General features: G+C 42.1%; 1 protein-coding gene and 1 long non-coding RNA gene across 5 annotated transcripts; both read left to right on the top strand.

The window, feature by feature from the left end:
* Positions 1 to 16,400: 16,400 nt before the first annotated feature.
* LOC140718202 (uncharacterized) lies at positions 16,401 to 30,563 on the top strand. Its single transcript, XR_012096647.1, has 4 exons — positions 16,401 to 16,517; positions 21,019 to 21,196; positions 21,291 to 21,388; positions 28,830 to 30,563. It is a non-coding gene; the product is annotated as an uncharacterized lncRNA (long non-coding RNA).
* Positions 30,564 to 135,997: 105,434 nt separating this feature from the next.
* Positions 135,998 to 255,550, top strand: tmem269 (transmembrane protein 269). Of its 4 annotated transcripts, none has more exons than XM_073032521.1 (8): positions 136,018 to 136,119; positions 178,691 to 178,738; positions 195,786 to 195,900; positions 207,454 to 207,601; positions 208,779 to 208,876; positions 236,450 to 236,593; positions 242,886 to 243,086; positions 254,865 to 255,550. In XM_073032521.1, the coding sequence occupies exons 4-8, from the start codon at positions 207,567 to 207,569 to the stop codon at positions 254,972 to 254,974; spliced, it is 588 nt and encodes a 195-aa protein (XP_072888622.1). In that variant the 5' UTR covers positions 136,018 to 136,119; positions 178,691 to 178,738; positions 195,786 to 195,900; positions 207,454 to 207,566; the 3' UTR covers positions 254,975 to 255,550. The 4 variants fall into 4 exon arrangements, with proteins under 4 accessions (XP_072888618.1, XP_072888619.1, XP_072888622.1 ...); XM_073032520.1 differs by having other exon boundaries at positions 136,021 to 136,119; positions 178,688 to 178,738; XM_073032517.1 differs by lacking the exon at positions 195,786 to 195,900 and having other exon boundaries at positions 135,998 to 136,119; positions 178,688 to 178,738.
* The last annotated feature ends 32,808 nt before the right edge of the window (positions 255,551 to 288,358 follow it).

Genomic DNA, 288,358 nt, shown 5'->3' with positions numbered 1-288,358 from the left:
CAATGGTGATCACTAATTTCAGAACATGTCTGAAAAGAAATACTTGACTGTCAGCTGATTTAATGTCTTCATAGTTGATCATTCACTCTGCCTCCTTCTTCCTATAGCTATCAATGCTCACATGCTTATTGTCCAAAATTTGAGTAAACACGGTCTTGAACACTCCTTACTGTACAATTCTTTGGCATTACAATTGCCTTACTCCCACTCCTGTTTTGTGGTGCCGTGGGTGACATTGATGCCCTTGTGGAGAGAGAAAGGACTCCCCCACATTATGAACACAAAGTGCACTGCAGATGCTGGGGATAAGGAACCACGTACAACAAGCTGGAGCAACTCAGCAGGTCGGGCAGCATCCGTGGAAACGAGCAGTCAGTCTTTCGGGGCGCGACGTTGACTGCTTAATTCCACGGATGCTGCCCGACCTGCTGAGTTCCTCCAGCTTCTTCTACATGTTGCTTTCTCCCGCATTATGGCTGAGTGACGATTGACATATATAAACAGATAATAATTTCCAAATTATACTTAACTAACCTTCTTTCTTTCTGCTTTAAGGTACTGCTTCTACTACAACTCCAGGTGAGTATATCCTTGGTATTCTAAACGCGTAACTCTGACTGCAACTCTGCCAAGCCTCATCATTTGTATTTCAAGAGAGCTCCTTGATTATAATTAATGTGAAACACAGCTATAAATTTTTCTCCTGCAACGATTGGATGCATTTAGATCATCAACCAGTCAGTTATTTTCTGGGTCATACAGAGCAGGAATTTCATGAGTCAACTGGGCTCCGATGCCGTTTCATTCCCCTTTCGCCAGTTCCAAGTGGTTACTTTAACTGACTGCTGTTTGAAAGCAACATTTTGTGAACTACGAGGGGTGATTGATCAGTTTGTGGCCTAAGGTAGAAGGAGTCAATTTTTGAAAACCCAGCAGATTTATTTTCCAACATGGTCCCCTGCTCCATGTACACACTTAGTCCAGCAGTCGTGGAGCGTATGGATCCCTTCTTTGTAGAAGTGGTCCACAGCAGGGTGATTGATAAGTTAGTGGCCTAAGGCAGAAGGAGGTGAGTTATTAACTTCAAAGTTTCTGCATTACTGCTCAAAGAATGCATGTAATGAGAGCCTCTTGGACCTCCAGGTCGTCTACAGCAGGGGTGATCGATTAAGTTCCTGGTATAAGAATGAAGGAGATGAGTTATACAGCTCTCATTACATGCATGAGTAGTTCAACTCTTTGAGTGAAAATGCAGGATGTTTGAAGTTAATAAGTCATCTCCTTCTACCCAAGGACACAAACCTATTACTCACCCCTGCTGTGGGCCACTTCTGGAGGTCCAAGACGCCGTTCTACAAAGAAGGGATCTGAATGCTCCACGACCGCTGGACTAAGTGTGTAAGTGTAGGATAAATAAATGTGCTAGGTTTTCTAAAATTGACTCCTTCTATCTTAGGCCATGAACTTATCAATCACTCCTGGTGTGTGCATCCTTGTAGGACATGCTTTATGCAGACATATTTACAAAATTCCCCTTGGCTGGGATGGGATAGAATGAGGTTAGAATTTCATTTAACTCCAAAGTGGTCATGTAGTCCAGGAATCTAGTCACCCCAACCTTAAGGAAGCCTTATTTGACCGTGCTTTTGCAGCAAGAATGTTTAACCTCCTCTCTGGATCAGTGGCCCGAGGTAAATGGTGAACATGCTGTGTAATGTGAGGGCTCCACAGTTTAGCAGTGTAACAGTTGACTGTTAATAACTGTCAATGCATTTCAAATTCTAATTAAATACATTGACTTTTTCTGCTTTTAGGTTCTACTTCTACTGCAGCTCCCAGTGAGTACATCCCTCAAATCCTAAATGTTGCAAATTTTAACTGCGGTTCAAAACTCCATTGAACAACATCGTGTCTAGTTTGAAGAGTTTTTTTAACTTGAATAGCCTTGTAAGAGAGACTGTATCCGCCCGGCAAACAATAATTGCTGCTTGTAATTGTCAGTCTTTGAGAACTCCCAGGTTTGATTCAGAAGAAATATATTTAGTTCATTCCTATGCTAAGGGAAATTTGGGAACTGTGTCTTGATTGGTGATTGGAATTTTCAGTGAACAAATTTTCAGTGGACAGTGGAAACAAATCGATCAGATTTAGCATTGTTTTAGTAACAATCAGTATCAGGTGAAGACTGAAATCATGAGAAAGTGACACACGGGAAAAGCTAGCCACAGTAACATAAGGAAACAGCTGAGGAAGGAAGATATGGAAAATCGGCTATTGGGTGCAACTACATCTGACATAATTGAGTCATTTGAAGGCAATCTGGTCAGGACACAGGAACAAAATTTTCCTGTAAGGAACAAAGGCAACTTTGCAATATTTTCGTATCATTAGCACACTAGTGTTCTAAATTCAGTAGAAATCAAAAGGAAGTATACGTTCTTTTGTATGACATTTGTGATACTGATGATAAGCTGATAATAGCGAAATCTGGAGGTTTATTGAGGAGAGGGTACACGAAGCACGTGTGAAGGGTTCAGGATCGGGTCTGGAGTTGAGGGGATATTGTTCTTGTCAGTAGCCACCATTGGATTAGATGCATTACAGAAACTTACCAGCTCATCAGAGATTGTGTAACACATTACGCTCTGATATGCAACTTGATGTAATGCATTCTGATACCAAATATATTTCTGCATGTATATTCTGCTTATAGAGACAGCAGATGAGTACATTCAGAAAATGCGTTTCATATTAATGTAATTCTTATTATCCATCTCAGTCAGCAGCTTCAATACTGAATGAGCCAATGGTGATTACTAATTTCAGAACATGTCTGAAAAGAAATACTTGACTGTCAGCTGATTTAATGTCTTCATAGTTAATCATTCACTCTGCCTCCTTCTTCCTATAGCTTTCAATGCTCACATCTATATTGTCCAAAATTTGAGTAACTGCTCTCGTGAACACTCCTTACCGTACAATTCTTTGGGATTGAGAATGCCTTACTCCCACTCCTGTTTTGTGGTGCCGTGGGTGACAATTGATGCAATTATGGAGAGAGAAAATACTCCCCCACATTATGAACACAAAGTGCACTGCAGATTCTGGGGATAAGGAACCACGTACAACAAGCTGGAGCAACTCAGCAGGTCGGGCAGCATCCGTGGAAACGAGCAGTCAGTCTTTCGGGGCGCGACGTTGACTGCTGGTTTCCATGGATGCTGCCTGACCTGCTGAGATCCTCCAGCTTGTTCTACATGTTGCTTTCTCCCGCATTACGGATGTCTGACGATTGACATATATAAACAGATAGTAATTTTTAAATTATAATTAACTGAACTTCTTTCTTTCTGCTATAAGGTACTGCTCCTACTACAACTCCAGGTGAGTATATCCTTGGCATTCTAAATGCGTAACTGTGACTGCAACTCTGCCAAGCCTCATCATTTGTATTTCAAGAGAGCTCCTTGATTATAATTAATGTGAAACACAGCTACAAATTTTCCTTCTGCAAAGATTGGATGCATTTAGATCATCAACCAGTCAGTTATTTTCTGGGTCATACAGAGCAGGAATTTCATGAGTCAACTGGGCTCCGATGCCGTTTCATTCCCCTTTCGCCAGTTCCAAGTGGTTACTTTAACTGACTGCTGTTTGAAAGCAACATTTTGTGAACTACGAGGGGTGATTGATCAGTTTGTGGCCTAAGGTAGAAGGAGTCAATTTTTGAAAACCCAGCAGATTTATTTTTAGTCCGCACCTCCATGTACACACTTAGTCCAGCAGTCGTGGAGCGTATGGATCCCTTCTTTGTAGAAGTGGTCCACAGCAGGGTGATTGATAAGTTAGTGGCCTAAAACAGAAGGAGGTGAGTTATTAACTTCAACTTTTTGCATTATCACTCTAAGAATGCATGTAATGAGAGCCTCTTGGACCTCCAGGTCGTCTACAGCAGGGGTGATCGATTAAGTTCCTGGTATAAGAATGAAGGAGATGAGTTATACAGCTCTCATTACATGCATGTGTAGTTCAACTCTTTGAGTGAAAATGCAGGAAGTTTGAAGTTAATAAGTCATCTCCTTCTACCCAAGGACACAAATCTATTACTCACCCCTGCTGTGGGCCACTTCTGGAGGTCCAAGACGCCGAGTCTACAAAGAAGGGATCTGAATGCTCCACGACCGCTGGACTAAGTGTGTAAGTGTAGGAAAAATAAATGTGCTACGTTTTCTAAAATTGATTCCTTCTATCTTAGGCCATGAACTTATCAATCACTCCTGGTGTGTGCATCCTTGTAGAACATGCTTTATGCAGACATATTTACAAAATTCCCCTTGGCTGGGATGGGATAGAATGAGGTTGGAAATTCATTTAACTCCAAAGTGGTCATGTAGTCCAGGATTCTAGTCACCCCAACCTTAAGGAAGCCTTATTTGACCGTGCTTTTGCAGCAAGAATGTTTAACCTCCTCTCTGGATCACTGGCCCGAGGTAAATGGTGAACATGCTGTGTAATGTGAGGGTTCCACAGTTTAGCAGTGTAACAGTTGACTGTTAATAACTGTCAATGCATTTCAAATTCTAATTAAATACATTGACTTTTTCTGCTTTTAGGGTCTACTTCTACTGCAGCTCCCAGTGAGTACATCCCTCAAATCCTAAATGTTGCAAATTTTAACTGCGGTTCAAAAGCTCCATTGAACAGCATCGGGTCTAGTGTGAAGAGTTTTTTTAACTTGAATAGCCTTGTAAGAGAGACTGTAACTGATCAGCAAACAATAATTGCTGCTTGTAATTGTCAGTCTTTGAGAACTCCCAGGTTGGATACAGAAGAAATATATTTAGATCATTCCTATGCTAAGGGAAGTTTGGGAACTGTATCTTGCATGGTGATTGGAGTTTTCAGTTAACAGATTTTCAGGGGACAGTTGTCACAAATCGGTCAGATTTAGCATTGTTTTAGTAACAATCAGTATCAGGTGAAGACTGAAATCATGAGAAATTGACACACGGGAAAAGCTAGCCACAGTAACATAAGGAAACAGCTGAGGAAGGAAGATATGGAAAATCAGCTATTGGGTGCAACTACATCTGACATAATTGAGTCATTTGAAGGCAAGCTGGTCAGGACACAGGAACAAAATTTTCCCATAAGGAACAAAGGCAACTTTGCAATATTTTCGTATCATTAGCACTCTAGTGTTCTAAATTCAGTAGAAATCAAAAGGAAGTATACGTTCTTTTGTATGACAATTGTGATACTGATGATAAGCTGATAATAGCGAGATCTGGAGGTTTATTGAGGAGAGGGTACACGAAGCACGTGTGAAGGGTTCAGGGTCGGGTCTGGAGTTGAGCGGATATTGTTCTTGTCAGTAGCCACCGTTGGATTAGATGCATTACAGAAACTTAACAGCTCATCAGAGATTGCGTAACACACTTCGCTCTGATATGCAACTTGATGTTATGCAATCTGATACCAAATATATTTCTGCATGTATATTCTGCTTATAAAGACAGCAGATGAGTACATTCAGAAAATGTGTTTCATATTAATGTAATTCTTATTATCCATCTCAGTCAGCAGCTTCAATACTGAATGGGCCAATGGTGATCACTAATTTCAGAACATGTCTGAAAAGAAATGCTTGACTGTCAGCTGATTTAATGTCTTCATAGTTGATCATTCACTCTGCCTCCTTCTTCCTATAGCTATCAATGCTCACATGCTTATTGTCCAAAATTTGAATAAACACGATCTTGAACACCCCTTTCTGTACAATTCTTTGGCATTACAATTGCCTTACTCCCACTCCTGGTTTGTGGTGCCGTGGGTGACATTGATGCCCTTGTGGAGAGAGAAAGGACTCCCCCACATTATGAACACAAAGTGCACTGCAGATGCTGGAGATAAGGAACCACGTACAACAAGCTGGAGCAACTCAGCAGGTCGGGCAGCATCCGTGGAAACGAGCAGTCAGTCTTTCGGGGCGCGACGTTGACTGCTTAATTCCACGGATGCTGCCCGACCTGCTGAGTTCCTCCAGCTTCTTCTACATGTTGCTTTCTCCCGCATTATGGCTGAGTGACGATTGACATATATAAACAGATAATAATTTCCAAATTATACTTAACTAACCTTCTTTCTTTCTGCTTTAAGGTACTGCTTCTACTACAACTCCAGGTGAGTATATCCTTGGTATTCTAAACGCGTAACTCTGACTGCAACTCTGCCAAGCCTCATCATTTGTATTTCAAGAGAGCTCCTTGATTATAATTAATGTGAAACACAGCTATAAATTTTTCTCCTGCAACGATTGGATGCATTTAGATCATCAACCAGTCAGTTATTTTCTGGGTCATACAGAGCAGGAATTTCATGAGTCAACTGGGCTCCGATGCCGTTTCATTCCCCTTTCGCCAGTTCCAAGTGGTTACTTTAACTGACTGCTGTTTGAAAGCAACTCTTTGTGAACTACGAGGGGTGATTGATCAGTTTGTGGCCTAAGGTAGAAGGAGTCAATTTTTGAAAACCCAGCAGATTTATTTTCCAACATGGTCCCCTGCTCCATGTACAGACTTAGTCCAGCAGTCGTGGAGCGTATGGATCCCTTCTTTGTAGAAGTGGTCCACAGCAGGGTGATTGATAAGTTAGTGGCCTAAGGCAGAAGGAGGTGAGTTATTAACTTCAAAGTTTCTGCATTACTGCTCAAAGAATGCATGTAATGAGAGCCTCTTGGACCTCCAGGTCGTCTACAGTGGGGGTGATTGATTAAGTTCCTGGTTTAAGAATGAAGGAGATGAGTTATACAGCTCTCATTACATGCATGTCTCATTCAACTCTTTGAGTGAAAATGCAGGATGTTTGAAGTTAATAAGTCATCTCCTTCTACCCAAGGACACAAACCTATTACTCACTCCTGCTGTGGGCCACTTCTGGAGGTCCAAGACGCTGTTCTACAAAGAAGGGATCTGAATGCTCCACGACCGCTGGACTAAGTGTGTAAGTGTAGGATAAATAAATGTGCTAGGTTTTCTAAAATTGACTCCTTCTATCTTAGGCCATGAACTTATCAATCACTCCTGGTGTGTGCATCCTTGTAGGACATGCTTTATGCAGACATATTTACAAAATTCCCCTTGGCTGGGATGGGATAGAATGAGGATGCAAATTCATTTAACTCCAAAGTGGTCATGTAGTCCAGGATTCTAGTCACCCCAACCTTAAGGAAGCCTTATTTGACCGTGCTTTTGCAGCAAGAATGTTTAACCTCCTCTCTGGATCAGTGACCCGAGGTAAATGGTGAACATGCTGTGTAATGTGAGGGCTCCACAGTTTAGCAGTGTAACAGTTGACTGTTAATAACTGTCAATGCATTTCAAATTCTAATTAAATAAATTGACTTTTTCTGCTTTTAGGTTCTAGTTCTACTGCAGCTCCCAGTGAGTACATCCCACAAATTCTAAATATTGCAAATTTTATCTGTGGTTTAAAAGCTCCATCGCACTACATCATCTCTAATTTGAAGAGTTTTTTGACTTTAATAGTCTTGAAAGAAAGAGTGGGTCTTCTTGGCAAACAATAATTGCTACGTGTATTTGCAAGTCTTTGAGAACTCCCAGGTTTGATTCAGAAGGAATATATTTAGTTCATTGTATGCTAAGGGTAGTTGGGTAACTGTGTCTTGCATGGTGACTGGAGTTTAAAGTCAACAAATTTTTAGTAGACTGTTGTCGCAAATCGATCAGATTTAGCATTGTTTTATTAACAATCAGTATCAACTGAAGACTAAAATCATGAGAAAGTGACACGCAGTGGAAAAGCTAGCCACAGTAACAGGAGGAAACAGCTGAGAAGGGAAGATATGGAGAATCGGTTATTGGGTTCATCCACATCTGACATAAACGAGGCATTTGGAGGCAAGCTAGTCAGAACTCAGGAACACAATTTTCCTGTAAGGAACAAAGACACTAAGCAAAATTTGCATATCATTAGCAAGCAAGAGTTCTAAATTCAGTAGAAATCAAAAAACTGTATACGTTCTTTTGTATGACAATTGTGATACTGATGATAAGCTGATAATAGCGAGATCTGGAGGTTTATTGAGGAGAGGGTACACGAAGCACGTGTGAAGGGTTCAGGGTCGGGTCTGGAGTTGAGCGGATATTGTTCTTGTCAGTAGCCACCAATGGATTAGATGCATTATAGAAACTTAACAGCTCATCAGAGATTGCGTAACACATTACGCTCTGATATGCAACTTGATGTTATGCAATCTGATACCAAATATATTTCTGCATGTATATTCTGCTTATAAAGACAGCAAATGAGTACATTCAAAAAATGTGTTTCATATTAATGTAATTCTTATTATCCATCTCAGTCAGCAGCTTCAATACTGAATGGGCCAATGGTGATCACTAATTTCAGAACATGTCTGAAAAGAAATGCTTGACTGTCAGCTGATTTAATGTCTTCAGAGTTGATCATTCACTCTGCCTCCTTCTTCCTATAGCTATCAATGCTCACATCTATATTGTCAAAAATTTGAATAACCACTGTCTTAAACACCCCTTAAACAATCCTTTGGGATTGAGAATGCCTTACTCCCACTCCTGTTTTGTGGTGCCGTGGGTGACAATTGATGCCCTTGTGGAGAGAGAAGACTCCCCCAGATTATGAACACAAAGTGCACTGCAGCTGCTAGGGTCAAAGGAACACTTACAACAAAGACTTGCAATTTGAGGTTGCATTCAGAAGGAATATATTTAGGCCATTGATATGCTAAGGGATGTTGGAGAACTGTGTCTTGCTTGGTGATTGGAATTTGCAGTGAACACATTTTTAGTGGACACTTGTCGCAAATCGATCAGATTTAGCATTGTTTAGTAACATTCAGTACCAGGTGAAGATTGAAATCATGAGTAACTGACACACATGGGAAAAGCTAGCCACAGTAGCATGAGGAAACAGCTGAGGAGGGGATATTATAGGGTTCATCCACATCTGACATATATAACCATATAACAATTACAGCACGGAAACAGGTCATCCTGGCCCTTCTAGTCCGTGTCGAACGTTTACTCTCACCTAGTCCTAGCACCGACCTGCACTCAGCCCATTACCCTCCATTCCTTTCCTGTCCATGTACCTATCTAATTTTACTTTAAATGACAATACCGAACCTGCTTCTACCACTTCCACTGGAAGCTCGTTCCGCACAGGTGCCACTCTACTTTAAGAGACTACTAGACAGATATATGGAGGAATTTAAGGTGGGTGGTTATATGGGAGGCAAGGTTTAAGGGTCGCCACAACATTGTGGGCCGAAGGGCCTGTAATGTGCTGTACTATTCTATGTTCTATGTTCTCTGAGTAAAGAAATTCCCCCTCGTGTTACCCTTAAACTTTTGCCCCCTAACTCTTAACTCATGTCCTCTTGTTTGAATCTCCCCTACTCTCAATGGAAGAAGCCAATCCACATCAACTCTATCTATCCCCCTCAATCAATACTGTTACGTATTCAGGCAACAATAAATATATATAAGTTAGGCAAGGGTTATTATAACAAATAACACGTTTATTAAACACTGAAAACAAACCCCCCAAAAGTAAACAAACACTAGCATAACCGGAAAACAGCTGCTGTGCGGCAGATTCACAGTTCTTAATAGCGTTGCAGTTCAAACAGTTCTTAAAGCGGTATTGAAAAAAAACAGTTCTTTAAAGCGGTATGCCGAAAGTTCAAAAGCTCACAGTCCATTTAAAAGGAGAGACTTTTTAAGGCGATTTAAATTCTCTTCCACGTCGTTGTCCTTCGATCCCCGGCGTCGAACTTTCCCGCGAAGAATTTTATGAAATATAATGGCTTAAAGGCACTGACCTTCCTTCCACACTATTCTCAAATCCTTTCTGGTCAAACCCAGGGATTAACAGCAAGAATAGTCAACGGAATCCTTCCGAATGAGGATCAAATAAGGTCGAAACCCATCCACTGTCGAAAATCGATTCTCCTTGATCTTTAACTTCCGAACTCCGATATTCACTCTCCACTAGCAGTATTGTAAGAAACTGCTGGCAATGACCTTTTAAACTTTAGGCATTATATAAAACTTCATTTTTCAACTAAACTGCGTCATAACATTAAATCACGCAGTGACATGAAGTCAGCTTGGCAAACCCAGCCACGAACTGCCCCACCCCACAGGGTGGGTCTTCCTTTTGTAACCTGTAAAAAAAACCTGTCACATGACCTCTACTGGCGGGAAAATGACGTCACTCCACCATCACAAGACCATTACCTCAAGTCCAGTATAACTTCAACTCCAGTCACATGACAAGGGTACCACTGTCACGTGTCACGGGTATGTAACAATACCTGTATCAAGTCCCCTCTCAACCTTCTATGCTCCAAAGAATAAAGATCTAACTTGTTCAACCTTTCCCTGTAACTTAGGTGCTGAAACCCAGGCAACATTCTAGTAAACCTTCTCTGTGCTCTCTCTATTTTGTTGACATCTTTCCTATAATTCAATGACCAGAACTGTACACAGTACTCCAAATTTGGCCTTACCAATGCCTTATACAATTTTAACATTACATCCCAACTCCTATACTCAATGCTCTGATTTATAAAGGCCAGCATACCAAAAGTTTTCTTCACCACCCTATCCACATGAAATTCCACCTTCAGGGAACTATGCACCATTATTCCTAGATCACTCTGTTTTACTACATTCTTCAATGCCCTCCCATTTACCATGTATGTCCTATTTGGATTATTCCTACCAAAATGTATCATCTCACACTTATCAGCATTAAACTCCATCTGCCATAGTTCAGCCCATTCTTCTAACTGGCCTAAATCTCTCTGCAAGCTTTGAAAACCTACTTCATTATCCAAAACACCACCTACCTTAGTGTCATCTGCATACTTACTAATCCAATTTACCACCCCATCATCCAGATCATTAATGTATATGACAAACAACATTGGCGCCAGTACAGATCCACCACTACTCTCTGGCATCTCCCATCTAGACACTGTTGAATCCATTTTACTACTTCAATATTAATACCTAACGATTGAACCTTCCTAACTAACCTTCCGTGCGGAACCTTATCAAAGGCCTTACTGAAGTCCATATAGACAACATCCACTGCTTTAGCCTTGTCAACTTTCCTCGTAACCTCTTCAAAAAATTCAATAAGATTTGTCAAACATGACCTTCCACGCACAAATCCATGCTGACTATTCCTTATCAGACCCTGTCTATCCAGATAATTATATATACCATCTCTAAGAATACTTTCCACTAATTTACCTACCACTGACGTCAAACTGACAGGCCTATATTTGTTAGGTTTACTCTTAGAACCCATTTTAAAAAATGGAACTACATGAGCAATACGCCAATCCTCCGGTACCATCCCCCGTTTCTAATGACATTTGAAATATTTCTGTCAGAGCCCTTGCTATTTCTACACTAACTTCCCTCAAAGTCCTAGGGAATATCCTGTCAGGACCTGGAGATGTATCCACTTTTATATTGCTTAAAAGCACCAGTACTTGTTTCCCTTACTTTACACAATTCAATATCCTTCTCCTTACTGAATACCAAAGAAAAGAAATTGTTCAAAATCTCCCCCATCTCTTTTGGCTCCACACATAGCTGTCCACTCTGATTCTCTAAGGGACCAATTTTATCCCTCAGTATCCTTTTGCTATTAATATAATCGTAGAAACCCTTCGGATTTATTTTCACCTTACTTGCCAAAGCAACCTCATATCTTCTTTTAGCTTTTCTAATTTCTTTCTTAAGATTCTTCTTACATTCTTTATATTCCTCGAGCACCTCATTTACTTAATGCTGCCTTTGTTTATTGTAGATATATCTCTTTTTCCTAACCAAGTTTCCAATATCCCTTGAAAACTTTGGCTTTCTCAAACTTTTAACCTTTCCTTTCAACCTAACAGGAACATAAAGATTCTGTACCCTCAAAATTTCACATATAAATGACCTCCATTTCTCTATTATATCCTTCCCATAAAACAAATTGTCCTAATCCACTCCTTCTAAATCCTTTCACATCTCCTCAAAGTTAGCATTTCTCCAATCAAAAATCTCAGCCCTGGGTCCAGTCCTATCCTTCTCCAGAATTATATTGAAACTGATTGAAACTATTGAAACTAAAATATACGAGTCACTTGAGGTCAAGCTGGTCAGAACTCAGGAACAAAATTTTCCTGTAAGGAACAAAGACAGCTATGCAAAATTTTCTTGTCATTGGGACACAAGAATTCTAAATTCAGTGGAAATCAAAAAAAAGTATACGTTCTTTTGTATGACAATTATGATACTGATGATAAGCTGATAATAACGAAAGCTGGAGATTTATAGAGGAGAGGGTATACAAAGCACGTGTGAAGGAGTCAGGATCAGTTCTGGAGTTGAGGGAATATTGTTCTTGTCAGTAGCCACCATTGGACAAGATGGGTTAGGGAAACTTAACAGTACATCAGAGATTGTGTAACACATTATGCTGTCATATACAACTTGATGTAATGCATTCTGATACCAAATATATCTCTGCATGTATATTCTGCTTATAAAGACAGCAGATGATTACCACTAGAAAATGCGTTTCATATTAATGTAATTCTTATTATCCTTCTCAGTCAGCAGCTTCAATACTGAATGGGCCAATGGTGATCACTAATTTCAGAACATGTCTGAAAAGAAATGCTTGACTGTCAGCAGATTTAATGTCTTCAGAGTTGATCATTCACTCTGCCTCCTTCTTCCTACAGCTAACAATGCTCACATCTGTATTGTCCAAAATTTCAGTAACTGCTGTCTTAAACACTCCTTACCATACAATTCTTTAGGATTGAGAATGCCTTACTCCCACTCCTGTTCTGTGATGCCGCGGGTGACAATTGATGCCTTTCTGGAGAGAGAAGACTCCCCCACATTATGAACACAAAGTGCACTGCAGATGCTGGGGACAAAGGACCACGTACAACAAGCTTTAGGAGCTCAGCAGGTCGGGCAGCATCCGTGGAAATGAGAAGTCAGTCTTTCGGGGCGCGACGTTGACTGCTGGTTTCCATGGATGCTGCCCGACCTGCTGAGTTCCTCCAGCTTGTTCTATATGTTGCTTTCTCCCGCATTACGGATGTGTGATGATTGACATATATAAACATAATAATTTTCAAATTATAATTAACTGAACTTCTTTCTTTCTGCTTTAAGGTACTGCTTCTACTACAACTCCGGGTGAGTATATCCTTCCTATTCTAAATGCATAACTGTGACTGCAGTAAAAAGGCTCTGCCAAGCCTCATCGTTTGTATCTCGAGAGCTCCTTGATTATAATTAATGTGAAACACAGCTACACATTTTCCTTCTGCAACGGTTGGATGCATTTAGATCATCAACCAGTCAGTTATTTTCTAGGTCAGTACAGGACAGGAATTTCATGAGTCAAGTGGGCTCCGATGCCATTTCATTCCCCTTTCACCAGTTCCAAGTGGTTAACTTTCATTGACTGCTGTTTGAAAGCAACATTGAGAGAACTGCAAGGGGTAATTGATCAGTTTGTGGCCTAAGGTAGAAGGAGTCAATTTTGAAAAACCTGGCACATTTATTTTTCAACATATTCCCCTCCTCCTTGTACACGCTTATTCCAACAGTCGAGGAGCATATGGATTCCTTCTTTGTAGAAGTGGTCCACAGCAGGATGATTGATAAGTTAGTGGCCTAAGGCAGAAGGAGGTGAGGTATTAACTTCAACTTTTTGCATTATCACTCAAAGATTGCATGTAATGAGAGCCTCTTGGACCTCCAGGTCATCTACAGTGGGGGTGATTGATTAAGTTCCTGGTTTAAGAATGAAGGAGATGAGTTATACAGCTCTCATTACATGCATGTCTCGTTCAACTCTTTGAGTGAAAATGCAGGATGTTTGAAGTTAATAAGTCATCTCCTTCTACCCAAGGACACAAACCTATTACTCACCCCTGCTGTGGGCCACTTCTGGAGGTCCAAGACGCCGTTCTACAAAGAAGGGATCTGAATGCTCCACGACCACTGGACTAAGTGTGTAAGTGTAGGAAAAATAAATGTGCTAGGTTTTCTAAAATTGATTCCTTTTATCTTAGGCCATGAACTTATCAATCACTCCTGGTGTGTGCATCCTTGTAGAACATGCTTTATGCAGACATATTTACAAAATTCCCCTTGGCTGGGATGGGATAGAATGAGGTTGCAAATTCATTTAACTCCAAAGTGGTCATGTAGTCCAGGATTCTAGTCACCCCAACCTTAAGGAAGCCTTATTTGACCGTGCTTTTGCAGCAAGAATGTTTAACCTCCTCTCTGGATCAGTGGCCCGAGGTAAATGGTGAACATGCTGTGTAATGTGAGGGCTCCACAGTTTAGCAGTATAACAGTTGACTGTTAATAACTGTCAATGCATTTCAAATTCTAATTAAATAAATTGACTTTTTTCTGCTTTTAGGTTCTACTTCTACTGCAGCTCCCAGTGAGTACATCCCTCAAATCCTAAATATTGCAAATTTTAATTGCTCCATCAGACAACATCAAGAGTTTTTTGACTTGAATAACCTTGAAAGAGAGAGTGGGTCATCTTAGCAAACAAAAATTGCTACTTGTATTTGCCAGTCTTTGAGAACCCCCAGGTCTGATTCAGATGGAATATATTTAGTTCATTGCTATGCTAAGGGTAGTTGGGGAACTGTGTCTTGCTTGGTGATTGGAGTTTTCAGTAAACAGATTTTCAGGGGACAGTTGTTGCAAATCGATCAGATTTAGCATTGTTTTATTAACGATCAGTATCAACTGAAGACTGAAATCATGAGAAAGTGACACGCAGTGGAAAAGCTAGCCACAGTAACACAAGGAAACAGCCGAGAAGGGAAGAAATGGAGAATCAGTTATTGGGTTTATCCACATCTGACATAAACGAGGCATTTGGAGGCAAGCTAGTCAGAACTCAGGAACAAAATTTTCCTGTAAGGAACAAAGACAACAATGTGAAATTTTCATATCATTAGCAAGCAAGTGTTCTAAATTCAGTAGAAATCAAAAGGAAGTATACGTTCTTTTGTATGACAATTGTGATACTGATGATAAGCTGATAATAACAAAAGCTGGAGGTTTATTGAGGAGAGGGTATAGGAAGCACGTGTGAAGGGGTCAGGATCGGGTCTGGAGTTGAGGAGATATTGTTCTTGTCAGTAGCCACCATTGGATTAGATGGGTTAGGGAAACTTAACAGCTCATCAGAGATTGCGTAACACATTCCGCTCTGATGTGCAACTTGATGTAATGCATTCTGATACCAAATTTATCTCTGCATTTATATCCTGCTTATATAGACAGCAGATGAGTACATTCAGAAAATGTGTTTCATATTAATGTAATTCTTATTATCTATCTCAGTCAGTAGCTTCAATACTGAATGGGCCAATGGTGATTCTTGATTTCAGAACATGTCTGTAAAGAAAAGCAGGACTGTCAGCTGATTTAATGTCTTCAGTGGTGATCATTCACTCTGCCACCTTCTTACTATAGCTATCTATGCTCACTTCCATGTTGTTCAAAATTCAAGTAACCCTTGTCATGAGCACTCCTCACTCTGCAATTTTTTGGGTTTGAGAATGCATTACACCCACTCCAGTTTTGTGGTGCCGCGGTTGATAGTTGAAGCCCTTGTGGAAGGAGAAGACTTGTCACATAATGGCCAGGTGGTGATTGACATATAGAAACAGGCAATAACTTTCCAATTATAATTAACTGATATTTTTCTTCCTGCTTTTAGGTACTGCTTCCACTACAACTGCAGGCGAGTATATCCTTCTTTTCTAAATGCGTAACTTTGACTGCAGTAAAAAAGACCTTATCATTTGTATTCAAGAGCTCCTTGATTATAATTAATGTGGAACACAGTTACAACTTTTCCTTCTGCAACAATTGGATGCATTTAGGTCATCAAACAGTCCGTAATTCTCTGTGTCAATAGAGAACAGGAATTTCACGAGTCAAGTGGGCTCCAATGCTGTTTCAGTCCCCTTTTGCCTGTTCCAAGTGGTTAACATTCACTGACTGCTGTTTGAAAGCAACGTCTATATAAATGTGTACAACCTAGTTGGACATGCTTTTTGCAGACGTATATACAAAATTCCCCATGGGTGCGATGGGTAGAGTGAGGATGTAAAGACAATTAACTCCAAAGTGGTCATGTCGTCCAAGAATCTAGTCAGTCCAACCTTGAGCAAACCTTATTTGACTGATCTTTTGCAGCAAGAATGTACAACCTCCTCTTCAGATTAGTGGATACTGAGATAAATGCTGAACCTGCAGTGTGATGTGCGGACTCCACAGTATAGCAGCATAACAGTTGACTTTTAATAACTGTCAATGGATTTGAAATAAAAATTAAATAATTTGTTTTGTTTCTACTTTTAGGTGCAAATTCTACTACAGCTTCCAGTGAGTATATCTCTCCCATGCCAAATATTGCAAACTTTAACTACAGTTCAAAATCTCCATCAAACAACATTGTGTCTGGTTTGAAGTGTTTCTTGACTTTAGTAAACTTGAAACACAGAGTTGGTCTTCTTCACAAACAGTAATTACTGCTTGTAACTGCCAGTCTTTGAAGAATCCCAGGTTTCATTCAGAAGTAATATGTTTAGGTCACTGATATGCCAAGGGAAGTAAAGGAACTGTGTCTTGCTTGGTGATTGGATTTTCAGTGCACAACTTTTTTGCAGACAGTGATCACAAAACCATCAGATCCAGCATTCTTCTAATGACAATCAGTTTCAGGTGAAGACTGAAATCATGAGTAAGTGACACACAGGGGAAAGAGCTAGCCACAGCGGCATGAGGAAGCAGCTGAGGAGAGAAGAAATGGAGGAGCTGTAATTGGGTTAGTCCACATCTGGCATGTGTGAGTCATTTGAAGATCTGCTTGTCAGAACTCAGGGCCAAAATTTTCCTCTGAGGAAGAAAGACAAGTATGGGAAATTTTCATATTGTTAGAAGACACGTTTTAAATTCAGTTAAAAAGCAAAAGCAAGCATATGTAAGGTCTCAGAAGTTGAAGGTAGTTGCAACTCTTGCAGAATATAAAGGAAGCAGGGAAGGAACATAACAGGAAATCAGGAGGTCTGAATATGGCCAGGAAATATCCATTGTAAAAACGATTAAGAAAAATCCTGAGGTATTTAGTGCAAGCATTATAAACAAGAGGACAGCTGGAGAGTTGATAGGACAAGAAGAAAGGAAAGAACTGGAATTTACACCTAGAGCAAGATCATGTTGAAAGTAAGCTAATTTGGATCAATGGATCAATATTCACCAAATAGAAGGACATAGGTAGTTCTCTATGAAATGTGATTATTACAAATGTGGAGGTCATTACTGTTTAGAATGTCTGTTCAATTGTCTGTTTAATATCCCCACTCTCAATTATGACACCATCATAATAAAGCCTCTAACTGTAACCATTTAAAAAAAGATATTTCAAGAGAAATAACCTTCTTTAGTATGTACCTGTGACAATGCCATAGTCAGCTGATCCATTTTGATGCCCAACCCTCCCATAACTTGTTACCCATTTGCATTAAACGTGCCACTATTGGATTTGCGGATACCATTTCACATAGAAGCATAGAAAACCTACAGCACAATACAGGCCATTCGGCCCACAGAGCTGTGCTGATTATGTCCTTAGCTTAGAAATTACCTAGGGTTACCCATAGCCCTCTATTTTTCTAAGCTTCATGTAGCTATCCAGGAGTCTCTAAAAAGACCCTATCGTATCCACCTCCACCACCGTCACCGGCAGCTCATTCCACACACTCACTAATCTCTGTGTACAAAAACTTACCCCTGACATCTCTTCTGCAGCTACTTTCAAGCACCTTAAAACTGTGCCCTCTTCTGCTAGCCATTTCAGCCCTGGGACTATCCACATGATCAATGCCTCTCGTCATCTTGTACACCTCTGTCATGTCACCTCTCATCCTCTGTTACTCCAAGGAGAAGAGGCCGAGTTCACTCAACCTATTCTCATTAGGCATGCTCCCCAATCCAAGCAACATCCTTGTAAATCTCCTCTGCACCCTTTCCATGGTGTCCACATCCTTCCTGTAGTGGGGCAACCAGAACTGAGCACAGTACTCCAAGTGGGGTCTGACCAGGGTCCTATATAGCTGCAACATTACCTCTCGGCTCCTAAACTCAATTGATGAAGGCCAATGCACCGTATGTCTTCTTAACCACAGAGTCAACCTGCACAGCAGCTTTGAGTGTTCTATGGATTCAGACCCCAAGATCCCTCTGATCCTCCACACTGCCATTAATACTATATTCTGCCATCAAAATGAACCACTTCACACTTATATGATCTGAACTCCATCTGCCACTTCTCAGTCCAGTTTTATATCCTTTCAATCTCCCGCTGTACCTCTGACAGCCCTCCACACTATCCACAACACCCCCAACTTTTGTGTCATCAGCAAATTTGCTAACCCATCCCTTCACTTCCTCGTCCAGATTATTTATAAAAATCACAAAGAGTAGGGGTCCCAGAACAGGTCCCTGAGGCACGCCACTAGTCACTGACCTCCGTGTAGAATATGACCCATCTACAACCACTCTTTGCCTTTTGTGAGCAAGCCAATTCTGGATCCACAAAACAATGTCCCCTTGGATCCCATGCCTCCTTACTTTTTCAATGAGTCTTGCATGGCACACCTTGTCAAATGCCTTGCCGAAATCTATATACTCTACATCTACTGCTCTACCTTCATCATTGTGTTTAGTCACATCCTCAAAAAATTCAATCAGGCTCGTAAGGCACGACCTGCCCTTGACAAAGCCATGCTGACTATTCCTAATCATATAATGCCTCTCTAAATGTTCATAAATCCTGCCTCTCAGGATCTTTTCCATCAACTTATCAACCACTGAAGTAAGACTCATTGGTCTATAATTTCCTGGGCTCTCTACTCCCTTTCTTGAATTAGGGAACAACATCTGCAATCCTCCAAAACCATTGATGATGCAAAGATCGTCGCCAGAGGCTCAGCAATCTCCTCCCTTGCCACCCACAGTAGCCTACGGGTACATCTCGTCCGGTCCCAATGACTTATCCAACTTGATACTTTCCAAAAGCTCCAGCACATCCTCTTTCTTAATATCTACATGCTCATCAGTCTGAGCGAGTCCCTTCTTTATCACCTGCCTATCCTCCCTCTCTCACTGTCTCCAAGCTTTCTCCATTTGTGAGCCAACCACCTCTTCCTCCATCTCTTCAGTTTGGTTCCCACCCCCCAGCAGTTTAAACTCTCCCCAATAGCCTTAACAAATCTCCCCACCAGGATATTGGTCCCCCTGGGATTCAAGTGCAACCCATCCTTTTTGTACAGGTCACACCTGTCCCAGAAGAGGTCCCAATGATCCAGAAATCTGCATCCCTGCCCTCTGCTCCAATCCCTCAGCCACGCATTTATCCTCCACCTCATTCTATTCCTATACTCACTGTCATGTGACACAGGCAGTAATCACAAGGATACTAACTGTGAGGTCCTGCTTTTCAACTTCCTTCCTAACTGCCTGTAGTCTGCTTTCAGGCCCTCCTCCCTTTTCCTACCGATATTGTTGGTACCAATATATACCAAACCTCTGGCCGTTCTCCTTCCCACTTCAGGATATCTTTGTAGCAAACAGAAACATCACAGAACCTGGCACCTGAGAGGCAAACTACCATCTGTGTTTCTTCCCTGCATCCACAGAATCACCTGTCTGACCCCCTAACTGTAGAGTCCCCTATCACTGCTGCCATCCTCTTCCTTTCCCTACCCTTCTGACCCACAGGGCCAGACTCTGTGCCAGAGGCTCGGCCACAGTTACTTCTCCCAGGTAGGCAGTTCCCCCCCAACAGTACTCAAGCAGGAGTATTTATTGTTAAGGGGGACAGCCACAAGGGTGCTCTCTAGCATCTGACTCCTGCACTTCCCTCTCCTGACTGTTACCCCCTTATCTGTCTCCCGAGACCCCGGTGTGACTTCCTGCCGATAGTTCCTCTCTATCACCTCCTCACTCTCCCTGACCAGATGAAGGGCATCGAGCTGCATCTCCATTTCCCTAATGCAGTCCCACATCTATTGAAGAAAAAGCAGCAAATAATGGCCGATAAGGCTCATTGAAGTAATCATGGACAGAAGATATCTGATTGGAGGAGGAGGTATTGATGGAAGGAGATACAGAAAATGTGGACAATAATTTGGGAGACGATGACAATTCTGATATGATGATCTGCTAGTAATAACAAAAGCTGGAGCTTTACTGAGGACACTGGCATCCTACCTTCTGATGCTTTACATATCTTTTCTTTTTGACTAAATTCATCACCTCTCTGGACATCCAAGGTTCTCTTATATTTCCATCCCTGCCCTTCCTTCTAACTGGAACATATGTTTCTTGTACTTCATGCAATTGATCTATAAACACTCTCCGCATGTCTAAAGCGGATTTGCCGGAAACAAGGTGTTCCCAATTGACTGTCCTTGGTTCCTACCTAATAACCTTGACCTAGTCCAATTTAAGACTCTCCTGCAAGGATTATACCTATTCATGTCTATAGCTATCCTGAAAGTTAAGGGATTGTGGTCACTCTTCCCTAAGTGCTCACCCACTGAAAGGTCAATCACCTGGCCAGGCTCAGATTAGGAATGAAGAATAAAGAAGCAAAAGAGACTTCCCAGATATTTTCCTCACCAAGTCTGGCAAGCCAATGCTGAAACCTCATGACTTAAACACTGGTCCCTCCAACAATGGCTGCTCCACTTGCCTCTGCCTTATTTTTATTTACCCTTGCTAATGGATCGTGTTCATCGATTGGCAGCAATTCAAACACAGCAGGTGAGATCTAACAGAATTTGTATTCATTATTAATGTACTTTTTGTTTCTCATCTTCAGCCAATGCATGCAAAACTGAGTGGTTTGACCGTGATAACTACTCAGGACAGGGAATATGTGAAAATCTCACCAGTCTACAAAAAGCTTTTCCACACCGCATCTGTAATCACCCAATAACCTGTGAGGTGGAAACAGCATCAGAGGTTCCATCCTCACAGACTGGAGAGAACATTTGTAGGTATGTAACAAAGCTGATCACATCCTTTCACTGATATTATTTCATGCCACAGAGCATTCATAACTTACCCATATTCTCGCACTGTGGTCAACAGGTGCAACATTGCTACTGGATTCTATTGTGTGTATGCAGAGAAAAGTGATGGGAAGTGTAAAGATTACAGAGTACGATTTACCTGCACTGAATCTATCTGTAAGTATGGGACAATGGTAGACATTATTTTCAGAACATAAGCTTCAGTAGCAGGGATGAAAACTAATCTATTTTAATGTGTTCTTTGCTGATCATTCACTTTACCATCCTCAAGCTATCGGGAGATTTGCTAATAAACTTATTATACAAATGACCCAAACTTGAACATGCTGTCTTTGACCATCCTTTAAAATCGAGAATGAATTGCTTTCACTCTGGATTTGTGACTCCTGATGTGAGTTCTTTCCTGCCATCCACGGGGCCCACTTCATGCTGAGAGTCATGACCAGCACTGAAGGATCTCAGAGAGAGCATTGCAGATATAGACAGACGATTGTTCAGTTAAGTATCCGTTTAGTTAGATACCTGGTTTAGTGTTTCACTATTCATTTTTGAATCAATACCTATTGTTTCCATTTTTAAATCTGTGTCTCCTGTATCGCTCATTGGATCCTCGAACCTGCATTACATTTGGCGTTGTCATGGCAGAATCCAGTAGTTGGACAGAAGATGAGTATTTTTAGATGGATGAGCAAGAGAGAGAACCCTCCCCCCAAATGAGAGATACCGAGTCCCTGGTTGGACAGATAATATCACAGGCTTTGGAAACCTTGCTAACCTCATGCAGGGCTATAGGCTGCCTATAGATTGGTCTGATCAGTTGGATTACCCTGTGGTTGAAACTGGACACTACATCATGTCCATACTTAACTCGCTAGGATTTCCCAGGAGAAAGGATAGCCAAAGGGACGCTTTCTGGCTGCTTAGGGCAGGGGTGCCAAAGGAGAGGATCGATGGGGTTCCCACTTCCAGCTTATATGAGATGTGGAAGGAACACTGCAAGGGGAATTCAGACAAGGGTAAAGCCAAGAGTGGGATGTCATCTTCTAATCCCTCTCGGATAGGAGCATGCCTAATTTCTCACCGGTTTCTGTGTCTCAAGGTCAGGATTCCGTATATCCCACAGTGGAGTGATTACAAAGGGCCTCCAGTGGCAGCAGGTGTCCACTAATAGGTGGCGTGCTCCCATCCCGCACCCATAGGGATGTGGTCAGGGCTCCTGGCAAATACGTTTGGTGGCCCTTTCCCTGGCTGGAGACCTGAGGCCTTACATACCTATTGCGGTGCATTGGGGAAAGGGGAACATGCAGGGATCGATGGCACCGAGCACATCATCATTTCAGGCAATCCTGACATTTGGCAGGGACTCTGGGTCTTTGGGGGTTCCCTTCTTCTTGCCTAGAATGTTACTCTGCAAACACACACAACATGCTGGAGGAACTCAGCAGGTCAGGCAGCATCTATGTTCTTCCAGCATTTTATGTGTGTTGCTTGGATCTCCAGCATCTGCAGATTTTCTCTTAGTTGTGATTAGGTTTTTCTGCAGGTAGGTCTTGGAGCAGGACAGCCAGGAGCCATGTCTGTCTTAGTGGCAGCATCTCCTGAATATTTTTAGCGTGAATGTGTTGAGGGATAGAGCATTGCAGATAAGTAAGGGCTATTTTTCCTTTGGAGTAGACCAAGCAAAGGAGCTGGTGGAATTGGCTAAGTGGGAGCCTTTGCTGGTTCTGCTCCCCTCAAAGGTGGGCAACACCAACCAGTAAGAGACACCAAAGAGACTGGGGAGACTGTAGAAGCCCTGTTACGTGAGGGAGTTATTTGCCCTGCACCTCTCCCTATAACACTCAGGGTGGCTGTTGCAGAATCGATTGACAGTTGAACAAACACACTCCGTGCCTCACAACCACTGTTCCAGATGTGGTGCCCATCACTAAGGACATAGGGGAAGCATTGATGTGTGGCTATAGAGGCCCTTGCAGGAGGTAGTGCAGCAGGCATTGAATTGCTTAGTGAACTCCCTGGGGGAGCGAGGGTGGTCCATCAACCCTTATAACAGACAGGAGATTCTGTGGACGTGAATGGGACACCGGATGGTATGTTGCATCCTAGTTGCCAGTGTCAGGGATGAAACAGATCACGTCCACAACATTTTGGAAAGGGAGGAGGTGCTGCCAGATGTCTTGGTACAATATTGTTACCAATGACATAGGAAGGAAAAGCAATGAGGTCCTGAAAAGAGAATTTAGAGAGCTAGGTAAAAAGCCGAGAAGCAGGACCTCCCGAGTATAATTTCTGGATTGCTGCCTGTGCCACATACTATTGAGGGTAAAAACAGGATGATTTGGCAGATAATTGCTGAAAAGCTGGTGCAGGGGGCAGGGCTTTAGGCTTTTGGATCATTGGGATCTCTTCTGGGGGATGTCTGACCTGTTCAAAAGTGCACTTGAACCCGAGGGAACCAATATTCTTGCGAGCAGGTTTGTTAGAACTGTTGGGGAGGGTTTTAACTAATTTGGCAGCGGGGTGGGAACCAGAGTGATGGGACTCAGGATAGGACAGATGGTAAACAATAGCATGCAGTCAGACTGCCAGGAAGGGCAGGCAGGTGATGGGACTTAGTTGCAGCCAACAGACTGATTATTAAGTCATTAGGGATGCAGAATCAGAAAGGATAGCAAGTACGTACTCAAGGTGTTGTATCTAAATGCGAGTAGTTTAAGAAATAAGGTGGATGATCAATTTTACAGATTGCCAGATGTGATGTTGTGGCCATCACTGAATTGTGGCTGAAGGATGGTTGTAGCTGGGAGCTGAATCTCCAAGGTTACACATTATATTAGAGGGATAGTAAGTTAGGCAGAGGGAGTGGTGTAGTTCTACTAGGAAAGAATGGCATCAAATCAGAGTGACATAGGATTGGAAGATGTTGAATCCTTGTGGGTTGAGTTAAGAAGCTGCAGGGGTAGATGGCAGTTACAGTATATACAGGCCTTCCAACAGTGACTGGGAGGTGGACCACAGATTACAACAGGAAATAGAAAAGGGGAGTCAAAAGGGCAATGTTATGGGTGGTCATCAGAGATTTTAACATGCAGGTCGATTGGGAAAATCAGGTTGGTAATGGATCTCAGGAGAGTGAGTTTGTTGAATGCCTATATGATGGCTTTTTTGAGCAGTTTGTCGTTGAGCCTACCTGGGGATCAGCTATACTAGATTTGGTGTTATGGAATGAACCGGAGGCAGTTAGGGAGCTTAAGGTAAAATAACCCTTAGGAGCCAGTGATCACAATATGATTGAGTTCAACTTCAAATTTGATAGGGAGAAAGTGAAGTCTGATGTAGCAGTATTTCAGTGGAGTAAGCGAAGTTACAGTGGTATGAGAGAGGAGTTGGCCAAAGTAAATTGGAAGGAGCTGCTGGCAGGGATGTCAGCAGAGCAGCAATGGCGTGTGTTTCTGGGAAAAATGAGCAAGGTTTCCAAAAATGAAGTAGTACTGGAATGGTAACATAGTATAACCGTGACTGACAAGGGAAGTCAAGGCTATTGTAAAAGCAAAGGAGAGGGCATACAACACAGCAAAAATTAGTGGGAAGATAGAGGTTTGGGAAGTTTTTAAAAACCTACAAAAACCATGAGAAGGGAAAATATAAATATGAAAGAAAACTAGCAAATAATTTCAAAGTGGGTAGTGAAAGGTTTTTTCAAGTATATTAAAAATAAAAGAAAATGGTGGATCTCGGACTGCTAGAAAATGAAGCAGGAGAAATTAAAATGGGGGACAAAGAGATGGCTGCTGAACTAAATGAGTATTTTGCGTCTGTCTTCACTGTGGAAGACACTAGCAGTATGCTTAATGTTGTGTGTGAAGGAAGAGGAGTTACTGTTACAAGAGGGAAAGCGCTTCAAAAGCTGAAAGACCTAAAGGTACATCAGTCACCCGGACCAGATGAACTGCACCCTAGAGTTCTGAAAGAGGTAGTGTTAGAGATTGTGTTGGCATTAGAAAACATCTTTCAAAAATCGTTAAACTCTGGTGTAGTGCCAGAGGACTGGAAAATTGCAAAGGTCACTCCATTTTTAAGAACAGAGGAAGGCAGCAGAAAGGAAATTTTAGACCAGTTAGCCTGACCTCAGTGGTTGGGAAGATGTTAGAGTCAATCGTTAAGAATGAGGTGATGGAGTACTTGGTGACACATGAAAAGATAGTACAAAGTCAGCAAGGTTTCCTTCTGGAAAAATCCTGCCTGACAAACCTATTGAAATTCTTTGAGGAGATTACAAATAGGATAGATAAAGGGAATGCAGTGGATGGTGTGTATTTGGACTTTCAGAAGGCTATTGGCAAGGTGCTACATAGGCTGCTTACCAAGTTAAGAGCTCATGGTATTACAGGAAAATTACTAACATGGTTAAAGCATTGGCTGATTGCTAGGAGGCAGCGAGTGGGAATAAAAGGATCTTTTTCAAGTTGGCGGCCAGTGACCAGTGATGCTCCATAGCGGTCAGTGTTGAGACCACTTATTTTTATGCTGCATATAAATGATGTAGATGATGGAATAGATAGCTTTGTTGCGAAGTTTGCAGATGATATGAAGATTGGTGGAGGGGCAGGTAGGTTTTGAGGAAATGGGTAGGATGCAGAAGGACTTAGACAGATTAGGAGAATGGACAAGAAAGTGGTAAATGAAATACAATGTTGGAAAATGCATGGTCATGCACTTTGGTAGTAGAAATAAATGTGCAGACTATCTTCTAAACGGGGAGAAAATCCGAAAATCTGAGATGCAAAGGGACTTAGGAGTCCTTGTGTAGAGAACCGTACAGTCTAACTTGCAGGTCAAGTCGGTGGTGAGGAAGGCAAATGCCATGTTAGCATTCATTTCAAGAGGTCTAGAAAATAAGTGCAAGGATGTGATACTGAAGCTTTATCAGGCACTGATGAGGCATCACCTTGAGTATTGTGAACAGATTCTATGATGAGGGGGGATCTCATTGAAACATTTCGAATGTTGAAAGGCCTAAACAGAGTAGATGTGGAAAGGATGTTTCCCATGGTAGGAGAATCTAGAACAAGAGGGCATAACCTCAGGATAGAGGGACGCCCTTTCAAAACAGAGATGCGGAGAAATTTCTTTAGCCAAAAGATGGTGAACTTGTGGAATTTGTTGCACACGCAGCTGTGGAGGCCAGATAATTGGGTGTAATTAAGGCAGAGATTGATAGGTTCTTGATTGGGCATGGCATCAAAGGTTACGGGGAGAAGGCCAGGAACCGAGATTGAAGAAGAGAAAAAGAAAGGATCAGCCATGATTGAATGGTGGAGCAAACTCGATGGGCCAGATAGCCTAATTCTGCTCCTTTGTCTTAAAGGCTTATGGTCTTATAAGACACAGTGCCCCAGTCAGAATGTTCTATTCCCATGAATACAGAGGCATTCTGGACAGTGGGAGTTTCCAAAAAGGCTAAGCTGAAGGTTCTGAATACCGCCATTCTCACCTCTAACGAGGAGATGCAGTGTTTTGTTGGAGTCCTGGGTTAATGGTGCCAACGTTTACCCATCTGACCATGATATTATCCTTCCTATACCAGGTTTCCCATGAAAAAATCGTTCTCCAATGGGTTCCTGAACATCAGGCAGCTTTTGAGGCTGCCAAACAGGCCATGGAACAGGCTCTCCCATTACCCCATGAAAGAGTGGCATACCCTTCGGCCTGCATGTTTCGACCACCCCTCGGGTCGCTGAATGGAGCCTGTGGCAGGTTTTGAAGGGCACCACCTCCCTTTAGGGTTTTGAACTAAGACTCTCCCTGAGGCAGCAACCCGATACACTGAGAGACAGTTATTTGCCTGTTATTTGGCTTTGCAGCACACATCAGACAGCCTCTGAGTCGGTTGTGCTGCAACTGTAACTCCCTATCATGCAGTTAGTAAAGTCCGACAATGTGACTCACAAAAAGGACACAATCGTCAAATAGAAATGGTACATCGCAGACAGGGCCGAGGAAGGTCCAGACGGGGTGAGCCGGATCTTTGAGCAGGTTATGACCTTGCCCATTAGTCACCATTGCACTCACGATAAGTTTTCCACAATGAACCCCTCATCCATGCAGTGGGGTAAGCCATACGACGATCTGACTCCTGAGATAAAACAACGTTTGGTTCAGCTACAGCTCCAGCCGTTGGCAGAGTGGCAAGCAGTAGTGGATGGCTGTGGCTCTCCATCCTGCAACGGGCATGGTTGCATGAAAGAGGGGGAGGGGGATCCAGCCAATTGGCTGAATTGGTGGCCATAACTCTGCCCCTCCAAGAATGAAGCGGGCCTATCAGGATCTATGCTGACTCCTGGGCAGTCGCTAATGGCACGGTGGTATGCAAGCCTCAGTGGCACGGGAAAATATGGGAGGTGCATGAGTGACCTTCTTGGGAACGTATTTGGAGGGATACATGCCAGTGGCAGATTACTATCTACAACGTAGATGCCCACACTTTTCAGGAAACCAAGGAAGCCATTCATAACATTGCTGTGGGTAGAGCGGCAGAGGTCAAGATGGTCACTTTGTGTTCCGAGGAGGAGGACTGGGCACACCAGAAGAGTGGCCATTTGCAGATGAATGCAACTTATGACAAGGCCCGAATTGCAGCCACAAATTGCTTGACCAGCCAACCCACTAAACCTAGGGGTTGGCCGGCAGGTCCCTCCAGGCATATTCGGAGGATAAAGGAGGCAGTCAGATCTGGCAGATCAATTACATTGGGACTCTGCCATGACAAAATAAAAAGCCGTATGTGCTGACTAGGGTTGGCATGAGTTCAAGCCACAAGGCCGCGTGTCTGTGCTGAGCCAGGACACACCATCACAGGATTACAGCATTTGTCGTCAATAACAATGGCTCACATTTTATGGGAGCTAAGGTCCAGGATTGGGTCAGAGAATCTGGTATTTCCTGGGTGTTTCACATTTCATGTTACTTGCAAGCAGTGGGGCTAATCAAATGTATGAATGGGTTATTGAATCAAGAAATAAAGCTACTGACCCCTACTCACACCCTCCGGGGTGGCTGAGGATGCTACAGGAAGCAGTGGGTCACTTGAACTCCCAGCCGGCAAGTCTGGGTGGGTCTCTGATGTCCTGTTACTTAGCGGTGTCAGATCCTCCGAGGTTAGAGGAGGTGGAGTTGGAGGAGTAATTGGGGAAGGTTTGGGTACAGCAACCACAGGGGCCACTGGATGGGGGAGATATTGTAGCACATGGACTGGAGAATACGCGATGGGTTGCATTGCCAGGGAAATGCTGGAATGACATGTTTAAATGCCCAATGATTAACCGAGAGTGAGTGAAGAAACACACACAAAGTGCTGTAGGAACTCACCCAGGCTAGGCAGCATGTAAGGAAAAGAGTATACATGCAGTCGATATTTCAGCCTGAAACCCTTCATCAGGACTGTTTACTCTTTTCCATAGATGCTGGCTGGCCTGCTGAGCCACCCTGCCCCCCCCCCCCCCCCCCCCCAGCACAGTGTGTGTTGCTCTGGATTTCCAGCATCTGCAGATATTCTGGTGTTCAAGAGAAAGTGAATGTGTGTTTCTCTACATTACAGAATGGCAAAGTGGTGGATGCTGGCGGCAGTGGTTTTGATGTAATTTGCGGTGGGCAGTCCTACAACACGTTCCTGCAAGAGACGTATGAATATGAAAACAGGACTCACATGTCGGACTGCTGGATTTGTTTGCGAACACTGAACCGCACCGCAGAAGGAATGCCATTAATAATGATCCTTTTTAGGAAAAAGACTTGGGGAAATTATCCAGCTTCTCGGGGTTCTGATTTGGGAAAAGCCAAGAGAGAGTGTCCATTCCAACCTACTTCACCCCACAGTACGGCTGCGGTTTTAAAGAACGAGCCTTAATAGACCCCAGTGGAGTGAGTGTTTTAAGGGCTGGTACTTCCCTATGTATGGTTTATTTAATTCCAAGGTTCCGACTGTAAAGGTAATTCCTGACCCAATAGTGAAGGGAAAGGAATGTTGGTGCAGACATTATGATGAGCACAGGTTAAAGCAGACGGTGGGATACAGCGAGTGCAAACCGGAAAGGTACCCTGAGAAGGCCGTATCTATACCGAGGGGTCCTATAAAGGTGTGTACTCCTTGGACGCTGAACGGCACTTAGTGGATATGCATCACTCGGACCTATCTGTGGCTTCCACTGGGGTGGTACGGTTGCTGCTATCCAGGATATGTGGTGCCTTTGATACATCACCTCAGTCATCTGGATGAACACCCTGCTTATGTGGGTCAGTGTAATAAGTGGGCTATTATGGAGGCAAAACCATTTTAGATGATAGCCTTTCCCATGTATGGTATCACTAAGCAGTCTCAGGAAATTATACACATGATCTCTGCAATAGAAATGTTGGCTGACGAAACAGATACTGAGGAAACGTTAACCGAGGTATCTGCCGAGGGGGTAGCTATTCAAATGGTCGACTTGCAAAATCAGATGGCCTTAGATTACCTACTTGCAGAGAAAGGTGGTACTTGTGCTGTTATTAGTCAAAATTGCTGCACTTACATTCCTGATGAGTCAGGGAACATTACTCAGCTGGCTGATCACTTTAAACAATTGGTGAACAAAATTATGAAAGCAAGGTACCAGTTCCATAACTATTTCACTCTGGGGGGATGTTAGTGGCCTTTTGGGGCTCCGGAAGGTTGGTGGACTACTATAATATACTAGAGGGTAACTATTGGGCTTGTAATACTGGGTATTATACTTCTGTCTTGTATCTGTAGTTTATTATCCTGAGGAGCAGATTGTCACAGAGTCACAACTTTCAAGGGATGATTTTCCTGTTGGGTCGTGGCTTATTTTAGTTGAAAACCACTTCCATTGTGCCAATTGGTTCATTTAAAGACTGCAGTGCTCTTTTCCCATTGGTTGGCTGATGCACCACAACACCCATTCCCATTCTGGGCACCCAGGGGGTGGGGAATATAAAAATAGCACATGTGGAGGGGTCACCCTCTTTCTTTCCTTCCATCCACAGGGCCCACTTCATGCTGAGAGTCATGACCAGCACTGAAGGAGCTCTGAGAGAGAGCATTGCAGACGTAGATGGGCGATTGTTGAGTATCTGTTCATAGCATGCTTACTTCTAGGGTTTTATAAATTGGGGAGTTTTAGCCGAGTATCCATTCATTTAAAGGGTAACATTGTACAGTGTAGTGGTTTTGGTTAGCTTATTTATTTAGTTAAATGCTTGTTTAGTTGGACACCCTGTTTAGTGTTTCACTGTTCATTTTTAAATAAATACCTAATGTAGCCATCTTCAATCTGTGTCTCCTGTTTCATTCATTGGATCCTCGAACCTGCTCTCCCACATTACAGAAGACTCTTGCACAGATGGACTGGGTGATGGTTGTCATTTATTAACTGTAAATACTTTTCAAATTATATTTAACTGAATTGTTTTGTCTTTTTAGTTGTTGCTACTACATCTCCTGGTCAGTACATCCTGACCAGTCTAAATAGGGCAAACACCATACAAAAGTTCCATATAGCTTTATTGTATGTGTTTTAAGATCTGCTTGATATTAATAAACTTGAAGCACAGCTACAGCACAGCAACAACATTGTCATAAGACATTTCCTCCTGGAATAATTATGATATATTTAGATCAATCATCCTCTGAATCAGTCTGATCCAGCAATTGCAACAGGTAGGCTCCCATGTGGTTCTGTTACCCCACTGACAGTCCCAAGTTGTCAACTTCAATTGACTGCTGTTTAATTAAACACTGGTCCCTACTTGTATGCAGCCATGTAAAATGTACAGTATGTCATTGCAGCAGTATCTCCCCGAGGTGTGGGATGGGAGTGTGGTGGGGCAGGGGAGGAATGGATAACAGTTTGAATCCAAAAACATTGAAATTCAAAACAGGTCTGATAGTTTAGGCCAGTAGAGGCACCACACTCAAAACTGAGTTCACAATGAATGGAACAGTTCATTTTTTTTCCCGTTACAATCTGGCAAACCTCTTGGTATTGTTACGTTCCCAGTAACCGGGTGACTTACCAGCAAAGATAGAGAGGTCTGCTGAAGTCTGATGATACTATTTTCAAACGTTTTTATTTATAAAGGGGCACAAACGTATGGTTAATACAAAACATTCAGATCATATACATCGTCAAAACTCAATCTAAAGCACAGGTATAGTAATAATCAATCAGAAATAAGCTCTATCGTTGTCTAGGGGAATACTGAGTCCAATGGAATATAAAAGTCACTCATAAATTTGCAGGCTTTTCCGTTTGGGAACCGCTGGCATTTCACGTGTTGGAGAGAGAGGATTAGTGAGAAAGAAGGAACACTTGCCCGTCGTCTTTGCGAAGCAAATCCCTGTTGCTAGTTAAAACGTTTTTCCTTTGGTTTTAGCCACAGACTCCCGATCCGGAATCTAACGCACGTGGCTTCCTTCAAAATGGCTTCCCGCTCCGACAGGAAGCGCTATCGTGTCTTCTTCGTGTGTCTCCTTGGTGCGTCTGAGGCCCCGCCTCGGCAGCCCACCTTTTATCTGGACTGGCAGGGTTGTAGATGTCAATCAGGGTGGGCGTGAGGCAATCTTTCCCCCATCACCCAGCCCACATTGCCCTGAGGGTTTGCACGTAGTCCAGTCCCTTATTCGACAAAGGTGTCTCCCAAGACAATGGCCATGTCCGTGGCTTTTGTCTGGCTGAGCGGCCAGACCACATTCCAAACCGTAAGGCTCTCTCTCTCTCTCTCTCGCGCGATTCTCACAAAGGAGGGGGCTGGGGTCATAACAGTATCAATGACATAAGGAGGAAAATGGAGGAGGCCCTGAAGAGAGAATTTAGGGAGTTAGGTAGAAAGCTGAGAAGCAGGACTTCCAACATAGTAATCTCTGGATTGCCACCTGTGCCACATGGCAGTGAGGGCAAGGATGATTTGGCCGATTAAAACGTATTTGAGAAACTGATAACACCTGAACACGAAGGGGACCAACACTAGACCATAAGACATAGGAATAGAACAGGCTATTCAGCCCATCGAGTCTGCTCTGCCATGCCATCATGGCAGATCCCAGATCGCACTCAAGCCCATACACCTGTTGTCTTGCCATATCCTTTGATGCCCTAACTGATCAGGAAAAGATAAACTTCCACTTTAAAAATACCCACTATCTTGGCCTTCACAGCAGTCTGTGGTAGAGCAGTGCACAGATTTACTATTCTCTGGCTTAAAAAAATTCTCCTTACCTCTGTTCTAAAGGGTCACCCTTCAATTTTGAGGCTGCGCCCTCTAGTCCTGGATACCCACACCGTAAGAAACATCCTCTCCATATCCACCCTATCTAGTCCTTTCAACAATCGGTATATCTCAATGAGATCCCCCCCCCACATTCTTCTAAATTCCAGTGAGTACAGGCCCAAAGCTCCTCATATGTTAACCCCTTCATTCTATCAAATCTCCTCTCAATCTTCAATGTTCCAAGGAATAAAATCCTAACCTATTCAAGTTTTCCACATAACTCAGGTCCTCCAGACCCAGCAACATCCTTGTAAATTTTCTCTGTACTCTTTCAACCTTATTTACATCTTTCATGTATGTAGGTGACCAAACCTGGACAGTACTCCAAAGTAGGCCTCACCAATGACTTATACAAATTCATCATAACATCCCATCCCCTGTACTCAATACTTTGACTTATGAAGGCTGACGAGGCAGAATCTTTCTTTACGACCCTATCTATCTGAGATGCTGCGTTCAATAGGTTATGGATGTGTATTCCCAGATCCCTTTGTTCTATCATACTCCTCAGTGCACTACCATTCACTGTGAAAGACCTCACACTTCTCCGTATGAAAATTCATCTGCCATTTTTCAGCCAAATTTTCCAGCTGATCCAGATCCCACTGCAAGCCATGAAAGTCTTCTTTGCTGACCATAACACCTCCAATCTTGGTGTTATCTGCAAATCTGCTGATACAGTTAACCATATTATGATCCAAATTGTTGATATGTGGCAAACAGCAATGGACCCAGCACCATTCCCTGTGGCACTCCACTTGTCACAGGCCTTCAGTCAGAGAGGCAACCATCTGCTATCACTCTCTAGCTTCTACCACAAAGCCAATGGTTGGCTCCACCACAAGGTTGGCTCCAGACCTCTTCTACATCATCTGTTGCTAAGGATAAATAAGTTAATTATCTCTGCTAGGTCCCCTGTAATTTCTGCATTAGCCTCCCACCAGAACAGAGGGAAACATCTTGTCAGGCCCTGGGGATTTATCCACCCCAATTTGGCTCAAGACAGCAAACACCTTCTGTATAGTGTCCATGATGTTGATGTCATTTTACTTCTATAGACTGTGTCCATCTCCTGAGTAAATACAAATACAAAAAATGCATTTAGAATCTCTCCCATCTCTTTTGGCTCCATGCATGGATTACCATTCTGATCTTCCAGAGGACCAATTTTGTCTCTTGTAATCCTTTTGCTCTTAACATATTTGTAAAATACTTTAGGATTCTCAAAGGTTTCAGAGGTATATTTAATGTCAGAGAAATGTGTACAATATACATCCTGAAATGCTTTTTCTTCACAACCATTCACGAAAACAGAGGAGTGCCACAAAGAATGAATCACAGTTAAATGCTAGAACCCCAAAGTCCCCTCCAGATCCCCTCCCCCCTGTGCATAAGCGGAAGAAAGCAACAATACCCCTCCCCGCCAGCAGCAAAAAAAAGCATCGGCACCCGCCACCAAGCACTCACACATGAGCAAAATAATAGTAAAGACACAGACTTGGAGTTACCTCAGACTTCATTGTTCACCTGGCATTTGACATACCACAGGCTCTCTCTCTCCCTAATAAGGGGGCAAGAAGTGTCTCCATTTCACAGCGAATGAGAAGACATAACAAACAACTTGCTGGTTTATGACGTTAAAAGTCTGTAACTTTGTTTTTCTCGAGCTCTGTGCCCAAAGATCTCAAGTCTCTGGGCACACAGCCATAGATGTCCCAACACCCCGACAACACACAGGTCTCCTGCCGTGACACTGACATTCAATCCACCCATCTCCAGAGCCCAGAGATCCGAGGGACTCTTAGGCCAAGCCCTTGGCGTGCCGAACAATGGCAAGTTATGAAACCCGGAGAGCAGGTCCCATTCCCACAAAGAACCATAGTCAGCATGTAACTCAAGTTCAGGGTCTTCGAAAGAACCCTGAAGGGGAAAAATAAAGATATTAAAGATGGAAGTAGAACTGTTACCAAAGATGCAAGCAAAGGAGTTGCCATTTAGCGCCATCATCACTTCGCTCCTTCACCTTGTCTGCTAAGACAACCTCATGCCTTCTTTTATCTTTCCTGATGTATGTATTGTGTTCTTTTCCATTTCATATACCCCATTAGCACCTCATTTGTTCCAACTTGCCCATACCTGCTATACACCTCCTTTTCATCCTTAACCATGACCTCAATATCTCTTGAAAACCAATATTCCCTACACTTGTTATCTTTACCTTTTATTCTGACAAGCACGTCCAAGCTTTGTACTCTCAAAATGTCACTGTTGAATGCCTTCCACTTTGCCAGAAAACAGCCTGTCCCAATCGACACTTGCCAGCTCCTTTCTGATACCATCAAAACTGGCCTTTCTCCAACTCAGAATCTCAACTTGCAGACCAGACCTATCTTTTTGCAAACTTACTTTGAAACTATAGCAGATCAAGTATCACACTCTCTCATTGGGACTTCTATGTACTGATTAGAATCAGAATCAGAAACAAGTTTATTATCACCGGCATGTGCCATGAAATTTGTTAACTTAGCAGCAGTAGGTCAATGCAATACATCATATAGAATAAATAAATTACAGTATATGTATATTGAATAGATTAAAAATCATGCAAAACCAGAATATATTTAAAAAGTGAGAACATAGAACAGTACAGCACATTACAGGTCCTTCGGCCCACAATGTTGTGCCGACCCTCAAACCCTGCCTCCCTTATAACCCCCCACCTTAAATTCCTCCATATATTTATCTAGTAGTCTCTTAAACTTCACTAGTGTATCTGCCTCCACCACTGACTCAGGCAGTGCATTCCACGCACCAACCACTCTGAGTGAAAAATCTTCCTCTAATATCCCCCTTGAACTTCCCTCCCCTTACCTTAAAGCCATGCCCTCTTGTACTGAGCAGTGGTGCCCTGGGGAAGAGGCGCTGGCTGTCCACTGTCTATTCCTCTTAATATCTTGTACATCTCTATCATGTCTCCTCTCATCCTCCTTCTCTCCAAAGAGTAAAGCCTAGCTCCCATAATCTCTGATCATAATCCATACTCTCTAAACCAGGCAGTATCCTGGTAAATCTCCTCTGTACCCTTTCCAATGCTTCCACATCCTTCCTATAGTGAGGCGACCAGAACTGGACACAGTACTCCAAGTGTGGCCTAACTAGAGTTTTATAGAGCTGCATCATTACATCACGTCTCTTAAAGTTTATCCCTCGACTTATGAAAGCTAACACCCCGTAAGCTTTCTTAACTACCCTATCTACCCGTGAGGCAACTTTCAGGGATCTGTGGACATGTACCCCCAGATCCCTCTGCTCCTCCACACTACCAAGTATCCTGCCATTTACTTTGTATGCTGCCTTGGAGTTTGTCCTTCCAAAGTGTACCACCTCACACTTCTCCGGGTTGAACTCCATCTGCCACTGCTCAGCCCACTTCTGCATCCTATCAATGTCTCTCTGCAATCTTTGACAATCCTCTACACTATCTATAACACCACCAATCTTTGTGTCGTCTGCAAACTTCCACAACCCCCCCCCCTTCTACCCCCACATCCAGGTCATTAATAAAAATCACAAAAAGTACAGGTCCCAGAACAGATCCTTGTGGGACACCATGGTCACAACCCTCCAATCTGAATGTACTCCCTCCACCACAACCCTCTGCCTTCTGCAGGCAAGCCAATTCTGAATCGACCTGGCCAAACCTCCCTGGATCCCATGCCTTCTGACTTTCTGAATAAGCATACTGTGTGGTACCTTGTCAAATGCCTTACTAAAATCCATGTAGATCACATCCACTGCACTACCCTCATCTATATGCCTGGTCACCTCCTCAAAGAACTCTATCAGGCTTGTTAGGCATGATCTGCCCTTCACAAAGCCATGCTGACTGTCCCTGATCAGACCATGATTCTCTAAATACCCATATATCCTATCTCTTAAAATCTTTTCCAACAGCTTTCCCACCACAGATGTAAGGCTCATTGGTCTATAATTACCCGAACTATCCCTACTACCTTTTTTGAACAAGGGGACAACATTTGCCTGCCTCCAATCCTCCGGTACCATTCCTGTGGACAACAAGGACATAAAGATCCTAGCCAGTGGCTCAGCAATCTCTTCCCTCGCCTCGTGGAGCAGCCTGGGAAATATTCTGTCAGGCCCCGGAGACTTATCCGTCCTAATGTATTTTAACAACTCCAACACCTTTTCTCCCTTAATATCAACATGCTCCAGAACATCAACCTCACTCATGTTGTCCTCACCATCATCAAGTTCCCTCTCATTGGTGAATACCGAAGAGAAGTATTCATTGAGGACCTCACTCACTTCCACAGCCTCCAGGCACATCTTCCCACTTTTATCTCTAATCGGTCCTACCTTTACTGCTGTCATCCTTTTGTTCTTCACATAATTGAAGAATGCCTTGGGATTTTCTTTTACCCTACTCACCAAGGCCTTCTCATGACCCCTTCTTGCTCTTCTCAGCCCCTTCTTAAGCTCCTTTCTTGCTACCCTATATTCCTCAATAGACCCATCTGATCCTTGCTTCCTGAACCTCATGTATGCTGCCTTCTTCCACCTGACTAGATTTTCCACTTCACTTGTCACCCATGGTTCCTTCACCCTACCATTCTTTATCTTCCTCACTGGGAAGAATTTACCCCTAACATCCTGCAAGATATCCTTAAACATCGTCCACATGTCCATAGTACATTTCCCTGCAAAAACATCATCCCAATTCACACCCACAAGTTCTAGCCTTATAGCCTCATAATTTGCCCTTCCCCAATTAAAAATTTTCCTGTCCTCTCTGATTCTATCCTTTTCCATGATAATGCTAAAGGTCAGGGAGCGGTGATCACTGTCCCCCAGATGCTCACCCACTGACAGATCTGTGACCTGACCCGGTTTGTTACCTAATACTAGATCTAGTATGGCATTCCCCTTAGTCAGTCTGTCAACATACTGTGACAGGAATCCATCCTGGACACACTTAACAAATTCTGCCCCATTTAAACCCTTGGAACTAATCAAGTGCCAATCAATATTAGGGAAGTTAAAGCCACTCATGATAACAACCCTGTTATTTTTGCACCTTTCCAAAATCTGCCTCCCAATCTACTCCTCGGTATCTCTGCTGCTACCAGGGAGCCTATAGAATACCCCCAGTAGAGTAACTGCTCCCTTCCTGTTCCTGACTTCCACCCATACTGACTCAAAAGAGGATCCTGCTATATTACCCACTCTTTCTGCAGCTGTAATAGTATCCCTGGCCAGTAATGCCACCCCTCCTCCCCTTTTCCCCACCTCTCTATCCATTTTAAAGCACTGAAATCCGGGAATATTGAGAATCCATTCCTGCCCTGGTGCCAGCCAAGTCTCCGTAATGGCCACTACATCATAATTCCATGTATGTATCCAAGCTCTCAGTTCATCACCTTTGTTCCTGATGCTTCTTGCATTGAAGTACACACACTTTAGCCCTTCTACCTTACTACCTTTATACCCTTTATTCTGCTGCTCTTTCCTCAAAGCCTCTCTATATGTTAGATCTGGCTTTACTCCATGCACTTCTTTCACTGCTCTATCACTCCGGGTCCCATCCCCCTTGCAAATTAGTTTAAACCTTTCTGAATCATGCTAGCAAACCTACCAGCAAGGATATTGCTCCCCCTCAAGTTCAGGTGCAACCCAGCCAATCTGTACAGGTCCCACCTTCCCCAGAAGAGATCCCAATGATCCAAAAATCTAAAACCCTGCCCCCTGCACCAACTCCTCAGCCACGCACTCAACTGCCATTTCCTCCAATTCTTACCATCACTATCACGTAGTACTGGCAGCAATCCTGAGAACGCCACCCTGGAGGTCCTGTTCTTCAGCCTTCTGCCTAGTTCCCGAAACTCACACTTCAGGACCTCATCCCTCTTCCTGCCTATGTCGTTGGTACCAACGTGTATCATGACTTCTGGTTGCTTTCCCTCTCGTAACAGTATGTCATGCACCCGGTCAGAGACATCCCGGACCCTGGCACCCGGGAGGCAACAAACCATGCGGGTTTCCTTCTCACGTCCACAAAATCTCCTGTCTGCTCCCCGACTATAGAGTCTCCAATGACGACAGCTCTCCTCTTCTCCGTCCCATCCTTCTGCACCACAGGGTCAGACTCAGTGCCAGAGGCCCTGCCACCGTGGCTCACACCTGGTCAGTCGTCCTCACCAACAGCATCCAGGATGGTAAACTTATTATTCAGGGAAATGGCTACAGGGGTGCTCTGCACTACCTGTCTACTCTCCTTCACTTCCCTCCCCCCCTTGGGCTGTCACCCAACGACCTACTTCCTGCTGCCTAGGTGTGACTACCTCCCTGTAGCTCTCATCTATGACTGCCTCATTCTCCCTTATGAGTCAAAAGTCATCCAGCTGCTGCTCCAGATTCCTCACACAGTCTTCCAGATCGTCCAGCCACAAGCACTTCTGGCAGATGTGACTCTGCGGAAGAGGGGAGTTCCCCCAAGACTGCCACATCTCACGGGAGAGGCATATCACCATCTCAGGAGCCATTTCAAAGACTAACTGGAAACAAACTCATCCTCCACCTCTTCCCATTAAAGCACTCCTTCACAGGCCACTCTGCTTGAGGTAACCCTCTATTTATTTGTTTGAGCTTTTCAAACTGCTTGGTTACCTGACCTCGATTGCCCAATCAGCTGCTTTCTGCTGAATCTGAGCTATTTAAATCTTGATTGTCTAATCAACGGCTTTCTGCTGAGCTATTCAAATCTTGATTGACTTGATTGCACAGTCCAACTGCCAAAACTGCCAGAATCTCTCGAGTCAAAGCCTTAAATCCCCACTCCTTCACTGGTCGCTTTCCACTACCATGAGGTAGTGTTCATAGGTTTAATGTCCATTTAGGAATCAGTTGGCAGAGGGGAAGAAGCTGTTCCTGAATCACTGAGTGTGTGCCTTCAGGATTCGTTACCTCCTATCTGATGGTAACAATAAGAAAAGGGCATGCCCTGGGTGTTGGGGGGTCCTTAATAATGGATATTGCCTTTTGGAGACACCGCTTCTTGAAGATGTCCTGGATACATTGTAAGCTAGTACCAAAGATGGAGCTGACTAAATTTACGGCCCTTTCCAGCTTCTTTCGGTCCTGTGTAGTAGCCTTCCCCCCATCCCTATCCTCCATGCCAGACAGTGACGCAGCTTGTCAGAATGCTCTGCACAGTATATTGATAGAAGTTTTTGAGTGTTTTTATTGACATACCAAAACTCTTCAAACTCTTAATGAAGTGTAGTTGCTATCTTGCCTTCTTTATACCTGCATCAATATGCCAGGACTACGTTAGGTCCTCAGAGATCTTGACAACCAGGAACTTGAGAATGCTCACTCTCTCCATTCCTGATCCCTCTCTGAGGATTGGTATATGCTCCTTCATCTTACCCTTCCTGAAGTCCACAATCAGCTCTTTTGTCTTACTGATGTTGAGTGCAAGGTTGTTGCTATGAGACCACTCCACTAGTTGGTGTATCGCACTCCTGTATGCCCTCTCATCTCCATCTGAGATTCTACTGAACACTAACAAAAACTTTTCTGAACCCCATATCACATACTCTATCCCATCTGGTCCTACTACAGCATCAGAGACCCAGTCAATTTGTGGAAAGTTTAAATCCCCTACTATAGCAAACTTATGTTTCTTGCAACTGCCTATGATATGTCTACAAATTAGTCCTAAATCCCTCAGAATATTGGATGGTCTGTAAGATAGCCCCATTAACATGGTCATACTTTTCTTATTCCTCAATTTCACCCATATATCCTCACTAGCTGAGTTCTCCAGTCTGTCCTGACTGAGCAATCTAGTGACATTTTCCTTGACTAGTAATGCCACCCCTCCTCCTTTAATCCTTCCCACTCTGTCATGTCTAAGTTAATGAAACCCCAGTCCTGTCCCTCCTGTAAACCAAGTCTCACTAATGGCTACAATATCATAATTCCATGTGTTGATCCATGCACTGAGTTTATCTGCCTTTCCTACAATTCTTGTTGCATTGAACTATATGCAGCACAGGACATTAGTCACACCATGCTCAACCTTTTGATTCCTGACTTTGCATGAGGTCTGAACAACATCTGTCTCCACAACCTCTCCACTCTGGCACTCTGGTTCCTATCCCACTGGAACTCGAGTTTAAATCCCTAAGCAGCATGAGCAAACCTTCCTGCTGGGATATTAGTCCCCTTCCAGTTGAAGTAAAAACCGTCTCTTCTGTACAGGTCCCTCCTTCCCTGGAAGAGAGCCCAATTATCCAAAAAATTATGCCTGCCTCCTACCCCAACTCCTTAGCCTCGAGTTAAACTGTATAATCTTCCTAGTTCTGGCACATGGTATGGGTATCGTATCCTGAGATCACAACCCTGGAGCTCTTCCCTTTAACTTAGCACCTAACTCTCCCTGAACCCAATTTGCAGAACCTTGTCACTTTACCTACCCATGTCAGGAGTACCTACATGGACTCAACCTCTGGCTATTTACCCTTCCACTTAAGAATGCTGAGGCATCAATACGAGATGTCCTTGACCCTGGCATCAGGGAGACAACATAGCATCCGGGAATCTCGTCCTTAACCGCAGAACCTCTTTTCTGTTCGGTTAACTAATGTATCAACATTATCACAGTTTGCCTCTTTGCCCTTCTGAGCCACAGAGCCAGATTCAGTTCTAAATTGATATGCGGAACCCAGAGGAGTCTAGAAAAATTATCATGTAGTTTGCATAGACTGATCCTGCATAAAAAGTGGTGTTCTAATTTGAGATAAATAAAGCACAATTGAAGACATAGTGAGAATCTGTTTCCTGTGGTGGGGAAGTTCAGAATAAGGGGCTAGAACAGAAAAAATAGTTAAATACACTCTTCACATGCTTCCAGTTGGGTACTGGTATTGATTTTAACTGATGTTTTAATGGAAAACTCTGCCATCTTCATCAGGGATGATGTCCGGGCTTGTCTAGTCCAGTGATATATAGATCCCCATCGTCTGTCCCTCCTGATTGGTTAGTCCTCATCCAATTAGATTTTCACTGTGCTACTTTCTTTACAATTGAATTCCAGTTCTTCAGAAACTCACTCACACAAACTTATATCTCAACAATAATGGCAACCATCACTTTGATTTTTGTGATATGCTGAGCTATGTCCACAACACACTGCAGATTCTTGCAGTCACAGACAGAGCAGTTTCTTTACCAAAGCATAATGCATAAGATAGAATGTTTTATATGGTTCATTGATAAAAACTGGCAAGAGTTAATGGGGAGGGCCAAAATTCTTTTGCTTCCTGAAGAAGTAGTGGCGGTAGTGAGCTTTCATAGTTGTGGTGCCTGTGTTTGGTCCAGGACAAGCTATTAATGATGTTCACTCCTAGGAACTAGAATTCTTAACCTCAGCATCATTGATGTAGACAGCGGCATGTACACTGCCCTTCCTCTTCCGTTTCGCTGACATTGAAGGAAAGGTTGCTGTCATGTCACAATGCTACTAAACTCTCAACCCTTTTCCTGTACTCTAACTCATTATTACTTGAGATAAGGCTTACTGTGATGGTGTCATCTGCAAACTTGTAAATGCAGTTAAAGCAGAATATGACCATGTAGTTATAAGTGTACAAGGAGTAGATTTGAGCGTTGAGGACACAGCCATGTGAAGCATCCGTGTTGAGAATAATTTTGGCAGAGATGTTACTGCCTGTCTTGATCATGGTGTGTTGGTCAGGAAGTCAAGTCAATATTCAATAAATCATAAAATGTAGAAATCCCTATATGGAAACCTGCAGAACACCACTGGTCACTGACCTCTGGTCAGTATGAAGTCCATTAACCACCACCATCTGTCTGCTATGGGCAAGCTAGTTTGGAATCCAAAGGGCCAAGTCACTGTGGATCCCCTGCATCTTAACCTCCTGGATGAGCCTACCATGAGAAGACTAAAAACACAAATTATAACTGTGGTTAAAAATATTTACCTTATCATTATGCACAAGATTATTTTTCAGTCGTGCTACATATCATAAAGTATCTTAATACTTACTTCTAAAGCACATAATTAAATGTCCAGTTCTTCCCTTTTTCTAGTCAGAGACCAAAGTCATCTTTCTAGGTGAGGTAGAAAATCACTACTTCCATTTCAACACCTGCATCTGTTCATGAAATGATCTCCTCTACATTGGAGAACTCAAATGCAATTGTAGTGTCCATTTTGAAGAAAGTTTCCATTCTATTTTCTAAAAGAACAACTCAGTGTTTCCCATTGTCTGCCATTTCATTTCACTATCCCATTTTTACTCTAACCTGTCTTCAGCATTGTTCCAATGAAACTCAATGTAACCCTGATGAAAAGCACTTCATTCATCTAGCTCATTGCCACTTGGGATCTCAAAATTGAAGAGAGCAATTTCAGATAGCCAGCCTTTGTTATTTGTGCCACACAATCCAGTTTTGATGCAAGTGATCAACATGTAACATTAATGCTGCTATAGACACAGTTCTTCAGTCTCCCTTAATTTGCTGGATATTTACTAAGGAAACTGGCATGGTGTTATGGTCCGGTCCGGAGCCTGCATTCCAGGTCTTGATCCGGTCAGTATACTCCAGACTCCGGGTCTTGTAGCCATCCCTCCTTTCACCCTTAAGCCCAAATAGGATCAACTTGGCTTAAGGAGGTGTACCTGATGCCTATCGGCTGGCAGGTGTATATAAGGAGCTCTGCAAGTGAGCCTAGTTGGGGGTTGTTCTGGCTTGCCTGTCTAGACCATGATGAGGAGTACCCACTGTTAATCATCTAGTTCTGTAAGGTCTGTTCTTGTAGTCTCCTTGGACTGAGCTCCCTTCTGATCCCTTGCCTCTGTTGGGTAAGCAGGCCAGACTGCTGTTGCCTGGTGGGGGACTTTGACCCTTTCCTACCCCTTGCTTCTGATGGGTTGTGCCCTGTGACCTGCCCAGGACCCTGTGTTCCTGCCTGGGAGGCTGGGCCCTGCCCAGGAGTTGTGTGGCCTGCCTATGGGGCTATCCTCCAAGCATTCCTTGTCCCATAGACCCATCTTTTTGCCATGAACTCCAGGGTCCTGCTTTTGCCACTTATTCTCTGAACCCCAGGATCACAGTTGCATGTCATGGCCTCCCCATCTTGTTCTATCCTTTAGTTGTTCCTGTCCTGCCCCTAGTACTTCAGTGCCTGTGTCCTGCATTTGGGTCCAGTCTCCATGTCCCCTTGTGACAGAATGCCCCCCCCACCCCCCCAGTCATGGACCCAACATGCAGGCACTGGAGTCTATTCCTGTCACCCTGGGGTCCCCTCTTGTCTGAACATTCCCACCCACTCACCTGTATCGTCAGCTCTAGAGACCCTCCATGGTTACCTGGAGGCTCCCTTTGATGGAGGGGTACTGTTATGGTCTGGAGCCTGCATTCTGGGTCTTGTAGCTGTCCCTCCTTTCACCCTTCAGCCCAAATAGGATCAGCTTGGCTTAAGGAGGTGAACCTGATGCCTATTGGCTGGCAGGTGTATATAAGGGGCTCTGGAACTGAGTCTAGTTGGGTTGTCCTGTCCTGTCCCTCTGTTTGTCTTCTACGCACTGGTCCCGCTGTTCTGTCCGGTTTGTCTTGTTTGTGCTGTTGCCCGTCTATCCTGTTTTGACCCCGGCTTGGAGTACCTACCGTTAATCATCTAGTTCTGTAAGTCCGTTCTCATAGTCACCCTGGACTGAGCTCCCTTCTGATCCCTTGCCTCTGTCAGGTAAGCAGGCTGGACTGCTGTTGCCTGGCAGGGGACTCTGACCCTTTCCTACCCCTCTCTTCCAACGGGTTGTGCCCTGCGACCTGCCCAGGTGCTCCACGTCTTGCCCAGGCCCCAGTGTTCCTGCCTAGGAGGCTGGGCCCTGCCCAGGAGTTGTGGCCTGCCCAGGGGGCTATCCTCCCAGCATTCCTTGTCCCATAGACCCATCCTTTCACCATGAACTCCAGGGTCCTGCCTTTGCCATGAACTCTGAACCCCAGGATCATCTTTGTATGCCACGGTCTCCCCATCTTGTTCTATCCTTTAGTTGTTCCTGTTCTGCCCCTACTACTTCAGTGCCTGTGTCCTGCATTTGGGTCCAGTCTCCACGTCCCCTTGCGACACATGGAGTCAATGGAAATAAGGCAAACAAGTAGTGAGGTCATGAAACCTATACAGATTGAAGAGGAGGAGGTGCTTGCTATCTTGAGGCAAATCAGAGTAGATAAATCCCCAGGACCTGACAGGGTATTCCCTTGGACCTTGAAGGAGACTAGTGTTGAAATTCCAGGGGCCCTGGCAGATATATTTAAAATGTCAGTATCTATGGGTGAGGTGCCGAAGGATTAGAGGATAGCTCATGTTTTTCCATTGTTTAAAAAAGGCTCTAAAAGTAATCTGGGAAATAGTAGGCTGGTAAATTTGACGTTGATTGTAGGTAAATTATTGGAAGGAGTACTAAGAGATAGGATCTACAAGTATTTAGATAGACATGGACTTATTAGGGAGAGTCAACATGGCTTTGTACGTGGTAGGTCATGCTTAACAAATCTATTAAGAGTTTTTTGAGGAGGTTACAAAGGAAGTGGTTGAAGGGAAAGCAGTGTTTGTTGTCTACATGGACTTCAGTAAGGCCCTTGACAAGGTCCCACATGGGAGGTTAGGAAGATTCAGTTGCTAGGTATACATGGTGAGGTAGTAAATTGGATTAGACATTGGCTCAATGGGAGAAGTCAGAGTGGTAGTGGAGGATTGCTTCTCTGAGTGGAGGTCTATGACTAGTGGTGTGCCACAGGGATCAGTGCTGGGTCCATTGTTATTTGTCATCTATATCAATGATCTGGATGATAATGTGGTAAATTGGATCAGCAAGTTTGCTGATGATACAAATATTGGAGGTGTAGTGGACAGTGAGGAAGGTTTTCAAAGCTTGCCGAGGGATCTGGACCAGCTGGAAAAATGGGCTGAAAAATGGCAGATGGAGTTTAATACAGACAAGTGTGCGGTATTGCACTTTGGAAGGAAAAAACAAGGTAGAACATACAAGGTAAATGGTAAGGTACTGATGAGTGTAGAAGAACAGAGGGATCTAGGGATACAGATACAAAATTCCCTAAAAGTGGTGTCACAGCTAGATAGGGTAGTAAAGAGAGCTTTTGGTACATTGGCCTTTATAAATCAAAGTATTGAGTATTAGAGTTGGAATGTTATGGTGAGGTTGTAAGGCATTGGTGAGGCCGAATTTGGAGTATTGTGTGCAGTTTTGGTCACCGAATTACAGGAAGGATATTAATAAGGTTGAAAGATTTACAAGGATTTACAAGAAGGTTTACAAGGATGTTGCTGGGACTTGAGAAACTGAGTTACAGAGAAAGATTGAATAGGTTCGGACTTTATTCCCTGGCGTGTAGAAAAACAAGGGGAGATTTGATAGATTTGATAGAGGTATATAAAATTATGAATGCAAGCAGGCTTTTTCTACTGAGGCTACAGAAGAAAAAAACCAGAGGACATGGGTTAAGGGTGAAGGGGGAAAGTTTAAAGGGAACATTGGGGGTGGGGGGCTTCTTCACACAGAGTGGTGGGAGTGTGGAATGAGCTGCTAGATGAAGTGGTTAAATGCGGGTTCACTTTCAACATTTAAGAAATATTTGGACAGGTACATGGATGAGTGGGGTATGGAGGGATAGAGTCCAGGTGTAGGTCAGTGGGACTAGACAGAAAAATGGTTCGGCACAGCCAAGAAGGGCTGAAAGGCCTGTTTCTGTGCAGTAATGTTTTATGGTTCTATATTTCTAGTATTTTCTTATTTCACTTTTCCACCTAATTGCTATGTCTTGCATATTACTATCGTAATAGTGGTTGTTCTTTTTTCTTTTTTCCTCTACTTAAATTTCCTCCAGACAGATAACTTTAATATGCTTTCCTATACTCTTAGCTTTTATCAAACTAATTTGTAATATCTGAATTCTCTTGATACCCACCCTCTCTTAAATGGAAATATTGAATGAATGAAAAGTATTTGTTGGTGACTATGGCTGAGATTGTACGAAAATGAGATTGTTGGTGTTGGCTGAACAAATGGGATAGTGAGGAAGTACAGAGAAGGAGGGTGATAAGTGCATATGAAAGATAAACTGGTGCAGCAGAATGCATTTGAATGTACCACTGTAATCACTTTTGCAGCTGTGGTTGATTAAAATACTTTTGGCTTGAATTCATGACCATAGTGAAGCTAGGAAATAAGGTCTACATAATTTGGCTCATGTATGCTGAGATCTTCCCTGCTCAAACTAAATCAATGTGACATCAGAGTAATTTGTTTTTTTACTGCAGCAGAAGGGAGGTTGCTGATGTTCTTTATTCAAAGAGAACTCAACGTATTCCATCCTCTCTTGCTAGAGCACACCAAGCAGAGGGCACAATGGGCATCGCAGATTCTTTAGGATTCTCTCATCTAGGGATGTTGACTACCAACATCCTGTCTATATCTATTTGACTTTCGGGGATTCTGAGATCTACCACAATCAACATGTGTTCTAGTCCCTGTGTGTTTTGCTAAAAGTGACTACATAATACAAAAGAATATTAGCCAGCAAGGATTATCTGGTTGATCTCTGGCACACTTGTACGCAATGAGCACAAAGAGAATGTGTATAAACAGATGAATGCTGTCCCTCAAGGAAGAAGACTACAAATAGCCCAAACCAGGAAGATGGGTTTAAAACTGCACCTTCCTAATATGAGCAGCAACAGTTCATATGGCTAATTTGTAGGTTGAGGCAGTGGTGAGGAAGGCAAATGTAACGTTGGCATTCATTTCAAGAAGACCAGAATATAAAAGTAAGGATGTAATGTTGAGGCTTCATGAGGCATTGGTGAAGCTTCACTTGGAGTATTGTGTGCAGTTTTGAACTAAGAAAGGATGTGTTGACTTTGGAGAAGGTTGAAACGATTTCAGGATTGAAAGACTCCTCATATGAGGAGCACTTGATGGCTCTAGACCTGTACTCTCTAGAATTCAGAAGAATGGGGGTAGATCTCATTGAACTGATGGAATATTGAAAGGTCAGAGGCATGTGGTAGCTGGTCACTTCAACAGGCAGCTCCCTGAAAGGAAGTACAACACCAATAAACTCTTCTTGGGCTTCCAACCAGGTACAGGTATTGATTAAACCAACCTTTCAATGACAAACCACTATCTTCATCAAGGATGATGCCTGGGCATGGCTAGTCCAGTTAATTTTTGCCCATTGGCCCTCCACACAAGCTGCAGTCCAATCACATATGTGCTTCTGAGACCATGCCAAACAAACTTTAGTGCAACCAATTTCTGTGAGGCCTTGGGACCTAAATGTGAAGGGCCATGAAGAGTTAAATACAAATCATCTGCAGTTTGAGGGAATGGTGGGGCGATGTGACTGATTGAGACATTGTGCAGGAGAGAAATCCCAGCTTCCCTGACTTGCAGGTCGTTGACTGCAGTTTGATCCTGGACCTCTGGGTCAGTAATTTTGGTTGGCTGCCATGCCTGCATAGTCAACCCCTATGTGTATGGTCTCAATGGTTGGCTGGGAGGCAATCAGTCATAGCATTATTTTTCCCCTTGATATGTGTATATCCATTGTGAACTCTGATATGTTGAACAGCCGGCATTGTTACAGTGCAAGACTAAGGGTCCAATATTTTGGCCACCACGTGCATGACCGGTTTGTGGCCAATGAATGCCATAATGCTATCAAATGGTGACCTTCTAGAAGAAAATAAACTTGGCAGACAGCCAGATAGAGACCAAGAAGCTCTCAGTCAAATTTAGTGTACTTCCTTTTGACAGGACCGATCTACCAACTGAATGATGTGATGATCAAATAAAAGAAGCAAATTCTGGTGGCCCAGTTAGCAATGGGAGCAGAGCACATCAATGAGGTTTCTTGCAGGTCAGTGATGCTGGTTTAAAAGGAGAGCTTCACGAGCGTTCAGGCTCATTCCGCTAGCCTAATCAGTGGTGGGAACAGAACACAGTGAATTAAATAAAAGTACAAAAGGGACAAGCAGGTCAGCCATTGTACACCAGTGGTGAGAATAGGAGTGTCAGGCTTTGGCTCAAAGGAGGCTTCAGCTTGAAAGAGGCATTGGCTCTGGGTAGGTTTCCTTTAAGGTTCCCTTTTCTTTTCTCTCACTGTATCTAGTGTGGTAAAGTGTAGTAAATGGCCGCTGTGTGTTCTTCATGTCAGACGTTGGAGTCTAGGGAGACCCTTGAAGACTGTGTTAGAGATCTGGAGCAGCAAATACATGACCGTCAGCTGTATGGGAGAGTGAGGGGATAATCAATCAGAGTTACAGGGGAGTAATCATCCAGAAGTTGCAGGAGGCGAGTAGCTAGCTGACTATCGGGAGAAATAGAAATATGATTGGGCAGTTAGCACAGACCATTTCCCTCAAGAATAAATATATTGTTTTGGATACTGTTGTGGGGGATGACCTCCCAGGGGAATGCCACAGAGACCATGGGTCCCTGGTGCAGAGGGAAAGAGGGAGAAAAGGAGAATGGTAGTGATAAGGGACTCAACAGTCAGAGGAACAGGTAAGATATTCTGTGGTAATGAATGAGACACCCAAAAGGAATGTGGCCTCCTAGTTGCCAGGGTCTAGGACATCTTGAATCACGTCCACAGTATTTTGGAGGGGGACTGAGAGCAGCTAGATGTCTTGGTACATGTTGGTAGGAAGGAAAAGCAAAGAGGTCCTGAAGGGAGAATTTAGAGAGATGGGCAAAAAGCTGAGAAGTAGGACCTCCGGGTGGTAATTTCTGGATTGCAACCTGTGCCACGTGCCACTGAGGTGAGAAACGGAATGATTTGGCAGATAAATATGTGGCTGAGAAGTTGGTGCAGGGTGCAAGGGGCAGGGCTTCAGGTTTGTGGATCATTGGGATCTTTTCTGGGTGAGGTATGACCTGTACAAAAGTGACGGATTGCACCTGAACCTGAGGGGGACCAATATTTTCATGGGCAGGTTTGTTTGAGCTGTTGGGCAGGGTTTAAACTAATTTGGTAGGGGGTTGGGAACCGGAGTGAGGGGACTCCTGATATGACGGATGGTTTAAAAAATCAAGATAGCATGTGGTCTGACCTTCAGGAAGAGCAGGTAGATAATAGGATAAAATTGCAGCCAGTAGGGTGAGTATCAGTGCACCAAAAGGGATCAGAAAGGGTAGCAAAGACAGTACTCAAAATGTTATATCTCAAAGCACGGAGTATAAGAAATCAGGTGGATGATCTTATTGCTCCATTACAGATTGTCATGAATGATGTTGTGGCCATCTGAATCATGGCTGAAGAATGTTTGAGGTTGGGAGCTGAATGTACTGGAGGCATAAAGGGGTAAGGCAGAGTGGATGGTGTGGCTCTGCTGGTAAAGAATGGCATCAAATCAGTTGAAAGATGTGACATAGCATAGGAAGAAGTTGAATCCTTGTGGGTTGAGTTAAGAAACTGCAAGGGTAAAAAGACCCTGATGGCAGCTATATACAGGCCTCCCAACAGCAGCTGGGATGTGGACCAACAAATTACAATAGGAAATGGAAAAGGCATGTCAAAAGGGCAATGTTATTATAGTCATGGGAGATTTTAACATGCAGGGTGATCAGCAGAATCAGGTTGGTAATGGATCTCAAGAGAGTAAGTTTGTGGAATGCCTACAAGAAGGCTTTTTAGATCATCAGTTTGTCATTGAACCTACTCGAGGTAGCTATACTGGATTGGGTGTTATGTAATGAACCAGAAGTGATTAGGGAGCTTAAGATAAAGGAACCCTTAGACAGACAGACATACTTTATTGATCCTGAGGGGTGAGTTATCGCAATATGGTTGAGTTCAACTTGCAATTTGATATGAAGAAAGTAAAGTCTGACATAGCAGTACTTCAGTAAAGTAAAGGAAATTACAATGGCATGACAGGAGTTGGCCAACATAAATTGGAAGGAGGTGCTGGCAGAGTTGACAGCAGAGCAGCAGTGGCATGAATTTCTGGGAAAAAAATGAGGAAGGTGCAGGATAGATGTTTTCCAAAATTGAAGAAATACTCAAATGGCAAAATAGTAAAACTGCAGCTGACAAGGGAAGTCAAAGCAAAAGAGAGGAAATACAACAAAGCAAAAAATTAAGGGAAAGATAGAGGGTTGGGAAGCTTTTAAAAACCTACAGAGAGAAACTAAAAGAATCTTTAGGAGGGAAAAGATGAAATATGAAAGCAAGCTAGCAAACAATGTCAAAGTGGATAGAAAATAAAAGCTTTTTCCAGGTATGTTTATATTAAAAAAAAAAAAAAATGAGACCACTAGAAAATGAGATGAGGCTGGAGAAATAATAATAGGGGACAAGAAGATGGCTGGATGAACTAAATAAATATTTTGCATCAACTTTCACTGTGGAAGACACTAGATGTGTGCCAGATGTTGAAGGGTGTGAAGGAAGAGAAGAGAGTGCAGTTACTATTACAAGGGAGCAGGTGCTCAAAACACTGAAAGACCTGGACCAGATGAACTGCGCCCCAAGGTTCTGAAGGTGTTAGTGGCAGAGATTGTGGAGGCTTGAGATATGATCTTTCAAAAATCATTGGACTCTGGCATGGTGCCAGAGAACTGAAAAATTGCAAATGTCACCCCACTCTTAAAAAAAAAAGGAGAAAGGCAGCAGAAAGGAAATTATAGTCCAGTTAGCTTGACCTCAGTTGTTGGGAAGATGTTGGAGTCAATTCCTAAGGAAGGGTTTATGGAGCACTTGGTGACACAGGAAAAGATAGGACAAAGTCAATGTGGTTTCCTTAAGGGAAAATTCTGCCTGACGAACCTCTTGGAATTCTTTGAGGAGATTACAAGTGGGATAAACAAAGGGAATTAAGTGAATGTTCTATATTTGAACATCAGAAGGCCTTTGCAAGGTGCTACACAACTGCTTATCAAGTTAAGAGCCCATGGCATTACAGGAAAGTTACTAGCATGGTTAGAGCATTAGCTGATTTGTAGGAGGCAGCGAGTGGGAATAAAAGGATCCTTTTCTGGTTGGCTGCCAGTGACTAACGGTTTTCCGCAGGGGTCGATGATGGGACCGCTTCTTTTTATGCTATATATCAATGATTTAGATGATGGAATGGATGGCTTTGTTGCCAAGGTTGCAGATGATACAAAGATTGATGGAGGGGCAGGTAGTGCTGGGAAACAAGTAGGCTGCAGAAGGACTTGGACAGATGAGGAAAATGGGTAAGAAAGTGGTAAATGAAATACATTGTTGGAAAATCCATGGTCATCTAATTTCCTAGAAGAAATAAATGTGCATATCATTTTCTAAATGGAGAAAATCCAAAAATCTGAGATGAAAAGAGACTTGGGAGCCTTGTGCAGAACATTCTAAAGGTTGACTTGCAAGTGGAGTCGGTGGTTAGAAAGGTAAATGCAATGTTAGCTTTCATTTCAAGAGGTCTAGAATACAAGAGCAGGGATGTGATGCTAAGGCTTTATAAGGCACTGGAGAGGTCTCAGCTTGTGTTTTGGGCTCCTCATCTAAGAAAACGTGCTGGCATTGGAGAGGGTTCAGAGGAGGTTCACAAGGATGATTCCAGGATTGAAAGGTTTATTATACATTTGATGGCCCTGAGCTTGTACTTGCTCGAATTCAATAGGATGAGGGGGATCTCATTGAAATCTTTCGAATGTTGAGAGGCCTAGACAGTGTAGATGTAGAAAGAATGTTTCCCATGGCAGGAGAAGCTAGGACAAGAGGGCACAGCCTCGGGATAAAGGGGTGTCCATTTAAATTTCTGTACCCGGAGGGTGGTGGATTTGTGGAATTTGTTACCGCAGGCAGCTGTGCAGTCCAGGTTGTTGGGTGTATTTAAGGCAGAGCTTGATAGGTTCTTGATTGGACACGGCATCAAAGGTTATGGGGAGGCCAGGAAGTGGGGCTGGAGAGGGAGAAAAAGGATCAGCCATTATTGAACAGTGGAGGTGTCTTGATGGGCCCAGTGGCCTAATTCTGCTTCTAGGTCTTAAGGAAATTCTGGATGTAATTAGTAGCTCAGGCAGCATCTATGGAGAGTAAAACCGTTAACAATAAAGGAGAATGACCCTTTGTTAGAATGGGAAACAAGAAAACAAGCAGACTTTAATTTGCAGAAAAGGGAAGGGAGAAAGAGCACATTGTATCTCTGATAGAATGGAGATCACTGGCCAGGTGACACCATGCTTTCAAAGTTGTCTAGTCCAGCATTCTTAAGGAATTTCTCAGATTAGATGTGTTCTGTGGAAAGAAAGTATGAGTTAAGTTGGACGATGCTGGATATTTCCAGTATTCTTTTTGTTTCAGATTTCTAGCAATTGTTGTGTTCTATCTCTTCATGGCGATATATTCTTTTTGTCGTTTTCTTATTCTCTCCTGATTTACCTATTAACTGGATGAGTCTGACAGCACAGTTGTGCTTGTACAATCTCCATCTCCATCCTGTTACAGATATTCCATTTTTCTCAATTTCTCTCTACAGTTTAAGGCACACTTGTAGTATCACATTTCTACTTCTGGTGAAAACTTACTGATCCGAGACATGAACTCTGTTGCTCTCTCCATAGATGCAGCTTGACCTGATGAGTAGTTTCAGTACTTTCAGTTTTGACTCCAAGTATGCTGGCTAGTAATCTAGGATTAAGTCTAAGTGACAACAAAGTAACAGTGATATACTTCAACGTTAGGATGAAAGAAGGTGCCTGCTTCCCTTATTCTTAGAGGTTTGGGAGCTAAATATCCCCTACCTCTGACATTATTACAGAAGGGAAGTGACTAACAAAGCTACTGATGATTGTTGACCCTCGGGCACTGTCCTGATGAACTCCTGTAGTTGATATCTGAGTACAGAGTTTGATTGTTGGCCATGAGATTAGACACTGGAGAAATACAAGCCATGATTCCACATTGTTGGGATTTAAACAGCTAGAATTATTCTGACTATACTGTAATTAGCATGATAGTAGCTTGGCACAACACAATCAAAACAATCCTCAATATGAAAATAGGACTTCATCCCCACATGTGGCAATCACACCTTCAGCATGCTTATTGGTGGTGAATGGATAAATGGGTTTAACACTCACATTGGTTCACTTTCTACCTACTACTGACCCAGTGTGACCACTTTGTCCTTCAAGATCTTTTAGTGCTGGTACCACCAAGCACTCCAGTGATGTGCATTGAAATCTCTGATTGAGAATACATTTTATGCCCTTTTGCACAACTTTGCTGTTCAATATGGAGAAGTAGTGATTCATCGTTTCAAAAACTATTTCAGGTGGTGGTCAAGAGTAGTCTTCCTTGTCCGTGTTTCATCAGATTTTATGATTCCATGTGGTCTGGAGTTGATATTGAGTAATTTTGGGGCCACAACCTCCAACTATACCAACAAAAAATGCACAATATAATACAATTTTAAAGTTAAAAGTTTAAAATAACCTCACTGTCTTAAAATAACAATAAATAATAACATTTTAAATCCTTACATAGCTTCCAGTTGCATCTTTACACTTTGAGTCATTCAGCACAGTGAGAAATTTATTGGTGTATCATGTCCTATTCGGTCAGGACAGAACACTTGTACACAAAACTCAGTGGTACTTTGCTGGAGAAATGCAGGAAGATCCACACAGAACTTTAAAAGAGTGACTTCCGGTCAAGAGGGTGCCAGCGACCAACAATTCCTTGGGCAACATATTTCAGACAGCCAAGCTCTTCAATTATGAGAATGACTACAGGGTCCCGGTGGGGGCCATTCGGTTTTATGAAGAGTCAACCTATAGCCGAGGAAGTGATGACCCCTCCTGTTAGACTGCTTGAATTAACTTATTTTTATTCTTTTTACTTCTCTTCTAATATTTATATCTGTGCACTTGTAATACTACTGTGACACTGTAATTTCCTTTGGGATCAATAAAGCATCTATCTATTTCACTTTTTCTACAGCTTCTGCTTGTTCTTTTTGTTTTGATTGTGTTTCGGAGACTGTTAGAGCCTGTGACGTGCAGCTTGGAGTTCGATCCCCAGAGAGGATCGCAAGCACGAGCTGCCTCACACGGAAGATCAGAGATGGGTTGTAGGGCCATGATCGTCTCCATTTCAAAGTGACCGGGAAGATTAAAGCATCGAGACGAATGCAAAGGAGGTCAGCAGTCACTCTTCAAAGAGGACGCAGATCGACGGAGGCTGGAAGTCATTCAGAAGGCCACAGGACGGCAGCACCGCGGTCACTATTCACGGAAGGACTGAGTTTGAGTGACCCCTCTCCTCGATTCTAACGGAAGGATGTTTTCAAATTTAAATATTGATGTGATTATGTGACCGTGGTTTATATCGCTCTCCTTCAGTTTTATGTGCTTTCTTTCTTGTTGGCAGTTGGCAGGTTGGGTTTGGGTGGGCAATATGTTATTTTTGTGAGAGGGGTTGGGAATTTGGGGTCTGATGTTCTTATTGACTTTTTTGTGTGGGTAATCCATTACTTTTTGTGTGAGTGAAGGGGTTGGGGGTTTGATGCTATTCTTACTATTCTCTTTTGCAAGGGAGGAGACTGGGGGTGTTGATGTTATCATTGCTGATTTTTTTTGCAAGGGGGTGTTTTGTGTGGGGGAGATAGGGGGCTTGGGGTTTGTGAGTTTTGTTTCTTTTTCCTTTTCATGTGGGGACAGGAATTGATGTCCTTTCTTTAAATTACTCCCGTGTTCTTTCTATATTTCACGGTTATCTGGAGAAGACGAATATCAGAGTTGTATCGCACATGGAATACTTTGACAATAAAACAAACCTTTGAAATATCAAGCCAACAGTTACATCTACGAAGCAACAAAATAATTCCAGAATTCTAAAAGAATTAACATTAAAGGGGAAACATTCTGATGGATATAACATATTTTACACTAAAGCCAACTGTTCACCCAGATATGAAGACCTCGCCTCTCATAGATATAAATGGAGCGTAAAGCTGAGTTTTAAAAACTTAATCTTTTTAAAACCTGAGACCTCTGCTCATTTCTATATCAAAGGTGAAGCAATTGGCAATATAAAATGTATGTGCAGGCCTGATAGCAAAAATCTGGTTTGCTGGTATAAATGACCAATACTGAGGGCCTGCTCTGGCTGCTCTGAGATTTGTGTCTGCGACATTACGGTCTGCTGTGTGATGAACTGAGGCTGAGGTTATGGGCTTGCTCTGGCTGCTCTGAGATTTGTGTCTGCGACATTACGGTCTGCTGTGTGATGAACTGAGGCTGAGGTTATGGGCTTGCTCTGGCTGCACTGAGATTTGTGTCTGCGACATTACGGTCTGCTGTGTGAGGAACTGAGGCTGAGGTTATGGGCTTGCTCCGGCTGCTCTGAGATTTGTGTCTGCGACATTACGGTCTGCTGTGTGATGAACTGAGGCTGAGGTTATGGGCTTGCTCTGGCTGCTCTGAGATTTGTGTCTGCGACAGTACGGTCTGCTGTGTGAGGAACTGAGGCTGAGGTTATGGGCTTGCTCTGGCTGCTCTGAGATTTGTGTCTGCGACATTACGGTCTGCTGTGTGATGAACTGAGGCTGAGGTTATGGGCTTGCTCTGGCTGCTCTGAGATTTGTGTCTGCGACATTACGGTCTGCTGTGTGATGAACTGAGGCTGAGGTTATGGGCTTGCTCTGGCTGCTCTGAGATTTGTGTCTGCGACATTACGGTCTGCTGTGTGAGGAACTGAGGCTGAGGTTATGGGCCTGCTCTGGCTGCTCTGGGCTTCGAGTCAATGGCCTCGCTTTCATTCTGAATACTGTTAGCTTGCTTTTATTGTTTGCATGATCTGTTTTTTCTCTCCCATTGTGCATTGGTCTTTTTTAATGGGTTCTTTTGGGTTTCTTGTTCTGTGGCTGCATGTAAGGAGATGAATCTCAAGGTTGTATAATGTATACACACATTGATAAAAATGTGCTTTGAACTTTGATAGCACAATATCTCAATGTACTTCTACAATTATTAATGTTGGATCATTGGAAGAATATTACTTTTGTCATTTCTGAAGCTGCAGTGGAGCTAATAAGGAAAAAGATTATAGAAAGATACTAATCACTTGTCAATTGTTTATTTCTAGTAATGAGCAAAGCACATTCAGTTTTTCAATTTGTTAAGTTTATTGCTGTTTAACATTTCTTAATTTGGAGTTGTTCTAAAACAATATACAATTGCTGAGAGAGAAAAAAAGTCACTAAGGGTTAAAGTTACCGACTAACCAAACTGAATTGTAGTACCTAAATACTTTTATAAAAATTGAGAATTCAGTAAAATATATTCAACTATCCTGTAAAATACTGGCTATTTGATTATTAGGGAATTAGACTCTGGGAACAACGTATCATTATAATTATCAAATTGGTTGTATAATAGAAAATAATTCAGAAAAATGGAATAAACTAAGTGTTATGTTTTTTAACTCCAAAAACATAAAATTAATTAAAAGGAAAACACAGGAGTCTGGAATGTAAGTCTTTAATAATTAACTATAAACTCCAAATCAAGAGAAGAGGCATCTCAACTTACATACATGTACTATATAAATAGTATACTATATAATACAATTACTATATAGACATCCACAGCATAGTAATTTTTAAATTGTCACATTCAGGCCTAAAGATTTAATCACTGGAGAATTTCTTACTTAGTGGGATAACATCTTTCCTGACAAGGGAAGTGTCTCTGCTTGGCAAGTGACACTTGTAGGAGTTGACTCTGAAACTGCAGGAAGTGGTTCTGATAGCTCCAGGACCTTCTCCTTTTCTCTTTGGATCTACTTCAGTCCTTGCTTCTCTCCCATTCTTGGCTTATTCCTCTCTTTATCCTGCTCTTGATACTTTTCTCAGTCATGCTTCCTTTCCTTAAGCTTTGTTCTCATGATTCTTATCACAGTTTTGCTAACAGTCCCATTCCCTTCTTTTCTTTCTCATACGAGGGGTGATTGATATGTTCATGGCCTAAGGTAAAAGGAGTGAATTTTAGAAAACCTAGCGCATTTATTTTTCAACATTGTCCCCTCCTACATTTATATACTTAGTCCAGTGGACGTGGTGCATACAGATCTTGGACCTCCAGAAAGTGTCCACAGATGGGTGATTGATAAGTTTGTAGCCTAAGGTAGAAGCTCTTGTTACAGGCATATGCAGGTCAACTCTTTGAGTTATTATGCGCAAAGTTTGAAGTTAATAGCTCATCTCCTTCTACCTTAGGCTACAAACTTATCAATCACCCCTGGTGAGTTATCAACTTCAAACATTCTGCATAATCACTCAAAGAGTTGAACTGCATGTGCATGTAACGAGAACTGTATATATCATCTCCTTCTACCTTAGACCACAAACATTATCAATCACCTCTGCTGTGGACACTTTCTGGAAGTCCAAGATCTGTATGCTCCACGACCGCTGGACTGAGTGTGTAAATGTAGGAGGGGACTATGTTGAAAAACAAATGTGCTGGGTTTTCTAAAATTGACTTCTACCTTAAGCCACAAACTTATCAATCACCCCTTGTATTCTTTTTTGCTTTCATGCCTTTCTCATTCTTGCTCATGTTCTTTCTATCTTTTCTCTCCTTTTCAACTTGTCTTTCTTCTCACCTTCCTTTCTCTAGTTTCTTGTGAATAATTATGAATTTGCTATTTTCTCGAGTAATTATGTCATGTTTATCCTCTTCCATTTCTGTAGCACTTATCTTTTTTTCTTCTTTCTATGATAGGCATCTGATCTTGAGAAGATGCATTTATTTTACTGAAATATTCTCTTATTAATCCTTCTATTGCTCCCCATATGATCTTGGTTTCCTTGTCCACAACATCATCTGAGGAATCCTCTGTTTTCCTATCTCCATTGATTCCTGTCTTTTTGGCCTTCCATTCATCCAGTTGGACTTTGGTCTTTGTATCTACGTACTTTTAAAAGCAGCTTTTTGTCTCCCACTTGAAGTTCATGCAATAACCTTAATGCAAGCAGAGCAGATTCTGGATTATACTCACAAAAGCCAAATGCTTGCAACTTTCCAGAAGCTCCTTGAACTCTTTCAGCTTAAAACCAAGCCACATTTTGCCTGATTAACATATCAGAAGCTTTCTCAGGTATGCTCCCTACAAAAACTGTTGTAGTCAGACCACTGATTTCATTACTTTCATGCTACTTCTGAGCAACATGGACCTTCCTTTCTGTGATATGCTTTCCAAACAAAGGCACAGAGGTTGGTACCAACACCTGTTGGCCTTCTGTTGCGTAAGGGTATATGGTCTTCAGTATGGAAACAGTTGTGGCACCACCCAGTACCTTTTGTAATTTGCTTTCAGTTGACTCTATTACAGGGGATGCAACATGCAAAAACCATCAAGCTTAAGGATTACATTGATATTGAAGCTACAATACAGATAAATGGATCTCCAATCAGGTTGTAATTTTCTCAGCCAATCCACATCCCAAATGCTAGCCCTATTGTTCTTGTCATATATGGAAAAGCCAGTGAGGTTTAGTGGTTGTTGTATTTCACTGTTACAAATGTCATTTCCGCAGGAGTTATCTTTTCTCCAATATAAGTTCTTAGTTAGATATATGCAGGCTTCAGTTTAGTGCAGTGTTTTCCAACATTTTTAGTCAACTAAATCACTTTCCTACTTGTCAACACCCCCCTAAAGAACCTTCTGTTTGCCAATACCCTTAGGCACAATATACTTTCCAGTTCCTCCATACCAGACAGTAGTGCAGCCTGTCAGAATGCTCTCCACGGTACAACTATAGAAATTTTTGAGTGTATTTGTTGACATGCCAAATCTCTTCAAACTCCGAATAAAGTATAGCCACTGTCTTGCCTTCTTTATAACTATATTGATATGTTGGGATCAGGTTAGATCCTCAGAGATCTTGACACCCAGGAACTTGAAGCTGCTCACTCTCTCCACTTCTGATTGCTCTATGAGGATTGGTACATGTTCCTTCGGCTTACCCTTCTTGAAGTTCACAACCAGCTCTTTCGTCTTACTGACATTAAGTGCCAGATTGTTGCTGCAGTACCACTCCACTAGTTGGCATATCTCACTCCTGTACGCCCTCTCAACACCACCTGAGATACTACCAACAATAGTTATATCGTCAGCAAATTTATAGATGGTATTTGAGCTATGCCTAGCCACACAGTTAAGTGTATATAGAGAGTAGAACAGTGGGCTTAGCACACACCCCTGAGGTGCGCCAGTGTTGATAATCAGCGAGAAGGATATGTCATCACCAATCCGCACAGATTGTGGTCTTCCAGTTAGGAAGTTGAGGATCCAATTGCAGAGGGAGGTACAGAGGTCCAGGTTTGGCAACTTCTCAATCAGGATTGTGGAATGATGGTATTAAGTGCTGAGCTATAGTTCATGAACAGCATCCTGAAGTAGGTGTTTGTGTTATGCAGGTGGTCTAAAGCCATGTGGAGAGCCACTGAGATTCTGTCTGCCATTGACCTACTGTGGTGATAGGCAAATTGCAATGTGTCCAGGTCTTTGCTGAGGCAGGAGTTCAGTCTGGTCATGACCAAAGCATTTCATCATCGTCAATGTGAGTGCAACTCACATGATGGTCATTAAAGCAGCCCACTTTATTATTCTTAAGCACTAGTATAATTGTTGCCTTTTTATAGCAAGTAGAAATTTCCATCCATAGTAGTGAAAGGTTGAAAATTCCTTGAATACTCCCACTAGTTGGTTGGCACAGGTTTTCAGAGCCTTACCAGGTACTCCATCGGGACCTTCCACCTTGCGGGGGTTCACTCTCTTTAAAGACAGTCTAACATCGGCCTCTGAGATGGAGATCACAGGATCATCAGGTGCAGCAGGGATCTTCACAGCTGTACTTCTCATCGGTTATTCTATTTGCTTTAAAATACTGGTTGTTTCACTCAGTATACAATATCTAGTTATCCCTTGTGCAATCAAACACATCTGACTTTCTGATGTAGCCAGCCTGTTCTGCTTTTATTTTTGTTTTATTTGTGATTATCATAAACCATTACCTTGACAGGCTCACTGTTATGAACTTGTGAATTTGGCCTTTGCCTGCTTTTTTTTTAACTGGACTGACATTCTCTCCTTTCGAAGAAGAAAAAAACATGCAGCGCAGCTTTTTCTAAATCAATCATTTCCCTCTCACAAAGAAAGTGTGCTGCACTTTTTTTACTCTATCATTTTGCTGCACGTTTTTTAAAATTCATCTAACTCGTTGTGATTTTTTAAAAACTTGAACATTTTGCTGTGCTTCAACAGATAGGTAGTTGTCCCAAGTTTGTTTAAAACTTCCTCATCACCACTGATACTTTTTATAACTCCAAAGCTTAAAATTAATTGAAAGGAAAATATGTGGAATGTGAGGCACACATGTATGATGTGGTGGTGTGATGAAATATGTCATTCATGTACCTTGCATATAAAAACCATAATGAACTATTTAAACAACAAAATGCTTAATCAAACAATATATTTTAAAAATTACTCAAATATTACTGATATATTAAATATACACCACTAAGAATAATTTGTATTAGAGTGAAATCATGTTTAAAAACACTGACATATGTTTTAAAATTTATTGTTTTGCAGCAACAGTACAGTGCAATATATAAGAATATTGTAAACTGCAATAAGAATATATCAAAAATTAAATAATACAAAAAGAGGACAAAATCGTGAGATAGTTTTCAGTTCATGAGCCATTCAGAAATCTGATGGCAGAGGGGAAGAAGCTGTTCCTAAAACATTGCAAGTGTCTTCAGGTCCTGTACCTCCTCCATGATGTAATGTATAATTACTTCAGTATCAGAACATATATTAAAGTTCTGAAGACCTGAAATGAATTTTAACCTCAGTTATGTTCTAAATATGGAAACTGTTCTCATGGTAATTACAATCCTTGTATAAATACTATCATATGTTCTCATAATTGCAATTCTAGCCTTAGTGTTGCAATTTTCTGCATTCAAAAATGTACATAATTTGTATCATGTACGTACGAAGCATTTGTAGTTTGTATACCCTCTCAGCGGTCAACATGGTTGCTGAAGTATAACAAAATATACCATAAGACCATAAGGATTAGGAGCAGAATATTATTAGAACAATATGGTATTTTTTAGATGTAGTTTTCCTATTTCCATGCATATATTACATGTATCAGGAAAAAGCATCATGCTCTCACAAATATACTCAAAAGTTTGAAAGTGTTGAGAGAATACCTACCAAACAATTACTTCTGCGGGCTGCAGAAATCTAAATGTAGGTTTTATATATTATGTGAAAAGGCTTTATTCTGTGTTCCAATTTCTTTGAATGTGTGGCTTAGATGCTCTGGTTCTGAATGCTCAAAAAATATGGTTGGGGAAACTAAAACAATCCAATGCATGTTTCTGGGTGTCTTCATACCTGTCACCATTGCTTCTCTACCATCATCCCTGCCGGTGTTCTTTTCTAATCAATTCTGACCAACTCCTCTCTCATGCCTCTGTATCCCTTTACTCCACTACAATACTGATATATTTGACTTCAGCTTTTCCTCAGATTTCATGGTGAATTTGTTCAATTATAATCACTTTCCCCTAAGGGTTCTTTTATCAAATCTGATTCATTACGCAACACCCAATCCAGAATTGCTGATCCCCTAGTGGATTCAACCACAAGCTACTCTAAACAGCCATCTAGTAGGCATTCTAGAAATTCCACCTCTTGGGACCCAACACCAACCTGATTTTCCCAATCTACCTGCATATTGAAATCCCCCATGACTATTGTAACATTGCCCTTTTGGCATGCATTTTCTATCTCCCATTGTAATTCGCAGACCACATCCTTACTACTAATTAGGGGGTCTGTATACAACTCCCATCAGGGTGCTTTAACTTTTGTAGTTCCTTAGATCTATCCACAATGATTCAACATCTTCCGCTCCTATTTCACCTCTTTCTAATGATTTGATTTGATTTTTTTACCAATAGAGACACCACTCCCTCTGGCTTCCTATCTGTCTTTTCAATACAATTTCTATCCTTGGATATTAAGATAACAGCTATAATCTTTTAGTCATGATTCAGTGATGTCTACAATGTCATATGTGCCAATCTGTAACTGTGCTACAAGTTAATCAACCTTATTCCATATACTGTGCGCATTCAAATATAACACCTTCAGTCCTGTATTCACCCTTTTTGATTTTGTCCACCTTTTACATTGCAACTCATCCTGTTGACTACAATTTTGTGCCATCATTAGTTTCTCCTTGCCAGGAGTCTCACTACATATTGCCTCTTTTTGTAAACCAACTACCTCATCCTCAGCACTATCACTCCAATTCCCATCCTGCTGAACCAGTTCCTCAGCATGCATTCACCTGCCAAATTATCCTAACCTTACCCTCACTGGCACCTGGCACAGACAGCAATCTAGAGATTTCTATCCCGGCTGTTCATTTATTCAGCTTTCTACTTAGCTCCCTAATACCTCTCTTCAGGACCTCTTCGCCTTATCTACCTATGTCATTGGTGCCATTATGTACCAAGACTTCTGGCTGCTCACCCTCACCCTTTAGAATGCCATCGACCCGATCCAAGACATCCTTGACCCTAGCACCTGCGAGGAAACATGCCATCCGAATGTCTCTCCTTCACCTATAGAATCTTGTCTCTGTTCCTCTGACTATGACACTGGTGCCATGGCACAGATTTTAACCAATGGGAAAGAGCTGCTGCATCCTTTGAATGGGCCAATCAACGATGGGGAAAACAGAACCAGCTTTCAGCTGTCAAGTAAACTAATCCTTCACATGACATGACCTCCACATCATTCAACATCACCACCCTATTCATTCTCCTCAACTACTTTTTTATTGCAGTGTGTGCAAAGGGAAGTTACCAAGAAAATCTGGCTAAGCAAAATGAATGATCCTTATATTGTTTTCTTAAACACTATCTCTCAAAATAAATGATGATTTTATCTGGGATTGTGGGTTTCAATATGGCAACCACATTCTCATCTGCAAATTTACCAGGAAGTACCTACAGGGTCAGGTGGCAGAGCAGTTTGGAGTGCTTCAATCCTTCCATCACACATATAGGGCTTCTCTATGCTCACTCAGCGCCATCCAAACGTACACCTAGTTCACTATGATTTTGTAACTGACATTATCAGGTAAGCCAGACAGCCTCTTCGTGTGAAATTTTAAGAGAGTCCCACAGGTATTATTATACTAAGCCAACATGAGGAGGCATAGTTTTAATGTGCTTGGAAATGGGTACTAAGGGAACGTCGGGGTAAGTTTTTCACACAGAGTGGTGGATGTTTGGAATGCACTGCCGGCAGTGGTGGTAGAAGTAGATACAACAGGGTCTTTTAAGAGCCTCTTAAATAGATACATGGAGCTTAGAAAACTAGAGGACTATGCGCTAGGGAAGTTCTAGGCAGTTTCTAGGGTAGATTACATGGTCAGCACAACATTGTGAGCCGAAGGGCCTCTAATGTGCTGTAGATTTCTATGTTCTATCTTCAAATGGTTCCTGGACTTCAAATGAATCAGTCCTATTAAAGCCAACAATGGTCAATTTTCTAGCCATCATGTATCATTCATTTATTTGATCCCACAGAGTTCAAGGATTCATTCCTGCAGCTATGTTACGAATTTAAATTTGAAAACATTGTGTGTAATTAAAAACACAATAAAACTCTCCTTGACAAAGATAACCTTGGATTTGCTGTTCAGCTGCAATACTATACTACATCTGACTGAGTCATGATGGATCGAACAGTAAAAAGACAGGGCATCATTTCTTCCACGGCTTGGACAGTTCAGAAATGCACTGTTTAAAGAACTATGTGATAGCTTTGGAATGTACTGGGAAGAATTATCAATTGATGGCCAGTGAAGGAACTTTATTTACTGCAGTGCTGACTGGAAGCTAGCTATTTATCATAACATTTATTCTTCTTTACTGGTACAGTTTCTAAATCTTATTTTGCCCTCTCATGTTGATGAGTTTATGCATAATAGGAATGAACCAAAAGAGTGTTGATGTGTTGTAATAGTTGGAGATGGGGGAGTCTTTATTTGTGAAGTCTGTATCTATTTATCAATGTTAAGTTAAAGTCTGTCCCCAGCCTTATAGGCTCATCAGGCCGATGCTTATGCCAGTTTCCGGGGCATGAAGTGACTGAGAGTACGAGATTCCCCCGCCCACGCCAGTCTATCGCAAGCTGGGTGGACTGAAGCAATATGTTAAGTGCCTTGCTCAACACAACACACTGCCTCTGCTGGGGCTTGAACTCACGAACCTTCAGGTTGCTAGTCCAACACCTTAACCACTTGGCCACGCATCACACTTTATCAATATTGCCGTCAGTTTATTAAAGTGGCACACTATTCCCTTGCTTGGACAGGTTTCGGAAGTTGCCGTCAGTTTATTAAAGTGGCACACTATTCCCTTGCTTGGGCATGTTTCAGAGGCATATCATGTTGTCAATAGACATAATGGTTTGTATTTTCAGATTTTGCAGGTGATCAAAGCAAACATGTTACACAGATACTTGATGCCAAAATGTTCAGCTGTAGATAATCTATTTCCAGGTAAACAAAGATTTGTCCCTAAACATCCACAGCAGCTTTAGCACATTAAGACTATATTTGGCCATGTTAAGGGTGCACAATGGTTACAGAAATTCACAAACTTGTCCAATGAGAGCCAGGAAAAAGTTTCAAAATTTTCAAAATTTTGTCCTTCTATAAGTTTACAAACTGCTTTGTTTTTTTCATCACTGGTGGGTCTTCCTGGGCAGAACACATGAAAATACCTGTCAAATCTGAAAATAATCTTACATTAGTGGCCAACTAACTTACCACCTGAACATCTTTGGGAAGCATAAAGAAACCAGACCACCCCGAGGAAATCCACAGCCACAGGGATTACATCAAAAAACCACACAGGTGGTGCCTCGGGTGAAAGCTGAACCTGAGTATTGTGGTTCAATACTCACAATATTGAGTATTGAAGCTCTATCTACTCTTCAGGCAGTTCACACTTTTGTGAAATCCCATTCACAATTCAAAACAGTGAAACTGTGAAAACTAAGCCAAATCAAGAATTGGCAGCCCAGATTTACAGAAATTGGTATTAGTCTCCCATAACAATTACCATAAATTATGCTTAAGTGCTCAACGTTCAATGGTATTGGTGAAATGGATAGTATACTTATCAATTGCCATCCTTGTGCCATCTACTCCCTGAACACATAGTTGGTTGGCTCTGACACAAATCCATTCACATGCACCAATGGTGTGAAAAATGGCTCAAATCCTGCAACAGAGTTTCACCTCTATATACAGGCAGTCCCTGGGTTACGAATGAGATCCATTCCTAAGTCCGTTTTTAAGTCAAATTTGTAGGTAAGTCAGAACAGGTACCTACAGTTCTTATTTAGCGTCAGTTAGTCAAATGTTTGTCTTAGTATATAGTGTATATTTTACCTTTCTATGCAGAGTCATAAATGGCCTTGTAGCAGCTGAGGCCCTCGGTAACTGTACGGTAAACTTTGGTGAACCTCTCTGTATTAGGATCTTGCTCTTCTAACTTCGTTATCCCTGCTTCAATGAGATGAAAGGCTTCAGCTAACTCTTCCGTCAAAAACTTGTTTGGTTCTGGAGCTTTTAAGTCTCAGTCTTCTTCCTCAAATGCTATCATCATTTTATCCTTTAAAATTGTTCCGATCGTTGACTGACTGTAGCCTAACGCTTTTCCAATGACTGATGGTGTTTCACCTCTTTCCAATCGCTTTATTATTTTCACTTCATTATAATTTAAGCCAAATACAAAGTTACACACTCAATACAGTGTTAACGGAAACGTGATCCGACTTAAAATGGTGGATGGTGTTCTCCTTCCTCGAGCCGACGAACTGCTGAAGCCGTGCAATGTTTTCATGAGCGTCACAAAGTAGTGCATGTGTTCATTATTACAAATCATTGTATTTAACTCAAATTTTTAATATAATAGGCTTTATGGCAGTCCGTTCATAAGTACGAGTTGTCCATAAGTTGGACATTCGTAACCCGGGGACTGCCTGTACTTAATTAGACATAATGATTAGACACTCCAATCAGACATAATGATAGAAAACTTTGAATCTGGTATTCCATTTACATATTAGTAATTTATTGACAAGATCTATAAAACAAACCAGTAATTGACAAAGTAGGCTCAACTGTTAAATTCTGCCTCTCTTGTCCTGTATGGCACAGCCTGCAGAGAACTAAATACTGAAAGATTTCCACCAAAGAGAACTTCCTGGTATTGTTGAAAGCTCCTAATTGAAAAGGATTTACCTTTAGTGGCAACCATACTGCATTGGACAGGTGATTAATTTTTGATTCATCTAGTATTACCACTCCAGGGTTCTGAAAGAGGTCGCTGAAGAGATTGTAGAGATATTAGGAATGAACTTTCAAGAATCACTGGATTCTGGTATGGTTATGGAGGACTGGAAAATCACAAATGTTACTGCATCTGCAAAAAGTAAGGGAGGCCGAAGAAAAGAAATGATAGGCTAGTTAGTCTGAACATGGTGGTTGGGAAGATGTTGGAGTTGATTGTTAAGGATGAGGTCTCAAGGTACTTGAGAGCATATGATAAAATAGTTCAAAGTTTCCTTAAGATACAATTCTGCCTGATAAATCTATGGGAATTTTTTGAAGAAATAACAAGCACTATAGATAAAGGAGAATCAGCAGATTTTGTGTACTTGGACTTTCTGAAGGCCTTTGACAAAGTGTCACACATGAGGCTGCTTAACAAGGTAAGAGCCCTTTGTATTACCAGATAAAGATAATACCATGGACAGAGGATTGGCTGATTGGCAGAAGGCAAAGAGAGGCAATAAAGGGAGCTTTTTCTGGTTGGCTGCCAGCGACTTTTGCTGTTCTGTAGGGAGTCGATATTGGAACCTCTTTTTTTTACATTATAATGTTGATGATTTGAATGACAAAACTGTGGAATTCTTTGTCAGAGACAGTGGTGGAAGCCAAGTCATTGGGTATATTAAAGGCAGAGGCTAATAGGTTCTTGATTAGTCAGGGTATGAACAGTTATGGGGCGAACACAGGAGAGTAGGGTTAAAAAGAAAAATTGATCAGCCATAATGAAATGGCAGAGTAGACTCAATGGGCCAAATGGCCTAATTCTCCTCCTATCACTTATGGTCTCAATACAACCTCCCACCCCTCTCCCCCAAATACATAAACACACATTCAATTGGTTTGAATGACTTCTGAACCACATCAATGACAGGCACTGTCAATCAGGGAAAGCTGCAGGATTATCCAGGGAAATATAAACTTGATCAGGAACTATTACCTAAGTTTACTATCTAAAAGAGTGAGTGCTAACAGATGTCATTCATAAATTCTTAAGATTCTTATTTTCTAACAATGATAAAGAATCTTTCACTGTTGAGTGGCAGTAATATACTTTATGCATTTTATTTCAGTTTTACAGTCCTCTAACTCCTTTGGAAACTTATTTGCTCTCAAATTGTGAGTGACTTTTATCATATCATGCCTGCAGAGGGTGCTATAGTCACTATACCTAGACGTGTGAACCCTTTCTAGTTTACTGAGAAATTATAGGCCATATAAGAACATGAACACTGTGTAACGTACACAGTAAACTTTAATATGTGTAATCCTACATCCTTATTATTTTCCATCATTCAAAATTTTCATCATTTCATCAGGAGAAACATCAGTGGGACGTGGCGAGTGGGCAAGGGAGTCAGATAGAGAGTGATCTCTATGGAAAGTGGAGAGGACTGGATTAGGGAATGACATGCTGAGTGGTAGGATTTTATAAGACCATAAGATATAGGAGCAGATTTATGCCATTTGGCCCATTGAGTCTGTTTTATCATTTCATCATGGATGATTATTTCTCTCTCAGCCCCAATCTCCCACCTTCGCCCCATATCTCTTCATACCTTGACCAATCAAGAATCTATTGACCTCTGCCTTAAGTACACTCAATAACTTAGCCTCCAAAACTGCCTGCAGCAATGAATTCTATAGATTCACCACTCTCTGGATAAAGAAACTCCTCATCTGTTCTAAATGGATATCCCTATATTCTGAGACTGTGTCCTCTTGTCTTAGACTCCCTCTCCACAAAAAACATCCTCTCCAAATCGACTGTATCAAGGCCTTTCAACAATGAATAGGTTTCAATGAGATCTCCCACCATTTTCCTGAATTCCAGTGAGTACAGCCCAAAGCCATCAAACACTCCTCATAAGATAAGCCTTGTAATCCTGCAATAATTTTCATAAACCTCCTTTGAATTCTCCCTAACTTAAGCACATCCTTTCTTAGTTAAGGGACCCAGAACTACTCTGAATACTTCTAATGAGGCCTCAATAGAGGTTTACAAAGCCTTAATGTTACACCCTTGCTTTCATATTGTCTCAAAATGACTGCTGACATTGCATTTGGCTTTCTCGCCACCAACACAACCTGCAAATTAGCCTTTAGGGAAACCTACCCAAAGACACCCAAGTTCCTTTACACCTCAGATTTTTGAAAATTCTCTCCACTTAGAATATAGTCTACATTTTCATTCCTTCTATCAAAGTGCATGATCATACACTTCCCAACACTGTATTCCATCTCACAAGAATACAACTGCAGATGCTGTGGATCAAAAAATACGTACACAACGCTGGAAGAACTCAGCAGGCCAAGCAGCATCCGTGAGAAAAGAGTAGCCAACGTTTCAGGCCGAGACCTTTCATCAGGAATGGGAGGGAAGAGAGGGCTGGGCTTCGGCCCCCCTCAACCTTCTACGCTCCAAAGAATAAAGACCTAACTTGTTTAACCTTTCTCTGTAACTTAGGTGCTGAAACCCAGGTAACAGTCTAGTAAATCTTCTCTGTACTCTCTCTATTTGGTGACCAGAACTGTACACAATACTCCAAATTTGGCATTACCAAGGCCTTGTACAATTTTAACATTACATCCCAACTCCTATACTCAATACTCTGATTTATAAAGGCCAACATACCAAAAGCTTTCTTCACCACCCTATCCACATGAGATTCCACTTTCAAGGAACTGGGCACCATTATTCCTAGATCACTCTGTTCTACTGCATTCTTCAATGCCCTACCATTTACCATGTATGTCCTATTTGGATTAGTCCTACCAAAATGTAGCACCTCAGCATTAAACTCCATCTGCCATCTTTCAGCCCACTTTTCTAACAGGCCTAAATCTCTCTGCAAGCTTTGAAAACCTACTTCATTATCCACAACACCATCTACCTTAGTATCATCTGCATACTTACTACTTCAATTTACCACCCCATCATCCAGATCATTAATGTATAGGATAAACAACATTGGACCCAGTACAGATCCCTGAGGCACACTACTAGTCACCGGCCTCCAACCTGACAAACAGTTATCCACCACTGCTCTCTGGCATCTCCCATCCAGCCACTGTAGAATCCATTTTACTACTTCAATATTAATACCTAACGATTGAACCTTCCTACGTTCTGTTTGGAACCTTGTCAAAGGCCTTACTGAAGTCCATACAGACAACATCCACTGCTTTACCCTTGTCAACTTTCCTAGTAACCTCTTCAAAAAATTCAATAAGATACGTCAAACATGACCTTCCATGCGCAAATCCATGCTGACTGTTCCTAATCAGACCCTGTCTATCCAGATAATTATATATACTATCTCTAAGAGTACTTTCCATTAATTTACCCACCACTGACGTCAAACTGACAGGCCTATAATTGCTAGGTTTACTCTTAGAACCCTTTTTAAACAATGGAAACACATGAGCAATATGACAATCCTCCGGCACCATCCCCATTTCTGATGACATTTGAAATATTTCTGTCAGAGCCCCTGCTATTTCCACACTAACTTCCCTTAAGGTCCTAGGGAATATCCTGTCAGGACCCGAAGATTTATCTACTATTATTTTCCTTAAAAGCGCCAGTACTTCCTCCTCTTTAATTGTCATAGTTTCCATAACTTCCCCACTTGTTTCCCTTACCTTACACAATTCAATATCCTTCTCCTTAGTGAATACCGAAGAAAAGAAATTGTTCAAAATCTCCCTCATCTCTTTTGGCTCCACACATAGCTGTCCACTCTGATTCTCTAAGGGACCAATTTTATCCCTCACTATCCTTTTGCTATTAATATAATTGTAGAAACCCTTTGTATTTATTTTCACCTTATTTGCCAAAGCAACCTCGTATCTTCTTTTAGCTTTTTTAATTTCTTTCTTAAGATTTTTCTTACATTCTTTATATTCCTCGAGCATCTCATTTACTCCATGCTGCCTATATTTATTGTAGATATCTCTCTTTTTTCTACCCAAGTTTCCAATATCCCTTGAAAAACATGGCTCTCTCAAACTTTTAACCTTTCCTTTCAATCTAACAGGAACATAAAGATTCTGCACCCTCAAAATTTCACCTTTAAATGACCTCCATTTCTCTATTACATCCTTCCCATAAAATAAATTGTCCCAATCCACTCCTTCCAAATCCTTTCACATCTCCTCAAGGTTAGCCTTTCTCCAATCAAAAATCTCAACCCTGGGTCCAGACCTATCTTTCTCCATAATTACATTGAAACTAATGGCATTGTGATCACTGGACCCAAAGTGCTCCCCAACACATACCTCCATCACCTTACCTATTTCATTCCCTAACAGAAGATTCCAACACTGCCCCTTCTCTAGTCGGTACCTCTATGTATTGCTGCAAAAAACTATCCTGCACACATTTTATGAACTCCAAACCATCCAACCTTTTACAGTATGGGCTTCCCAGTCTATGTGTGGAAAATTAAAATCTCACACAATTACAACCCTGTGCTTACTACAAATATCTGCTATATCCTTGCAAATTTGCTCCTCCAATTCTCGCTCCCCATTAGGTGGTCTATAATACACCCCTATAAGCATTACTACACCTTTCCCATTCCTCAATTCCACCCAAATAGTCTCCCTAGACGAACCTCTAATCTAATCTATCCTGCCAAAGCACCGCTGTAATATTTTCTCTGACAAGCAACGCAACACCTCGCCCTCTTGTCCTTCTGATTCTATCACACCTGAAGCAAAGAAATCCAGGAATATTTAGTTGCCAATCACAACCCTCCTGCAACCATGTTTCTCTAATAGCTACAACATCATATTTCCAGGTATCAATCCATGCTCTAAGCTCATCCACCTTTCTTACAATTTCCTAGCATTAAAATAAATGCATTTAAGAAATTCTCCATCTCTTCCTCTGTTTATCTCTAACAGTACAAAGAACTTTACTGTCTTCTTTTTCTTCCTTCTCCCATACTTCTGTTCCTACACTCTGGTTCCCCTCCCCCCTTGTATCTAGTTTAAATCCACTGGAGCCTCTCTAGTAAATCTACCTGCAAGAATATGTGTCCCACTCCAGTTCAAATATAAACTGTCCTGCCGGAACAGGTCTCACCTTCCCTGGAAAACTGTCCAATTATCTATAAATCTGAAGCTCTCCCTCCTGCACCATGTCTTCACCCACATGTTGATCTGCACTATCTTACTATTTCTAAACCCACCTGCACGTGGCACTGGTAGCAATCCTGAGATTGCTATCCTGTAGGTCCTGTCCTTTAACTTGGCACCTAGCTCCCTAAATTCTCCTTTCAGGACCTCCTCACTCTTCCTACCCACGTCATTGGTCCCTACATGGATCACAACATCCGGCCGCTCACCTTCCCTCTTGAGTATACTGAGAACTCAATCCGAGATATCGCGGACCCTGGCACCAGGGAGGCAACAGACCATTCAGGATTCTCGATCTCTTCCACAGAACCTCCTATCTGTCCCCCTAACTATTGAATCACCTATCACTACTGCTCTCCTCTTTTCCCTCCTTCCCTTCTGAGCTGAGGGTCCAGTCTCGGTGCCAGGATGCAATCACTGCAACTTGTCCCTGGTAGGTCGTCCCCACCAACAGTATCCAAAACAGTATACTTATTATTGATGGGAACGGCCACAGGGGTGCTCTGCTCTTCCTGTCTATTCCCCTTTCCTCTCCTGACAGTCACCTAGCTACCTGCCTCCTGACTCTTAGGGTTGACTATCTCCCTGAAACTCCTGTCTATTTCTGCCTCTGCCTCCCGAATGATCCGAAGTTCATCTAGCTCCAGCTCCAGTTCCCTAACTCGGTTTGTCAGGAGCTGCAGCTGGATGCACCTTTTGCTGGTGTAGTCATCAGGAAGAACAGTGCTCACATACTTCCCACATACTGCAAACGGAGCACTCAACTGCCCTAACTGCTGCCTCCATTACCTACTCCTAAGCTAAATAGATTAATTAAAGGAGCTTGCCCGGCCTTACCCCACCTGGAGTGAAGCTCGTACTCAGCTTCTGCTCACTTTTTAAATTCCCCTGCTGATCTCAGAGGCTGACTTTCACACGCTTGCGCAGTCGTGCCCCGTCCAATCTTGCCTCTGCCTGTTCTCGCCAAAGCCTGATTGAGCCAAAGCTGTCCCACTCTGCTTCAGTCCACTCCGATGATGGCCGCTGTGTATGGCGGTCTTTCTTTTAAACCTTTGGCATGCTACGTCACGCACCTGCGCAGTCTAGCCTCTTTGCCCCGATCAGTTAAAAAAAACTGCTTCTCTCCGAGCTTCTTTTACCTCTTCCCTCTCCGCCTCTTGCTGTGATTTAAAAAAACACTAAGTGCCCCTCAACCTATCTTCATATCATCAGCAAACTTGACCACAGAGCCATTGATTTCTTCATACATTCATACATTTCTTCATTGATTTCTACAAGTCATTGTCATATAATGTAACAAGAAGAGGTCCCAACACAGACCCCTGTGGAATACCTTGAGTCACTGGAAGCCAAACAGAAAAGGCTCCCTTTATTCCCACTCCTTGCCTCTTGACAATCAGCCAATGCTCTATCCACGTTGAGTATCTTTCTTGCAATACCATGGGCTCCTCATTTATTATGTGTGGCACCTTGACAAAGACCTTCTGAAAATCCAAGTACACAACATTCACATTGTCTATCTTGATTGTTATTTCTTCAAAGAATTCCAACAGATTTGTCAAGCAAGATCTTACCTTCAGGAAACCATGACTTTGGCCGTTGTTTATAATGTACTTCCAAGTACCCTGAAAGCACATCCGTAACAATTGATTCCAACATATTCCAAGCCACTGAGGTCAGCCTAACAGGCCTGTAGTTTCCTTTCTTCTGCCTCTCTTCCTTCCTGAAGAGTGAAGCGACATTTGAAAAGTTCCTGTCTGCCGGAACCATGCCAAAATCCATTGTTTCTTGAAATTTCATTACTAATGCCTCCACAATCTCTTCAGCCACCTCACTTAAAATCCTGGGGTGTAGTCCACCTAGTCTAATTGACTTATCTACCTTCATACCTTTGAGTTTCTCAAGTGCCTTCTCCCTAGTAATGGCAACTTCTACACTTCTGCCACCTGAAGCTCTTGAACCTCCAGTATACTGCTAATGTCTTTGACAGTGAAGAATAATTCAAAATACTTATTCAGTTCATCCACCATTTCCTTGTCATGCATTGCTACCTATCCAGAATCATTTTCCAGCAGTCCGATATCTACTCTTGCCTCTCTTTTACTCTTTATAGATCTGAGGAAACTTGGTTTTCTCTTTAATATTATTGGCTAGCTTATCTTTGTATTCCATCTTTTCCTTCTTAATGACTTTTTAGTTGCCTTCTGCTGATTTTTAAAAGCTTCCCAATCCTCGAACTTCCACTCATTATTGCTCTATTATATGCCCTATCCTCTAATTCTCTAGTATCTCTCCTGTCACTAATGCTGCTTTAAATATCTCTGCTTGGGTCCTGGCAATTTCTGCACTTGCCTCCCGTAGGGTCCAAGGGAACATCTTGTCAGGCCCTGGAGACTTATCTCCCCTAATTTGCCTCGGGTAGCAAACACCTCCTCCTCTGTAATCTGCACAGTCCATGAAGTTGATGCCACTTTGCCCCACTTCTAAAGACTCTGTATCCATTTCCTGAGTAAATCTAGATGCAAAGAATGCATTTAAGGTCTTTTCCATACGTTTTGGTTCCACACATGGATTATCGTTCCAGTCTTTCAGAAAACCAATTTTGTCCCTAGCATTCCTTTGGCTCTTATCATAACTGTAGAATCCCTTAGGATTCTCCTTCATCTTGTCTGCTAGAGCAACTTCATGCCTTCTTCTAGCCTTCCTGATTTCTTTCTTAAGACTCTTGCATTTCTTGTACTCCATAAGCACCTCATTTGTTCCTACTTGCCAATACCTGCATTTTTTCTCTTAACCAGGGCCTCAATATCTCTTTGAAAGCCAATGCTCCCTACACTTGTTATCTTTACCTATTATTCTGACAGACACATACAAGCTTTGTACTCTGAACATTTTTGAAGGACTCCCACTTTCAAAGTACACCTTTGATAGAAAACATTCTGTCCCAATTCACACTTGCCAGATCATTTTTGATACCATCAAAATTGGTCTTTCTCCAATTTGGAATCTCAACCCGTGGACCAGCCTATCTCTTTGCATATTTACTTTGTGGTCACTGGATGCAGTGTTCCCCTACACAAACTTCTGTCACTGCCCTGTCTCATTCCCTAATAGCAGATCCAGTATTGCATGCTCTTTCATTGGGATTTCTACGTATTGATGAAAGAAACTTTCCTTAACACATTTGACAAACTCAATCCCATTTAGTCCTTTTACAGTATGGGAGTCCTAGTCAATATGTGGAAAGTGAAAATCACCTACTATAACAACTTCATGTTTCTGGCAAAGCTCTGCGATCTCTTTACAAAGCTGATCTTCTAAATCCGTCAGACTGTTGGGTGGTCTGTAATATAGCTCCATTGAAGTGGTCATGCCTTTCTTATTTAAAAAGCAAACATGAGGAAATCTGCAGATGCTGGAAATTCAAGCAACACACACAAAATGCTGGTAGAACACAGCAGGCCAGGCAGCATCTATAGGAAGAAGCAATGTTGACATTTCGGTCCAAGGCTGTTCTGTTCTCCAGTCTGTTCTGACAGAGCACTGCTGTAACATTTTCTCTGACTAGCAATGACATCCCTCCACCTCCTTTAATCTCTCCTGCTCTGTATGTCTAAGACAACAGATCCCAGGAAAATTGAGCTGCCAGTCCTGCCCTTCCTGCAACCAAGGCTACAATGTCATAATTCCAGGTGTTGATCTACCTCATCAGCCTTTCCTACGATACTTCTTGCATTGAAATATATGCAGCTCAAGACACTAGTGGTACCATCCTCTTGATTCCAGTCATCAGTGTAACATAGAAAGATTTAGTTAGCATTAGGCTTAGAACCCTGTTCTTTAAAAAAAGAGCTCAGATGTTTTAGAATGGAAAGATTAATTCTGAGAACAGATGTGGCAACGGCAGAGGAAATGAGAGAAGGGAATTGCAGTTTTACAGGTGCCAGGGTGGGTAAAAGTGCAGATTGGAGAATCTGAAACAGAAATTGTTGAGGGAAAGAACCAGTTCCATCAGTTGGAGGAGGGTGGTGGTGGAAGAGAATTGGTTAGGTCTGTTGTCCAGAAAGAAGCAAAGAGCTTTAAGGCCCTCCTGATAGAAAATGGAAGTGTATAGAAACTGGATATCCACAGTGAAAATAAGCTGATCTGGGCCAGGGAAACCTACTCTTTCTAATTTCACACTGTATTATTGTTTTGCTGCTTCTCCAGAAGAAATTCAAGCAACCCCACATTATGGTCATTCAGGTAATAGAATTTTGCCCTTAAATTCAAAAATCACTACCCAAAGATTTGAGTTAACATCAACTCTACTTTTCTTTCTGCAAATACTACCTGTCTTGCTGTGTGTTTCCAGCATTTTTGATTTTATCTTAGATTTGCAACGTCTGCACTGGCTTGACTATCAGATTGTCATTTGTGAGAGCACAACAGATACAAATTAGCTGTTGAACTTATGGTATTACAAAACCAGAAACAACACTAGAAACATGTCATTGGTTGTAAAGTGCTCACACTATTAAATATTCCATATAAAAGCAAGTTTGGTTTTATTTTCCCTGAAAGTCATGCTGGCAAATGCTCAGCATTGTAACAACAACTTGCATTTAGATAGCAATTTGACAGGAATTAGAAATATCTCTAGATATTTTTAACATCATATTCAGATACATACCTGTAAGTAAAAAAATCAGTATCAGATCCAGGATCAGAAACAGGTTTATTATCACTGACAAGTTATGAAATTTATTGTTTTGTGCAGAGTACAGTGCATAAAATATACTATAAATTATAATAAAGAAATGGAGAGAATTATAATAAGGAATATAGATTTAGATATATATACCTACACACACACAGATATATATATATAAAATAAGCAATGCAAATGGAGAACAAAAATAGTAAGGTGGTGTTCATGGGTTCACTGTTCATTCAAAAATCTGACAGCAGAGGAAAAGAAGCTGTTCCTAAAATGTTGAGTGTGTGTCTTCAGTCTCTGATGATAGTAATGAGAAGAGAGCACACCCTGGGTGTTATGTGTCCTAAATCAGCCCTGGTGGAATTGCAGAGTAGACTCAATGAGCTGATTAGTCTAATTCTGGTCTTAATGATGGATGCCACCATTTTGAGGCATCACCTTTTGAAGATGTCCTCTATGGTGTGGAGAACACCATTGATAGAGTTGACAGGGTATACAATGCTCTGCAACTTTTTCTGATTTGGTACATTGGTCCTTGTATGCCAGATGGTAATGCAAGCAGTTAGATTGCTTTCCACAGTACATCTGTAGATATTTGCTGGAATCTTTGGTGTCATACCAAATCTTCTCAAACTCTGAATGAAATATAGCTAATATGGTGCCCTTTACAAAATTGCATCGAAATGTTGGCCCAAGGATAGATCTTCAGAGATGTTTACACTCAAAAACTTGAAACTGCTTACCCTTTCCACTGCTGACCCCTCAATAATGGGATTCTGCCGACAACAATTGTATCATCGGTGAATTTATAGATGGTGCTTGCATTGTGCCTAGCAACACAGTCACGTGTGTGGAGAGTAGAGCAATATGCTATGCATACATCCTTGAGTTGAACCAATATTGATTGTAAGGTAGGAGGAGATGGTATTTCTGATCCACAGTAACTGTGGTCTCTAGATGAGGAAAACAAGGATCCAATTGCAGAAGGAAATGCAGAGACCTAGGTTTTGAAGATTGATTAGTTCTGAGGAGACAATGGCCTTGAATGCTGAGTTGTAATTAATAAATGGCATTCTGATGTAGGTATTGCCATTGTCCAGGTGATCAAAGGTTGAGAAGAGAGCCAGTGAGATTGCATCTGCTGTAGACCTATTGCAGCATAGGCAAGTTCCTGCCTTGTTTAGGCAGGAATTAATTCTAGCCATGATCAACTACTCAAAGCATCAACAAGAAACTTTACCATACCATCACATGACCACACGTTGGCAAGTGAAATGTGAGTGATATGGCTGCTCATCCTGCTCTTCTTGGGCACCAGTATGATTGATGCCTTTTTGAAACAGACAGGAACCTCCAATTGCAACAGTGAGAGATTGAAAATGTCTTTGAACACTCCAACCAGATAATTGGCACAGGTTTTCAGTGCCCTACCAGATACACAACCAAGGTCTGACAACTTGCAAGGGTTCACCCTTTTGATCCAATGTTCAAAGTGTGCATAAAAGGTCTTGAGCTCACCTGCAAGTGAATCCTCACAGCCATTTATGATGTTAGGTTTCACCTTGTAGGAAGTGGTGGCCTGCAAACCCTGCTAGAGCTGACATGCATTTGAGTCTGTCTCTAGCTTCACTCAGAATTTCTTTTTCACTCTTATGATAGCCTTCCATAGGTCATCTCTGGACTTCTTGTAGAGTTCTGATATATCAGTTATAAATGCCACAGATCTAGCCCTCAGCAGACTATGAATCTCACTCTTCATCAATGGCTTCTGGATTTGGATGCAGTATGCTTGTATATACTAAAAAGGCACACAGTCAATCACACAAGTCTTGATGAAGTCTATGACAACTGTGGCATATTCATTCAGATCTGAAGATTAATTGCTGAATATTGTCCTGTTCACCAATTTGAGGTAGTTCTGTAAGCACTTCTCTGCTGCCCTTGACCATACCTTGGCAGTCCTTACCACTGGTGTTGCGGTCCTCGGTCTCTGACTGTATGCTGGAAGTAGAAGTACAGCCAGGTGATTTGACTTGCTGAATTGTGGGCATGGGATGGTGTGGAAGGAGGGTCAACAAAAGGGTTAATGAACTATGTATAACCATATAACAATTACAGCACAGAAACAGGCCATTTCGGCCCTTCTAGTTTGTGCCCAACGCTTACTCTCACCTAGTCCCACCGACCTGCACTCAGCCCATAACCCTCCATTCCTTTCCTGTACGTATACCTATCCAATTTTACTTTAAATGACAATACCGAACCTGCCAACAATAGCTAACTTGCATTTTTCTACATGGACTTTGTAACCTTATGTCCTCAGCTTAGACTTAGACTTACATTCTTTCATAACCAGGATGCAGCAATAAGTGCTGAAAGAGGAATATACATTCGTATGACCTAGTTATTGCCTGCTCTATGATTAAAAATACCTTGTGCAATGGATGTACCTATTTGTTCCTGGATATGTATATCTTCTTGTGTAACAGAACAACGTACATGCCAGTAATCATGTATAATCGCCTGTTTATAAGTATAAATATGTGCCAAAATCAGTCTGTAACTTAGATCTTTGCATATTTCTGCAAGCTCTCCATGATATTATTCTGAATAAAGGTATCATCGCTCGAAGTCTGGTCTCCAAAGTCATTTTTCTTTCACAGATTTGTGTAGTTGGCAAGGCTCCTAGTAAACAGGATTGAACTAAATTGGCTAGCTGAGGGTCTAGAGAAAATATAAAGAGTAGAAATTATTGTTGTGTGATCCGCTTTGAGCCACCCTGATCTGCTCTTTAGGAGTAGGAGAGATGGGACAGGCAAGACCAAGTAGGAAAGACAGTGATAAGATCCAAGACGCTGCCAATTGAGTGAGGTAAAAACATAGACTGAGACTTCAAGATGTGAATGGAACAGGGCTCCGTCCAATAGTGCACTATAACTAAAACATAAAATTGAAGGACACAGGTAAGTAGAGAATGGGAAGTGGTAGCAGGCAAAGCTACGAAGAAGAAAGGGAAGGGACTCCCTGTCAAACTGAGGAAAAAGTTTAAAAAAAACACAGGAACAACATGAATAGATGAAAAAGAAGCTAGGAGAGCCTTTAGTTCTGTCAGGCTCCCAGGCTGATAAGGTACGGTTCGAAACCAGAGATAGCAGGAATGTGCTTCCTTTTATTAGTGATGTATATGGGCGGTCACAAGGTCAATGGCCCTTTGCAGGATCATTTGATTTAGAGAAAATAAAGTTTTGTAAAGAAACTCAGAGTTAGGGAGGAGATCCAACATGGGATTACAATTATATGATCATCAAGTCAAGTCACTTTTTATTGTCATTTTGACGATAACTGCTGGTACAGTACACAGTAAAAATGAGACAACGTTTTTCAGGACCATGGTGTTACATGAAACAGTACAAAAACCAGACTAAACTATGTAATAAACAACACAGAAAAAAACCCACTAGACTACAGACCTACCCAGGACTGCATAAAGTGCACAAAACAGTGCAGGCATTACAATAAATAATAAACAAGACAATAGGGCAGTAAGGTGTCAGTCCAGGCTCTGGGTATTGAGGAGTCCGATTGCTTGGGGGAAGAAACTGTTACATGGTCTGGTTGTGAGAGCCTGATTGCTTCGGTGCCTTTTCCTAGATGGCAGGAGGGAGAAGAGTTTGTATGAGGGGTGCATGGGGTCCTTCATAATGTTGTTTGCTTTGTAGATGTAGCGTGTAGTGTAAATGTCCATAATGGTGGGAAGAGAGACCCCAATGATCTTCTCAGCTGACCTCACTATCCGCTGCAGGGTCTTGCGATCCGAGATGGTGCAATTTCCAAACCAGGCAGCTGCTCAGGATACTCTCAGTACAACCCCTGTAGAATGTGATGAGGATGGGGGATGGGAGGTGGACTTTCAGCCTTTGCAGAAAGTAGAGACGCTGCTGGGCTTTCTTTGCTATGGCGCTGGTGTTGACGGACCAGGTGAGATTCTCCGTCAGGTGAACACCAAGAAATTTGGTGCTGTTTACGATCTCTACCAAGGAGCCGTCAATGTTCAGTGGGGAGTGGTCACTCCGTGTCCTCCTGAAGACAACAACCATCTCTTTTGTTTTGTTCACATTAAGAGACAGGTTGCTGGCTCTACACCAGTCTGTTAGCCGCTGCACCTCCTGTCTGTAAGCTGACTCATCGTTCTTGCTGATGAGACACACCACGGTCATGTCATCGGTGAACTTGATGATGTGTTTCGAGCTGTGTGTTACAGCACAGTCATGGGTCAGCAGAGTGAACAACAGTGGACTGAGCATACAGGCCTGGGGGGCCCCTGCATCAAATAGAGACAATTTATTGTTATTAGCTGCAGCAATGAAACAGAATCAGGAACAGACCCCATCATATCATCAGGACAGCAGGTAGTGGAAACACTGCCAGGAGATCCACCTGCTAGAGACTTGCTGGCTCAACAAAGTGAAGTGAGTAGTACAACTAGTACTAATATTAAATAGTATCTATTCAATAACATACACTGGTATTTATTTATTTATTCTATATTATGTATTGTACTGAACTGCTTCTGCTAAGTTAACAGATTTCATGACACATACCGGTGATAATAAACCTGATTCTGATTATAGTGGAGTTTGTACTCCAGCACAGCCACAAGCAGAACCCTTGAGTTTAGAGGTATGAAATTAGAGAACATACTAGAAAAAGAAACAGCAGGCTAAATATTACGATGATGCAAAAGACTGCAACATTGCACAATGCTGCTCTGTATTGCTGTCTATTTGGGGGCCTATTAACCCCTTTCCGGAAATGCTTGTTGAAAACCTAGAGCCTTACCTGGCTACTAATGCAACATGTCCTCCTGACTAGCAAGTTTTAATACGTACATTGTTCAGCTCTATTTACAGAAAAGCCAAAGCCTGTGTATAGTGAAAGAGTCCACCCCATGTTGGAACAGACAGAGACTATTTATTTAACCAGGCATATGTAATATGGCCATGAGGGAATGGCTGAAGAGTACAATTTACAAAAGCCCAGCAAGAATGATTTGAAATGGGAGAATCAACACCTCATATCACTATTGCAGTAAAGCCACCCACTACCCTCAAGTTGCTTGGACCTATAGTAAAGGCTTTGCAAGCTAAAATAAAAACACATACAGAATGCTCACCTACCTAATGGCAATATGGTTTTACAGCTCTTTTCAGACCAGACAGGATGCTTGCATGGTACCCCATTTTCTAGTCCAGCTTAATTGCTATATAATCCTCCTCCTTCCCCAAAATATTCAATTTCACTTTCATTAACTAGGATACCTTCTTCCCTCTGAGCATTTCATAGGAATCACGTTGGCCTTGTTCTCTCCACCTTGTTGCATAAAGTTCATCTAAAAATATTGTGGTATTACCATTCATAAGGCAATATAATTGTCACCTGAGGCTGTGGAAGGCACTTAGCCAGTTATAGAAACCTTCTTAGAACAAGGAGGGGCAACCAGTAGCCCTTGTAACACCCCTATATTGCCAATCCTGAAATTGGGAAGGAATAATGAGTGGAGATTTGTGCAGGATCTCCAAGCCGTTGATAAGATAGTTGTTCCTCTTTCAAGTGTTACCGAAAACCAATATTGCATGGAGAGCATTCTGACAGGCTACATCACTGTCTGGTATGGAGGGGTGGGGTGGCTACTGCACAGGACCATGGGAAGCTGCAGAGGGTTGTAAATTTAGTCAGCTCCATCTTGGGTACTAGCCTAGAAAGTACCCAGGACACCTTCAAGGAGCAGTTGAAGGTTTGAGGAGAAGTTGGATGAGAGGGGTTTGGAGGGATATGGCCCAGGTGCAGGTCAGTGGGACTAGGCAGAAAAATGGTTCGGCACAGCCAAGAAGGGCCAAAAGGCCTGTTTCTGTGCTGTAATGTTCTATGGTTCTATGGTTCAGTGTCTCAGAAAGGCAGCGTCTATTATTAAGGACCTCCAGCATCCAGGGCATGCCTTTTTCTCACTGCTATCATCAGATAGGAGGTACAGAAGCCTGAAGGCACACACTCAGCAATTCAGGAACAGCTTCTTCCTTTCTGTTATATGATTCCCTAATGAACATTGAACCCTTGGACACTACCTCACTTTTTTTAATATATAGTATTTCTGTTTTTTGCACAATTTTTAATCTATTCAATATACGTATACAGTAATTGATTTAGTTATTTATTATTTTATTTTGTTTTTTTCTTCTATATTATGTATTGCATTGAACTGCTGCTAAGTTAACAAATTTCACATCATGTGCCAATGATAATAAACCTGATTCTGACTGATTCCTTTCCATCGTGCCCGTCTCCAAATGCTATTCTGAAATAGACATCTCTTCTGCGTTCTTCTCTATTCCACTATATGAAGACAGTCAGTATTTGTTTGCATTTATGTACAGTGGCAGACAGGATACCTGGACCTGGCTGCCCCAAGCCTACACCGAGAGCCCCTCAGTATATTCTGCCACTGCAAGACAAGATTTGAATATGCTCCAACTACCAGGGAGCTGAAATATTCAGATGATTCGCTCGTTGCATCCCCACAATTACTGACCGTGAAAAAGACACTGTCACAGCTGACACAGTTCGCCGAAAAAGGACATGAAGTGTCCCTAAGCAAGTTGAAGTTTTGCCAATCTGCAGCACAGTATTTGGGGAACATACTTTCACGAGGCACTTGGAAATTAGGCTAGGACAGGATTGTGGCCATCCTCAATGCACCCCCACCATGAACATGAACTGAAATTTTATCCTTTTTGTGTATGGTTAATTATTGCAGACATTAGATTCCTGAACATTGAATGGTTGATGCATTGCTAACCTCATTACCGAGTATGCCTAATGAAAAACAATGGACACAGGAAATGCAGACCACTTCTACTGATCTGAAAACTTGTCTACCTACTGCTCCTGCATTAGGCATACCAGACTATTCAATACCTCTTCAGCTCATTGTTAATGAAAAATAGGGATGTGCAAGTGACATTTTGACTCAAAAGCCTGGGAGCCTCAGGACACCTACTGCCTATTATTCTGTACAATTACTACCAGTTGTGAGGGATATGCTTGGCTGCCTACAATCTGTTACCACCACTGCAATGATGGTAGAAAAATACAGTCCTAGTGTTAAATCACCCTTGTACCAGTTTGGCTCTCTGTGCAGTCTTACTGTTTCTAAATTCAGCTGCCATGCAGCATTTTATGGCAGCCAGAAGAACGGGGTATGAGGTCATGTAACTAACTTAACCCAATCTCTCTTTCCAGAAAACCCCTAGCATAAATTCCACCTCCCTGAAGCCCCTTAAAGACCCTGATGGTATTTCTATTCATGATTGCATAGCTGTAGTAGAGGCTACTATGTTGGCATTCATTTCTAGAGGTATAGAATATAAGAGCAGGGATGTGATGTTGAGGGTCTATAAGGCACTCATGATACCACACTTGGAGTATTGTGTGCAGTTTTGGGCTCTTTATTTCAGAATAGATATACTGACATTGGAGAGGGTTCAGAGAAGATTCACGAGAATGATTCCAGGACCAGGAATGAAAGGGTTACCATCTCATCAAAACATTCCAAGTGTTAAAAGGCCTGAACAGATTAGATATGGGAAAGTTATTTCCCATGGTAGGGGAGCCTAGGACAAGAGGGCACGACTAGGGATTGAAGGACGTCCATTTAGAACAGAGATGTGGAGAAATTAGTTTAGTCAGAAGGTGGTAAATTTGTGGAATTTGTTGTCACGAGCAGGTGTGGAGGCCAAGTCACTGGGTGCATTTAAGGCAGAGGTAGATAGGTTTTTTTATTAGCCAGGATATCAAAGGGTGTAGGGAGAAGGCAGGGGAGTGGAGATGACTGGAAGAATTGGATCAGCCCATGATTGAATGGCAGAGAAGACTCAATGGACCGAATGGCCTACTTCTGCTTCTATATCTTAAGGCCTTATGGTCTTATATAAAGCTGTGATTGGTGAAGCATGCAGTTAACAGTTGTCCTTTGTGCCGTCTCTCCCATCTCAGCCACTGAAGCTTATAACTCCTCCAGAGTTGCCCAGGGCCTCTTGGTGGCCTCCCTCACTAATCCCCTTCTTGCACAGTCATTCAGTTTTTGAGGACAGCCTGCTCTAGGCAACTTCACCTCTGTGCCATATTCTTTCAATTTCTTGATGATTGACTTAACTGTCCTCCGAGGGGTATTCAGTGACTTGGAAATTTCCTAGTATCCAAATCCTGACGTGTTTTTCACTAATGTTTTTGCAGAATTGTTTGGAGTGTTCTTTTGTCTTCAGGGAGTAGTTTTGGACAGGATAGTGACTCACCACCAGTTGGACCTTCCACATACAGGTGTATTTTTACTACAATCAATTGAAACTCCTTGACTGCAAGTAAGTCTCCAAAGACAGATCTCTATTTAACTAATTATATGACTTCTAAAACCAAATGGCTACACCAGTGATAATTTGGTGTGTCATATTAAAGGGGGTTAGGGGTTGAATTCTTATGCAATCAGTTATTTTGTGTTTTATATTTACCATCGATGATTTCCTTTTTCCATCATCCTTTCTTCTGAGCTAATTTATCAAGGGAGGAGCAGGAGTATCCCTATCATCTAATTTCAGCCTAAATTTCTTTTCTCCATGTGTTCTTTGCACATCCCTTTTTTCTCTTTCTTTGTGGATTCTGTTTTAATGCCTGCCTAGTGATGTTGTTTGGTTTCCTCAAGCTGTGGCCAATCCACCTCCACTTGTTTATTTTATCTCTATGGATTGGTGTTTTTCCACAGAGTCTGGTTGGTTACTTTGTCAGTCCATCTGATGTTCAAGATCCCTCTCAGGGACTGGTTGATGAAAGTCTACAGATTTTGTTGTGTCTTCTTTGTTGTTCTCCAGGTTTCAGAGCCATATCAGAGCACTGTGTTTGCAGGGCACCCATTCAGAACAGGGATGCGAAAAAAAATTTTTAGCCAGAGGGTAGTGAATCTATGGGATTTGTTGCCACTTGCAGCAGTGGAGGCCAAGTCATTGGGTGTATTTAAGGCAGAGATTGATAAGTATCTGAGTAGTCAGGGCATCAAAGGTTATGGTAAGAAGGCAGGGGAATGGGACTAAAGGGGAGATTGGATCAGCTCATGATGAAATAGCGGAGCAGACTCGATAGGCCAAATGGCCGACTTCTGCTCCTTTCTCTTATGGTCTTATGGTCACTGTGTTAACATTTGAGTTGAGGATTCTGATTTTGGATTTCCTTGATATGACTCTTGATATCCATTCTATGATGATGGACTTTCCTGCCTGGTACATGGTTCTCATATTCCAGGTACCCAAAGCAGATAGGGACTTTTGTGATAGAAGAGTTATCGGCTGTGCAGGATCCTGCTGACTTTCCCTGTGTTGTGTCATGTGCTCACTTGATGATGAGCCTCTTGGATTTCACAAGGCAAATCCAATACTTACTGGAAAATGGTTAGCTTTCTAAAGTTCCCATTACAATGCAAGGAAATACCTGAGAACCCAATGCAGTGTTTCCAGCCTGCAGCCTAGACGAGGTCCCAGGAGGTAAGTTGGATAATTGTGCCCCAGTCTGCATGGTCCAAGGCCTAGAGCCAGCTGACACACCTTGATTTACAAAGGTTTTGACCTTCCCTGGGTAACTGCAGGAGTATCATGCCCGAGCAAGAGGTTATGGTGAACTGAAAGGTCATACCAAAGTTCTCCCCCTAGGATCAGCAGCCAGGTTAATAAAGCTCTTGTCAGAGGGGTGTCAGAGTGACTGAACCTGTTCCTGCTCCCGGAGAGGAAAAAAATAGGCTTATAGATCAAAGTTCAAAGTAAATTTATTATCAAAGTATGCATATATGTCACTATGTACAACCCTGAGATTCATTTTCTTGTGGGCATTCACAGTAAATACAAGAAACAAGATAATCAATGAAAACCACCTGCAATAGAATGGATGACCAATGTGCAAAAGACAACAAATTGCACAAATAGAAAACAAAAAAGAACAAATAAGTATGATAAATAAATAAAGAATAAATATTAAATGAGTTGTAGAGTCTTTGAAAGTGACTCAATAGGTGTAGTGCCACTGCACTTGGAGGATAGTATCCTGCTCCCACATTTCATCTCTTTTCACTCATGTACAGGAACTGTTCATGGTGAATGGTGAGGTGCTCCTGAGCTATCTGCTTACATAAGGTACCTCTCCCTTGCACATGTTGTAACCTTATAGTCTTAAGATTGAATTCTTGAACTTTTCACTCTGATAACTCTTATTAACTTTCTCTCTCTCTCTCCTCTCCTACCCTCCCCCTCCCTCTTCTCCCCTCACCTCCCCTCTCTTCTCCTGCCCTCCGACTCTCACCTTGAGCCCTGACATCCTACCTTTCCAGTCTCTCTAGGCTGGCATTTAAATTGTCCAATTACCTGATTGTGTCGAACACTAGGACCCAGGCCCTGCACAATGATACCTTGCCACCTAACCCGAGGCCATTCTCGACCTTTATAAATTGGCTCAGTGCTGATCAAACCTCAACCCTGGATTAGGTGGATGTACAGCAAAGCTCCTCTGCCTCAACACCTCTCTGAATCGCTCGCTCCAACTCCACCTCTGACACCGACACCAGCTCCGGTGACTCGAATATCATCCCTTTTGAACTATCAGTAAGCAGCCACCTGACCTTCGTAGCACCATCTTAAACTGGAAGAGAATGAGGGGAGACCTTATAGAAATATTTAAAATTATGAGAGGCATAAATAAAGTGGATGGTAACAGTCTTTTTCCCAGGGTAGAGGAGTCCAAAGCTAAATGGCATTAATTTAGCTCAAGAGGGGAAAGATTTGAAGAGGACCTGAGCAGAAACCTTTTCACACAGAAGGTGGTGAGTATAAGCTGCAAGAGAAAGTGGTTGAGACAAGCACCATATATCAGTCAAGAAATACTTGGACAGATACATAGAAGGACAAGGCTTAGAGGGGTTTGCTCCAAACACAGGAAATTGGGACTAACTGGGTGAGCACTGTGGGTAGCATGGACTGATTGGGCTGAGGAGCTGAATCTATGCTGTACTGGTCTATGGCTCAATAAGTTCCTGGGTTAAAATTTGAACTCACAGCCTTTAGACATGGAGATAGGTTTATTCCCATTAAGCCATGGCTGACACCTAGCTTGCTATACTTCTTAGTTACTCAGACCTAATTATCATATCTTTGACGACGGTTCATTATTTTCAATTTGGTTGCCAAACTATTTCATCCATTTGGAGGCTGTCCAATTTTTCAGTCAAACTGTTTCTTTTGATGTGGTGATGATATATGAATTCATTTTGCCAATGGGAGAATGCCTAGACTGATGTAAGCAAATAATTGCTCACCTATAAAGAGCTTACTATTCCAGGAAATGATCCTACTACCATAACTGCTGAAGAAACCCTTAATAGTTAGTATTTGCAAAACAAACTTAAAAATGAAACACATATTAAACATCTGTGCTTTCAAAGAATGCCGACAGTGATGTAGTTGGCAGAGCTGCTACCTTGCAGCTCCAGAAAACCAAGTTCAGTCTGACATCGGGTGCAGTCTGTGTGGAATTTGCACATTCTCCCTGTGACTGCATAAATTTATTCCAGGTACTCCAGATTCCTTGCACCTGGTGGAGCATAAGTTGCGGTGTACTAGGACTTAGCTAAGGTGTTTGATAAGTTTCCGTATGGTAGGTTCCTTCAGAAAATCAGGAGGCATGAGATCCAGGGAAATCAGGTTGTGTGGGTGAAGAATTGGCTTGCCCATAAAAGTAGTAGTAGATGGGGAATATTCTGCTTGGAGATCAGTGACCAGTGGTGATCTACAGGGATCTGTTCTGGGACCCCAACTTTTTATCATTTTTATCAATGACTTGGATGAGGAAGTGGATGAATGAGTTAGTAAGTTTGAAGAGACGTGAAATTAAGTAAAGTTGTGGATAGTGTGAAGAGTTGCTGTAGGTTGCCTCAGGACATTGACTGAGAAGTGGCAGTTGGAGTTGAACTCAGAGAAGTGTGAAGTAATTCATTTTGGAAGGTTGAATTTGAAGGCAGAATTCAGGGTTAATGGTAGGATTCTTGAGCATGTGTCAGAAAAGAGGGATCTTGGGTCCACATCCATAGAACACACAAAGTTGCTGGATAAGTTAACATAGTGGTTAGGAGGCATATGGTGTGTTGATCTTCAGTAGTTGGGGGATTGAGTTCAAGAGCAATGAGGTAATATTTCAGCTCTATAAAACTCTGATTGGACCACACTTAGAATATTGTGTTCAGTTCTGCTTACCTCATCATAGGAAGGATATGAAAGGTTTACAGAGGGTGACTGAACTAGAGAGCATGTCTTATAGGTTGTGTGATCCAGGGATCTTCTCCTTAGAGTGAAAGAGGATGAGAAATGATCTGATGGGGCATGCAAAATGATAGAAATCATAGATAGAGTGGATATCCAGAGACTTTGTTCCTAAGGTGGAAATGGCTAGCACAAGGGAGCCTAATTTTAAGGTGATTGGAGGAAAGTATAAAGGGAATGTCAGAGGTAAATTCATTACACAGAGAGAGCTGGGTGCATGGAATGCCCTGCCAGGGGTGATGGTAGAGGCAGATACAGTAGGGGCATTAAGAAAACTCTGAGATCTGCACATAAATGATAGAATGTGCTGTAATGTCCTATGTTCTATCGTAAAGATTTGAGATTTTGTAGGTTAATTTGCCCCTGTAAATTGGTTAGTGGTTCTGTATCGTGGGATGAGTGAATAGAATTGTTTAATGTAAATCGGTGTTTAATAGCTGCATCAACTTGATGGGCTGAAGGACTCCCATGCTTTGAATTAATGTGCACTCTTTGAGCTGCTTTCAACAGCATTCCATGAAAAACTATTGTTACTGTTTTGTTGTGAGACATTAAAGACATTCACACCATTGCTATACTTAAATAAATAAGTTCCTTTGTAAAGCTAAACTTCATTTTTCCTTTTTCTGTTAATATGTCCTTCATATCTTCTTCTGAATGCAATAACTTCAGAAAATATGTGACATTCATATTAGATTACAACATCACACTGTCAGATGATTTCATACTACTTTACTGATTTTGAAAATTGCTAAGATGTTTTCATAATGACACCTTTTTGAACACCTCCTCTTTCCAACTATTGGTCCCCTGACAATGTATAAAAAGGTAATAATGTTCCACAACAGGTTCCACAACAACTCTGCTCTGGATGAAACTTTGGTCATAGGTGGCTCGTGCAGGTAATTATTTCTGAATTCACTTTTGTGTTCTTTAGAACTGAGAAACAGGAATTGTTGATGGATGCAAGCAGAGAAAATGTTAAAGTTAAAAGTTACTTAAAAGTTGCAGGTTTAAGAAATGTTCTTATCAAGTCAGTGTGGTGAACTACATATACCTGTCTGGACTGCTCCTGTGGCTCCTCCCACAGACCCCTGTATAAAGGCGATTGAGGCCTGAGTCCGGCCTCATTCTCCAGGATGTAGTGTTGTTCATTCTTCCAGTCAATAAAAGCTGATATCTCGCTTCTTACGTCTCAGAGTGAGTTATTGATGGTGCATCAGTCAGTCAGGATCGATGATGACTTGCTACCACTCTAGTTTTGTGAGTTCTGACATGGGTAGTGAGGCCAATGTGGAAACCAGATCTCTTCCACAGATGGGGCAGATTGAGGATGGATTGTGAGGTGGTCTACTGCTTTGAATCTGTACACAGGGCATTTCTGTGATCCTGTTGCATGAAATGTTAAAAGAGTAATAAAAGCATGGAGACTCTATGCAGGAATTTACGGACCACAAGACAGGGGTTCTAATTTATTTTATTTCATGTTTTGAGATCTGAGCATCGCAGGCAAAATCAGCATTTATTGTTTAGCCTAAAGCTGTTGGTGGGCTGCCAACTTGATTTATTGCATTCTCTCTAGTGAAGTTGCTCCCACAATGTAAATAGGGAGGGAGTTCCAGGACTTAGAGTCAGAAATTCAGTAGTTTGTGACCAGTATTAAAAACCAAAATTTTATAAAATTTAGAGCATTTTAAGAAGGAAGCGGTTCTTGAGATTGAAAAGAAGAGCTCTTTCACAGAAGACAATTGAATCTCTCCAGTGACCAAACATCTTAATTCCGATTCTCATTACTATTCTGACATGACAGTGCATGGTCCTCTTGTGCCATGATTAGCCCACCCTCAGGATGGAGGATCAACACCTTATATTTCGTCTGGGTAGCCTCCAACCTGATGGCATGAATATTGGTTTCTCTTTCTAGTTAAAAAAAAATCCTCTCCCACCCTGCTTCTTCTATTTCTACTCAGGCCTCTTACCTCTTCTTACCTGCCGATCATCTTCCCCTGGTGTCCCTCTTTCTTCTGTTTCTCCCATGGTCCACTCTCTTCTCCTATCAGGTTCCTCCTTCTCTATCCTTTTACCTATCCCCCCCCCCCACACCAGGCTTCACCTTCTAGCTATCCTCCTTCCCCTCTCCCTCTACAAAACAACATAACTGTGTTTGCTAGTGTCAAAATCTATTGCAAACAATTGATATGATCCTGTGAGGTCCAGAAAGTTAAGACACTTGGCATCCAAGATAAACTGGCTAATTGAATCCAAAATTAGATTAGTGGAAGGATGCTTTTCCCGTTGAAAGTCTGAGACCAGAGGTGTTACTCAGAGATCAATAATGAGATTTTTGTAGTTTGTTGTATGCACTAATAACTTGGATTTTGAGAAGCCAAATAAAGGTAGGACATACACAGTAAAACAAACTCTGCAAATTCACATTTAAATAAATAGCAATAAATATTGAGAACCTGAGATAATGAGATAAAGAGTCCTTAAATGAGGTGATTGGTTGTAGGAAAATTTCAATGATGTGGGAATTGAGTGTAGTTATCCACTTTTACTCAAGAGCCTGATGGTTGAAGCATAGTAACTATTCTTCGTCTTGGTGGTGTGAGTCCTCAGGTATCAAGGAGCAGCATGAGCTGGTTGGTGGGGATCTCTGATGATAGAGCCTGTTTCCCTATGACAGTATTTCATGTAGTTGTGCTCAATGGTTGGACGGGTTTTACCCATGATGGACTGGGCCAAATCGACCACCTTTTGTAGGATTTTGCGTTCAAAGGCATTGATGTTTCCATCCCAGGCTGTGATGTAGTAAGTCAATATTCTGTCCATCAAACATTTGTAGAAATTTGTCAAAGATTTAGATGTCCTGTCAAATCTCTGCAGATTTCCAAGGAAGTAGATGTGCAGCTGTGTTTTCTACAGAACTGTACTTATGTGCTGGGTCCAGGAAAAATCTTCTGAAATAGTAAAACCTAGGAATTTTAAGTTGCCAACCCTCTCCACCTCTGATCCTTTGATGAGGACTGGATGATGGACCTCTGGTTTCCCTCTCCTGAAGGAGGTTGTTGTTATGGCAACACACATCCAAATTTTCAATCTCCCTCCTGTATGCTGTTATGTACCATTCAGCTAGATCTTCTAATATACAGAGACAAACTACAATTCAGAGTGGATCACATTAATGCATTTATTAATTTACTTGCAAGTGAAGGTATATTTCCTGTCGAGTTTCATCTGGAAAAAATAGCTTTGATCTTATATTTCAACCAAAGCACTTTTATAGCAAAATGCTGGAAGAATTTAACAGGCCAGGCAACATCTGTGGAAAACAGTAAACAGTCGACACTTCAAGCCGAAACTCTTTATCAGGACTGGCAAAAAGGATGAGAGTTTAAAGATGAGGAAGGGGATGAAGAAGTACACGGTGTTAGGTGATAAGCGAAACAGAGAGAGTGGGAGGGGTGAAGTGAAAAGCCGGGAAGCTGATAGGTGAAAGAGATAAAGTGCTGGAGAGAGGGAACAGCTAAAAAAAATCATTAGAAGGGAAAAGATGAAATATGAAAGCAAGCTAGCAAATAATATCAGAGTGGATAGTTGAAGTTTTCTCAACTACGTTAAAAATAAAAGAGAAATGAGAATGGAATGAGAATGCTAGAAAATGAGGCAGGAGAAATAATAACTGGGGGCAAGGAGATGGCTGATGAACTAAATGAGTATTTTGCATCAGTCTTCACTGTGGAAGACACTAGCAGTATGCCTGATGTTATAGTGTGCGAAGGAAGAGAAGTTACAGTTACTGATACAAGAGAGAAGGTGCTCAAAAAGCTGAAAGACTCAAAGGTGCATAAGTCACCTGGACCAGAGGAACTGTACCCCAGGGTTCTGATAGAAGTAGTGTGAGAGATTGTGGTGGCATTAGTAATGATCTTTCAAAAATCATTGGACTCTGGCAAGGTGCTAGAGAACTGGAAAATTGTAAATGATACTCCACTCTTTAAGAAAGGAGGAAGGCTACAGAAAGGAAATTATAGACCAGTTAGCCTGACCTCAGTACTTGGGAAGATGTTAGAGTCAATTGTTAAGGATGAGGTGATGGAGTACGTGGTGCCACAGGACAAGATATTACAAAGTCAGCATGGTTTCCTCAATGGAAAATCCTGCCTGACGAACCTGTTGGAATTCTTCGAAGAGATTACAAGTAGGATAGATAGAGGGAATGCAGTGGATTTTGTATATTAGGACTTTCAGAAGGCCTTTGACAAGGTGCCGCACAAGAGGCTGTTTAAGAGGTTAAGAGTCCATGGTGTTACAGGAAAGTTACTAACAAGGTTAGAGGACTGGCTGATTGGTAGGATCCTTTTCTGGTTGGCTGCCAGTGACTAGTGGTGTTCTGCAGAAGTTGGTGTTGGGACCACTTATTTTTATGCTGTTTATAAATGATTTAGATCATGGAATAGATGGCCAAGTGTTGTTGCCAAGTTTTCAGATGATACGAAGATTGGTGGAGGGGCATGTAGTGTTGAGGATGCAGAAGGAGTTAGACAGATTAGGAGAATGGGCAAGAAAGTGGCAAATGAAATACAATGTTGGAAGATGCATGGTCATGCACTTTGGTAGTAGAAATAAATATGTGGACTATTTTCTAAATAGGGATAAAATCCAGGAATCTGAGATGCAGAGGGACTTGGGAGTCCTTCTGAAGAACATCCTGAAGGTTAACCTGCTGGTTCAGTCGGTGGTGAGGAAGGCAAATGCCATGGTAGCATTCATTTCAAGAGGTCTAGAATACAAGAGCATGGATGTGAAGCTGAGGCTTTATAAGGCACTGGTGAGGCCTCACCTTGAGTATTGTGAACAGTTTTGGGCCTATCATCTTAGAAAAGATGTACTGGCATTGGAGAGGGTCCAGAGGAAGTTCACAAGGATGATTCCAGGAATGAAAGGGTATCATATAAGGAACGTTTGATGACTCTGGGTCTGTACTTGCTGGAATTCAGAAGGATGAAGGGGGATCTCAGTGAAACTTTTCAAACGTTAAAAGATGTAGACAGAGAAGATGTGGAAAGGATCTTTCTGATGGTGGGAGAGTCTAGGACAAGAGGGCACAGCCTCAAGATAGAGGGGTGCCTTTTCAAAACAGACAGTCAGAGAAACTTCCTTAGCCAAAGGGTGGTGGATTTGTGGAATTTGATGCCACGTGCAGCTGTGGAGGCCAGGTCATTGGGTGTATTTAAGGTAGAGATTGATAGGTTCTTCATTGAACGTGGCATCAAAGGAGACAAGGAGAAAGCCACAATCTGGGGTTGAGGAGATTAAAAAGGATGGGCTGGATAGCCTAATTCTGCTCCTATGCCTTATGCTCTTATGGATCTGATAGGAAAGGGTAGAAGTCTCTGGAAGAAAAGGAAGTGAAGGAGCACCAGAGGGAGTTGATGGGCAGGCAAGGAGATGAGGGGAGAGAAGGAAACAGGAATGGGAATGATGAAGGGGGTGCAACTAACGGAAGGTTGACAAATTGATATTCAAGCCATTAAAGTAAACGTGATCTCAAAGTGACTGACATGTCAGATTGGGAATGGGAAGTTGAATTGAAGTGGGTTGCCATCTGGGAGATCTCACTTTTTCTAGCGGATGGAGCATAGGAATGAAGCAGTCTCCCACTCTACATCGGGTCTCACCGATATACAAGATGCCACACTCGGAGCACTGGGCACAGTATATGACCCAACAGACTCACAGGTGAAGTTTTGCCTTACCTGTAAGGACTGTTTAGGGCCCTGAATGGTAGTGAGGGAGGATGTGTAGGGCCAGGTATGGTACTTATAGGTATGGAGGTTATGGACAATTATGTGCTGGACACAGAGGCTACTGGGGTCATAGCTGAGGACAAGAGGAACCCTATCTCTGATGGGGTGGCAGGAGGATGGGGTGAGAACAGACGTGCATGCAATGGAAGAGATGCGGGTGATGGCAGTGTTGATGGTAGAGGAAGGAAAGCCCCTTTCTTTGAAGAAGGAGGACATGTCCTCAATGCTGGAATTAATAGCCTCATCCTGAGAGCCGATGCAGTGAAGATGGAGGAACTGAAAGAAGGGGTTAGCATTTTTGCAAGAGACAGCGTGGAAAGAGGTATTGTCCAGGTAGCTGTGAGAATCAATGGGTTTGTAGAAGATATCAGAAGATAGACTCCAAGGAATTAGAGATAGAGAGATTGAGAAAGGGGTGCGAGGTGTCAAAATTGGACCAGGTAAATTTGAGGGCAGGGTGGAAGTTAGAGGCAAAGTTGATGAAGTTGATAAGCTCATCATGAGTGCTAGAAGCAGCCACAATGAGGTCGTCAATGTAGTGTAAGAAAAGTTGGGGAGTGATACCAGTGTAAGCTGGGAACATGGCCTCTTTCAACATGGCAGTCAACAAAAAGGAAAGCATAACTGGGGTCCATGTGTGTCCCCATGGCTTTACATTTGCTAACTTTTCTAATGCTGATGCCATGTTAATCAGGTCCCATGGTGTTTTACCAGTTAGAAACATAGAAGCATAGAAAACCTACAGCACAATTCAGGCCCTTCGGCCCACAAAGTTGTGCCGAGCATGTCCCTACCTTAGAAAATACTAGGCTTACCTATAGCCCTCTATTTTACTAAGCTCCATGTACCTATCTAAAAGTCTCTTAAAAGACGCTAACGTCCCCACCTCCACCACCATTGCCCGCAGCCCATTCCACGTACTAACCACTCTTTGAGTAAAAAACTTACCCCTGACATCTCTTCTGTACCTACTCCCCAACACCTTAAACCTGTGTCCTCTTGTGGCAACCATTTCAACCCTGGGAAAAAGCCTCTGACTATTCACACGATCAATGCCTCCCATCATCTTATACACCTATATCAGGTCACCTGTCATCTTCCGTCACTTCAAGGAGAAAAGGCTGAATTCACTCAACCTATTCTCATAAGGCATGCTCCCCAATCCAGACAACATCCTTGTAAATCTCCATAGGCAAATGTTACCTTTCCCAGGGACAACACTAAGTCCTTTTACTCCGGTGTTAGCATTGTCCTATGAAGGCATATAGGTCATTCTCTAAAACAGGGGTGTCAAACTCATTTTAGGTTACGGGCCGGATTGAGCAAAATGCAGCTTCATGCGGGCCGGATCAGTCAGACGTGTGTGAACGCAGCTTTCGTTGCCTCCGTTTTTTCAGCCTGCTCTCATGTGTCTCAGTCTCTGCTATAACTACAAAGTGTTTCACTTTACAAATTCCGTTTCTTATGAAGAAGACTGCCGAGAAAGACTGCCGAATAAACACTAAAAACCCTGAAAACCTGGTACCTGAATAGACTCAGCATTAGCCATATCATACGCCATAGGCGCTTCGATTACTGGGGCCAGCTTTAATAGTAATTAGATATTATCTCGCGGGCCAAAGATAATTCCACCGCGGGCTGGATTTGGCCCGCGGGCCTTGAGTTTGACATATATGCTCTAAAACACTTGTTTCCAAATTTATATCCCATCTGCCCACTGTGAAATTCTGGCAGTACTGATATGGGGAAGAATGGGTTTATGTTTCCTTGTCCCAACATTGTTGCACCAATGTAGCCCGGGCAGAGGTTTTGGACCAATTGAAATAACAGTTCATTTCTGTTCCATTAAAGGGCACACCCATTTCCACATGTGCCTGGACATCCATACAAACCTAGCAGCTTAGGATATTGGTTCTGTTTGCACATTCGTAAGAAAGTGTTCATGGCAGTTACACTTGTCAGAGAAAAAAATCGCTTGCATTAGGACTCTCAGTGGTTTTATATATTTTTTCACATCTTTAGGCACCTTCCAACTGTGAGAAGCATGAATCCATGATAGGTTTTCCCTTAACTTAATGGATATATTAGTAAACAACAGTACCTGAAATGATCCTTCAAATCAATGTTCCAAACAATTCTTTCTTTTAAGTGTTCGCACCACCACGTAATCTCTGGGCTCAATGTCGTAGTACTTAGTGTCTGCTCATGGTTGCTGGGCTTCTATTACCTGTTGATGATATCCAGTAAAACAATAGTTCAGATTACGCTCATCCAAGTTATGTACATCCATCTGCTTAACTCCCAGTGGCACATCCAATGGCATGCACAAGGGCAGTCCCATTATGACTTCATGTAGGGACTAACCAGTGGTTCTATTAGCAGAGGCTCAAATATTCATCAGAACCAAAGGCAGCATCTGATTCCACTTTAGTCCAGTTTCCTCACACATTTTGCTAAATATTGCAAGGTCATCCTCAAAGTCAAGGTCTTCTAAAGTAGAGAGAAGAATGCTCCTCTGCTTATCTTTCATTGTTTGCCTCATAACACAGTCAATCACCAGGTTAAATAATATCACTTGACATCACTCAACCTTGTCTGATTCCTGTCTTGATTTCAAAGCTCAAATTGCAGTCCTCAACTGTGCAGGTGAAGTTAGCATGGAAACTCTAGATAAGCTGGACAATTTTGGAGGAATCCCATATGATCACGAGAGGCTCTCCTTGTGGGTGCTATCAAAAGCCTTTTTGATGTCCACAAAATTGACATACAGTTGTCTCTGCCATTCTATGCACTGTTCAATAATGTTACATAGTGTGAAGATCTGGTTGACAGAGCCTCTGTTTCTTTATCCTCAAGCACATATCGACAGCATCTGTAATCCTTTAGACAATGACTTTGGTGAGAATCTTGCTGAGCACTAATAAAAGTGTGATAACATGCCAAGTGTTGCATTCACAGCGCTCCTTTCTTGGGGATCTTACCAATAGCTCTCTTTTGACCAATTCCTGGGTTCTGTCTCCATTCCCACATTATAGTAAGGAGTAGTTGCAGGATGGCTGCTACAGCTTTTGGTTAAGCTTTGAACAGCTCAGCATTCATATTGTCATGTACTGGAGCTTTGCTGTTCTTTAATGATTTAATTACAGCAACAATCTGTGGACGTCCCTCTCAACAATAAGTACTCCTGTTTGAGTACTGTTGGGGGTGACGACCTACCTGGGGGAAGCAACAGCAGCCGTGCCTCTGGCATTGAGTCTGGCCCTGTGGCTCAGAAGGGTAGGGAACTGAAGAGGATGGCAGCAGTTATTGGGGACTCTATAATTAGGGGAAAAGATAGACAATTCTGTACACATAAAAAGCAAACATGGATGCTAGTTTGCCTTGCAAGTGCCAGGGTCTGCAATGTTTCTGGACGTACTCACAATATCCAGAAAAGGGAGGGTAAGCAGCCAGAAGTCATGGTACATATCGGTTCCAGCGATATAAGAAGAAAAAGGGAGGAGGTTCTAAAAAAAGAATAGTGGGAGTTAGGAAGGAAGCTGCAACCTCAAGGGTAGTAATCTAGGGATTGCTGCCTGTGCCATGTGACAGTGAGGATAGGAATAGAATGAGGTGGCAGATAAAGGCGTGCTGAAAAATTGGAGCAAGAGCCAGGGTTTCAGATTTCTGGATAATTGGGAACTCTTCTGGGACAGGTGGGACCTGTACAAAAGATAGATAGATACTTTATTCATCCCCATGGGGAAATTCAACTTTTTTTCCAATGTCCCATACACTTGTTGTAGCAAAACTAATTACATACAATACTTAACTCAGTAAAAAATATGATATGCATCTAAATCACCGTCTCAAAAAGCATTAATAATAGCTTTTAAAAAGTTCTTAAGTCCTGGTGGTAGAATTGTAAAGCCTAATGGCATTGGGGAGTATTGACCTCTTCATCCTGTCTGAGGAGCATTGCATCGATAGTAACCTGTCACTGAAACTGCTTCTCTGTCTCTGGATGGTGCTATGTAGAGGATGTTCAGAGTTATCCATAATTGACCATAGCCTACTCAGCACCCTTCGCTCAGCTACCGATGTTAAACTCTCCAGTACTTTGCCCATGACAGAGCCCGCCTTCCTTACCAGCTTATTAAGATGTGAGGCGTCCCTCTTCTTAATGCTTCCTCCCCAACACGCCACCACAAAGAAGAGGGCGCTCTCCACAACTGACCTATAGAACATCTTCAGCATCTCACTACAGACATTGAATGACGCCAACCTTCTTAGGAAGTACAGTCGACTCTGTGCCTTCCTGCACAAGGCATCTGTGTTGGCAGTCCAGTCAAGCTTCTCGTCTAACTGTACTCCCAGATACTTGTAGGTCTTAACCTGCTCCACACGTTCTCCATTAATGATCACTGGCTCCATATGGGGCCTAGATCTCCTAAAGTCCACCACCATCTCCTTGGTCTTGGTGATATTACACTTGAATCTGAACGGAACAATATTCTTGTAGGTAGACTTATGAGAGCTGTTGGGAGTGGTTTAATTCAATATGGCAGTGGGATGGGAACCAGTATGACAGAGGATGAGCTAACAGGGTTACATGCAGATGATGGGTGTAACATGAATGTGGGGAAGGACAAGTGGATGATTGGGTACAAATGCAGACAGAGCAAAGAGTTAAATTGTACCACAGAGGCAAAATTCAAAATGGCAAAGAATGCAGGGCTGAAGGTGCTGTATTTAAATTCATGTAGCATTCAGAATAAGGTGGACAAACTCGTGACGCAGTTAGAGATTGGTTAGTATGACGTTGTGGGCATCACTGAATTCTGGCTGAAAAAAGTCCACAGCTGGGAGCTTAAGATCAAAGGATATACTTTGTATCGAAAGGACAGGCAGGAAGGCATAGGTGGTGATCTGGCTATGTTGGTAAAATGTCCCTTATATGAAGACAGTCAGTATTTGTTTGCATTTATGTACAGTGGCAGACAGGATACCTGGACCAGGCTGCCCCAAGCCTACACCGAGAGCCCCTCAGTATATTCTGCCACTGCAAGACAAGATTTGAATATGCTCCAACTACCAGGGAGCTGAAATATTCAGATGATTCGCTCGTTGCATCCCCACAATTACTGACCATGAAAAAGACACTGTCACAGCTGACACAGTTCGCCGAAAAAGGACATGAAGTGTCCCTAAGCAAGTTGAAGTTTTGCCAATCTGCAGCACAGTATTTGGGGAACATACTTTCACGAGGCACTTGGAAATTAGGCTAGGACAGGATTGTGGCCATCCTCAATGCACCCCCACCATGAACATGAACTGAAATTTTATCCTTTTTGTGTATGGTTAATTATTGCAGACATTAGATTCCTGAACATTGAATGGTTGATGTATTGCTAACCTCATTACCAAGTATGCCTAATGAAAAACAATGGACACAGGAAACGCAGACCACTTCTACTGATCTGAAAACTTGTCTACCTACTGCTCCTGCATTAGGCATACCAGACTATTCAATACCTCTTCAGCTCATTGTTAATGAAAAATAGGGATGTGCAAGTGACATTTTGACTCAAAAGCCTGGGAGCCTCAGGAGACCTACTGCCTATTATTCTGTACAATTACTACCAGTTGTGAGGGATATGCTTGGCTGCCTACAATCTGTTACCACCACTGCAATGATGGTAGAAAAATACGGACCTAGAGTTAAATCACCCTTGTACCAGTTTGGCTCTCTGTGCAGTCTTACTGTTTCTAAATTCAGCTGCCATGCAGCACTTTATGACAGCCAGAAGAACGGGGTATGAAGTCATGTTACTATCTTAACCCAATCTCTCTTTCCAGAAAACCCCTAGCATAAATTCCACCTCCCTGAAGCCCCTTAAAGACCCTGATGGTATTTCTATTCATGATTGCATAGCTTAGTAGAGGCTACTATGTTACCTTCAGGATACCCTTTTAGATAACTTGAGTACTATTTACTGATGGTGTCTCCTTCCACTCGTTAGATGCTCAACTCCTTTCTGGTTATGCCATTGTATCTCCATTTAAAACTTTGGAAGTTTATGCGCTTTCTCCCTGGAACATCTGCACAGGCAGCAGACCCTTTTGAACATATGGGCTTGTATTTTAGCTACTGGGAGATCTGTCTCTATTTATATCAATTCTCATTATACAAATAACAAACAGTACACAATATGCAAATAAACAACTAAGCTTTATAATTCTTACTTTGACTATCTGGTTGGTAAAGAAATGAAAAAAAGAAAAAAGGGGCACAATCTTATTAAACAGTCTGTGCGCAATGTTGGAGCTCACTGAGAAGCCGATCGTTCACCATCGACCTCCTCCGATTGTCGCTGCCCTTCGGACCCTCACTCCAAGTTCACCCCATCTGGCGGTCTACCAATTCTCTCCATTCGTGTCTTCTCTCATCTCTCCCTGGCAAAAGACTGCGAAAATCCCTCTTCCAGCTCACAAGAACAATAGCATTCCAAACCCCGTTATCTCTAGTCATAACCCAAACATTGCTGCTACAGAGAAACCATTACATTATCAGTGAAATCGTACAACTTGTTACACTCTACCCCTCCACCAAATTTAGTTATGTACTCATGATGTTTTGATAATTCGCCAACCCTTCCTGCAAAACACAAAGCCCAATCCAGGTGTAAAAGGCAGTAACGTAGCTCCCCAACACAGTAGGGGTCACACTCTGTTCCCCAGTGCTACATAGGCCGTAGGTCTCCTAATTTTCTGAGACCTCCGCACCCCATCATCTAACTCTTCAGGTTCTGACACTACTGGGGGTACTTCCGGTCAACCTGGCGAGCCTCCCCCGATCTATCACATGTCCCCACCTGCAACTCGGAGCCCTCTGTTCTGTGATCAAACCCCACTTCCTCCCCTGCAGAGTCCTGCTGCAACCCAGGCTGCCCACAGATATCCACCCCCCACCCCCCACTTCACCTGTCTCAATGGGAGAAGGGCAGGGAGTCTCTTCCTCAATCACTGGGGAGTTAGCGAAAGGCAGCATATACCACACACCCAGGTCCTCATCCTTTGAATCAGTATCCCTCTCAGGGGTGGGGGCCAGCCTAACCTCGGCTGTTGGGTCCCGGTAGTCACCCTGCATTTCCGAATAGTCCTCTTACTAGGTGTAGGCTCCAAGTCGGGCTCTGGGTCTACCTGCACCTCTTGACCCAGGGTCAACATGTGGTTCCGATGGAGAATCTTGACAGGCCCATTCCCATCCTCTGGTTTCATCCAGAATACTGGTATGTTTGGCATCTAACTCTCCACACATAGGGCGCAGCTGCCCAGCAGTTAGCCAACTTATGCTTTTCAGGTAGCCCCAAATTCCTTATGAGGACTCTGTGTCCTGGCAGGAGTTGGGAGAACCTCACCTTTTGATCATACCTTCTCTTATTTCCTCAATTCTGCTGGGCAGCTGCAACCCCAGCCAATTCACAAGCTCTTTTCAACTCTCTTCTCATGTCAGACACATACTTCAAATAAGCCCTCATCAGTCCCAAAACAAAGGTCAATGGGCAACCTTGCCTCGCGCCCAAACATCAGATAATATGGCGAGTACCCAGTAGCTTCACTTCGTGTACAATTATAACTGTCAACCAAATGCCCAATATGTCAACTCCACCTGCTCTTCTTGCAGATCTCCGGGGTCTCAAGCATGTCTAGCAAAGTCCGGTTAAACCTCTCAGGCTGGAGATCACCCTGCAGGTGACAGAGCATCATCCTCGACTTCTCGACTCCAAGCATGCCCAGTAACTCACAGATGAGTCTGCTCTCGAAATCCCGTCCCTGATCACTACGTTTTCACCTGAAAAGGCCATTATAAATAAAATACTTTTCCCATAACACCTTTCCCACCATAGATGCCCTCTGATGCTTGGTAGGAAAAGCCTGAGCATATCTGGAGTAGTGGTCCGTGATGACTAAGACATTCGCCATGTTATTGGCATCAGGTTCTATTGACAGGCAGTCCATACACACCAGGTCCAGAGGCCCCGCATTTTGCGAGTGAGACAAGGGAGCTGCCTGCGTAAATAGCGTCTTCCACCATATGCATTGCATGCATGACTTGCAGTATTCTTCAACCGCCAACTTCATTTGGGGCCAGTAAAACCAGTTTCTGAGCAATCCATAGGTCTTTTACACCTCCAAATATCCAGAATCATCATGAAGTGATTTCAATGCCATCCTCTAATACTTCTTGGGCAGAACCAGCTGGTAACGCTGGGGTTGGTCTGGGGGTGACGTGACCTGGTATAAGATCTGGTTCTTCAACTCCAACCGAGGCCATTCTCGTAGTAATGGAGGTACCAATGCATGTTTCGTCTTCTCCACCTGAGCCATGTCTCCCCTTTTCGACCACCGCCCAAATGGTACCAATGCCCAGATCATCTCACTGAGCAGCAGCCACTCTTCCCCAGAACTCAATTCCAGTAGCTGAATTGTCTTCAGAGCAGTCAGGTTACAATAAACTTTGGGAATGGCATCATCAAAAGCCCCCAATTGATCCACTGCTCACTCCTGCCCCTCCTTTCCCTCTGGCTTTACAGTGATGGCAAACTGACATATGGCTATCACCCCTGGGGGAGAAATGCTCTCCCACTCCTCGTCCCTGACCAGTCCCTGTCAGGACAAAGCATCAGCATCAATGTACCTGCTTCCCAGCTGGTACTTCAGGCTGAAATCATAGGCAGGTAGTGCCGCCAACCACCAATTGCCTGTGGCATCCAGTTTCGCCGAGGTCTGGATATAAGCTAGGGAGTTGTGGTTGTCCTCACCTCAAACTTGGCCCCGTAGAGGCACCACTGCCCATTTCAACGCCAGAAATTTCAACTTGTGCGTGGGGTAGTTTTTCTCAGAGGGCGACAGACTCTGGCTGACAAATGCAATGGGCCTCAACCCGGAACCCTGATCCTGATACAGGACGGCCCCTAAACCCACTTGGCTGGCATCCGTGTGCAGTATGTATGGTAATCGAGGGTCGACAAAAGCCAGCACCAGTGCCTGGGTCAGCAGCTCCTTCAGCGACTGAAAGGCCTCCTCACATTTTGCATCCCACCTCCATCCAAAGTGCTCTGACGGGCTAAGATACTCTCCACCCTCCTGTCCTTTTTTCTCCCTTCCTTTCTTCCCCAGAGGAGGTAACCGCACAGAAGCTGATTCAAAGGGTGACTCATTTTGCGTAGCCTTTCACAAACTTCTGATAGTAACCACAGAACCCGAGAAACAAGCGCAGAGCGCTCACAGTCTGGGGTCTTAGCCAAGTGGTAACCACATCGATCTTAGCCGGGTCTGTAGCTACCCCGTCTGTGAGACTATGTGCCCAGCATAGCTAACAGACGTTTGGTAGAACTGGCACTTGTCTAGGGAAAGTTTTACCCTTCAGCTTTCAGGAGGCCCAGCACCTTCAGCACCCTCACTTCATGTTCTTCCAAGGTGGATCCAAATACTATGAGGTCATCCAGATGTAACAACACCTCAAGCAAGTTCATATCCCCCACCGTCTTCTCCATTACCCAGTGGAAGGTTGCAGGAGCTCCCGAGATGCCCTGAACTGAAAAAATCCCAGGGGATATATAAATGCCATTTTCTCTTTGTTGGCCTCACTCATGGGGCTCTGGTCCAGCACACTGAACCACTTTGCACCACTCAGGCAGGCCAGTGCGTCTTCAATCTTCTGGACAGTATGCGGGTCAGGGACGGTGCGCCTGTTCAGAGTCCTATAGTCCACACACATCCGTACTTCCCATTCTTCTTTCGGGCCACTACTATTGGGGGCACATAGGGGCTTCAAGACTCAGTGATGATCCCAGCTTCCTTCAACTTACACAAATGCTGCCGCACATCCTCCACCTCTGCAGGGGCCAGTCGCCGTGACCTTTCTCTGAACAGGATATCCTCAGTCACCCAGATAATGTGACGGGTGCTTTTGGAACAACCCACATCAAACTCATCAGTGGAAAAGACACCTTTCAATTTCAACATCTTCTCTACCAGCCTCCTTTTCCAACCCTGTGGCACCAAGGAGTTCGTGAAGTTGAATGACTCAGTTGTCAACTTTTCCCCTTTTCCAATAGTTTCTCCCCGGCATACCTCACGGGGGCACTAGACATTACTGTCACCAGGAACAAATGCGCCAGGGGCATCCTCCGCTTGAAGGTGACCTCCCACTTTGTAGTGTTCCTGACAGTCACTGCCATCCTGCATTCCTGTACAACCCAGGGCTTCTGCAATCCGGGCCTGATCAGTACCCCAGCAGGAAATCCCGACTCACCCTCGTGGTCTTCCGGATCTTTCACTAAGAGGGTTTCACCCTCAGGTACTCCGGGAAATTTGAGGGTCCCCATCACACTCACCACTTACCCTGGCTGTACCACTATTGGCTCTGACTGGGTGAACAACACAGGTCCTCGTTTAAATTCGGTATCCGGCCCAATGCTGCCATGCACTTCCTCAAAAGCAGCTCGAAACCTCGGGTGTATGGACAATGTTCCCAGAAAGCTCTCGCCAGCCTTCTCCTTGCAGGCCCCCATGAACCTCTTCACAAGAGGGATGTAAGTCAACATCAGAATTGAAACGCTGCCCTTCTCAACAGAGTCCGGACAAACCAGCACCAATGTATCAAGGACCTCAGACACCCCCCACTTCGGCCTCTGAGAACTCCAGCTTCACTGATAAATAACCATCATATGGATAATCACTAGCACTAAGCCCCCAGGTCTCCAGTGCCCTGAATGGTGTCAATGGTAAGTGCTTCAGATACCGGTTATAAAACGAACGGTACAACAACGTGACCTGCGACCCGGTGTCAAGTATGGCTTTAGCATAAATACCCTCTATTCGTAGTGACACACTGGAGCATGGACCCACTAAGCCTTTAGGAATAGGTCCTTTTCGCTTTCAGGGGTTCCTTGGTATATTGCTGCGAACGTGCTCTCCTGAAGACACCAGGCCGTTCCCTCACTGGGTCTCCTCTAGGTTTCCCAATGACTCTCCCTACTGAGGTACCTGGGGGCTCGCTCTCCTTCTGGTGTGACAGCTGCTGCCAGCAACCCTCCGCATTGTCCGTCCCCTTAGGGAATCCACCCCACCCCCATCAGCTCCATCATATGGAGGGGTGGGGTCACACCCACTGATAACAGCCAACATATCTCCGTTCTCAACTCTGCCACAATCTCCTCTACTGCTCCCCGGGGTAGGCTACTTGTGGTCACTTCACTGCAGGGGACTACTACCAAGGATTGTACCCTGCTGACGGAATCCTCCTGTGCCTCCACCATGCTTTCCTCTTCCCGTATCTCTCTAATCAGCTCAACAAAAAATGGAGGGGGAGCACGTCTTACGAGACTGTTAGAGACCCCAAGCAATCAGATCATGGGTCTGGGCACCCTTGGCTATCTGGTCCATTCTTAACTGATTCACCTCAGCCTCCTGAATGACCCCTCTGTGCTGCAAGCAATTTAGCTGCCTTTCTAGTCGTAAATTAAAAGCAGAAAGCTTCTCCCCCTTCTCCTGACGCATGTTCTGAAACACCACTATGAGCTCCATTGGGTTTCCAATCGGGCCAAACTCATTATCCATTGCTTGCAGATAATTGACAGCTGTCACTATGGGAGATTTCAACCCGACAGCTGTCACAACGTCAGTGGCCCGCCCATTCAAGCTTTCAACCAATCTGTCGCTTTTCATCATCAGAGCACTGCCACTCATCTAACAACTGAGATGTCCACTTTGTCCAAGTCTCATGTTCCTCCTCCCATTTAGGGTTGGGCATTATTCCAGAGAATAGGCGGTGTTACGTACCCATGTGTATCTTGTACCTGTCACACGACCCATGATGTAATTGAGGCTATGCTGGAGATGAGATAAAATGGTTTTGTGATGGTGGAGTGATGTCATTTTCCTGCCAGTGAGAGATCATGTGATAGTTTTTGTTTACAGGGTATAAAAGGAGAACCCCACCCTGTGACTTGGGCAGTTCGTGGCTGAATTCGCCACTGACTCCATGTTGCTGCGTATTCTGATATTATGACGCAGTTTCATTTAAAAGTGGAGCTTTACTTTCTGTTTTAAGTCTCAAAGGTTATTGCCAGTAGTTTCGCTATAATACTGCCAGTTTGGTCAGTGGAGGGTGAAGATTTTTAGCAGTTCGGAAATCCCGAAGGATTGGGAAAGTTAATGGCGACAGTGAAACAGATTCGACCTTTGTTTAATCTTCGCACGAGGAATTAGTAACGAGTATCCATGATAACTCCTGTTCTGCCAGAAGAGCAGAGGGTTGGATACAAAGTTCCGTCAAAGAAAGGTCAGTGCCTTTAAGCCGTTTTATTTCCTTCGATCGTAAATCCTCTGGGGAATAACATACTTCGGCTGGGATCAGCAGTAACTCCACGAAAGAGGATTTAAATCATTTCAAGGAGTCTCTCCTTTAACGGACTGAGTAAGCATTTAGACTTTTGCATTACTACTTCAAGGAACTGTTTTTGCATTCTCACTTCAAGAACTGTTTGAGCTGCCGTATCGCAGCTGATTTCCGGTTAAGTTAATCGTTTGTTTACTTTTGGGTTTTTTACGGTGTTTAATAAATGTTTTATTTGTTATAAAAAAAAACCTGTCTCAAAACATATATTCAATGTTACTGATTTGTACTAAAGCCTGCCATAGCTGGGACTTTGAATCTGATTTTTCCATTTATTCGCCGGAGAAGTCAGGGCGGATACTAACTCAGAATTCTCTCTCTTCACCAGGGGACGTGGACTAATAAGACATTCCAAATCCGACCACTCTTTCCCCTGTTACGGATTCAGCAACAATAAATATACAAGTGAGGCAGGGGTTTTTATAACAAATAAAACATTTATTAAACACTGAAAACCAAAACCCCAAAAGTAAACAAATCACTAACGTAACCAGAAATCAGCTGCTGTGTGGCAGCTTAAACAGTTCTTAAAGCGATGTTGCAAAAACATTTCTTCAAAGTAGTATTGCAAAAGTTCAGAATGTTTACAGTCCATTTAAGGGAGAGACTTTTTAAGACGATTTAAATTCTCCTTCACGTCGTGTCGCTGCGATTCCCAGTCGAACTATACTTTTCCCACGGAGAATTTACGAAGATGGAAAATGAAACGGCTTAAAGGTACTGACCTTTCCTTTACAAAACTGTACTCAATCCTTTCTGCTATTTCACAGGGATTAACATGAGCACAGTCAACGAATTCCTTCCAAATGAGGATCAAACAAGGTCAAACCTGTTTCACCGTCAAAATCGACTTTCCTCAATCTTTTGACTCCTGAACTCTGATCTTCACTCTCCACTGATTCTCAACTAGCAGTATTATAATGAAACTGCTGACAATGACCTTTTAAACTTTAGGCATTAAATAAAACTCCATCTTTCAACTAAACTGCGTCATAACATTAAATCACGCAGTGGCATGAAGTCAACATGGCAAATCCAGCCACGAACTGCCTCTCCTCACAGGGAGGGGTCCTCCTTTTATACCCTGTAAAAAAAAACCTGTCACATGACCTCTACTAGCAGGAAAATGACGTCACTCCACCATCACAAGACCATTACCTCAAGTCCGGTATAGCTTCAACACCTGTCACGTGACAAGTACACGGGTACGTAACACCCCTCACTCCTCAGAAATGAGAGAACCCTGTCTTTGAAATCTCTGCCCCCAGCTACCGCTACCTCAGCACTGGTCTGCATTAAAACAAGAGCTGCGCCAGCCATTTTATCAAACCTCCGCCCACAATTGCAACTTCAACACTACTTAACAGTGGAATTAACCATTCTGCCCCACTGGTTCATTGCTCAGGGTAATCAAACAGCATCCAACGGAATCAATCCCGAACATAGCCTCCACAATTGTAACTCTCGCTTCGGCCAGCGGCTTAATTTAGGGGGTGATAGCTCAATGATCGGAACAACTTTGAAGGATAAAATGAGAATAATGGAGCATGTGAAAGGCCCTGCCCCGATGAAAGCTACAATTATTACTAAACAACGCAGTGGTTTAATTATTGAAATACATATGTTTCTTAAGTGTTTTATAGACATAGAAAGGTAAAGTATATACTATATACTAAGACAAACGTATGACTAACTGACGGTAAATAATACCGGATGTACCTGTTCCGACTCAGAGAATTTCTGTTTTTTTTCCGATCCCGATCCGTGGTAATCTATGCACATCCTCCCGTGTACTTTAAATCATTTCTAGATTACATATACTACCTAATACAATATAAAAGCTATGTAAATAGTTGTTACACTGTATTGTTTAGGGAATAATAACAAGAAAAAAAAGTCTGTACATGCTCAAACATCAAGTGCTGGAGAGAGAACTTCCGGGTATTCCCAATCTGCGGTTGGTTGAATCCGCGCATGTGGAACCCGCGGATAAGGAGGGCCGACTGTATGCTGAAATCGGTCTGTAACTTGGAGTCTTGCACATTTCTGCAAGCTCTTCATGATACCATGCTAAATAAAGGTATCATCACTTTAAGTCTGGTCTCTAAAGTCGTTTTTCTTCCACAGTAGGCAAAGTGAGCTTGCTTGTTGGTGATGTAGCAGTAGTCAGATGTGTTGACTCCTACGGTTCCACAGGTGATATATTAGTGATAGTGTCAGGGACTTCCTTAAGCTGGCCTAATTGATTTCCCCTGCAATGATCTGTAAGGCATCAAAGTGCACTGTCTCATGACTTATCATCACAATGCTCAGCTCCTCCAAGTGCCAGCATGACATTGGCCAGGGGTGGAATGTACACTACAAACAGGGTGATGCAATTCTGGAAAAAAATTCAGTCAGCCAAGCAGCCCATAACTAAAACAGACATAGATAACAGTACAAAGGTGCAAATATAGCTTTGCAGGATGCATGTTCTAGCACTTTGTATGCTGATTAGATTCCCTACACCATCTGATGTCCTCTATTAGTGGCAGGACATTTTATTAGTGACAGTGTGACGTCTTCAGATTTAGCAACCCAATATGCAGTACATTGCATGCAGTTTATAATGCCCTTTGCACAATGGATACAATATTAGCATTTTGGAGTTCAGCAATTAAATTAACACCACCTTAAACCTTAATGCTTCAGCTGCATAGGAATTCACCACTTGTACCATTTTATAGGATTTATTGATAGGTTCAACTCTATGGGCTCATAGCTTAATAATTTCATAGAATTGTTTGGTGTTTTGTGGAGTTCTTTAAAGTTGATGAGATCATAGTCAAAGTCCGATTTATTGTCACCTAAGTTAACAAATTTCATTACACATGCTGGAGAAAATAAACCTGACTCTGGGTTTGGGTATTTGACCCTCCACAAAATTCTGTGTGGGAATTTAAACTGGAGGTGCCAGTGCTTTTTTTTATGAGGTAGAGTTGCAAGCTCGACATCAACCCGGCACGGATGGAGAGCGCGATTGGGAGCGGTCTGTCACTGGATCGAACTCGGGACCTCTGTTCTCAAGACCGGCGCTGATCTCACTGCACCGCCAGCCAAACTTGTTTTGATTCTGTAATGTGCAGGTGCAATGATAGACTTACTTGCAGAAGTATGACACACATATAGCATCAGATAATCAGCATTCACAAGAAAAACATAAAATACAGAATAGTACACCACAAGAACAGGGCCTTCTGTCCACAATGTTGTGCTGTAACAAATTAATTAGTAGTCAAATAGACAACTAATCTAATCCCTTCTGCCTATACAATGTCCAAATCCTTCTTCACATTCATGTGCCTATCTAAGTATCTCTTAAAAGTCTTTAATGTATCTGTCCCTACCAGCACTCCAGGCAGTGCATTCCAGGCACCGACCGCTCTCTGTGAAAAAAACTTGCCCTTCACATCCCCTTTGAAATTATCCCCTCTGAAATTATCCCCTCTCACCTTAAATGCATGTCCTCTGGTATTAGACATTTCTATCCTGTGAGAAAGGTACTATCTAATCTATCTACGCCTCTCAAAATCTTATAAACCTTTATAGTTCTCCCATCAGCCTCCGCTGCTCCAGAGAAAAAAAACCTAAACTTGTCCAACCTCGCGCTGGGGCTATACGGCGTTGAGGCACGTCCCCTGGGTGGTGGATGGGGGATCCCTCATGTGAGGGGTGCACCGGATAATATGGAAGAAGGTGCCATGAACCAACATAGCCTAGGAGAAGGAACTCTGATTCCAAACCCAGGTAGATAGGATTCGTTAGCCTTGGATGGCAGCCTATCTAGGAGAGGGTAAACTCTGATTTCAAACCCGGGCAGGTGGATCTCGTTAGCATGGAAATGCCATCGCCTAGGGGAAGGTGACCCCGACAGAAAACCCCTGGTCCTCCAGGTTGGGGGTTGTGCAATGGGCTAACAACCCGTTCACGTAAAACAAGCAATTGTTACAGAAACAGTCAACAGATTGTCAACCACTAACCCAGATCTGGGGAAAAGCAGGGCCCCATTCAGGAGGCTGATGACGCGCTGCAACCAAACCCGTCAGGAAGCTGCAGGGCTGACAACCCTCCTTCACCCAAGGAAAACCATAATGGAGGTTCCAAAGCTGCTCTCACAGAAGAAATCTATCCTAATCAGAACATGGAATGTGAGATCGCTTTGGGAGACAGGTAGGTGTGCACAGGCAGTGAAGGAAATGAACCGATACCACCTCACACTCCTGGGCATGTGCAAAGCAAGGTGGAATACTTTTGGTGAGACCAAACTGCAGACGGGAGAAAATCTGCTCTATTCCAGCAAAGAAAAAGAGGAAGACCTGCATGAGGGTGGTGTGGCCCTGATGTTGTCCAAAGAAGCAGCCAGAAGTTTGATAGAATGGGAACCAGTGTCCGACCAAATCATCACAGCCAGGTTCGAGTCCAGATTCCAGAAGGTATCCATTATCCTGTGCTACGCCCCAACTAACAACGCACAGGAAGAAGAAAAAGATCTCTTCTACACCCAGCTTCAAGCAGTAGTTGGAAAGGTACCTAAGCAAGATATGTTGATCATCATGGGAGATCTGAATGCCAAAGTAGGCAGCGATAACACTGGCAGGGAGAGAGTGATGGGCCAGAATGGTTTGGGGAATATGAATGAAAATGGAGAACTCCTTACCGACTTCTGAGCCTTCAACAAACTGACCATTGGAGGTACCCTCTTTCCCCACCGACACTGCCACAAGATAACCGGGGTCTCGCCTGACCATTCAAACAGAGAACCAGATTGATCACGTCATAGTCTGCCAGCGCTGGAGAAGTTCATTGCAAAAAGGAGCCAAAAGAGCCAAAAGAGGAGCAGATATTGGATCTGACCACCATTTGGTTGTTGCAAAGCTGAAGATGAAGCTGTCAGCCAAGAAGAAGCAACAGAACACATGAATAAAGTTTGATGTTAGAAAACTAGATATGGAAGAGAACAAGAAAGATTTCCACATCACCTTGCAAAACCGCTTTGGGGCTCTTCAAATGGAGGAACAAGATGAGAGAACAGCTGAACACGCCTGGATTACCTTCAAGCAGGCCACTGTAGGAGCCTGCGAAGAAGTACTGGGAAGACCACCAGTCAACAGTAAAACTTGGATCAGGGACGAGACATGGCAGAAGGTGGAGGAGAGGAAAAAGCTCAAACAGGAGTTGAATCAGGCCAGAATCTGGCAACAGAAACAAATCACCACCAACAGATACAGCGTGATGGCCAAGGAGGTGAAGAAACAGCTCAGAAAGGACAAGAGGTCATACTTCAATGAAATAGCAGAGGAAGCAGAAACAGCGGCCAGTAAAGGGGACCTCAAGGCACTCTACACGACAACTAAACTTTTGAGAGGGAAGAAAAGCAATTTCAACAGACCCGTTAGAGACAAGACAGGCCATCTGCTCACTTCGGTTGAAGATCAGCTGGCGAGATGGAAGGAACACTTCCAGGAAGTATTGAATAGACCACCACCACAGAACCCACCTGACCTGGAGCCTGGAGACCCACTCAACATCAATATAGGTAAAATCACCAAGCAAGAAATTTGAAAAGCCCTGAAAAGCCTGAAGAACGGCAAGGCTGCTGGAGAAGACAACATTCCTGCAGAAGCATTGAAAGAGGGTGGAGAGGTTATGGTGGACCATTTGCATATACTGCTGAATTTGATATGGAGAACAGGAAAGATCCCATCAGATTGGAAAAAGGGCCTCCTTGTGAAGCTGCCAAAATCTGGAGATCTTTCACTGTGTGGCAAGTGGAGGGGGATCACCTCGTTGTCCATTCCTAGCAAAGTTCTCACCAGGGTCATCTTGGAGCGGATGAAAGATGCCATTGACCAGAGACTTAGAGATGAGCAAGCAGGGTTCAGGAAAGAGAGATCATGCATTGACCAGATAGCTACACTTAGAGTCATTGTGGAGCAGACAATAGAATGGCAAAGGCAACACGAGTGAATCTGCAGATGCTGGAAATAAATAAAAAACACAAAATGCTGGCAGAACTCAGCAGGCCAGACAGCATCTATGGGAGGAGGTAATAACGACGTTTCCTGATGAAGGGTTTCGGCCCAAAACATCGTTATTACCTCCTCCCATAGAGATCGCTAGAGATCGCAGGAAGTGGAAGACTTTTCGTTGAGGCCCTATGCTCCATAAGGAGCGAAAAGGATTAAATAATATAATAATAATAAATTTGTCCAAACTCTCATGATAGCACATGCCCTCTAATCCAGGCAGCATCCTGGTAAACCTCTTCTGCACTCTTTCCAAAGCCTTGGCATACTTCCTATAATGGGACGATAAGGACTGTAAGCAATACTCCAGAACTATAATTTTATAAACTTCCAGTCACATCACAAACTGAATTTTGAATCCAATGCCTCCACTCAACGCGAGATGTGGGAAGGCATGAAGACCCTTAGTGTTCCTGACGACAACATCTGTGAGAAATGGATCCAGCTGTAGCTAACAAACTGCATTAAGGAGTTGGAGCCAAAGGCTGAGGGGGTGATAAATGGGACATATGGAGAGGTAGCTCCACCCAAGGTGCAGAACACAGGAAACTGGGTGACGGCCAGGAAGGGGAAAGAGATTAAACGCCCAGTACAGAGCACCCCTGTGGCTATCCTCCTCAACAATTATATACTAATGGTGGGGGAGATAGTGGAGGGAAAAGCCCCAGCAGAGGAAAGTCAAAGCAATCAAGTCTCTGGCACTGTCTGAATTTGCAACTCAGAAGGAAAGGGTGGAGAAGAGGCGAGCCGTAGTGATGGCGAATTCATTAGTTAGGGGAATGAAAAGAAGGTTCTGTTGACGAGAGCAAAATTCCCAGATGATATGTTGCCTCCCAGGTGGCAGGTCCGGGACATGATTGATATTGTCCCTAATAAGTAGTGCCACTCCAACCACCAACCCCCATCCCCGCTTTTACCTCCCTTCTTTCATTTCGAAAACATTGATACACTGCAAGATTAGCACCCATTCTTATCCCTCTCTCAACCAAGTTTCTGTAGTGACCACATTATAGTTCAAAGTACTGATCTGTGCCCTAAGTTCATCACCCTTACCCATACTACTCCTAATGTTAAAATACACTCACTTCAAACTATCCATCCCATAATCTTTCTTCTGCCGATTTTTACTGGCTCTAACAGCTATCTTCTTCTCCATCCCTCCACCTTCTGACCTGGAAGAAAAATAAACAAAATTATCAGTGCAGTACAAAGTGATCAGTGGTCTTAGTGTTGCTATACCAAGGTACTGATTAGGTTGTACAATATGGTTCATGGACTGAATGTTTGAAGGGATATAACTGTTCTTGAATGTGGTGGTGTGGGACTTCAGACTTCTGTACCTCCTGCCCAATGATAGTTGTGTTAAGGTAGCATGGACAAGATGGTGGGGATCTTTGATGATAGATGCTTGCCTTCACCTCAGAGATTACCAATGGTGGGGAGGAATATGTCCATGATGTATTGGGCAGAGTCTACTACACTCTGCAGTTTACCTTTCTGCACATTCAAATTGCCATTCCAGACCATGATGCAATCAGTCAGGATCCTTTCAATAGAACATTTGTACTGTTCTCTTCGAATGTTTGGTGACATGCCTGTGGTGAACTACATACACCTGTCTGGACATGCCCCCCTGCTGACTGCTCCTGTGGCTCCTCCCACTGACCGTGGCTCCTCCCACAGACCCCGGTATAAAGGCGATTGGGGCCTGAGCCCTGCCTCTCAGTCTCCAGGATGTAGCATGGTGGTCAATAAGCCAATATCTCGCCTCACGTCTCGGAGAGTTATTGATGGTGCATCAATGCCAAACCTCCTTAATCTTCTAAGGAAGTAAAGATGCTGGCATGCCTTCCTTGTGATGATTTGCAGGGCCCAGGATAAGTCATCAGATACATTAACACCAGGGAATTTAAAGCTGCTGACTCTCTCCACCCTGATCCCCTAATGTAGACTGACATATGCTGGCTTTCTTTCCCTTTATTGAAATGGGTATTTCAGAATGTCTTCTTAATTTCAAAGCCAGAGATCCCATGCCTCATTCAGTCAGCATCCTTCCATCCAAAAGTGACTTAGATATGCTTAGTAATTTCACTGGAACTTTTCTTATAAAAAGGGAAGACCATTGGTAAACAACTCTCTTCATGGGCAAACAAGCAACTGATCAGCACATAGTCAACTCTCTAATCTCCATCAGACCATACCAAAATTGTCTGAAGAAAATGAATGAGTACTAGTGGTTAGATCATTAACTGTCAAGTAACCACCTTTCTTCACAGCTACAGGTCTGTTAGGATGTCATTGCAAAGATTTGTGAACACCTAATGTAAAATCTTGGGCACTGGCTATTTCTTCAGTGGTTTGATCAGGGCACGACTGTGCAAAAGCATGTGGATGTCAGCCAATGAGAACAGCAAGAAGAGTTTAAAATAAGACAGTCTTATAGAGCGGGAGTAGAGGGAGACAGAGGAGGAAGGCTTTGGCTCAATGGGGCTTAGGTGATAACAAGTTGTGTGAGTAGAAGTGACATAGGTTGTGTGAGTAGAATACAGACAGGAAGTACATGTGTGAGGATAGTTTTCTGTGCTCGGTGTCAGATGTGAGAGGTCCAGGAGATCCCAGCCTCCTGGACGGTCACATCTGTGCCAGGTGCATCGAACTGCAGCTCCTTAGGGACCATGTTAGGGAACTGGAGATGCAGCTCGATGATCTTCATCTGGTCAGGGAGAATGAGGAGGTGATAGAGAGGAGCTATAGACAGGTAGTCACACCGGGGCCTGGGGAGACAGATAAGTGGGTAATAGTCAGGAAAAGGAAGGGCAGCAGTCAGAAGCTAGACACAAAAATACAACTGCAAATGCTGTGGATCAAAGAATACGTACACAACGCTGGAAGAACTCAGCAGGCCAGGCAGCATCCGTGAGAAAAGAGTAGCCAACGTTTCGGGCCGAGACCCTTCATCAGGAATGGGGGGGGGGGGGGGGGGAAGAGAGGGCTGGGCTTCGGCTCTGAGACTTGGATGGCTCAGCGGCTGGAAAGGTTACTTTGAGTGTGAGGCTTTAGATGTTTCAGAAAGAACAGGGAGTGAGGCAAAAGAGGTGGGGGTGTGGCACTGTTGATCAGAGATAGGGTCACAGCTGCAGAAAAGGAGGAGTACATGGAGAGTGTCTACAGAGTCTCTATGGGTGAAAGTTAGGAAAAGGAAGGGATCAATAAATCTATTGGGTGTTTTTTATAGACCACCCAATAGTAACAGGGACATCAAGGAGCAGATAGGGAGACAGATTCTGAAAAGGTGTAATAATAACAGGGTGGTCATGGTGGGAGATTTTAGTTTCCCAAATATTGACTGGCATGTACTGAGAGCGAGTTGTTTAGATGGGGTGGAGTTTGTTAGGTGTGTTCAGTAAGGTTTCTTGACACAATATGTAGATAAGCCTACTGGAGCAGAGTCTGTACTTGATCTGGTATTGGGAAATGAACCTGATCAGGTGTCAGATCTCTCAGTGGGAGAGCATTTTGTAGATAGTGATCACAACTCTGTCTCCTTTACCATAGTATTGGAGAGGGATAGGACAGACAAGTTAGGAACAGGAAAGGAAATTAAGGAAAACCCCAAGGCATTCTACAAGTATGTGAAGAGCAAGAGGATAAGAAGTGAGAGAATAGGACCAATCAAGTGTGACAGTGGAAAAGTGTGTATGGTACCTGAGGAGATAGCTGAGGTACTTAATGAATACTTTGCTTCAGTATTCACTACGGAAAAAGATCTTGGTGATTGTAGTGATGACTTACAGTGGACTGAAAAGCTTGAGCATGTAGATATTAAGAAAGAGGATGTGCAGGAGCATTTGGAAAGCATCAAGGACTCCGCCTCCAGCTTTCGGACATGTAAGACCCAGTTGCTTACTGTCTGCCCTTAATTTCTGATTTAAACTTTGAAATTTCAACTTTATTCAGTCGAATTTGTACAGCAATAGTGATGGCTACTTTGAAGACCACCAGACGAAATCTGGACCCGAATATTGGGAGATCTAAGAAGACCGACAAGTACGTGGAAGAACCACCTTGGGTTCTTAGAATTAAGAATTCTAATTCTAATTAAGATTAGAATCGCGAATCAGCAGTATCTGCACTGAAATAGCTCAACTAAAAGGGAAATTTGAAGAAAAAATTGACTCTTTGAGCGTTGATCTTAAAGAAGCCAATCGAAATGTGGCTGATCTCTCTTCTCATTTGGAAAAGGCTCAAAAAAGAATCATGGATTTGGAAGCTCGATCACGTCGGAATAATATTCGAATTGTTGGATTAAAAGAAAAATCAGAATCTGCCGACACACTGGACTATTTTGCTAAAATGTTTCAGTCTTTATTTCCGGAGGTTTGTTCGCAACTCCCGGAGATCGAATCGGCTCACAGAATCAGTGCTTTAAAATCCTTGGATGAAGGTAAAAACAGGCATATTGTGGTGCGTTTTCTCTGTTTTAGAGATAAGGATCACATTATTAAGCTTGCAAGAAAACAAAGAATATTTTCATTTCAAGGCTCAGAAATTCGTTTTTTTGATGATTTTCCACGTGAAATTGTGAAACAACGCACTGCTTTTGGTCCTTCCATGAAACTAGCTTTTCAAAAGAAGCTTTTTCTATCACTACAGTATCTAGCAAAATTAAGGATCATTATTAAAAATGCTGGAATTCGTATTTTCTATGATCCAACTGAAGCATTGCATTTTATTAACTCTTTGTCTGATGAGTCCGATGGCAAATCTGAAGTTTGAAGATTGAATGATTTATAATAGTTTGATGGTCTCGTGGTGTAAAGTGAAGAAATTGGAAGATTTGATGGTTATAAAAGTTTTTACCTTAAAATGTATTTTTATCTCCAAAAAAGTCTGGTTTGGAGGGTTTTAACCTCCAAAGATATAGCGGGAGAACTGTTGAAAGATCGTAGATAATTCTGAACCATTTAGACTTCTTTCTTCTGTAGCATCTAAATGTACCAACTGTTTTTTTTTGTTTCGTATGCTTTTGTAAAGTTTCTTTTAAGTAATTATCTGGATTTTCTTACATTCTATAAAAAGACTGGACAATTTAAAGATAGCGATTTTTTTCTTCTGTGCAAATTTTAATGAATTTGAAGCCTGAAGTTGAATGACTTATAATGACTAATAAGTGTCTCGCAGTGTAAAGACTGATAAAATTGGAAGATTTGATTGTCACAGAAAGTCTTTATTTTAAAATGTATTATTATTTTTGAAAAAGACTAGTTTGGAGGGTTTTGCGGCGACCCACTTTCTGAGCAGGTGAACCGGCTCACAAATAGCCAGCGCGCAGGGACAGACTTTAGTAATGTATCTCTGACGTCATTTCCGCCCGGAGAGGGCGGGCGCTAGGGATTTAAATACCAGCTCCGCGTATTTACCGACTTACCGACTGCGTGTCGTTATTTCAGCGCTGTGTGTAGCACATCGCTACATTGGTGACCCCGACGGTCCAAATGGGATTTGGACCAAAGATGACCGACTCTTCATCTGTTCACGCAGTTTCGCTACAACTGCCGACTTTCTGGACGCTGCGACCACGCGTGTGGTTTAGCCAAGCAGAAGCCCAGTTCCATATTCGGCAGATATCTTCTGATTCCATGCGTTACTATCACGTGGTGAGCGCCCTTGACCAGGAGACGGCCGCCCAGGTTGCGGATTTCATACAGTCGCCCCCGGAAGAAGGCAAATATGAAGCATTCAAAGCGCTGCTCATTGGGACCTTTGGCCTCTCACGGCGTGAGCGGGGTGCCCGCCTGCTTCACCTGGACGGTTTGGGAGACAGAATACCGTCAGCATTGATGAACGAGATGCTGTCCCTGGCTGACGGACACAAGCCCTGCCTCATTTTCGAGCAAGCGTTCCTAGAACTGCCCGAGGACATACATCTGCTGCTGGCCGACGCAGATTTCAGCGACCCCCGGAAGGTGGCGGTCCGGGCAGACGTGCTGTGGAAAGCCAAGAGGGAGAGTGTGGCGTCTGTCGGTCAGATTACCAGGCCACGCGCCCAACAGCGGACCAGACCAGGCCCGGCAGGGGGGCGCACGCAACACAGAGACAGGAGTGAGGAGGCCGGTGAACAGTGGTGTTTCTACCACCAGCGGTGGGGCACAAATGCCCGCCCTGCCAGGGCCAGCTGCCGCTAATGACTGGCGGCTGGCCACCAGGACAGCCTCTTGTACGTCTGGGACAAACAGTCGGGACGCCGCTTCTTGGTCGACACCGGAGTGGAGATCAGCGTCTTGCCCCCGACGGGGTATGACACCCGCAACAGAAAGCCAGGACCCACCCTGAGGGCTGCAAACGGCAGCACGATACGGACCTACGGCACCCGCACAGTGCAGCTGCAGTTCGGCGCCAGCCGGTTCACGTGGGACTTCACACTGGCCGCCGTGGCCCAACCACTCCTGGGGGCGGATTTCTTGTGAGCTCACAGCCTGCTGGTCGACTTTCAAGGGAAAAGACTGGTACATGCCAAGACTTTCCAGACGTTCTCCCTGGGTGAAGCCAAGTTGCCGGCCCCACACCTGGACTCCATCACGCTGTCGGACAATGAATTCACCAGACTCCTGGCATGTTTCCCATCGATTCTGACACCGCAGTTCACGGCAGCCATGCCCAGACACGGGGTATAGCACCACATTCCGACCCAGGGACCACCCCTTCATGCCTGCGCACGAAGGCTCCCCCTGGAAAAGCTCCGCCTGGCGAAGGAGGAATTCAAGTGGATGGAGGAATTGGGGATCATACAGCGGTCCGACAGCCCATGGGCCTCCCTCCTGCACATGGTGCCCAAAGCAACAGGGGGCTGGAGACCATGCGGCGACTACCGCAGTCTGAACGAGGCTACGACACTGGACCGCTACCCTGTGCCGCACATTCAGGATTTTGCAGCAAACCTGCACGGCGCACGGATCTTCTCCAAGGTGGACCTCGTCCGGGGATACCATCAAATCCCGATGCATCCGGACGACGCCCTCAAAACGGCACTCATCACCCCTTTCGGCCTTTTCGAGTTCCTCCACATGCCGTTCGGCCTAAAGAATGCCGCACAGACATTTCAGCGGTTAATGGACGCGGTGTGACGCGACCTGGACTTCGCTTTCATCTATTTGGACGAAATCCTCATAGCCAGCAGCAGTCGTCAGGAGCATCAGTCCCACCTCCGTCAACTCTACGCCTGACTGAGTGAATACAGCCTGACAATCAACCCGGCCAAATGCCAGTTTGGGATCGACACCATCGACTTCCTGGGCCACAGGATTGCTAAAGACAGGGCAACCCCTCTGCCCGCTAAGGTAGACGCAGTCCGCCATTTCTCCCGACCCAACACAATCAAAGGCCTTCAGGAATTCGTGGGTATGGTAAATTTCTACACCGTTTCCTCCCTTCAGCTGCCCGAATCATGTGCCCCCGTTCGCTCTGATGTCAGGTAAGGGCAAGGACATTACCTGGGACGAGGAGTCCGCCGCCGTTTTCATTAAAATGAAAGAAGCCTTGGCAAACGTCGCGATGCTAGTGCACCCCAGAATGGATGTCCCTACCGCCCTCACAGTGGACGCATCTAACACGGCAGTCGGTGGGGTGCTGGAACAACTCATCGAGGGTCGCTGGCAACCCCTGGCGTTTTTCAGCAAACACCTGCGACCACCCGAGCTCAAATACAGTGCTTTTGACCGGGAACTGTTGGCTCTATACCTGGCAATCCAGCATTTCAGGTACTTCTTAGAAGGCAGGTCGTTCGCCGCGTTCACAGACCACAAGCCGTTGACCTTCGCGTTCACGAAGGTTTCCGATCCCTGGTCGGCTCGCCAGTAGCGACATCTGTCCTACATCTCGGAGTACACGATGAACATCCAGCACGTCTCGGGAAAGGACAACGTCGTGGCGGATGCACTCTCCAGACCAGCTGTCCAGGCCCTGTCCCTGGGGGTGGACTATGCACCACTGGCGGAAGCGCAGCAGGCAGACGACGAGATGCCCAGCTACAGGACCATAGTCTCGGGTTTGCAGCTGCAGAACTTTCTCGTAGGCCCAGGTGATAGGACCCTCTTGTGCGATGTGGCTACCGGCCAACCTCGCCCCATCGTCTGGGCAGCCTGGAGGCGGCAGGTTTTCGACTCCATACACGGTTTGGCGCACCCATCTATCAGGACAACCATCCGGCTGGTCTCCAGCAAGTTTGCGTGGCACGGACTTCACAAGCAGGTCAGTGAATGGGCCAGAACGTGCACACAGTGCCAAACAGCCAAGGTACAGCGGCACACTAAAGCCCCGCTGCAGCAGTTTGAACCCACCCGCCGGATGTTCGACCACATTCACGTGGATACCGTGGGCCCCCTACCAGTGTCCCGAGGAGCACGGTACCTCCTAACGGTGATAGACCGGTTCACGAGGTGGCCAGAGGCGGTCCCTCTCACCGACACATCTGCCGATTCCTGCGCCCGAGCACTGATCGCAACTTGGGTAGCATGCTTCGGGGTACCGGCCCACATTACCTCCGACAGAGGCGCCCAGTTCACCTCCAGCCTGTGGTCGGCTGTGGCCAGCCTGTTGGGAACGCAGCTGCACCACACAAATGCCTACCACCCAGTCGAACGGACTGGTGGAACGCTTCCACCGTCACTTGAAATCGGCTCTCATGGCCCGCCTGAGAGGACCTAACTGGGTGGACGAGCTTCCCTGGGTCCTACTTGGAATTCATACAGCGCCCAAAGAGGAACTGCATGCCTTGTCGGCCGAGTTGGTGTACGGCGCACCCCTGGCCATCACGGGAGAGTTCATACCAGCCCCAAGTGGGCAAGAGGAAGAACCCGCAGCAGTCCTGGACAGGCTACGTGAAAGGCTCGGCAACCTGGCCCCCGTACCAACTTCACAGCACGGACAGACCCCGACCCATGTACCCAAAGACCTGCAGAACTGTAAGTTTGTGTTTGTACGAAGGGGCGGACACCGGGCGCCGCTACAGCGGCTGTACGGGGGCTGTTCAAGGTGATCAACAACAACGGGTCCTCGTACATTCTGGACATTGGGGGGAAAGAGGAGGTTTTCACGGTGGACCGACTCAAACCAGCCCATGTGGACTTGGCGCAGCTGGTCGCGGTTCAGGCACCGCAGCGCAGAGGCAGACCTCCCAAACAGAGTCCGACCCAGACTGTGGACATTGGGGGGTGCATCGCTGGTTCTGGGGGGCGAGGTTATGTGGCGACCCACTTTCTGCTCAGGCGAACCGGCTCACAAATAGCCAGCGCGCGGGGAGAGACTTTGGTAATGCACCTCTGACGTCATTTCCACCCGGAAAGGGCGGGCGCTAGGGATTTAAATACCCACTCCGCGAAGTTTGAATAAACTAGTCTCGAAACAACTTACTGACTGCGTGTAGTTATTTCAGCGCTGTGTGTAGCACATCGCTACAGTTTCAACCTTAGAAGATATAGTGCGAGAACTGTTAATAGGCTGTAGTTAAGTTTGAACCATCTAGAACTTATTTTTGCAGTATTTAAATGAATCAATTGTTTTTTTTTATTCCGTATGCTTTATTGAAGATTTTTTAAAAGTAATTATTTGGATTTCCTTGTGTTTTAAAGACAGATTTGACAATTTAAAGATGGCGATCGTTTTTCTTCTGTGAAAATATTTCAAGAATTGTTTTGGATGTGTTTTTCCTCCCTTACCTAATATTATGAAAGTTACTTTCAAATTGAAGGTTATTTGCTTTCACAAGAAAAACACTATCCTTCCAAGTTAATTATACTGAGATATATGTTGACTGAAATGAGATTTATATTCGGTAGAGGGAGATAGAGATTACTTTTTTTAAAAAATTTTTTTAACTCAGCTAGGCGGAGCTGTATTCGCGTCTATGCTTTTCTTGGGGCTTGCGTCGATTGACATCGACTTGTTTCTGGGCTTTGCAGGTTGGGTGTTTTTTTTTCTTTTCTTATCCCCATTATGGAATCCCAGAGCATACACTAATTATTTTTATTGTTGTTCATCTCTGCCATTTTCGATCACTTTATCCTGACATGCATCAAACTACTTTTTTTAGATACAAAGTTTCATGATAACATCTAAACAGTTAAATGTTTGAACTTGGAATGTTCGCAGTTGGACTCACCCTATTAAGTGTAAGAAAACATGTAAGGTTATAAATCGATTCCCAGCCTGATATAAGTTTTGCTCAAGAGATGCAGATCAGGTTATGTGATAAAAAATTGATTTTTTTTTAATTTTGGAAGGATCCTCTATTTCATGCAAATTCCCAGAGTAAAACTAGAGGTGTCTCTATTTTTACCGATTCTAATATTCCTTTTAGTCAGGAGGATATTATAGATGATATTAATGGTAGATTTTTAATTGTTAAAGGAATAATTTGTAATAAGAAAATGGTTTTGGTTAATATTTATGGACCAAATGTTGATGATCCCTCATTTTTAAAGCCGTTTTTGCTCTATTACCTGATTTAAATAAATATATGTTATTAATGGGTGGTGATTTTAATACTTGCTTAAATCCTTTAATGGATAAGTCATCATCCAAACATCAACTTCCTAACCGTTCTGCATCACTTATTAATTGCTTTTTAATTGATTATGGTTTAATTGAGGTCTGGAGGCATATGCATCCTAATGATAGAGAATATTCCTTTTTCTCACATGTTCATAATAAATATTCGAGAATTGACTATTTTATAGTCGACCCTCAACTTTTCTATAATGTTCAGAAATGTCAGTATGATGTGATTGCTATTTCTGATCATGCTCCTTTAAATTTAAGATTTGAATTGAAAGATGTTGTTTCTGCCAATCCATTTTGGCGTTTTTCAGAACATTTATTACAAAGTGCAGAATTTGTTGAGTTTATTGAAACTCAGATAAAAGAGTTTTTGCTCTTTAATAATATAGGAAACATCTCCAAGTTATTAATTTGGGATACATTGAAAGCTTATTTACGTGGTCAAATTATATTGTATATAGCTAAATTGAAGAAACAAAGAAGAATGGAATTAGATAAAATTTCTAAACAAATTAAAGAATTGGATAACATTAATGCAATCTCTCCAAATGTTGTTTCATTTAAAAGAAGAGTAGAGCTACAATCACAGTATAAGTTATTACTAACATATCCTATTGAAGGATAATTGCTTAAATTGAAAAGTCAATTTTATATTTCTGGGGATAAAAATAATAAGCTCTTAGCTTCCCAACTAAGAGCAGTTAGAGCTAAAAGACAAATTTTAAAGATTCATAAAAACAATGGAGATATACTAAGTAACTATGAGGATACTAATAATACTTTTCAAGATTTTTATACTGATCTTTATAGATCTCAATTTCCTGCAGATTCCTCCAAAATAGAAGTTTTTTTACATAAGATTAAATTTCCACAAATTTCTGATGAAGATCAACAGATGCTTGATGCTCCAATTACCGAGCATGAAATTCAGAAAGTTATTTTATCAATGCAATCAGGTAAAGCTCCCGGACTTGATGGTTATTCGATGGGAGTTTTCAAAAAATTTGAAAGATTACTTTCTCCATATCTTTTGGAAATGTTTCATGAATCCTTTGAGAAGGGTAATTTACCTTCTTTTTATGAAGCATCTATTTCCTTAATTCTTAAAAAAGATAAAGACCCTGTTGAATGTTCATCATATAGACCTATTTGGCTATTAAATGTGGATGCAAAAATTCTTTCTAAAATAATGGTTAACCGCTTGGACTCTCTTATTTCTTCCTTTATTTGGAACAATAAGAGACCAAGATTTAACAAGTACCAATTACAAAAACCCAAAAAAGATGGTGGACTTACACTTCCTAGTTTAAGACTGTATTACTGGGCTGTAAATATTAGACAATTATGTTTTTGGTTATACTGGCTCGATAAGAGCCAAAAACCACTTTGGGTTGATTTGGAATTAAAAGCTGTTAAACAATTTCATTTTACTTCAATATTAGGAGCTCCATTACCTTTACAGCTCTCTAAAATTCCAAATTTAAATTTTTACCCAGTTATTAAACAATCTTTATGGATTTGGTTTTGTAATTTTTTAAATTTTAAACAATTTAAGTTGTCTAGCTTTTTATATCGAAACTTTTCATTTAAACCTTCAAAAACCGACCCCATTTTTCTCCAATGGAAAAATAAAGGGATCCGTTTTTTTACAGATTTATTTTATAATGGTCAACTGATGACTTTTGAAGAGTTAATTAATAAATACTCTCTTGCTCATACACATTTTTGCAATATTTTCAGGTTAGACATTTTTTACAACAATATTTACCCAAGTTTCCATACTTACAAGAATCTGATTTGTTGGATACCATTTTGAAATTGAATCCCTTAGTGAAAGGTTCCATTAGCAGAATTTATAATTTACTCTTGTTACAAAAAGAGAACCTATCACTAAAGACTAAACAAGATTGGGAGAGAGAGCTTAATATGACCTTTGTGAATGAAGATTGGGTTTGAATTTTGAAAAATGTAATTTCTTCTTCTATATGTGCCAATCACTGCCTAATTCAATTTAAAATTGTCCATCGTTATTATTTAACAAAGGAGAGACCATCTAAAATATTTTCTAGTGTAGATAATTATTGTGATAGATGTAAAACTAAACACAAAGTGCACTGCAGATGCTGTTGTCAAATCAAGATGTACAAAAAAGCTGGATGAACACAGCAGGTCGCGCAGCATCCGTTGAAAGAAGCAAGGACGTACCTGTACATACAGAAGGGTGCCAGAAAAGGTCCAGTAACATCACGAATGAGCCCACACACCATTCTTGTGGACCGTTTGTCCCATTCACATCAGGGAGGCGGTGACATGGTATCCATTGCCAGGACCAGCAGACTCAAAAACAATTACCGTAGATTCCAGATTTTAAGCCGCTACTTTTTTCCCACATTTTGAACAGCTTTGAACTCTGCGGCCTTTAATACAGGGCGGCTAATACATGGTTTTTTTTCATGCCGCCAAAAACATTTTGCCTCGTAACAGTAGACCAATAAAATTGATGAGTAGTTCACAGAGGTCCAATGAAATTGTACGATAAATCAAGCGCACTTTCACAATTAAATTATTGTAAATCAGTCATTTGTACTCACCCTCATCAACATGGAAAACACTCGAAGAAAAGCATTGTGCTGCCTTTATGGCAGTTATTTAGTTTATAATATTTTCGCTTAGTAATTCATTTTCTAGTTAAAGTTAGAAGAGTTTTAACTATATTTGTTTTCTGTACTACATCGCGGGATGCTATGACGTCACACCCGGTTTCGCCGCGTCTTGTGGGATACCAGTTTGCGATAAATGGGATGGCGGGGGGGAGCGGTGGAGCGGCGGAGCGAAAACGCTGCTTTTAAGTTAAAGGCAATCAATAACTTTTTCTGGTAGGCTGCAGTATATATATTTTTTACCAGTCGTTAGGAGATATTGGAATGTTGTTCAGTAAAGAAGTATACGCAACGTATATTTAAAAGTAGCCGCGTTACAGGCACGGTTCGAAAAAAAGCATTTGCAATATGTATTTGTTTTTGTTACCATATGGATTTAATTAAAAGTTAAAAAATCCTCACGTGTAATATCTTTCTGTGTAAATATCTCATATTACAACGTGGGACACCTGCGGCCGAAAATCCGGTGCGGCCTTTACAAGTAAAAAATTGATTTTATTTCTAAAATTAGAGCCAGCGGCTTTTAATCAGGTGCGCTCTGTAGTCCGGAATCTACGGTACTTTCCCCAAGCAATAAGGCTGATCAACACTTCCACCCATTAACTCCACCACCGTTATATTTCCTGTCAGCCTAACTTCATTTTAAGAATGTACAATCAACTTATGTATATATTTCCTTCGTACGTATTTATATTTATTGTGTTTTTTATTATTATTGTGTTCTTTTTTTTTGTGTGGAGGGTCTCCTGGTCTGGACTAGTCTTTGTACAGTCTGGTTAGGAAACACGTCTCTTCAGAAGAGTGTATTTTTTTCACTTCTAGTTTTGAGTTTTTTCCTCTGCTCACTGGGAGATAATGTGATGGTTGTTATCAGACATGTTTTTAGATTCCTCTTTCTCTTCCAGCAGAGTTGCTGTTTCATCTTCCTTTGCCATTAGTTCTTGCTTGCATTTATTCAGATTATGCAGCATACAGCACAAAAATCTTTGCACCTGTTTGGAATAGACTGTCAGGGACACTGTAATTACATTTTCAGGTCTAGTATGCCATTGCTCAGAAAAATTCTGATGTTTACTAGATAGCCCATATGGCTGTCCCTTGCACCTGTGCCATATGATCACACAGGTTAAAGGAATAGATAGCCCTTATCTCCCGACATTAAATTATTTGGGCATGATAGTTACTTATCTCCCAAGGGAGAATGTGTTGTAGCAAAGTTAGCTGGTTGACTTCTCTGGTCTAGCAATGTGCAGCAAATTGTAATACATGGCAGAGATCTGCTACCTGCACTTGGAATGGTGCAGCTGTTCAGTCAGTGTGACTCTGATTTTAACAGAAACACAGAACTGTAGAAAACCTACTGCACAATACAGGCCCTTAGGCTCACAAAGCTGTGCCAAACATATCCTTACCTGAGAAATTATCTAAGGTTACCCATAGCCCTTTATTTTTCTGAGCTCTAATATACCTCTCCATGGGTCTCTTAAAAGCCCTATTGTTTCCACCTCCACCATGTTACCAGCAGCCCATTCCATGCACTCACCACTCTCTACGTAAAAAACCTGCCCCTGATGTCTCCTCTGTACCTACTTCCAAGCACCTCAAAACTGTGCCCTCTTGTGCTATCCATTTCAGTCCTGGGAAAAAGCCTCTGACTATCCACATGATCAATGCCTCTTATCATCTTATACACCTCTATCAGGTCACCTCTCATCCTCCATCGCTCCAAGGATAAAAGGCTGAGTTCACTCAACCTGTTCTCATAAGGCATGCCCCCCAATCTAGGCAACATCCTTGTAAATCTCCTCTGCACCCTTTCTATGGTTTTCACATCCTTCTTATAGTGAGGTGACCAGAGCTGAGCACGGTACTCCAAGTGGGGTCTGACCAGTGTCCTATAGAGTTGCAAGTTTATCTCTCAGCTCCTAAACTCAATCCCACGATTGATGAAGGCCAATACACTGTATGCTTCCTTAACAACAGAGTCAACCTGCGTAGCAGCCTTAAGTGTCCTATAGACTTGGACCCCAAGATCCCTCTGATCCTCCACACTGCCAAGAGTCTTACCATTAATACTATATTCTGTCATCTTATCTGTGTTAAACTCCATCTGCCACTTCTCAGCCCATTTTTGCATCCTAACATGTCCCACTGTAACTTCTACAATATCCACAACACCTCTCTACAATATTGTACAGCTCTCTACAATATCCACAACACCTCCAACCTTTGTGTCATCAGCAAATTTACTAACCCATCCCTCCACGTCTTCATCCAGGTCATTTATAAAAATCACGAAGAGTAGGGGTCCTAGAACAGATCCCTGAGGCACACCACTGGTGACCGACCTCCATGCAGAATATGACCCGTCTACAACCACTCTTTGCCTTCTGTGGGCAAGCCAGTTCTGGATCTGCAAAGCAATTTCCCCTTGGATTAAATGCCTCCTTACTTTCTCAATAAGCCTTGCATGGGGTACCTTGTCAAATGCCTTGCTGAAATCCAAATACACTACATCTACTGCTCTACCTTCATCAATGTGTTTAGTCACATCCACAAAAAATTCAATCAATTTCGTAAGGCATGACCTGCCTTTGACCAAGCCATGCTGACTATTCCTAATCATATTATGCCTCTCCAAATGTTCATAAATCTTGCCTCTCAGGATCTTCTCCATCAACTTACCAACGACTGAAGTAAGATTCACTGAATAAGGGAACATTCATTTCCTGGGCTATCTCTACTCCCTTTCTTGAATAAGGGAACAACATCCACAACCCTACAATCCTCTGGAACCTCTCCCATCCTCATTGATGATGCAAAGATCATCGCCAGAGGCTCAGCAATCTACTCCCTCGCCTCCCACAGTAGCCTGGGGTACATCTTGTCCGGTCCCGGTGACTTATCCAACATCCAGTAGTCTTGACGAAGGGTCTTGGCCTGAAACGTCGACAGTGCTCCTCCTTATAGATGCTTCCTGGCCTGCTGTGTTCCACCAGCATTTTGTGTGTGTTGTTTGAATTTCCAGCATCTGCAGATTTCCTCGTGTTTGGACTTATCCAACTTGATGCTTCCATTTTTCATTTTTAAAATTTTTTATTAATACATAATCTTCTACAACTATAGAATAATACAAAATTTCAACAAATTAATATGTATACAGTTAATAGAGCTGAAAAAAACCTAATAATATATAAAAATGAAAAAAAAATTATATAGAAAAAAGGAAAAAAAGAACCCCATTAACTACAAAAAAAACCCATCAGGAATCAATCACCGGAAGCAATACGTTTAACCATCATCTAGATATATAGAAAAAAGTTCATCAACTGCCAGTTCACATGTTTTTTTAAAAAGATAATAAAATTGGAAGGAAACCATATAGAATAATTCAAATTAAATGGTAATATTTGGCAAAAGAACCCCATTTCTCTCAAAATCAAATCGAGGTTCAGAAGTTCTACTTCTAATTTTTTCCAAGCTGAGACATAACATTACTTGAGAAAACTATTCAATTAATGTAGGGGAAGAGATATCTTTCCATTTTAATAAAATAGCCCTTCTTGCCAACAATGTACAAACATAACAAATGCAATTACATGTTGATCTGAAGATGAAATACTCTGAGTATGATGTGGAACTATTCCAAATAGAACAGTTAATCTATTAAGTTGTAAATTAATTTTCAAAGCTTTAGAGATTGTCGAAAATAAAGATTTCCAAAACAGTTTTAATGAAGAACATGACCAGAACATATGTGACAAAGTAGCTACTTCAGTTTTACAACTAGACATACAAAAAAGCTGGATGAACTCAGCAGGTAGGGCAGCATCCGTTGAAAGAAGCAGTCAACGTTTCGGGTTGTAAGTTTGGTGCCAGTGAAATGGCAGGCAGTTTTGACCCTTCCTGTCCACCACACTGCAGTTTCCATACCAAGCAGTGATGTAGCTTGTTAGGATAATCTCTACTGCCTATCTGTAGAATGACATGAGTGTGGATGCCCAAAGTCCAGTTCTCTTCAACCTCCACAGGAAGAAGAGATGCTCATGAGCTTTCTTGACTGTGTAGGATATGTTCTGGGACTGTGTGTGATACATACTACCAGAAGTCTGAAACTGCTTGCAGTTTCCACTGCTGTACCGCCAATGAAAAGGGTGGAGGGTGTGAGTTCTCCTGAAGCTGATAACCATCTCCTTTCTTCTGTGACATTAAGAAAGAGGTTATTAGCCTGGCAACAGGCCTCAAATTCTTCCACCTCCTCTCTTTAGCCCATCTCATCATTGTTGGTGAAGAGCTCCACCACTGTAATGTCATCTGCGAACTTGACAATGTGATTGCTCAGGTTTTTGGCTGTGCAGTCATGTGTGCGCAGACTGTACAGCAATGGGCTCAGCACAGATCCCTGGGAGGCACCCATGTTGAGGATGATGGGGAGAATGGAACAGTTGTGCATCCTGACTATCTGAGGTCTCTTCATTAGTAAGTCTCTTTACCCATCAGTTAGGGCATGTCACCTCCTTCTCAGTGACATACTGACCTCAAAAGTGGTACAGATGCCCTCCTTTCTGCTACTGGCAACTTTGACCTAAATGGAGGAGATAAAGGATAATGAGTTGACCTCTATAATGTGGGTGGAATAATGTCACATGGAAAGATAAGGCTGAAGAGCTGTGCAGGAGTGTGGAATAATGGATAATGTGGAGAGGAAGCATTACAAGGCATGTTGGGTTTTTAATGACATTGCTCCACCATTGGAGGATCTTCAGTGTTGACTGATAAAAAGTCAGAAAGCAAGAATAACACAGGCCATGTGTACATATCATAGTACAGTATAGAAACAAGTCTTTTGGCTACCAATTTACTAAAATACACGTAGACAATATCTACTGGTCTACCTTCATCAATCTTTCTTGTCACCTTGTCAAAAAAACAATCAAGTTGGTAACACATGACTTGGCCTGCACAAAACCATGTTGGTTCTCCCTAATCAGGCCATGGGTTTCCAAATGCTCATATATCCTATCTCTAAGAAATTTCTCCAGCAATTACCCTACAACTGATGTGAGAAGCCACCGGTCTATAGTTTCCAGGATTTTGCCTTGTTCTTTTCTGAAACGGGGTACAACATTAGCCACCCAGCAGTACTCTGGGTCCTCACTTCTGCTTAGAGAGGACACAAAGAAACTGGTTAATGCCCCAGCAATTTCATCTCTTGCCTTCTTCAATAATCTGGCATAAATCCCATCAAGCCCTGGGGACTTATCCACCTTAATACTCTTTAGGAGACCCAAAACATTCTCCTCCTTGATTTCTAAATGCCCTAACGCACTTATGCACTCAGCACTGATCTCCTGGTCCTCCCTGTCCTTTTCCTTGGTAAATACTGAGCTAAAATACTCATTAAGGACCTCCATCACATTCTCTGCATCCAAGCAAATGTTTCCCCTTTTACCCTTGAGTGGTCCTGTCCTCTCCCTAGTTAGCCTCTTGCTCTTGATGTATGTAAAGAATGTCTTGGGATTCACCTTAATCCTACTTGCCAAGGCTTTTCATGGCCCCTCTTGGCTTTCCTAATTTCCTTCTTTAGTTCTCTTCTGGCATCTTTATACTCTCCATGTGCTTCATTTGATCCTAACTTCCAAAGCTTTACATACCTTTCCTTTTACTTTTTGACTAAATTTAGCATCTTTCTGGACATCCAAAGTTCTCTTACCTTTCTATCCCTTCTCACAGGGACATTTTACTGTACTCTGTGCGGTTGATCTTTAAACACCCTCCACGTGTCTGATGTAGACTTGCCAGAGAAAAGGTATTCCCAATTAACACTCCTTAATTCCTGCCTAACGCCCTTGTAACTTTCTCCAATTTAAGACTCTCCTTCAAGGACCATCTATAGCTATCCTGAAAATTAAGGAGTTGTGGTCACTGTTCCCTAACTGGTCACCGACAGTAAGGTCAGTCACCTGGCCAGGTTCATTACCCAATACCAGGTCCAGTACAGTTCCTTGTCTTGTTGGACTATCTATATACTGATTTAACAAACCCTCCTGGATACACTTAACAAATCTGGCCCCATTTAAACCCCTTGTACTAATGAAGTCCCAGCTTGGATTAGGGAAGTTGAAATCTCCCATGACAACCCTACTAATTTTACACATTTCCTTAATCTGTTTATATACCTGTTCCTCACTGTGCTGGTGGCTTGGGAGGGGGGTGGGGGGTGTGGGTGTCTGTAGTACAATCTCATCTGTGTGATTACACACTTCCTATTCTTGAGTTCCATCCAAATGGACTCAGTGTCTGGCCCCTCCATATGTCTCCCCTGAGTGCAGCTGTGATATTGTCCCTGATTTACCTCCTCCTCGCTCTATTCTGGTATGTTAACCATACATTCCTACCCCTCTCTCAACCAAGTCCCTGGGATGGCCAAAACATCGCAGTTCCATTTACTGAGCCATGCTTTAAGTTCATCACCTTTACCCATAATACTCCTAGCATTAAAACATGCACATTTCTAACTATTTATTAATTCGATTTTGCCTATCAATAGTTTTCTTGACATCTACTTTCCTGTCCAATCCTTCATTTACTGACCTGGTGCTCTGGTTCCCAGACCTCTGCAAAGCTAACTTAAATCCTCCCAAATGCATAATTCTGAAAAAAGAATGCTAAAAATTTTTTCAAGGATTTTTGGCGAATTTGATGATTTTCTGAGAGGAAAACCAACACATATGCACATTATGTAACATTTAGTTCTATCTTTAGGTAAACCCTGAGCTAAACTTTACCTAAAAAGGATTCTGCTCATTTAATCATAAATTGTCATTGAACATAAACACTGTTACATGAAGGTCAAACACTGATGTCCAAGAAGCAACATTATTCCTTCATTCTGTGATGGCATGCCACTATGCTCAAATACATGAATACACGAAAAGATTACCCCATTCATGACATGACTCGTGACTCAGAAGCCTAATGTTTCCTAATATGGGTAGAGTACATTCTATAAAGGAAATCCAGCCGGAGAGCAGGTTGTTGGTTGACTGGACTAGTAATTAACTTTCTGGTCTTTGCTGGAGAACTCTAGTAGAACTCTTTAAGAATTCACAGAGAACTGAACAACCACAATCCACATTTTTCACAATTTGTACAGAAAACAACAATGGAATACAAAAATGAGAGACAGAAGGAAATTAAGTTAAAAAGACAGACAACACAGACATTTCTTTCTGGCCAGACTGTCTATGAGCAACTTAACCAAAATACAGCACATGAATATAACATTAATTTAGCATCAGCCAATATTAGGTACGATGTAAAGAAGAATAGCAACACAATATCAATACATATATGGCGTCACAGAGACTTGGCTGTCACAAGGCCAAGAATAGATGCTGGATGTTCCCAGGATTTAGATATTTTGAAAGGGACACAGGTAAAAGAGCTGGGGGAATGGCATTGCTAATCAGAGATAGTGTCATAGCTGCAGAAAGGGCAAACATTGTGCAGTAATTGTCCACTGAGTTGCTGTGGCTTGAAGTTAGAAACAGAAAGGGATCAATCACCCAGTTGGGAGTATTTTATAGAACCCCGAATAGCAAAGGAGACACTGAGGAACGGACCTTGAGGCAGATTTTAGAAAGGTGTAAACAAGGGTTGTTGTCGTGGGTGATTTCAACTTCTCTTAAATGAATTGGCACCTCCTTAGTGCCTACTCCTTAGTAGGTGGAGTGAAATTTGTTAGGTGTGTGCAGGAAGTATGTAGACAAACCTTCTAGAATAGAGGCCATACAAGTCTGGTGCTCGGCAATAACCCAGATCAGGTGTCAGATCATTTCAGAGACAGTGACCGCAACTCCACTTTGGAAGGTTAATCTTGAAAGCAGAATACAGGGTTAATAGCATGATAATTAACATGTGGAGGAACAGAGGAATCCTGTGGTCCATACCTCCCTCAAAGTTGCCATGCAAGTTGATAAGGTGGTTATGAAGGTGTATATTATAAGGCTTTCATTAGTCAGGGGATGTTCAAGACCTGTGAGTTAATCTTGTATCTCTATAAAACCCTGGAATATTGTGATAAGTTCTTGCCCCCATTATAGAAAGGGTGTAGCAGAAGCTTTAGAGAGGATGGAGAGGAGATTTACCAGGATGCTGCTTGGTTTAGGGAGCATGTTTTATGAGGATAGGTTGAATGAGCCAGGGTTCTTTGGAGAAAAGGAAGATGAGAGGGTTTTTGATAGAGGTGTACAAGATGATATGAGTCAAGTGGAAAGCTGGAGACTTTTCCCCAGAGTGGAAATAACTAATACCAGGGTGCATATCTTTAAGTGATTGGAGGTAAGTATTGGGGTCTATCAGAAGTAAGTTTTTTACACAGAGTGGTGAGTGTGTGGAATGCCCTATCAGGGGTGGTGGTAGAGACAGATTCATTTGATGCATTTGAGAAACGCTTGGATCGGCACACAGATGATAGACATAAACAGGGGCTATGCAGGAGTGAAGTCTTAGATTGATCTTAGAGTATGTTAAAGGTTGGGCAAAGAACCATACTGTGTTGTAGTATTCCATGTTCTGTATACAGTTTTAAAAGTAACCCCCTCCCTGCGAACTCTACCTGCTGTTTCCTATTGATATTCATTGCCTTATGCTCCAAAGTAAGTGTGTTAATGAGCATCGGGCAATATTCTTGTATTACATTAGTTGTGAGATATGGCTGTGCAACATCTAAAAGTGACTAGTGTGGTGGAACAGTGGAGCATACGATTGTGAGATATAATTATTCAAGTGGGAGAATGGATGGAGATCTAAGGGAAGTGGTGAAGCGGATAAGGTGAGACTTTAAAACTTCCATTTGCGTCAACTGATGAAGCACGAATGGTCACTGAACTTATGTCACCACATCCCACTTCCACCACTCTCATCCACAACTAATTCCCCCACTGCCTTCTGTCGAGAACATTCTGCTGACCCTTTAACATTCCGTCCGGTGTAGTGGTGGGTCGTGGAAACCGGAAGCGGTGCAACTCACCGGGAACAATTCCTCGACGGAGGAATGGACGGCGTTCGCTTCCCGCCACTCACGCGCCGGCCACGCCCCTCGCGGGAAGCGTCTGGACACGTGCGGACAGCTCGCGCTGGCGGGGCTGCTGTCAGTGCGACTGCTCTTCGTTTCTCAGACAACAGGCTCTGCTCCGGTGTTTCTCGGAGGTTAGTCGCCCCCCGCCTCCCCCACCCCACCATTAGCGAACAATGAGTGGAGTGGAGCCGGGTCATTTACAGGACGGCAGAGTCTATGCCGACGGGCACGTTAAGCGGGTCCCGTTTTGTGACGCGTCATGTTGCTTCGATCGGCCCGAGGTGGTGGGCAACGCAAACCAGGGGATGCGCTCTGTTACGGAACCTGCGGCCGCGGCTGTGTATCGTCTTATTATGACCATTGTCACAACCGCCTAGCACATCCCTCCCCGTGCACCTTATATCCCGGACTCATTCCATCCCCCCCCCAGCATCACCTCCCGCATCCGCCTCGGTCGCCTAACCCCCGTCCCTCCGCCAGTATCTGTTACCGTCTGGTTTTCCTCCTGATCCCCTCCCCGTCTCTCCGTTCCGAGTAACCCCCACCGCCCAGCCGTGTTTTGATCGGGCGCTGTTTACACTGAAGTGCGGGGTTGTTTGTCTTCACTCGCAGATGTATCTGTGCTTGCGGTGATAACGGCACCTCTGACTGGATTTCTGTGTTCTTCGGGTTGTGTGGCTGAAACGGGGAATAGCTGAGCTCTGAGTGCATCGTCTTCACTCAAGGGGACCTCTCTCTCCTTCGACAAATTAAAACCGCAACAGTGGTAAAGCATTTGCATTCGACCTGTCTCGGGCAGATATTTGCTTTTGATTGACCCTTCCTGTACATTTCGTGATCTGTTAGAATCGATCATCAATCCAATGTAAGCTTAAAACTCTTCAATCATAATTTCATATAAGATCATAAGTTCTTTACTTAATGGAAAAAGATGGGAATAGATCAGGATTTCATATATTAAATTGGGTAAGGCTAATTTCATTAAAATAAGAGGACCTGGCAAAGATAGATGACAAACATCTATTTTGCAGGTGGGGAACATAAAAAAGGAGAAATATCAAGAGCTTAGGATGAGCGTGTTCTGATAAGGATGACATTGAAGGGTAATGTACAGGGAACCCTGGATAATTAAGGTTAAATGGGGGGTGGGGGGGTGCGGAAGCATAGCTGACTGGAAGAACCTAAAGACCAGGAAGTCTATCAAGTGCATAAGGAGTGTAAGCAGGTTATTAAGAGGGAAATCAGAAAGGCAAAGAGCTATCATGAAATATCATTGATAGACATGATTAAGATAAAACTGAAGTCATTCATATGGTAAAGGGGAAAGGATAATCAGAGAAAGTGGGTGCAATAGTGAGAAAGCCAATCAACATACAACTAGAGGACAGGAGATCCTGAATGAAAGCGTTTCTTTAGTATTTACAAAGGAAATTGACTTTATAAATGGAGAGTTCATCATTAAATTTTAGTATGGGCTTAAAGGTAGATAAATCTCAACACCTGGTGAGATTTTTCCTAGGCTGCTGTTGATGGTAAGGAAAAAGATAGCTGGGGCTCTGGCTTGAGAATTTTAAAATCTGCTGGCCACAAGTGAGTTAACATCACTGGAGGACTGTAAATGCAGTTATTTTTTCAAAAACTGCAACATGGGAAAACCTAACAATTACAGTCCTGTAAGTTGAACATCAGAAGTTACTGGAAAAGTTGAGGGGCTGGATTAATGATCACTTGGAAAGGCAGGGACAGCTAGCATTGCTTTGTCAATGGCATATCTTATCTGACCAATCTGATTGAATATTTTGAAGAGGTAACAAATGTATTTATGAGGACAGTGCAGTAGGTGAGGTTTACATGTTAAGTCTTTACAAAGTCCCACATGAAAGATAGTCCATATGTTTAGGGGCTATGGGACCCAAGGTAAGTGGGATCTGAAGTTGGCTTGAAGTAGGAACAGAAGGTAATGGTTGTTTTTTTGATTGGGTGCCAGTGACTAGTGGTGTGACCCTTGTGTACATGCAAGACATAAGTTTGTTAATGATGTAAAGCAGGGGTGTCAAACTCATTTTAGGTCACGGGCCGGATTGGGCAAAATGCAGCTTCATGCGGGCCGGATCAGCCGGGCGCGTGCAAACGCAGCTTTCATTGCCTGCGTTTTTTCAGCCTGTTCTCGTGTCTCAGTCTCTGCTATAACTACAATGTGTTTCACTTCACAAATTCCGTTTCTTATGAAGAAGACTGCTGAGCAAGCATTATTTTTATGATTGGTATTAACTTACAATAATAGGCTTCATATCGCCAGGCCATTAATAATTAAAATAATAGATCTATCTAAAATGATCTCGCGGGCCGGATATAATTGTACGCCGGGCCGGATATGGCCCGCGGGCCTTGAGTTTGACACCTATGATGTAAAGGGTGGGATTGTTGGTAGTAAAGGGTAGTCATAACCTCTAGGGTAATATGATACATTAGTGAAATGGGCTAGAAAAATGACAGTCATTAAATGTGAGCTAACATATTTTGGGAATACCAGTGAAGGTGAGTGACATTGGTGTATGTCCAAATAACCTTGAAAATGGGCATGTAGATGGTTTGGAAGGCAGAAGGGACTCTAACGTTCATTTGTTCAAAGTTCAAAGTAAATTTATTATCAAAGTGCATATATATCACCAAATACAACCCAGAGATTCATTTTCTTGTGGGCATACTCAATAAATGCATTAATGGTTTAATAACCATAATAGTAACAATGAAAAATTGTTGGAGTCTTTAATAAAAGAGCAAGATGCTTAAATGTCATAAAACATCAGTCGGATGTCTGCTGCAGTATTGCATGCAATTCTAGTCAAGGTGTGATAGCTGGAGAGGGTGCAGAAGAGATTCTCCAGGATGTTGCCTGGGATGGAATGTTTCAATTATAGGGAGAGACTGGAGAGGCTGGATTTGTTTTCCCTGGAGTGCAGGAAGTTACGAGAGGCTATGAGCATAAAATTATAAGGAATAGATGGGTAGACTGCAGGTATCATTTCCCCTTATTAGAGATAGATAACACTAGAGAATATAGATTGAGGGTAGGAATAAGAGGTTTAGAGGAGAACTAAGGAGATTATTTTTACCCAGAGAATGGTGAGTCCTGGAATACACTGCCTGAGAACCTAGTGGAGACCAACGTTGACAGCATTTAACTGCACTTGAATTGCCCGGACATGGAAGCCTATGCGCCAAGTGCTGACGGGATTGATATGGATGGGTGCTCACTGATCAGTGTGAATGTAGTGGTTCTGTTTCCAGACTATGATCCTAAGCCCAGAAAGCATTTAAATCATATAATATTTACAAGGCAGTACTGTTTGCTGCTATTCTTATGTGATATTCATATCTGAAATACAATTATGGTTTCAGTCCTAACATCCAAAGGCTGTGGGAGTCTGCACATTCTTCCTGTAGCTATGTGGGATTCCTCTAGGTGCTTTGGTTTCCTCCAACATCCGGAAAGGCTGCAAGTCAGTAGCTTAAATGCCCAGTGTATTGTCTGTATTGTGGAGATAAGTGGTAAAATCTGAGGAAAGGTTGATAGAAATGTTAGGGGAATAAGGTAGGTTAGGTCAGAATTAGTATAATTGAGTGCTTCAAATCTCACTTTTAAAGTCAGTATTTAAGCATTGTCTCCTAATAAGGTTTCAGATTCATATGCATGGAACATGATACTCCAGTTCCAGTGTACTTATCAGGGAGTACTGAATGCGTTATGTTTCTATGGCATTGTGTTTCAGAAGATAAAGTTCTAAGGCTTGTCACTGATGGTATGAACTTAGAGAAAAATCTCATAATGCTATTTTCTGACCATGAGGATGAAAACGTTTGGAATTATTAAGGAAGTGCTTGAAAAATAATAGAGGGTAGACAGTAAACTGGGATTTATGGAAGACAAATTGTTTTTTTACATATCAGATTTATGTAGTCATACAGCACAAAAATGGGTCCTTCAACCTCATGATTCTGCACTAACCATGAAGCCTCCATCTGCACCAATTCTACACTAATCTCATTAAATTTTCCCAACATTCCTATCACTTCCTCAATGTTTCCACCACTAGCCTGCGTATTCAGGGCAATTTACATGACCAGTTAACCCTTCAACCCATTGATGGAAAGTGCAGAAACCACATCAGCTTGATGAGAGCTGTCTGGTGACGAGGAGAATATGCAGTCTCCAGGTCAGGATTGAATTTGAATTGCTGATATTGTGAGGCAGTGACTCCGCAGCTGCGGCATCCTTAAATGGATTTGTTTGAAGTTTTAACTAGTGAAAATTTGTACCTCCTGTACCTAATAAAGTGGCCACTGATTGTACGTTTGTGATCTTCTGCTGCTGTAGCCCATCCACTTAGATGTTTGGCGTGTTGTGTATTCCGAGATGCTCTGCTGCACATCACTGTTGTAATGTATGGTTATTCGAGTTGCCTTCCTGTCAGTTTGAACAAGTCTGGCCATTCTCCTCTGACCTCTTCTCATTAAACATTTTCACCTACAGAACTACTGTTCACTAGATATTTTTGTTTCTCGCACTGTTCCCTCCAAATTCTAGACCAGGGATTCCGAACCTGGGATCCACGGATCCCTTGATAAATAGTGAAGATCCATGGCATGATCAACGTTGGAATTCCTCCTCTCAGACTGTGGTGTGAAAATCCCAGGCGATCGGCAGTTTCTGATTAGACATTAGATTACAATTTTTCCCATTCTGATGTCTAGTCTGAACCTCTTGACCATGTCTGCTTGCTTTTATGCATCGAGTTGCTGCCACATGATTGCCTGATTAGATATTTGCATTACATCAATAATAAAATGAGGGGTTGTGTAATACCAAATGGTTTGATGATGCTAGCTAGATGAGATTGTGATTCATGAGGAAGATGCAGAGATATAGAGAAGCTGCATAAAAGAGAAAGACTAGCAGACTGGGCCACTGCTATTTTGGTTAGAAAAACTAGTGATCATGTTGAGAAGTGTGATTTTTTTTTTTCAAGTAGCTTGCCAGAGTAGATGCACAATTATTATTTCCCCTGGCCAGGGTGTCTAGAATTAGGAATCACATAAAAATAAGTGGTCAACCACTAAAGACAATTGAGAAGACACTTCTGCACCCAAAAGGATATTGAGTCTTAAGAATTCCACTCAGCTGGTTGCAGAAGGTTAATCACTGAGTATGGAGACACAAGAGACTGTAGATGCTAAAATCTGAATATCATATAGAAAGCTAGAGAAAATTATTGGGTTGGGAATCATCGAAAGAAGGAAATTGGCAGTCATTGTTCTGGGTCAAGACCATCTGGACTCAGCCATTGTAGCAGAAAAACAAGTGTTAACGTTGCCTTTCATACTGAAGTTACACCAGATTGCCTAAATAAGGATTGTGTTGCAGTTGCTCACAGATGAAGGCTGAACTTTTGTGTGGGCTTGTGTGCATTTCCATTTTGAATGTCTTGGCTAGTTGTGGACTTGTGCAGGCTTTGACACCAAACATTGCAGCTTTCACTGCAGTGCAAGCAGAGCCCATACGATGCACAAGTGTTACAGAGGAAGGCTAGCTTGTTGTCAGTTAAATCATTGCTGCATGGTTACAAAATCCATTACAGGCAGAAGCTTCCAAGTTTTTGAGGGCACTCCAGCACATTACAGGAGAAATTAATGCCCCACATTCTGAAAGTGGCAGTGGATCCATGAAATACAGATTTTGTGTGATGACAGACAATAGTCAGAAAAGGAGTGGCAACAGTAATTAAATGTCTGTTTTAAATATGTCAGTTATCACTGGTGATATCAGCATGTTTGTTCAGAATTGGGCAATGATAATGCCACTTACAGTATTGTGGAAATGGTTTAATTGCACTTCATTACCAGATTTTGATTTGGAAAGATGGTGAATTGCAACAGTATTCCAAGTCTAATTAGTGGCAAGTCTTGCTTGATTTGGCTATAAACTGGCTCATAATGCCTTAGACTAATAAGATTTCAAGTGAACCTTTGTACAAAGACTGCCACTCTTTTTAGCTAGCTACTGCCTTCTAGTCAAGTCCCAAAAGTGACTCTCCCTTACTATTGGCTCACAGCAGGTAAAGCTTTGTTCTTACTTTAATCGGCAAAGGTGAAGTACAAAGTCTTCTCTGGGCAGTACTATAGGGTGCTCCAGGAGTGATTAGAAGTGCTGTTTCTTCTCTTCCTCACCTTAGTTGCACTCTCTGCCAAGTTCCTTGTGACCGATTGTTGTGATTATAACTGCGTTTTTCATCCCCAAAACCAGGAGCTCAGATTTGAGTGAGGGACTTGTGATAGAGAGTGTAACTTGTACCTTCCATGTTTACCACTCATCTGTAGAAGGAAGTTGTAAAGGACTGATAATTCTCAGAAAGTACAGATTCATTCTTAAAGGATCATAGAGGGTAATCTGTGCATTCCTGAAGGTGAATGTGTTACATCAGCTTCCTGAATGCTTTCCTCTTGGACCAGAGACAATTTAATGTGTTCAAGGTGTCTCAGTCTTTGTAGGTTGGGGAGGCTCCATAGATTGCCTTAGGATGGTCTGTTTGTCAGAATTTACTGGATGCCCACAATCCTGGCAAATCTGCAACCTTATAATGTCTGGTTTCAGTCTATGAAAACAAAATGAATTTCCCTCATTCTGAGTAGAGAATGCCAGTTTATTTGATTGTGAAACGTGGCATAAAGCAGATGGCACTTTCTAGAAGGGGTATAATTTAGAAGCCAGTGGGTTTTACTTCTAAAGGTAAAGTAGCACAGGTCTTTGCACTGGCCTTTCTTTGGACAACCTAAACTTTGGTTATACTGGTCCTCCAATTGTTGTAGGAGCTTGTATTTCAGAAGACTCCTTGCTAAGCCTGAAAGACCCTTTCAGGAGTTTCTGGAGGAGATGTCAAGAGCCACTTAGCTCCTCTTCTGCTTTGCTATGCTGAGTGGGACCAAACGAACCCACTTATAATGAATGATAATAAAAGCCTTCTGTGATCTCACATTCACAAAGATTCCATCCAACAGCTTCAAGTCTGAGGAATTGATTCTTGTTCAAGCCAATCCCAACAAATCTGCAAGTAATTGATGATTCTCTGAATAGCAGTGATGTAGGGTTTTTTCTGCTGTGTGCTTCATGTGGATTGATGTCACAAAGCACACTGTGGTACAGGGAAGTACTCAATTATCCAAGTTAAGAGGGCTTGATTGTGTTTTAGATTGACCTTTATGTTATAAATCATGGAGAGTGAATTGAAAACATGCTCTATCATTTTCTTTTGTACCTACAAAAAAAGAGAATCAAAGGTATTTAGAAGTTGTTTATATTTGCTGGATGGAATGCAGTAGAGAGATTCACAAGTCAGGCAGGTATGTCACATGAGAGATTGAGCAGCTTGTGCTCCTATTCTTCAGAGTTTAGAAGAATTCAAGGTGACCTCATTGAAACCTTCAAAATTCTTCGAGGCATCAACAAGAGTGATAAGGGGAAGATGTTTCAAGATCAAGTTTAATTGTCATTCAACCTTACATGTACACCCACGATTATAGCCAAATGAAACAGCATTACTCCGGGGCCAAGGTGCAAAACAGCATACTAACAGACAAACACAGCACAAGGCACACGTAGCACATATAAGTTATCAGTAAAATACAGTCACACAAAAAAATATAGTCCAAGATCCTGAGTCCATGAATGTTGCAGCAGTCTGGAGTCAAGCACAGTATAGTTCGTCTTCTGCTGAGCGAGTACTGAGGCGGCAGAACTGACTCCAGTTTGGCCACCACTCCACACTGTCTCCGGTGGAGAACACCAACTCTGCCACCTCTCTCTTGGGCAGCTGTAAACAGATGACACCACGGCTTGAAGCCTAGTCCTCCCTATGACCAAAGCTATGCAGCTACCCTGCCAATAAATCAGTGAATCAGACTTGCAGCATTGCACATTAACAATGTCCAAAGAGTCTTGCGATCACAAGAAAATTGACTGAGATGATCATTCACTGTTAGTCTGCACACTACCTTGGTGCACCAACACCTCTCTGACACAGGCAGCATCACAATCTGAACCAATTCTAGCTCTTTCAAGCCAAGGATTCTAAAATGAAGGTATGAAAATAAGGGACAGGCCATTTAGGACTTAAATGTTAGTAAATGATCTTTTGGAATTCTCTATCCTGGGATCGTTCTGCAGGCTCAGTCATTGATTTCATTCAGCTGTGAGATCAGTAGAGTTTTAAATATCGGGGATCAATGGATATAGGAACATGGCAGGAAAATAGTGTTCAGAGAATATCAGTCATGAGATTGTTGTGTGATTGGGCAAGCACATTACTTAACAAATGAATGTATAAAAGATTGCAGCATTTTGTTCTTAAAACTTATCATTCAATCCATTCTGTCAATAACCTTGTATCAAGTACTTGTGTGGTTTTCCTTTAAAATAATCACGGCCACAACAATTTACAACTACTGTTGAAGATTCTTCAAAATATTCTGATTTGATGGCCTGTAAGTAACTCCCCGACATGTTTTCTATATTTGCTGAGTCTTGATTTACCCAAACCAATTTTAATATTCTAATTCTACATTATGATCTTGCTTTTGTACATCTCACATCCCTTATTCAATATCATATCTTTTCCTTTTTTCCTGTTATTTCTAAACAATGAATTTTATATTTTACTTTAAAATTCCACCTTTGGTTATCCTATAGCCTATATGGCGTTTGGATCATAACAATTTATTTCTGTGTTTGTGCTGTCAGTTCATCTATCCTTTTGCATGTGTAATGGCTTCTCTGTAATGTTCACTGCTGAGGTAACGGTTTCTCTGTAGCGGCAATGTTTGGGTTATGGCTGGAGATAACAGGACTGTAGTATGGATGTTAGCCGATCGGAGATTGTTGTTTTGTCTTTTGCACCTGGAAGGATGTTGTTTTCACGGTCTTTTGTCGAGGGGAGGTGAAGAGGGAAGATGCGTGTGGAGAGAGCTAGTAGACCACTAGACGGAGTGGACTGGGATCTAAGGGTCCGAAAGTTGGCGACGTTCGGAGGAGACCGATAGTGGAAGAATGACTACTGAGTGAGCTCCAACATGACTTTGACTTGACTTGGGCCCATTTTTTTGTTTATTTTCATTACTAACCCTATATTCAGATTAAGATTCATAAAGTCCAATCATTTAATTGCATATGATGTACTATCTAATATTTTGCGTTGTAGGTTTGTAACTGGGGTACATTACACAGCTTCCACACAAACGTGATTACCCAGTTTGGCGGGGCTGAAGGCTGTTACCCCTAAACGAGCACAAGCTGGACGGGCCTGAGGGTTACACTTGTGGGGGGCTACATCCTGGATTGATTCCGTTGGATGCTGTGTGATTGTCCTGTTTAAATCTGTGCTGGTACGGATGTTGCTGGGGTGGAGCACTGGTGTGCCTCTGTGGGATTGCCGGTAATTAATGCGTGCATGTTGAGTGGCGTGGATATTCATACCCTGGATGAATTGTTAATTCGTTACTTGAATATGGTTAAAGACTGTTGACAAAGTTGAAATCGTAGTGCGAAGATTTGATAAAATGGCGGGCTCAGACCTTGTTTTAGTTCAGACTAGTGCTGACGTAACGGCGCTGGAACTGCCAGTGTCTATCAGTGCCTCAAGTGAGGCAGGGCCATGGGCTGTTAGTCAGGGAGGAAGAGAAAGGAGCCCAGCAGGCTGGGTCACAAGCTAAGTCGCCCGCGGTTGGAGGCGGAGATTTCAGAGACAGGGTTCTATCGTTTCTGAGGAGTGAGGGGGGGTGGTCTGATTTGTTAAGTTTAATTAGTCTCCGTCCCCCAGTGAAGACTGAGGGCTCTGAGTTGGCATCAGCTTTTAGCTCCCTGACGAATAAGTGGCCCAGTGCACAGGCAGCGGTTTCCCGCCACAAGCTAAGAATTTTCTCTGGAATAATGCCCACCTCCAAGGGGGAAGAGGAGTATGAGACTTGGGTGGAGAAGTCCTCTCAGTTGTTAGATGAGGGGCAGTGCTCTGATGACAAAAAGCGACAGAGATCGATTGAAAGTTTGAAGGGGTTGGCGGCTGATGTAGTAAGAGGCGTGACAGTTAGCTAACCCTCTGCTCCCCTTGCTGAGAATCTAGACACATTAGAGAGCACTTTTGGTATGACAGAGAGCCCACTGGAGCTCCTGGGGGGGGGGGGGGGGGGGTTCAAAACATGCATCAGGAGAAGGGGGAGAAGCTTTCCACATACCTTTTTCAGCTAGAGAGACAGCTAAATTGTTTGCAGCGCCGAGGGGTGTCTTTCAGACAGCTGAGGTGGCTAAGTTAAGGATGGACCAGATAGCCAAGGGCACCCAACCCCAGGACGTGATTGCTTGGGGTCTCGGTAGTCCTGTAAAATGCACCCCCACTCATTTGTTCAGCTAATCAGAGAGGTGCAGGAGGAGGAGAACTCGCGAGAGGACTCCGTCAGCAAGGTACAGTCCTCAGTAGTAGCCCCTTGTTGTGAAGCGACCAGGGCCAGCCCAACCCGGGAAATGGTTAAGAAGGTGGTGGCAGAGCTGAGAACTGTGATGTTCCGGGTGTTAACAGCGGGTATGGACTGGTAGAGAGGCCACCCCCCACCCAAGGGGACGGACTACGCAGAGGGCTGTGGGTGGCTGGGGTTCCGTGAGAAGAGGGGTGGCTGGTAGCATGTGCTGTAACTGTGGGGAAGAGGGACACTTCCGGCGGGGATGTGAGTGGCAGGAAGCCCCTCGAAGAGCGAGCCCCTGGGTATCTAAGCAGGGAGAAGTGTCAGGAAACATAGAGGAGACCCAGTGAGGGAATGTTGTGGTGTCTCTAGGGCAACACTTTCCCAGCAATGTACCAAGGAACTTCGGAAAGCAAAAGACCCTATTCCTAAAGTCTAGTGGGACTGCGCTCCAGTGTGTCGCTACAGATAGAGGGAATATACGCTAAAGCCATACTTGACACCGGGTCGCAGGTCACGTTACAGTATCATTCGTTTTACAACCGGTGAAGCACTTACCCTTGACACCATTCAGTGCACTGGAGATTTGGGGTATTGGTGATGGTGATTATCCATACGACAGTTATTTGTCAGTGAAACTGGAGTTCTCGGAGGCCAATGTGGGAGTGTCTGAGGTTCTTGATACATTAATGTTGGTTTGTCCGGACCCCGTTGAGATGAGCAGCGTTTCAATTCTGGTGGGACCAACACCTCTCTTGTGAGAAGGCTAATGGGGTCCTGCAAGGAGAAAGTGTGTGAGAGTTTTTTGCAGACGTTGTCCGTGCACCCAGTCTTTCGAACATTGGGCCAGATACCGAATTTAAACGAGTGACTGTGTGGTTCACCCAATCGAAGCCAATGGTGGTATGGCCAAGGAAGTAGCGAGTGTGATGGGGACCCCCAAATTTCCCGGAGTGCCTGAGGGCAAAGCCCTCCTAGTGGACGCTCCAGAAGACCATGAGGGGGAGTTGGGATTTCCTGCTGGGGTGAGAGGGGATAATTTCAAAGGGGATGTGAAGGGCAAGTTTTTTTCACAGAGAGCAGTCAGTGCCTGGAATGCACTGCCTGGAGTGCTGGTAGGGACAGATACATTAAAGACTTTTAAGAGATACTTAGATAGGCACATGAATGTGAAGAAGGATTTGGACATTGTATAGGCAGAAGGGATTAGATTAGTTGTCTATTTGACTACTAATTAATTTGTTACAGCACAACATTGTGGACAGAAGGCCCTGTTCTTGTGGTGTACTATTCTGTATTTTATGTTTTTCTTGTGAATGATTATCTGATGCTATATGTGTGTCATACTTCTGCAAGTAAGTCTATCATTGCACCTGCACATTACAGAATCAAAACAAGTTTGGCTGGCAGTGAGATCAGCGCCGGTCTTGAGAACAGAGGTCCCGAGTTCGATCCAGTGACAGACCGCTCCCAATCGCGCTCTCCATCCGTGCCGGGTTGATGTCGAGCTTGCAACTCTACCTCATAAAAAAAAAACACTGGCACCTCCAGTTTAAATTCCCACACAGAATTTTGTGGAGGGTCAAATACCCAAACCCAGAGTCAGGTTTATTTTCTCCAGCATGTGTAATGAAATTTGTTAACTTAGGTGACAATAAATCGCACTTTGACGATGATCTCAACTTTAAAGAACTCCACAAAACACCAAACAATTCTTTTTTTTGTAATTTTTTTTTGAAGTTCATCATCAAACAAACATTTTCATAAGATGTATTTCAGACATTGTACATATATATCATATAATCATATATATCACAAATCTCCACAAAGTATTTATCTGAGGTATACACTTATAGAAAAGAGTGAAAAGAAAAAACAAGCAAAAGGAAAGAACTATGTACAAGTAGGGAGTGATTTTTTTTTACAACAGATTCATTGATTTGTGAGAATAAAATCAGGCCTATGAGGCATTATGTAGTTAAACCATTTTTCCCAGTATGAATCAAATTGTTCCAGCTTATGATTAACAGATGCTGTTATCTTCTCCATTTTGTAAATGTCCATTGTAATTTCCATCCACGTATTTAAAGTTGGGCTCACCTGTGATAACCATTTCCTAGTAAGAGTCTTTTGGGGGGCATCACGTGATGACGTAGGATCAAGACGTTGGGAATCCAGCTCCCTCGTAAAAGGTAATGAAATAGGGTTTAAATGAAGAAGAATTAACAAATATCTACTAGAAACTATTTATAAGTAACTCAGGATTATCTTTTGATATGGCTCCTGAACCGAAACAGAAGAAAGCTACTACTTCGAAGACTGCGCAAATCGTCGGGGAAAAAGGCCTAACCGTCTTGGCGAAGCCTCGGACTCAAGTTGGATCTCCTCCCGGCGAAGTGCATGGTACTTCTGATGATGCGGGACAGGAAGTTGCAGCAATGTCGGCGGTCTCTAAGAAGAAACGGCAAGAACAATGCATGCGCAAAGAAACAAGTATGCATGAACAGATATTAACAAAACTACAAATCCCAACTAGGGCTGGAAGTGAATCAGAAGTGGAATCAGACTCTTTGGGAAATTCAGAGGAAGAAAAAGAGGAAAAGAAGGACGAGATTAAAGGAGACATAAAAGATATCCTGATATATATTATGAATGAATTAAAAGCTATAAGAAGGATGCAGAATACACTCGATAATGTGGTAGAAAAACAAAAGAAGATGGATAATAAAGTTAAAGAGATGGAAGTAAAAGTGGAAGAAAACACTGAAAGAATAGATAAGATAGAAGACAATAATCTTGCCTGGACAATAGAAAGAAAACGGATGTTGGAAAAAATAGATGCGCTTGAAAACACTAGTAGACAAAATAATATCAAAATTGTTGGTCTTATGGAAGGTACAGAGGGAGAAAATCCAATAAAATTCTTTCAAGAATGGATTCCGAAAATTTTGGAAATGAAAGAAGGAAGCCAAGTAATTGAAATTGAAAGAGCACACAGAGTTTTAAGACCAAGACCTCAACAAGATCAAAATCCAAGATCAATTTTGATAAGATGCTTAAGGTACCAAGATAAAGAAATGATCTTGAAGGCAGCTACTCAAGGTGCTAAAAAGAGAAATGGGCCATTGATAATAGAAGGGAAAAGAGTTTTTTTTTTATCCAGACATAAGTTACGATCTTCTGAAGAGGCGGAAGGAATTTAATCCAGTGAAAAAATCTTTATGGGAAAAGGGCTATAAATTTTTATTGAGCTACCCAGCAAAATTGATCATTTTCCTGGATAACGAAGAAAGAAGATTTTTCGTTGACTACCGGAAAGCGGAGAAATTTGTACAAGAATTACCTGATGTCCACGAAGAGGAGTAAAGAATTATAGAAATGAAATGGACTAATGATGAAGACTGAAACAAGGTTGGACTTGACAGACATTCATAAAAAAAAATAGTTGAGTATTAATTGGGAGTAGAGACATTAATTATTTTCTTTTTTTTCACTAATATAATTTCTTTTTTTTTTGCGGGGGAGCTGGAGGAGCTCCTGATCGATGGCTGTGAGTTTCACGTGTACAATCATGGCGATTGCCATGACCCTTAAAATGGGGGGGGTAATGTTGTGTTCTTTTTATTCGCAACATTAGTGGGGGGGGGGGGGTACTTTGTTTTTTTTTCTTATATATTAGTTATCTTTCTTCTATTTTTCTTCTTTTTTGCCTGGATGGTTGGGGAGAAACTCATAGCAACATGGAGAATTTTAAAGAGTTCCCAAGGTATTATGAATGATTAATTTACTTAATTTTTAAAGTTTTAATGTTAATGGAATTAATGGACCTGTGAAAAGAAAAAGAGTTTTAACATATATTAAAATGAAAGGAGATATAGCTTTTTTACAAGAAACACATTTAACTGAAACAGAACATAAGAAATTAAAGAGGGATTGGGTTGGAAATGTCATTGCAGCTTCATTTAATTCAAAATCGAGAGGAGTTGCAATTTTGGTTAATAAATCTTTACCAATTAAAATACAAAATGTAATAATTGATTCTGTGGGGAGATATGTGATTATACATTGTCAATTTTTTTCAGAATTATGGACTTTTATGAACATTTATGCACCAAATGAAAATGATGCAAAATTCATACAAGAAGTTTTTTTGATGCACATGATAAAATATTAATAGGTGGAGATTTTAATTTTTGTTTAGATCCAGTTTTGGATAGGTCAACTAAAGTTGCCACAAAATCAAAAGTAATAAAACTAACTTTATCATTAATGAAATATTTAAACCTGATTGATATATGGAGAAAAATTAATCCAAGAGAAAGAGATTATTCATTTTATTCAAATAGACATAAAACTTACTCAAGGATTGATTTTTTTTTAATATCAAAAAATATTCAAGATAGAGTGAAAAGTGTGGAATATAAAGCAAGAATACTGTCAGATCATTCCCCCTTGATAATGACAATGATAATGATGGATAAGGAGGAGTTGATTTATAGATGGAGATTTAATTCAATTTTATTAAAACGTCAAGATTTTTGTGATTTTATGAAAAAACTCAGTTTTTTTTGGATACAAATTTACATTCAGTTGAGGATAAAATTGTATTATGGGAAGCGATGAAAGCATATTTAAGGGGTCAGATTATGTTATACATCTAAAATTAAGAAGGAATACATGGCAGAAATAGATCAATTGGAAAAAGATATCATAAAGTTAGAAAAAGAATCTCAAAGATATATGACAGAAGAAAAACGAAGACAACTTGTTAATAAAAAACTACAATATAATACACTCCAGACATATCGTACAGAAAAAGTAATTATGAGAACTAAACAGAAATATTACGAATTAGGTGAAAGATCACATAAAATTCTTGCTTGGCAGTTGAAAACAACAGGCTTCTAAAACAATAAATGCAATTAGAACAAGTGTAAATAAGGTTACTTATAAACCTTTAGAAATTAATGAAACTTTAAAAAAAATTTATACTGAACTATATCAATCAGAATCACAAAATAAGTTTGCTGAGATAGATAAATTTTTATCACAAATAACTCTTCCAAAATTAAATTTGGAAGAACAGAAAGGATTAGATATGCCCTTTACATTAAAAGAGGTTGAAGAAGCTTTAGGATCACTTCAGAGTAATAAATCCCCAGGAGAAGATGGGATTTTATAAAAAATTTAAAGATTTATTAATTCCTCCTTTTATGGAATTAATATACCAAATGGAAAGAATGCATAAACTCCCACAATCTTTTTTAACAGCGATCATAACTGTATTGCCAAAAAAAGATAGAGATCCTTTAAAACCAACATCATATAGGCCTATTTCTTTGTTGAATACAGATTATAAAATAATAGCAAAATTTTTATCTAATAGAATATCTAAATATTTACCAAAATTAATACACATGGATCAAACAGGTTTTCTTAAAAACAGACAATCAATGGATAATATAACCCGGTTACTTAGTATAATTCATTTGGCACAAAAAAGAGAGGAAATGAGTGTGGCAGTTGCTTTGGATGCAGAAAAAGCATTTGATAGATTGAAATGGGATTTTTTATTTAAGGTATTGGAAAAATATGAGTTAGGAAAATCTTTCATACAATGGATTAAAACCTTAAATACTAATCCTCAAGCTAAAGTAGTTACAAATGGTCAGATTTCAACACCATTTTGCTTAACGAGGTCAACTAGACAAGGCTGCCCATTATCACTTGCTTTATTTGTATTGATTAGAACAGATTCAGACATTGGGGGCTTTAGAGTTAATCAAGAAGAATATAAGATTAATTTATTTGCTGATGATGTTTTGATTTATTTAGCAAATCCATTGCAATCTTTGCAAAGATTATCTTTTAGATTGGAAGAATATGGGAAAGTATCAGGGCATAAAGTAAATTGGGATAAAAGTGAAATTTTACCCCTTACCATAGGAAATTATAATCAATGTCGATTAGTAACTCAATTTCGATGGTCAATAAATGGGATAAAATATTTAGGTATTAGAGTTGATAATGATGTAAAAAATTTATATAAACAAAATTATTTGCCATTATTAAAAAAAATAAAAGAGGATCTTGATAAATGGATGATGTTACCAATAACATTAATAGGTAGAGTTAATGCTGTAAAAATGAATATATTTCCTAGATTGCAATATTTATTCCAAACTTTACCAATACAATTACCTCAGAAGTTTTTTCAAGAACTGAATAAATATGTAAGGAAATTTCTTTGGAAAGGAAAGATGTCAAGAATATCATTGGAAAAATTGACATTTAAATTTGATTTAGGACGGTTACAACTTCCAAATTTTAAGAATTATTATAAAGCAAATCAACTTAGATTTATTGCGACTTTTTTTTATGAAGAAAAACCGGCATGGATTAGAATAGAATTAGATAAGATAGGAGAAAACATACCAGAAGATTTTATATATAAATGGGAATCCAAATGGATACGGGAAAAAAAAGAATCTCCTATATTAAGACACTTGATTGATTTATGGAATAAGGTAAATATGGACGATGAGATAAAGAAATCTTTATTAGCAAAAAGAACTTTAATTCAAAATAGGCTTATTCCTTTTACAATGGATAATAAACTTTTATATAATTGGTTCCAAAAGGGGATTAAATATATAGGTGATTGTTTTGAAGGAGGTATATTGATGTCGTTTGATCAATTAAAAATTAAAAAATAAATATAAAATATCAAATAACACTCTTTTCTGTTATTTTCAATTAAAAGCTTATTTACGAGAAAAGCTGGGACAAACAATGTTGATGCCAAAACCTAGTGAAATAGAAATATTAATTCAAAAAGGAAAAATTAAAAAAATTACATCTTGTATGTATAATTTGATTCAAAAACAGACAATTAAATCAGGAATTCATAAATCAAGACAAAAATGGGAATCTGATTTGAATGTTAAAATTGATGGAAAAAACTGGTCAAGATTATGTTCTGATAGTATGAGAAATACAATAAATGTTTGACTTAGATTAATACAATATAATTTTTTACATCAATTATATATAACACCACAGAAAATAAATAGATTAAATTCAAATATGTCTGACCAATGTTTTCGATGTAATCAAGAAATTGGTACTTTTTTACATTCTACTTGGTCTTGTTTTAAAATTCAACCATTTTGGATAAATCTAAGACTTTTATTGGAACAATTTACTGGAGTACAACTCCCACATAGTCCAGTTTTATTTTTATTAGGAGACATTGAAGGGACAATACCGAAACTTAAATTGAATAAGTATCAGAAAAAATTTATAAAAATTGCATTGGCAGTAGCCAAAAAAGTTATCGCAGTTACTTTGAAATCTGATTTATATTTAACTATGGATTGTTGGAATAATGAAATACATAGTTGTATTCCACTTGAAAAAATTACATACAATCTAAGAAATGAATATGATATATTTTTGAAAATTTGGCTCCCATACTTACAAAAGATAGGATTAAATACATAGGTCCTTTGAAGATAAAATTATAAAGTAGTTGGGGAAAGTAAAAATAAATATTAAAATTATTTTGAACTCTATGGAGCATGTGGGGATCCTCCGATATCCAGGCAATCTTTCTCTTTTTTTTCTTTCTTTAGATAAGGGTTAAGGGGGGGAGCGGGGAGGGTTAATATCATTTTTCTCCCTATCATCACATTTATTCTTTGTAATTTTCTAAAATTTAATAAATAAATAAAAATTTCAAAAAGAGTCTTTTTACCAGCCACCAACAGTATATTCATTAAGTATTTATCTCTTTTCATCCATGCTTGAGGTATATATCCAAAAAATATGGTCTTACTCTCTAAGGGTATTTCACATTTAAAGATGTCTTGTAGGGCATTATGTATTCCCCTCCAATAGTTTTTGATAACAGGACAGTCCCAAAAAATATGATAATGATTTGCATTTTGATTTCCACAATTTCTCCAGCAAACAGGGAGGTTACTATCATAATGGGATTTCTGAGAGGGTGTAATCAAATATCTTATCAAGTTATTCCATCCAAACTCCCTCCATTTCTGTGAATTGGTACACTTCCATTGATACCTCCATATTGTTGTCCATTCTTCCTCAGATATAATTATCCCTCCTTCCATCCCCTATTTTGTTTTAATGTATGAAGTTGAATGTGTTTTAAGATTTGACAACCACTTATACATATTTGAAATGATTCTACTACCATTATCTGAATTATATGCTTTTCTAAAGAGCTCTATGAAGCATGTATTTCCCTTGGTTACATTTTTAAGCATCTTATTAACACATTGTCGCATCTGTAAATACCGATAAAAATCTTGTTTTTCTAATAAGTGTTTCTCTTTAAGCATTTAAAACTGAACAGTGTTCCTTCTTTCATTATGTTGCAAAGAACTGTTATTCCTTTAGCTGTCCAGTCCTTAAATGTAGCATCCAATTTATTTGGTGCAAAATCCAAGTCATATGCACACCATTTAAGAATTGCAATATCTCCCTCTTGATTATATTTTATAGTAGTTTTCCATATTTTAAGAGTCAATTTCTCCCATGGGTTATCAATAGTATTTATGTACCTTTGCAGGTTGTTATCAGCCAAAATTGCTTGTATGGGGATGGGAAGTACCCGCTCCTCAATGTTTTTCCATTGAGCGTCATATGATGGGTTGCACCAACATATCACAGCTCTCAACTGTGCTGCAAAATAATAATCTCTAAGACAAGGTAGGCCCCATCCCCCCTTTTCCTTTGCTAATTGCAAAGTTTTGAGACGAACTCTAGGCCTTTTACCCTGCCAAATATACCTTGATAGCAAACACAAGGAAATCTGCAGATGCTGGAAATTCAAACAACAACACACACAAAATGCTGGTGGAACACAGCAGGCCAGGCAGCATCTATAGGGAGAAGCGCTGTCGACGTTTTGGGCCGAGCATCTTGTTCCATTCATTGAATTGATTTTGATTCATCTCTATCGGTAGGGTCTGAAAGAGATATAACAGTCTGGGCAGTATATTCATTTTAATAGAATCCGTCCTTGACTGAGACTGAAAAAAGGAATCAGGTTCCATCTTGCCACATCTTCCTTAATTTTTTTATATTAAGGCTGATAATTACATTCTGATAATTTTGCCAAATCTTTTGGCATAAGGATGCCCAAATATTTGAAAGGCTCTGTGCCATGCCCAGGGGTATTGACTTTCAATTTCTCTTGGTGGGCTGTAGCAATATAAACGTAATTGGGTTTTATCTGTGTTGATCTTGTATCCTGATAATTGACCATATTGTTCAAAGGATTGCATCAATTTAAGCAAAGAGTATGTTGGTTGCCCTAGATAGATCAAAATGTCATCCTCATAACAAGCCAATTTATGCTCTGTCCCTTTAATAGTAATTCCCCTGATATCTTCATTTTTTTTTGATGTATTGAGCTAATGATTCCAGATATAACGCGAAGAGTAGTGGTGACCATGTACAACCCTGTCTCATGCCCCTTTCTAGGGTAAGACTATTTGATAAATATCCATTGATTTTAATATTAGCAGTAGGATCGTCAAATAGTGTCTGTATAGTTTTAATAATTGTGTCTTGGAAACCAAATCTATGTAAAACTCTGTAAAGAAAATTCCAGTGAACCGAATCAAATGCTTTTTCAGCGTACACGCTTATCACTATTGCTTCGATTTTATTTTTTTGTATATGATCCATAATGTGAAGTGTCCTTCGTATATTGTCTTGAGTCTGGGGTTGTCGTATAAAACCTGTTTGATCGTTACCTATCAGTATGGGTAGAAACTCCTGTAATCGTTTGGCCATGATGGAGGTAAATAACCTATAGTCTACATTAAGAACAGATATTGCATAAAACTCCAAAATGCTAATATTGTATCCATTGTGCAAAGGGCATTATAAACTGCATGCAATGTACTGCATATTGGGTTGCTAAATCTGAAGACGTCACACTGTCACTAATAAAATGTCCTGCCACTAATAGAGGACATCAGATGGTATAGGGAATCTAATCAGCATACAAAGTGCTAGAACATGCATCCTGCAAAGCTATATTTGCACCTTTGTACTGTTATCTATGTCTGTTTTAGTTATGGGCTGCTTGGCTGACTGAATTTTTTTTCCAGAATTGCATCACCCTGTTTGTAGTGTACATTCCACCCCTGGCCAATGTCATGCTGGCACTTGGAGGAGCTGAGCATTGTGATGATAAGTCATGAGACAGTGCACTTTGATGCCTTACAGATCATTGCAGGGGAAATCAATTAGGCCAGCTTAAGGAAGTCCCTGACACTATCACTAATATATCACCTGTGGAACCGTAGGAGTCAACACATCTGACTACTGCTACATCACCAACAAGCAAGCTCACTTTGCCTACTGTGGAAGAAAAACGACTTTAGAGACCAGACTTAAAGTGATGATACCTTTATTTAGCATGGTATCATGAGGAGCTTGCAGAAATGTGCAAGACTCCAAGTTACAGACTGATTTCAGCATACAGTCGGCCCTCCTTATCCGCGGGTTCCACATGCGCGGATTCAACCAACCGCAGTTTGGGAATACCTGGAAGTTCTCTCTCCAGCACTTGTGGTTTGAGCATGTACAGACTTTTTTCTTGTTACTATTCCCTAAACAATACAGTGTAACAACTATTTACATAGCTTTTATATTGTATTAGGTAGTATATGTAATCTAGAAATGATTTAAAGTACACGGGAGGATGTGCATAGATTACCACGGATCGGGATCGGAAAAAAAACCGGAAATTCTCTGAGTCAGAACAGGTACATCCGATATTATTTACCGTCAGTTAGTCATACGTTTGTCTTAGTATATAGTATATACTTTACCTTTCTGTGCATATAAAACACTTAGAAACGTATGTATTTCAATAATTAAACCACTGCGTTGCTTAGTAATAATTGTAGCTTTCATCGGGGCAGGGCCTTTCACATGCTCCATTATTCTCATTTTATCCTTCAAAGTTGTTCCGATCATTGAGCTATCACCCCCTAAATTAAGCCGCTGGCTGAAGCGAGAGTTACAATTGTGGAGGCTATGTTCGGGATTGATTCCGTTGGATGCTGTTTGATTACCCTGAGCAATGAACCAGTGGGACAGAATGGTTAATTCCACTGTTAAGTAGTGTTGAAGTTGCAATTGTGGGCGGAGGTTTGATAAAATGGCTGGCGCAGCTCTTGTTTTAATGCAGACCAGTGCTGAGGTAGCGGTAGCTGGGGTCAGAGATTTCAAAGACAGGGTTCTCTCATTTCTGAGGAGTGAGGGGCAAGAGTGGTCAGATTTGGAATGTCTAATTAGTCCATGTCCCCTGGTGAAGAGAGCGAATTCTGAGTTAGTATCTGCTCTGACTTCTCCGGCGAATAAATGGAAAAATCAGATTCAAAGTCCCAGCTATGGCAGGCTCCGCTGTTACAAATCAGCAACATTGAATATATGATTTGAGACAGGTTTTTTTTATAACAAATAAAACATTTATTAAACACTGTAAAAAAAAACAAAAAAAAAACCCAGAAGTAAACAAACGATTAACTTAACCGGAAGTCAGCTGCGATACGGCAGCTCAAACAGTTCTTAAAGCGAGAATGCGAAAACAGTTCCTTGAAGTAGTAATGCGAAAGTCCAAATGCTTACTCAGTCCGTTAAAGGAGAGACTTCTTGAAATGATTTAAATCCTCTTTCGTGGAGTTACTGCTGATCCCAGCCGAAGTATGTTATTCCCCAGAGGATTTACGATCGAAGGAAATAAAACGGCTTAAAGGCACTGAACTGCCTTTGACGAAACTTTGTATCCAACCCTCTGCTCTTCTGGCAGAACAGGAGTTATCATGGATACTCGTTACTAATTCCTCGTGCGAAGATTAAACAAAGGTAGAATCTGTTTCACCGTCAACATTAACTTTCCCAATCCTTCGGGATTTCCGAACTCCTTTAAAATCTTCACCCTCCACTGACCAAACTGGCAGTATTATAGCGATACTACTGGCAATAACCTTTGAGACTTAAAACAGAAAATAAAACTGCACTTTTAAACGAAACTGCATCATAATATCGGAATATGCAGCAACATGGAGTCAGTGGCGAATTCAGCCACGAAATATGATGCAGTGGCCATTACGGAGACTTGGCTGGCACCAGGGCAGGAATGGATTCTCAATATTCCTGGATTTCAGTGCTTTAAAAGGGATAGAGAGGGGGGAAAAGGGAAGGAGGTGTGGCATTACTGGTCAGGGATACTATTACAGCTGCAGAAAGGGTGGGTAATGTAGCAGGATCCTCTTTTGAGTCAGTATGGGTAGAAGTCAGGAACAGGAAGGGAGCAGTTACTCCACTGGGGGTATTCTGTAGGCCCCCTGGTAGCAGCAGAGATACAGAGGAGCAGATTAGGAGGCAGATTTTGGAAAGGTGCAAAAATAACAGGGTTTTTATCATGGGTGACTTTAACTTCCCTAATATTGATTGGCACTTGATTTGTTCCAAGGGTTTAGATGGGGCAGAGTTTAAGTGCGTCCAGGATGGATTCCTGTCACAGTATGTTGGCGGGTCGACTAGGGGGAATGCCATACTAGATCTAGTATTAGGTAACGAACTGGGTCAGGTCACAGATCTGTCAGTGGGTGAGCATCTGGGGGGACAGTGATCACTGCTCCCTGATCTTTAGCATTATCATGGAAAAACATAGAATCAGAGAGGACAGGAAAATTTTTAATTGGGGAAGGGCAAATTATGAGGCTATAAGGCTAGAACTTACGGGTGTGAACTGGGATGATGTTTTTTCAGGGAAATGTACTATGGACATGTGGTCGATGTTTAAGGATCTCTTGCAGGATGTTACAGATAAATTTGTCCCGGTGAGGAAGATAAAGAATGGTAGGGTGAAGGAACCATGGGTGACAAGTGAAGTGGAAAATCTAGTCAGGTGGAAGAAGGCAGCATACATGAGGTTTAGGAAGTAAGGATCAGATAGGTCTATTGAGGAATATAGGGTAGCAAGAAAGGAGCTTATGAAGGGGCTGAGAAGAGCAAGAAGGGGGCATGAGAAGGCCTTGACGAGTAGGGTAAAGGAAAACCCCAAGGCATTCTTCAATTATGTGAAGAACAAAAAGATGACAGGAGTGAAGGTAGGACCGATTAGAGATAAAAGTGGGAAGATGTGCCTGGAGGCTGTGGAAGTGAGCGAGGTCCTCAATGAATACTTCTCTTCGGTATTCACCACTGAGAGGGAACTTGATGACGGTGAGGACAATATGAATGAGGTTGATATTATGGAGCATGTTGATATTAAGGGAGAAGAGGTGTTGGAGTTGCTAAAATACATTAGGACGTATAAGTCCCTGGGGCCTGGTGGAATATTCCCCAGGCTGCTCCACGAAGCAAGGGAAGAGATTGCTGAACCTCTGGCTAGGATCTTTATGTCCTCATTGTCCATGGGAATGGTACCGGAGGATTGGAGGGAGGTGAATGTTGTCCCCTTGTTCAAAAAAGGTAGTAGGGATAGTCCAGGTAATTACAGACCAGTGAGCCTTACGTCTGTGGTGGGAAAGCTGTTGGAAAAGACTCTTAGAGATAGGATATATGGGTATTTAGAGAATCATGGTCTGATTAGGAACAGTCAGCATGGCTTTGTGAAGGGCAGATCATGCCTAACAAGCCTGATAGAGTTCTTTGAGGAGGTGACCAGGCATATAGATGAGGGTAGTGCAGTGGATGTGATCTACATGGATTTTAGTAAGGCATTTGACAAGGTTCCACATGGTAGGCTTATTCAGAAAGTCAGAAGGCATGGGATCCAGGGAAGTTTGGCCAGGTGGATTCAGAATTGGCTTGCCTGCAGAAGGCAGAGGGTCGTGGTGGAGGGAGTACATTCAGATTGGAGGGTTGTGACAAGTGGTGTCCCACAAGGATCTGTTCTGGGACCTCTACTTTTTGTGATTTTTATTAACGACCTGGATATGGGGGTAGAAGGGTGGGTTGGCAAGTTTGCAGACGACACAAAGGTTTGTGGTGTTGTAGATAGTGTAGAGGATTGTCAACGATTGCAGAGAGACATTGATGGGATGCAGAAGTGGGCTGAGCAGTGGCAGATGGAGTTCAACCCAGAGAACTGTGAGGTGGTACACTTTGGAAGGACAAACTCCAAGGCAGAGTACAAAGCAAATGGCAGGATACTTGGTAGTGTGGAGGAGCAGAGAGATCTGGGGGTACATGTCCACAGATCCCTGAAAGTTGCCTCACGGGTAGGTAGGGTAGTTAAGAAAGCTTATGGGCTGTTAGCTTTCATAAGTCGAGGGATAGAGTTTAAGAGACGCGATGTAATGATGCAGCTCTATAAAACTCTAGTTAGGCCACACTTGGAGTACTGCATCCAGTTCTGGTCGCCTCACTATAGGAAGGATGTGGAAGCATTGGAAAGGGTACAGAGGAGATTTACCAGAATGCTGCCTGGTTTAGAGAGTATGGATTATGATCAGAGATTAGGGGAGCTAGGGCTTTACTCTTTGGAGAGAAGGAGGATGAGAGGAGACATGATAGAGGTGTACAAGATATTAAGAGGAATAGACAGAGTGGACAGCCAGCGCCTCTTCCCCAGGGCACCACTGCTCAGTACAAGAGAACATGGCTTTAAGGTAAGGGGAGGGAAGTTCAAGGGGGGTATTAGAGGAAAGTTTTTCACTCAGAGAGTTGTTGGTGTGTGGAATGCACTGCCTGAGTCAGTGATGGAGGCAGATACACTAGTGAAGTTTAAGAGACTACTAGACAGGTATATGGAGAAATTTAAGGTGGAGGGTTATATGGTAAGCAGGGTTTGAGGGTCGGCACAACATTGTGGGCCGAAGGGCCTGTAATGTACTGTCCTATTCTATGTTCTATGTTTTGAACTGCCCACGTCACAGGGTGGGGTTCTCCTTTTATACCCTGTAAATAAAAACTATCACATGACCTCTCACTGGCAGGAAAATGACATCACTCCACCATCACAAGACCATTATCTCATCTCCAGCATAGCCTCAATTACATCATGGGTCATTTGACAGGTACAAGATACACATGGGTACGTAACACTGCCTATTCTCTGGAACTACACCCAACCCTAAATGGGAGGCGGAACATGAGACTTGGACAGAGTGGACCTCTCAGTTGTTAGATGAATGGCAGTGCTCTGATGATGAAAAGCGACAGATTGGTTGAAAGCTTGAATGGGTGGGCCACTGACGTTGTGACAGCTGTTGGGTTGAAATCTCCCATAGTGACAGCTGTCAATTATCTGCAAGCAATGGACAATGAGTTTGGCCCGATTGGAAACCCAATGGAGCTCATAGTGGTGTTTCAGAACATGCGTCAGGAGAAGGGGGAGAAGCTTTCTGCTTTTAATTTACGGCTAGAAAGGCAGCTAAATTGCTTGCAGCACAGAGGGGTCATTCAGGCGGCTGAGGTGAATCAGTTAAGAATGGATCAGATAGCCAAGGGTGCCCAGACCCATGATCTGATTGCTTGGGGTCTCTAACAGTCTCGAAAGATGTGCTGCCCCTCCATCTTTTGTTGAGCTGATTAGAGAGATACAGGAAGAGGAAAGCATGGTGGAGGCACAGGAGGATTCCGTCAGCAGGATACAATCCTTGGTAGTAGTCCCCTGCAGTGAAGTGACCACAAGTAGCCTACTCTGGGGAGCAGTAGAGGAGATTGTGGCAGAGTTGAGAACGGAGATATGTTGGCTGTTATCAGTGGGTGTGACCCCCCCCATATGATGGAGCTGATGGGGGTGGGGTGGATTCCCCAAGGGTACGGACAATGTGGAGGGTTGGTGGCAGCAGCTGTCACACCAGAAGGAGAGCGAGCCCCCGGGTACCTCAGTAGGGAGAGTCATTGGGAAACCTAGAGGAGACCCAGTGAGGGAACGGCCTGGTGTCTTCGGGAGAGCACGTTCGCAGCAATGTACCAAGGAATCCCTGAAAGTGAAAAGGACGTATTCCTAAAGGCTTAGTGCAGTGGTTCCCAACCTTTTCTATGCCCCACACCCCTAGGAAATGTTTGATTAATGTTTGCACCCCCTACAAAAGTAATATCACATTTGAAGATGAAGAAGTCTAATTTTTAATTTTTGAACCACATACAATACTACGGATGAACAAGTTGAACTTAAAAAAAATAAGCTTTTAACTCAGTGCATAAAATGCAAATATAAATTGAGCAATTAGATTCTAATTTATTCAGAAAAAATTGTAAATAGTAAAATCAATCCCAATTGTGAACATAAAATTCAATGACTTCTTTGCTGCTGCTTCTCATTTATGATTTGGTCAAAACGTGGAACTTTCTTGCTGACTGTGACCCACAGGTCTGCCTGTGGATTCAGACGATTGACAAAAGAGAACTGAATCCAGATTCACACAAATATGTTGTTGCAAATGGAGTGAGGACACGGAGTGCTTTTCCACCAAGTCTTGGGAACATATCCAGTGCTGCACACCAAAACTCCTCCAAAGTCTTGCTTTCAAATTGCATTTCAAGAGCTCAATTTGTCTGCAAATCAATAAGATCTTCCTTCAGCTCTCATCATCTGACATTTTCTCCAAATTGTAGGAATATGAATTCATGATCCATTCTTTTGAAATCTTCAGGTCTCCAGCACAAAATATCCATCAAACGATTCTGACAGCATTTCCAAATGAGCCACAATTTCTTCACACGCAGTAGGAGTTATGAATCCAGCATCATCAACCATCTCTTCTAGTGAAGGAAAATTTGAGAGACTGCCTCTTTCCATCCTTCGACGCCAAAGATGTAACTTTTCTTTGAAGGCATTCAACTTTTCTCAAGCCTTCAATATGTTTATCCCTTTTCCTTGAAGAGAAACACTCAGGTCATTCATACGAGTAAAAATATCAGCTAAGTAAGCCAGCATTTGGGTGAATTCCTGTGATTCCATTGTCCCAACCAGATCACATTCACGCTCCTCCAGAAAAACCTTGATTTCTTCCCGCAGCTCAAAGAAGCGGGTTAAAGCTTGTCCTCGTGACAACCAATGGACTTCTGTGTGGAAAAGCAAAACTGAATGCTCACTTCCCAGATCCTCACAAAATGATTTGACGACGTGATGGTTCAAAGCACGCCCCCAATCCAGTTGATGATCTTCACACAAGTATTAAGGATTTTCTTCAAATTTGAAGGCAATGTTTTTAATGCCAAAGCATGCCGATGAAGAAAACAATGGGTAACTTGCAAGTCTGGAATCTCCTTTTTCATCAATGCAGAAAAGCCAGATTTATTTCCAAACATTGCAGGTGCTCTGTCAGTGCACACAGAACCAATGACTTTGATATCTAAATCATGTTCAGCAAAGAAGTCTTTCACCAGCTACATCACATCCTTTGCAGTTGTGTTTGTTTTCAGATTTTTACATAACAGGAAATCTTTCTTCAAAGCACCATCATTGACATACCTCACTAATGTGATGTGTTGGAGTGTGCTTGGGACAAACGTTACTACCACTTCTCAAGGCACACCAGTAGCTGGCTGAGTGATGACTCATGACTCATCACTCAAGGACACAAGCCACTCTTTGTCGCACCTCAGGTTGGGAATCCCTGGCTTAGTGGGTCCATGCTCCAGTGTGCTGCTATGAATAGAGGGTATTTATGCTAAAGCCACACTTGACACCGGGTTGCAGGTCACATTGTTGTACCGTTTGTTTTATAAACACTTACCATTGACACCATTCAGGGCACTGGAGACCTGGGGGCTTAGTGCTAGTGATTATCCATATGATGGTTATTTATCAGTGAAGCTGGAGTTCTCAGAGGCCGAAGTGGGGGGTGTCTGAGGTCCTTGATACATTGGTGCTGGTTTGTCCAGACTCTGTTGAGAAGGGCAGCGTTTCAATTCTGATGTTGACTTACATCCCTCTTGTGAAGAGGTTCATGGGGGCCTGCAAGGAGAAGGCTGGCGAGAGCTTTCTGGGAACATTGTTCATACACCCGAGGTTTCGAGCTGCTTTTGAGGAAGTGCATGGCAGCATTGGGCCGGATACCGAATTTAAACGAGGACCTGTGTGGTTCACCCAGTTGGAGCCAATAGTGGTACAGCCAGGGTAAGTGCTGAGAGTGATGGGGACCACCAGATTTCCCAGAGTGCCTGAGGGTGAAGCCCTCTTAGTGAAAGATCCGGAAGACCACGAGGGTGAGTCGGGATTTCCTGCTGGGGTACTGATCAGGCCCGGATTGCAGAAGCCCTGGGTTATACAGGAATGCAGGATGGCAGTGACTGTCAGGAACACTACAAAGTGGGAAGTCACCTTTAAGCGGAGGATGCCCCTGGCGCATTTGTTCCTGGTGACAGTAATGTCTAGTGCCCCCGTGAGGTATGCCGGGGAGAAACTATTGGAAAAGGGGGAAAGATTGACAACTGAGTCATTCAACTTCAGGAACTCCTTGGTGCCGCAGGTTGGAAAAGGAGGCTGGTAGAGAAGATGTTGAAATTGGAAGGTGTCTTTTCCATTGACGAGTTTGATGTGGGTTGTTCCAAAAGCACTCGTCACACTATCCAGGTGACCGAGGACACCCCGTTTAGAGAGAGGTCGTGGCGACTGGCCCCTGCAGACATGGAAGACGTGCGGCAGCATTTGTATAAGTTGAAGGAAACTGGGATCATCACTGAGTCCTGAAGCCCCTATGCGTCCCCAGTAGTAGTGGCCCGGAAGAAGAACGGGAAGGTATGCATGTATGTGGACTATAGGACTCTGAACAGGTGCATGGTCCCAAGGATTGAAGACACACTGGCCTGCCTGAGTGGTGCGAAGTGGTTTAGTGTGCTGGATTTGAGGAGTGGATATTACCAGATCCTGATGGGTGAGGCTGACAAAGAGAAGACAGCATTTATATGTCCCCTGGGATTCTTCCAGTTTGAAAGGATGCCCCAGGGCATATCGGGAGCCCCTGCCGCCTTCCACTGGGTAATGGAGAAGACGGTGGGGGATATGAACTTGCTTGAGGTGTTGTTACATCTGGATGACCTCATAGTATTTGGATCCACCTTGGAGGAACATGAAGTGAGGCTGCTGAAGGTGCTTGACCGCCTGAAAGCTGAAGGGTTAAAACTTTCCCTGGACAATCGACAGTTCTGAAAAACATCTGTTAGCTATGTAGGACATATAATCTCTCAGAATGGAGTAGCTACAGACCCGGTAAGATAGAAGCGGTGACCATTTGGCCAAGGCCCCAGACTGTGAGCGCCCTGTGCTCATTCCTTGGGTTCTGTGGTTATTATTGGAGATTCGTGAAGAGCTACACCGAAGTGAGTCACACCCTGAATCAGCTTCTGTGTGGTTACCCTACCTTGGGGAAGAAAGGGATGGGGGAAAAAAGGACAGGAGGGTGGAGAATATCTAAACCCGTCAGAGCCCTTTGGATGTAAAATGTGAGGAGGCTTTTCAGTTGCTTGCAGACCTCGGATTGCCATATGTACTGCACACAGATGCCAGCCGAGAGGGTTTAGGGGGCGTCCTGTATCAGGATCAGGGCACCATGTTGAGGCCTGTGGCGTTTGTCAGCCAGAGTTTATCGCCCTCCAAGAGAAACTATCCCACGCACAAGTTGGAATTCCTGGCATTGAAATGGGTGGTGGTGGACAAGCTGAGTGACTATCTCTTTGGGGCCAAGTTTGAGGTGAGAACTTGTATCACAACCTCAGCAAAACTGGATGCCACAGGCCATCGGTGGTTGGCAGCCTTGTCTGCCTATGATGTCAGCCTGAAGTACCGGCTGGGGAGCCGGAACATTGATGTGGATGCTTTGTCCCGACGGGTGCCTGAGGACATGGATGAGGAATGGGAGAGTGTCCCCTGCCCCTGGGGTGAAGGCCATGTGTCAGTTTGCCATCACTGTGAAGGCAGAGGAAAAGGAGAGGCAGGATCGAGCAGTGGATCATTTGGGGTCTTCTGATGATGCTATACCCCAAGTTTACTGTAACCTGACTGCTCTGAAGACAAATCAGCTGCTGGAATTGACTTCTGGGGAAGTGGCAGCTGCTCAGCGGGACGATCTGGGCATTGGCACTATTTGGTCCGTGGTTGAAAAGGGAGACATGGCTCAGGCGGAGAAGACAAAACACGGTTTGGTACCTCCATTACTGAAAGAATGGCCTCGGTTGGAGTTGAAGAAACCAGATCTTATACCAGGTCATGTCACCCCCAGACCGACCTCAGCGTTGCCAGCTGGTCCTGCCCAAGAAGTATTGGAGGATTGCGTTGAAGTGATTTCATGATGATTCTGGACATTTGGGGGTGGAAAAGACTTATGGATTGCTCAGAGACCTGTTTTACTGGCCCCAAATGAAGTCGGAGGTTGAAGAATACTGCAAGTTGTGCATTTGCTGCATATGGCAGAAGATGCTACCTATGTGGGCAGCTCCTTTGTCACACTTGCAGAGTGCAGGGCCCCTGGACCTGGTGTGTATGGACTTCCTGTCCATAGAACCCGATGCCAGCAACACGGCGAATGTCTTAGTCATCACGGACCACTACACCAGATGTGCTCAGGCTTTTCCTACCAAGGACCAGAGGGCAACTACGGTGGCAAAAGTGTTATGGGAGAAGTACTTAATTTATTATGGCCTTCCCAGGTGGATACACAGTGACCAGGGACGGGACTCCATGCATGGAGTAGAGAAGTCGAGGACCACACCCCATCACCCACAGGGCAATCCCCAGACTGAGAGGTTTAATTGGACCTTGCTAGACATGCTGGGGACCCTGGAGATCAAGAAGAGCAGGTGGAGTCAACATATTGGGCATCTGGTTCACTGTTACAACTTACACGAAATGAAGCTACTGGGTACTTGCCATATTATCTGATGTTTGGGTGAAAGGCAAGGTTGCCCATTGACCTTTGTCTTGGGACTGACAAGGGTGACTTACCTCTGAAGTATGTGTCTGATATGAGGAGAGAGCTGAAAAGGGCTTATGAATTGGCTGAGGTCGCAACCACCAAGCAGAATCAAGGAAATAGGAGGTATGATCAGAAGGTGAGGTTCTCCCAACTCCTGCCGGGAGAAGGAATTTGGGGCTACCTGGAAAGCACAAGTTGGCTGACTGCTAGACGGCCATACCCTATGTGGTGGAGAGTCTAATGCCAAACCTATTAGTTTTCTGGATGAAACCAGACGATGGGAATGGGCCTGTCAAGATTCTCCATCGGAACCACCTGTTGCCCCGGGACAAGAGGTGCAGGTAGACCCAGAGCCTGACTTGGAGCGTACACCTAGTAAGAGGACACTGCGAAAATGTGCGGCGACTGCAGGGCCCACAGTAGGAGAGGCTGGGCTGGGCCCCACCCTTGAGAGGGATATAGATTCGGAGGATGATGATCTGGATGTGTGGTACATGCTGCCTTTCGCTAGCTCCCCCATTGATTGAGGAAGAGACTCCTGACCCTTCTCTGACTGAGTCAGGTGGTGGGAGGGCTATCTGTGGACAGCCTGGGCTACAGCAGGACCCTGAAGGAGAGGAAGCGGGGCCTGGACATGGGACAGAGGGCTCCGAGTTGCAGGGTGGCATAAGTGATAGATTGAGGAAGGATTCGCCAAGTAGACCCGATCCCCAGTAGCATCTGAGCCTGAAGAGTTAGGTGAGGAGGTACAGAGGTTTCAGAGAATTAGGAGACCACTGGGTAGGTTAGCCTATGTTAGTGCTTGGGGAACAGGGCGTAATCTCTACTGTTTTGGGGAGCTATGTCACTGTCTTTTGCATCTGGATTGGGCTTTGTATTTTACAGGAAGGGGTGGCAAATTATCTCAACATCATGAGGACATGACTAAGTTTGGTGGGGGGAGAATATAATAGCTTCTTTGTAACGTTTCACTGCTAAGGCTAATGTAAATGCTTCTCTGTAATGTTCACTGCTGAGGTAACAGTTTCTCTGTAGAAACAATGTTTATGTTATGGCTGGAGATAAGAGGACTGTAGTATGCATGTTAGCCAATCAAAGATTGTCTTGTGTATCTGGAAGGATGTTGTTTTTGCAGTCTTTTGTCGAGGAGAGATGAAGAGGGAAGATGTGTGTGGAGAGAGCTGGTAGACCACTAGACGGAGTGGACTGGGATCTGGGGGTCCGAAGGTCGGCGACTTTCGGAGGAGACCAGCGGTGGAAGAATGACTACTGAGTGAGCTTCAACGTGGCTTTGACTTGACTTGGGCCCTTTTTTTTTGTTTATTTTCATTACTAACCCTATATTCAGATTAAGATTCATAAAGTTCAATTATTTAATTGCGTATAGTGTACTGTCTGTTATTTTGTGTTGTGAGTTTGTAACTGGGGTACATTACACAGCTTCCACACAAACGTGATTACCCAGTTTGGCGGGGCCGAAGGTTGTTTCCCCTAGCTGAACATGAACTGGGCAAGCCTGAGGGTTACACATGTATTAACCCTGTTTCCCTTTCCATAGGTGCTGCCTGATATGCTGAGCATAACTAGCATTTTCCATATTTACTACAGGTTTGAGGGTAGCAAAAATGATGCTATTCAAGAAAGGCGTGACTGAGTGAAGGGAACTGTCATCCTGTTGACTTGATGTCAGTAATAAGGAAATGCTGCAATCTGTAATGAAAAAAAAATCCTAAACAAAGACCACATCTAAACACAAGAGAGTCTAGACACTTACTCTTGATATTCAATGAATGCCATCAACACTTTGTTCTCAAACTGGTAACTATTGAAGCTACCAGGGTAGTTCAGATGCTGGCTTTCCTGTGGTTGGTAATTCACCACTTGATGACAAAAATTCTCATGTCAGGAGTGTGATGCTGTCCTACTAATTGACCTATGTGGACCGTGCACCATCAATGCCTGCATAAGAATCGTGTTAATTTTTTCATCAGCCAAAATCTCCTCCATGGCCTTTAAGTTCCTTGTCTAACCTTGTAACTGTCCCATTGCAACTGTTCTTTTGCTGTACCATTTGAAGGTGTGTAACCAACTGTGAAAGTCTCATCCTGTAGAGCTCTGCTTCATGCAGCATTGCACTTCCACTTTTGGTTTCTTTCCTCCTGATCTTCCCTAAAAATCAACAATTTTGAACAGACTTCTGGTTTCCATACTTAAGAACCATTCTTTTCCAGCACCACAAGCCACAAAATCACTTTTTTTCCTATGCCGCTGTAAGCATGTTAAACATATAAGTGCTGATGATTTGATGGTTGTTGTAATGTGTGCAACTTAAAAATGTATTTGTTTCTAGTTAACCAAGGTTTCTGAAAAATTCTGTATGAGCAGAACTAGAAGTACAGAGCAGAAAATGGGAAATGTTCACCTTGTATTCTATGAAATTTATTTACCAGAAGATTAGGAGGGTTGCATCCCTCTATCTTGCAGATAGATAGATACTTCATAAATACAGCATTGGTGATAAAGACACAAAATGCTCTTGGTGTGAATTGGTGTGTCAGACTAGTGAATTGTTTTGGCTTAAATTATAGCTCTTTTCCATTTGTGCACAAGTACTCATCCTGGCAATTAGTGTAAAGTCTATCAGATTCCTGACGTGCCATTATATAAAATGAAAAGATTTTGGATAACATCCTTTGCTGCAGACTCTAACATATTCTTGCAACCAGATTAATTATGTAGCTGATCAAGTTAAGTTTCAGGTCTCTGCTTATTTCCTTGATGTTCATAGTTAGGAGTTTGGTCATTGTAAGGTTATTGAATTTGAGGGGAAGATGGCCAGAATTTTCTCTGCTAATGATTATTGATATTGTGTTTCTGAGGAACATAGAAACATAGAAAATAGGTGCAGGAGTAGGCCATTCGGCCCTTCAAGCCTGCACCGCCATTCAGTATGATCATGGCTGATCATCCAACTCAGAACCCTGTACCTGCTTTCTCTCCATACCCCCTGATCCCTTTAGCCACAAGGGCCATATCTAACTCCCTCTTAAGTATAGCCAATGAACTGGCCTCAACTGTTTCCTGTGGCAAAGAATTCCACAGATTCACCACTCTCTGTGTGAAGAAGTTTTTCCTCATCTCGGTCCTAAAAGGCTTCCCCTTTATCCTTAAACTGTGACCCCTCGTTCTGGACTCCCCCAACATCGGAAACAATCTTCCTGCATCTAGCCTGTCCAATCGCTGTAGAATTTTATATGTTTCAATAAGATCCCCCCTCAATCTTCTAAATTCCAGTGCGTATAAGCCTAGTCGATCTAGTCTTTCTTCATATGAAAGTCCTGCCATCCCAGGAATCAATCTGGTGAACATTCTCTGTACTCCCTCTATGGCAAGAATGTCTCCCCTCAGATTAGGGGACCAAAACTGCACACAATACTCTAGGTGCGGTCTCACCAAGGCCTTGTACAACTGCAGTAGAACCTTCCTGCTCCTGTACTCAAATCCTCTTGCTATGAACGCCAACATACCATTTGCCTTTTTCACCGCCTGCTGTACCTGCATGCCCACTTTCAATGACTGGTGTACAATGACACCCAGGTCTCATTGCACCTCCCCTTTTCCTATTCGGCCACCATTTAGATAATAATCTGTTTTCCTGTTCTTGCAACCAAAGTGGATAACCTCACATTTATCCACATTAAATTATATCTGCCATGAATTTGCCCACTCACCTAACCTATCCAAGTCACCCTGCATCCTCTTAGCATCCTCCTCACAGCTAACACCGCCGCCCAGCTTTGTGTCATCCGCAAACTTGGAGATGCTGCATTTAATTCCCTCCTCTAAATCATTAATATATATTGTGAACAACTGAGGTCCCAGCACTGAGCCTTGCAATACTCCACTAGTCACCACCTGCCAATCTGAAAAGGTCCCATTTATTCCCACTCTTTGCTTCCTGTTTGTCAACCAAAGAGTGGGAAACTGAGTGGGAACTGATGTTACTTGCCATTTTATCTCCCAAAGCAAGCATTATCTAAGTGTTACAATCATTGTTTGAGCAGTGGCAATTTTCTTCAAACTTCCCATCATTGAAATCTGTAAATCAATCTATTTCTTCCCCATAGTATTGAAGTTAGTTTATTGTCAAAGTACTTATATGCTTCCTTGAGATTCATTTTATTGCAGGTATTTACAGAAATAAAGAAATAACTATAGAATTTATGAAAAATTACACTTAAAGACTGACAAACAACAATGTGCAAAAGAAGACAAATGTTGCAAGTAAAATATAAATAATACTGAGAACATGAGTTATAGACTCATGAGTTGTATAGTCCATAAAAGTACGTCAGTAGGTTGTGGGATCAATACGGAGTTGTCATGAGTGAAGTTCGGGAGTCTCATGATTGTAGGGTAATAATTGTTCCTGGTGTGGGTCCAAAAGCTCCTGTACCTTCTGCTCAATGATAGTAGTGAAAGAAGAGCATGGCCTGGATGTTAGGGTTCGTTGATGATAGGTGCTGCTTTCTTGTGTCAGTGCTCTAAGTAAATGTGCTCAGTGATGGAGAGGGCTATTCCTGTCATGGACTGGGCTGTATCCACCACTTTCTACAGACACTTTCTTTCCTGGGTATTGGTGCTACTAGGCTGTGATGTAACCAGTTAGGATACTCTCCACTGCACATCTATAGAAGTTGGTCAAAATTTTAGATGACATGCCCCGTCTACAAAACTTCTAAGAAAGTAGAGGCGCTGTGATGCCTTCTTTATAATGGTACTTACGTGCTGATCCTCTGATAAGATGAAACAAAGGAATTTAAAGTTACCCTCTCCACCACCAATCCCCTAATGAGGATTGGCTCATGAACCTCTGTCTTCTTTCTCCTGTAGTCAATAATCAGCTCATTGGTTTTTCCTGACATTGAGTGAGAGGTGGTTGTTTCACCATTAGCATGGTCAAAAAGTCCCCCATTTTCATCTTCTTTCATTCTGGAGCTGCTGACATTGGCTCAGCCTGTATGTTTGGCAGATTTTGGAGGATTTAACAAACTATTTGAAATTTATTCAATTGCCTATTGAGAAGGGTCATAATGAAGTGACTGGCAGACAAAATGTACAATGAAATCATGTAAGGTGAAGGTGTGCATGAGAGTCTACTGTCAACTAATATGATCCAATCCAGTTCTCTACAAGTATCTGAAGCTCCTCATATTGGGTAGCTTCAAGGTTGTTTAAATGCTGCAGAGGATTTAAGCTAATATTTTGGCAGGGGGATAGGAACCAGAATGTGGCTGAGGATGTGGCTTGTGGCAGTTGGTGCACATGTAGATGCAGTGTAGTTAGACTGAGGAAGGATAGGCATGAATTGCAGTCAGTGGCATGAATTGAAGTTTAATATGGGAACAAAATTGAAAAGTATGATGAATGCAGGACTGAAGGTGTTATATTTGAATTCACACAGTATGTGAATAAGGTAGTGGATGATCTTGTTGCAGTTCGACATTGGCAGGTATGATGTTGTGGGCATCAGTGTTGTAGCTAAAAGAAGATCATAGTTGGGAGCTTAACATCCATTGCATTGAAAATGATGGGGTGGGTGGCTCTGTTGGTAGAAAATGAAATCAAATTCTTCGAAAATTTCTAAGAATTTGATTTCATAGGATAGGAGGATATTGAATCTTTCTGGGTAGAGTTAAGAAATTGCATGATTAAAATGTCCTGATGGGTATTGTATGTAGGCCTTCAAACAGTAGCCAGGAAGTGGGATATAAATTACGATGGGAAATAGAAAAGGCATGCCAAAAGGGCAATGTTATGGGGGATTTCAATGTGCAGGTAGGTTTGGAAAATCAGGTAGGTGCTGGATCCCAAGAGAGAATTTGTAGAATGTCTACGAGATTACTTTTTAGAGCAGCTTGTGGTTAAGCTCACTAGGAGAAAGTAATTCTGGATTGGGTGTTGTGTAATGAACCAGATTTGAATAAGGAGCTTAAAGTAAAGGAACCCTTGGGATACAGTGATCCGAATGTGATAGAATTCACCCTGAAGTTTGAGAGGGAGAAGATAAGTCAAATGTATCAGTATTATAATAGAATAAAGGGAATTACAGAGGCATGAGAGAGGAGCTGGCAAAGTTGATTGGAAGGGAACAGTAGCAGAGATGACAGAAGACAGCAATGGCTGGAGTTTCTGGGAGCAATTTGGAAAATGCAGAATAGATACATTCCAAAAATGAAGTATTCTAAAGCAGGATCAGGTATCCGTGGTTGACAAGGGAAGTCAAAGACAGCGTAAAAGCAAAAGTGTGAGCATATAACATAACTAAAATTTGTGGGAAGTGAGAGGATTGAGAAGCTTTTAAAAATCAGAAAAAGGCAATTAAAAAAAGCCGTAAGGATAGAAAAGGTGAAGTATGAAGGTAAGCTAGCCAATAATATAAAAAAACCGTGTTAAAAGTTTTTTCAGATATAAAGAGTAAAAGAGAGGTGTGAGTGGATGCTGGACTGCTGGAAAAATGCATCGATAAGATATTAAAAGGCAGACAAACTTAAGTATTTTGTGTTAGTCTTCACTATGGAAGATACTAGCAATACGCCCGAAATTCGAGAGTGTCGGGGCAGGAATGAGTGTAGTTGCTATTAATAAGGAAAAGGTGCTTGGGAAACTAAAAGGTCTGAAGGTAGATAAGTCACCTCAACCAGATAGTCTACACCACAGCATTCTGAAAGAGGTGCTGAAGAGATTGTGGAAGCGTTAGTAATGTTCCTTCAAGAACCACTGGAGGACTGGAAAATTGCAAATGTCACTCCACTCTTCTAAAAGGGAGGGAGCAGAAGAAAGGAAAATATAGGCCACACACTCAAAATGCTGGTGGAACGCAGTAGGTCAGGCAGCATCTATAGGGAGAAGCGCTGTCGATATTTTGGGCCGAGACCCTTCGTCAGGACTAGGAGTGAGGTTGGAATTGGAACAGGGTATGGTGAAATCAAGACGGTTGATGTCCCATTGGCAATTAGCAATAAAGAGATCCAGAGTGGGGTGTCCATGAAGAGGAGGAGGGTTGAAGATGGGAGAAGGGGTCATCGGTGGGGTTGGGAGAGTCCTTGCCAAAGAAGTAAGCTCGGAGATGGAGCCGGCGGAAGAAGAGTTCAGCATCATGGCGTATGCGGAACCTGCTGAGATCTGGGTGAAGGGGGACAAAGGTGAGGCCCTTACTAAGGACAAAGCGCTCTGCCTCAGAGAGTTGAAGGTTAGAAGGAATGGTAAAGACAAGGCACGGATGAGAGATGGGATCAGAGGTGGGAGGGAGGCTGGTGGTGTTGGTGGAGAGGGAAGGGTTGGGGTGAGAGGAAGATGGAGCCTTTGAGGGCCCAGGAGCTGACGATGAGATCTGAGGGAGAGGGGATTGCAGAGTGGTGGTGGGGGAAGGAGAGACGGGAGTCACAATCGCAGCATGTGAAGACCTGGCCTGGAGTTCAAGGCTGGAGTCGCAGTCGGTGATTGCACAATCGCTTTGAAGCTGTCCATGGTTGTTGGAACCTGCATTGATGGTGCTGGAGTCCGGGTTGTGAATATGCCCTGTGTTGCTGGGGCAGCTGAGATCGATGGCTAGGCCTGGGGCCGTGATACTGAGTCCATGCCTGCTAGTGGTAGAGCCAGCAGGCTCTGGGGTCTGCAGATGGAAGATCTTGCGATCCTTGCAGGACGTGATAAAGTCAAAGAAATGGCGATTGCACGCATGGATCCAACAGAGGATGAAATAACGGACAGGTCCATCGCAAACGGAGAAAATGGTGTCCCAGAGCTGTGGAAAGGATTGTGATAGGGACGTCAGGTACCTTCTCATGGTGGAGAGTGTTGCCCTCAGAGCTCGACGGGAGAAACAACGGGAGGCAGAGTCAATTAAATGTGTGTACCTGGGATCCTCAGAAGGTCCAAATTGAGAAGCTCGAAAACGGATCCTGAATCCAACTGGAGTCAGTTGGTGGTGGAGACACATTCCAAGGAAGGATGTATGGCTGTAATAGCGGGGCTGGGTCAGAATATGATCGAAAAGTTGAAGGGCCGAAGAAATTATAGATGGGCAACAGCGAGAGAGGGTTTCACTGAACTCACGTCGAAGAGAAGATTTAAACTTCTTCAGTGTAGGCATCACTGGCAGAGGCTTCGCAGTAGTGAATTTAAAAAGCAAACACGAGAAAATCTGCAGATGCTGGAAATTGAAGAAACACACACAAAATACTGGTGGAACGTAGCAGGCCAGGCAGCATCTATAGGGAGAAGCGCTGTCGACGTTTCGGGCCGAGACACTTTGTCAGGACTATAAATATAGGCCAGTTAGCCTGATTTCAGTGGTTTGAAAGATGTTGGAGTCCATTATTAAGAATGAGGTTTTGGGTACTTGGAGATATGTGATAAATAGGCCAAAGTCAGCATGGTTTCCTTAAGTGGAAATCTTGCCTGACAAGTCTGCTGTTATTATTTGAGGAAATAACCGGTAGGATAGACAAAGTATTTAAGTCAATGGATGTTGAATTTTCAGAAGGCCTTTGACAAGGTGTCACACATGATACTGCTTAACAAGATAAAACCTCATGGTATTCCAGAAAAGATACTAGCATGGATAGAAGGTTGGCTGACTGGCAAGATGCAAAGAGTGGGAATAATGGTTGCCTTTTCTGGTTGGCTGCCAGTGACTGGTGGTGTTCCACAGGGGTTGGTACCTCTTCATGTTCTAGGTTAATGATTTGGATGACAGAATTGATGGTTTGTAGCCAAGTTTGAAGACAATACAAAGATAGATGGAGGAGCAGGAAGTGTTAAAGAAGCAGGGAGTTTGCAGGAGGACTTGGACAGATTGGGAGAATGGGAAAAGAAGTAGGTGGAATATTGTGTAGGGTAGTAGATGATCTAGTACTTTGGTGGCAGAAATAAAGGCATAGGCTATTTTCTAAATGGGGAGAAAATTCAAAAATCAGAGTTACAAAGGGGCTACAAGACCATAAGACATGGGGCAGAATTATGCCATTTGGCCCATTAAATCTGGTTCACCATTCAACCATAGCTGATCATTTTCCCCTCCTCAGTCCCAGGGGGTCCTTGAACAAGGTTACCTAAAAGTTAAAAGGCTCTGGGCCTGTAATCACTGGAGTTTAGAATAATGAAGGGGGTTTTCACTGAAACCTATTTAATATTGAAAGGCCTAGATAGAGTGGGTGGAGAGAATGTTCCCTATAGTGGGTAAGTCTAGGACCCGAGGGCACAGCTTCAAGATAGAGGGATGTCCATTTAAAACAGAGATGAGGAATTTCTTTAGCCAGAGGATGGTGAATCTGTGGAATTCATTGCCATGGATTTCTGTGGAGGCTAAGTTATTGAGATTATTTAAAGTAGAGGTTGTTGGTCAGGGCACCAAAGGCAGGAAAGAAGTCAGGAGAATGGGGTTGAGAGAGAGAGAATAAATCAACCATGATGGAATGGCAGAGCAAATTTGATAGGCTGAATGGCCTAATTCTGCTCCTATAACTTATGGTCTTGCATAATCAATTCTACATTGCACATCTGGAAGACTACCATGTTGAATGGAGAACATAGAGTTGTACTATTCTCTGTAGAACAGTACACCACAGGAGCAAGCCTGACAGCACACCATGTCTCTGCCACCCATGATGTCAGTCTAACTAATCCTGTCTACCTGCACGTAGTCCATATCCTTCTATTCCCTGCCAATCATGTGTCTGTTTAAATGTATCTTAAGCATTGCTATATCTTCTATAGCTACTTTTGTAGTATATATTTTCTAGGCAACCGCCACTCTGTGTTTAAAAAAAGAAGAAAGTTGCCTTGCATCTTTCCTTTAAACTTTCCCCTTTTCATCTTAACCTTAGTCTTCTAGTGTTTTACATTTCCACCTTGGAATAATTACTCTATCTGTCCAATCTAACCCTAATCTTGTATGCTTGTATCGATTCACCTCCATTGAACACAATTCAAGTTCGTCCGCCTGGTCTTTGTAACTAATACACTGAAATCTGCAAGAGAACCTGAAGGAATCTGAAGCCTCTCATCCCATAAACAGCTCTTGCCATGCGTTCAATAAGTACTATCTTCTATACCTTGTCTCACTAGCACATCATATAGGGAGTACAAACCTAGAGATCCTGCTTTGTAACTTAACTCCCTAAATTCCCTTTGCAAGATTTCATCCTTCTTCCAGCCTGCATTGTTAGTACCAATAGAAACTGTGACTTCTAGTTGATCACACTCTCCTTTCAGAATAGTGGACCAAAATATCCTTGATCTCAGCACCAGGAAGGCAAAATATTGTCCTGGAACTTTGTTCACAGACATGGGACAGCCATCTGTGTCCCTGACTTTAGAAGACCACCGTCAGTACAGGGTGCAATACACTTCATCCCTCCCAGAAGTACAACAGAACCAGTCTGGTATGGCTGCTGCAGTTGCTTTTCTCTGAGAGGCCATTCTCCACTTACAGTATCCAAAACTATATTATTAGAGGGGGCTCCAGCATTATCTTCTTTTACCTCCTTACAGTCACCCATCTAATGAACCTTTTTTTGTGATCACATTCTTGAAGCTCCCAGCCATAACACTTTGTACAACTTATATGCTACTCAGCTGATACAATTGCTGCTCCAAACAATCCACCCGCCCTGAGTAGAGGTGCTGCTGTGCAGACATAGTCACCAGAGGTACTTGATTTTGCCCACATCTCATAGAAAGAACATTCCACGTGACTCTATGCCATTACTACCCCTCTGGTAACTATTGGACTAGAAGAGAAAACATGTTAATGCTGCTTATCAGCATTACTAAAGTCCAACATTCCCCAAAGCTGCCGTTTAATCCCGATAGCAGAATTTTGACCTCCCACAAGATGTTGCTCCCCTTTTATTGCCAGTAGGGGAAAATTAATCTCTTACCTGGACCCCACTTTTTAAGTTGTCATTGCTCCCCTTTGCTCTTCAACCTACCATTAGGGAAAACCTACTCTGACTACTTCCTTCCCAAGGAATGGACAAACTAATCTTTCCTTGTGAGAGAAGCTATGGCTTTTTTTTTGTGATATTGTGACTGTTTGGTGATGTCGGTAGCATGCTCAAAAGACTAAGGAATTGAATGCTACTGTCATTTTCACAGTCACAGGCAAAATTAACAATCCTGTATATTGTAGTGGAGGTATATCTTGGTAGATAGAATATGAAGTAGTATGTTGATTCCTAATATCAATTGTCTTATTGTATTTCAGCAGAAGATTTCCCAAGTTAAATCAAGATGTTTATATTGAACCCTCCTTCCAGTAAGTACATCTTACCAATCACTAAAGTCTTTCACTTCTCCTCCTGGAACCACAGCCTTAATTTTATTAAAAATCTATTTTTTTAATCATTTTCATTTCAGCTGTCCAATGTTTTTATTTTGGAGAAATTTGTTCCATGTTTTGAATAGTAAATATTGTTTCCTGGTTTTAGAACATATATTAATACCTAATTTGCTGCATTGGTGGAGTACAGAGGAAAAAAAGGAACATGGTAATTCATTGAGTGTAATAATGCACAATATGATTATCTTTTTTATTCACTGCAGGGTGAAATCATCAAAATGTTATACATAGTTTCCTGAAGGATGCAAGTACAAGAACAGAATAACGGTCAAAATCTGGACCCAGACATGATTGGTTTAACCAAACACTGCCATGGTTAAGATTCTGTCCTTAATAGCTCCTTCTGCATAAAATAGTGGAGCCAAAGTCAAAAGGCATTATTAAAAGTTTGTTTAGTACCAAATGCACGAGTCACTTGGGATGAGTAAAACTCTAAAAGGAAAGGAATATCTGGGGAGTGGGTGTTGGGAGTGTAGGGACCAGGTTGCTCATAACTCCTTAAGGGAAGTGACCCATGATATTATTAACCGGATTATCCTCTTAATTTTGAAGGGCAGTGCCATGTTCTGGGTGCCACATATTGCCAGATTCTGAGTCCCAGCTAATCTTGGGTCAAGAATTCAGAGCTCAACCAGGTCCTAAGGCTGGCAGTAACTATACTTTCAAATAATTGTTTTCAAGAGCTTGTTGCATACAGCCATTGTGAATTATTATCCCACTCCAGTGTCCCTCACAAATTTTATTTCTGATTGAGATTGTCATTTGTGAGCTTAAGGGATTCTGAGAAGAAACTGATATGAAATAGCTGCATCTGAAATTCTTCAAGGTGGCATAGGAGAAAATCATGACCAGGGGAAACTGGAAATGTTTTCCTGTCTGAACAGTTAGTTTTTTTTTTAAAGATTTTTTTTTGCTAGAGTGTTCTTGTATTTTCTGTGGAGTTCAATGTCAGGCCTCCAGAACAAATAGCCAGCAGATTCTCTTTATTGGGTTAGGCAAATGGTCTATGACCTGAAATGTCAATTCATTCCACAGATGCTTCCTGACCACTAGATGTTAGAAAAAATAGTGCCAGAGAGAGGCACCATTTTGCAGGTAGTAGGACACTTTGATACTTGAAGCATTTATAGAATTTTGAGTTTTTGTTTTAGATTTCTAGCAACAGAACATACATTGTTTTTCAGATCCTGTTTTATTTTATTGTTCCTAAATACATTGACAATTGTATTACATTACAAGTCACGATGTGTGTTTGTCCTGTTGCTCACTTGTTAAGTAGAATCATTTGCGTTGGAGTTCTAAAGGCATTACAGTTTGGCACCACAGTGGTAAAAAGGACTTGTTCTTTATGTTGCTCAGTTCTGAGCTACTCTGGAAGTTACACAAGAACTGGGTGCATTTGGAAAAATACCTCGCATATTATAATTAAAATGATATATTAACATCTGCCATATTTGAGGTTGAGGTTCTATATCAGATGGGGAATTGTACTGATCTAATGTGTTGTATTCTATTAATGGAAGAGAATTATATTCAGAGCTACAAATTTGAATATCTGCTGTAAAGCATATTTTTGAATTTCCAGAGAAATCAATAGCAGTGCGGATATGTTGGCTGCACCAACATAAATTAACAAAGAACTGTGCAGAAAATCTTGAGGTGTACTGATGTGAGTAGCTGCTGTTTAGTTCTTAGTAGGGAAAAGGAATATGGGATGGGGTGAATTTCTAAAACTTAGCCTTGCCTTAAGATCTTACTACAATGAAATATTTCTTATGAATTATAAAATACTGTTCAAACATGGGAATGAGCTGATGTTCTATGCTAATATTTTCCCCTAAGCTGTCTGACTTCCAAAGAAGTAGAAGTGGATAATTGGATGATTAGGAATTAGATGTAAGAGTGAGCCTTGGATTTAAAATGATAGATTTTGGATCCAAGGTACAATAAATGGATTTTTATTTTTGAATGTTAATTGTGTTTTAATGTATGTCCCATTTTCAAGTATATGCTTTGTACATTTTGGGTACAGAGTTCAAGTTATATAATATAGTTTCTACAAGCTAATTTCAAAATTAACAAAAACTTTGTAAACATTTTTAAATATAATCTTAGTTTAGCTATTCCAAAGTACAAGTTTGGTTATTATACATCAATTATCAGAGAAATTGTTTGAATTTGTGGATAGTAATTTTTTTCTCTTTCTGGTTGTAAGTTTACTTCAAACAGTGAATGGTAGTAACATTATACAATGAAGATTGCAAGCAAATGAGAGGCACTAATGTGTTAAATAGGATAAATGCAGTGTTGATAACCTACATTATTAATACCAGCATTCTTACAATCATTGACTCAGTAATGTTTCAGAGGCATTTCTTAGCTTCTCGGTATTTTTTGAGAAAGTTTTGATGAAAGAAGTAGTGGGAAGAACATTGTTAGGGTAAACATTTGTTTTTAGCAGAAGGGGCTATAATGGTAATGATAAATACGAGAGATTCTGCAGTTGCTGGAAATCCAGAGCAACACACACAAAATGCTGGAGGAACTCAGCAGGTCAGGCAGTATCTATGGAAATGAATAAATAGTTAACATTTTGGGCCAAGAACCTTCTGAATCTTCATCATTATAATAATGGTAATGATTCAGTATTTCAATGATTCAATCCAAATGAAGGGTCTAGAACTCAAAACATTGTTTATTATCCTTCATAGATACTACCTATCCCACTGAGTTCTCCCAGCATTTTTGTGTTCCCCCAGATACCAACACTTGTCTCCATGATTCAATTTTTATTTTGCTTAATTTTCATCATAACCAAAAGTATACTTTTATAATCTTGTGCAGGGATCCACAATTAGAGGAAATGTGAATAAATAGTAGGGTCAAATTCCAAAAAAACAGTACGGGTTACTTGATTAATTGATCATGTGGATGAAATTGGGCAGCATGTGCCTTTTGGGCTGGAAGGGCCTGTTGCTATGCTGCTGTTATATCACTAATATAAATAAATAAAATATTCACCCATATTGCCTGCTGGGTGTATGCAGAATCATAAAATTGCACCAGAAAAATTTATCTTCAAGGATGTACATAAGAGCTCTTAAAATGTTTCTTTCATATGCATCTTGAAGCCAATACAAAGACAGTCAAACAAAAAATGAAAGCTATGATTTTTCAGCAAATTGATTTAAGGATTTGCTCTAAAAGAAATTGTGATATTACGTTTATAGTTTGAATTCCATTGCAACAAACTGGAGATTTTTTTTATTGTGTAGGTGCATACTGGTTCCCATTTGGCTTTTGATTAGGTTTTGCTCAGGTACAGTTTCATAAGAGTGAATAAAAACAGCTTTTGCATTAATGCTATTTACAGCCTTGAGATCAGATGAAAACTACTTAATTGCTTCGAACATTCCTGCCTCTTGTTGATCCATTTCTTGAAGCAGAGCATCCAATTTGTGGACGATTAGCTCCCAGATACTCGTAATAATGTTGACCAGTGATCTTATTTTTTATTGATAATTATTATTGATAACATGGGATAATATCCCTGTTGTTTCTTTAAATAATTTACAAGATTTTATATCTTCACCTGAGAGAGCTCTTTAGGTTTCTGATCATGCTGGAGAGTGTGCTTGTAGTTGAAGTCATGTTCCTCTGAGGCTTTGTCCTCCATAGAGTTCTGGAGCAATACAGCAGGGATACAGGCCCTTCAACACATTATGCTAATCAAGAGGCCTATTTGGCTAGTTTCAGCCCATATCCCTCTAAGCCCTACCCTTCATGTATCTATCCAAGTGCTGCTTAAATAATAACCACTTCTTATGGCAGCTTGTTCTATATCCTCACGCCCTCCCCCACCTTAAATCTATTTTTCTTAGATGTGGACTCTCCTACCCTGGGGAAAATACTACTTTCATCCATTTTATCTATGCCCTTCATGATTATAAGGCACTATAAGGTCACCCCTGTTCTACTACATTCCAAAGAATAAAGATCCCACCTTTCCAGCCTCTCCCAATAGCTCAGGCCCTTTAGTCCTGCCAACATCCCATTAAAAATTTTGTGTACTTTATCCAGTATTTCCTGTAAAGAGATGTCCAACAGTACTCCAACTGAGGTCTCACAAATGCATTACTTCACATTTTTTATATCAATTGAAATCCATTGGCCTCTTCCCCAACTGATCACGATCACCTTATCATCTATGATAACCTTCTTTGATAACTCATAATTTTGTTTGATCTACGAATGTACTGATCAAGCCTTGTGCATTTGCATCCAAACCATTTATATAAATAATGAATAGGAAGGTTACAACAATAACCCTGGCAGGACACCACTGGCCTCCAATCTGAGAAACATCCCATCCTTTGCCTCTTACCTCTGAGCCAATTTTGAATCCCTCTAACTAGCTCTCCCTGGGTTCCATAGGACCAAACCTTTCAAACGGCCTACCAGGCTGGTGCTTGTCAAAGGCCTTGCTAAAGTTAAGATAGACAACATCCATCATCTACCTTTATTGGTCACAACTTCAAAAAACTGTAAAAAGTTTGTTAAGCATGACTCCCACACACAAAAACAAGCTGATTCTTAATCAACTGTCTATCCAAATGTTGGCACATCCTATTGCTTATTATTTCTTGCAGTAACTTTCTCCACTTCTGATGTCAGGCTGATCAGCTTGTCTTTAGTACTGTTCTTAAACAATAGAGCAACATTAGCCACTTTCCAGTCTTTTGGAACTTCATCAGTGGCTAACAACGAAGCAAGAATCTGTACAGGCGGAGGTGGTTAACACAAATGACATATGTTTCGATGTACAGGTGATAAATAAGTTTGGATCTTGAATTGTGAAAATTATTACACTCCAACATTGTAGAAGTTATGCATTATTTTCTAATAGATTGACAGTGACTGATGAAAGCTTCCTCTATTATAAAATGGACAAACTAACAACTAGAAAAACAACTAGAAAAACAAAAGCACTTGCTATTGAGTATTCTCAAAATTAGACCATGTGCCATTTTCTATTTAAATGCATCTTTCTAGTGTGATGACTCTTTTATACATGTGTTGCAATTACAAAGTAGTTACTTGGAATTTCAGTGTTTCCTAAGCAAGCACTGAAAATAGCACCTTATGAACCTGGTAGCAAATAGGAATAATGGTGCTGATAGCTCCGGTCAAAGTCCTATCAGTGTGAAGATTGAACTTAGGCTCAACTGGGATCATGAGGTGGGCACCTATATTAATATTGTCATGGACTAACACATTTATGCATAATGATGATGAAATAATCAGATGTTTTTCCTTCCCTGTATGCCATTACTTCTGTGGACTCAGTTTTGATGTGCAGTTTCTTTCAGTTAGTTCCTGAATTCTAGCCACCCCTTTCATTCATCCTAAGTGGTTTATCATCTGCTGTACTTCATCTGTATAGTTTAGATGGCCCACCTGTACTAAACACATTTTTCTGCATTAGGTCTTATTTTCTTCTGTGCCATGCCTATTCAAGTGTTTGTCCACATGTCTAGAGAATGTATTTGTTTCCTTTCACCACCATTACTGGCAGTGAGTTCCAGATTTCAATGATTTCTTCTGTATTAGAAAAACTCCCCTGCCCCCAAAGAACCCCTTAAAGCTCCTTCTCTTACCTTAAACTAATGCCCTCTTGTTTTTTATACTGCTACCATGGGAAAAAATATTCTGACAATCTGTAGTATCTGTACTATTATTTTATTTATTTAGTGATACAAGGCAGAGTAGGTCTTTCCAGCCCTTTAAGCCATGCTGCCCCACCAACCCCACAACCCTAACCTAATCATGGGACAATTTACTAATAATATACTAACTTACCTGCTATGTCTTTGGACTGTGGGAACTGTGCCAGAATTGAACTCTGAACTCGGGAATTCCTTGAGCATCACGCTGACCGCTGTGCTACCGTGATGACCACAGGTAGTTCTGTAATAGATTACTTCTAAGTTTGATCACTCTTTTGCTGCTGGGAAAGGAGGGAAAATTAACACAGCTTATCCGATCTCTCTCTCTCCATAACTAAAGTTGTCCAATTCAGGCAATATCTTGTTATATCTCCACACTCTATCCTGCCTTCTAGACCTTTACCGACCCAAACTGCACAAAATACTCCCAAGTACACTCTGTGTTTTGTAATTTTTTGACATAACATTCCAATTTTATTCTATGCCCTAACTATGCAAGTAAGCATGTTTTGTGCTGCCTTCATTTTCTTTTCTATCTTCTGGAGGAGCATGGCAAATGAATCCTAAACCCTACTGTTCACCAATATTCTTTTATATCCTGTATATTATTATATTCTTATTAGGTTTGTTTTTTTTAAAATTTAAGTGCAATAGTGAACATTAGCCAGATCAGAAATGTCCTATTTCACACCTCAAAATTCAGGGCTCACACTTATCAGGATTTAATTCCATTTGCCAACATTATGCCTGACTTTCCATCTAATCTGTATCCTGCCAAAGCCTTAGACAACCATTTCTTACTGCAGGTCACAAATGCACATACAGCCTGTACATACAAATAAGTATTTGGAAAACAGATGTAATGGATGGGGATAGATTTACTGGCTGGTGCAGGGTTACATTTCTGCTGGGCGGGAAGGAGGTCATTTTGCATTGGATTCGAGCTTGTTTTGGATCTAATTAGCCAGCTTGCCTGAGATCCTATGTGCCTTAATATTCTGGACAGTCAGCCATGTTAATACCATATAGATGGTGTCTACCACCCTGCCTTCATAAATTAGCTCAGTTACCTCCTCAAACTCAATCAAATTAGTGAAACAAAAATTTTCCCTGCACAAAGCTATGCCTTTCCAAATGAACAGAAATCCTATCTTTTCACCCCTTCTCTACCCCTCCCCACCCCACAAATGTGGCATCACTTTCCAGATTCTGATATTCCCTTTCATCCCCCCTCCCCCACCCACCCACCTACCTTCCATTCTTACCTGGATTCGCCTATTACCTGGTAGCTTGTGCTCCTCTCCGTCCCTCACCTATTTATTCTGGGTTCTGCTCTTTTCAGTCCCAGCCCTAATGAAGAGTCTCTGCCTAAAATATCGATTGTTCATTCCCCTCCACAGGCGCTGCCTGACCTGCTGAGTTTCCCCAGCAGTTTGTGTCTGTTGTTTTTTCCCCCTAATACTTCCTCCAATAATAGCTAATGACCTGGAGAACATTCCAGTAAAATAATACTGAAGACGTGCTCCAGAACTTGGCCAAGCTAGTTCATTATGGCATCTACCTGACATTGTGGGGAAAATTGGCCAGCTGTATGTCCTGGCCACAAGAAGGAGGGCAAATCCCACCTGGCCAATATCCACCCCATTGATCAACCTTGAATCATCAGCAAAGTAATGGAAGGGATAATTGATCATATGATTAAGTGGCACTTACTCAACAACAATCTCAATTTGAATTCCACCAAAGTCACTGAACTCTTGAATTCATTATAACACTGGTCCAATCGTAGTCAGAAGATTTGAACTCCAGAACCAAAGTGAGAGTTACTGCACTTGACATCAAGGCAGCATTTGATAAAATATTGCTTCTGAAAATCCAGGTTAAGATGGAGTCAGATGGGATCAGGAGGAGCCCTTGCATTAGTTGGAGTCATGTGTAGCACAAAGGAAGTGGTTGGGGTATTTGAAGGTAATCATCTCAGCCACAGGACATCCCTGCAGGAGTTTCCCAACGGTAGTATACATGTCACTTAGCTGCTTCAATGATCTTCCTTAAGTTATAAGGTCAAAAGCAATAATTTTCACTGATAATAGATTTTACAAGGTTCTGCACCATTCATGACTCCTCAAATAATAAATAATAAAGTACAACTAAATGCAACAAGACCTGGAGAGTATTCAAGTCTGGGCTGAAAGGTGGCAAGTAACATTCATACCACACAAATACCGACAGAAAATCCAGCTATCACCCTGACATACACACGTTACCATTCTCAAATCTCCTGCTATCAAACTGAACTGGAGTAGCTGCACAATCACAGTATACATATTAGAAAGTCAGAAGCTAGGATCCCCTCTCCTAATTCTTCAAAGCTTGTCCACCATCCACATGGCTCAAGTCAGGAGTGTGATGAGATATTCTCCACTCTCCTGGATATAAAACAACTTTCAAAAAGTATCGCGTCAGACAGGAAGTTGTCTGTTTAATAGGGGCACCCCAGCTACAACAGTTCACTCACTCTTAACACCAATGAACAGTTGCTGCTGTTTGTATCATCTGCAGGATGCATTGCAACTATTCATCAAGACTTCTTATCACCTTCCTAACACATGGGTCCCGCCAGCGAGAAGGACAAAGGCAACAAAAACATGGGAGCATAACTACCTGGAAGTTGCCCTCCAAATCACACACCATCTGACTTGGAGATATATTGCCATTCTGCTGCTAGATCAGATTCCTGGAACTCCCTCCCCAATGATGGTATAAGTATACCCACACCACATGAACCGCAATGGTTGAATATGACAGCTTATCACCACCACCTCAAGGGCGATTAGGGAGGGATGGGCAATTAAATACTGGCTTACCCAGTGAAGCCCACATCTCTTGAATGAATAAAGAGAATAAAGCTCAGTAGCTTGTAGTTACCTAGTTTTATCCTTCTTAACTAAGAAATCTTGTGAAGATGGTGCTGACGAGACTCTGCAGGCAGCAGACAAAACTACTAACAATTCCACCAAATGTACTTACTCGAATTATCACTACAATCCGCAGACTGTAATTTCCCATTGGGAAGGTGTGCTTTTGAACTGTCTATGACTGGCATTTTTGTGGTATCTTGGAATATTCGGTGAACTAGACTCTCAAAAATGCAGGTACAACCAGGACAGGCAGATGATAATGCAAAATTGCAGTCAATGGGATGAGCTGCAGTGTAACATGGGGGCAAAATTGAGAAGGTAACTGATACCGCACTGAAGATTATATTTCAATGCACCCAGTACATGCAATAAGGTCAATTATCTTGTAGCGCATTTAGAGATTGGCAGGTATGACATTGTGGACATCTCTGAGTCAGGGTTCAAAGAGATTATAGTTGGGAGCTTAACATCCATGGATACACATTGTATCAAAAGGACAGGCAGGTAGGCAGAGGGGGTGGGGTGGCTCTGTTGGTTTAAAAAAAAATGAAATCAAACCCTTAGAAAGACATAGGATTGGACATGTAGAATCCTTGTGGGTAGAGATAAGAAACTACAAGGGTAAAAAGACCCTGATGGGAGTTATATAGAGGCCTCTGAACCATAACTAGGATGTGGGTTACAAATTACAATGAGAGATTAAGAAGGCATGTCTAAAGGAAAGTGTTCCTTTGGACTCAGTGTCAATCTCCTGAGTAAATACAGATGCAAAAATAAAACAATTACGATCTCCCCCAGCTTTTTTGGCTCCACACATGGAATACCACTCTGATCTTCAAGAGGACCAGTTTTGTTCCTTGCAATCCTTTTGCTTTTAACATATCTGTAGAATCACTTGGGATTCTCCTTCACTTTGTCCGGGAACCAATATCCTTGTGGGCAGGTTTGCTAGAGCTGTTGGGAGTGGTTTAAACTAATACAGTAGGGGGATCGGAACCTGTATGATAGAGCTGAGGATGAGCCAGCAGGGTTACAAGTAGATGATTAATATGAATGTAAGGAAAGACAAGCCAGTCATCGAGTACAACTGCAGACAGTGCAAAGAGTTAAGTTGTATTACAGAGGCAAAATTCATAAGGATGAAAAATGTAGGACTGAAGGTACTGTATTTAAATGCACGTAGCGTTCAGAGTAAGATGGATGAACTCATGGTGCAATTAGAGATTGGTCGGCATGACATTGTGGCTGAAAGAAAGTCATTATTGGGAGTAGTTTAACATCAAAAGGGAATTACCCAGGAATGAGAGAGGAGCTGGCCAAAGTTGATTAGAGGGGGATACTAGCAGAAATGATGGCAGAACAATAATGGCTGGAGTTTCTGGGAGCAGTTCAGAAGGCACAGGGTAGGTGCATCCCAAGAAGTAAATGCGGGATGACACAACCATCACTAACATGGAAAGTCAAAGACTATTTAAAAGCAAAAGACAGGGCATGTAACAAAGTAAAAATAAGTGCAAAGTTATAAGATTGGGAAGCTTTTAAAAACAAACAGAAGGCAACTAAAATGTCATAAGGAGAGAAAAGATGAAATATAAAGGTAAGCTAGCCAATAATATCAAAGAGGATGCCAAAAATGTTTCCAAATATATAAAGAGTAAAACAGAGGCAAGAGGGAATATCAGACCGCTGAAAAATGATGCTGGAGAGGTAGCAATGGAAGACAAAGTAATAAGAAATGGACTGAATAAGTATTTTGCATCAGACTTCACTGTGGAAGACAGTATGCAGGAAGTTAGAGAATGTCAAGGAGCAGAAGTGAGTGCAGTTGTTACTACTAGGTGCTTGGGAAGCTGAAAGGTCTGAAGGTAGCCAAGTCATCTAGACCAGATGGACTACACCCCAAAGTTCTGAAAGAGATAGCTGAAGAGATTTTGGAGGCATTGGTAATGACCTTGGAATGCTGGAAAATGTGTTGGCTAGGTAGTTATGGGGGAAACAAAGAAATGACAGACGAGCCTAATAAGTATTTTGTGTTAGTTCTCACTGTTAAAGATTCTTGCAGAGTGCCAGAATTTTGAGAGTGTTGGGCAAAATGAGTGCAGTTGCTATTAATGAGAAGGTACTTGGGAAGATAGATGAATCACCTGGACTAGATGATCTACACTCCAGAGTTCTAAAGAAGGTGGCTGAAGAGATGGTGGAGACATTAGTAATGATCCTTAAAGAATAACAAAATTCTGCAATGGCTCCATGAAGTTGATGCCAGTTTTTCTCACTTCTGTAGACTCTGTGTCCATCTCCTGAGTAAATACAGATGCAGAAAAATAATTTAAAATCCCCCCCCCCCCCCCACCTTCTCTTTTGGCACCACACATTTACCATTCTAATCTTCCAGGGGACCAATTTTGTCTCTTGAGATCCTTTTGCTCTTAACATATCTGTATAGAATCTCTTAGGATTTTCTTTCATCTTGTCTACTAAAGTAACCTCATGCCGCCTTTTAGCCCTCCTGCTATCCTTCTTAAGTGTTCTCTTGCATTTCTTGTACTCCATAAACATCCCATTTGTCTATACCTGTAATGTACCTCCTTTTTATACTCTTAACCAGAGCCTCAATATCTCTTGAAAACCAAGGTTCCCTACACTTGTTATCTTTACAGTTTATCTTTACTGTTTATTCTGACAGGCACATAATCTCAAAATTCTGCTTTTGAAGGCTTCCCACTTACCAAGTACTCCTTTGCCAGAAAACTCCTTTGCCAGAAGACTTGCCAGAATAGTAATTATGTGTGAAGCCAAAAGAGATTGGGGAGATCTTAAGCCAAGTCAGGTCAAGTCACTTTTATTGTCATTTCGACCATTACTGCTGGTACAGTACATATGAAAATGAGACGTTTTTTCAGGACCATGGTGTTACATGACACAGTACAAAAACTAGACTGAACTACATAAAAAAAAACAACACAGAAAAAATACACTAGACTACAGACCTACAAATGGATGTTTTTGTATCTGTATTTACTCAGGAGATGGACATAGTCTATAGAAGTGAGGCAAATCAGCAAGGTCATGGACCCTATACAAGTTACAGAGGAAGAGGTGTTTATTGTCTTGAGGTAAATTAGGGTGCATATAACCCCAGGCCTTGACAAGGTGTCCCTTGGATCCATTGGGATTCAAGCAGATATTGCAGGGTCCCTAAGAGATATTTATATCATCCTTAGTCACAGCTAAGGTACCAGAACATTGGAGGATAGCTAATCTTGTTCTGCTTTTTAAGAAAGGCTCTAATAATGTACCAGGAAATTGTAAGCCAGTGAGTCTGACATCAGTAGCGGGCAAGTTATGGCAAAGTATTCTAAGGCGGTGGTCCCCAGCCACCGGGCCGCAAAGCATGTGCTACCGGGCCACAAGGAAACTACAAACCCCATTTCCAGAAAAGTTGGGATATTTTCCAAAATGCAATAAAAACAAAAATCTGTGATATGTTAATTCACGTGAACCTTTATTTAACTGACAAAAGTACAAAGAAAAGATTTTCAATAGTTTTACGGACCAACTTAATTGTATTTTGTAAATATACACAAATTTAGAATTTGATGGCTGCAACACACTCAACAAAAGTTGGGACAGAGTTAAAATAAGATTGAAAAGTGCACAGAATATTCAAGTAACACCGGTTTGGAAGACTCCACATTAAGCAGGCTAATTGGTAGCAGGTGAGGTATCATGACTGGGTATAAAAGTAGCGTCCATCAAGGCTCAGTCTTTGCAAGCAAGAATGGGTCGTGGCTCACCCCTTTGTGCCAAAATTCGTGAGAGAATTGTTAGTCAGTTCAAAAGGAACATTTCCCAATGCAAGATTGCAGAGAATTTAGGTCTTTCAACATCTACAGTACATAATATTGTGAAAAGATTCGGAGAATTCAGAGACATCTCAGTGCGTAAAGGGCAAGGTCAGAAACCACTGTTGAATGCGTGTGATCTTCGAGCCCTCAGGCGGCACTGCCTAAGAAACTGTCATGCTACTGTGACAATTATAGCCACCTGGGCTCGGGAGTACTTCAGAAAACCATTGTCACTTAACACAGTCTATCGCTGCATCCAGAAATGCAACTTGAAACTGTATTACGCAAGGAGGAAGCCATACATCAACTCAATGCAGAAACGCTAGTGAGTTCTCTGGGCCCGAGCTCATCTCAGATGGACCGAAAGACTGTGGAACCGTGTGCTGTGGTCAGATGAGTCCACATTTCAACTAGTTTTCGGAAAAAACTGGCGTCGAGTTCTCTGTGCCAAAGATGAAAACGACCATCCTGATTGTTATCAACGAAAGGTGCAAAAGCCAGCATCTGTGATGGTATGGGGGTGCATCAGTGCCCACGGCATGGGTGAGTTGCATGTATGTGAAGGTACCATTGACTCTGAGGCGTATATTAGGATTTTAGAGAGACATATGTTGCCATCAAGGCGACGTCTCTTCCCGGGACGTCCATGCTTATTTCAGCAGGACAATGCCAGACCACATTCTGCACGGGCTACAACAGCATAGCTTTGTAGACACAGAGTGCGTGTGCTTGACTGGCCTGCTGCCAGTCCAGATCTATCTCCTATTGAAAATGTATGACGCATCATGAAGAGGAGAATCAGACAACGGAGACCATGGACTGCGGAACAGCTAAAGTCTTATATCAAGCAAGAATGGACAAAATTTCCAATTGCAAATCTACTACAATTAGTATCCTCCATTCCAAAACGATTAAAAAGTGTTATTAAAAGGAAAGGTGATGAAACACAATGGTAAACATGCCTCTGTCCCAACTTTTTTTGAGTGTGTTGCAGCCATCAAATTCTAAATTTGTGTATATTTACAAAATACAATTAAGTTGGTCCATAAAACTATTGAAAATCTTTTCTTTGTACTTTTGTCAGTTAAATAAAGGTTCACATGAATTAACATATCACAGATTTTTGTTTTTACTGCATTTTTGAAAATATCCCAACTTTTCTGGAAATGGGGTTTGTATATGATTTGGCAGTATGAAGCGATTGAGTCAGCTGCAACTTTCCTCATTCCCTGTCATGCCCACTTTGGAATTTGAACGCACACTAGGTCATTACCCACACGAGGTCATCGGTCGGTCATTAATCTACAACTACCTGATGAGTAAAAAACAAATGTCGCTTGAGAGTTTCTTTGAAAGAGGTGGTAGGGGACATAAAAGGCCTAATGATGATGATAGTGCAGAGACAGTTGATGCCGAGACTGCAAAAAAAAGCTTAATTCAACAGAAAATATGATGAGTCGTACATAAAATATGCCTTTAATGCGACCAGTGACTCGCAAGCTCCAAGCCCCCTGTGTGTGATATGTGGAGACAAGCTGTCTACTGAGGCAATGAAACCCTCAAAACTGATTTGGCACCTTGAGTCCAAGCACCCTGCACTTAAAGACAAACCCGTTGAATTTTTTGAGCGGAAAAAACATGAGCAAGCGGGACAGAAGCAAGTGCTGAGAGCCACCACCTCTGCAAATGCTGCTGCTCTGAGAGCGTCGTACTTAGTGGCTAGCCGTATTGCTAAGGCTAAGAAGTCTTTCACTTTGGTGAAGAATTGATTCTGCCTGCTGCCAAGGAGATGTGCTGTGAACTGTTGGGAAAAGCTGCAGCTAACAAGATGGCACAGGTTTCTCTTTCAGCTACCACAGTTTCAAGGAGAATCGATGATGTAGTGGAGGACATTGAAGCACAGCTGTTAGCCTAACGACTCACCATGATATGCTATCAAGGTCGACAAGCCTACCGATGTCGACAAGGCAATACTGCTGGTTTATGTGCAATATATATTTCAAGATGATGTGCACGAGGATATGTTGTGTGCACTGCTGCTGCCAACTAAAACAACTGGGGCAGAACTATTCAAGTCTTTGAATGACTACATGTCAGGCAAACTGGACTGGTCATTCTATGCAACTATGACTGCACAGCTGTCTGGTTTCACTACCCAAATCAAAGAGGTTGCTCCTGAATGCCAGTCTACACACTGTGTCATACACAGGGAAATGCTGGCTAGCCGAAAAATGTCACCTGATCTTAACAGTGTATTGAGTGACATTGAAGTTATCAATCACATCAAAGCAAAAGCCCTTAACTCAAGTCTGTTTGAGAAGCTTTGCAAGGAAATGGATGCAGATCACAAACACCTTCTCTTACACACTGAAGTCAGGTGGCTATCAAGGGGGAAAGCCCTGGCCAAGGTTTTTGAGTTAAGAGAAAGAAGTCACCACTGGCAGCACACTTCAGTGACGAGGAGTGGATAGCAAAACTGGCTTATCTGTGTGACATCTTCAATGAACTCAGTTTGTCACTTCAGGGGAGAATGACAACTGTCTTCAAGTTGGCAGATAAAATGTCTGCTTTCAAAGCCAAACTGGAACTCTGGGGACGAGGAGTGGACAGGGGCATATTTGACATGTTTGCAACATTAACTGGGATTTTGGGAGAGACTGAGGCTGCACCGTTCTCACAGCTGGTGCGTAATCACCTATCTTTGCTGTCGACAGAATTCCAGTGTAACTTCCCAACTGCAAATGATCCAAGATGTGCAAAGGAATGGGTCCGTGACCCATTTGTGAATGTCCCCGGTGAATCATCCATTTCAGCGCGGGAAGAAGATCAACTCCTCGAGCTTGCAAATGACAGTGGGCTGAAAAGTATGTTTGACATAACACCTCTTCTGGCATTCTGGATCAAAGTCAAGGCTGAATATCCTGAGATAGCCATGAAAGCACTGAAAACGTTGCGTCCACTTCCAACATCATATCTCTGCGAAGTGGGGTTTTCTGCAATGAATGCAACAAAAACTAAATTGCGGAATAGACTGGACATAAAAAACCGCCTTCGAATATCGCTGTCTCCCATCACCTCTCGATGGGACCGTCTTGTTGCAGGGAAACAAGCCCAGGGCTCCCACTGATTCAGCGATATTGGTGTGTTGCAATGATTTTATATGTTCATACGAGGAAAATATGTGCTGTGTGTTTAATATTAAATTTGTTAGATAAACCCTTTTAGAAATGAAATTGAGTGTATTAGCCACTTATAAGTGACCTAGTTGACTCATCACCTATATTCCGGTCGTGATTAGCACTAGCCCCCCCCCCCTCCCCCCACACCTGTAGACCGGTCTGCAAGAATATTGTCAATATTAAACCGGTCCGTGGTGCAAAAAAGGTTGGTGACCCCTGGTTTAGCACAACAAAAGTGAAATCAGTAATCCTACATCAACTGCAGCCTGATTTTAAATGTTGCTCTATTTTGCATGAAATCCAAAAGTACAAAATATGATTTCAAAAGTTCAATAAAAAACAAAATAATTTTATATTACCGATGAGTTATTAAACATTTTCAAAAGTTATAATAAGTTAATGCAAATGAATCCTATTTGTGCTGTGGGTGTGTTTCAAACTAATTTGTGATATTTTTAAAAATTTTACAACATTGCAGTATACAGAACAAGTGACAAGTTCAACGAAGTACTTGAAGTAATTTTCATTTGGCACTGCCGCACTCTCAATATTAGTCACGATATTATAGTCACTTACATTTTTAAGTGGTCATCTAATAGAGATCTCTCACCATGACATGAATTATATTCAAGGCTGTTGTGTTTCTGAGTTAATTTTCAGGGAAAAAAAAAGGATTTTGATTGTGGTGGTGTGTGCAACAATTATTTCATCTGCAGTATTAACCCCGCTTCAAAAGATCTTGGGTGAAAATAAAATAATTAATGGCGGCTAATGGGAATATTTACACACTTAGCTGTTATTTGTCTTTAATATTTCAACCCCACTTTTTAGATATCAGAGACTTTATTTGTATGTGGGATTGAATCACAAAAAACGTCAAGCCTATTGCAACCATTCAAATACTAAGTTATTAAATAATTTGACATAATTATCATATTAAAGCAGTATGTTACATAACTATTGATTGATGTAGTTAATTTTTAACTGCTTATGCAACTAAGAGGCAATTAAGGATGGATAATAAATGCCTGTAGTTAAAGTGATATCCATACTTCTGAAATTAATCAATGGCCTTTAGTCCAATGAGCTTTTTTCCACTGGATCAATATTAGAGTTAACTATTCTTCATTTATTCAGTTAAACACAAAGAATAAGGAAATATAGGGGAAGTGGGTTTTCAACATGCCATTTATATGAAGATATTTCTGGTCTCTCCAGTATGGGTTTAGCAAACATTTTAAAATGTAGTCTTGCCTTCTGTGTTGCTCTGATCTGCTGTTTTCTTTCAGATCGAGAAAGACTTGAACTTGGCTGGCTTTGGAAAACACGTGAAGTGCAGGGTGCAAAACACAATAGTAGGACTTGAAGCTTAAACCTTTCTCCCACGTAAAGCTTAGGATTTAGGTATTTAAAAAGCACGCACATTTGAAAGTTGGGAAATGTGGTAAAGCAGCATGATGTCTAGTGGTGGGAGTGGGCAGTGGGAGAGGGATAGAGAGAAGTCTGATTGTTTTATTTGCAATGTACTTAGTAGGATGGGAAAAGCTACAACTGAAATTGATGGAAATTTCAAAGTAGTCATGTGATTTGTAAAAGACTAGCCTATTTTATTTAAAAGCTTGAATAGTTTAACTATTTTTCCATTCATTCTTAAAAGTGAAAATGGTTCAGAAGTATAGTTCATGTTCTGTTCATAGGTCTAAAAATAATGTTCACTATGTGTTTACAGCATTAATTGAATGAAAATTAGAATTGGAAGAATTAATATGACCAATATTAGAAGGAAACACCAGGCTCCCAAATAATTATAAGCAAACTTACACTATCTTCTACACTATTTTAAGTCTTAATATTTTAACCATGAAAGGATCATCAAACACCAGGGGATCACAGAAATTTCAAAGAATGGTGCTGACCATTTTGCTCATGATAACCTTGCCTGCTAAAAATGAAACCACTTAGATCGCTACCACTTTCTGACTCTTCATCCATAGCCTTCAGGCTTCTGTTTTATATTCATTCAGGTACCTTTTAAGTTTGACAAGGGCCTTTTCTTTCATCTCCCGTTTGGACAATGAGTTCTAGATCCTCTCTTAGGATTAAAGCAACTTTTCTTCTAATCTTCCATAAATTATTTTAAAATTATACTTCCTGGTGCCTTCCTGCCAAGAAAAAATAGGTCATATTCATCCTTTTTAGTTATTTTGAATACTTCAGTTAAATTACCATTAGTTTCTCCAGCCAGTCTCTCCTCATAACCATAATTTTCCTAATCTTTTCAACATCTCATAACCCTCCGTTGCACACAAATTTGTGTTGTCACAACCTTAGTCATAAAGTGGTCTAAATACACCACTGTTCACACTGTTAAGGTGTTGGACCTCCTACCAACAAACCTCATAGTCTGGATGCAAACCTGCTCTTCCCTCTCCATCATTCTCAAAACAGGTGCCTTCAGTGTGTGCTGACCCCACTGATATACACCGTGCTCACACATGACTGCACGGCCAAACAACCAAGTAGTTACATTGTCAAGTTCACCAGTAACATGACATTGGTAGGGTTCATCACCAGCAATGATGAGAAGGCCTACAGATAGGAGGTGGAAGTGCTTGAAGGCTTGTGCCAGGCACATGACCTCTTCCTCATTGTCAACAAGACAAAGGAAATGGTAATCGACTAATGGAGAACTCACACGCCCCTTTACATTGGCAGCACAGCAGTGGAAACTGTGAGCAGTTTCAAACTCCTGAGAGTGCACATCTTGTACAACCTGTCATGGTCTGGAACATGGAATTGAATTGAAAATGCACTTGGACTAAGATAACTGTCCTGTGCTATCACCAGTGGGATCATCCATTGATCTGCCACCTGTCTTCAGAAGTTTTGGCCCGCTTATAATCAAGACTCCCTCAAGGTGATGGGCCAGCAGTGCTAAAGCACCACCTCCCACTAGTGAGCTTAAAAACTTAACATCTGCCTCTATCAGAGTTGTTGGTCGCTTCCATCCAACAGATAGTCTACTTTTCAGGTGCCTACGCAACTACTGAAGGGTTTGCAAAAGATGGATACACTGTCCGACTATCTGCCCTTCTGGACATACTTGGTCCACACCCATGATGATCCTGTCTCTGCTGCCTCAGCTACAGCCCTGCTGGTTGACTTGATCTCTCTTCCAGTGAAGCCAAGTCATGCAGCCACTTCTGGAAGGTGAATGCAATAAAGCCACAGCAGCCTACTTCGAATGGATAGCATGAGACCTTCCACCCTCTGTCTCTGCACTCTGATCTTAATTCTGCATACTTGGTTAACTTGAGCTCATGGGCTTCATTGATGTTGTCTTCCCAGGGGACTGTGAGTTCACCAATAACCACTTCTGTACTGGTGTCAGACCATACGATTAGACACAATGTGGTGAAAGCTATTTGCTCCGGGAAACTGCTTTTCCCTTCCAGGTAAGCCTTGACACACCAATCATTGGCTGAAAAAAGTATGCTTGATTGTGGGTTTGCACTGTACACCCTTGACTTGGAGCCTTCTTTCACAAATGACATGCAATGTTCTGTGCAGCATGGGGCATGAGATAAGTTGTGCTGCAGTACTCTCTGCTCAACTGCTTCTGTTACAATTTTGAGAACATTGTTATGTCTCCAAGTGTACATGCCGCTGGAAAGATTGACTCTGCATGCACTCAAAATATGTTGAAGTGTTCCTTTCTTGCCACAAGCAGCACACCTGTCTGTCTTATCTTCATACCAGGTGCTGAGGTTGGCAGGTGGTGGGAGCAGGTCGTACACTGCTCTGCATAGAAAAGAAATGTGGAGCAGTTCCATCTGCCACAGAACATTCCAAGATAGATGTCGTTGTTCAACATTTTCCCACCAGGTCCAAGCGCCTTGTTTAGCCAGGCCAGCTGTTTTAGCTAACCTCTTCTCCTCTTCTACCCCTCATATTTCTTGCGTTACAAGCTCACGGCGCTCCTTACCTGTAGAAGATGACCACCACTTGTGGGTTGTCCATCTAAGTCCCTGGCAGCCTAGCTGGGTAGCCCCAACCATCTCCTTGTGCTTCAATCTAGACTTTGCCTCATCAACTGCTACATGGGCTGACCACTTCCTGCCTGATCTCACATCCGGCTGGGTGTTCTTGATGACAGGGTCTTTTGAGTCTCAAAGCATCAAGAATGATCTTACCTTGGCTATCTTGACCTCTTCAACAAGGGATTGCACTGGGATGGTAAGTTTTGTCTGGCTACTGTGAATTGCAACATTGGTGAGGCTGCTCGGTACTCCAAGCCACTTCCTCACATACTTGTTGATCCTCCATTCCATTGTCTCAACATGGGACATTGCCACTTCATAGACAGTTAGTGGCCACATTATCTGTGGCATCAGTCCGTACTGCAAGCACCACAGCTTCAACTTGCCAGGCAAGCCACACTTGTTGACAGATATCAGATCCCTGCTGATCTGTTCTCCTGTCTCTTGAACCTTCGTGGTGTCTCTCAGCTCCTCTGTGTACCATCGCCCGAGGCTCTTAACTGGTTGGTCCTGAATGGATGGAATCTCCTCTCCACAAAGGGTGAAATGAAAGTCAACCAGCTTTCCTCTCCTAAGAACAAGGCTCCTTGACTTCTTGGTCTTGAACTTCATTCTTCCCTAATCCGTTAGCTCCTCGAGTCTAGATAGTACACTTTCCACTGCCTCCGTGGTAGGACCCAAAAGAGTGAGACCGTCCACCCTTGGTGGTAACTCCCCTCCGCCATCATTGCGACACCTGGTCCCACTGACTCTGCAGCCCTCACAACGACCTCCACGGCTAACACAAAAAGGATGGGTGAAATTGCACATCCCATTGGGATTCCAACATCCAAGCTCTGCCACCTAGCTGTAAACTGCTGAGTGGAAAACCTCATCTGGAAATCTTTGTAGTACTACATAACAAAGTTCTTCACCTTAGCAGGAATCCATAGGAATTCCATTGCAAACTCCATCAGGACATGGGGAATGGAACCATACGCATTTGCAAGATCAAGCCAAACTACAGCCAGATTTCTTCTCAACCTTTTCAACTCCTGGATGGTATGCCATATCATACTAGTATGTTCAAGGCATCCCGGGAAGGCTGGTATTCCTGCCTTCTGCACAGATACATTTATCAATCCATTCTCTATCACAAATGAAGATATTCTTTTTGCTAGAATGCCAAATATAATCTTCCTCTCTACTTTCAGGAGTGAAATTGGTCAGAACTGATTCAATGTAGTAGAATTCTCTTCCTTTGGGATGTATACTCTTTCAGCCTCACTCTATGACAAACGAACAACACCATGTCTCCACACCACCTTTAGCAATCTCCACAGGTATTTCCTCAGCTCTTCACACTTCTTTAACACATTATACAGCACTCCATTGGGTCCTGGCACTGAACCTGACCTTGCTTTTCTGATGAACCGTTCAACTTCTGCCAGTTTGGGTTCTGACAGGTCGAACTTCACTCTTGGCTCGGTAGGCTTCACAAGGCCTGAAATGTCAAGCAAAGGAGTGTCCTGCTGTTTGTTAGAGTAGGTGCTTACCAGGTGATCCTCAAGTTCTTGTTGAGTCTTGTTAAGCTGCCCGCTCTTACTTTGTTCAAACAATTTCTTTGTGAACTGGTGAGAGTTCTCAAAGAACGACTTTCTTGCCTTCCCTCTCTTCTTTCTCTTTTTACGTTATGACTCTGCATGACGGAGTGATGCTGACTTTAAACAAAAATGTTCTCGGAGATCAGCAAGCCCTGGCTTGTCACCCTCACTTGCTACCTTCCACCTCTGTCTCAAGGATCTAAGCTCTCTCCTCAACCTACTAATCTCCATCTGGCGCCTGCCTGGTGTCTGTGTAGGCTTTGCTTTCTTCAACTCAACTGAACCAAACTGGTACTTTCCAACATCGTAAATTATATCATCCATTTCTTCCATCTTTCTTTGATGTCCCACGCCAAGCCTTCTTATCTGCCATTGCTGGCCACTTGACCTTCCTCCTCTTCTCTACCTCCTCACCACCGCCATAGTGTCAAGGATCTACCTGGGTACTGTGGTCTGAAACCTGACCTGGGTTATCTCTCATCTGACCTGGAGTATGATGACTCTCTCCAGAGTGAATCACTGTGGCTTGTGAATCAGTGGTTGAGAAGACCACATCATCTGTGCTTGGTGAACAATCAAGAAAGCTTACCAATGTCTCTACTACCTGAGGAGGCTGAAGAGAGCTGGACTAAACACATCAATATTCACAACCTTTTTATAAGTGCAGTAGAGCGTGTCCGAGCATGCATGGTACAGAAACTCCACTGTGGTGGACAGTTAGGCTCTAAGGCAGTTTTCTATGTCCTCTCCTATTTAATCTTATTCTTTTTATAGTATGGTGACCAGACAACACACAATATTTCCAGATGTAGACTGTATATATTTTAAACCTGTAACTTGCTTTTGTCCCCAGTGCCGCATTCAGTGAAGGTAAGGAAGTCATATACCTTAATCATCTGTGTCACCACATTTAGGGAACTAGGTACTTTTTGCACCAATGCCTCTCTGTTCTGCAACAGTTGCCAGCGCTCTCATTAACCTAGACATAAGTCCTGCTCTAGGTTAATTTCCCAAAATTCAACATTTCTCAGTTGAGTTAAATTCTATCTGCCATCCCTTCACTCACTTTCCCAGTCACTTTAGATCCTTCTTCAATGTCCACCACACCACCAATATTGGTGTCAACCACAAACTTATGTTCTCTACCAAAATGTTAATATAAATGATAAGCAACAGAAGACCCAGCACTGATTCTTCTAGCACATTACTGGACAATCCTCCAATACCAGTCTCTCACTACTTCCAACAAGCCAATTTTATATCCATATAGCTACCTTAGCTTGGATCCCATGTGATCTCACCTTCCAGACCAGTCTATTACATGTGACCTTGTCAAAGACCTTGCTAAAGTCCATATATCTGTCCATAGCCCTTCCTTTGTTAGTCCTTGTGGTTACCTATTTTAAAAAACTTAATTAAATTCATGAGACTTGATTTTCCATATACTGATCCATGAAGACTATCCCTAATCAGTCCTTGCCTTTCCAAATGTAGATATGGATTTGTCCTTTTTTTTCCAGAATCCTCTCCAGTAACTTGCCCATCTCTAATGTAAGGCTCACTGGCTTGAGGTTACCGAAGTTCCCTGTTTAGCCACCCTCTGGTTTTCCAGTGCTTTACCTGTAGCTAAAGAAGATGCAAGAATCTCTGCCAGGATTCTAGAAATGTCTTCCTTTGCTTCAAATACACATGATCTGGCCCCAAGGATGTATCCACATTTATGCATCTCAAGCCTGCCAAATTCCACTCTCCATATTTCTCATAGCTCTCCATTTTTGTCTTATTCTACCAGGTATTTTTCTCAATATCGATCGTAGATTTGGGAGTTAACCCATATTTTATTGAGAGCATATTTGTTCTAAATGTGTACTTCCATTGTAGGTATTCTAAATGAGGTAGAATCTGCAGTTCTTTTCTGCCAAATCATATTTGGTAGAGTTGGCCTTGCCCTGACATAAAAATTTTATTCCTGGTCTTCCTTTGTCTTTTTTCATAACTAATAATTCATGATTACTGCTTCCAAACTACTTTTCCTTAGCAATCCTTTCTAGGTCTAAACTCCTTAGATTCATCCCCCAAAACTGAGTACCATTCCCTTGTTGGGAATTCTACATTTTGATTAAAGTTAGCTGAAGTGCATTTTAGAAATTCTTTCTTTTTCAAATCTTTTTATTATTATTATCCAAAATAACGAGAGTACATTGAAGTAAGTAACACTTACAATGTCTCAAAAGAGGAAAAAAAATATTAAGGATTGAAAAATATAGTGACACCAAAAAGAGAAGAAAACAAAACACTACTAAAGCAAGAAAAAAGTGTTAAAAAAAAAGAACCTATTAGGTGATCAACCCCGGAGCCATGCGTCATACAAAAAGGTTCTAAAGATAAACATCAAACCACCAGCAAAAAAAATTATACCAAAATTTACAATTAGATCGTGGAGGAAAGCACAAATTGAGGAAGAGTTAACCAACTTCAAGATCCGCATCCAGTCCTCCGTTATAAAAGTCAAACAGATTAATTTAAAGGAAACAGTTCACTTTTATTAAAATTAATTTTATATCCTGAAAAATCTCCAAATTCATTAAATAATTTTAGCAAGGCAGGGATAGATTCCTCAGGATTAGATACATAAACCAGTAAATCGTCAGCATAAAGAGAAATCTTATGAATGGTCTCATTCACAAGAATCCCATGAGTATCTTTAGCTTCACGAAGAGCAATAGCAAGGGGTTCTAATATTAAGTTAAATAACAAAGGACTTAATGGACAACCCCTGTGAAAGCTGAAAAAAGGGTATCTACAATTATTAGTAATAACAGTAGCAATGGGAGTTTTATATATCATTCTAATCCAATTATTAAAATTAACACCAAAACCAAATTTCTCTAAGACATTAAATAAATATTTCCATTCGACTCGATCAAACGCTTTTTCAGCATCCAAAGAGACGACGCATTGTGGAGTTTTAAAAGTAAACAAATATATAATATTAAATAATCTCTGAACATTTGAAAAGGAATAACAACCCTTTATAAATCCTGTTTGATCTTTAAAAATAATTTTACCCAAAATATTTTCCAACTGATTGGCCATTACCTTTGACAGGATCTTAGCATCAACATTCAATAATGAAATAGATCTATATGAGGCACAATCAGTAAGATCTTTATCCTTTTTAAGAATTAAAGAAATAGAAGCCTCATAAAAAGTAGAGGGTAAATCACCTTTCACAAAAGAGTCCTTAAACATTTCCAACATATACGGAGAAAGCAATTTTCCAAATGTTTTTATAGAATTCTACAGGGTAGCCATCAAGTCCAGGGACCTTACCAGATTGCATTGAAAAAATAGCTTTATGAATTTCAGCTTCAGTAATTTGAGCATCAAGATTTATTTGATCCTCAATGGAAATTTGAGGAAAAACAATCTTTCATAAAAAAGCATTCATTTTAGAAGAATCCACTGGAAATTGAGATTTATAAAGTCAGTATAAAAATTTTGAAGAATCTTATTAATTTCTTCATATTCCCAAGCCAGGGTGCCATCTTTCCTACGGACTTTCAAAATTTGCCTTTTGGCTCTGGCTGTTTTTAATTGAGATGCTAACAGTTTGCAATTCTATACCTACACACCTCTACTAAGGCAGTCAGTGAAAATCTAATGCCCACCATTTATGCCTTGTCATTTTTTTCACGTCTTTGTTTTTTCTTTCACATAATCATTTTTACCATCCACCTTTGACTCTTTGAGGGCCTATAGTATAGTGCTATTAATGAAACTGGATTATTACCTCTTTTCATCTGAAGTCAGCTGATTTGTTGATTTTTTTTCTTTTAATATGTTCTCCTTCCTTGCAGTTACTATTGTTTCCATAAGATGTAGGAACAGAATTAGGCCATTTGGCTCTCGCGTCTGCTCCATGGCTGATATTTTTTTCCCATCAACAACCCCACTCCTGGCCATCTCCTGTAACCTTTGATGTTGTGTCCAATCAAAAACCTTTCAATCTCTGCCTTAAATACACCCAATGACCTGGCCTACACAGCTGCCTATGGTAATTAGTTCTATAAATTCACCACCCTCTGGATAAAGAAATTTCTCTGTATCTGTTTTAAATGGTCACCCCTCTATCCTGAAGCTGTGCACTCTTGTCATAGACTCCCACCATGGGAAACATCCTTTCTACATCTACTCTGTCTAGGCCTTTCAACATTCGAAAGATTTCAATGAGATCTCTCCCCCCCCCCCCCCCCCATTCTTTTAAATTCCAGCGAGCAGACACAGAGCTATCAAATGTTCCTTGTATGATAATCCTCTCTTTCCCGGAATCATCCTCTGAACCGTCTCCAATGCCAGCACATCTTTTCTCAGATGAGGAGCCCAAAACTGTTAATAGTACTCAAGGTGAAGCCTCACCAGTGCCTTATAAAGTCTCAGCATTACATCCTTGCTCATGTATGCTAGGCCTGTTGAAATGAATGCTGACATGGCATTTGCCTTCCTCACCACTGTCTCTACTTGCAAGTTGACTTCTAAGATATTCTACACAAGGACTCCCAAGTCCCTTTGCATCTCAGATTTTTGGATTTTCTCCCTGTTTAGAAAATATTCTGTACATTTATTTCTACTACCAAAGTGCATGAACATGCATTTTCCAATATTGTATTTAATTTGCCATCCTCTTGCCTATTCTCCTAATCTGTCAAAGTCCTTCTGCATTCTACCTATTTCCTAAATACTACCTGCCCCTCCACCAGACCTCATATGATCTGCAAGTCCAAATATACAACATCCACTGCATCTCTTTTCCCTATCCTACTTGTAATCACCTCAAAGAATTCCAACAGGTTTGTCAGGCAAGATTTTCCTTAAGGAAACCATGCTAACTTTGTCCTATCTTGTTTGGTATCACCAAGTACTCCATGACCTCATCCTTAATAATTGACTCTAATGTCTTCCCAACCACTGAGGTCATAGAACATAGAACAGTAGAGCACAGGAACAAGCCCTTCGGTCCACAATGTTTATATCCTTCCATTTTCCTCACAAACCTCACATGTGCCTATCTAAATGTCTCTTAGAAGTCCCTGATGTTTCTGCCTCTACCAACATTAGTTTTCCTAAACTAAAGTTTCTTATATCTACTTATTTTTTTATCACCATCTCTGTCTCATCTATAAGTCATCTTTAAGCCATATTTAGTAATGGCCAGAATATACTTGCATAAGATCATTTTTGGCCTAAGCATAACACCTTTACCACAAATTCCTTGCATTGAAGTATATGTAATTAAGTATAGTCTTCCAGAATTGTTTACTAAATGCTCATCTTCTGCATCCTATTTCCTTTCCTTTTGAGACTGCAGTAATGTTTTTACACCCACCAAGCTAATGTACTACACAGCTTTGTACATAATAGTTTAGATGCTTTGTGTTTTTAAAATCTCCTTGATTGCATAAATTTAACAGAATAAGGTAATGAAAGTAAAATAGCCTAAACTTACTATTTTAATTATCCTTCCATTATTTAAACTATTTAAAATCGAAGGACTGCTTTAGCATTTTTAGCAGCTGGATGCATTCATCAGCTCAGATTTTAATGGATTTCTTGAAAAATAGTTACTCCATATTATACCAACTGTGTTGTTCCATAATGTACTTCCTTGAATTTTACTTCATTAGTAGCAAGCTTGAAATAGTTATTTTAAAATAGTTATCTGAGCTTGATGACATATAATAACACATTAGCGTTTATTAATTTGTTTAGCTAAAGCAGAGGAGCTTATTTAATAATTTGTAAATGTTTCCAGTTATAGTGTAGTTTCCTTGATTTCATGTAACCACTGGCAACACATGCTTCCAAAAGGCTTTAAGTTATCCAGCAATTGATGGAGATTGCAAGGAGAGGTGAGCCATCCAGTTTGACATAATTTACTGCTTAGCTAGAATGATCAAAATTAGTTGTCCTAGGAACCAGATTTTGGAGAAAATAAAAATAAAATAAAGCACAAGTTATTGGGAGCCAGGAGTTTTCCCTCTAAGATATATAAACTAGTAGGTTAAATACAACTGTCACTGAGCAGTAAAAATGAGAATTATTAGTTATTCGTGTCACTTAACATTGAGTGCACAAGTGTCATTTCTTAACTGTGGGCCGCATTTTCGTGGATTATTTATTTTTTGAATGGAAGAAGGTTAAACATTTGAATTGAACTTAACTAAAAATTAATTCCAATGATTACTAATTAGTTATCTCCAAAATTTGAAATTTCAGTTGTTCTATGTGGAATGTATGAGCACCAAATCTCCATTTGTTTTATTGACCTGCTTTATATAATTGCTATTTAGCTCTCGTTAATCAAAATTTATTGTTTTAATATAGACACATATTACTGACAGGCTGGATCCACCAAACATTGCCCATAGCTACCATAAGAATTTAAGGTTTTTGACCCAGGATATCCTGCAACAGATGCACTTTCAAAAATGTTCTGCTAATTTTTGCAATATTGTGATTGTATTGGAAAAGCTTGTAAGATAGGGATGTCTTGAAATTGACATATACTGATATCTATATGTATATACATCTTTGTTGCTCTTTCCAGTATGTTCAAAATTCAGCACAAAACCCAAAGATAACAATGATGCATCAATAAAAGATTAAGTTGGCCATAAGGCCTTTGTTTATCAGAGGTAACATTTATGACAAGAATGTTCTGAATCCCATTGACAGTAAGTTATTAATTGCTTTCTGATTATGGATGCAAAAATACTGAATACTAGAACATTAAATCATATCATGACATCCTTATAGGATTGTTTAATCACATCCCCATTTGTCATCCCATGCAAAGATAGGAGGCCCTTTTGAGCAAAATTTATGTCTGCCTTTATTTCACAGCCAATATATGTCTGCTGATACAATGGCCTTTCTATGAAGTTCCCCATGGGCTTTGTGTCTATACACTAGCTTTGTTTATTTGTTTAGTTAACTAGTCCTTCCAAATTCATGAACTTTGTCATTGATGTTAATGGACTTAACAGCTGGTCTTCAGCTAGTTATTTTGAGCCTTTATGTTGATGGAGGAGACAAGTCTACATTGATCTGAAATTCAGAAATGTATTGCGTGTCCACAGTCTTACAGGTAGACCAAGATGCATTACATCTGAGCAGACTTTGACTTCCATTTATTAAATTAAGGAACATACTGTATAATGCTAGCAATATTATGCTTTATTTCCTCTTTACCAAACCTATTTATCCCTTATAACTAGAAATCATTCTTAGAATTAATATTGTAGTTATCTGATTGATTACATTTTTGCTTTTAGGTATTTTTCAGCACGCTAAGAAGTTGTTTCTTAGTGAGCAGGCAGGCCGAATCCAGGTTCAAGAATTTGTACGCAAGAATGCTGCTAATGCACTTTCTCTCTCAAATCTTGTAATGGGGCTGTCTTCAATCTTATGCATCTTAAATGGGTAAGTATTAAAGATCTGCTTTTTATTGTAAGTTCCCTGTAGGTAATTATCTTGATTATATTTAATTACATACATTTTAAGCTATTTTCTGAAAGATTTCTTCATAGAAGTAAACTATGCTCAAAATGAATTTAGTTGCAAATATCAAATATAGGAGGCTTCACAATAAGTTAGAGAATATTACAATGGGAGGATGAAGGCAAAAAATGAAAATGTGTCTAAGATTTACAGAAATATAGAGTTGTATTTTCAGGAATAAGGGAAAAATGTGATTTGTAGTAACAAGATAGTTATTTGAAATTGAGGTGTGTGCAAATATTTTCTTACAGGTGGTAATGTTTTGGAATTCTCTACCCTGGATATTTTTTAATGTTTAAATATTCAGGCATTGAGGGCCATGGGAACATGCACAGAAGAAGAGTTATGGCCTAAGGCAGGTCAGCCATGATAGAATTGACTGACAGGATAGGCTTCCTGCTGCCATTTTTCTTATTCTCTTGTGAAAAGATATACAGGCACTGATGCACCATCAATAACTCTCGGAGACGGGAGGCAAAAGATAGGCTTTTATTAGCTACAAACATGACCACAACATCTTGGAGACTGAGGGAGGAGCAGTGCCTCCAATCACCTTTATACAGGGGTCTGTGGGAGGAGCCACAGGAGCAGTCAGCAGAGGGGCATGTCCAGACAGGTATACACATAGTTTACCACAGGCACAAAACATGATTATAAATACTGTGCACTTGGTGAGTTTTCATGATTTTTGGAAAATTTGAATCGAAACAAAAATGCTGAAAACATGCAACTAGTCAGGCACCAGTCTTCATGAGAACTGACAAGAGGACTCTGACTCAAAATATTAACTTTGTTTCTCTTTCCACAGATGCCGTCTGATCTACTTTGTCTGCTTTTTTTAACTGGAGTTGTATGATTCTTTCATTTTTAGACAGTCATATGTTGCCATCATATCATAGCCAAACCAATTGCTGTACGAAAATACATTTGTTTCTGAAATACTGTTGCTATTGGTAATGAAAGGATGTGAAATACAGTGGTGACAGTAAAATTATTGCAATAGAACAACAATGAAAACTTAAATCTTAAATATCAGTGTTTTGCTGTTAATGATGCTAATTCACTTTTGAGCACTTAATTTTAAAATATTATTCTGCAGGCAACATTTCTATGCTTGTTGGTTTCTCCTTTTTGGATTTCTTCTTGATCTGGCTGATGGAGCTGTTGCTAGACATCTTAATGCTTGTTCTGCTCTTGGTAAGTTCAGATTTCAGCAAGCATATAGGCCTTTCAGTTACATCCACTCCAGTGATACTAAATAAATGTTTAAGCATAGCTTAAATTGCCTCAAATTAAGAAGTTTTGTATTATGTGTTCATCAATAATCTGTTACTCATACTAAAATAAGATTCTAAACTTAAAATATTACATTCTGATAACATTTTGAAGCTATAAGCAAACTTTTGAGAAACATTAGATTAAAGCTTTGATAATCTCCTTTCAAATCCTTCAGAAATCTTAATGTAACTGTCTCACCAAGTAATGTTTCCCAGGCATGGACTTGTATACTCATCTGAGACTCACAGGGACCCTGGTTCTCATGCTGTCAGTGGGGAGTTTGTTTTATACTGTGTGACATATTTAAAAAAAACAAATTTAAAATGTGTTGATGAATTAATAACATCCAGTCATTTTGAAAATCTACCAGTCCAACACTACCTTGCTAGCCAGATTATCAAAGTTTTGCTGTAAGTGATAAAAGATCATGTACCCTTTATAACGCTGAAAATGACATTGGAAAAAATTAAACAAATTCAAAATCCTTTTAACTCAAAGGGTTAACTCTCTTGATGCATTGAAAGAGTTAAATTGGCTCATTTTGCCAGTCTTGTGATAACCTCAGTTACACACCACCAGTAAATTAGAAGTCTGCTTTCCCTGTGATTGAATGCAAGTTAAAATAATATTCTGATTCATGAAAACAGGTAGGTTGGGCAAGATTAATGTTGGGAAACCTGACCCCAGTAAATCAAGTTCTAATGATATTGGAATAAAGTGAGATGAAAATTATCAAGAGATGGTTGTTCATTTTAATGAGATTGTGTGCCACAAATTAGTTTATCCCAATGAACGATTGGAGGCAAAAATATCTACTTACAACAATGTTTTTGAGCTAGTAGAGATGATTCCTTCCAGATTATGAAGCTTCTTGCCTTTGACATCAGATACTCTCAATCAGATTTAAACTCTCTTATACAGTAACATTAACTCAGTTTGCTGCTTCCTTTATTGCTCACCTCTGTAAGCAGTCCCCACCTGACAGCGAGCTAAACTTGTGAATTAGGCTGGCTTCACACCAGAAACTATGATTTTACAAAGTGTGCTAACATGTTTCTGAATATTTCCCACACCATCTCCCTATCTACCATGACTCATAGTCATGTATTTCAATTCTATAGGAAAGATACAAGAATATCTTGTATTTGTTTCTGTTTAATCAACAGTCCAGATAGGTTACTGTTGTAGCTTACATGGTAAACTGCCTGGATAAGGTGGAATTACAGATAGACTCGAGTTTCTACTGATATTTTTTATAGTCTGTACAGGACAGAATCCACAACTTTACATCAGAACATATCAAGTGCAATGATAACAGAGGGAATTAATTAATAAAATTAATAACAGTAATAGAGTTATACAGTATGAAAGCAGTCCTTCAGCCTAACCGATCCATGCCGACCAAAGTGCTCCATCCAATCTAGTCCAATTTGCCATTTTTTGGCCCATAACCTTCTAAATCTTTCCTATTCAGTTTACCTGTCTGAGTGGCTTTTAAAAGTTGTTATTACGCTTGCCTCAACCACTTCCACAAACATACCACCCATTTTAATAAAAATAATTTTGCCCCTCAAGTTCCTAATAAATCTTTCTTCTCCTGCCTTAAACATATGCCCTCTAGTTCAAACGGCTCCATTTATTATCAGAGAATGTATACAGTATACAACCTGAAATACCTAGTCTTTGTAGACATCTATGAAGAACAGAAGAACCCCAAAAGAATGAATGACAGAAAACCATTAGAACCCCAAAGCCCCATCTCCTCCCCCCCCCCCGAGCAAGCAGCATCGATGTATCAACCTCCCCCTCCCCCAGCTATTTAAGCAAAAAACTTCAGTGCCCAACACCCACCAAACAATAGCAAAACCATATAACAATTACAACACGGAAACAGGCCATCTCGGCCCTTCTAGTCCGTGCCAAACGCTTACTCTCACCTAGTCCCACTGACCCGCACTCAGCCCATAACCCTCCTTTCCTTTCCTGTCCATATACCTATCCAATGTTACTTTAAATGACAATACTGAACTTGCCTCTACCACTTCTACTGGAAGCTCGTTCCACACAACTACCATTCTCTGTGTAAAGAAATTCCCCCTCGTGTTACCCTTAAACTTTTGCCCCCTAACTCTCAACTCATGTCCTCTTGTTTGAATCTCCCCTACTCTCAATGGAAAAAGCCTATCCACGTCAACTCTATCTATCCCCCTCATAATTTTAAATACCTCTATCAAGTCCCCCCTCAACCTTCTACGCTCCAAAGAATAAAGACCTAACTTGTTCAATCTTTCCCTGTAACTTAAGTGCTGAAACCCAGGTAACATTCTAGTAAATCTTCTCTGTACTCTCTCTATTTTGTTGACATCTTTCCCGTAATTCGGTGACCAGAACTGTACACAATACTCCAAATTCGGCCTTACCAATACCTTGAACAATTTTAACAATACGTCCCCAACTCCTATACTCAATGCTCTGATTTATAAAGGCCAACATACCAAAAGCTTTCTTCACCACCCTGTCCGCATGAGATTCCACCTTCAGGGAACTATGCACCATTATTCCTAGATCACTCTGTTCTACTGAATTCTTCAATGCCCTACCATTTACCATGTATGTCCTATTTTGATTAATCCTACCAAAATGTAGCACCTCACACTTATCAGCATTAAACTCCATCTGCCATCGTTCAGCCCACTCTTCTAACTCCTGCTCCTAACGTTCTGCTCCTCAGACAGGATGAAGAGGTCAATACTCCCCAATGCCATTAGGCTTTACAATTCTACCGCCAGGACTTAAGAACTTTTTAAAAGCTATTATTAATGCTTTTTGAGATAGTGATTTAGATGCATATCATATTTTTTACTGAGTTAAGTATTGTATGTAATTAGTTTTGCTACAACAAGTGTATGGGACATTGGAAAAAAAGTTGAATTTCCCCATGGGGATGAATAAAGTATCTATCTATCTATCTATCTAACTGGCTTAAATCTCTCTGCAAGCTTTGAAAACCTACTTCATTATCCACAATGCCACCTACCTTAGTATCATCTGCATACTTACTAATCCAATTTACCACCCCATCATCCAGATCAAAACACCCAAAGAGAGACCATGATCTGCAGTCAATAAAATCTCTCACACAACAGAAAGATGTGACACATTTCACACCAAAAGTCGTGATTAACAGACGCTGTGATGATGTTATAGTCTGCTGCATCACTTTTTATTCCAAGATTCTCGGACTCAAGAATTGGTAGCAAACTTGGGGGGGGGGGGGGGGGGGGGGGGGGGGAGAGATATGCCTGCAGCGTGCACTGCCATGAAATCCTGATGTTCCTTGGCAGCACCAGCCTGGAATCGGTCATCCATGGGCAGCGCAGAGCCGAACCTAGCATCTTCCATGCCACACCTAGAAAATGCTGGAGAAGAGCTGGTCAGTGAGCTCCAAGACGGGAACTCATTGCTGTGAAAAAACTCAGTTTTGAGTGCTTTTGCAGATAGAACCCTTTAATTTCCCAATCCTGGTGGGAAAGAAAGCCGAATGTGTTCGCCCTATCTGTGCCCTTCATGATTTTATACACTTCCATAAGTTAATCTCTTAGTTTCCTGCTCTCTAAGGAATAAAGTCCTAGTATGTTCAACTTCTCCCTATAACACACTCCCTCAAGTACTAGCAACACCCTTCCTACAGCAGGGTGACCAGCTGAATGCAAAACTCTTAACTAAGTGTGGCCTCACCAACATCTTGTGGAACTGCACCATGACTTCCTAATTTTTATATTCAGTGCCCTGATTTATGGATGCCAGCAAGCCAAAAGCCTTCTTCACCACCATGTCTACCTGTGACTCCATTTTCAGTGACCCAGGTACTTATACTCCAAGGATTCTCTGTTCCTCAGCTCTCTCCAGGGCCTTACAGTTTACTGTGAAAGTCCTGTCTGGATTTAACTTTACCAAACGCAACCCCTCACTTTTACCCAAATTAATCTCATTTTGCCATTCTTCAGCCCATTTACTCAGCTGACCAAGATCCTCATAGCATATATAGAATTCAAAATCCACTGAAATTACTGATTACAATAAACAGGGCTATTGATTATTTTGGGTAATATTTGGGACAAGTTACCTGATTATGGTATATCAACTAAATTTGGAATTTTAAACCCTCATATTTAGCTGTGATCACTGTGAAGCATAATCATTTAATCAAATTGATCTCAACTGTTCTACAGATACTATATGATAAAGATAAGTAGAATTTTCTTTCAGCAGAATGAGGCTTCAGCAGAATGTGCAACCAATTTAATCAATGCACCAGCCTTTCCTACTCTCAGTGTTAGAATGGGAAAGAGCTATTAAATGACACAATGCATTTGTGGTTTAAACAACTCTATCAGTGCGAAGCTTGTGATAACAGGTTTCTCGCTTTTTCTCCAACTGTAGATATTTCCCAAATATCATTCATTTCACATGTGTAACATACAGTTTATTTTCGTATAATAATTGTGCTTTCAGAAACTACAAGGGAATACAGTCTTCAACAGAGCACGCAATCAGTGTGTCCATTGGATATGTGGCTAATCTGTTTACTCTCTGTAATGAAACACTGCATCACATTGCTTGGAGATAAAAACTAAGGCAGCTCAAAAGTTACGCTAAATCATTGCAACACTGCAACTTGTCAGACTAGTCCACGTGACTGCTTTTATCAGAAATATTTTGTATGCAACCCATGCCCACACAAGGCTCAAGGGCAGCTTCTATGATTCTATCCTGCTGTTATAAGACTATTGAACAAATCTTTTGAACAATAATATGGATTCTTGACCTCACATTCTACCTCATCGTGGCCTTGCAATTTTTTGTATACTTGTCCTGCACTTTCTTTGTAGTTGTAGCTCTATGTTCTACATTCTATTATTGCTTTTCCCTTGTACTACCTCAACGTTTTGATGTAATGCAATGATCTGTATGGATGGCATGCAAAACAAAGTGTTTCACTGTACCTTGGTACATGTCACATTAATAAACCAATTTACCAATTTAAAATCAATTTTATGTGTTCTTTCCTTCTAATCAGAAAATTATTTATCCTGTTCTTCAATATTGAAACTTTCTCTGGTTCAATCAAAAACCACAATAATTCATTTCTGCACTTTATGAAAGATTCAGTTGTTCTGTCTTAAGTCATTTCTTTGTCCTGTGACTTCTGATCAGTCAGTAACTAGAAGCAGTCTGTTACAATAGGCCTCTCTTACCTGTTCATTATTTTAAGCACTCCTGCTTTTCTGTGTATGTAATTTCTCCAAAGTGTCATTCTAGTTAATTAATTCTACAGTTTCCATTATATCTTATGGTACTTCAGAACTACAGTTTTCTGTGTTAAAGTTTAATGAAGATGCATGTGTACACATCATTTACAGACAGTACTTCATGAAATCCAAAGTTCTGTTAGTTATTTTGATATCCTTATCCATAAAGAGTTTTTGTAACCTGTGAATTTGAACACCCAAATTCTTGCTCTACCAAACTTGTGCAATTTTATTTGTATCACTAACAATGCTAACATTTATTTTCCATATTGTACCTGTGAAAAATAATGTTGATTCATCATATTGAACGGTTTCAGTCTTTGAGACAAAGCTATTGTCAATTCTATGCAAGGTCCCATTCCAAAATGCAACTATCCCTTTGCCTCCACTGATACTACCAAGTTCCTACAGCAGATTGTTTAATGCTTGAGACAACATCTGCAGTCTCTTTTGGTTCAAAGTTATTGACATATGGGAGAATGGATTCCAGTATTCAAGTTAGATAACAATGGAATTATCTTTACTGTAAGCATATTAATTCCAATCCAATTATGGGATTTGTTGAGGAATTTAAGGTGTAAATGTTTGCAGACATTGGCTGCTCTTGACCACCTTGATTGAAGATGTCTTGGGTATGGGACGTATTTTCAAACAAAATTTGATACCTGTAAAAGAATAAATTGGTTTTTTTCCATTTCTATCTTCCCATCAAAATCTGAGGCATTAATTGCATCTATTTTAATATCTCCAAAACATGGTGTTATCATTCTCTGAAACAGAAATGTAGTGAACAAAATTGGCTGAGACTAAATGAGTAATACACTATGCTTTAACTGCCTGTTATCCATGCTCACAGCAAAAACTTTTCAGAATTTATCCAATTTAGCAACTCTGCAGAGCTTGATTTGTAAGAGAAACGTTTGAAAGAATAATGTGGCAAAGTATTAGATTCAAAGCTACATTGCAATTAGTGTAAGAAATGGAATAAGTGTACTCCATACAGTCCCTTGGCCCGATCTACCTTTCAGATAACATGATTGATCTGATCCTTGGCTTCATATATGCTCTCCTGCCCTTATTTTTTAATGCTGGCTTTCCCTTTCATGCAACAGTTTATCTCGGTCTAAATAATTGGCATCTCTGTAGCATAGTGGTTAGCACAATACTATTACATTTTGCAGTATTGCGGAGTTTAAAGTTCAATTCCATCACCATTCTGTAAGGAGTCTCTATACATCCTCCATGTGGAATGCATGGGTTTTCCTTGGATGTTCCAGTTTCCTTCCACAGTCCAAAGGTGTACCGAGTAGGTTAATAGGTCATTGTAAATTGTCCTATGATTAGGTTAGGGTTAATCAGGGACATTTTGCATTGACAACTTCAACCCATTTGGCTCCATCATTCCTCAAAAGGCAACCATGTACGCTACATTCATTGGATCCCCACTGGTTACATCCTCAAAAAATATTAATAGATATATCAGACCCAATTGAGTTTCATGTATCAACCTCTGCATGCACATTCCTCAGCTTCCCACCAACTCCTAAGCTAAATATGAAGTTTCTTTAGCCCTATTCCCCACAGTTTTCACAATTATTAACCAAAGCTGAAGTTGACTCCACATGGATCACTGGCTGCAGGCTAATGTTGCTCATGATGCCTTTTGCCACCTATCCAGGTGGTCCAGTAGTTGTATGGAGGCCAGTGGGTGGCTGACAATAAGAACAAGGCTATGCTGTTTACTTTATCAGACCATTCACATTCTTGGCTTTCCTGGCTCAGAAGCCCAAGAAGAGTAATTATGCACAGTTACGTTTTACATAAGAATATACCCCATGTAAATTTATTGCTTGTAATTCAATGATTTTTCTTGCTTGAGTCATTCTAGTTATCCTCTGTATTCTTGTCCAATTCCCTAATGCCTGACATGCTGAGTTCATCCAGTATTTTGTGTGTTCCTTACTGTTATGCAGGCACCTCAGACTCTCGATGATATTCGACACATCTTTCCACATAGAGTCAGGAAAGTACACACAGAAACAGGCACTTAAGCCCATCTAGTCTGTGCCAAACCACTTAAACTGCGAACTCCCATCAACCTGCACTGCCTGGACCTTAGCCATCCACACCCCTACCTTACATGTAATTATCCAAACTTTCCTTAAATGTTAAAATCGAGCTTGCATGCATAACTTGCATTGCAGCTAGTTCCACACACTCACAAATCCTGAATGAAGGCATTTCCCCTCATGTTCCCTTAAAATTTTCACCTTTCATCCTTAACCCATGACATCTGGTTATAGTCCCACCCAACCTCAGCAGAAAAAGCTTGGTTGCATTTATCCTATTTATGCTCCTCATAATTATGTATACCTCTGTCAAATTTCCTCTCAATCTTCTACATTCCAAGGAATAAAGTCGTAACCTTTTCAATCTTTTCATATAGCTCACATCTTCCAGATCCAACAACATCCTTGTTAATTTTTTCTGTAATCTTTCAACTTTATTTATATCTTTCCTGTAGATGGCTGACCAAACCAGCACACAGTACTCCAAATTAGGACTCACCAATCTCTTATACAACTTCAACATAACATCCCATCTCCTGTACTCTGATTTATGCAGACCAATGTGCCCAAAGCTTTCTTTACAACCCTATCTACCTGTGACACCACTTTCAAACAATTATGGATCTGTATTCCCAGATCCTTTCGTTCCACTGCACTCCTCAGTACCATACTGTTCACTGTGTAAGACCTATCCTGGTTGGTCCTATCGAAGTGCAACACCTTGCTCTTGACTGCCATCTGCCATTTTTCAGGTGGTCCAGGTCCAGCTGCAAGCCATGATAGTCTTCCTTGTGATGATAACATGATTAAAAGACCATAAGATATAGGAGCTGAATTAGGCCATTTGGCCCATCGAATCTGCTCTGCATTTCCTCATGGCCAATCCAGTTTTCTTCTCAGCCCCAGTCCCTTGCCTTCTCTCCATATCCCTTCATGCCCTGACCAATCAAGAATCTATCAACCTCTGCCTTAAATATAAATAAAGACCTGGCCTCCACGACTGCCTGTGGCAAAGAATTCCACATATTCACTACTCTCTGCCTAAAAAAATTTCTCCTATAAGGATGCCCTGCTATTTTGAGGCTGTGTCGTCTGGTCTTAGACTCTTCCACCACAGGAAATATCCTCTCCATATCCACTTTATCATTGCCTTTCACCATCCAATAGGTTTCAATGAGGTCACCCATTATTCTTCTGAATTCTAGTGAATACAAGCCCAGAGCTATCAAACATTCTTCATATGACAAGGCATTCAATCCTTGAATCATTTGTGTTAACCTCCTTTGAACCCACTCCAGTTTCAGCACAATCTTTCCAAAGGGCCCAGAATTATTCACAGTACTCCAAGTGAGGCCTCACCAGTGCTTTGTAAAGTCTCAACATTGCATCCTTGCTAACGTTGCATTTGTCTTATCAACACAGACTCAACCTGCAAATAAACATTAAGGGAATACTGCACAATGACTCCATTGTCTAAGTCCATTTGCGCCTCATTTCCTCTCCATTTTGAAATTAGTCTAGCCTTCCATTTCTTCTACCAAAGTGCATAACCATACCCTTCCTGACACTGTATACTATCTTGTCATCTTTTGCCTATTCTCCTAATCTAAGTCCTTCTGTAGCCTCTCTACTTACCCAAAACTACCTGCCCCTCCACCTATCTTCATATAGTTCCTTGAAGGTGGAATCTCATGTGGATAGGGTGGTGAAGAAAGCTTTTGGTATGCTGGCCTTTATAAATCAGAGCATTGAGTATAGGAGTTGGGATGTAATGTTAAAATTGTACAAGGCATTGGTAAGGCCAAATTTGGAGTATTGTGTACAGTTCTGGTCACCGAGTTACAGGAAAGATGTCAACAAAATAGAGAGAGTACAGAGAAGATTTACTAGAATGTTACCTGGGTTTCAGCAGCTAAGTTACAGGGAAAGGTTGAACAAGTTAGGTTTTAATTCTTTGGATCTTAGAAGGTTGAGGGGAGACTTGATAGAGGTATTTAAAATTATGAGGGGGATAGATAGAGTTGACGTGGATAGGCTTTTTCCATTGAGAGTAGGAGAGATTCAAACAAAAGGACATGAGTTGAGAGTTAGGGGACAAAAGTTTAGGGGTAACACAAGGGGGAGTTTCTTTACTCAGAGAGTGGTAGCTATGTGGAACGAGCTTCCAGTAGAAGTGGTAGAGGCAGGTTCGGAATTGTCATTTAAAGTAAAATTGGATAGGTATATGGACAGGAAAGGAATGTAGGGTTATGGGCTGAGTGCAGGTCGGTGGGACTAGGTGAGAGTAAGCATTTGGCACGGACTAGAAGGGCCGAGATGGACTGTTTCCGTGCTGTAATTGTTATATGGTTACATATATTGTCTGCAAACTTTGCATAAAGCCATCAATTCAATCATCCAAATAATTGACATATAACGTAAAAAGAATCGCTCCCAACCCAGATCCCTGTGGAACACTACTAGTTTCTGGAAGCCAACCAGAAAAGGCTCACTTTATTCCCACTCTTTGCCTCCTGCCAATCAACCACTTGTTTATCCATGCTAGGATCTTTCCTGTAATTCCATGGGCTCGTAGCTTGTTAATGGCCTCATGTGGGGCACTTTGTCAAAGGCTTTCTGAAAACATGAACCGATTCTCCTTTGTCTATCCTGCTTGTTATTTCCTCAAAAAATTCCAACAGATTTGTCGATATTTTCCCTTGAGGAAACTATGCTAACTACGGCCTATTTTATCATATGCCTCCAACTTGCCTGAGACCTCATTCTTAATAATTCAGATTCAGTTTATTGTCATTTAGAAACCACAAATGCAATGCAGTTAAAAAAAATGAGACAACATTCCTCCAGAATGTTATCACAAAAACGCATAACAAAACAGACTACACCAGAAAATCCACATAACATTTGGCAATCCCCAGTCCAGAGTCCGGAGAGGCTGCTGCGTATTAAGATCGCGCTACCATATTAGCGCATTCCCCGGAAAGGAGCTCCAATCCCACCAGACAAACAAGACCAAAAACTAAAGCTACAAGACCTGCACAAAACCACATTGTTACAACATATAGTTACAACAGTGCAAACAATAGCATAATTGATAAAAAACAGACCATGGGCACAGTAAAAATAGTCCAAAGATGTTAAAAGACTATAAGTTCAAAAGAAACCACCACACAGTTTCCAGAAGTTCTCAGGGTCCCAATAGACTCATCATCTCACGCCAGCGGCAGAAGGGAATACCCCTGCTATGGACGTACACAGAGCTGCCCGTCTCAGCCTCGCAGACACAGCGCACACTGAAAGTGACCTGATCGCAGCGGACTCCGAATCCGTTGAACCTCTGAGCCTCCGACCATCCCCTCCGGCACAGCTTCTTAGAGCACCATCCTCTGCCAGGCGTATTAAGACAGCCCTGCCAATGACCATCGGCAACGCGACCCCGAGGACTGGGGGCCTGTTCTTCCCAGCAGAGACCCCTCCATGCTCCCACGTATGTTTTTCATCCGATTATGATTGTGCATGGCACCCCGCTTCACAAATTACAGATAATCAGCTCTGGAGTGGCCGCTGCAAGCTGCGTCACGCCGCCGTCTTGGACATTGAGAATGACTCCAGCTTCCCAACTACTGAGGTCAGACTAACTGGCCTATAGTTTTCTTTCTTCTGCCTCTCTCCGTTCTTGAAGAGTGGAGTGACATTTGCAACTTCTCAGTCTCTAGAAATTCGCCCTCCTGGAATCCAGCACCAACCTGATTTTTCCCAATCTATGTGTACATTGAAATCTCCCATGACTATTGTAACATTGCCCTTTTGGCATGCATTTTCTATCTCCCATTGTAATTTGTAGACCACATTGTTACTACTGTTTGGGGGTCTGTATTCAACTCCTATCTGCGTCTTTTTACCCTTGCAGTTCCTTAGCCCTACCCACAATGATTCAACACCTTTCGACCTTATTCATTTTATACCAACACAGTCCCTTCTGCCTTCCTGCCTGTTTTGCAACAATATGTTTCCTTGGACATTAAGCTTCCAACAAAATCTTCTTTCAACCACGATTCAGTGATGCCTACAACATCATATCTGCCAATCTGCAACTGTGCTACAGGTTCATCTACCTTATTCCGTATACTGCACATTCAAGTATAACACCTTCAGTCCTGCATTCACCCTTTTCAATTTTGTCCGCCTGTTACTTTGCAAGTCATCCTGTTGACTGCAATTTTGCCTTATCAACTGCCTCTTCTCACTATACATTGCCTATGTTTGTAAACCTGCTACCTCATGTTCAGCACTATCGTCCACCTATCTGATTACTTGTTGCATCATGCAGCTCAGGACACTATTGTACCATGCTCAACCTTTAGATTCCTAACTTTGTCTGAGGTCTTACCAGCAACTCCCTCCAGAACTTTTCCACTAACTGTTCTGGCACTCTGGTTCCCATCCTCCTTCAACCCTAGTTTAACCCAACCATGCAGCATTAACAAACTTTCCCACAAGATTATTAGTCTCCATACAGTTCAGGTGCATACCTTCTGTAAAGATCACACTTTCCCTGGAAGAGAGCCCAATGATCCAAAGTTCTTAGGCCCTCCCTCCTGCACCAACTTTTTAACCACATATTAAACTTATAATCTTTCTCATTCTGCCCTCACTAGCACTTGGTATGGGTGGCAGTCCTGAGATCAGAACCCTGGAGGTCCTGTCCTTTTATTTAGCACCCAACTCCCTGAACTCCTTATGCAGAACTTCATCGCTCGTCCTACCCATGTCATTGGTACCTAAATGGACCAGGAGTTCTGGCTGTTCACCATCTCATCTAAGAATTCTAAGGATTTGATCCGAGATATCCCAGATCTTGACACCCAGGAGGCAACATATTCACCCAGGAATCTTGTTCTCACCCACAGAATCTCCGGTCCAGTCCCCTAACTAACAAATCCCTTATCATCTCAGTGTGCCTCTTCTCCTTCCCCCCCCGCCTTCCCTTCTGAGTCACAGAGGCAGAATCAGTGTCAGGGATCCAACCATCTTTTTGCTCTTCCTGACTGTCACCCAGTTTCCTGTGTCATGCAGCTTGGGTGTAACTACCTCTCTACATGTCCTATCTATCACCCTTTTAGCCTCCGAAATGATCTGGAGGTCATCCAGTTCCAGCTCCAAATACTTAACGCAGATGGTTAGGAACCGCAGCTGGATGCACTTCTCACAGTTGTATAGTTGACAGGGACGTTTGAGATCTCCCTGCCTTTCGACATCCCGCAAGAGGAGCATTCAGCTATCCTGCCTGGCATCTCTATCGTCCTAGCTGAGCAGATATATAGAAGGGACAGGGAAAAAAAACCAACATGGAGCTCTTATTTGCTTTCTCTTACTAAAGCCTCTCTGCTCTGAGCTTCGAGAGCTAAAGCTTCAAGATAACAACTCTGATTCTGTCCTTTTCAGACGACGGCCACTGTGATGATGGCTGCTGCACTTGACCCTGCCTTCCTTTAATTTGCTCTTGCTAATCAATCCCATATGTTGATTGGTCGATGGCCAAACTTCTTTTTTGCTGTAGTGACCCATTGCTATGTTTTCTACTCAGGTAGTGGATCTGATTGAAATCCCCTCCTCTCAAAACTTCTGATGTCCAGATTGATCACGAGACAAACCTCATCTTACAGTAGAGACAGGATCATCTTACAATTTCAGCTCAATAGTAGACTTTCAAAGGGTTCCAATAACTAACTTCCAAGGAATTTCTCCAAACAAAACTTTGTCTTTCTAGGACTGATTTCCACCCTAAGCCCTTCTACCACCCTCTGTTCAACTCCTAGACCAGATGCACTGATGGTATTTCACTCCTAATTTTCTCTGTCATACCCACCATGTCCAGTGTAGAACATGGTCAATTGCTGTCCTTCATAGATTACCTCGAAGAGGCTTGCAGGATAGTGCATTTCTATTTTTAAAATATTTAACAACTCCATGCTGAACCTTGGAAACAAGTGAACTTCTCATAACAGGTATATATCCACTCTGTTTGCAAATTTACTTGGTGCATTTCCAATGCCTCCCTCCATTTTCTCAATCCCTCTGTCTCTACCTCTGGAGATAATTGATCTACTGATAGCTTTCATAAGCTCACTTATTCTTACAGGTACCTGGACTATTTTTATTCCCGCCAGGTCACTTGTAAAAATGCTAACCCCTTCTCTTACTCCTCCATTTCTGCCAGATCTGCTCTCAAGATGAGACTTCATTCCAGAACTAATGAGATCTCCTCCTCCTTCTTCAAAAAAGGGTCTTTCCTTCCTCTACCATCAATGCTGCCCTCACTCACATCTCTTACATTTTGTGCATGTCTACCCTCACCCCATCCTCCCACCAACCCACCAAGGAGAAGATTCCCCTTGTCCTCACCAACCATCCCACCAGCCTTGCGTCCACACAAAATTTTCCATAACCTCTGCCATGTCCAATGGGATCCCACCACCAAGCACATTTTTCATTCCCCCGCATTTTCCGTTTTCTCCAGGGACCATTCCCTTGTCCATTCATCCCTCCCCACTGATCTTCATTCTGGTACATATCCTTGCAAGCGGAACAAGTGCCACAGCTGTACCTACACCTCCTCCCTCACTACCATTCAGGGCCTCAAACATTCCTTCCAGGTGAGGCGACACTTTACCTGAGAGTTATCTACTGTATCCGGTGCTGTCAGTGTGGCCTCCTGTATACTGATGAGACCTGACATAGATTGGGAGACTGCTTCGCCAAGCAGCTATGCTCTGTCCACCAGAAAAAGTGGTATCTCCTGGTGACCATCTGTTTCAATTCTATTTCCCATTCCCATTCCGACATGTCTATCCATCGTGTCCTATACTGCCATGAGGCCACACTCATATTCAAGGAGCAACACCTTATATTTCATCTGGGTAGCCTCCAACCTGATGGCATGAATAACGATTTCTTGGACTTCTTCAGTCTCTCACCTATCTTCTTACCTGACCATCATCACCCTGTGGTTCTCCTCCACCTTCCCTTTCCTTCATGCTCTTCTACCTTCACCTATCAGATGTGCCCTTCTCCAGCCCTTTATCTCTTTCTCCAATCAACTTCCAAACTCTTTATTTCACCCCTCCCCCTCTCCCAGTTTCACCTATCGCTTACCACCTTGTACTTCTTCCTCCCGAAGCGGCAGTGGAAACGCTTCTGAGGGAGGTCGGACCAGTACCATCTGGATGGTCTACATCTGGGCAGGGCGGGGATCAATGTCCTAGGGAGATTGTTTCCTAGTGCTGTTGTAGAGGTTTTAAACTAATATTGCAGGGGGATAGGAACCAACACAGAAAATAAGAGGAAAGTGGTGCAGAGACCAAAGCTGGAGTTAGTACAGAAAAACGTGCATAAAAGTAAAAAGCAAAAATCACATAGGTCACTAGATTCTAAAAGGGCAATGAGTATAAGGGCACTTTACCTAAATGCCCATAGTATTAGAAACAAGGTTAGTGAACTTGTGGCGCAGATTAGTACCAAGGCATATGATTTAGTGGCCATTACAGAAACCTGGTTGCAAGATGGAGATGACTGGGAATTAAACATCCAAGGGTATCAGGTAATACGTAAAGATAGGCAGGAAGGCAAAGGAGGTAGGGTGGCGCTCTTAATTAAGGATGAGATCAGGATGATTGTGAGAGACGATATAAGATCTATGGAGCAGAACATTGAGTCCATCTGGATAGAGATTAAGAATAGTAAAGGGAAAAAATCACTGGTGGGAGTTGTCTATAGGCCACCTAATAAAAAGGTTGCAGTGGCAGAGGTGATTAACCAAGAAATAACTGAGGTTTGTAAGAATGGAATGGCAGTTGTCATGGGGGATTTTAACTTCCACATAGATTGGGTGAATCAGGTTGGTCAAGGAAGTCTTGAGGAGGACTTCATAGAATGCATCCGTGATGGCTTTCTTGAACAGCATGTTAATGAACCTACAAGGGAAAATGCTATCTTTGCTATGATTGAATTTTGCATACAGATGCAGGATGAAATTGTTAGATGTAAAACTAGTGTATTATGCTTGAACAAGGGAGATTACAACAGGATGAGGGAGGAGTTGGCTAATGTGGATTGGGAGCACAGGCTATTTGGTAGGACAGTTGAGGAACAGTGGAATTCTTTCAAAGAGATTTTTCACAGTGCTCAACAAAAGTATATTCCAGTCAAAGGTAAGGACAGAAGTGTGGGGAGAGCCAGCCTTGGATAACTAAGGAAATAAAAGATAGTATCAAATTAAAAGCTCGTGTACAGAGTTGCAAAGAGTAGTGGGAGACTGGAGGATTGAGAAAACTTTAATAAGCAACAAAGAAAAACTAAACAAGAAATAAGGAAAGGAAAGTTTTTTGAGGACATAATGAGTGCAGTAGATAGAGGGGAACAGGTGGATGTCATATACTTGGATTTCCAGAAGGCTTTCAATAAGGTGCCGCACAAGAGATTAATAAATAAGATACCGATGCATGGGGTCAGAGGAAGTATATTGGCATGGATAGTGGATTTGGTTAACCAATAGAAGGCAGAGAGTGGGAGTTTCTCTGGTTGGCAGTCAGTTGTGAGTGGGGTGCTGCAGGGGTCGGTGCTGGGCCCGCAGCTGTTTACCACTTATATTGATGATTTGGAAGAGGGGTCTGAGTGTGGCATAGCAAAATTTGCTGATGACACTGAACTGAGTGGAAAAGCAAATTGTTTGGAGAATGTGGAGAGTCTGCAGAGGGATATAGATAGGTTAACTGAATGGGCCAAGGTCTGACAGATGGAATACAACATTGGTAAATGTGAGATCATCCACTTTGGAAGGAATAATAGAAGAGCAGATTATTTAAATGGTGAAAGATTGCAGCATACTGTTGTGCAGAGGGACTTGGAAGTGCTTGTGCATGAATCGCAAAAAGTTGGCTTGCAGGTACAACAGGTTATTAAGAAGACAAATGGAATGTTGGCCTTCATTGCTAGAGGGATTGAATTCAAGACCAGGGAGGTCATGTAACTATACAGAGTACAGATGAGGCCACACCTGGAGTACTGTGTACAGTTCTGGTCTCCATACTTGAGGAAGAATATACTGGCTTTGGAGATAGTGCAGAGGAGGTTCACCAGGTTGATTCCAGAGATGAAGGGGTTAACCCATGAGGAGAGGTTGAGTCGCCTGGGACTGTACTCTCTGGAATTCAGAAGAATGAGGCAAAATCTTACAGAAACATACAAAATTTTGAAAGAGATAGATAAGATAGAAGTAGGAAAGTTGTTTCCATTGGTAGGTGAGACTAGAACTAGGGACATTGCCTTGAGATTCAGGGGAGAGGATTTAGGACAGAGATGAGGAGAAACTGTTTTTCCCAGACAGTGGTGATTCTGTGGAATTCCCTGCCCAGGGAAGCAGTTGAGGCTTCTTCACTAAATATACTTAAGATACAGTTAGATAGATTTTTACATTGTAGGGAAATTAAGGGTTATGGGGGAAAGGCAGGTAGATGGAGCTGAGTTTACAGATAGATCAGCCATGATCTTATTGAATGGTGGGGCAGGCTGGGTGGGCCGGATGGCCTACTCCTGCTCCTGTTTCTTATGTTCTCCCCTTCCCACCACCTCCTCACTCTCATTTCACTTTATTTCTTTCCAGTCTTGATGAGAAGGGTTTCAGCTCAAAATGTCGACTGTTTACTCTTTTTCACAGGTGCTGCCTGGCCTGCTGAGTTCCTCCAGAACTTTGTCTGTATTGCTTAGATTTCCAGTATCTGCAGATTTTCTTGTGTTTGGGATAACAGGTGCATTGACCTGTGTAGGGATTTTTTTATTTCTCTTAATTGTAGTTCATTTGTTTATCTAGCCGTACAGTTTCTAAGCATAGTTAAATCTTCTTGTAGAATATCTTGTTTAGCTTTGAAATTAATCACCTTCATTAGCTGTGAATCTTGCACAAAACAAATCTTTGTAAATTTCTCTGCTTTAAATAGCAGAGATTATAAGCAAACTCCACTAGTATATCACATATAATGCCTATAAAAATACTCACTTCCCCCCCAGAAGTTTTCATTTTTTATTGTTTTACAACACTGAGTCACAGCGGATTTAATTTGGCTTTTTTTGACAATGATCAACAGAAAAAGACATTTTGTGTCAAAGTGAAAACACACCTACAAAGTGATCTGAATTAATGATGAATATAAAATGCAAAATAATTGATTGCATAAGTGTTCACTCACTTTAATAAATCATCACTGGTGCAGTCAAGGTGTTTCAATTGATTGTAGTAAAAATACACCTGGAAGGTCCAGCTGTTGGTGAGTCAGTATCCGAGCAAAAACTACACCATGAGACAAAAGAACCATTCCAAGCAACTCCACGAATGTGTTATTTAAAAGCACAAGTCAGGAGATAGATGCAAGAAAACTTCCAAGTCACATGGAGTATAGTTAAGTCAATCATCAAAAAAATCGAAAGAATATGGCACAGTTGTAAATCTGCCTGGAGCTGGCTTTCCTCAAAAACTGAGTGACTGTACAAGAAAGGGACTCATGAGGGAGGCCACCAAAAGACCGATGACAACACTGGAGGAGTTGCAAGCTTCACTGGCTGAGATGGGAGAACTGTGCGTACAGCAACTGTTGCCCAGGTGCCTCACCAGTCACAGTTTTATGGGAGAGTGGCAAAGAGAAATCCACTGTTGAAAAAAACTCACATGAAATCTCAGCTAGAGTTCGCCAGGAGACATGTGGAAGACTCTGAAGTCAGCTGGAAGAAGGTTCTATGGTCTGATGAAACCAAAATTGAGCATTTTGGCCATCAGACTAAACACTGTTTGAGGCATCACCATGGTGACTGCATCATCCTGTGGGGATGTTTCACTGCAGCAGGCCCTGGAAGGCTTGTGAAGGTAGAGGGTAAAACAAATGTAGGAAAATACAGGGAAATCCTGGAGGAAAACCTGATGCAGTCTGCAAGACAACTGCAACTTGGGAGAAGATTTGTTTTCCAACAAGACAATGACCCCAAGCATAAAGCCAAAGCTACACAGTAATGTCCTGGAGTGGCCAAATCAGAGTCCAGACCTCAATCCAATTGCGAAGTTGTGGCTGTGTTCTCCAGCCGTGTATCCCTTTTGCGAATCAACTTTCCAGCTCTTAGCTTCATCCCTCCCCCTCCTGTCTTCTCCTATCATTTTGGACTTCCTGCTTTCAAATCTCTTACTATTGCTTCTTTCAGTTATTCATGATGAAGGCTCTCTGCCCGAAACGTCGACTGTACTTCTTCCTATAGATGCTGCCTGGCCTGCTGTGTTCCACCAGCATTTTGTGTATGTTGCTTGAATTTCCAGCATCTGCAGATTTCCTAGTGTTCATGTAATTTCATTCAGCGTCAGTTGCCCCATCATTGAAATGGAGACACTTTTAAGGACTCTTTATCTCCTGTTTTTGATATTTATTGCTTATTTATTATTATTTCTTTTTTGTATTTGCACTGTTGTCTTATGCACATTCGTTGAACCCCCACGTTGGTGTGGTCTTCCGTTGATTCTGCTCTGATTATTATTTGATAGATTTATTGAGTATGCCTGCAAGAAAATGAACCTCAGGGTTGTGTATGGTGACATATGTACTTAAGTAGTAACATTTCTTTGAACTTTGATAACAAAACAAAAAAATGCAGCAGTCAGAGACAGTTGAACTGTGAAACAGTTGCAGCCCAAGATGTTTGGGTATGCTGATTCAAGCAACTATGAAGGTAAAGATCTAGTTTCCTCATAAAGATATACAGCATGAAACAGGTGCTGGCCCGTTTCATTCATGCCAGCTGTTAGGCTCCCATTTTATAATCCTAATTCTACACTAACTCATTTATTTTCCCAACATCCCCACAAGTGGGAGGAACCTGGAATATCTGGAGGAAGACCTTATGTTCACAGGGAGAAAATAGAATTTCGGCACAGAAGGTACTGGGGCTCTGAATTTAATCTTGGGCTCCAGCAATCAAACTGTACCACCATGCCATCATTTGGAAGGCAGGTGGTTATGTTGGCATGTATGCAAGGGGATTGGATCATGAACAGATAAGAATTGTATTTAAAAGTAAGACAAATCTTATCAATCAACATAATTCCAAATTAATATATTAAAATTAAATTAAAGCAAAATACTGCAGATTCTGGAAATCAAAAACAAAAGCTCAAAAATAATGAAAGTGTACAGCAGATCAGGTGACGTGGAGAGTGAAACACAAGACTGCAAATGCTAGAATCTGGCACAACGAGCAATATGCCTAAGGAACTAGGTGAGTTGGGTAGCATCTGTGGAAGGAAGAGAATTGCCGACAACCCTCCAACGGGAATAAGAATAGAGGGAAGTTAGCCAGTATGAAAAGGAGAAGGGGAATGGTGGACCAAAGAAAGGTGAAGGTCAATGGACAGGATGGAGCAAGGTAGGGGGAAGGGAGATGTGGATCTTTGTACTCAGTACTTTGATTTATGAAGACCAATGTGCCATCTTTACGAACCTATCTATCTGTTATGCCAATTTCATGGAATCGTGGATCTGTATTCCTAGATCCCTCTTCTCTACTGCATTTCTCAATGCCCTACCATTCACTGTAAGTCCTACACTTTTCTGCATTAAGTTTCATTTCCCAATTTTCAGCCAAATTTATTCCAGCTGGTCCAGATCCCACTGCAAGCCATGACAGTCTTCCTCATTGTCCATTGTCCTGTCTTAGTGTCATCCACAAATATGTAGATCCAGTTATCATCTAAATTGTTGACATAGATGATAAACAGTAATGGACCCAGCACCAGTCCCTGCGATACACTATGATTCACAGGTGTCCAGTCAGAGAAACGGCCATCTACTACCAATCTGACTTCTCCCGCACACCCAATGTCGGGTCATGAGAGTGTGGAATGAGCTGCCAGTGCAAGTGGTGCATGCGAGCTCAATTTTGAAGTCTAGGAGAAGTTTGGATAAGTACATAGCTGGCAAGGGTATGGAGAGCTATGGTCCTGGTGCAGGTCATTGGGATTGGGCAGTTTAAATGGTACAGCGTGGACTAGATGAGCCAAAGGGTCTGTTTCTGTGCTGTACTTTTTATGACTCTAAACTGAATTTGGAAACCAGATAACCACCAGATGCTGGAAATTTGAAAGCTCTGTGCTCTTCACATACAACACCATGCTTCCTTAATGTTGAATTTTTCCTGGTTAATAGTTCAGTAAACAGAAGTATTAACTTTGAGTCCCTCTCTAACACATGCTTCCTAACCTGCTGAGCACTACCAGCATTTTCTGGTTTTTTAAAATTTCAGTTATCCAGCATCAGAATTTTTTTGCTTTCATTAGTTGTAGCACAGTTTTATTTCTCTTAATGAGAATTTATTCTAACTACAAGCTTTTCTTCCTTTATTTATATTCAACAGTTTCCAAATGCAGCAATAATTTCTGTACTGCTGAGCATGCTTCTTGAAGAGATATTGATATAGTTATCTTATCTAGCTTTTAAATCAGAAAATCTCATCAAGGCTGTTAAGTTCTGTATTCAAGCAGTATGAAATAGGATTCTTGAGCAACTAGAGGAAATGAATTGATGCCAACTGACAACAGTCTAAAGATTTATTTGATATACTATTAGGTTTTAAGGGTATTGGGTATAACCATATAACAATTACAGCACGGAAACAGGCCATCTCGGCTCTTCTAGTCTGTGCCGAATGCTTACTCTCACCTAATCCCACTGACCCGCACTCAGCCCATAACCATCCATTCCTTTCGTGTCCATATACCTATCCAATTTTGCTTTAAATGACAATATCGAACCTGCCTCTACCACTTCTACTGGAGGCTCATTCCACACAGCTACCACTCTTCTTCAACAGGTTCGACAGCTCAATCTCATCCTCACCGCAGAAATCCACACCAGGCTTACTTCCCTCACAGGAAAATAGCCAATCACAGGAGACCTTGCCCACACCCAGGATTACGGCTGCACAGGTGGAAGGTCAACTGAGGAAAATCTGTACCAGCAAGGCGGCTGGACCGGATGGAGTTTCCCCACGATTACTGAGGGCCTGTGCTACTGAGCTGGGAGAACCACTACAGCGCATCTTCAACATGAGCCTGGAGCAGAGAAGAGTACCCAGACAGTGGAAGACATCCTGTATTGTCCCGGTACCGAAGAAACCACAACCAAAGGAGTTGAATGACTTCAGACCTGTTGCCTTGACGTCGCACGTGATGAAGACCATGGAGCGGCTGATAATACAGAATCTGAGGCCACAAACCAGGCACGCCCAGGATCCTCTTCAGTTTGCATATAAAGAGAAGGTCGGAGTGGAGGATGCTATCACGTATTTGCTGCACAAATCACTCTCTCACCTAGAGGGGGTCAGTTGTGCTGTGAGGATTACATTCCTTGACTTCTCAAGTGCCTTTAACACCATCCAGCCCAAGATCTTAAGGCACAAACTAACGGAGATGGGAGTAGACTCTCACATGGTGGATTGGATAGTGGACTACTTGACAGATAGACCTCAGTATGTGCGGTTGGGAGACTGTAGGTCTGACACGGTGGTCAGCAGCACAGGGGCGCCGCAGGGAACCGTACTCTCTCCGGTCCTGTTCACCCTGTACACATCAGACTTCCAATATAACTCAGAGTCCTGCCATGTGCAGAAGTTCGCTGATGACACGGCCATAGTGGGGTGTGTCAGGAATGGACAGGAGGAGGAGTATAGGAAACTGATACAGGACTTTGTGATATGGTGCAACTCAAACTACCTGCGTCTCAATATCACCAAGACCAAGGAGATGGTGGTGGACTTTAGGAGATCTAGGCCCCATATGGAGCCAGTGATCATTAATGGAGAACGTGTGGAGCAGGTTAAGACCTACAAGTATCTGGGAGTACAGTTAGACGAGAAGCTTGACTGGACTGCCAACACAGATGCCTTGTGCAGGAAGGCACAGAGTCGAATGTACTTCCTAAGAAGGTTGGCGTCATTCAATGTCTGTAGTGAGATGCTGAAGATGTTCTATAGGTCAGTTGTGGAGAGCGCCCTCTTCTTTGTGGTGGCGTGTTGGGGAGGAAGCATTAAGAAGAGGGACGCCTCACGTCTTAATAAGCTGGTAAGGAAGGCGGGCTCTGTCGTGGGCAAAGTACTGGAGAGTTTAACATCGGTAGCTGAGCGAAGGGCGCTGAGTAGGCTACGGTCAATTATGGATAACTCTGAACATCCTCTACATAGCACCATCCAGAGACAGAGAAGCAGTTTCAGTGACAGGTTACTATCGATGCAATGCTCCTCAGACAGGATGAAGAGGTCAATACTCCCCAATGCCATTAGGCTTTACAATTCTACCGCCAGGACTTAAGAACTTTTTAAAAGCTATCAATGCTTTTTGAGACGGTGATTTAGATGCATATCATATTTTTTTTACTGAGTTAAGTATTGTATGTAATTAGTTTTGCTACAACAAGTGTATGGGACATTGGAAAAAAAAAGTTGAATTTCCCCATGGGGATGAATAAAGTATCTATCTATCTATCTATCTATCTATCTCTGAGTAAAGAAATTCCCCCTCATATTACCCTTAAACTTTTGCCCCCTAACTCTCAGATCATGTCCTCGTGTTTGAATCTCCCCTACTCTCAATGGAAAAAGCCTATCCACGTCAACTCTATCTATCCCCCTCATAATTTTAAATACCTCTATCAAGTCCCCCCTCAACCTTCTAAGCTCCAAAGAATAAAGACGTAACTTGTTCAATCTTTTCCTCTAACTTAGTTGCTGAAACCCAGGTAACGTTCTAGTAAATCTTCTCTGTACTCTCTCTATTTTGTTGACATCTTTCCTATAATTCGGTGACCAGAACTGTACACAATACTCCAAATTTGGCCTTACCAATGCCTTGTACAATTTTAACATTACATCCCAACTCCTATACTCAATGCTCTGATTTATAAAGGCCAACCTACCAAAAGCTTTCTTCACCACCCTATCCGCATGAGATTCCACCTTCAGGGAACTATGCACCATTATTCCTAGATCACTCTGTTCTACTGCATTCTTCAGTGCCCTACCATTTACCATGTATGTCCTATTTGGATTATTCCTACCAAAATGTAGCACCTCACACTTAATCAGCATTAAACTCCATCTGCCATCGCTCAGCCCAGTCTTCTAACTGGCCTAAATCTCTTTGCAAACTTTGAAAACCTACTTCATCATCCACAACGCCACCTACCTTAGTATTATCTGCATACTTACTAATCTAATTTACCACCCCATCATCCAGATCATTAATGTATCTGACAAACAACATTGGACCAAGTACAGATCCCTGAGGCACACCACTAGTCATCGGCCTCCAGCCTGACAAACAGTTATCCACCACTACTCTCTGGCATATCCCATTCAGCCACTGTTGAATCCATTTTACTCAATATTAATACCTAAAGATTGAACCTTCCTAACTAATCTTCAGTGCAGAACCTTGTCAAAGGCCTTACTGAAGTCCATATAGACAACATCCACTGCTTTACCCTCGGCAACTTTCCTAATAACCTCTTCAAAAAATTCAATAAGATTTGTCAAACATGACCTTCCATGCACAAATCCATGTTGACTGTTCCTAATCAGACCCTGTCTATCCAGATAATTATATATACCATCTCTAAGAATATTTTCCATTAATTTACCCACTACTGACGTCAAACTGATAGTCCTATAATTGCTAGGTTCACTCTTAGAACCCTTTTTAAACAATGGAACCGCATGAGCAATATGCCAACCCTCTGGCACTATCCCCGTTTCTAATGACATTTGAAATATTTCTGTCAGAGCCCCTGCTATTTCTACACTAACCTCCCTCAAGGTCCTAGGGAATATCCTGTCAGGACCGGAGATTTATCCACTTTTATAGATAGATAGATAGATACTTTATTCATCCCCATGGGGAAATTCAACTTTTTTTCCAATGTCCCATACACTTGTAGCAAAACTAATTACATACAATACTTAACTCAGTAAAAAATATGATATGCATCTAAATCACTATCTCAAAAAGCATTAATAATAGCTTTTAAAAAGTTCTTAAGTCCTGGCGGTTGAATTGTAAAGCCTAATGGCATTGGGGAGTATTGACCTCTTCATCCTGTCTGAGGAGCATTGCATCGATAGTAATCTGTCGCTGAAACTGCTTCTCTGTCTCTGGATGGTGCTATGTAGAGGATGTTCAGAGTTTTCCATAATTGACCGTAGCCTACTCAGCGCCCTTCGCTCAGCTACCGATGTTAAACTCTCCAGTACTTTGCCCACGACAGAGCCCGCCTTCCTTACCAGCTTATTAAGACGTGAGGCGTCCCTCTTCTTAAAAGCCTTAAAAGCACCAGTACTTCCTCCCCTTTAATCGTCATAGTTTCCATAACTTCCCTACTTGTTTCCCTTACCTTACACAATTCAATATCCTTCTCCTTAGTGAATACCGAAGAAAAGAAATTGTTCAAAATCTCCCCCATCTCTTTTGGCTCCACACATAGCTGTACACTCTGATTCTCTAAGTGACCAATTTTATCCCCCACTATCCTTTTGCTATTAATATAATTGTAGAAACCCTTTGGATTTATTTTCACCTTACTTGCCAAAGCAACTTCGTAACTTCTTTTAGCTTTTCTAATTTCTTTCTTAAGATTCTTCTTACATTCTTTATATTCCTCTAGCACCTCATTTACTCCATGCTGCCTATATTTATTGTAGATATCTCTCTTTTTCCTAACCAAGTTTCCAATATCCCTTGAAAACTATGGCTCTCTCAAACTTTTAACCTTTCCTTTCAACCTAACAGGAATATGAAGATTCTGTATCCTGAAAATTTCACCTTTAAATGACCGCCACTTCTCTATTACATCCTTCCCATAAAACAAATTGTCCCAATCCACTCCTTCTAAATCCTTTTGCATCTCCTCAAAGTTAGCCTTTCTCCAATCAAAAATCTCAACCCTGGGTCCAGTCCTATCCTTCTCCATAATTATATTGAAACTAAGGGCATTGTGATCACTGGACCCGAAGTGCTCCCCAACACATACCTCAGTCACCTGACCTATTTCATTCCCTAACAGAAGATCCAACACTGCCCCTTCTCTAGTTGGTACCTCTAAGTATTGCTGCAAAAAACTATCCTGCACACATTTTACAAACTCTAAACCATCCATCCCTTTTACAGTATGGGCTTCCCAGTCTATGTGTGGAAAATTAAAATCTCCCACAATCACAACCCTGTGCTTTCTACAAATATCTGCTATCTCCTTGCAAATTTGCTCCTCTAATTCTCGCTCCCCATTAGGTGGTCGATAATACACCCCTATAAGTGTTACTACACCTTTCCCATTCCTCAATTCCATCCAAATAGTCTCCCTAGATGATCCCTCTAATCTATCCTGCCAGAGCACCGCTGTAATATTTAATCTGACAAGCAACTCTTGTCCCTCCGATTCTATCACACCTGAAGCAATGAATTCCAGGAATATTTAGTTGCCAATCACACCCCTCCTGCAACCATGTTTCACTGATAGCTAGAACATCATATTTCCAGGTATCAATCCATGCTCTAAGCTCAGCCACCTTTCTTACAATGCTCCTAGCATTAAAATAAATGCATTTAAGAAATTCTCTACCTCTTCCTCTCTGTTTATCTCTAATAGTGCAAACAACTTTACTGTCTTCTTTTTCTTCCTTCTCCCATACATCTGTTCCTACACTCTGGTTCCCCTCCCCCCTCGTATCTAATTTAAATCCACTGGAGCCTCTCTAGCAAACCTACCTGCAAGTTCAGATGTAAACCGTCCCGCCGGAACAGGTCCCACCTTCTCTGGAAAACTGCCCAATTATCTATAAATCTGAAGCCCTCCCTCCTGCCCCATGTCTTCAGCCATGTGTTGATCTGCACTATCTTACTATTTCTAAACCCACCTGTACGTGGCACTGGTAGCAATCCTGAGATTGCTATCCTGTAGGTCCTGTCCTTTAACTTGGCACCTAGCTCCTTAAACTCACCTTTCAGGACCTCCTTACTCTTCCTACCCACATCATTAGTCCCTACATGGACCAAGACATCCGGCTGCTCACCTTCCCTCTTAAGGATACTGAGAACTCGATCTGAGATATCGCGGACCCTGGCAACAGACCATCCGGGATTCTTGATCTCTTCCACAGAACCTCCTATCTGCCCCCCTAACTATCAAATCCCCTGTCACTACTGCTCTCCTCTTTTCCCTCCTTCCCTTCTGAGCTGAGGATCCAGTCTCGGTGCCAGAGATGCAACCACTGCAACTTGTCCCTGGTAGGTCGTCCCAACCAACAGTATCCAAAAGGGTATGCTTATTGTTGATGGGAACGGCCACAGGGGTGCTCTGCTCTTCCTGTCTATTCCCCTTCCCTCTCCTGACAGTCACCCAACTACCTGTCTCCAGACTCCTAGGGGTGACAATCTCCCTGTCTATTTCTGCCTCTGGCTCCAGTCTATTTCTGCTGGAAGTTCATCCAGCTCCAGCTTCAGTTCCCTAACATGGTTTGTCAGGAACTGCAGCTGGATGCACCTTTTGCAGGTGTAGTTATCAGGGATAGCTGTGCTTGCTTGACTTCCCACTTACTGCAAACGGAGCACTCAACTGCCCTAACTGCTGCCTCCATTACCTACACCTAATCTAATTAGATTAATTAAAGGAGCTTACCCAGCCTTACCTCACCTGGAGTGAAGCTCGTACTCAGCCTCTGCTCGCTATTTAAGTTCTCCCGCTGCCTCACGGGCCGACTTTCACGTGCTTGCACAGTTGTGCCCCGTTCAAACCTCGCCTCTGCCTGTTCTCGCCGAAGGCTGGTTGAGCCAAAGCCAACCCACTCTGCCTCAGTCCAGTCCGACGATGGCCACTACGACAATGTACTCTATTGTTTACCAGGAAAAGTTATTACGAGTTCAACTATTACATTTAATACCTTCAGTGTAACTGAGATAAACTACATAATGAAACTGTCACATCAAACACAGTTAATTTCAAATATAAATTAACATTTCTGATTTCATTTGATTACAGGAGCCAAAATGGATGACTTTGCAGATTTTACAACATTCGGGATTGCAACTTCACTATTACTGCAGACCCACGGCTTACTGAGCAATATTTTCATCATCTGCTATGTGATGGCTGTATTTGCACGTCTCTGTTTCTTTTCTAGTGGTAAGAATTCACTTTACTTCTTCTGTGAATTGCAACAGATTATTGTTGCAGTTTAAAAATAAATTTTATTTCCTCGATTAGGTGAAGTAGTACGTTGATTGTGAAATTTCTCTTAAAAATTATCAGTAGCAACTTCTAGAAGTTTGGGCCAGATTGTGTTGAATGCTATCTGGCATTTATGTAAAAAAAAACAGATACCTGCAGTGCACACATTGATTTATCTGGATTTATCTGCCTGTGTACAGCAGCATGGACAAACAAAGGATGCTGGGGATCAGATGTGGTTCATTAAACCCTTTGCTCCATTTATGAACATGTTATTGAGTCCAAGAAAGTTTTGTAACACCTTGAGCAAAGGGATCATATTGACATGGAATCCAGCCTGCTTCATGCCTGGCACAGTAGGCAGATCTATCATGGTCCCACTCATTTGAATGGGATCATCAACCTTCACTAAATCTAAGCAACTTATTATTTTAACTTAATAAAGAAGGCATGTGGCATGCTTGCTGTCATTGGTTGGCACATTAGTCACAAAGTCATGCTGTGCTGTATAAAACTTTTGTTAGTGCATATTTAGAATATTGTGGACAGTTCTGGTCACACCATTACAGAAAGGGAGGCTTTGGAAATGGTGATGTTCACCAGAATGCTGTCTGGATTAGAGGGTATTAGCTATTAACAGAAGTTGGACAAACTTGGATTGTTTTCTCTAGAGCATCTGAAGTTGAGAAGAAACATGAAAGAGGTTTATTAAATAATGAGTGGCATAGATAGGGTAAAGAGAATCTTTTTCCTGGATAGAAATGACAAATACTAGAGGCATAGCTTTAAGGTGAGAGGGGGAAATATTTAAAGTTAAGTTTTTTTTACACAGACTGATCGGTGGTGTGTCCCACCAGGGATGGCAGTAAAAGCAGGCATAATGGTAGTGTTTGAGACTTTTAGATAGGTACTTGAAGATGCAAGGACTGTAGGGATATGAATCTTGTGAGGCAGATGTGTCTTTTGCTTTCAAATCAAACCTAAAGCCAAAAAGCCTGTTCCTGTGCTGTACAGTTCTTTGTCAATGTTAATCAATATTAATATATTTGATTAATTTTATTAACTTAGGTATATAGAGCCATAAATTAAATACAGCATGGAAGCAGACTGATTTCTCACCTTCTTTCGTCGTTTGTGATGTTGAGTGTAAATGCTGGGAAATCATATGGCAGCTACATACAGCTTTGGTGAAGCCACATTTAGTATAATGTGTAGTTCTTGTCACCACATTACAAGATGGATCTGGAGGTTTTGGGAAGGTTCACCAGGATGTTGCCTGGATTAGAGAAGACGTTAGACAGACTTGGATTGATTCCTCTGAAGTGTTGGAGGCAGAGGAAGTATCTAAAACAATGAGCTGTTAAATGGTAGATAGGCTTTTTCCCAGAGTGAAAATGCCAAATACTAAAGGTTTAAGCTGAGTCAAGAGAAGCTTAAGGAGATTTATGAAGCCATTTTTTTTAACATGGAGTGGTAGCCAGCTGGAAAACACTGCCAACGAAGGTGGGGGAGGCAGATATTATAGCAACTTTTTAGAGACTTTTAGATAGACAAAAGAACAGGCAGGGAATGGAAGGATATCATCAGAGTGCAGATTGATATAATAGTTGGTATGGTCATCTTGGGCTGAAGAGCCTCATCCTGCGCTGCATGTTCTACGTAATATGAATCCACGCGGGCCATGAACCATTGTTTTATAACCAATTATACATTAATCCTAATGTATTTTCCCCACATTCTCAACAATTTCACCCACCTCTCCCCCCCCCCAAAGGAGCAACTTAAAATAATTGTGACTTAAAATAATTTAAATCATTAGAAAGTAAATATTGATGGGATGAAAGGCTGAAAATAGTAGCCCCCTCATTCCCTTTGTTTCATATGAAGTGGTTGTAGAGATAATGGAAACATCAGAGTAAATGAAGCAGGTTGATCACAGAAGCAGGCCCTTCAACCACCAATTCCATACTAACAATCAACTAGCCATTTACTCTAATTCTACGCCAATGCCTCGTTTTTTTATTCTCTTGACATTCTCATTATTGTACCACTTGCCACTAGTGGGAATTAACAGTGGCCAATTAACCAACCAACCCAATGTCTTTGTTATGTGGGAGGACACTGGGGTATTTAGAAAATCCAGACATTCATAAGCAGAACTTTCAAATTCTACACAGAAAGAACCCATGATCAGGATTGAACCTGGGTCCTTGGTGCTAAGAGGCAGCAGCTCTTCCAGCTGTGCCAATGTACCATAATGTGTTATTTTTTATAACTTCTACAATTCTTTTGAATTATTTATGATCACCATAGTTATTTAAAAACCATGAAAAAGACCTTTTACAGCATGAATTTTCTAATGTGGCAGTATTGGGTTTGTTGTCGCAAAGCTCTGAACTCAAAAAAAGATCTTCACCTCTATCTGATATAGATATCTACGGGTACTCTTACAAAAGGGAGGGTATATTATATCTACCTACTCATTGAAGGCTAGATCACTTCCCTGTTTATCCTCCAAGGCAAGGTTAAATAAAACACGTTTAAATTTAGGTAGACAGATAGACAGACATACTTTATTGATCCCGAGGGAAATTGGGTTTCGTTACAGCCGCACAAACCAAGAATAGTGAAGAAATATAGCAATATAAAACCATAAATAATTAAATAATAATAGGTTAATCAAGACAAGTGGAAATAAGTCCAGGACCAGCCTATTGGCTCAGGGTGTCTGACACTCCAAGGGAGGAGTTGTAAAGTTTGATAGCCACAGGTAGGAATGACTTCCTATGACGCTCAGTGTTACATCTCGGTGGAATGAGTCTCTGGCTGAACGTACTCCTGTGCCTAACCAGTACATTATGGAGTGGATGGGAGACATTGTCCAAGATGGCATGCAACTTGGACAGCATCCTCTTTTCAGACACCACCGTCAGAGAGTTCAGTTCCACCCCCACAACATCACTGGCCTTACGAATGAGTTTGTTGATTCTGTTGGTGTTTGCTACCCTCAGCCTGCTGCCCCAGCACACAACAGCAAACATGATAGCACTGGCCACCACAGACTCATAGAACATCCTCAGCATCGTCCGGCAGATGTTAAAGGACCTCAGTCTCCTCAGGAAATAGAGACGGCTCTGACCCTTCTTGTAGACAGCCTCAGTGACCAGTCTAGTTTATTGTCCATTCGTATCCCCAGGTGTTTGTGATCCTCCACTATGTCCACACTGACCCCTTGGATGGAAACAGGGGTCACCGGTGCCTTAGCCCTCCTCAGGTCCACCACCAGCTCCTTAGTCTTTTTCACATTAAGCTGCAGATGATTCTGCTCACACCATGTGACAAACTTTCCCACCGTAGCCCTGTACTCAGCCTCATCTCCCTTGCTGATGCATCCAACTATGGCAGAGTCATCAGAAAACTTCTGAAGACGGCAAGACTCTGTGTTGTAGTTGAAGTCCGAGGTGTAGATGTTGAAGAGAAAGGGAGACAGGACAGTCCCCTGTGGAGCCCCAGTGCTGCTGACCACTCTGTCTGACACACAGTGTTGCAAGCGCACATACTGTGGTCTGCCAGTCAGATAATCAATAATCCATGACACCAGGGAAGCATCCACCTGCATCACTGTCAGCTTCTCACCCAGCAGAGCAGGGCGGATGGTGTTGAACGCCCTGGAGAAGTAAAAAAACATGACCCTCACAGTGCTCGCTGGCTTGTCCAGGTGGGCGTAGACACGGTTGAGCAGGTGGACGATGGCATCCTCAACTCCTAGTCGGGGCTGACAGGCAAATGGAGGGGGTCTAAGTGTGGCCTAACCATAGGCCGGAGCTGCTCTAGAACAAGTCTCTCCAGGGTCTTCATGATGTGGGAGGTCAATGCCACCGGTCTGTAGTCATTGGAGCCACTGGGGCGCGGCGTCTTCGGTACAATTCTTAAATTGCATTTAACACTCACAAAGGATTTCTGTCTTAGAAAAGATTACCAAATTACAAATAATTTCTAAAATACAAAGGATTTCCAAAACACAGGTACAATTCCTATAAGCTAAAAAGACACACCAACGAGTTACAGACAAACGAGTCATCCGCCGCAGAAATTGAAGGTAAAGGAATGGATTCTAGTGACCTCATCTTTCTGTCATCTTGTTAGTCCTTGACCATTCTTAACAGGCCCGACTGCTCTCTAACATTTTTACTGTTTTTGCTGCTTGAAGACCTCACCCACGTGTGATGTTTTTCAGTTACATTCATCAGGCCAGGTGAATACATTGTTTAATTAAGCCAAAGCAGACCCCATTATTTTCTCTTGATTAAATAATGGGCAAATAAGGTTCACTTGTTTATGACAGGATACTGAGCAAGGAATATTGGTTGAAAGTTTAACTTACTGAAAAACACTACTCTGACGCCAGGAAGAGACAGCTGCTGTGTTAGAAAACTGAGCTTGACAAAAAAGCTCCAACACCCCCACCCCCACCAGCCCGACTTGCAAAGTGAATATCCGTCACATAAGAAGCTATCAGGGTGATCTTGGTAAGGGACCATCTGGTCTATGCCAGCCAAGATTCCTTGCTAATCTTATTTGCCCATGTTTGATCCATATTCCTTTAAGCCAGGAGTTCCCAACCTGGTGACCACAGACCCCTTGCATAATGGTATTGGTCCATGGCATAAAAAAAGGTTGGGAACCCCTGCTCTAAGCCTTTCCTATCTATGTGAACCTCTTGGTAAAAAAGTTATTCTCAGGTTTTTATTCAATCTTTCACCTTTGTTAGATCTGGAGATATTATCTAGAAGGTTCTTTTGAAGTCAAAAATGAGGCATAGCTGTACAGCTGTTTTATTAGATTTTCTTAACAAAGAAATAACAGTAGAGCACAACAGAAGATAAGTAGCTCTCACAAGATGCTGGAGGAACTTTGGAAAGGAATAAAGAGCTAGTGTTTCAAGCTGAGTCCCTTCATCAGGACCAGTTCCTCAGGCATTTTGTGTGTATTACTCTGGATTTTCAGCATCTTCAGAATCACTGTGTTTAAGGTAACGAACTCTAACTGTAACTAACCCATTCTAACACCTCATAGTCTTTATGCTGAAAGCTGGTTCAAGTTAAATAGATAAGTGAATCTTCTCTATAAGAACACCTCGTGAGACAACAGTCTTGATTTAAAGTTCAAAGCAAGCTTATTATCAAATTTACATATATGTCACCATATACAACCTTGAGATTCATTGTCTTGCGGACATACACAGTAAATCCAAAAAACATAATAGAATCAATTAAAGACTGTACCCAACATGACGAACAAACAACCAGTGAGCAAAAAACAATAAACTGTGCAATACAAAAGAATAAATAAGTAAGTAAATAAATAAGCAATAAATATCAATAATGTGAGATGAAGAGTCCCTGAAAATAAGTCCATAATTTGTGGGAACAGTTCAGTGATGAGGCAAATGAAATTATCCACACTGGTTCAAGAGCCTGATGGTTGAGAGGTAAATAACTGTTCCTGAACCTGGTGGTATGGGTCCTGAGGCTCCTGCTCCTTCTTCGTGATGGCAGCAGCGAGAAGAGAGCATGGCCTGGATAATGGGAGGCCTTAATGATGGTTGTTGCTTGGCTGCAACAGGGCTCCATGTAGATGTGCTCAAAATTGTGGGGAGGGCTTTACCCATGATGGAGTGAGCCAAATCCACTACTTTTTGTAGGATTTTCCATTCAGGGGCATTGGTGTTTCCATACCATGCTGTGATGCAACCAGTCAATATATTCTCCACCACACGTCGATAGAGGTTTGTTAAAATTTTAAATGTCAGGGAAAATCTTCACCAAGTTCTAAGAAAGTAGTGGGGCTGCTGTGTTTTTTTCATAATGGCATTTACATGCTGGACCATGGCTATACTGTGTGTAACCATGATAACTCTGGCTTACAACTAAACTATACAACTACAAAACTAACAATGCTACACATTACTGAAAATCCACTTATTACCTACAGGCAAATAGGGATTATATAAACATATAAGTAAGCATAAAGAAAGTTAAGAAACAAGAAAACAACACTTAAACCCTAATCCAATCTCTTACCTTAAACCTCTGCTGACTAGTTTTTGATTTCCCTAAACAAAAACAAAGAAAATGCATTCACCCAATCTATGTACATTATTATTTTATATATATCTCTAATGATGTCACCCTTCAGATGTGAATTCCAAAATTATATTAACATCTTGCTAATGTTTGCTTTTTAGGAATTCCATTTGTCTATCGTGGCTTACCATGTCCCTATGCTTCAGCTATCCTATGCGCCACGTTTGTCTTGACCAAAGGGAATTGCTTCTTCCTCTACGTTGCTGCAGTGGTAATGATCCTCTTCATGACTGACCAAGGCAATTATCCCCACGACAAGATCTTAGAAACACAGCTTTGGAAAAAGGTGGTTTACATTGGAGGTGTGTAAATCTTTGTTAACTGTGAGGCTGTTTTCAAGTTGAGAGTATAGATTTTCACTTATATGTTATAATTTTTTGTAAAAATGCCCAGCATTTAAATAATTTTGCAATATGATCATCAAAGTGAGTTCATCTCACTTTGCACCTTCAGTTTGAAAAGATTTTCACTGAGCAAGCCAAAAGCAGCATACTGAGAGTAATTGAGAACCTTGGACTTCTGTGAGCATGAGGGCAATTTTTAATCAATAATATTTAAGAATTGAGAAGGTTAGTTAGTCGCTAGGTAGACATGGAGAAGTAGTAAATTGGATTAAACATTGGCTCAATGGAAGAAGCCGGAGAGTGGTAGTGGAGGATTGCTACTCTGAGTGGAGGCCTGTGACTAGTGGTGTGCCACAGGGATCAGTGCTGGGTCCATTGTTACTTGTCATCTATATCAATGATCTGGATGATAATGTGGCAAATTGGATCAGCAAATTTGCTGATGATACCAAGATTGGAGGTGTAGTGGACAGTGAGGAAGGTTTCCAAAGGTATTGCACTTCAGAAGGTCAAACCAAGGTAGAACATACAAGGTAAATGGTAGGACACTGAGGAGTGCAGTAGAACAGAGGGATCTGGGAGTACAGATACACAATTCCCTAAAAGTGGTTTCACAAGTAGATAGGGTTGTAAAGAAAGCTTTTGGTACATTGGCCTTTATAAATTAAAGTATTGAGTATAAGAGTTGGAATGTAATGGTGAGGTTGTATAAGACATTGCTGAGACTGAATTTGGAGTATTGTGTGCAGTTTTGGTCACCTAATTACAGGAAGGGTATTAATAAGGTTGAAACAGTGCAGGGAAGGTTTACAAGGATGTTGCCGGGACTTGAGAAACTGAGTTACAGAGAAAGGTTGAATAGGTTAGGGCTTTATTCCCTGGAATGTAGGAGAATGAGGGGTGATTTGATAGAGAAGTATAAAATTATGATGGGTATAGATAGAGTGAATGCAAGCAAGCTTTTTCCACTTAGGCCAGGGGAGGAAAAAACCAGAGGTCATGGGTTAAGGGTGAAGGGGGAAAAGTTTAAAGGGAACATTAGGGGGGGCTTCTTCACGCAGAGAGTGGTGGGAGTGTGGAATGAGCTGCCAGATGAAGTGGTGAATGCGGGCTCACTTTTGACGTTTAAGAAAAACTTGGACAGGTATATGGATGAGAGGGGTTTGGAGGGATACGGCCCAGGTGCAGGTCAGTGGGACTAGGCAGAAAAATGGTTCGGCACAGCCAAGAAGGGCCAAAAGACCTGTTTCTGTGCTGTAATGTTCTATGGTTCTAGTAGAGAAAAAGAGAATTTAACTAATGTACAGAAGATAAAAAGCAGAAGAAAAATAAGAACAATTTTAAAAATGTAGAAACAAAGAAAAAGCAAAAAATTGGATTGAGAATAAAAGGAAATAAAAATATTACATTTAGCATTTTCATGTTCAGTCAACGATTCCAGGCTTGAATGAATGGAAAAAAAGCAGCATTTGCACTATTTAGTATAAAGTCTCAGTGGAACAATGTGGTGATGTGGATGACATGCAGTTTATTGTGTCCATATAATCCATTGTATACAAACAGCGCTGCAGGCCATTCTAACATTGGATGCTTGGGGTTGGAGCCCCTGAAAATAATAAAAAGGAAGATCAATCCACCTTCACTGCTAGATTACCTAGCAGCAGCAGGAGGTAGGAATGGGCCTTTTAGATCATGGAGGAGCAAGACTTAACCTTCAAAATAGGATCTAATCCTTTCTTTTCATGCAGATACACTGGCAGGGCCAGCAATTATTTCCTAATTACCTTTAATCCCCTCTTGAGCTACGATAATATTTCCACAGTGCTGTTGGCTAGAGAATATCTAGATCTAGATCCAGCAGTGACGAGGGACCAGCAGAGTATTTCCAAATCAGATGTGTAATTTGATTGGAACACCTCCTCGAGGGTCCCATTGATCTTTCCCTTATTGGCTAGCACTTGTCAGGTTTGAGAGGTGCTGTTAGTGTAGCCCAGGTGAGTAACTGTTTGGCATTTTGTAGATGGAGGTGAGGCTTTGCCAGCTGTCAAAAATTTCCAAAGAATGGTTCTGAGCTCTGGCATCACTCCAGGCTACTCTTTACATGTCTTTACATTCTTTAAATGAATAATGGTTTGCTTACAGGACAAACTGAGACTTGTTATTAAATACATAACAAACTCAGATTGTGTAAGAATTAGTTATTGTTCAGAAAATGTCGAGGCTGGTATTCAGTTTGCTGGTTGTATGTACTGTCGGCCCTCCTTATCCGTGTGGGATTGGTTCCGAGACACCCCGTGGATACCAAAAAATGCGGATGCTCAAGTCCCTTATTTAACCTGTCTCAGTGCGGTGGTCTTTAGGACCCAGCAGTACCCTGGACTTTATTTAACATGTCTCAGTGCAGTGGACATTAGGACCCAGTGCAGCTCTGTTACCGCAGTGTTTGTTCACGAAAATAATCACGATCACGATTGAAAATAAGGTGGAAGTAATAAAGCGATTGGAAAGAGGTGAAACTCCATCGGTCATTGGAAAAGCATTAGACTACAGTCGGTCAAGAATCGGAACAATTTGGGGACGTCACGTGATGACGTAGGATCGAGACGCTGGAACCCAGCTCTCCCGTAAAAAATCAATAAATTAATGTTTAAGTGAAGAAAAGTTAGTCAATACTTTCTAAAAGAATCAGAACAATTTTATGTAAAAGGCCCTGTCCCGATGAAAGCTACAATTATTACTAAGCAACGCAGTGGTTTAATTATTGAAATACATATGTTTCTTAAGTTTTTTTTGTGCATAGAAAGGTAAAATATGTACTATATACTAAGAAAAACATTTGACTGACTCTAAATAATACCGGATATACCTGTTCTGACTTCAAATCCGACTTAAAGACAGACTCAGGAACGGAACTCGTGCATAACCCGGGGACTACCTGTACTTTTAAGTCATTTCTAGATTACTTATAATACCTAATACAATGTAAATGCTATGTACATAGTTGTTATACTGTATTGTTTAGGAAATAATGACAAAAAATAGTCTGTACATGCTGGAGAGAGTGTTCCAACGAGTGCTGGAGAGAGAACTTCTGGGTTTTCCCAATCCATGGTTGGTTGAATCCGCGCATGAGGAGGGCCAACTGTATATGAAATAAACACAGAAAATCCTTGAATAAAGAGCAGCATCTGTAAATGAAATAATTAATATTATAGATCCAAATAATAAATTTATTGTCTGGACCTAATTTGATGGCCTGTGCAAAGTAAGAATAATGGAATTGGAAAACTGCTAAAACTTTAGTTAAAAACAACAACACACACAAAATGCTGGTAGAACACAGTAGGCTAGGCAGCATCTATAGGGAGAAGCAAAGCCTGCTGTGTTCTACCAGCATTTTGTATGTGTTGTTGTTTGAATTTCCAGCATCTGCAGATTTCCTCTTAAAACTTTAGTATGTATGATTGTAATGGAACGTTATGAAAGAGAAAAGGAGGTAGGTGATATATACTCAAGACATAGAATATTACAGCACAGAACCAAGCCCTTTTAGTCCATACTGATTCCTGCTAAAACAATTTGCACCTGGATCATAGCTCTCCATATCACTCCTATCCATGTACCTATCTAAACTTATCTTCAATGTTGAAATTGAGCTCGCATGGACTACATGCGCTAGCAGCTCATTCCACACTCTCACAGCCCTCTGAGCGAAGAAGTCTCCTTCATGTTCCCCTTGAATTTTTCACTTTTCTCTCTTAAGCCATGACCTCTGGTTGTACTCCTACTCATTCTCAGTACCACCTTCCCTGGAAGAGAGTCGAATGATCCAAAAATCTTATGCCATCACTCCTACAGCAACTCCTAAGCCACATATTAAACTGTATTCCTAGATCTGGCCTCACTAGAACATGGCATGGGTAGCAATCCTGAGATCACAACCCTGAAGCTCCTGCCCTTTAACTTAGCAACTAATTCCCTATACAGAAACTCATCATGTGTCCTTCCCACGTCAGTGGTGCCTACATGGATCATGACCTCTGGCTGTTCACCTTCCCAATTAGGAATGTTGAGCACTCGATCCTGGATGTCCCAGGCCCTATCACCTCATCGCATCTCTTCCCCCCCCACCCCCTTCCCATCTGAGTCACAGAGCCAGACCTAATGCCAGAGGCCTGACCACTGTGATTTCCCTCTGTTAGGTTGCTTCCCCACCCCCCCCCCCCCCCCCCCCATAGTATCTAAACTGATATATCTGTTGCTGAGTGAGCTGGCCACAGGGGTACACTGCACTGGTTCCTTAACCCCTTTGCTCTTCTTACAGTCACCCAGTCTCCTGTGTCCTGCACCTTTGGTGTAACTACATCTCTACGTGTCCTATCTATTACCCCATCCACCTCCAACTCCGTAATGCGGATTGTTAGAAACTGCAGCTGGATGCAATTCACATAGTTGTAATCGTCAAGGACACTGGAGGTCTCCCTGCCTCCCCACATCCCGCAAGAGGAGCTTTCCACTATCCTGCCTGACGTCTCTAGCTGAGCAGATATAAAGAAGGGAAGGGAAAAAAAACTTAACCTAGAGCTTTTCTTTTTTTTTGTAATTTATTTTTTTATTGAAGTTCATCAAACAAACATTTCCATAAGATGTATTTCAGACATTGTACATATATATCGTATAATTATATATATATATATATCACAAAATCTCCACGAAGTCTTTATCTGGGATCTACCCTTATAGAAAAGAGTGAAAAGAAAAAACAAGCAAAAGGAAAGAACTATGTACAAGTAAGGAGTGATTTTTTTTTAACAACAGATTCATTGATTTGTGAGAATAAAATCAGGTCTATGAGGCATTATGTAGTTAAACCATTTCCCCAGTATGAATCAAATTGTTCCAGCTTATGATTAACAGATGTTGTTATCTTCTCCATTTTGTAAATGTCCATTGTAATTTCCATCCATGTACTTAAAGTTGGGCTCTCCTGTGATAACCATTTCCTAGTAAGAGTCTTTTTACCAGCCACCAACAGTATATTCATTAAGTATTTATCTCTTTTCATCCATGCTTGAGGTATATATCCAAAAAATATGGTCTTACTCTCTAAGGGTATTTCACATTTAAAGATGTCTTGTGGGGCATTGTGTATCCCCCTCCAATAGTTTTTGATAACAGGGCAGTCCCAAAAAATATGATAATGATTTGCATTTTGATTTCCACAATTTCTCCAGCAAACAGGGAGGTTACTATCATAATGGGATTTCTGAGAGGGTGTAATAAAATATCTTATCAAGTTTTTCCATCCAAACTCCCTCCATTTCTGTGAATTGGTACACTTCCATTGATATCTCCATATTGTTGTCCATTCTTCCTCAGATATAATTATCCCTCCTTCCTTCTCCCATTTTGTTTTAATTTATGAAGTCGAATGTGTCTTAAGGTTTGACAACACCTTATACATGCTTGAAATGATTCTACTACCATTATCTGAATTATATGCTTTTCTAAAGAGCTCTATCAAGCATGTATTTCCCTTGGTTACATTTTTAAGTGTCTTATTAACATATTGTCGCATCTGTAAATACCGATAAAAATCTTGTTTTTCTAATAAGTGTTTCTCCTTAAGCATTTAAAACTGAACAGTGTTCCTTCTTTCATTATGTTGCAAAGAACTGTTATTCCTTTAGCTGTCCAGTCCTTAAATCTAGCATCCAATTTATTTAGTGTAAAATTAGAGTCATATGCACACCATTTAAGAATTGCAATATCTCCCTCCAGATTATATTCTTTTATAGTAGTTTTCCATATTTTAAGAGTCAATTTCACCCATGGGTTATCAATAGTATTTATGTACCTTTGCAGGTTATCAGCCAAAATTGCTTGTATGGGGATGGAAAGTACCCGCTCCTCAATGTTTTTCCATTGAGCGTCATATGATGGGTTGCACCAACATATCACAGCTCTCAACTGTGCTGCAAAATAATAATCTCTAAGAGAAGGCAAGCCCCATCCCCCCCTTTTCCTTTGCTAATTGCAAAGTTTTGAGACGAACTCTAGGCCTTTTACCCTGCCAAATATACCTTGCTAGCATCTTGTTCCATTCATTGAATTGATTTTGATTAATCTCTATTGGTAGGGTCTGAAAGAGATATAACAGTCTGGGCAGTATATTCATTTTAGTAGACTCAATCCTTGAACTGAGACTGAAAAAAGGAATCAGGCTCCATCTTACCACATCTTCCTTAATTTTTTTTTATATAAAGGCTGGTAATTACATTCTCAAAATGCTGGTGGAACACAGCAGGCCAGGCAGCATCTATAGGGAGAAGCGCTGTCGACGTTTCGGGCCGAGACCCTTCGTCAGGACCCTAAGTCTCGACCCAAAACGTCGACAGCGCTTCTCCCTATAGATGCTGCCTGGCCTGCTGTGTTCCACCAGCATTTTGTGTGTGTTGTTGTTTGAATTTCCAGCATCTGCAGATTTCCTCGTGTTTGATAATTACATTCTGATAATTTTGCCAAATCTTTTGGCATAATGATGCCCAAATATTTGAAAGACTCTGTGTGCCATGCCCAGGGGTATCGACTTTCAATTTCTCTTGGTAGGCTATAGTAATATGAAAGTAATTGGGTTTTATCTATGTTGATCTTGTATCCTGATAATTGACCATATTGTTCACAGGATTGCATCAATTTAGGTAAAGAGTATGTTGGTTCTTTTCTTTGCTTTCTCTGACTGAAACCTCTTTCTGCTGAAGCCTTGAAGAGCTAAAGCCTCAAGATCATCACTCTGACTCTGTCCACTCAGACGATGGTTGCTGCATTTGCCCCTGCCTTCCTTTAATTTGTTCTTGTTAATCAATCTCAAACACGAATTGGTTGCTGGTCAAAACTCTATTATGCGACCCATTGCTCCCTTTTTCTACACGGGCAGTGGACCCAAGTGAAATCCCCTCCTCTTAAACTTCTGATGTCTGGATTGGTCACTGTTCAAAGCTCTAGTACACTGCTGCGATCTGGTGCTCCTTTTTTCTACTCGAGCAATGGACCTGAGTGAAATCCCTTCTCAAACTTCCAATGTCCAGATTGGTCATTGGTCTAAGCTCTGTTACCTCTGTGTCCTTCTCAAACTAGCTATTCTCCAATCCTCTGGCTCTTGCCTGTGGCTAGAGAAGATATAAAAATGTCTGTCAAGACCCCAGCAATCTCTTCTCTTACCTTTCTCGATAACTTGGGATAGATCCCACCAGGACCTGGAGTCTTCTCCACCTTAGGGCGCCACTATTGCAACTGAGAACATTCCAGAGTTTGGAGTACAATTCTGGCACCATTCTGTAAGAAGTCTTCGTGTGTCCTCTCCATGGAATGTATGGGTTTTCCCCAGGTGCTTTGGTTTTCTTCCACAGGCTGAAGATGGACCATGTTGGTTAATTGGTCGTACTAAATTGTCCTATGATTAAGTTAGGGTTGTGGGGTTGTTTGAAGTGGTGTGGCTGGAAGGGCCTACTCCATGCTATGTTACTAAATAAAATAAAATTCTTAAAGAAAAAATTTATCCTCCATTCATTGTATCATATGTATGTTAACATACCCAGATTAATCTCACTATCCTGCATGTCCATTTTGGTGAATACCAAAAGAAAAGTACTCATTTATTGCCTTGCCCACTTCCCCTAGCTCCAGGCATAAATTTTCTCTTGGCATCATCTTAGCTACATATCTATTTTCAGTTCTACCCTCTTGGTATTTGTCCTTCTAAGCAGTATTAGCTGTTAAAGAAGTTAAGCAGCTTTGTCTTTTCAGTATGAAGTAATCATTTGCTTCCAGAAAACATCACAAGCACTTGAGTAACTTTTTCTGTTAAGTATACAAAAGGCTGCATTGAAGCAATAGTTACTATTCCAGTTGATAAAAAAGATCTGATTTTTTAGTGTGATTCCTTATGGGAAAATGATTGCTGTTAATGACTACCTCCATTTGTGAGAAGCCAGGAATTATAGCAAATCCCAGCACCTGAGGTGCAGCCTGTTATCCATTGAAATGAAAAGATATAGTAATATATTTCCAAATTGTGTGCAAGACTGCTCAGATGCAGTAATGAACACCACATGAGAGATATGACAGATTCCCCCATGGTTAGAATGATTTTGTGTTAAGCAAGGTAAGGTTCAGCTTTGTCATCCACTAGACAGAAATCCAGGCAAGAAAGCAGGCCAAAGATTTTCATACAGAATGTCAAATATCTTAGTGATGACTGCCTTGTAAATTCTGATCTTGTAAGTATGTTGTTCATCAGAGAGGACCAGGTAAGTTAAGGTACCTCTGGAGAATCTGGGAGAAAGCTATTTGCAAATTAAAGAGCATGCTATCAGTTTTGGCACAAGTTAGATAGATTGAGTACCTTATCAGAGAAATATTAGGAAAAATGCTCCCCATTGTTTTAAGTAGTGTTTGAACTCTGCGATTAAGTCTGAAGTGGCTCAGTCAAGTTTCCCAAAGTCAGAACAAAGGAAGCAAATAGTGCAATGTGTTCTATATATATCAAGTATGGATTGCCTTTTACACTTAAAGATTGGTGAGAATACTTAAAGAATGTGGAGAGAATAGTTCACAGGTAAAATTAGTGAATGAATAGGAGTAGTCTGTGAGTCAGCATGAGCTCAATGAACTGAATGGCCTTCTAAGTCACAAGAAAAGATGAAAATGTATACATACAGTTTTATCTCTGTAACAGCCACCTCCTTGCTACTCAAAACCAAGGAAGTTATTGCCTAATGCTGATTTGATTGGCAAATATTCAAAAATATGTTAAACAGGACCTCAGAAATAATACACTATTAGCTAGATTCATAATCAGAAGCTTAAAAGTACATCATAAATACTAACTACAATGTGTATTATAACTTTTTTAATATAAGACCATAAGACATAAAACAGAATTAGGCTATTCAGTCTATCGAATCCACTCTGCCACTTCATCGTGGCTGATCCCGGGTCTCATTTAACCCCGTACACCTGCCCTCTCACCATATCCCTTGAGCCCTAACTAATCAGGAAACTATCAACTTCCACTTTGAATGAATTCACGAATTGGCCTCCATTGCAGTCTGTAGCAGAGCATTCCACAGATTCACCTCTTTTTAACTAAAAAAGTTACTCCTTTCTTCTGTTCTAAAAGGTCATCCATCAAATTTAAGGCTGTGCCCACTAGTTCTGGATCCACCTTATCTAGTTCTTTCAATATTCGGTAGGTTTCAATGAAATCCCCACGCATTCATTTAAATTCCAGTGAGTACAGGCCAAAGACTGCTAAATGCTTCTCATATGTTAACCTTTTCATTTCCAGAATAAACCTTGTGATCCTCCTCTGGACTCTTTCCAATGACAACACATCCTTTCTGAGATATGGGGCCCAATACTTGACAATACTCCAATTGCAGCCTGACCAGTGTCAGCATTATCTCATTGTTTTTATATTCTATTCCCATTGAAATGAATACCAACATTGCATTTGCCTTCTTTACCACAGACTCAACGTGTGAATTAACCTGGGAGTCTTGCACAAGGACTCCAAAATCCCTTTGCATCTCTGACATTTGAATTTTCTCCCCATTTTGATAATAGTCTGCACTATTGTTCCTTTTACCAAATGCATTAGCATACATTTCCCAACACTGTATTCCATGTGCCACTTTTTTGCTCATTCTTCCAATTTGTCGAAGTCCTGCTGCAACCACATTGTATCCACAGTACTACCTACCCGCTGCACCTATATTCATATCATCAACAAACTTTGCCACAAAGCCATCAGTTCCACTGTCTAAATCACTGACAAACAATGTGAAAATTAGTGGTCCCAATACTACCCCTGAGGAACACCACTAGTCACTGGCAGCCAACCAGAAAAAGCTCCCTTTATTTCCACTCACTGCTTCCTGCCTGTCAGCCTTCCTAACCACTGTGGCTAGGCTAACTGACCAATAATTTCCTCTCTTTTGTCTTCCTCCCTTCTTAAAGAGTGGAGTGACATTTGCAATTTTCCAGTCATGACCAGTGCATCCATTATGTCTTCATCACTCTGGAATGTAGTCCATCTGGTCCAGTTGACTTGTCCACATTAAAAACCTTTCAGTTTGTTGCCTAGACAAACTGAAAGATTTGGGGGGGTAAATTTAGGATGGAGATGAGGAAGAACTGCTTTTCTCAAAGAGTGGTGCATCTGCAATTCTCTACCCAATGAAGCAGTGGAGGCTACCTCAGTAAATATATTTAAGACAAGATTGGATAGATTTTTGCATAGTAGGAGAATTAAGGGTTATGGTCAGATCAGCCATGATCTATTGAATGTCAGAGCAGGCTTGATGGGTCTGCTCCTATTCTTACATTCTATGTCCAGCACTTTTTCCTTTCTAATAAGAATGACACTCATTCATGCTCCTTGACACTTACGGACCTCTGGCATACAGCTATTTTTTTTTTTTACAGTAAAGACTTGTTAAGTTCATCTGCTATTTCTTTGCTAAAGTTTGTTATAATTTCAATGTGAACTGTATTTCACATAGGTTATCGCCTTTGTGATTACAAGCATAAGAATTTGAAAACTAGCAAATAGCATGTATGTTCACATAATGTAATATACCAGAAATGCTAAATTTAGCACATAATTTTCAAACATCTTTCTGTTTTGATAGAGGTATATAAAATTATGAGGGGTATAAATAGGGTAAAAAAAAAAGCAGGCTTTTCCCATTGAGGCTGGGTGAGACGAGGTAATAGGTTAACCATGTAACATTACAGCATGGAAACAGGCCATCTCAGCCGTGCCGAACGATTACTCTCACCTAGTCCCACTGACCTGCGCTCAGCCCATAACCCTCCATTCCTTTCCTGTCAATATACCTATCCAATTTTACTTCAAATGACAATATCAAACCTGCCTCTACCACTTCTACGGGAAGCTCATTCCACACAGCTACCATTCTCTGAGTAAAGAAGTTCCCTCTCGTGTTACCCCTTAACTCTCAACTCACGTCTTCTTGTTTGAATCTCCCCTACTCTCAATGGAAAAAGCCTATCCACGTCAACTCTATCTATCCCCCTCATAATTTTAAATACCTCTATCAAGTCCCCCCTCAACCTTCTACGCTTCAAAGAATAAAGACGCAACTTGTTCAACCTTTCTCAGTAACTTAGGTGCTGAAACCCAGGTAACATTCCAGTAAGTCTTCTCTGTACGCTCTCTATTTTGTTGACATCTTTCCTATAATTCGGTGACCAGAGCTGTACACAATACTCCAAATTTGGCATTACCAATGCCTTGTACAATTTTAACATTATGCTATAATGCTGTGATTTATAAAGACCAGCTTACCAAACGCTTTTTTCACCACCCTGTCCACATGAGATTCCACCTTCAGGGAACTATGCACCATTATTCCTAGATCACTCTGTTCTATTGCCTTCTTCAAATGTGAAAGTAAACTTAGTGGGAAGGTGAAGTAAACTTTGAGAATCTGGAAGTAAGCTCTTTGCAACACACTAAGTCACTGTATATAATTCCATATGTGTTAATAAACTAATCATCTTAAAAAAGTTCAATTCAGTTAAATTTGATCCTAAAGTCAAATTAAAATCAATTTGGCTTAAGTAAGTGCTTTGCAGTATGGAAAGTGCACATAGAAACAAATGCAAGTTATATAAAATATTTAAAACTTTTTCTTCTCTGTTTTCTAGGTCTGATGATGTTGTTTTGCTGTCCACTGCAACTGACCTGCATGTACTATCTGATTTGGTGTTTCTCCTATACTCTTTTCCCTTGTACTCTGTGGAACTGTGAATATTAATTCCTCACTTCCCCCTTTATATGGACAGGCTTGGTGCTATTGTTCAGCAACCAGATGCAAGATCGGTTCCTTTAAATGAAATCACATAAAAACAATATTGTACATGAAATGTGAAGGATTGACCTATTTTGACCTAGCTGACAGACTGAGTTTTCATGTCTCTTTAATTTTTCTGAACAATATGGAAGTATTTATATTTTGCATCCCACTTATAATTTATTTCATTTACAGTGATATGTAATCTCAGATTTTTTCATGGGTCCCCAAAAAGCAAGCAGAATGTAACATCCCAGTTTCAATTATGAACTTGAAAGAGATCTTAGTATTTAAATTTAAATTATACATTATATATTTTAATTCACCCAAGTCATTAGTCACATTCAAAAATGTATTTTCATCACTTAAAATATTATTTAAGTAAAGTGAACAAGTCATTCAGTTTTACTTGCCATGAGAACTAGTAGTTCGAAGAAGCCCAGGTTACTAATTAAGTGGATCATCATCTTTTAAATCTTTCTCTGGACAGGTCAGATATGGACTAAGTTTTATCTAATAAGTATTAAAATGTATTTGCCAATGGACTAAAACTTTTGAGATGTTTAATAGTCTTTCTTTCTCTCATTTTTTACTCCACACTATGCTGTATGATCTTTGTTCCTTGGCTAACTTTTTAAATTTCTCTGCCACACTCCTTAAGTGGATCAAAGAATGAAGGATCCCAGAGTGCTGATATGTTCCAAGAGTTCTCTATTCCTTTATACTCATAACATAAGCTGCATGAAACAATTCCCTTCATTCCCATCAGAAATTCCATTTCAAATCTCCTGTAACTATGCTTTTTTGGGCTTCCAAAAGATTGGTAAACTGGGAGAAAAAAAAATGGTATTGGAAAGCATATACTGAAATTATAATACACAACTAACTTAAATCATTTTGGCTTATTGCACCTAGAAATCCTACCACTATAATTGGAGTATCTCAGCCAACGATGATTACCACATTATTACCCAACAACTCAGTTGGGGAAAGGAATGACCACAACTGTTTTTGAGCATGCCCATAAATATCCTAGTGGAGATGAATCAAGAGGTTAGAAAACTTCTATATCTATGATTTAATGTTTTAGACATTCACAACCACCAACTCAAATACTAGCATTTTACAGGGAATAGTTTAATTATGGTACTCATCTGCATGAGGTACTGATATAAGTAATATTTAGCCAGGGCAAAGTCATACAGGAGCTCCGTTGCAGCATAAGCAGATGATAGTTAAGACAAGGTCTGATACCCAGCCTGTCCAACCTTTCTTCATAAGGCAACCCACTTTCTCCACGTATTAGTTGAGTAATGCTCCGTGCTTGCAATGCATTTAAATCCTTCCCAAAGTATGTAAATTAATGTTATATACAGTATTCCATGTACTTAGCAAGGCATTTGACAAGGTCCCACATTAGAGGCCAGTCAAGAAGGTTCAGTTACTTGGCATTCAGATTGAGGTAGTAAATTAGATTGGACATTGGCTTTGTGGGAGAAACCAGAGGTTGGTAGTAGCTAATTACCTCTCTGACTGGAAGCCTGTGACTAGTGGTGTGTCACAGGGATCAGTGCTGGATCCATTATTGTTTATATGTATATATATCCATTATTCCATATCCATATATATCCATTATTGTTTTAGATATATATATATATATATATATATATATATCTCCATTATTCCATATCCATATATATCCATTATTGTTTTATATATATATATATATATATATATATATACATTATTCCATATCCATATATATCCATTATTGTTTTATATATATATATATATCTCCATTATTCCATATCCATATATATCCATTATTGTTTTATATATATATATATCTCCATTATTCCATATCCATATATATCCATTATTGTTTTATATATATATACATTATTCCATATCCATATATATCCATTATTGTTTTATATATATATATCTCCATTATTCCATATCCATATATATCCATTATTGTTTATATATATATATCTCCATTATTCCATATCCATATATATCCATTATTGTTTTATATATATATATATCTCCATTATTCCATATCCATATATATCCATTATTTTATATATATATATATCTCCATTATTCCATATCCATATATATCCATTATTGTTTATATATATATATATATATATATATATATATATATATATACACACACACATACAGAGAAGTCAGCCATTCGGCCCATCGACTCTGCTCTGCCATTTCATCATGAGCTGATCCAATCTCCCCTTTAGTCCCATTCCCCCGCCTTCTCACCATAACCTTTGATGCCCTGACTACTCAGATACCCATCAGTCTGTGCCTTAAATACACCCAATGACTTAGCCTGTACTGCCGCCTGTGGCAGCAAATTACATAGATTCACCACCCTCAGGCAAAAAAAATTTTTTTGCATCTCTGTTCTGAATGGGCGCCCTGCAATCCTCAAGTCATGTCCTCTCGTACTAGACTCCCCCACCATGGGAAACAACTTTGCTGCATCCACTCTGTCCATGCCTTTCAACATTCGAAATGATTCCATGAGGTCCCCTCTCATTCTTCTAAACTCCAAGAGGGGTCAAACGTTCCTCATATGTTAACCCTCTCATTCCTGGAATCATTCTAGTGAATCTTCTCTGAACCCTCTCCAATATCAGCACATCCTTTCTTAAATAAGGAGCCCAAAAAGGCACACAGTATTCCAAGTGAGGTCTTACCACTTACTTTATAGAGCCTCAACATCACATCCCTGCTCCTATACTCTATTCCTCTAGAAATGAATGCCAACGTTGCATTCGCCTTCTTCACAAACGACTCAACCTAGAGGTTAACCTTAAGGGTATCCTGCACGAGGGCTCCCAAGTCCTGTTGCATCTCAGAACTTCGAATTCTCTCACCATTTAAATAATAGTTTATTTCTTCCACCAAAGTGCATGACCGTACACTTTCCGACATTGTAATCCATTTGCCACTTCTTTGCCCATTCCCCCAATCTATCCAAGTCTCTCTGCAGACTCTTTCTTTCCTCAGCACTACCGGCCCCTCCACCTATCTTTGTATCATCAGCAAAGGGTGGCGTTCTCAGGATTGCTGCCAGTGCTACTTGATAGAGATGGTAAGAATTGGAGGAGATGGCAGTTGAATGCGTGGCTGAGGAGTTGGTGCAGGGCGCAGGGTTATAGATTTTTAGATCATTGGGATCTCTTCAGGGGAAGGTGGGACCTGTACAGATTAGATGGGTTGCACCTGAACTTGAGGGGGAGCAATATCCTTGCTGGTAGGTTTGCTAGCATGGTTCGGGAGGGTTTAAACTAATTTGCAAGGGGGATGGAACCCGGAGCGATAGAGCAGTGAAAGAAGTGCATGGAGTAAAGCCAGATCTAACATATAGAGAGGCTTTGAGGAAAGAGCTGCAGAATAAAGGGTATAAAGGTAGTAAGGTAGAAGGGCTAAAGTGTGTGTACTTCAATGCAAGAAGCATCAGGAACAAAGGTGATGAACTGAGAGCTTGGATACATACATGGAATTATGATGTAGTGGCCATTACGGAGACTTGGCTGGCACCAGAGCAGGAATGGATTCTCAATATTCCTGGATTTCAGTGCTTTAAAAGGGATAGGGGGGGGGGGGGGAACAGGAGGAGGGGTGGCATTTCTAGTCAGGGATACTATTACAGCTGCAGAAAGGGTGGATAATGTAGCAGGATCCTCTTTTGAGTCAGTATGGGTAGAAGTCAGGAACAGGAAAGGACTGGGGGTATTCTATAGGCCCCCTGGTAGCAGCAGAGATACCGAGGAGCAGATTGGGAGGCAGATTTTGGAAAAGTTCAAAAATAACAGAGTTGTTACCATGGGTGACTTTAACTGCCCTAATATTGATTGGCACTTGTTTAGTTCCAAGGGTTTAGATGGGGCAGAGTTTGTTAAGTGTGTCCAGGATGGATTCCTGTCACAGTATGTTGACAGGCCAACTAGGGGGAATGCCTTACTAGATCTAGTATTAGGTAACGAACTGGGTCAGGTCACAGATCTGTCACTGGGTGAGCATCTGGAGGACAGTGATCACCGCTCTCTGGCCTTTAGCATTATCATGGAAAAGGATAGAATCAGAGGATAGGAACATTTTTAATTGGGGAAGGGCAAATTATGAGGCTATAAGGCTGGAACTTGCGGGTGTGAATTGGGATGATGTTTTTGCAGGGAAATGTACTATGGACATGTGGTCGATGTTTAGGGATATCTTGCAGGATGTTGGGGATAAATTTGTCCCAGTGAAGAAGGTAAAGAATGGTAGAATGAAGGAACCATGGGTGACAAGTGAAGTGGAAAATCTAGTCAGGTGGAAGAAGGCAGCATACATGAGGTTTAGGAAGCAAGGATCAGATGAGTCTATTGAGGAATATAAGGTAGCAAGAAAGGAGCTTAAGAAGGGGCTGAGAAGAGCAAGAAGGGGGCATGAGAAGGCCTTGGCGAGAAGGGTAAAGGAAAACCCCAAGGCATTCTTCAATTATGTGAAGAACAAAAGGATGACAGAAGTGAAGGTAGGACCAATTAGAGATAAAAGTGGGAAGATGTGCCTGGAGGCTGTGGAAGTGAGCGAGGTCCTCAATGAATACTTCTCTTCGGTATTCACCAATGAGAGGGAACTTGATGACGGTGAGGACAATATGAGTGAGGTTGATGTTCTGGAGCATGTTGATATTAAGGGAGAGGAGGTGTTGGAGTTGTTAAAATACATTAGGACAGATAAGTCCTCGGGACCTGATGGAATATTCCCCAGGCTGCTCCACGAGGCGAGGGAAGAGATTGCTGAGCCTCTGGCTAGGATCTTTATGTCCTCGTTGTCCACAGGAATGGTACCGGAGGATTGGAGGGAGACGAATGTTGTCCCCTTGTTCAAAAAAGGTAGTAGGGATAGTCCAGGTAATTATAGACCAGTGAGCCTTACGTCTGTGGTGGGAAAGCTGTTGGAAAAGATTCTTAGAGGTAGGATCTATGGACATTTAGAGAATCATGGTCTGATCAGGGACAGTCAGCATGGCTTTGTGAAGGGCAGATTGTGCCTAACAAGCCTGATAGAGCTCTTTGAGGAGGTGACCAGGCATATAGATGAGGGTAGTTCAGTGGATGTGATCTACATGGATTTTAGTAAGGCGTTTGACAAGGTTCCACATGGTAGGCTTATTCAGAAAGTCAGAAGGCATGGGATCCAGGGAGGTTTGGCCAGGTGGATTCAGAATTGGCTTGCCTGCAGAAAGCAGAGGGTTGTGGTGGAGGTAGTACATTCAGATTGGAGGGTTGTGACTAGTGGTGTCCCACAAGGATCTGTTCTGGGACCTCTACTTTTCGTGATTTTTATTAACGACCTGGATGTGGGGGGTAGAAGGGTGGGTTGGCAAGTTTGCAGACGACACAAAGGTTGGTGGTGTTGTAGATAGTGTAGAGGATTGTCGAAGATTGCAGAGAGACATTGATAGAATGCAGAAGTGGGCTGAGCAGTGGCAGATGGAGTTCAACCTGGAGAAGTGTGAGGTGGTACACTTTGGAAGGACAAACTCCAAGGCAGAGTACTAAGTAAATGGCAGGATACTTGGTAGTGTGGAGGAGCAGAGAGATCTGGGGGTACATGTCCACAGATCCCTGAAAGTTGCCTCACAGGTAGAAAGGGTAGTTAAGAAAGCTTATTAAGTTAGCTTTCATAAGTCGAGGGATAGAGTTTAAGAGACGCGATGTAATGATGCAGCTCTATAAAACTCTAGTTAGGCCACACTTGGAGTACTGTGTCCAGTTCTGGTTGCCTCACTATAGGAAAGATGTGGAAACATTGGAAAGGGTACAGAGGAGATTTACCGGGATACTGCCTGGTTTAGAGAGTATGGATTATGATCAGAGATTAAGGGAGCTGGAGCTTTACTCTTTTTGGAGAGAAGCAGGATGAGAGGAGACATGAGAGATATTAAGAGGAATAGACAGAGTGGATAGCCAGCGCCTCTTCCCCAGGGCACCACTGTTCAGTACAGGAGGACATGGCTTTAAGGTAAGGGGAGGGAAGTTCAAGGGGGATATTAGAGGAAGGTTTTTCACTCAGAGTGGTTGGTGTGTGGAATGCACTGCCTGAGTCAGTGGTGGAGGCAGACACACTAGTGAAGTTTAAGAGACTACTAGACAGGTATATGGAAGAATTTTAAGGTGGGGGGTTATATGTGAGGCAGGGTTTGAGGGTCAACACAACATTGTGGGCTGAAGGGCCTGTAATGTGCTGTACTATTCTGTGTTCAAACTTGGCCACAAAGCCATCTATTCCATAATCCAGATCGTTGATATACAACTGTCGTAAACTATGTATACCTGTCTGGACACACCCGTCTGCTGACTGCTCCTGTGGCTTCTCCCACAGACCCCTGTATAAAGGCGATTGGAGACACTGCTCCTCCTTCAGTCTCCAGGATGTCGTGGTCTCTTTTGCTGCTAATAAAAGCCTATCGTTCACCTCCCATCTCCGAGAGTTATTGATGGTGCATTAACAACGTAAAAAGAAGCGGCACCAACACGGACCCCTATGGAACACCACTGGTAACCAGCAGCCAACCAGAATGGGATCCCTTTATTCCCACTCTGTTTCCTGCCAATCAACCAACGCTCTATCCACACATGTAACTTTTTTGTAATTCCATGGACTCTTGTTTAGCAGCCTCATGTGCAGCACCTTGTCAAAGGCCTTCAGAAAATCCAAATACACAACATCCACTGCATCTCCCTTGTCTAGCCTACTTGTAATTTCCTCAAAAAATTGCACTAGGTTTGTCAGGCAGGATCTTTAAGGAAACCATGCTGAGTTCTGCCTATCTTGTCATATGCCTCCAGGTACTCTGTAACCTCATCTTTGACAATCGACTCCAACAACTTCCCAACCACCGATATCAAGCTAACAGGTCTATAATTATCTTTTTGCTTCCTTGCCCCCTTCTTAAATAGCGGAGTGACATTTGCAATCTTCCAGGCCAGAATCTATCGACTTTTGAAAGATCATTACTAATGCCTCCGCAATCTCCACTGCTACTTCCTTCAGTACACAAGGGTGCATTCCATCTGGTCCAAGAGATTTATCTACCCTTAGACTATTCAGCTTCCTGAGTACTTTCTCTGTCATAATTGTGATTGCACATATTTCTCTTCCCTGACACCCTTGAATGTCTGGTATATTGCTGATGTCTTCCTCAGTGAAGACTGATGCAAAATACTGACGAAGGGTCTCGGCCTGAAATGTCGACAGTGCTTCTCCTTATAGATGCTGTCTGGGCTGCTGTGTTCCACCAGCATTTTGTGTGTGTTGTTTGAATTTCCAGCATCTGCAGATTTCCTCATGGATGCAAAATACTTGTTCAGTTCCTCCACCATCTCCTTATCTCCCATTACAATTTCTCCAGCATCATTTTCTATCGGTCCTGTATCTGCTCTCACCTGTCTTATTCTTTATATACTTGAAAAAGCTTTTAGTATCCTCTGATATTATTTGCTAGCTTCCTTTCATAGTTCATCTTTTCCCTCTTAATGACCTTCTTAGTTTACTTTTGTAAGCTTTTAAAAACATCCCAATCCTGTCTTCCCACTAATTTTTGTTTCCTTGTATGCCCTCTGCTTTGCTTTTACTTTGGCTTTGACTTCTCTTCAGCCACGTTTGCATCCTTTTTCCATTTGAAAATTTCTTCTTCTTTGGAATATATCTCTCTTGCACCTTCCTCACTTCTCACATAAACTCCAGCCACTGCTGCTCTGCCATCCTTCCCGTTAGTGTCCCTTTCCAGTCAACCTTGGCCAGTTCCTCTCTCATGCCACTGTAATTTCCTTTACTCCACTGAAATACCGACACATCGGATTTCGGGTTCTCTTTCTCAAATTTCACAGTGAACTCAATCATGTTGTGATCACTGCCTCCTAAGGGTTCCTTCACTTCCATCTCCCTAATCACCTCTGGTTCATTACGCAATACCCAATCCAAGTAAAGCCTATCCCCTAGTGAGCTCAACAACAAGCTGTTCTAAAAAGCCATCTCGTAGACATTCTACGAATTCTCTCTCTTGAGATCCAGTGCCAACCTGATTTTCCCAATCCACTCGCATGTTAAAATCCCCTACAATTATCATAACACTGCCCTTCTGGCAAGCCTTTTCTATTTCCTGTTGTAATTTGTAGTCCACATCACTGCAGCTGTTTGGAGGCCTGTAGATAACTGCCATCAGGGTCCTTTTACCCCCACGATTTCTTAGCTCAACCCATAAAGATTCTGTACCTTCCGATCCTATGTCAACTCTTTCTAATGATTTAATATCATTTCTTACCATTAAAGCCACACCACCCCCTCAACCTGCCTATCCTTCTGATACACCGTGTATCCTTGGGCGTTCAGCTCCCAGAGACATGCATCCTTTAGCCATGTCTCAGTGATGGCCACAATATCATACCTGCCAATCTGTAACTGTATAACAAGATCATCCACCTTATTCCTTATGCTGCATGCATTTAAGTATAACACCTTAAGTCCAGTATTTGGTACTTTTTGCATTGATTGCACTGCAACTCATCCTAATGGCTGCAAATTTGCTCCATCACCTGCCTGTCCTTCCTGACATCCTTACTGCTCACTACCTTAGATCTATTTCTGCTTTCCCTCTCCTCCGCTCCATCATTCCAGTTCCCATCCCCCTGCCAAATTAGTTTAAACCCTCCCTAACAGCTCTATTAAACCTTCCTGCCAGGATATTGGTCCCCCTAGGATTCAAGTGTAACCCGTCCTTTTTATACAGGTCACACCTGCCCCAAAAAAGGTCCCAATGATCCAGATACTTAAATCCTTGCCCCCTGCTCCAATCCCTCAGCCACACATTTATCCTCCACCTCATTCCATTCCTACCTTTGCGGTTCTTTTCAACTGCCTTCCTAACTCCCTATATTCTCCTTTCAGGACCTCTTCCCTTTTCCTACCTACGTCATTGGTACCTGCATGTACCACAACCTCTGGCTCCTCACTGTCTCACTTCAGGATATCTTGGACATGATCATAAACATCCCAGACCCTGGCACTAGGGAGGTAAACTACCATCGGGGTCTCCTGATTGCATCCACAGAATCGCCTAACTATCGAGTCCCCTATCACTACTGCCTTCCTCTTCCTTTCTCTACCGTTCTGAGCTACAGGGCCAGACTCTGTGCCGGAGGCACAGCCACTGTTGCTTCCCCCGGGTAGGCTGTCTCTCCCCCCCCCCCCCCCACCCCAACAGTACTCAAACAGGAGTACTTATTGTCAAGGGGTACAATCACTGGGGTACTCTCTAGTACTTGACTCTTCCCCTTCCCCCTCCTAACCATGATCTACCTGTCTGCCTCCCGTGGCCCCAGTGTGACCACTTGCCTGTAACTCCTCACTCTCCCTGACCAGACAAAGGTCATCGAGCTGCAGCTCCAGTTCCCTAACACGGTCCCTTAGGAGCTGCAGCTCAGTGCATCTGGTGCAGAGATGGACATCCAGGAGGCTAGGAGACTCAAGGATCTCCCACATCTGACACTGAGAACAACAAGCTGCCCTCACACTCATACTTCCCCTTTCCTCAAATAACAGGAAAAACTGAAACTTAAACCTACCTTGCCTCGCCCGTTTCCACCCAAGGCCATTGAGCCCAAGCCCTTAAGCCTACATTCTGCTCCCAGCTCACTCCACTGCCCACTGTATAAGGCTGTGTCCTTTTTAAAACGTCCCCACTTCACTGCCTGACGTCACACGCCTGCACAGTCCCACCTCTCTTAACTCCGATGAGAATAAGAAAAAGTCAAAATGGCTCGTGCCACACTCCCATTCTGATCTTCTGACTTCCTTCTCCAAATGAAACCCAATTTAGAATTTCTGTCCTTTTTAAATCTTCCCTGCTTCACTGCCCGACATCACAGAGCCATCAAACACTCTTCACAGATAAGTCATTCAATCCTGGAATCACTTTTGTGAACCTCCTTTGAACCCTGTGTCATAAGTCAGGTATTGAATCAAGACCCAACTGCAGGACATAGACATGAAACAGGACAGTGCACAAACATAGAACCAGGACTTATCCACCAACAAGCCAGGACTCATCTATAACTCCACACCAAGGTGGGACAGGACTATCCATCAGGTAACAGCAGAACAGCCTGACCTACCCAATGGAGGCAAAGACAAGACAGATTCCCCCCACAGGGCAACAGCAGAATGGCCTGACTTACCCCACAGAGGCAAGGACAGGAAGACACAAACACCAAGGAACAACAGACAGTTCCACCTCTGCATCAGGGTAGCTCCAAGTAGCCATTACAGCCAGCAGCCTTGGCTGGCTACAGAAGCAACCAGATCCCTACCTAGCTCAGAGTGGCTGACAGCCACCCAGCTGGCCCAGGAAACATCTGAATCCATACCACAATGACCACTCCAACTACTACCAGCAAGACTCCCAGAAGCCATGGTTCTCCAACACAGCCCCAAGGATGGCAAGAGCCCATTCTAGCCTTCCACCAGCCATCTGTAACACAACACCCCCAACCACACTCAATACCAGGGCCACTTATATTCCCAGTTCCAATATGAGCCTCAGCTGTTTCTAGTTAAGGTGTTTCTGGGGATACGAATTGACAATAAACTGGACTGGTCAAAGAACACTGAGGCTGTCTACAAGAAGAGTCAGAGCCATCTATTTCCTGAGGAGTCTGAGGTCCTTTAACATCTGCCAGAAGATGCTGAGGATGTTCTACGAGGCTGTGGTGGCCAGTGCTATCATGTTTGTTGTTGTGTGCTGGGGAAGCAGGCTGAGGGTGTTGTGGGGGTGGAACTGGACTCTCTGACAGTGGTGTCTGAAAAGAGGATGCTGTCCAAGTTGCATGCCATCTTGGACAATGACTACCATCCACTCCATAATGTACTGGTTAGGCACAGGAGTACATTCAGCCAGAGACTCATTCTACCAAGATATAACACTGAGCGTCATAGGAAGTCATTCCTGCCTGTGGCCATCAAACTTTACAACTCCTCCCTCAGAGTGTCAGACACCCTGAGCCAATAGGCTGGTCCTGGACTTATTTCCACTTGGCATGATTAACATTATTATTTAATTATTTATGGTTTTATATTGCTATATTTCTTCACTATTCTTGGTTGGTGTGGCTGTAACGAAACCCAATTACACTTCAGGATCAATAAAGTATGTCTGTCTGTCCGTCCAACTGCAGCAAGGGGCCACCGGAAGACCCGGAGTCCGCGGACCCGACCACAGACCACAGACTGAACCACCACAACCTGTTCAGTTTCAGCAAATCCTGCTTCTCCAGTGCTTTATAAAGTCTCAACATCAAGTTCTTGTTTTTAAATTCAAGTCCTCCTGAAATGAATGCTAACATTGCATTTGCCTTCCTCACCACAGACTCAACCTACAAATTAACTTTTAGGGAATCCTGCACAAGAACTCCCAAGTCACTTTGTGCCTCTCCATTTAGAAAATAGTCAACCCTTTGATTTTGTTCTACCAAAGTGCATGACCGTACTCTTCCCAACACTGTCCATCTGCCATTTCCTTGCCTATTCTCCGAACCTGTCTTAAGTCCTTCTGTGGTCTCCCTTCTTCCTCAAATCCAACTGCTCCTTCATGTATTTTCATATCATCTGCAAGTTTTGCAGCAAAGCCATCAATTCCATCATCCAAATTATTGATATGTATTATAAAAAGAATTGGTTCCAATACACATGAACACCACTGGTGGACCTGAGGAGGGCAAAGGCACCGGTGACCCCTGTTTCCATCCAAGGGGTCGGTGTGGACATGGGGGAGGATTACAAATACCTGGGGATATGAATTGACAATAAACTGGACTGGTCAAAGAACATTGAGGCTGTCTACAAGAAGGGTCAGAGCCGTCTCTATTTCCTGAGGAGACTGAGGTCCTTTAACATCTGCTGGACGATGCTGGGGATGTTCTACGAGTCTGTGGTGGCCAGTGCTATCATGTTTGCTATTGTGTGCTGGGGCAGCAGGCTGAGGGTAGCAGACACCAACAGAATCAACAAGCTCATTTGTAAGGCCAGTGATGTTGTGGGGGTGGAACTGGACTCTCTGACGGTGGTGTCTGAAAAGAGGATGCTGTCCAAGTTGCATGCCATTTTGGACAATGACTCCCATCCACTCCATAATGTACTGGTTAGGCACAGGAGTACATTCAGCCAGAGACTCATTTCACCGAGATATAACACTGAGCGACATTGGAGGTCATTCCTGCCTGTGGCCATCAAACTTTACAACTCCTCCCTTGGAGTGTCAGACACCCTGAGCCAATAAGCTGGTCCTGGACTTATTTCCACTTGGCATGATTAACTTATTATTTATTTAATTATTTGTGGTTTTATATTACTATATTTCTTCACTATTCTTGGTTGGTGCGGCTGTAATGAAACCCAATTTCCTTCGGGATCAATAAAGTATGCCTGTCTGTCTGTCACTAGTCACCAGCAGGTAACCAGAAAAATCTCCCTTTATTCCTACTCTTTGCCTGCTCCCAATATGTCACTGCTTCATCCATGATAAAATCTTACCTGTAATACCATGGACATGTAGTTTGTTTTGCAGCATCAAGTATGGCACCTTGTCAAAGACCTTCTGAAAATCCAAGTACACAACATCAACTGGTTCTCCTTTGTTTATCCTGCTTGTTATTTCTTCAAAGAATTCCAACAGATTTGTAAAGCAATATTTTCCCTTGAGGAAACCATGCTGTCTACATATGCCTCTAAGTACCCTGAGACCTCATCCTTAATAATTCACTCCCAACATTTTCCAGATAACTGGCCTATAGTTTCCTTTCTTCTGCCTCCCTTCTTGAAGAGTGGAGTGACATTTGCAATTTTCCAGTCTTCTGGAACCATTCCAGAGTCTAGTGATAATTGAAAAATCCTTACTACTGCCTCCAAAATCTCTTCAGCCACCTCCTTCAGAACCCTGGGGTGTACACTATTTGGTTCAGGTAACTTATCTACCTTCAGACCTTTCAGTTCCCAAGAATCTTCACTCTAGTAATGGTAGCTTCACACACTTTATGACCTCTGACACCTGGAACTTCCACTCTTCACTGTTAGTACCTTCCACAGTGAAGACTGACACAAAATACTTATTCAGTTTGTCTGCCATTTCCTTGTCCCCACATTACTACCTCTCCAGCATAATTTTCCACTCTTGCCTCTGTTTTACATTTACATATCTGAAGAAACTTTTGGTATCATCTTTAATATTACTAGCTAGCTTACTTTCCTATTCCTTCGTTACCTTCTTAATGACATTTTTTAGTTTCCTGTTTGTTTTTAAAAGCTTCCCGATCCTCTGTGTATTTGACTTCACTTATTAGCCACGGCTGTGTCATCTTGCCTTTAGAATACCTCTTCCTCTTTGGGATGTATATAACCTGTGCCTTCCAAATTGCTTCCAGAAATTCCAGCCATTGCTGCTCTGCCATCATCCCTCCCAGTTTTTTTTTCCAATCAATTCTAGCCATCTCTTCTCTCATACCTCTGTAATTCCGTTACTCCACTGTAATACTAATATGTCTGACTTCAACTTCTCCTCACATTTCAGGGTAAATTAGATCATATTATGATCACTCACCCTTAAGGATTCACTTACCTTAAGTTCCGTAATCAATTCTGGTTCATTGCACAACACCCAATACAGAATAGGTAATCCCCTAGTGGGCTTAACCACAAGCTGCTCTGAAAAGCCATCTTGTAGGCACTCTAGAAATCCCCCCTCTGGAATCCAGCTCACCCTGATTTTCACAATCTACCTGCATATTGAAATCCCCTATGACTATTGTAGCATTGCCCTTTTGACATGCATTGTCTATCTCCCATTATAATTTATGGACCACATCTTTACTACTGTTTGATGGGGTCAGTATACAACTTCCATCAGAATCTTTTTACCCTTGCAGTTCCTTAGCTCTATCCACAATGATTCAACACCTCCCAACCCTATGCCACCTCTTTCTAATGAATTGATTTCATTTTTTTTTTACCAACATCACCCCCTTTGCCTTCTTGCCTGTCATTTCAATATAATTACTATCCTTGGACATTAAGCTCCCAGCTATAATCTTCTTTCAGACTTAATTCAGTGATGCCTACAATATTATGCATGTCAATCTGTAAATGCTGCAGGTTGATAGGATGCAAAACTGAGCTGAGAAGTGACAAATGGAGCTCAACCCAGATAAATGTGAGTTGGCTCATTTTGGTAGGTCAAATATGATGGCAGAATATAGCATTAATGGCAAGACTCTTGGCAGTGTGGAGGATCAGAGGGATCTTGGGGTCCAAGTCCATAAGACACTCAAAGCTGCTATGCAGGTTGACTCTGTGGTTAATAAGGCATACGGTGCATTGGCCTTCATCAATCATGGGATCGAGTTTAAGAGATGTTGCAGCTATATAGGACTCTGGTCAGACCCCACTTGGAGTACTGTGCTCAATTCTAGTTGCCTCACTACAGGAAAGATGTGGAAACCATAGAAAGGGTGCAGAGGAGATTTACAAGGACGTTTCCTAGATTGGGGAGCATGCCTTATGAGAGAATAGGTTGAGTGAACTGGGCCTTTTCTCCTTGGAGTGACGGAGGATGAGAGGTGACCTGATAGAGGTGTATAGGATGATTAGAAGCATTGATTATGTGGATAGTCAGAGGCTTTTTCCTAGAGTTGAAATGGCTAGCACGAGTGGGCATAGTTTTAAGGTGATTGGAAGTAGGTATAGAGGAGATGTCAGGGGTAAGTTTTTTATGCAGAGAGTGGTGAGTCTGTGGAATGGGCTGCTGGCAGCGGTGGTGGAGGTGGAAAAGATAGGGTCTTTTAAGAGACTCCTGGATAGGTACATAGAGCTTAGAGAAATAGAAGGCTGTGGGTAAGCCTAGGTAGTTTTGGGTAAGGGCATGTTCAACACAACTTTGTAGGCCGAAGGGCCTGTATTGTGCTGTAGGTTTTCTATGTTTCTATGAGAAGCAAGATTGAGTTCAGAAGTGCTGACCTGGGTACAGACCATGCTGCTGCTTGCTACTTGGAGACACAGAAGTCGGTGCCTTCAAGTTGGTGTGTAGTGAAACCGTGAGTGACTGTTTTGGACAATTCTTATGACTTTGTTGGATGTTGCTGCAGACCTGCTTCCCTTGTTTGGTGGTGAGACAAGCCACAAGGCAGCAATGTCACCTCAGTAGTTGCAAGGACTAGGCCTCAATCCTCAGGCTTACATTGTGGTTGGCGTCTGGGCTTGGTTGCAGGTGGCCTCTCCCGTTCTGCCGTCCAATGTTGGATTGGTGGAATTACAGGCTGGTCTGCTGGGAACCATCAATTTGCAGAGCTTTTTGCTCAGGGTATTGGAGTGAAAATGTATTTTCTCACATCACTTTTTTTTCTTGTTATTTTGAATGCATGTGTATGTTTTTGCACCTTGGCCTCAGAGGAACGCTGTCTCATTCAGCTGTATCCAAGTATGGTTTGAATGACAATTAAACTTGATTTGATTTGACAAGATAATTGCTTCATTTCTAGAATTAATCTAATGAATTTTTGCTGCACTGCCTAGAAGGCAAGCATGATTTTCCTTTAATAAAGATAATGTGCTAATCTCCAGGTGTGATCTTACCAAAGGTGTCTATTAATGTAGCAAGACTTATTTACTTTAGTAGTTCATTCCCATTTGTAGTAAAGGCCAACAGCTGTTTCTAGACTCTCTGTTTCTTGAACCAGCATCCCTAGATCTCATTGTTTAATGGCCTGACACAATTTAAATATTTAAAGCATAAGACATAGGAGCAGAATTAGGCCACTCAGTCCATCAAGTCTTCTCTGACATTCCATCATGGCTGATTCTGAATCCCACTTAACCCCGTACAACTGCCTTCTTGCCATATCCTTTGCTGCCCTGACCGGTCAAGAAACTATCAACGTCTGCTTTAAATATACTTACAGACTTGGCCTCCACTGCAGAGCATTTCACAGATTTACCACTCTCTGGCTAAAAAAAAAATTTTCCTTACCTCTGTTTTAAAGGATGCCCCTCAATTTTGAAATTGTGCCCTTTAGTTCTGGATACCCCAACCATCTTCTCCACATCTGCCCTACCTAGTCCTTACAACATTCAGTAGTGTTTAATGAGATCCCCCTACATTCTTCTAAATTCCAGTGTACAGGCACAAAGCTGCTAAATGATCCTCATATGTTAACTGTTCATTCTCGGAATCAACAATGTGAACCTCCTTGGACTCTCTCCAATGAGAATACAGCCTTTCTGAGATATAGGGCCAAAACTGTTGACAATACTCCAAGTGAGGCCTCACTAGTATTGGCTTAGCATTATCTCCTTGCTTTTATATTCTATTCCCCTTGAAATAAATACCAAAATTGCATTTGCCACCTTTACCACAAACTGAGCCTGTAAATTAACCTTCTGAGAGCCTTGCACGAGGTCTCCTAAGTCCCTTTGCACCTCTGGTGTTTCAACACTCTCCTCGTGTAGATAATAGTCCACATCATTGTTCCTTTTACCAAAATGCATTATCATACATTTCCCAACACTGTATTCCATCTGTCACTTCTTTGCCCATTCTTCCAATTTGTCCAAGTCCTGCTGCCATCGCATTGCTTCCCCAGCACTATTTACCCCACCGCTTACCTTTGTATCATCCGCAAACTTTGCCACAAAGCCATCAATTCCATTATCTAAACCATTGACAAATAATGTGAAAAGTAGCCATCCCAATACTGGCCCCTGAGGAACACCACAAGTCACTGGCAGCCAGCCAAAAAAGGCTCCTTTTATTCCCATTCACTGCCTCCTACCTGTCTGCCATTCCGCTATCCGTGCCACTATCTTTCCTGTAATGCCACAGGACTTTATCTTGTTAGGCAACCTTTTCAAACATCTTCTGAAAATCCAAATAAATGACATCCACAGCCTCTCCTTTGTCCACCCTGCTTGTTACTTCCTCAAAGAACTCCCAACAGATTTGTCAGGTAAGATTTCCCTTTACAGAAGCCATGCTGACTTTGACTTATTTTATCATTAGTCTCCAAGTATCCTGAAACCTCATCCTTAATAGTAGACTCCAACAATTTCCTGACCACTGAGGTGAGGCTAGCTGGCCTATAATTTCCTTTCTTTTGCCCTTCTCCCTTCTTAAAGAGTGGAGTGACCTTTGTAATCTTCCAGTCTTCCAGGGCCATGCCTGAATCAAGTGATTCTTGATTGTGACCAATGCATCTGTTATCTCTTCAGCAACCTCTCTCAGGGCTCTGGGATGTAGTCCAACTGGTCCAGGTGATTTATCCACCTTAAGACCTTTGAGTTTGCATAGCACCTTTCCCTTTGTAATAGCAATGGCACTCATATGCTCACTGACCACTGGCACACTGCTAGTGTTTTCCACAGTAAATGTTGATGCAAGTTACCCACTAAGTTCATCTACCATTTCTTTCTCACCAGCATCATTTTCCAGTGGTCCAACATCAACTCTCACCTTTTTACTCTTTATATAACTGGAAAAAACTTCTGGTATCTTGCTTTATATTATTGGCTAGTCTGCCTTCATATTTCATGCTTTCTCTTCTTATAGCTTTTTTAGTTGCCTTTTGTTGGATTTTAAAAGCTTCCCAACCTTCCTACTCACACTGACTTTGCTACCTTATATGCCCTTTCCTTGGCTTTTATGCAGGTCCTTAACTTCCTTGTCAGCCACGGTTGCCTACCCCTGCTATTTGAGAACTTCTTCCTCTGCGGGACATATCTATCCTGCACCTTGTGAACTATTCCCAGATATTTCAGCCAACTCTGTTCTGCCGGCATCCCCGCCAGTATCCTCCTCAATCTACCTGGGTAAGTTCCACTCTCATGCTTCTATAATTCACTTTATTCCATTGCGATAGATACATGTGACTTTCTTCTCCCTCTCAAATTGCAGTTTGAATTCAGTCGTATTATGATCACTGCCTCCTTAAGGGTTCCTTAACATTAAGCTCTCTAATAAGATCTGGGTTATTACACAACACCCAATCTAAGATAGCCTTTTCCAGAGTAGGCACAAGCACAGCTGCTCTAAAAAGCCATCTTGCAGGCATTCAACAAATTCCCTGCGTTCCAACACCAACCTGATTTTCCCAATCCCCTTGAATATTGATGTCCTCCCATTACAATTGTGTCATTACCCTTACTACATTCCCTTTTCAGCTCTTTTTGCAATCTCAACCCCACACCTTGGCTACTATTTGGAGGCCTGTATATGATTCTCATAATGGTTTTTTTATGCTTGTAGTTTCTTAACTCCACCCAGAAAGGTTCAGCATTCTCTACCCTATGTCATATCTTTCTAAAGATGTAATTCCATCTCTTGCCAACAGAACCACACCACCACCTGTGCCTTGTCTGGACTTTGGATACTAAGTATATCCTTTGATGTTTAACTCCCAACTATGACCTTCTTTCAGCCACGACTCAGTGATGCCTACAATGTCATGACAACCAATCTCTAATTGTGCCACAAGTTCGTCCAACTTGTTCGGAATGCTTCATGCATTTAAATACACCTTCAGTCCTATATTCTTCGCCCTTTTGAATTTTGCCTCTGTGGTACAATTTAACTCTTTCCTCTGTCTGCATTTGTACCCACTCATTGGCTTGTCCTTAGGGTCATGTTTCATCTATTATCTACTTGTCAGCCTGCTAGCTCATCCTCAGCTCTATCATACTGGTTCCCTTTCCCCGCCTTATTAGTTTAAGCTACCCCCAACAACCTGCCCACAAGAATATTGGTCCTCCTTGGATTCAAGTGCAATCTGTCCCTTTTGTACAGACTCACCTGCCCCAGAAGAGGTCTCAATTATCCAGAAATCTGAATCCCTGCTCCCTGCTCTAATTCTTGAGCCACTCATTTATCTGTACCTCGCTCTATTCCTATCCTTATTGTCACATGGCACTGGCAGCAATCCTGAGATTACTACCCTTGAGGTCCTGCTTCTTGGCTTCCTTCCTAACTCCCTATATTTTTTCAGTACCTCCCCTTTCTACTTATATTGTTGGTACCAATATGTACCACGAACTCTGGCTGCTCACCCTTCCTTTTCAGGATATTGTGGACATGTTCAGAAACATCACGGACCCTGACACTTTGGAGGCAAACTACCATCCTCGTTTCTTTTTCACAGCCACAGAATTGCCTGTCTGTCCCCTAACTATAGAGTCCCCTATTACTGCTTCCCCCAGGTAGTTCCCCCCCCCCAAACAGTACTCAAAATGTTGAGGTGGAGAGGCACAGAGGTGCTCTCCAATATCTGATGTTCTCCCTTCCCTCTCCTGACAGTCACCCATTTATCTGTTTCCTGTAGCCTTGGAGTGACTACCTCCCTGTAGCTCCTCTCTGTCTCCTCTCCTGATGTTTTAGTTGCTATGTCCAGGTGGGAAATCCATTAGTTTTTGTGCGATGGAGGAGTTGGGGGGTGGGGGTTAGGGTTTGCAAGTTTTGTTTATTTTTCTTTTTCATGTGGGGGGGAGTTGATGTCTTTTCTTTCAATGACTCATGATTTTTCTGTATTTCATGGCTATCTGGAAAAGATAATACACAGAGTTCCATTCTGCATACATACTTCAATAATAAAAGGAACCTTTGAAATACAATAAGAAAGAATTGAAGTAGTTACGAGGAATGTTGACGAGGGTAAGGCAGTGGATGTAGTCTATATGGACTTCAGCAAGGCCTTTGACAAAGTTCCACATGGAAGGTTAGTTAAGAAGGTTCAGTCGTTAGGTATTAGTGCTGGAGTAATAAAATGGATTCAACAGTGGCTAGATGGGAGATGCCAGAGAGTAGTGGTGGATAATTGTTTATCGGGATGGAGGCCGGTGACTAGCGGGGTGCCTCAGGGATCTGTTTTGGGCCCAATGTTGTTTGTAATATACATAAATGATCTGGATGATGGGGTGGTAAATTGGATTAGTAAGTATGCTGATGATACTAAGGTAGGAGGTGTTGTGGATAATGAGGTGGGTTTTCAAAGCTTGCAGGGAGATTTATGCCGGTTAGAAGAATGGGCTGAACGTTGGCAGATGGAGTTTAATGCTGAGAAGTGTGAGGTTCTACATTTTGGCAGGAATAATCCAAATAGAACATACAGGGTAAATGGTAGGGCATTGAGGAATGCAGTGGAACAGAGAGATCTAGGAATAACAGTGCATAGTTCCCTGAAGGTGGAGTCTCATGTAGATAGGGTGGTGAAGAAGGCTTTTGGAACGCTGGCCTTTATAAATCAGAGCATTGAGTACAGAAGTTGGGATGTAATGTTAAAATTGTACAAGGCATTGGTAAGGCCAAATTTGGAATATTGTGTACAGTTCTGGTCACCGAATTATAGGAAAGATATCAATAAATTAGAGAGAGTGCAGAGACGATTTACTAGGATGTTACCAGGGTTTCAGCACTTAAGTTACAGAGAAAGGTTGAACAAGTTAGGTCTCTATTCATTGGAGCGTAGAAGGTTGAGGGGGGATTTGATCGAGGTATTTAAAATGTTGAGAGGGATAGATAGAGTTGACGTGAATAGGCTGTTTCCATTGAGAGTAGGGGAGATTCAAACGAGAGGACATGATTTGAGAGTTAGGGGGCAAAAGTTTAAGGGAAACACGAGGGGGTATTTCTTTACTCAGAGAGTGATAGCTGTGTGGAATGAGCTTCCTGTAGAAGTAGTAGAGGCCAGATCAGTTGTGTCATTTAAGGTAAAATTGGATAGGTATATGGATAGGAAAGGAGTGGAGGGTTATGGGCTGAGTGCGGGTAGGTGGGACTAGGTGAGATTAAGAGTTCGGCACGGACTAGGAGGGCCGGAATGGCCTGTTTCCGTGCTGTGATTGTTATATGGTTATATAAGAATGTAAATAAATAAATAAATGTCAAGAATATGAGATGAAAATTTCTTGAAAGTAAGTTCAGTTCAGTGATCTCCCTCCTATATACTGATTTATCACCACCTTTGATTTGACCATCATTGGCAAACTTAAATATGGCATTGAAGCTGTGCTTAGCCTCACAGTCATAAGTATAAAGTGAGTAGAGCAGGGGTCTAAGCATACAGCTTTGACACACAGCCTACTCATGTTGTAGTAATAACACCTCATATTCCAACCTGATGGCATGAACATTGATTTCTCCTACTTCTGGTAATTTCTCCCTCTCCCTCTTCTTTCCATTCCATATTCTGTTTGCTCCCTCATCCCTTCTCACCTGCTCATTACCTCTCTCTGGTACCCTTCCTCCTTCCCTTTATTCCATGATCCAATGTCCTTTTCTATTAGATACCTTTACATCTCCCTGCTTTTTCCTTTTACAGCTCCCTTTGCAAACTCAAACCCACATCTTGTTTATTTTTAACCTTTGCAATTTCATAACTCCGCCCACAAAGATTCAACATTCTTTCACCCTGTATCACCTCTTTCTAAAGATGTAATTTCATCTTACTAACAGAGCCACACTACCGCCTATGCCTTTTTGCTTGTCCTTTCCATACAAAGTATGTCCTTTGAGGACATAGTTAAGCTCCTAACTATGGCCTTCTTTCAGCCACAAATGAGTGATACCCACAAGGTCGTACCAACTAATCTCTAATTGCAACATGAATTTGCCCACCTTATTCCGAATATGGCATCTACCGTCCTGCAATCTTCACCCTTTTAAATTTTGCCTTTATGGTACAATTCAACTCTTTGCTCTGTCTGCATTTGTACCTAATCGTTGGTTTGTCCTTCCTTACATTCATGTTACACCCATCATCTACTTGTAAACCTGCTGGCTCATCCTCAGCTCTATCATTCTGGTTCCCATCACCCCACCATATTATTTCCTCTCAGTCCTGGTGTTTTAAGACATTAATATACTCTAAATAGGTGAGGCCACCAATGTAGATCCTGAAGTCACTCAACTCGCAAACTTGAAAATGATCTTTGTACCTCCTCTTCATACTGTATATTTATGACTCATCATCCATAGCACTTTAGGCCGGAGAATTCCAAAACTTTACACTCACATTGTCCTTTTCTCTGTCAATCTCTGTTAACCAATTCTCTGTCCATGTGATATATTACCCTGAACACCATGACATAGTTTTGCCACCTTTATACTTCCAATAACAAAGGATGTTGTAAGTAATTCTTACAAGTAGGGTTCAATTGTCTCAAATGAACAATTCCAGTGGTTACTGGAGGTACTTGTTAAGATGCTCAATCGAGATAAACTCCAGTTAAGATGATAGTCAGTGGCAAGCAAGCAGTGCCCCCCTTGCAATTGTTAGGTGACTTAAGAGTGCTATTTGTGAGCTACATGTTCAGATTCTCATACTGATGTTGTATGGAGATATATAATGCCCTATTTAAATATGTGATGTATATGTTCAATGTAGAACTCCTTCTACTCATTTCAGTCTCCCTCTCCTAACCTTTCCATTCCTTCATCCCCCCCCCCCCCCCACTCTTCCTCTCCCTCAATTTAATTTCACTTCTCTTATTTCCATACAAAGGATCCTCAGGGAACCAGACATGCTGCTTGCCTCCAGGTCATTGTATTTTCCTGGCCATGATCTGATCTTTGTAGGTTGATCAGAAAACAAATAGAACATCCAGGATTCATCTTGGATACCCAAGTTTACTTTGTAGTCCTTTTCAATATGCAACTGACAGCAATCCTACAAAAAGTCCTTGTGCAGCAAACATTTATGTTGTAACATTAAATTCTGTTTAGGTTAATTCCCCAACTAATTACTGTACATCCTCAAATACCTCATAAATTTCTGAAACACAATTTTTCATTGATAAAGCCAATATTAATTCTGCCAGATTTGTATTTTAATTGTCCCATTATTCCCCCATGTTGCGCTGACTGATTTTTAGTTCCAGTATCCTTCCTTTGATAGCATTACATTTACAAAATTTCCAATTTACTGGGACTTTTCCAGGCTCTTGGAAATTTTGAAAGATTCAACTTAGGCAGCACTGTTCCACAGCTAGTAGAGCCACAACCTCACAGTGTTGGAGATCCAGGTTCAATCCCTTTATTACTTAATTGACTTTGAAATTATTGAACAGCACAGTTACAGATAAAGCACATACTGACTATTCTCACCAATGATCTTCTTTCTCTTAGCAGTAGTTAGAAATGCTAAAGCTGAAGTCAGTATGAAGAATATACAACTCCAGGGGGACTTACAGGGAACATGGGATAGATATTGGATGAGCAAGAAGTAAGGACTGAGTTGGTAGATGGTTAGGTGGAGGCAGAACAGTGATCAAAAGGACATCAGGTACACAAAAGCTGTGGGGATATGAGGACATGAAGGAGAGCTCGACAACTATTATAGGTTTTTGGCAATAAACCAATGCGAGGCATTTTATGGTTAAGAAAAATATAACAGTTCATTTATTGAACTCTGAAGAACTGAACATAAAGCACAGTAAAAGTATATAATTACATAATCATGTTAGATCTGCCTCCTAAAGAGAACCCCAACCCAGTGGTCAGTGGTTGTGAATTCTATACTTTTCCACCAATTACATTACCCCACTCAGGCCCCCCAAGAATTCACGAAAACCGGCATTGTGAGCCTGTCCAGAGTTCGGATGAGCTGCCCAGCTCAGGTCCTATATTCCATAGATGAGGAACAGAAGGTGCCTTTGGCTCATCCAGAGGTGTGTCAACATGCTCATGGTCATGTCGTGATGGCAGGTACCATGCCGGTAGCAGAATCCTCCCAAACTTGGTGAGTCGGTTTAAGGCAATCTACCAAAATATGTTCATGTTTACCCCTCTTATCTATGAGAAAAGTCCTTTCTCTCCATCCCAAAACATGGAACGGGCCATCATAAAGAAATGTCGGTGTGTGTCTTGACGGATGAAAACAAATGAAGTGGAATGTAGGTCAACAGGAACCCAAGAATGCTGTACGCAATGATTGGAGGTAGGAATAGGTGCAAATGAATTGAATTTACTGAGGAGGCTGGAACGCTGTTGTGACGCTGACCTGGCAGTTATGTCAGGAATAAAATCAGATGGAACTCATAACAACTGCCCGTATACCAGCTCAGCTGCAAATGACTACAGGTCCTCTTTTGGAGCAGATCTGAGCCCAGCAAGACCCACAGGAGATGATCATTTCAACACTCATTGGTCAATGAAGCTGTGAGAGCAGCCTTTAAGGAGCAGTGAAACCACTCACATAGGCCATTGGACGGTGGGTGACACGCCATGGTGTGATGGAGCCGTAATGCCAAGGTTCTGGGTCGTTGCAGTCCAGAGGTCTGATATGAATTAGGGATTGTAATCAGGTGGGGTGCCAAACCAAGCAACCCAGGTGCTGATGTACACCTGAGCCATCTCTGCATCTGTTGTCGATGCTAGAGGGGTGACCTCTGGACGCCTGGTGGTACTGTCCATCATGGCAAGGAGGTGCGTGAAACCACAGGAGGGTTGAAGAGAACCAACAAGGTCCACGTTGACATTGTTAAACCATCACTCAGGGACCTCAAAAGGTGCTAATGGGGTCTGGATATCACAGTCATTTTTTGCCTGTTAGCCCTCGCCACAGGCTGCACACCAATCACACACATTCTTTCTAAGGCTGTGCCACACAAGCTTTAGTGAGACCAATTTCTGTGAGGCTTCCCGGCCTGGTCATGAGAGGCCATGTATAGAGTTAAAAACAGTCCGTCTCCAGTGGGTGGTCACTATGGGGCAAGGGCAACCGGTTGAGACATCGCACGGGAGAAAAGTCACAACTTTCCCAAACTTAATGTCAGCTAACTGTGGGCCCATGACAACTGTTCAGTAAGCCTGGACATCTGGGTCAGTGTGGTGAACTACATATACCTGCCCACCCCCCCCGGCTGACTGCTCCTGTGGCTCCTCCCACAGACCCCGGTATAAAGGCGATTGGAGACATCGCCCCGGCCTCAGTCTCCAGGATGTAGCATGGTGGTCAATTGCTGCTTGTTCTTTCTACCAGCCAATAAAAGCCTATATCTCGCCTCACATCTCCAAAGTTATTGATGGTGCATCAATTTTATTGGCTGGAAGTTTTAAAACATGGAAAGCATTTTACAACCGGAAAAATTAGACATTGATCCTCAAGACTCAGAAGCAGCTCTTGCCTTTGAACTCTGGCTTGCATGCTTCCAATCATACTTGGAACAGATTCCAGTGACTGAGCCTGCCACAATGTACAAAATACTACTATCTAGAGTAAGTCCGAAAGTATTCTCCCTTATCAGGGACCTGCCGACCTACCAAGGGGCACTGGACGCCCTCAAAAGACAATACCTGCGGCCGGTGAACACCGTCTACACAAGATATTGCTTAACGACGTGGCGGCAGCGAACCGGCGAGTCGAGCACTGAGTTTCTCCAAGCCCTACAGACACTCGTGCGAACTTGCGACAGCAAGGGACTGACGGCGGAACAGCATTCAGAGCTGCTAGTATGAGACGCCTTCGTTACAGGGATCAGGTCAGTGTACGTGCGCCAGCGGCTGCTGGAAAATGCCAATCTTACCTTACGCTCGGCAATCGAGACAGCCGACACGCTGGAGGCTGCTCTGCACAACGCTGACGCTGTCCAGCTGCGCGATCCCCCGCCGGTTCTGTAGACACTGCAGACCCCGCTGCCGCTGCCAGTCGCGAGTCCACGAACTCCCCGAAACCAACCACAGCTGCTGCCAGTCGCAAGTCCGCGCAGTGTTACTTCTGCGGACTAGGAAAGCACCCCCGAAAATGCTGCCCGGCCCGAGAAGCTACCTACTCCAGCTGTGGGAAGAAGGGCCATTTCACCAAGGTCTGTAAGTCTGAACCACGAGCGGGGTCGGGCAGCGCTGCATGTGAGGCATGGGGGCCGCCATCTGGGTCGCTGCCATCTTGCCCTCCCGCCTCGTGCGAGGCATGGGGGCCGCCATCTTTGTCGACACCACCTCGCCCCGCTCCCGACCCACCGGTGCTTACCGGGCACCAAGACTGGTTCAACTCTGGCCTCTGTAACCCTCGACCAAAGTGCCCCACACCAGCTTGCAAGGTCAATGATGGACATCCTGGTGAAGGGGCACAGGACTAGCTGCCTGTTTGACACAGGCAGCACTGAGAGTTTTATTGACCCGGACATGGTGCAACGCTGCGGACTCGTGACACGGCTGGTAAGCCAGAGGGTCACCATGGCTTCTGGGTCGCATTCCACAGACATCCGGGGGGGTTGTGTAGCGACACTGGTGGTGCAGGGCACAGAATATCGGGACTTTGCGTTACTGGTCATGCCTCAACTGTGTGCCCCTGTGCTATTGGGGCTCGACTTCCAGAGCCACCTGAAAAGTGTGACTATGGCATATGACGGGCCCCTCCCACCACTCACTGTCAGGAATCCTCAGTTTTGTGGGACTTCGTCATATGCCCCGCTACTGACCACACACACACACCGACCCACACATCCCACCCAGCACCATGCCGACAGCTGCGCTACTGACACCACTTACAGCCTCTCCACCCTCAAGATCCCTCCCCCACCGCTGTTCACCAACCTGACCCCCGACTGTAAACCTGTGGCAACTAAAAGCAGGAGGTACAGCGCGGGGGACAGGGCCTTCATTAAGTCGGAGGTGCAGCGGCTGCTCAGGGAGGGGATCATTGAGCCAAGCACAAGTCCTTGGAGGGCCCAGGTGGTTGTTGTTCGGACCGGGCAGAAGAATGGGATGGTCGTGGACTATAGCCAGACCATCAATAGGTTCACGCAGCTTGACACGTACCACCTACCCCGCATCGCGGATATGGTCAACCAGATAGCTCAGTACAAGGTGTACTCGACAATAGATCTGAAATCCGCTTATCACCAGATCCCCATCCGCCCAGAGGACCGCCCCTACACCGCCTTCGAGGCGGGCGGCAGGCTCTATCACTTCCTGCGCGTCCCCTTCGGTGTCACAAATGGTGTCTCTGTCTTCCAGAGGGAAATGGACCAGATGGTGGACCAGTGCCAACTGAAGGCCACATTTCCCTATCTGGATAATATCACCATCTGTGGTCACGACTGGTCAGATCACAACACCAACCTCCAACGATTTTTCCAAGTGGCCAAAGCCCTGAACCTTACTTATAACAGGGACAAGTGTGTGTTCGGAACCACCCGACTCGCTATCCTTGGGTATGTCATGGAGAACGGGGTCATTGGCCCTGATCCTGACCGTATGCGCCCCCTGTTAGAACTCCCTCTTCCCACCACCCTCAGAGCCTTCAGACGGTGTCTGGGCTTCTTTTCCTATTACGCCCAATGGGTCCCCCATTACGCAGACGAGGCCCGCCCCCGGTCAAGTCTACCACTTTTCCCCTCTCTGCCGAGGCCCGCGTGGCCTTCAGCCGCATTAAAGGGGACATTGCCAAAACAACGATGCATGCGGTGGATGAGACCATTCCCTTCCAAGTAGAGAGTGACGCCTCCGATTTCGCGCTGGCTGCTACCCTCAATCAGGCAGACAGGCCAGTAGCATTCTTTTCTCGTACCCTTCAAGGCTCTGAAATTCGGCACTCCGCGGTGGAGAAAGAAGCCCAGGCCATAGTGGAAGCTATTAGGCACTGGAGGCACTATCTCGCCGGCAAAAAGTTCACCTTGCTGAGCGACCAGCGCTCAGTTGTGTTCATGTTCAGCAACTAACAGCGGGGCAAAATCAAAAATGATAAAATTTTGCGGTGGAGAATGGAACTCTCCACCTACAACTATGATATCCTGTACTGGCCTGGAAGGCTCAATGAGCCCCAATGCCCTATCGGGGAGCATGTGCCAGCGCACAGCTCGACCGGCTATACGCCCTCCATGCAGATCTTTGCCACCCGGGGGTCACCCGATTTTACAATTTCGTGAAAGCCCGGAACCTGCCTTACTCCCTCGAGGAGATCAGGCCGATGACCATGGACTGCCAAGTCTGCGCTGAGTGCAAACCACACTTCTACCATCCTGAAAAGGTGTCATAAAAGCCCTGCGCCAACTCTTCACTCTGTTCGGATATCCCTGCTATATCCACAGTGATAGAGGGTCCTTTTATGAGTGACGAGCTGTGCCAGTACCTGCTGGCTAGGGGCATTGCTACTAGTAGGACCACGAGCTATGATCCCCGGGGAAATGGACAGGTGGAGAGGGAGAATGCCACAGTGTGGAAGGCCACACTTTTAGCCCTTAAGTCAAAAGGGTTGCCGGTCTCTCGATGGCAGGAGGTCCTCCCCGAGGCACTCCACTCTATCCGCTCCCTGTTATGTATGTCCACCAATGCCACCCCTCACGAGCGCCTATTTTCTTTTCCCAGGAAGTCTGCCACTGGGACCACTCTACCGGCTTGGCTGACATCCCCAGGGCCAGTGCTGCTCCAGAAACATGTGAGGAGCAATAAATACTCCCCACTGGTCGAAAGGGTTCACTTTCTACATGCGAACCCCCAGTATGCCTACGTGGTCTTACCTGATGGGCGGGAGGACACGGTCTCCGTCCGCGACCTGGCGCCCGCAGGAGCAGCAGACCACTACCCCGAACACTCCACGGTAACTAAGAACCCTGTACCCGAGGTGACACCGCGCACACCAAGCCCTACACTGACCCCTCACGACACTCCTATACCGGGAGTCTCGCACGCGCATATACCAGGAATGGGGGATCACTGACGCCTAGTGGGCTGACACCTCCAGTCAGGCCGGAACCAGCACAACCACTGTCTCCGGTGCAATTACCACCGGCACCTGTGCAATCACAGCCGGTGCTACGTAAATCGCAGCGACAGATTCGACCACCTGATAGACTTAACCTGTAAATATACTTGTAAGAAACTTCGCCCCATGGGGACTCTCTTTTAAAACAAAGGGGGGGGGTGAATGTGGTGAACTACATATACCTGTCTGGACACCCCCCCCCCCCCCCGCTGACTGCTCCTGTGGCTCCTCCCACGGACCCCGGTATTAATGCGATTGGAGACACCGCCCCAGCCTCAGTCTCCAGGATGCAGTGTGGTGCTCAATTGCTGCTTGTTCTTTCTTCCAGCCAATAAAAGCCTATATCTCGCCTCACGTCTCTGAGAGTTATTGATGGTGCATCAGTCAGTAGCCTGGTTGGCTACCATGCTGGCATAGTCAACCCTATGTGTTCAGCTTCAACAGCTTGCCATGAGAGGCAATCAGCCACGGCATTCATTTTCCCCTTGATATGTTGTATATCAGTTGTGAACTCTAATATGTAGGCCAGGTGTCATTACACAAGCAATCTCCCAGATGTATGGATGGGCCAAGGACATAGGGTAACAGAGGAAATGAAACAGATTGACATTCAGAAGGGAACAGTGATGAGAAGACTGATGGGACTGAAGGCTGACAAATCCCCAGGTCCAGATGGTTTGCATCCTAGGGTACTAAAGGAGGTGGCCCTGGAAATTGCGGATGCATTGGTAATCATTTTCCAATGTTCCTTAAATTCAGGATCAGTTCCTGAGGATTGGAGAATGGCTAATGTTATCCCACTTTTTAAGAAAGGAGGGAGGGAGAAAACAGAGAACTATCGACCTGTCAGCCTGACATCGGTGGTGGGAAAGATGCTAGAATCCATTATTAAGGATGAAATAGTGGAATATCTAGATAGCAGTGATAGGATTGCGCCAAGCCAGCATGGATTTACCAAGGGTAAATCAAGCTTGACTAATCTGTTGAAGTTTTTCGAGGATATAACCAGGAAGTTAGACAGGGGAGATCCAGTGGATGTAGTGTACCTCGATTTTCAGAAGGCATTTGATAAGGTCCCACATAGAAGATTGGTGGGTAAAATCAAAGCTCAGGGCATCGGGGGGAAGGCATTGACATGGATAGAAAACTGGTTGGCAGATAGAAAGCAAAGGGTAGCGGTGAATGGGTGTTTCTCGAAATGGCAGGTGGTGACTAGTGTGGTGCCACAGGGCTTGGTATTGGGACCACAGCTGTTTACCATTTACGTTAACGATTTGGATGAAGGCATAGAAAATAACATCAGCAAATTTGCTGATGATACTAAGCTGGGTGGCAGTGTGACATGTGATGAGGATGTTAGGAGAATTCAGGGTGACTTGGATAGGCTGGGTGAGTGGGCAGATACTTGGCAGATGGCGTTTAATGTGAATAAGTGTGAGGTTATCCACTTTGGGAGTAAGAACAGGAAGGCAGATTATTATCTGAACGGTATAGAGTTGGGTAAGGGAGTAATACAAAGAGATCTCGGAGTCCTTGTTCATCAGTCACTGAAGGTGAATGAGCAAGTGCAGCAGGCAGTGAAGAAGGCTAATGGAATGTTGGCCTTTATTACAAAGGGAATTGAGTACAAGAGCAAGGAAATCCTCTTGCATTTGTACAGAGCCCTGGTGTGACCACACCTGGAGTATTGTGTACAGTTTTGGTCTCCAGGGTTAAGGAAGGACATCCTGGCTGTAGAGGAAGTGCAGCGTAGATTCACGAGGTTAATTCCTGGGATGTCTGGACTGTCTTACGCAGAGAGGTTAGAGAGACTGGGCTTGTACACGCTGGAATTAAGGAGATTGAGAGGGGATCTGATTGAAACATATAAGATTATTAAGGGATTGGACAAGATAGAGGCAGGAAATATGTTCCAGATGCTGGGAGAGTCCAGTACCAGAGGGCATGGTTTGAGAATAAGGGGTAGGTCATTTAGGACAGAGTTAAGGAAGAACTACTTCTCCCAGAGAGTTGTGGGGGTCTGGAATGCACTGCCTCGGAAGGGAGTGGAGGCCAATTCTCTGGATGCTTTCAAGAAGGAGCTAGATAGGTATCTTATGGATAGGGGAATCAAGGGATATGGGGACAAGGCAGGAACTGGGTATTGATAAGGAATTGATCAGCCATGATCTCAAATTGGTGGTGCAGGCTCGAAGGGCTGAATGGTCTACTTCTGCACCTATTGTCTATTGTCTATTGCCATGCAGACCAAGAGTCTGATATTTTGGCTGAAGTGTGCACTAAGGGTTTGTGGTAAATGAATGCAGTGAAATGGCGACCTTCTCAAAATGAAACCAGAACAGAAGACAGCCAGATGGAGACCGAGAAGCTCAGGGTCAAACGTGCTGAACCTCTTTTTGGGGAATGGAGCTGCCAGCTGAAGGAGGCAACCAGCTGCCAAATACCTCCAACCAACTGTTCATGCACAGCACCCACCGCATATTCTGAAGCATCAGGTGTAATAGCTATGGGTACATTGGGGAGTGGGTGCAGCAGTAGGGTCACATTAGAATGAGCTCATTTGGTATCATCAAATGCCCTGGTCATGTCTGCTGCCCAATCAAGCACTTGATCAGGGGTATTGCTTTTAGGCCCACAGTACAGCAGGAGCATAAGTTCAGCAGCTCGTGGAATGAAGCGGTGATAGAAATTCACCATACCTAAAAACTCTTGTAATTTTTTAGTAGTGCAGGGCAATAGGAAATTCAAAATAGTGGCTACTTTGGAAGGGAGGGGTTTTGCACCTTCTGTGGAGATACGATGGCTGAGAAAGTCAGTGGTTGACAACCCAAACTGGCATATAGCAGGATTAATAATCAACCTGTGTTGGCTTAAGTGCTTGAAAATTGTTCAGAATTGGATGCACTGGCGACAAGTATGTCACCCAGGTCGACAAAAAGAGAACTTAAGTTTTTAGTACAGAGTCCATCAGTCATTGAAACTCTGTGCTGCATTTTTCAGCCCAAATGGCATGTGCAGAAACTCAAAGAGGCCACATAGGATTATCACAACTGTTTTGGGAATGTCCTCCAAGCACACAGGCACCTGATGGTAGCCCCCAACAGGATCAACTTTGGAAAAAAATAACTTTACAGCTAAACATGCTACATCCTGTTTACCCTGTATATCTCAGACTTTAGATACAACATTGAGTCATGTCATCTGCAGAAAATCTCTGATGACTCAGTAATAGTTGGGTGTATAAAGGGAGGATGAATACAGGACCCTGGTGGAGGACTTTGTCAAATGGTGCAAGCTGAATCATCTGCAGCTCAACATCAGTAAGACAAAGGAGATGGTGATGCACTGCTCTGTGTTACTATCGATGGTGAGGACATGGATGTGGTGCAGACCTACAACTACTGGGGGTGCACTTAAATGACAGACTTGAGCAGAGCACCAACAAAGAGGCTGTGTATAAGAAGGGTCAGAATCGCCTTTACTTTCTGAGGAGACAGAGGTCCCTTGGAGTATGCAGGCCTCTCCTTCACATATTCTATCAGTCTGTTTTCACCAGTACAATTTTCTATGTGGTGGTGTGCTGGGGCAATGTCATCAATATGGGTGATGCCTATAGGCTCAATAAGCTGATTAGAAAGGCTGGCTCTGTCATAGGAGTCAAACTGGACACACTGGAGCCTGTGGTGGAACAACAGATCCTCCAGAAAATCCTGGCAATTCTGGACAATATTTCTCACCTTCTTGACTGACCAGAGGACCACTTTTAGTAATAGACTAAGAGAACTGCGCTGCTCCAAAGAGTACTACATGAGGTCATTCTTACCCTCGGCCATTAGGCTCTATAATGAGTCAACCTATAGCCGGGGAAGTAATGAACCCCTCCTGTTAGACTGTTTGAGGTAACTTGTCTTTTTATTCTTTCTTACTTCTCTTCCAATATTTGTAAATTTGTTCATCTGTGTACTTGTAATGTTACTGTGACATTGTAATTTCCTTTGGGATCAATAAAGTATGTATCTATTTATGGTGGATAAAAAACATTTTCCTCTTAGCGGTCAATCACAGCAACGTTTGTCATGTGAACTTTTGGCATTATGCTCTCTTACATACAGGTATTTTGACAGAGATAAAGGATGCTGGAATTAACAATGTCTAATAAGAGGAATATTCTAGAGGGGGATGTGTGATTGTCACAAGCAGGGAGTAGCAAGAAGTTCAGAATACAGGCCTTAAATATCACTGAAAGTGTTAGAGTTAATATCTAAAAGGCAAGGCATGGTAAAGTCTACCTTTTAGGTATTAACTCTACACTTTCAGTGATATTTAAACAATACACTGCACTAATTAGTCTTTTCCTGCATACTAAACTGCTATAGATTTCTAATAGGGATGATCAGTTTATTTTTTGCTTCAACCACTCTACTTGTAAAGCAGGTTTTTACTGAATGTTTGAGAAATTCTGGAGTCATCTCAACCTCGCACTGTAACGCTGGGTGAATTTTCTTCCAAGAGGTGGGATGTGATGGGCAGCTTTGATTGA

The sequence above is a fragment of the Hemitrygon akajei genome, chromosome 29 (assembly GCF_048418815.1).
Source record: "Hemitrygon akajei chromosome 29, sHemAka1.3, whole genome shotgun sequence".
Taxonomy (NCBI): Eukaryota; Metazoa; Chordata; class Chondrichthyes; order Myliobatiformes; family Dasyatidae; genus Hemitrygon; species Hemitrygon akajei.
The sequence above is the reverse complement of the archived record's forward strand: the minus strand, read 5'-3'. Positions and strand labels throughout refer to the sequence as shown.

Coding starts and splice junctions, on each gene's coding strand:
- tmem269 (XM_073032517.1), top strand. CDS start 178,714: ATGTTTATATTGAACCCTCCTTCCA. Junction 207,602..208,778: donor ATCTTATGCATCTTAAATGG/GTAAGTATTAAA, acceptor ATTATTCTGCAG/GCAACATTTCTATGCTTGTT. Junction 243,087..254,864: donor AAAGGTGGTTTACATTGGAG/GTGTGTAAATCT, acceptor TCTGTTTTCTAG/GTCTGATGATGTTGTTTTGC.